The sequence below is a fragment of the Leiobunum rupestre genome, chromosome 4 (assembly GCF_980474605.1).
Source record: "Leiobunum rupestre chromosome 4, qqLeiRupe1.1.hap1, whole genome shotgun sequence".
In the NCBI taxonomy this organism is placed as follows: Eukaryota; Metazoa; Arthropoda; class Arachnida; order Opiliones; family Sclerosomatidae; genus Leiobunum; species Leiobunum rupestre.
The window spans coordinates 67780366-68068723 of record NC_143387.1 but is presented as its reverse complement, the minus strand read 5'-3'; the positions used below and the strand labels follow the sequence as shown (position 1 = coordinate 68068723).

General features: G+C 35.6%; 1 protein-coding gene across 4 annotated transcripts; it reads left to right on the top strand.

Annotated features, from left to right (window-relative positions):
* Positions 1-51674: 51674 nt before the first annotated feature.
* On the top strand, positions 51675-266581 carry sli (slit guidance ligand). 4 transcript variants are annotated; one of them, XM_090173981.1, is made up of 34 exons: positions 51675-52388; positions 81592-81663; positions 96209-96280; positions 119457-119528; positions 170416-170487; positions 177652-177723; positions 178034-178105; positions 184914-185077; positions 194719-194863; positions 206680-206751; positions 209137-209208; positions 209270-209341; positions 210433-210504; positions 210591-210662; positions 227152-227309; positions 229903-230053; positions 231058-231132; positions 231450-231521; positions 232164-232235; positions 233697-233768; positions 233900-233971; positions 234513-234676; positions 243609-243741; positions 243804-243872; positions 244872-244943; positions 246186-246257; positions 246347-246418; positions 246559-246722; positions 247808-248024; positions 251054-251193; positions 253100-253933; positions 255676-255885; positions 257293-257358; positions 265196-266581. In XM_090173981.1, exons 1-34 carry the CDS (start codon positions 52189-52191, stop codon positions 265417-265419), a joined length of 4410 nt encoding a protein of 1469 aa, XP_090030107.1. In that variant the 5' UTR covers positions 51675-52188; the 3' UTR covers positions 265420-266581. The 4 variants fall into 4 exon arrangements, with proteins under 4 accessions (XP_090030107.1, XP_090030106.1, XP_090030108.1 ...); XM_090173980.1 differs by having other exon boundaries at positions 227152-227315; XM_090173982.1 differs by lacking the exon at positions 257293-257358 and having other exon boundaries at positions 227152-227315; positions 265196-266580.
* Positions 266582-288358: the final 21777 nt, after the last annotated feature.

Genomic DNA, 288358 nt, shown 5'->3' with positions numbered 1-288358 from the left:
CCATCTGTTGGGGACTGGTATTAAAATATATTTTATCGGGGAAATAGTGACAAATATAACTATTTTGTTCTGTACGATTAATTAATTTAATACAATCGTTAAATACAGCTTTTATTAATGTTCAGAGTTTTTTTGGTTATTAATGCAATTAGTGGTAAAATACTTCCACGGCTTGTGGTGGCGCGCGCGACTTTTGTTCCATTGGTATCCTTGAACATAAGTATTTAATCCATTGGTAGCCTTTTTAAGAAATATTTATTTCATTAGTAGCCTTGAGAAGAAGTATTTGTTCCATCGGTATCCTTCAAAATAAGTATTTGTTCCATTGGTGTCCTTGTCCACAAGTATTTGTTCCATTGGTATCCTTGTCCACAAGAATTTCTACCATTGGTATCCTTGACTTGGTTTACGTATTTGATACACCGGTGCACCTGGGATGCAGTCCCATAATAATGCCCTGCACAAGTGTTCAAAGCCCGGACGGAGAACGATACCGCTATGGACAGCGAGAGAACCTTACTGCTGACAGTCGCACCTTAAACCCAACCCTCCGAACGGCACAGCAATGGGACGACCCTTTCCACTTCGTGCAGAGCCTTGGGAATAAGGATGGATACTATTGCGGGACAAGCGAAGGTACGATAAGGCGGGACAACGAGCACACTGCGTCCCAGCACCCACCGCACAGTTGGCACCGGGTATCCCGGTGTGAGCCCAAAAGACCTGAAAGCAAGGATCGCAGTGCCTCATACGGAGACCCACCACCACACAGTGGAATACCAACTCGACCAGGGCGACAGCGATGTTCGGATCCCCTCCGATAGCCTGGGCCGCAACCCAGTTTTTGGCCCCTATCTGAACGAAGTCGGAGTTGGAGGTAAGACCACTTGACCAGGGTAACATCTTCCAGTAGCCTTGACAAGAATGATTTGTCTCATTGGTAGTTTTGAGTATAAGTACTTATTTCATTAGCAGCCTTCGCAAAAAGTATTTATTCCATTTATAGCGTTGATAATAAATATTTGTTCCATTGTTAATCTTGATCACAATTATTTATTACATTGATTGTTCAATTTGTTAGCCATGACAAGAAGTATTTATTCTGTTGGTAGTTTTGACAAAAATAATATGTTCCATTGGTATTTTTGACCAAAAGAATATGTCCCATTGGAAGTTTTGACCAAAAGAATATGTTCCATTGGTAGTTTTGACCAAAAGGATATGTTACATTGGGTAGTTTTGACCAAAAGGATATGTTCCAGTGGTAACCTTGAGAAGAAGTATTTCTTCCATTGATAACCTTGAGAAGAACAAGACGAAAGTTTCTAGTGGATTGGCAGAGTGGTTATATACCTTTCACCTCGCAACAAGTGGATCCAGGTTCGATCCCAGCTCCTGTCATTCTGCCAACAAAAAGACGTAAAATACGTAACTGTCCCGTCCTCAGTAGTAGAAGTAAAACGTTTCGTCTACGTTGTAACGTTTAAAGCCCCTTTAACGAAGAGAGGTGTCAAAAATATTGGAGCGTCTGATGCCGTTTTCGACGTCGCATCTTGTTTATTATTCTTCCCTCCCCCCGTGAAAGGAGGGTCTTAGAGTAGGCGTGTATACGAGAATCGGTGAATTTTAGCGTAACTTTTGGATGCTCAAGAGGAGAGAGAGAAGATATATCCTTGTGAAATATTCACAAGTGGCGAAGAGAGGGCGGTAATAACGTGTCATTTTCGCGGAATATTGCCAGCGCGTCTGGGACGAGACCCCCAACCGTGCAGCGAAAGGAAGAAGCTTAGTGGCGGCCTCTTTCGACGAAGCGCGGCAGTAATAACTCTGGCATTTTACTCAAACCCGTTACCATTAATAATTCAAAAATCTTATTGCTCGCCGCCTTTTTATAGTGCAGGGCGAATGCCAACTTCTTTCGCATCTTTTTGGGGGCCACGAGAAAATAAATTGTTCTGTTTTCGCCGCTAGATGGAGTAAGTCACCAGGGACCCATGAAAATAACCTTTCCCCATTCGTGGCTCGTGACTGGGGTTCGTTCCTCCCTGTTTTCGGTGGGATTTTCGATAGCGTCTCTTTAAATATACATGATTTTATCCGCTGTGCCCGCTCTATCGGACTTAAAAAATTTCAGACTTTGATTGAAATTTATGTTCGAGTTTTCGGATTTCCTTTTTATTACGATTTTGTTGATGGGACGGGGGGGATAGGGGTTTAATTCCGTTACGCGTGTCATATTCAGATCGGTAGTAATATAAATAATAGTATAACAATAAGTATGACACTGGGTACGTTCATTAACGCAAATCTGGGAAAAATCGGATTTTACATGACTTTTGCTTGATTAGCGTTTGTCGTCATAGTGACGTAGGAAGTTAATGAACGGTGTTATTTCCAGTCAGCGCCGTTTAAAATTTGTCGTGATCATTTATTGATACTAGCGTTTCGTAAAACAAACTAGTAGAATAGAGTAGTAGCACTCCGAATAGGAAAAAGCATGGGTGACGTCGTGTGACGTAGCACTACCATTACTCTATTGTTGATTAAAACTACAGTTGCATAATTTTCTGGATTTTCAGCCATTTCTTCGGAATTCTCCTCCGCCAGCTAAACTGTAAACACCGACCCGTTTGACGTCAAGGCATCAAAAAAACCAAAAGTGACATAATTACCAAAAGTATGTCAATCGGACCTATTTCTGAATGAATGTTACGAGCGAAATACAAGTTGGGAGGGGAGAAGGGAAAGTATGCCTTGGGGAGGGAAGGAAGTTAAAACCAACAAATAACGCCTCGTAGTGAGGAACGGAGGAACTAAGTTGGACTGGTCAAAGTTAGTGTACTTTTCGATTTTTCGTCCTTCTGTGGAGATGCTATCGCCATCTACCTACGATATAATACCATAGACTAAATAAAGATCCAGAAAGACGTCAATAAATAGTCTTTTATGTGGTCGATCTCGAGTCGAGCATTCATTAAACCTTTAGCATACGAAAGTACAGGGATTTTCACACTTTTGGTAATTATGTCATTTTTGAAAAAACTTTATCTCCCAGATGGTTTTTGATGAGCATCGAATGCCCATCGTGACGTCAAATCAGAAACGTTAAAAATCGGACAGTAACCAAATGCTCGCATCGATTACTCTTCGATGTTTTTGATGAGAGTTACTGAACGTACCCACTACTTCTTTTATTCTTAGTGACGTCAAAAATATAGAAATAGCGCCACCCAGTAGAGGTTTCGAGAACTTCACATCCGAAAATGCCATCGCTTTTGTCACTTGTAAACGACGAGTGTGAATGGGAAATGACGTCTTCTTTGTAAAATTCAGATCGGTAGTAACATAAGTAAAACGTAATTAAGGAGTAGGTCCCTCGAGTAAATGTTTTGCTACATCTTTCATCGCAATGACGTTCAAAAATATCGACTGGATTGCGTCATTTTGAGCTTTACATTCGTAAATGTAATCGCCTCCGTAAGATTTGGGGACTAGGCCTAGAAAAAGTATTACTCTTTAAAAAAGAAAACTAACGCTTACTTTGGCAAAATAATAAATTATTTAATAGGAATATAAATTTTTTATCAAACACGTTTACTCTTAGCTAAAAATTTGAGACGCGTTTTGTGTGTTTATGAACATCAGAGTACTTACGAATTGACTGAATTTCAATTCGACTGACCAATTGACTGACAAAAACAGATAATTTCAGAATTATGGACTTGCTAAACATTCTTCTAATTTGTCAGTGGTTAAGAAAGGTCGTACTAAGAAGCAGTAACTAAGCTAATGCTACAAAAATCTCGTGTCCTGATGAAGCACTAATTGTTTTGTCTTTTGTACAACTTTCTTAAGGCTCACAAGTCACTTTGTTGACTTAGCCCAGCAACCTTTTGTAAAGAACCTATAAAAAAACTACCCTTAAAATAATTTGATTTGATTAAACAACAGCATTTTTTAACAATAGAATAGCCTTACATATAATTTCACATAAACAACACATGAAAATTGGTTTAACCTTTATTATTCCTACTACTAAAAGCATTTAGTAGACAAATTACATGAAAAATCCCCATACAAATAAAAATATACTTAAATATATATGTATGGAGATTTTTATATGTATATAATATATATATATTGTGGGTATTAGCCTAGCTGATTATTATTATTATTATTATTTTAATATATATATATGTTAGTTGACCGAGGAAAGTGGCAATAGTGCGAACTTAGTTATATCGGGGTGCCTGCCTTTAACGATTCGACTTCAAAAGCGGCGCCTGTCGTTGGTTAAGCAACGCCATCTCTATTTTGATATTCTATTTAAAATATCATTACTGAACTTATTGTAACGGTATAATGCTATTAAAGTCTTTGAATAAAATATTAATTTATTAATTAATAATAATTCGTGAAATGCAATTTGTTCGAACGTTTAATTTAAGAAAGAATAATACACATAAGGTTGTTTTATAATTTAGAAAATATATTTATACTTCTAAATATAAATAATTAAACCAATACGAAATAACAAAAACTTAAATATTTAAATATAAATTTTATTCGTCGACTCTAGATGCCACTGCTATCTTGAAATCGATTCACATTTTTTTCCAATCGATTAAATCATGGACCAAAAATCTAAGGGGACTCACTGTTGCCGATATTTTGAAACGGTGAGCGTGGTCTAAATCGAAAGGCTTACTGAGGTACATCAGCCGCTTTGAAGCGCCTCAAGAATTCTGTTCAACTATTACTGCGAGAGGCTTTTTAGTCGACAGTACGTGCGAGAAAGTTTGGTTAGGCTTAGTTCATTAATTTTTTTTAAGTTTAGAAATGAAATGGATTCCAGTGAATTTGATAAAAAAAAACTCAGCCATACGCGGCTTACTGGTTATTTTTACCTAAAACAATGGTTAATTACCATTACTTAAACTTTTAAAGAACCAATTTCAAAAATGAAATATCTAAAACTTACTTAAGCCTAATCATTTAACCTACAACAACGGCGCCATTTTGTCAAAATTGAACGTGAATGTTCCAGCTTCTCTACGAAACTACGTGAAACGAAATTACATGTACGTCCAAAGTCGACTTTGGCGACGCCAAGCTTAGCCACATTGAACTAAAATTATCCGTGATTTTCATATTCCAAGAATTAACTCTTGCTTTTTAAAGCCTGATTCTTAGATTCTTGGTTCATGATTAAATTTTATTATATTTCGCCGTGTCAAAATCTAAGGAAAATAAAACGATATGATCCTAATTTGAATCGTTTTATTTAAAATCTAATTAATGTGATTTAAGCTAGGCTGTCACAAAAGTCGGATATATTATTTTAAAACTTCAATGACATCATATTTCTGATTTACTTTGTATAATATTTAGTGATTTAATTAAAATTCTTAATAAATACCAAAGGGTTTACAATCTTCCAAATGAATAAATTCAATGATAAATTTAATAATATCTTATTTATTAAGGGCTATGAATTTTTCGAACGCGTAAATACTGGTTTCAAATAAATTATAAACATGTAAAAGTATAAACATAACGTCCCGATTATTAGATTAATTTTCATAGGAGATTGACTGACCAAGAACTTATATATAAGTACTGAGAACATAGCAGTACAGTATCTAGGCTAGACTGAAATTTATAATTCAAATTGAAAAAGTCGTTTTAAAATCTTGTTTATTGACAATTTATTTTAGAGTCACTATAAGTCACTCATGACTTGGCCCTTAATTACATATTGTAAATTTCGTATGAAATAACAGTAAACAAACTTGAAACTTGAAACTTGAGTCTATCAACAAATTTTCTATTTATGAGTTAAAAAATCACCTCGTTAACTTTAACCATAAGTATTCTTCACATGCAAAAGTTTTACGGAGAGCTACTCACAAGACAGTCTGTATAACGGGCTTCGTCACCGTTTGGCGTCCGCTCGCTCCCGCGTCACACGTAGCCTTTGATAGCACCTCGCTAGGGGGAGATTTTCTTCTTGTGATGACGTCACTCCGTTACTGTCTCTCAGTAAAAGATTACCCAAAGGGACAAACTTATGGAACAATATTATAGACTTACGCTTTAACTAATGCTTCCAACGGCCAACTGCTCAGGTTATTCATGTCGTAATTCCCAGATATCTGAAAATAATCAGTTAGTCAAATCAAGTTTGTCTGATCTCAAATGTTATCTTATTCACTATCCCAAGTAACAGATCTGAACTGATTTGATATATTTCATCTGACCAGATTCCGTTAGTTCAACCATGGGCCAAATAATGATAAATCCAGGACATGACTCTATGCGAAAAACCCGTCCAATAGCGCTAACAACCGACCACTATTGCCCCCTATTGGGAAAAACGCGCGATCGCGGACCTACGTCATTTTGGGGGCATATTTTTTAGGGGCAGTTTTCAAAAATAATACACGTGGTCGTCGTAGTAAATATCACGGAATATTTATTCACAGTTATCATATATAGTGTGGTTATAAATAAAAGTACCTATTTTTATACGTACTAAGTTCATAATTAGTATAATATATATAATTATATAATACTTTCCTAGAATAGTTAAAATTAATCTTAAACTGAGAGGCCAATATGGCAGGATTTTTGAATAACAACCGCCCCTTATTTCCGAATTCCGACTTAGTTAACACTAGATGGCTTGATTTTGCTCCCAGTTTTTTTTTATTTGATCCTTTTCCCCACATACTAAAATGGCCGCCTGTAACTTTTGGTGGACGACTGATTTAGTACGTGTGAAGGTACCAGAGTCATGTCCTGGATTTATCATTATTTGGCCCATGGTTCAACAGTTATCTAACTTCTTCGTTCAGTATGAAATCTTAAGGAGATAATTTAAAATAAACAGAAATTAAAGTTTCGAAAGGAAGAATCTGATTTGCATTTTTACTCATATCAACTGATATGATAATATCTGAAGGTAAATACAGATACTCCGATATCTGATATATCATAATTATTTACTCAGGTCAGATAACGCAAAAGTTTTGTGAAAGTCGTTTGGAAGTACTATAACTTAAACTTTGATTAAAGTTTCACGAACTAAAATAGAAGTTTGGATGAAACGTTTCCCTAATTAACGATACATGTTTTCGCGAAAGATGAAATATTTCGATCCAAGAATGGACAGGCCTCGAAGAATTCCAGAGCGGGTTCCTGTATTTCCAGAGCGGGTTACGTTTCACTCGTTGTTAACTGCGCCTTAGCGTTCCGTTATCAAATAGATTTTTAACAACTCCTTGATATATACCATATAGTCTGTAGATAAATGGCATTATAGAATTTGGAGACTATAGAGGAGTTTCGATAAAACGTTGTAATCGTTGAGAGAAAAATATCGCATTAAATTAGATTGAACCCTAAAAAAAGAACTATTTTGACCCTAATTATTTAACAAAAAAAAGGAATTTAGTTGCCTTTTTTGGCAATAATTTACCCTATAAGTAATAAAAAAACCCTTTATTTAAAAAAAAGATTTATTACATAAAAATCATTGAATTAGAAGTGCTTTGCGCGATAATTGGGGTCGCCCTCTTTTTCGCTTTTGTCCAAGTGAAATAGTTTTAGCAATATCGGGAACAGTCACAAATTTTTCGTAAACTGCGATGCCGTAAATATGTTTTCATTTGTACATCTTTAAGTACACTGGACAAGTACATTTACCATCCTGCCACTTGCTTCCTTCGATAGTTACGAGCCAAAGTCGGTTTTGATATTTTTGAAAGGTGGACAATAGTGTCCAACTTTGATCTGATGTACCGATAACTAAAACGGGGAAACCATTTCAATTTAACTTGTATGTTGCATCGGCATGGACTACTCTAGATTTTTTTAATTGAAGAATCAATCTCCTCGTGGTCACAAACAGTCCGAATCCTTGGTCCGTAATGTCGTAGTTTGACACGTAAGGTTCATCCTCGTTCGTTGGAAGCTTTGATCTCAACTGGCAAGCTTCTTTTAAATCAGCTATGGATAATATCTGTGGTCCTAAATATAGATAGATAAAGAAAATATACTAGAGAAAATATACCGCATTTCTTTCGTAAGTCTTGAAGGAAATTTTTAAGTTGAGTTTTTTTTTGGCTCGGAAAAACCTTCACGCTTCAAAGCTTTCAGAATAGCATTGGGTTTGTCAATACCGAGACCCAAGAGTCGTGAAATTTCTATTTTAACTGATTCGTCTAAACCTTTGAGCTTTTTTTCATGACAATGCTTTCCATCGGTCTTGAACATTTCCACAGTTTCGTTATCGTGTGGCAGGAAAAGATACATCCGTTTCGTACATTCTCTCGAGTATTTGCAGTCGTAATATATCTTCTTTCCATTTGCTGTCCTAGTCGTTCGTCTTTCTTTAAACTCTCGATTCTCTCTGACATAGATATGGGCCATTTCATAATTAGTAAATAACGTTTCTCTCTTCCATTCTAGTTCCACACCTCTTCCTTTAGTAAGCGTTAACTCGTCGCAAGAATTATCAGAATTTTCGTCAGATAAATAAGGAGTTAATAATTGTGACATTACTCTGGAAATACCGCCGCCTAACTAAATTCAATTTTTAAATTCTTAATTTTATCTGTTATATTTTTTAATAACGATATTTGTAATTTTACGTTTTTTAAGATTAAGATAAACGGTCAAAATTATTATTTTTATCAGTTATATTTTTAGGGTCAAAATGCAATTTATAGGGTTTATTAGAGAACATATTAGGCCGAAAACCATCTTAAATGCTTTGTATTATTATAGGGTTAAAAAAAAAACATTTTTTAAGGACTAATAAATTCCATGCCGAAAAATATTGATTGAAACGTTGACAATATTTAATGATAAAACGACTTGTGCAACGTATAATAAAACGTTATTGTTATTATTATGATAAACAGATTTATTTTGATTGCTACGTTCAGTGAACCATTCTGAACCATCCCATACAATATACTTGAATAAAGTGCTTCCAATGGCCAACTGATCAGGTTCCGAAGATAATAAGTGAGTCAGGTTTGAAGATAATAAGTAAGTCAGATAAGAAGGTAATAAGTGAGTCAGATCAGAAGGTAATAAGTGAGTCAGGTTTGAAGATAATAAGTAAGTCAGTTCCGAAGATAATAAGTGAGTAAGGTTTGAAGATAATAAGTAAGTCAGATCAGAAGATAATAAGTAAGTCAGATCAGAAGATAATTAGTCAGGTCTGAAAATTATATGTTAGTCAGATCTGAGGTCAACGGTAATAGCGAGTGTAGGGAACTTTTGGCTCGCGTGGCATGAAGGGCTTGCCACCACCACCCCCCTACGCATTGTAGCCCGGCCACCTGAATTAATGGCTTTAAGTTAAAAAGTAGCTTGATGACTTAGGCCTAAGATGATGCCTTGGGTATTAGCCTAGCTGAATATTATTATTATTATTGTTATTAATTATCTGAAGATAATAAGTGAATTAGATCTGAAGTTAAGAAGTGAATTAGATCTGAAGATAAGAAGTGAATTAGATCTGAAGTTAAGAAGTGAATTAGATCTGAAGTTAAGAAGTGAATTAGATCTGAAGATAAGAAGTGAATTAGATCTGAAGATAATAAGTGAATTAGATCTGAAGATGAGAAGTGAATTAGATCTGAAGATGAGAAGTGAATTAGATCTGAAGATGAGAAGTGAATTAGATCTGAAGATGAGAAGTGAATTAGATCTGAAGATGAGAAGTGAATTAGATCTGAAGATGAGAAGTGAATTAGATCTGAAGATGAGAAGTGAATTAGATCTGAAGATGAGAAGTGAATTAGATCTGAAGATGAGAAGTGAATTAGATCTGAAGATGAGAAGTGAATTAGATCTGAAGATGAGAAGTGAATTAGATCTGAAGATGAGAAGTGAATTAGATCTGAAGATGAGAAGTGAATTAGATCTGAAGATGAGAAGTGAATTAGATCTGAAGATAATAAGTGAATTAGATCTGAAGATAATAAGTGAATTAGATCTGAAGATGAGAAGTGAATTAGATCTGAAGATGAGAAGTGAATTAGATCTGAAGATGAGAAGTGAATTAGATCTGAAGATGAGAAGTGAATTAGATCTGAAGATGAGAAGTGAATTAGATCTGAAGATGAGAAGTGAATTAGATCTGAAGATGAGAAGTGAATTAGATCTGAAGATGAGAAGTGAATTAGATCTGAAGATGAGAAGTGAATTAGATCTGAAGATGAGAAGTGAATTAGATCTGAAGATGAGAAGTGAATTAGATCTGAAGATGAGAAGTGAATTAGATCTGAAGATGAGAAGTGAATTAGATCTGAAGATGAGAAGTGAATTAGATCTGAAGATAAGAAGTGAATTAGATCTGAAGATAAGAAGTGAACTAGATCTCAACATAATAAGTGAGTCAGATCTGAAGATAATAAGCGTCACAACAGGTTAATCTTTTATATTCCGCTCGCCCAATAATCTCATTTCAAATTGTAGCTCATTCATTATTTCAAATAACCGATCCAAACTTATCTGCTTTAATTAATCTGACCTGCAGATTCAGTCAGCTGAACAGTTATTTGACATAGAAATATATATAATCTTGTGGAAAGCAAATAAAAATAGACAAATAAAAATTTCGAAATTAATTTTATCGGGAGTGCTGTAGCCATTTTGTTCCACTTTTACTAAATCTCAACTCAGTGGCCGAACTACAATGGTTTTGGATCTGGGGATACTCTTATAACGTCACTATTTAAGTTAACGAATAGGGGTTGTCTAGGGGAGATGAAGCTTAAGTTTTATAAATAAGGGTTGCCGAGATATTCAATTCTAAAAAGGCTTACTTAGACAAAATAAACATAATTAATTAAGGGTGGGGTGGCGGAGTGATTAGCACTTTCGCCTCGCCGCAAGAGGAGCCGGGTTCGATCCCAGCTTGTGGCACTGGGTGAAAACTCGGAACAACTCCTTCCGCGTTGAGTTTGCCAGTTCTCTCCCCACTGGTTTAAGGGTTTTTCCCACGAGCTTTTCGGTTTCCCCTTCCATAAAAACTTGTTGAGGTTAACGGTAATAGTTAGTGTAGGGAGCTGTTGGCTCGAACGCGTGTCATGCAAGGCTTGCCACCACCCTCCTACGCATTGTAACCCGGCCGGCTTAATTAATGGCTTCAAAAGTCGCTTGATGACTTAGGCCCAAGGTGGTGCCTTGGGTAATGGGTATTAGCCTAGCCTAGCTGACTTATACACTCACCACTCTTCAGAGGTCCAATTAAAAAGAACACACATAATAAAATATAAATAATCTAAAATCAATTTACAAGTAGCCACATTACTACCAAACCTGGTCCTCAGTCCACGTCACCTAGCCTATAAAAGGGCTACTCCTCTTAATAATAATAATAATAATAATAATCAGCTAGGCTAATACCCCAGGCACCACCCTAGGCCTAAGTCATCGAGCGACTTTTAATGTAAGTCATACTCATCCCTTCTGGGGAGTTATCTCTACTACCAGCGTTCCACAACTTCACAAGGCACTTGGTCCTCGCTAGCGCCCGTTCACGCTATGAATCCTCGCATCGCTAGCAACGCTGTCTGGTCGAAGATACGGGGCTAGTCTTTCTGGCTCGTTGAGTTGGACCAGTTAATAATAGGCGGGAGTCCCAACCATTTGACGTCTTCGCATTTGCTTTCCGATTCTGTCTTTTTGAAGATCTCTGACTCGAATTCCTGTTTTTGGCTTTCTCGCCCAGGTGTTTTGAAATGGTATAGTGTTCCTCGCCCTTGGCCGGATCCAGCCAATCACTTGGCGTGGGAGCCCACGCGTTTTTAATTACGTTGATTCTTGTTTCGCTGGAAATCAAAGCACACCATGCAGCCACGCGAAGCTCCGAATTCCGCACGATAATGAGCATCTGTGTCCGTTACAACTCGCCGACAGAGAAAGACGTTCATTTCGTTGGCCATTCAACATTGCAGTGGCAGAGAGAGGCTATTGTTGTTAAAGTTCTCACACACGCGCGACATTTTCTCAAAAATGCATTTCCAAAGAATTCACGGAAATAACACAATAGTAAGGTACAAAATAAAACACAAAATTGCTAACACCGTGAACCCGCAAGGCGACAACGGGCCTTCGTTTCGCAGCCATTACAAAGGAAAATGGGCTCGGCTAAGAACAGCTGGTTCACACAAGCCTACCCAAACCTTTCGTCAAAGGCCTGCTACGGATACACGTGTTGATAATTTGAAAGAGAAAGAATTTTAATGATTTGTACCCAAAAACCCGCGAAAAATATATTTACGATCAAGCTAAAATTGCTTACGATTTAGCTGAAAGTTGCTTTAGTCCACCTTGTTCAAGTTGTTCCCCTAATATAACATGGTCGTCACATTGTGTAAAATCGATAACCTTTAAGCATTTGAAATCTGGTCACCTTCTGGACATCGGTTTACAATTAATTCGGATTAGTTTCGGGATAATCAATCCATTTCGAACCATATTAAAATGAAATCAACTTTGTTAAATTTGCCCATTTATTTTAATAAAAACAAAAATGATATTTTATAAAAATATATGTACAAATTTAACAAAGTTGTTTTAATTTTCATACTTATAACTCGCACATTGGATATTGAAAAACTCTATACTCTAAGCCTACCTGATTTATCATAAATATTTACCCCTAATTATTTACACGCTGTTGTTTGAAACGTATTTGGAAGTAATAGTTTAATTAACTTATTCCGTACTGATGTATGAATAAAAACCTAAAACAATTATTAAACTTTTTCTTAAATAAAAAAAAATTAAATTTAAATTAAAAAGTGTTATATTCGAATATTAAAATTTATGGTAATGTAAGCTAAATAATAAAAAAATATTTTATTTTTAGATATTGCGAACTTTTAAAGCTGTTTCAGATATCATATTGTCTGTATTTACGTTCAGATACTATCAGATCAATTAATAAGCGTCATCATGCCAACAAGGGTGTTTCAACAGATTTTACAAACACCCCGATTAAATACCGTTTAAGTAGGGTGATTTAACAGATTTTACAAATTTCCGATTAAATACCGTTTAAGTAGGGTGTTTAACCAGATTTTACAAATAACCGATTAAATACCGTTTAAGTAGGGTGTTTTAACAGATTTTACAAATACCCGATTAAATACCGTTTAAGTAGGGTTTTTCACAGATTTTACAAATACCCGATTAAATACCGTTTAAGTAGGGTTTTTTCACAGATTTTACAAATACCCGATTAAATACCGTTTAAATAGGGTTTTTCCACAGATTTTACAAATACCCGATTAAATACCGTTTAAGTAGGGTTTTTTCACAGATTTTACAAATACCCGATTAAATACCGTTTAAGTAGGGTGTTTTAACAGATTTTACAAATAACCGATTAAATACCGTTTAAGTAGGGTTTTTTCAAAAAATTTACAAATAACCGATTAAATACCGTTTAAGTAGGGTGTTTTAACAGATTTTACAAATACCCGATTAAATACCGTTTAAGTAGGGTTTTTTCACAGATTTTACAAATACCCGATTAAATACCGTTAAAGTAGGGTGTTTTAACAGATTTTACAAATAACCGATTAAATACCGTTTAAGTAGGGTTTTTTTTCAAAAAATTCACAAATAACCGATTAAATACCGTTTAAGTAGGGTGTTTTAACAGATTTTTCAAACACCCCGATTAAATACCGTTTAAGTAGGGTGTTTAATCAGATTATACAAATATCCGATTAAATACCGTTTAAGTAGGGTGTTTAACCAGATTTTACAAATAACCGATTAAATACCGTTTAAGTAGGGTGTTTTAACAGATTTTACAAATACCCGATTAAATACCGTTTAAATAGGGTTTTTTCACAGATTTTACAAATACCCGATTAAATACCGTTTAAGTAGGGTTTTTTCACAGATTTTTCAAACACCCCAATTAAATACCGTTTAAGTAGGGTTTTTTCACAGATTTTACAAATACCCGATTAAATACCGTTTAAGTAGGGTGTTTAATCAGATTATACAAATATCCGATTAAATACCGTTTAAGTAGGGTGTTTAACCAGATTTTACAAATAACCGATTAAATACCGTTTAAGTAGGGTGTTTTAACAGATTTTACAAATACCCGATTAAATACCGTTTAAATAGGGTTTTTTCACAGATTTTACAAATACCCGATTAAATACCGTTTAAGTAGGGTGTTTTAGCAGATTTTACAAATACCCGATTAATTACCGTTTAAGTAGGGTGTTTAAACAGATTTTATAAATACCCAGATTAAATACCATTTAAGTAGAGTAATTTTTGCAAATTTTGATCATAAAAAATTTACATTTTCAAAAAATGGCAAAATTTTTTTATATTACTTCGAAACGATTGGTGAAAGATGAGCCTAGGTCACCAGGGCCACTTCTTTTGATAATTAATTGGGAGATAAAAGGGTTGTGTTTCCGGAATCTGTTCTACGGAATTCCCTTCACGGCCAATAAGCCGGTCACGTTGCCCGAAATTTTCATTAAAAGCTGTTGGGATGAAATTGGCCAGAGAGAACAGCGTTTTCTATATAAGAGACTTTTCTCACACTTCCCCTTCAGTTTGCTTTCCGGCGAACACTTCTTTTTTAACCCTATATAGTCGTCGACGCTCGGGATCATTTGACATCATTACATCGTACCCCGTTCGTACGAATTTAGCGTTCCACGTTACTGCCAAGTCAATTTGTTCCTTCTTACTAAATTTCGTATAGTTCCCCGGAAGCACTTTTCCGGCGATATCTGATTTCACCACGTTTTTGATGTTTTTAGACGAAATCTTTGATTCGCTTTGTATCCCCTAGAGGGCGGCTGATGCCTACTTGCCGTAGTCTAAACTACAGAAGCTTTACGCCGAAACAAAATAAAGAAAATAATATATATATTGAAGACTAGTTTCGAAGAAAGGAGATCCTTACTAGATTTTATGAGAAAGTATTAAATTTTTTATTTATCTTATCCGAAAGACTTTTTCAAAGAAAGTGTGTAAAAAGAACTCCGAAGTTAATTAGTTTGGAACCAGAAACTGAGCTTTCTTCCTTGAGTGCCCAGATTCTGTTTCAGCTGGCGTATCTTTTAATTTTCTTTCGGTGTAAAATTTATTGGCAGCAAACAGTAACGAAACGGGAATTTTATTGTCTTCTAATATAAAATAGCTCATGGTGTTAAATTTGGCCGCGGATGGCGCCACCACCGCTGTTTCCCGTAAAATTGGTCGATTAGCTTAAATTTTCTTAGAAATTTATCTATTTCAGATTTTCAGTGTTCTGAACTTCTGAACCACGATTTTAATAATTAATTTGAATTTTTATGGTATCAAAAATTAAAAATATACTGATTTAAATGTTCGAAAAATAATACTATAACGGGAGAAGCATCTTACTGTTAGAGAAGTTAGTTGGATTGGAAAAAACGTTAAAAATTGTCCCAACGTAGTATAAATTAAAAACCTGAATCTGGTGAGATTAAATAAAGCTGATTAGATCCGGTCAGATACGATTTGAGATCAGATTGCTGGTCTATAAAGCTATTTTAACAAACGGTTTTATATTGACAGAACTCGGTTGTAACCGACTTAAGATGAGGCACGTCCTTGTAAAGGTGTTTTAGTCCATGGTCTGACGAAAAAAATATTTAAAAATAAAACTTTGGAATTACGTTACAAACGTACGTGAACATCTGCCAGCGACGGGGGCGTCTCAGGCAAGTGCCCTATGAAACCTATGATTGTACGACAAATTGTACGACCCATTGTACGACCAATCGTACGACACAGAAATTAATTAAGGGGGTACGTGGGATTGTGGAATTCTCAGAAAAGTAAATAAATTCAAAGTCCATTTTGAAATGGAGTCGGTTTAGAAATAATTTTTAATATTAAAGTGTTGGTTGCACGAAAAATCGATAGTAATAAAAACGAATGAATGCGGGCTTGTTTTGAAGCCCAGGACGTTCTCTTTCCAAAAATGTCATCGTCAAAACAAATTTCTAAGCCTAAGTGTATTAACTTTGAGTCCGAAACTGAACTTTTTCGCTCCCCAAAATCCTGAAATTTTCGGCGAATTTTTCTCCTCCGTAGCACGAGCAATTTGGGGCAAATCAAAGCTGTAATTTTATTCCTAAAATAGAAGTAACTGAAGTGGAGGGATTCTGTTTACTTGTAGAAGTTTTCAAACCAGAGGTTTTTAATCATAATATTAGGCTTATTATCGAAATAAAATATATGCAGCGCGCGCGACCCGACGTTTTAAGAAGAATTTACAAGGAGCCTTCGGTTTCATATCGTTTTTCTACAGCGTAGGCTTGTGTATGCCTATTTCAATTACTACTGAGTAGGATTTTTTCCTGGGTGTTAAATCAACCTGCTTTTAATCCCAGATGTAAAGAAATGTATTACAGACAATTAGCCAATGATACGCTTCGCATTTTCTGACGTCATGGGTGCCGAGAAGTCTGGAAATTCGCCGAAAAACTCGATTTCCACCATTTCGACTTCTTTTTATAATAATTCAAAGACCCCTTAACCGATTTTGATGAAATTTTCTGCGCTTGCTATAAAATGTTTGCTCTTTCCAATGAACCATTAATTAGCCATAGCTAAAATTTCGTGCAACCAACACTTTAAGTAAAAATTTCAAATAAAAAAGCATTTATTAATCAAATATAAATCTAACAATATTTGGAAATTACAGTTATCATTTCAAAAAACTACGTCAAAATGCAGTATTGTGCCATATTATTTTAAATGATAAATTAATAAATAAAAATAAAACCTGAAATATCTAAAATTTTCACTTTTGGCGTTTGCAAGGTTTTACCGTGGAACAAGCTACTATTTATTTTAAAATTAATTTATATATGGTTTAAATCTGCATTATTTGGAAAATAAATTTAGGTTAGCAAATGTAGAATAGGAGTTCCCAAAAAGAGTATTTTCCGTTTAATCTCGAAGATGCATGGCCGACAACGATACATTGAAAGGGCCTTTTTTATTATTTAAAATAGGCCGATTTAGAAATCTTCTCACAAAGATTTATATTCATTCGTGACTTAGAATATATTGATTCTGAGAAAAACGGTTTTGTTCGCAGCTTCCCATGTTCACGTTTTATTTTTTTTTCTCCCGTTGAAAACGTATCTCTTTTTTTCACGCGGGTATTTAAACTTTATTCCTTAGATATATATTTATATATATAAAAGACGTCTATGATGGCTCAATAAATCTTAAACAACCGTAGCGTATTTATTTACTAGCTTAAGAGTATCGATGTTTTCCCATGATAAAGAGAATTATTTCTATCGTTTTCTACTACCTTTTATTTGCTTTGACGTATATCTCTCTTATATAAGTCGTAACGTTTTCCATATATACGCTATTTGACCCAGTAAATTTCTAAGAGAGTCATATTTTGATATACTTATAGTAGCGTAAGTAACATGCTAGATATAAGTATGACCAAAAATGCTTTTTTGGGGTATTTACGGGATATATTTTACAAAATCCGGGATATTTCATATGATATAATGTCTATGAGAAAGATATTCTGGGATTTTGAATCTTCAACACCTCACAAGAATGTGTTTGTTTATTAATAATAATAATAATCAGCTAGGCTAATACCCAAGGCACCACCTTAGGCCAAAGTCATCATGTGACTTTTAAAGCCATTAATTCAGGTGGCCGGGTGGTGGAAAGCCCTTCACGCCACGCGAGCCAACAGCTCCCTACACTCATTATTTTTATGGAAAGGGAAAACCGAAGAACTGGTGGGAAAACTCCTTTAACCAGTGAGGAGATAATTTGCAAACTCAACGTTGATGGACCCGTTCCGAGTTTTCACCCACCTTTATATAGCAGCAGGCTTAAATTTAAAAGTAACGTAATACCATAAGTTTCATTAATAATTCAGTAGTCTTTGTAGTTATAGCTTTTCCTATTGTTCAGCCAAATTCCAATTCTGTGGATCCGATAATATTCCGGAAAAAGTAGATTGAAGTTGCTAAGCTCTCAAATTAAAAAATATATATATTATCTACCTCTAGAGACAAGCTAAGTGCTTTTAATAATAAATTATATATTACGATTTTATAATTCATCGTTATTTTACCAATATTAATCGTTAATTTTTCATTTTGAAAGTGTTTTAAATCTCGCCGAACCTTCGCATAAATTTGTAAAAATCCGAACTTATCAGATTGAATTTTTGGAATTCGAAATATAGTTAACGAAGTCGCTACTGGGTGACGCTTTATCGGTATTTTTTCGGGTTTTATCGTGAAATAAAATATAATAAGTAAAAGTGTCATACTTATAGGGTGCTTTTCTATTTTCTTACGATAGTAAGTAGAAAGGGGGAGGGGGGTTAAATATCCAGGGAGTACACGCGCGCACCCTAGCCGAGATGGAAGGCATTATCTAAGAAAATAAGTGGAGGAGGGGGGAGGGGGAACGGGATGTTTATAAATATCTATCATTTATGGGCTACCCTCGGAGATTTCCATAATATTCTCTGGCCCGTTTATCTTAACTTGTCAAAGCTAGGCAAAGCACCCACTTTCTGAAATGGACTTTTTTCCGCTGGACTTCCAAGGATTGTTTAATACCCATCAAGAATTGACAACGTGCCGCCACCGCCATCTAGCAGTCTTCGATCGAACTTCGAAGGGCGCACGTGTTCCTTTTCCCGTCGTCCGGGGTTTTTATGGCGGTAAATATCTTATCGAGCACGCCAAGAAAGCCGGGCTTCCTCGCTTTTTTCGGGGTGTACCGCGGGGGGGCGCTCTTTATCGACGAAATACGCCGCTATCTATCGTAAACGTAACTTTTATAAACACGCGTGGTACTACGCCCATAAAACCAAAATTCCCACTATCTCGACTTCTAATACACGCCAAGAATGAATAATAATAATACACTTTCGAGCGACCTCTTTTAGTGCTTTTTGGAATTAATTTTGCCCACTTTTCTTGTATTATTCGGAGCTAAATACTACTTGTAGGTGATATAAATTACCGTTGAATAGCATCAATTTTGTGGTAATTCAAGTCGGAAAAGTTATATTTTAGTAATTTTAAATAAATTCTATCACTGTACGTGATAGCGTAAATAAAATAATAAAAATAGGTATGTTGATTAGGAAAAATTATCACTGAAATGAATTTCAGAGCTATTGCGCAATCTAGCACAGAGCCCCCTTGTGCGAAATATATTACTACCAAGGACGATAACACGCTACTCAGTTCGAGTCTGAGCTTGGAGAGAATGTCAGTGTCGAAGAAATATCGGTCAGGATATTAGAATTAATACCATAGGAAGTGTCTAACTTATTCTTATTATGTTACTTTTGTTGATAGAAATTTCCTTAAACCCAAGATGGTACTTATTTCTACTTACGGAGACTGACTGAGCTCACAAGGAGACATCCCGAAGTGTATCATGAAAAATACTAAAGGGAATTTATTCAATGGGCAACCGTTTTGCCATGGCAACGAAAAATGTTTTTGACAACACAAAATATTAAATTTTCCCATTGAAAATAACATGGGATTTTGACCTCAAATTGATCAAAAGTTGATCAGTTTTGATGTTTTTTTGTCAATTTATATCTATTTTTTCTATTTTGGTCATTTTCGAAATTTTTAAATTTGTTAAAATATTTCACAGGGGGGGGGGGGGGTAAGGAATCGTTCAGAATCCCATGTTATTTTCAATGGGAAAATTTAAATTTGTTGTTGTCAAAAACATTTTTCGTTGCCATGGCAAAACGGTTGCCCATTGAATAAATTCCCTTTAGGATTTTTCAAGTTACATGAAGGTCTACCAATCCCCCGAGTTTGAACAAAATCGGTGGGTTACACTTCTGGATGTCTCCTTGTCAGTTCGAGTCGGAGCTTGGAGATAATGTCAGTGTCGAAGAAAGTATCAGTCAGGATATTAGAATTAATACCATAGGAAGTGTCTAACTTATTTTATTATGTTACTTATAGTGATAGCAATTTCGTTAAACCCAAGAAGGTACTTATTTCTACTTACGGAGACTGATTGTGCTCAGTGGATTTGGGTACATTTGTTCGAATTTCATTCGTCCGAACGGTGGTACAAATGCCCGAATGATCATTTGTCCGAATGCCGGAAAACTGGATCGTATGTCCGAAAACGTATTTCATTTGCCCGAAAAATTTATCACAACTTTTTTTGGTGATTTAGTCGTTCAATTTATGTTAACTTTACTGGCGAATTTCATTTGTTCGAATAATCGTTTGTCCGTTTTTTTCGAATATTAGGAATTGGTTGGTTTTTATTTAAATATTGTTAACATAAGAAAATAGTAACATTGACGTGAACCTAACCTAACCTAAAATATCCACAACATTCAACGCAATTCCCACTTACTAACAAACAACGATATTTACAATGTAGTTTTTTATTTTCAATTCTTGCACTAAAAAAAATCCGGACCAAAAGAAACAGCAATAAGAAATACTAATTTAGCGACAGAATTCGAACAAGTGATGCTACCGATTCGGACGAATGAAACAAACAAGTTGTCCAATTCGAACAATTGAAACATTTGTTAATTCGGTGGTTCGAACGAATGAAATTCGAACATTTGTTCCACCGTTCGGACGATTGAAATTCGAACTAATTCAGTGTGCTAAGACCATTTTAGAGTTTCGCCCAATCCAACTTACTTACGTCTTAAGAAGAATTTGAAGAACACGCCAGTAAACTGAGACCAGATGTCCACGGATCGTTTGAACATAGTGAATCTTCCAGTTAATTTAAACTAAATATTGTTTAAGTAGATTTATAAAATCGTATTTTGTAAAAAAAAAAGTTAATTATTTATACTGACATATTTTATATAAAAAATAAACTTTGGGTTCGATATTATAGATATACGGATAATCTATTACGTTGTTGACTTGGGAGCTGTTGGTTCGTGTGGCATAAACCACCTTCCTACGCAATTTAACCTGGTAATTATCTTCACAAGTCAGTAGTTGACTTAAGCCTGTGTAGTTCCTGATTATTATTAAATAGTTGATTTTTTAATATATCAGGTAATTTCCAAAATAATATTTCTAGTGTTGTTAATTTTCCGCCAAAATAAAATGCGGAAAATTTTCAGAATTGCAGAAAAATAAGAATTGAAACATAAATTACTTTTTAAAGGTTTTTAATATTTTTAACTTTTTATCGATATAAAATGTCCAATATCAGTAAAAATACTAAAAAACTTTAATAGTGTTACATCAAGGAGCAACAAACACAGCACCCCACACAAGGAGAACACAACCCGTCAAAAGTCGTGCATTTTCTTGTGAACAATTTTCATTGATTAGACGCTTTAGCGCCTGCTGCCGTCGGAAGGGGAAATTCGTAAATTGTCTTCCCCCCGCCCGTAAAACCTTCAGCGTAAAGGCTCGTCCAATGAAATGTGTACACAACACTGCCTTAGCGTGTTTCAAGGCTAGCTGCGTTCTCCTTGTGTTTGTTGCCCCTAGGTTACATTGTTAATCAGTTTAGTTTTACTTTTAGATTCGAAAAAATGACGCGAAAATTCCGCTTTATTTAAATTTGCAAACAATATATTAAATCATAAGCCTATCAACCCTAAGTTTGAATCGAAAGGCAGTGTTGGTTCAAGCAAACGACTGGCGAAACTACCGCGCAAAATCCACCCGGTGGCGGAAAAGAGAAACGTAACGCGTCCCGCAATGCATGACGCCAGCTGCTTTGGGAAGAGAAAGGTGCGTAGAGAGAGAAAGGGGGAAGGAAGAAGCTTCAATTTATCTCTACCAGGTGCCGATACTATCGCCTGATTTCTTCTTTTTCACCCGTCCAGTGGGGTACAAAGAGCGCTATGCGCGTTTCAATCTTAGAGGTTATAGGCTTATGATTAAACTAATCGTGGAATGAAAACTTTTTTATTTTTTTCGGAAAAATACGGAAAATTTTCCGACTTACAACATAAAATTTTTCCCTCCCTTTTTATTATTTATTTTTTTTAATATCTTTGGTTACATTGTTTAAGCAATGTTTTTATTATTTCTTTAAAATACTAATTTATAATTAGGTTTTTCCGGGAGAAATGAGCTTAAGGAAAATGAGCCGCTGTTGGAGTTGAGCCGGGAAGACTTCCATACAGGCGCCAGGCTCGCAGGACCCCGTATCTCATCTTAATCCTTCGTTATTTTTTCTTGTACACTTTTCATTTTCTTGGAAGTTGAGATTAGAGGGCTGGAGGCTGTGTTCATTTATTATCGGAAGCGCAAAAAAAATCAGGATGGTACCTGTATAGCGCTTGGGAAGGTACACGTATGAGCGCGTGGTTTTAATGAATTGCAAAATAAATTGTTATACCGGTGAAGGGAAATTTCTTGTCAAAATCAGACGTTTCGAAGATTAATCTTTTCAAGTTTGGGCTTTACATGAACAGGATAAACGTAAATTTAAAATACTTGATAGCACTGCTGATAGACTGATAATATTATTTTACAGGGGATAACGCCATTATAGACCTAATTTTAAATATTCGAAGTTTTAGCAGATGGCGCCGATAGTCTGAAACGTGGAAATTTTATTTTTTTTCCCAAAGATTCACTAAGTTAATTTTTTTAATACTTTTTAAATAAAACATGAGTTTAAATGGTGTTAAGTTTTGTAAAAAATATCCTCCGGGTTTAAATGAAAATTTGTATGGTGATCGGTAAATGAGGTTTTAAATTAGGCCTTTCACTATTAAATACAGTATAAAAATAAATTTCGAAATTGATATCCACGGATCATAATAATTATTTCCTATTATTACCAAGGTCTACCTTAGGCCTAAGTCACAAGTGACTTTTAAAGCCATTAATTCAGGTGGCCGGTTTACAATGCGTAGGAGGGTGGCGGCCAGCCCTTCATTCCACGCGAGCCAACAGCTCCCTACACTTATTATTACTTATAGCTTCAACAAGTTTTTATGGAAGGGGAGGCCGAAGAGCTCGAAGGAAAACACCTTAAACCTGGAAACAACTTGAAAACCCAACGCAGAAGAGGTTTTTCCGAGTTTTCACCCAGTGCCACAAGCTAGGATTGAACCCGGCCCCTCTTGCTGCGAGGTGAAAGTGCTAACCACTCCGCCACCCCACCATAGTTATTCTCACTAACAAGTAAGTATAAATAAGTACATTGTTTTGGTTACTATACAAAATATTTTTTATTTTAATGACCCATACTAAACCTTTGTTGGTCTACAAATAAAAATTAATATATTAATCTTTAATTTTTTCTCAAGAAGATTTTGTACGGGACCTTGGGCTCCGCCACACGCAGGAAGGGATTTCAATCTAGGAACTCCGATTTCAGGCACTGGTTTAAGATAGGATTGACAAATGTTAACAAATTAATGCGAGGTTTCTGCTAATACCCTTTGATTGATGACAGTGGCGAGGCGAAGTTAGTCGATCCAGTATATATATTCGATACACATATATAAACATCGTTGGATAGCTTACGGAGAATAACCTGTTATGGTTCTCGGATTAGGTTTTACGGGCTCCCCGATATTCGCTTTTGGATGCGTCCGAGCGTCATCGTATTGATTAATAGTTGATTTGTTCCGACATACGGGCCTCGATATTTCACGCGTATTACTGGAGCGAAATAATTGAAATTTCCTACCATACGTATCGAACTCGCAATCTGCTCTAAATCTATTTAGATAAAACTTCGCGCTCAAACCATCCTCATTTCCACGATGTCCGTACGTCCTATTCTCGGAGGAACAGTTGTATCGATTGTTAATGTCACCCACGCGTGGACACGCTCGATCCAGGCGGGACTCTGAAACATCTCGTTGCCTCTCTCTCCTCTAGATGGCATTATCGCCGCATCACGAGCTTCGCTAGGTATTAGCTCATCGACAGGTTACGCCGTCCAATGTATTATATATAGAGAGATGATCTCACGTGTTCCCCCTCCACGGCGTATATAAACCGAACAACGGCGCACTGACTGACTGGGCTGGCTTGTAATAAGCCACGTGACTCACCGATGGTACGGAGCGCCATCTACGTGTCGGAACCCAGAGATTATAGACACCCCCTGTCGGAGAACCCGCTTCCTATTCTAATGGAATGTATTATCTTCGTAATCAAATCGTCACGGTGAGTTTTTTGCTTCGGCAGTTTCCATCCGCGTGCATTGCGGAACGAGGAGAGACACGAGAGTCAGAGGACGCTCTGCCGTTTATGCTAATTAGGGAAGATGCCAAACTAAAGGAACGAAGCCTGCCTCTCTCTCTCTCTCTCCGGTCATTTTGATAACTCGAGAAATTGAATCTGTAATCGAGTACTCTGCCGGGATCCGAGGTGTTATAATTGCCAAAATGAGGAGTAGACCCTTTTCTCACCCTTAGCTTTTTGCTCCCATTTCCTGGAGCCTACCACGTGTAAATACGTAATGGCGGCCACCATGTCACTATCCCTTTGAAAATGGTCGCCGCCGATGCGGAATAGCCTCTTGTTTCGCGAGGATTCGTCATACTCGAGTTACGCGGGCGCACGTTGGATTTTAATGGCTTTTGGGCCGCTATTATTTGAGTATGGGCGCGAGGTTTTGGGCGCTACACTTTCGTGAATGTTGATGATTCGTGTTTTGCATAATTGCCAACCCGCACATTTTTTTTTCATCTCCGTAACTAATTCCCCCTTTAGCCAAATCGTGAATTACCCCCGCGTTGGGAATCGTTAAGATTTGATTTCTATATTTGACTGATGCTAATTTGCATTTAATGCACTCTGCTTTTGGAGATTTTTAGTTGGCGCAGTCATTTTAACATTTTATTCGTTACAGAAATATTGGCCGAACGAAGCTAAATCTACTTCTAGACTCGAAATTTAATTTCGTTCTTGTGTCTGTCCTAAATTTCCACTTCATTCAAATAGTGGAAAATAAGTTGAAAAGTGGCTTAGGCAATAGCAGATAATAAAGTATTATTGAACTAGTGTAAAAAAAGCTAACTACTAGATAATTGGAAATTTTCAAACTACAATGAAATAGTAATTTTAATCTACCATAATACAACAAAACCTAAAATAAAAAGAAAAGTTGGAATGCAATGCAATATCAATTTTTTTAAAATTGAATGTACCGTCTGTCCGTATATAAATGGGTTAGAGTGTGCAATAACTGGTGGCTTAACCGGGGAGTCGGGGTCCGGCTTTTGTAACCCATAAGGGTGGTGGCGCACTGGGAGATGTTAGCTCTGATCAAATGGTCCTATCTCCACCTCTGACTTCGGTCCGGTTTGGGCTGGATACTGAGCTTCGGCTCAGGCTAACGGAGAGGGTCCGTGCAAACTGGCCACCTCGGTGGATTGGGTAGCCTGCTGTGGGGCGGTGGGCCTCCGTATGAGGGCATGGCGGTCCTGTTTCCCGGCCTTTTGGAGCCACACCGGGATCTCCGGTGCCAGCTGTGCCGGATTACTTGGGCTGCTGTGTGCTCGTCGTTCCCCTTTAGGAGCTCTCTCCAAAGAGTTTGACTCTTTACCTCCGTAGGTGGGGTGTCGGCTGGGGTTGCTACAGCATCCATTCTTAATCCCACTGCTGTGTGCGAAGTGGGGATTGGTCCACCCAATGCTGCACCTTTTGCTGGGTTGAGTGGCTTGTGTCAAAGGTGCGACCATCAGTAGTAGGGTACTACTAATAATCAATGCTGAATTTGTCACCTGTCCGGGCTAGGTGGACGCTGGCGTAGGGCACTATGATGATAGGCCTCCGGTGGTATGGTCTCTGTTACTAGGTACACCGGGCTATATATTCTGACACACTGTCCGTATATTGCTTTTGTGGTTAAGACTCCTGAGTCCTAACGCCGGCCGACATCCGAACTCGCGAAGAGACATCAAAGTGACACTCCAAACCAAAACCAAATCTCAATTATATTAAAAAGAAACAATGAAATAATATTGTTCGAAGAAAAACCGCGCAGGCGCACTACTTTTTAAAACCGTGATCCATCCCCAAGGTCATTTGATGTTTGTACGGCTTGTAGGTACCGTTTATTATTTCCACCCCAAAAATTGCAAAAACCCCTCTTCGAACCTACAAGCTAGAGCAGATTATTCGAGTAATCTGGTATCCGACGATGCAATTTTTTGGTATTCGATAAACGACGAATTATTTCCCAAATTTAACTCGAGTTCGAGTACTGGGCCTCACAAAATTTCAGAGTAATCGTAAACGATGATGTTCGAGTACTCGCACGGCCCTAAATATCAGCCTCTCTGATAGATATTATATATATATATCTCTCTCTCTCTCTCTCTCTCTCTCTCTCTCTCTCTCTGTCCACTGTTTACCGGAAAAATCCATTATTTTCCATACTATTTGCCACCTGGTATTTTCCACTTCGGAACACTGATCAAATAACGAAAGTGAAAGCCTTGGAATTTAACCATAAAACAATTGATATATGGTGCTTTCCTGCATAGGTTTTAGCGTGTTATTCCAAAATAGAGTTTTTGAAATTTATTCGTAGCGGTTGTCTGAAATGATAAATTCGTGAATACTGGAAAATGTATGGAAACGATTTTTATCCCTTACTTTGGTCGTAAAACTTTGAATTATGAATTGGAATTTCGGTAATGGTTAAGAAATAGAAGTAATGAGAGACGCTATGTCGAATGGAATGGGAATGGTTGGAAGGCAGATTTTTAGACGAAATTGGATTAGAATGGATATTGGGTTTGGGATTAAACGGAGAGGATAATTTTGAGTTCAGGAGCTTATTTTTCCTCTGGTCGCAATAGTTTGAATAGGGAATGGGTAGAAATGTCGAATGCAATGGTAATGGAATGGGTAGAAATGTCGAATGCAATGGTAATGGAATGGGTAGAAATGTCGAATGCAATGGTAATGGAATGGTTATTCAAAGGTAATGGAATGGAAATTCAAAGGTAACAGAATGGTAATGTCGAATGGAATGGTAATGAAATGGCAATTCAAACGTATTTGAATTGGCAATGGAATGGTAATAGGATGGCAATTCAATTTTTATGAAATTGTAATGGAATGGTAATAGAATGGCAATTAAATTTTTTAGGAAATTGTAATAGAATGGTAATAGAATGGCAATTCAATTTTAATGAAATTGTAATAGAATGGCAATAGAATGGCAATTAAATTTTAATTAAATTGTAATGGAATGGTAATAGAATGGCAATTCAATTTTTATGAAATTGTAATGTAATGGTAATAGAATGGCAATTCAATTTTAATGAAATTGTAATAGAATGGTAATAGAATGGCAATTCAATTTTAATGAAATTGTAATGGTATGGTAATAAAATGGCAATTCAATTTTTATGAAATTGTAATGGAATGGTAATAGGATGGCAATTCAATTTTTACGAAATTGTAATGGAATGGTTATAGAATGGCAATGGAATGGTAATTCAATGACAATGGAATGGTAACGCAATGACAATGGAATAGTAATAGAATGACAATGGAATGGTAATGAAACGATAAAGGAATGGTAATTAAATGACAATGGAATGGTAATGGAATGGTAATGATATGCTAACGGAATGACAATGGAATGGTAATGGAATGGTAATGATATGCTAAAGGAATGACAATGGAATGGTAATGGCATGGCAATGGAATGGTAATCGCATGGAAATGGCATGGTAATGGAATGGTAATAGCATGGTAATGCAATGACAATGGTATGGTAATGGCATGGTAATGGCATAGTAATGGAATGACAATGGTATGGTAATGGCATAGTAATGGAATGACAATGGAATGGTAACGAAAAGGTAATGGAATGACAATGGAATGGTAATGGAATGACAATGGAATGGTAATGAAATGCCAATGGAATGGTAATGGAATGACAATGGAATGGTAATGAAATGACTATGGAATGGTAATTAAATGACAATGGAATGGTAATCAAATGACAATGGAATGGTAATTAAATGACAATCGAATGGTAATCAAATGACAATGGAATAGTAATGGTTTGGAAGGAAAATATTTGGACGGAAAAGGGACCTGAATTTATATAATTTTAACGGGAATGGGCGGGAATGGTAGCTATTCTGTTTTCGATGCAGCTCATTACTTCCGGAAATTTGCATCGCAGTTTATCTCTCCAATATATTTAAAAGCCAAACCACTTCAAAGAACGAAGAAACTTTTTGAAATTTATTTGGACGATCGACAGCCAACGTTACGCTTCTTGTTTCTGGAGGGTCCCGAATTTTGGTGAGAGCGTGGACGGTACAACCCGTAGGCTAAATTTCTATATTCTTTTGTTTTGGACGCAAAGAGCTAGCCGCGCCGTTGACTGTACGAAAATCCAAGCTCCCTTTTATTTTTGACGCATACCTGAAATTCTCGTCTGAATGGCCGCAAATTAAAAGTCGGAGAAGTTGAAGAATCCATCGTTGGGGGGACACCATACGGGTTCCGCCCGCACTGATTGTTAATTGAAAACTTTGGGCTTCTCTCTCTCACTCCATACTTCGCGTCCCGATATATCCTTTTGATAAATGAGATCCCGCCGCATCCGATACTCGAGGATGTTGCGGAGAGGATGGAGAGTTTCCTCTCCATTTTTTCTCTTTTGTTTCAGAGAGGGAGTGGATGGTTTGGGGGGTATCTTGAATCAACACGTTACACTTCGAAGCCCCTTATTATTCAACACTCGCGGATAGCTTCCTTTTTTTAGATTTTCTTTTAATTTATCCCCCGCTTTTCCCCCCACCGTCTCTTCGGACATCAACCGCGTGTAGGACGGTAGAGGCTCTTTGACGTGGCGGCTGAGATCGAGCTCCTATCCTCTAATAGGACGGGAAGGCCGGCTGATGGCGCCACTGATCGATCACCGACGAAAAGGGGAATAGGCTTTCTAAAACACGTGCCATCCAAGGAAGCCGTTCCCGGAGTGTTGTCCGAGGCTTAACGCTCCGTTTTCCTTCGAGACGCAAAAAAAGAGAGCTTCTATTGTCTCGAACCCGGGACGGGGGGACCCGAAGAAAAATTGCCGCTGTAAATGAGTTCTTGTTCCTCGCAAAATTCTTGGGAGGATACTACCGAGGGTGGGTTATTTTTCCCCCTTCCCGGAGGTGGCGCTAGTAGGGTGGAACCAGGATTAATAGGAGGCTTAGTAATAAGATGTCCGAGATACCTTTTTTTCGGTGCCGGGCTAACTACGAACGGGAGGCTGTCTGTACCCTTTCTAATTAGGGTGATTAAAACAGTGCGAGCCCCGACTCGTATCGTTCTCGTCTTGATGGCCCGTCCTCTTCCCGCGAGGACACGAATTTGTAAGATCCCTTTCTTTATTTGCTTTTTCTACTCCCTTTTTGTTCATTATGAGAATTTATAAAATAAGGCACTTTTATCCCACTTTTTACAAGCGCCCCCATTTTGTATTTTTAATTAAGTCTAGTCTGGAAACCAGCAGGCGTCTTTTGTCATTTTCTTACGTTTTTTATAGACGTTAAATGTTATTTTTAACATACATCTTAAGCCAGCCGAACCAAAGACTATATACTAGTGTTGTTAATTTTCCGGAAAAATAAAATGTGGAAAAATTTCCAGAAAAGTTTCCGAAAAATTTTCCTAATTGCGGAAAATTTTCGCTAAAAAAAGTAAAAATTAAGGGTTTTTTAATTTTTTCAACTTTTTATCGGTATAAAATGTCTAATAACGGTAAACATACCACAAAAATTAATAGTGTTACATTGTTAATCAGTTTAAACTAGTCTAGAGGTTTAGTTTTACTTTTAGATTCGAAAAAATGAGGGGCAAATGCCGCTTTATTTAAATTTGCAAACAATATATTAAACTTTTTTTATTTTTTTCCGAAAAATACGTAAAATTTTCCGATTTACAACACTACTATAAACCGCTACTTGCAAAGTAGGACTTGCCACTGCAACTATTTTTTAATTTATAAAAATTCGAAAAAAATGTTTTTTTAGGTTTCATTAGAGTGATTTTTTTTGTAGTTAGCTATATTAGTATATTGAGAAATATGGTTCAATTATTGAAGGAATTTTAACGAGAAGAAGCCACCAACGATCATTGAATTATAAATGAAGTAAAACAATTTTATGGAGAACGTTAATTTTAATAAAAAAAACACGTAGTACTTTGGCAGAATATGCCTTCGAGGATTAATTTTTCAAGCGCCTCGAAGTCATATTTTGCCGTAGTACCGCGTTCTCTCTTATTAAATTTAACGGTTTTATTAAAATGGTTTTGCTTTATTTATAATTCAATGACCGTTGGTGGTTTTTTCTCGTTAAAATTATTCAGTTTTACTAGACGAAATAAAATTACTTATTTCGACCGATAAACATGAGTATTATTTTGACACGACATTTCACATGGTCATGAGGTTCCAATATAACTCGCTCTGGCTATAATCAGTTGCGGGTTAAGAAAGGCAAAATATCGACGTACATTGGCGAAAATATACTATGTAGTAAAGTTTATTAAACAGGAAAATAAACTTATTGCGCCCTGCTTTAGTAGGGAATGGAGATAATGTAAAATACCATGAAAGTTACACAAAAATATGAATGAAATAACAGCAATGACAAAATAATGCCGATGGATATGGCAAAAGGTACAGTTAGGAAAAGTAAAATATAAATAATTTTTTTTTCGTTTTATACAATTATATACAAGAAAGATATTTACCACCCGTAAAACTTGTCAAGCCGACACTTAAAGGCAGAACTAGAGAATTTAAACTTAATTGGGGAAGGGAGGGCATTCCATGAGTTTACTACTCGCTGTGTGAAGAAGACACGGCGCGAGGTACAAGCATTACGCTCCTTACATATCGTAGAAGCTTTCCTACCCGTCCAGCGAATGGTAAAGAAGGAGGTGGCCGGGACGTCATACAACTCATAAATTAGTTTGAAGGCCTCAACCAAATCATTTCGCAGACGCCTCTTCGAAAGGGACAAAAGACCAAGGCGCGCGAGACGTTCAGGGTAAGACAGAGAACGAAGGCCAGAGACCATCTTGGTGGCCTTACGTTGCACTCTCTCAAGCCTCTCAAAATCCTTTACCAGGTGAGGGGACCAAATACTCGAGCAATAATCGAGATGTGGACGGACATAAGATTGATATAACACCTTAAGGACTTGATAGAGAAATAGGTAAACCAAAGTTTTAAAACATACAGGGCACGTAAGCCGCGGGCAGAAGCCACCCGACATGACGCCAAGGTCACGAACAATTTCGCTGGCCTTGATGACCCGACCACCCAACCGGTACTGGAAAAGGGGATTGTTAGGACCACAATGGAGAACCGTGGATTTATCAGGGTTAAAACTCATCCCATTTGTTGAGGCCCAGGAGTCCAACGGGAATTTCGAATTTCGCCTATTTCCGTTTGAATTCCTGAAGGTTCTTATGCGTCGTGTTACACAAATACATTTTAGAAATGTCTCTTGCGTAAATTTCAAAAAGAACTATCAATATTTAATTTAGTTTATTATTTTATGCTTAATTATAGTTTATTTTTAGTATTATACTTCTAATCAATCATCACGTTTATATATCCGTAAACGTGATTATCTCGGCATTACCCGTTCCCGTTCTATATTTACCCTGAACTCACCAAACGGAATTTTTTTAGGAATACCTCATTTGTAGTACCGAAATTAAATTATTACAGCAGTTTTGAAATCTTATCTATGTTAATTAATTAATTATCACTTTGAAATATAACGCAATAGACGGTATTGTTCAAAATTATATAACTTGCACAGGTATACAGTGTGTAAGAATTTATAGCCCGGTGTACCTAGTAACAAAGACCATACCACCGGAGGCCTATCATCATAGTGCCCTACGCCAGCGTCCCCCTAGCCCGGACAGGTGACAAATCCAGCATGGGTAGCAGAACCCTACTACCGATGGTCGCACCTTAGACGCAAGCCACTCAACCCAGCAAAAGGTGCAGCATTGGGTGGACCAATCCCCACTTCGCACACAGCAGTGGGATTAAGAATGGATGCTGTAGCAACCCCAGCCGACACCCCACCTATGGAGGCAAGGAGTCAAGCCCTTTGGAGAGAGCTATTAAAGGGGAACGACGAGCACACAGCAGTCCAAGTAACCCGGCACAACCGGCACTGGAGATTCCGGTGTAACTCCAGAAGGCCGGGAAACAGGACTGCCGTGCCCTCATACGGAGGCCCGCCACCCCACAGCAGGCTACCCAATCCACCGAGGCGGCCAGTTTGCACGGACCCTCTCCGTAGGCCTGAGCCGAAGCTGAGTATCCAGCCCAAACCTGACCGAAGTCGGAGGTGGAGATAGGACCATTTGATCAGAGCTAACATCTCCCAGTGCGCCACCGCCCTTATGGGTTACAAGAGCCGGACCCCGACTCCCGGTAAAGCCACAACGAAATTCAACCGTAAATAGGCCAAATTAGAAATTATCGTCACCGATTTACCGGTAATTGAGTAATTGACGCCGGTATCTTTCCGCCAAATGTATTAAATATTTTGCCCTTCTTAACCTGCAACTGAGGGTTATTAATAATTGTTTTTCAACCTGAAGTTATTCGTTTGAAACATGTGATTTCGCGAGCTCATGCTAATTTTTCCAAATTTATTTCCGAAGATAATATTTTGTTGCAATAATGATATTCTTAAATTATTACAGAGCTAAAATATGATTTATAAATAAGTGTTCTTAATTATGTTAATACTGTTTACGGAGTTTGGATGAAATTCACTCTAATTGAAAACCACTTTTATTCAGCGTAAAATATTTACTTCTGCTAAAATATATATTTTTTTTTCTTAAATAAATAAGCCAAAAAAGGCGACAAAAGTTATTTTTCTTTTGAGACTTTGTCAGTAGGAAATAAGTAAATAAGTAAAAACATTTTGGACTTTCAAATGAGGATAATTTCAATTAAAATTCCGAGCTTGCTTTTCGATTCATTCCATCCTTTGTGCGCGGGTATTCGCCATTATTTGGCGAATTTTACTTTTCGGCTCCTTGATATTTAAATTTTTAATGCGCCGTACCGAAAGATACAAGATTCGGTCCGAGGAAGCGGTGTCGAACGAAATTTGGACGCGCCGCCGTCCGAATGTTTAATTCTATCGAAATCCCTTTTGGGGCGTCGGGTTTACCGGAGAAACCCGTGTTTGAAACCCCTTTGTGCCGCCGTCCTTTTAACTAGTCCGTGAAAGAGTGGTCGCCGACGGCCAAACATTCGTTTTGCTAATTAATTCTTTTGTCGCTCTTTAACTATAATCTCGTCTCTGTCTCGATCTAGATGGGGCTTTGCGCTCTAAACATTCTCCCTTGGGCTCCCAAACCTTTCCGCTTCGAATTACCATACGTCTGATGCGGACTTCGAAATTGCGAATATTTGTTTATATAATATAATAACAATAAGTATGGCGATTATTAGGAAATTGGTATTTTTATTAGCAAATTGGTATTTTTATTAGCAAATTTTTATCCACCACTCTCCCCCATTTTGGCTTTCCGTTGCAACGCAACGCGTTTCGAAATTTTTAATGTTTAGGCTTAGTTTCTCTTAACGGTGTAATTGATTGATTTCAAAATTACGTTTTTGCGCGTGACACTATCTTTACATTGTAAGGTTTAGCTGGAATATTTACCTGCTTTTATACCCTAACATGGCAGCGTAATTTCACGCGCAAAATTAATTTTAAAATCCGCCGATAATGGCAAGCCAGATTTCCCGAGCGGTACAGATAAGTCCAAATACGACGAAACCGCTATTTCATTTTATTTCGTTTTCATTCGAAGATCTATTTGGTCCGAGATTCGCATCTTTATGTTTGCTCGAAGACCTATTGGTACGAGCTATTTGTAAGTTTTTTAATTTCTTCAAATTTAATTAGGGTTTAGCTTTTTGGTCCCTTTTCATTATGGACTGTTCTACTTATTCGCGTTTTTTATCACTCAATTATTAGCAAAAAAGCTATCCTCAAATGGATTTTCACAATTATTGCGATATCAAATATAGAACCCCTTCGTGTCTAATATCATAACTATAAGTATGAGAGCTAAGTACTGTACAATCAGGTCTAGTTCAGTACAGAGGTTCCTAGTGTCTAAATATATATATATAGTACTCAGTTCGATTGCCGGTCCAAGTGTCAGCTTGGACGAATATTTACTGGACCCGAAACTAAATGGATGGCTTGGTGCTTTTACTTGTAGCGCCGTAGTGTCAAGTATTGGAAAGATTTCTATCCAAATACTAAACAGGTGCCCAATAGTAGCGGACTACGTTAGGCCTAGCGTTGTTAGCTCGTCACTGTCGTCAAAACTTACACCTTTATTTCCATTTGGAGTAGGCATTTTTAAATTTAATATCTATTTAAACTTTCACACAAACTATAATCAATTTAAACTTTCACACAAACTATAATCAATTTAAACTTTCACACAAACTATAATCAATTTAAACTTTCACACAAACTATAATCAATTTAAACTTTCACACAAACTATAATCAATTTAAACTTTAACACAAACTATATATGCCAAAACATTAAAGCGAACTTCCTATTTAAATTATTTAAATCATTACCCTTTCATTTTTATTCCAATACCATTATTACTAAATAATCTAAAGCCTATTAAAATTCCAAAAGCCTCACTTCTATTAAAAACAGCAGAGCAGACGACGGAATGCGGGTCATCTGACATTTTTACGCACGTGATTTGTATTTGGATAGAAATATTTCGTGATTCTCTAGGTAGGAGCGCTGACGGGCGATGAAAATTGTGGAACTGGGGATTTTACTAAGGTTTCGAGTCCAGTAATTATTCGTGAAAGGTGTCAGTGTCGACGAAAGAACCGGTCAGATTTATCCCTTAAATTAAACAAAATTATTTAATAAATATAAAAATGTTTCTATCACGTGATTTCGAGTTTAATAATTACTTAAAAGCGTGATTGATATTCACAATTAATATACCGCTTATAAAATCTCCAGGCGTCAAAACCATTTTAAAACAAAATCATTCTACCTAATTAAAATATTCATGAAAATTAAAATTTTAATGAAAAAAGGCTGCTACTTCATGAATTATTTCATTATTTCATTATTTCATTATTTCATTATTTCATGATTTCATGATTTCATTATTTCATTATTTTCCAAAAATAGGGGGAGCTTTCGGGCCGTGGTTCTTCGTCAGCCAAATCCTATATCGTTCGGAATATTTAAAAAAAATTACATATTGAGAAATAAACAGAGTGTTTCAAAATGTTATGCAAACATTTGAAGGAGTTGTAGGGGGCGGGTTGAGAAGTATGCCTGTTTTTACCCCATTTTCCCACTATGAGTTAGAAGAGCGCCAGAGAGCTTCAAAGTGTGGCCTACTAGCCCCTGGAAGTAGGCTGCAACAAGCACGGGTATGCGCCGGTTGGGGTACCTTTCCTAGTAGAGACGTTGAGCAGCCGAAGCATTGTCATCCGCTAGTCCATACACGAAATGAATATGCAATTAGAATTCTTTTGTTACCTCTCCGAGGGGACAAAGTCCCCTAGGAGGGGTTATACAACCACCGTGTCTGTCTGTGGGTCTGTGGGTCTGTCAGACCTGCGAACGCGTTCGCATTTTCGGTGCAAAGTGTAATCACTGCGTACGCAGTTTCTCAAAGGGTTGGCAAAACCACCGTGTGACGGTGAGCGTTAACGGATGCATCTGCGGTTTGGTTTGGATGGTGTTTTTTCGCTCACCGTCGTGACGGTTTGGTGTATTACGTTTTTGTAATGTTTATGCGTAGGTTGTGAGTGTTGAATTTGTTGTGTTTGTGTTCTGATGGTTGTGCATGTTGAGTCTGTTGTGTTTATATGGGCGTTTTCTCTCCAACTTCTTCTTAATGACTTTGGGACGGACCGAGTGCTGAGTGTAATGCTACCTCTCAACGTCCAATGGCAGGGTTTCCGCCAGTTGTTCACGGTATTCGTCTTAGTATCAATTTGCGATCGCATCGGGCGGGATTTGAACCCGAGACCTCCTGATTGACAGGCGGACGTTCTACCACAGAACCACCGACACTTGTTACGCCTTATTGAAAATTAGACCTTCAGCTTTATCGGAAGCGTATTTAATAGAGTACGAAATTTTGGTTTAATTGAAATAGAATTGAAATTGAAATTATTGCATCGAAGAAATTCTAATTTAGCGTTTCTCTATTGATTAAAAACAAATGCGCCACCCAGGTTTCGAACCCAGACCATTCGGCTTAGCAGTCGAGCGCTCTACCACAGAACCACCGATAGCTGCTTAGATTCACTGAAATTAAGACAGGCATCGTAAGCATAATAGGTAATAAAGTCTTTTTTATTAATGAATTTATGAAGGCCTAATCTGGTTTTTTTTAAAGCGTAAATCTTGTTTTAGCGCAGTCAGCCGAGATTAGAGGGTTAAAGGGTAGACCCTGTGGGTGGTCCACTTTGTTAGTTTTTTTTTGTTATTTATTTACGGGTATTCTTAACGACCTATATATAGTTGTGTTAATTCAAAGGAGATAATTTAACGTTATTGCTTTAAGAGCTGGCGGTTAGTCAAGTGGCTCTCTGTGCTTTGTTGATGGTAAGGTTTTTGCTTCTTGTAAATATATTTGGTGTGGATATTTGGATATCTACGATTTCTAACGCAGTCAATGATTTCTTGGGTGTGCGAGTCATTATATGATATTGGAAATTGGACGGCATTGGTCTTTTTCATGCGATATGTGTCACAACGTCAACTGGAAGTTGAAATAAAATGAGCGTTAAAGATGCGGCAAGTATTTCGTAAGCGAGAAAAATACAAATACCATCTGTAGATGTTTCTTTCATTAAAATTTGCTTAGTATTATATTCAACTGATAAACATGTACTGTAAAAAGGGTTAAATTCAATTGTGCATTGTTTTAGTGAATCTAACTCGCTGTTGTAACTACTTAATTTATAATATTCTGAATAAATTAAACTCGATTGTTTCGTCTCAATTATTTAAATTAAAATTAAAATTTTATACCGGGCAGGGTTTGAACCGAGAATATGTTTTTCGTAAATAACTCTGAATTGCGGAGATATCTTTGGGGGTCGTGTCGAGAAATTAATACCACTAGGGACCATACTTCCGAGGAGAGGTATATTTTGGCTTGCCAACTTGTTTTTAATTATAAGATCAACTGCTGTTTTTTATTTGGGTTTTAAAAGAATTAATTGACTTATTTAAAAAATTATAATAAAAAATAACGTTATTTTAAATTCTCACAGCCAAAATATTCGCGAATCACGTCAGAGTACCTAAAAGATTACAAACACGAACATGTGTGACGTGTTACGTGATGATTTTTTATTTTCTCACCTAATCGACAGGCGTCGCTTAAACGTGGTACCAAAGGAATACGGAACAATTACCGGTGGTCTGCTAGTTATCGCTCCCGTATTAACCCCCCGTAGAATCTTGGGTCTATTTCTTTATTATGTCTATGCAAGCGACTTTTGAAGCCATTAATTTAAGGTGGCCGGGTTACAATGCGTAGGAGGGTGGTGGCCAGCCCTTCAAGCCACGCGAGCCAACAGCTCCTTACACTCACTATTACCGTTAACCTCAACAAGTTTATATGGAAGGGGAAACCGAAGAGCTCGGGGAAAACCCATTAAGCCAGTGGGGAGAGAACGTGCAATCTCGATTTGTTAAAAAAAAAGTCCTTTTTTACCTTTCACACGAACTTTTATGTTCGCATTTCCTTGCTGCTTGGTTTGGCGCATGTTGCAGCCTACTTCCAGGGGCTAGTAGGCCACACTTTGAAGCTCTCTGGCACTTTTGTAACTCATCGTAGGAAAAGGGGGAAAAAATAGGCATACTTCTCAACTCACCCCCTACAACTCCTTGAAATGGCATAACTATTGAAACACCCTGTATAGTATTAGTATTAGTATCGGTCTAACGTTGGAATTTCTGGCTGTTTAATTTAATTTAAGTTAGTTTTTCACTCGAAGATCTATTTGGTCCAAGTTTCGTGTCTTTTTGTTTGCTCGAAGACCTATCGGTACGAGCTATTAGGAAGTTTTAAAATGTCTTCAAATTTGTTTATTGTTTACTTTATTATCCCTTTTTCATAATGAACTAATCTACTTATTCGCTAATTTTATCATCCTTTACAATGCAGTCCATAGGTGGTTCCTTTTAACTTACAAGGAGAGTACCCGAGGTGTTTATTGCCAATTTTGTTCAAAGTCGGGCGTAATTCAGACCTATATGAGATATGAAATTTCCCAAAAGGAGACGTTGCACTACCCATTCGATTTGCCATGGCAACCGAAAACGTCTTTGATCACTTAAAACAAAAATAATATTTTTTCCTTATTTTACGCAAAAATTGTTACAAATTTACCTCAAAATTGTTCCAATTAACCCAAAAATGATGAAATTTACCTAAATGTGGTACAAAATACCCATTTCGTGATTTTAATTTTTTTTTTAAATTTTCGTAGGTGAAACCGAGGAAATCCCATGCTTTTTTAAATGGAGATTTTTTTGTCATAAGTGGTCAAAAACATTTTCGGTTGCCATGGCAAATCGAATGGGTAGTGCAACGTCTCCTTTTGGGAAATTTAATATCTCATATAGGTCTACATGACGCCCGACTTTGAAAAAATTCTGCAATAAACACCTCGGGTACTCTCCTTGTTAGTATTAGCCTGTCGATTTTTTTTGATTTTTTTATTTCTTTCTATATATAAATATATTTTTGTTAAAACAATAAAAATGGTCATACTTATGCTATTACGTTACTTATGGCATCTCCGAGTGACGTGCTCCAATTTTGGCAAGCGTGTTTTTCGACACTAATCGAAGTTGATTCGCGCCAAAGTAATATCAGCGATAGTAGATGAAAGCTGTTCATCCGACGCGGCCAATATAGATAGCTTTTAAGATTGTTCTTTGGAAATTGGTGTGTTGCTCTTAATTTCTGAGTTCGCTCTTGACTTTGACGATGATTTGTCGCGGCGTCGATGGGTGGCGCCCTTTCGCTAGAGTTGACGCGAAACATTTTCATTTAGCAATCGTCATGATATAGAAATATTTTGAAATATTCTTAGGCAATAAAGCGGTTAGTTTTTGTATTTCCAAATATCCCGGTAATATTTTATATTTCAAAATGACGCTGTAATATTTAATATATAAGTTTATTATTGAACAGTATTTATTAAAAGCTTTTGGATAAATCAAAAATTGAATTTATGTAGGTTCATAACCTACGTCGCATATGTGACCTAAACGCAGTTTCAATAACATTTTTATGATTATCTGTCGGTCACTTTTGAAATTTTACGATAGTGTTGGTCTAATTCAAAATCATGGCGGTCTGTAATGTGATTTTAATGAAATGCTTCGACATACGGTCGATGGTGCACCAAAAATAAACAGATATTTGTCGTCCGCTTAAGCATTTAGTTTATGATTTGACTAAAATACCGGATATAGCGTAACATACTGCCACTACTTAAAATTGAACTTTCACAATCGATAATGTGATATTTCGATATCCGTCCCTTCTCCACACGCGCATTGCCATTTTTGATGGATCGAGATTTTTTTGTCCTTTTTGATTTTTACAAAATAGCCTTCCTGGGAAATTTGAATTAGTTGATAATCTTAGTGTTCGGAATTTTTTATTCATTATCCACAAATTTTCGGATTTATTTAAAAAACGTTGGTAAAAAGAATATCATTTTAACTTATTTAATTATGTTTTTTTACGCAACCAAGCATTTATTTGAATAAAAGTGGTATTTATTTAAATAATTGTTTGTTTTATTTAAATAATAGGCTTAATCACTTTCGATTATTTAAACATTTTACAATTTTTATTCAACTATTGGTTATTTAAATAAATATTATTTAAATATAGCCGAGCTTATTTTATTCGTGGATAAAAATTAATCGACTGCCGAGCTCTAGATAATCTGGAGGTCACTTAAGCACGCTTTTCCCCCTGAATGATATGTTCGAAATTCGAATTATCCTTTGAAAAAAGTCTCAGAAATAACTCCTTTTAAAAAAATTCTTCTATTTTTGGAACCTTCTTCATCTATAAAAAATAAAAAACTACTTTATTTAGAATTTCCAGAATGAACAAAACTCTTATTCTGTTCCAGCGTTCGTCTCACGCTCTCGGGAGGGTCGCTATTCGAAACGCTAATAATGAAGTTGTTTTAGCATATTTCTCGCTCTTCGCAACGGCCGCTCGATTTGTTAATTCCCGAAGAAGAACAAAATACGGTTAAAACGTGGAAATTCACGCTTATTTTCCAAGTTGGCGGGTTTTTTTTTGTCGGTCGTGAAGAGAGCTGGCGCAACTCGTGGTCCTAAACGGGAGGATTTAGCAGATGTTTCTTCCAGCGCCGCAGCCATGGAGAATCTTTAGCCATTTATAATTCCGGGGCTTTATTTCTTCTTTTATTTAAGTACCTTTTTAATCATTGCCCCGCGAGAGGCCGCTCTTGTTCTTTTTCTAAAAATAAAGATTTTATAACAATAGTTCCCTCCAAAAACACGCGGCTTGTGTCCCGCCATTTGTGGTGCCGTTCGAGAGGCGCCTTCAAATTGCTAGATTACAAGCGCGCGATACTTCGTAATGTTTCCACCAAGAACGTATCAAGATTACCTAGAACGCACTAGTCTCTCTTCTCCCGCTGTACTACATCATAAACGGAAACTCTCAATTTTTCCCTATTATATAATGCCATCTAGTGTCAGCCGTACGAACGATTTGGTTTATCTTCAGATAAAGTACATATAGGGTCTCACTAGCTAAAGCTTTTAAAAAATGCAGTGACGTATTAAGCTGACGGTAAAGAGCGCCCCCATGAGGAGGGAAATGTTTTGCCGCTGCTTTACCAAGCCTAGAAATTCCCACGACCTGGAGGCGTGAGTGGCGTAATTTATAAGATTCTAACGTTTCAGCTTTGACCAATGGCGTTACCGTTTCAATTTGAAATACTTTTTTCAATCTCGCGTAGGCTGTACTAGTTGCTTGGCTAAAAGGGTTAGAGTGTGCAATAACTGGTGGCTTTACCGGGGAGTCGGGGTCCGGCTTTTGTAACCCATAAGGGTGGTGGCGCACTGGGAGATGTTAGCTCTGATCAAATGGTCCTATCTCCACCTCCGACTTCGGTCAGGTTTGGACTGGATACTGAGCTTCGGCTCAGGCTAACGGAGAGGGTCCGTGCAAACTGGCCGCCTCGGTGGATTGGGTAGCCTGCTGTGGGGCGGCGGGCCTCCGTATGAGGGCATGACGGTCCTGTTTCCCGGCCTTTTGGAGCCACACCGGAATCTCCGGTGCCGGCTGTGCCGGGTTACTTGGGCTGCTGTGTGCTCGTCGTTCCCCTTTAGGAGCTCTTTCCAAAGGGTTTGGCTCCTTACCTTCATAGGTAGGGTGTCGGCTGGAGTTGCTATAGCATCCATTCTAAATCCCACTGCTGTGTGCGAAGTGGGGATTGGTCCACCCAATGCTGCACCTTTTGCTGGGTTGAGTGGCTTGCGTCTAAGGTGCGACCATCAGTAGTAGGGTTCTGCTACCCATGCTGGATTTGTCACCTGTCCGGGCTAGGTGGACGCTGGCGTAGGGCACTATGATGATAGGCCTCCGGTGGTATGGTCTCTGTTACTAGGTACACCGGGCTATAAATTCTGACACACTGTACTAGTGGCTTCTGTTAACGGGTTGGTTTCGTACGTTTTCAGTAGCCTAAATACGTTCTTGGTTCCCCTTCTCCGAGAGACACTTCGGAAAGCTATTAATATTTTTTACACGTAACTAAATGGACTATTTTCATCTTCATTTCTATTTTCCCATCGTCAAAATGAATACTGAAGCTTAAACAGGGCCAATATTCGCAGCGCCATCTCTTGTCTTTAAAACTAACTAATAAATATTGTAAGATTAATTCGTGGTTATAAAAATTTTCATTAAGTATTTCATTGAAAAAAGTGGTTTAAAAATAAGTAAAAATCCCTAAGCAGTTTCAATTTTAAGCTTTACATCATCAGGTGATGTAAATTTTAACTACCTTCTTGATAGTCAATTTTACATTCCGATTGAGTAAAACCCCATTATATTGCAAAATAAATCGTTATTTTACTTGTGAAATGTTTGAATTTTCAATACGCCTAAGCTGTTCCATAAAAGCGGGAGCTCTTTGTTTTTAGCCTCGTTTTGATTTAGGTAGTATGAGTATTCTTCCCGACCCAACTTTGATCGGATTGGCCGTGAGTGATTCGAGTTGGACCAACCAAACATCCCTATAAAGACCAAGAAAACTGTGTAATATCGATACTCGCGGTTAATAACAAATAGATGATAAATTAATTATAAATTAATTATTTATAAATATATATTTAATTAATATTACTAATCTATTTTTCCCGCAAGTTTAATGGATTTTGGCAATATTAATGACAATTAATACCTTTTAAATAAAATACCTAGTTACTTTTTAATTTCTTTTGAGATAAATGATAATTATTAAAAATGAAAATGTTAAGAAAAAAGACCAATTTTAACGATATTCAGTCACGTTACGTTTAAAAGCTCAGGTAGCAAGAGCGAAATTCTCCATACTAAATTATGTTACTTATGTAACGTTACTTCCAGTATACCGCTCTATACAAACTATAATAATCAGCTAGGCTAATACTATACTTACTATACTATACTTTGGTTCACTCTGTCACTATTTAATTTATTATAATTCGAAAAGGGCTAATACTAAATTGAAGTTATTTATGTTACTTTAATTATGCGATTACTAAGTATCTTCAAACTATACTTTGGTTCCCCCATTTTATATTTAATTTATTATAATTTAATAAGTGATAAATACTAAATTACGTTACTCGTGCAACTTCTAGTTCTACTCTTTACAAACTTTTCTTTGCTTCACTCATTTTATATTTAATTTATTATAATTTAAATAAGCTTAATACTAAATTACGTTAATTATGTTACGTTACTTATGCAATTACGTTACTTACGCAACTTCTAATTATCTTCTAGTTTCGCTCTATGTAAACTATTCATTCATTTTCTATTTAATTTATTATAATTTAAAAAGTCAAGAATTGAAGGGGCGGAATTACAGATAATAGAGCTTTCCAAAATTTGCCGAAAAAGAATATTTCACCCTTTTCCAGAAATCCTACTTTTGTAAAAAAAAAACCCCAATAATTACTGGAATGTATTTTTCATCCGCTCGTTTGAAACTGTATACCTTTGGGCGATATGCCGATACCGGTATGGGAAGGCCGTCGCATCATTACCATAAGTAACGATGATTCATTATTTTAATTAGTGTGGCGAAACGTATAGCAAAATACTACGTCGTTAAGATTGCCAAGAAGCCAACAGAAAGAGATTCCGAGAGCGAGTCAGTTATTATCGCTGGAAAACCATAAGAGCGGGATATGGTATAACCAGCTTTTTCGGCCGTTGCGAATTGACTGGAGGGTCTCCTTTTGAAAATGTCATTAATATATTTCTTGTTATTACTCTCGTCGGGAGAGGAGAGACCCCGACGTTTTACGTGGAACCAAGAATGCACTCATTTTCACAAAGAATAGGTAGCCACTTCTATAGTCTCCGTGTTCATGATTCCCGGAAGATATTCTCCGCCCACTTTGGATTGAGAGAGAGAGAGAGAGAGAGAGAGAGAGAGAGAGAGAGAGAGAGAGAGAGAGAGAGAGAGAGAGAGAGTAGTGTCTTCCCCCTTTACCGAGAAAAGGGGGGAAAGATTACATCAAAAAAGGCGGAGGGGGTTGAAATCTTATAGGAGTGTCTTCCCCCTTTACCGAGACAAAGGGATTGGATTACGTCAACACAAACCCGAGGGGGGCAGCAATCGTACCGGGGTGTCTTCCCCCTTACCAAGAGAAGGAAAACGAAGATTAAACGAGAAAAGGCGAAGGGGTGTGGTTTATTTTGCTGGGATCACGAAGCGAATAGGATGGGTTCTATATATTCTCTGTTAACCCGAATAAATTCTTGGTGGAATACGGATTGGTACCTTTTTGTTTAAAGAGTGGTTTTGTATTTCAGGCACTTTGGTTGGTCTATTTTTTGTTTGATAGCCTGGCAAGGCTTAACGCTACCGGTGAAATCCTGTAATACTGTAACTGTAAGGCTGTTGCGGTGAACGCGGTGGCCGCTACTTGGAAAGAATAAGAGAAAAGGCAGATATAGAGCAACAAAGCGTGTATTAGTCCTATTGAGTACACGCTCTTTTGCCGTTTTGCCTTAAGTTCGATCGGCACGCGATGGTATCGTTGGCCACCGCCAAAAGGAAAAACAATAAAAAGACTCTTTACCTGGCATTTCTTTTTCTATGGTTTGTTTGGATTCCCCTACCCTCCCCTCACCGCAAAATACAAAGGTCATTTCTAAGTGTATTTTTATTTGAAAACCCTTACAAAAAGTGTTTATAGATTTCGTATAAAAACTATATCCTAGATAAAGTTCTTTAAAAATATTTCAGCCGAAAATACCCCAAAATTTATGAAATATTTTTAAATATATAGGATAAAAAAATTCTGTAAATTCTATAGAAAGTTTGTTTATTTTTCTGTAGGATTGCTATTTCCTTTCTATAGAATTTCTATAGATTATTTTAATATGGGTCTATGAAAAATACCCCAAAATTTATAGAATATTTAAAATATCTATCGGATAACGAATTAATAATAATAATAAATAAATAATAATAATCAGCTAGGCTAATACCCTTGGCACCACCTTAGGCCTAAGTCATCAAGCGACTTATAATGCCATTAATTAAGGTGGCCGGGTTACAATGCGTAGGAGGGTGGTGGCCAGCGCTTCACGCCACGCGAGCCAACAGCTCCTTACACTCACTATTACCGGTAACCTCAACAAGTTTTTATGGAAGGGGAAACCGAAGAGCTCTGGGGAAACCCCCTTTAATATTTCTATACATTATATAGAAAATTTTATTATTTTTCTATAGGATTTCTATTAAATATCTTAGTAAGGGTCTATGGAAAATACCTCAAAATGTATAAAAATTTTCAAATATCTAGCGGATTAGGAATTTTTAGTATTTATTTATTTTCTTTATAAAATTGGGTTATTATCTACAAATAAAAATTGCAATCTTATAGAAACAATACCCAACTTTCTATAGAATCTTTATAGACATTTTGATAATTTTCCTAGAGATATTAAAAAACCTAAAAATTTCGAGGTATTTTCTATAGAGCTTTATTTAAATAATCTATAGAAATTCTATAGAAAATGAGATGAGTAGTTCTATAGATATATAGTTTCTGTATAATATGTTAGTATGATAATGACAGATTTCTACCAGTAGTTCTCTGATTTTGTTTGTAGGTTTTAAACAGTGAGTTTTTCGTTTAGTTATTACCGGCCTCTTGTATAAGAGTTGCTTGAAATTTTATACCTCGAAAAGGTTTGGGAAGTTTACAAATTTATTAGAAAGCTATTCCAAAATGCCAAGGGCAAACTTAAGTAACACGATAGCGCTCCCGTAAACTTGAAGTTCTCAACTAACATGAACAATTTATTCGTCTGGTAACACGACTTTCAACAACATATGACGGCATTGAAAACCTAAATTCTTTTACGTTACTGTAAGGCAGCTTTCCAAAAACATATCTCGGAATTGAAAACCAAAATTCCTTCAGGTTATTGGTTAATTTTATGATAAAAGCACGAGGGGGTAGTACTTAGAAAAAAAATGTACACCAGATTTCTCATTTCCAAATATTTCCGGTATTTCTTAAATATTTTAGTTTGTTTCTCTAGATTTCCAATATTTCTCCTGGATTTTCGTTTATATCTCTTGATTTCCATTTATATCTCTTGATATCCGTTTATATTTCTTGATTTCCGTTTATTTATCCTGGATTTCCATTATTGCTCCTGCTTATCCGTTTATTTCTCTAGATTTCCGTTTATTTCTCTAGATTTCCAAAATTGATCCGGGATTTCTGTTTATTTATCTAGATTTCCAATATTTATCCTGGATTTCCGTTTATTTCTCTAGATTTCCGTTTATTTCTCTAGATTTCCAAAATTGATCCGGGATTTCTGTTTATTTATCTAGATTTCCAATATTTATCCTGGATTTCCGTTTATTTCTCTAGATTTCCAAAATTGATCCGGGATTTCCGTTTATTTCTCTAGATTTCCAATATTTATCCTGGATTTCCGTTTATTTCTCTAGATTTCCAAAATTGTTCCTGGATTTCTGTTTGTTTCTCTAGATTTCCAAAATTGATCCGGGATTTCTGTTTATTTATCTAGATTTCCAATATTTATCCTGTATTTCCGTTTATTTCTCTAGATTTCCAAAATTGATCCGGGATTTCCGTTTATTTCTCTAGATTTCCAAAATTGATCCTGGATTTCTGTTTGTTTCTCTAGATTTCCAATATTTATCCTGTATTTCCGTTTATTTCTCTAGATTTCCAAAATTGATCCGGGATTTCCGTTTATTTCTCTAGATTTCCAAAATTGATCCTGGATTTCTGTTTGTTTCTCTAGATTTCCAATATTTATCCTGTATTTCCGTTTATTTCTCTAGATTTCCAAAATTGATCCGGGATTTCCGTTTATTTCTCTAGATTTCCAATATTTATCCTGTATTTCCGTTTATTTCTCTAGATTTCCAAAATTGATCCGGGATTTCTGTTTATTTATCTAGATTTCCAAAATTGATCCGGGATTTCCGTTTATTTATCTAGATTTCCAATATTTATCCTGTATTTCCGTTTATTTCTCTAGATTTCCAAAATTGATCCGGGATTTCTGTTTATTTATCTAGATTTCCAATATTTATCCTGTATTTCCGTTTATTTCTCTAGATTTCCAAAATTGATCCGGGATTTCCGTTTATTTCTCTAGATTTCCAAAATTGATCCGGGATTTCCGTTTATTTCTCTAGATTTCCAATATTTATCCTGTATTTCCGTTTATTTCTCTAGATTTCCAAAATTGATCCGGGATTTCTGTTTATTTATCTAGATTTCCAATATTTATCCTGTATTTCCGTTTATTTCTCTAGATTTCCAAAATTGATCCGGGATTTCCGTTTATTTCTCTAGATTTCCAAAATTGATCCTGGATTTCTGTTTGTTTCTCTAGATTTCCAATATTTATCCTGTATTTCCGTTTATTTCTCTAGATTTCCAAAATTGATCCGGGATTTCCGTTTATTTCTCTAGATTTCCAAAATTGATCCTGGATTTCTGTTTGTTTCTCTAGATTTCCAATATTTATCCTGGATTTCCGTTTATTTCTCTAGATTTCCAAAATTGTTCCTGGATTTCTGTTTATTTCTCTAGATTTCCAATATTTATCCTGGATTTCCGTTTATTTCTCTAGATTTCCAAAATTGTTCCTGGATTTCTGTTTGTTTCTCTAGATTTCCAATATTTATCCTGTATTTCCGTTTATTTCTCTAGATTTCCAAAATTGATCCGGGATTTCCGTTTATTTCTCTAGATTTCCAATATTTATCCTGTATTTCCGTTTATTTCTCTAGATTTCCAAAATTGATCCGGGATTTCTGTTTATTTATCTAGATTTCCAAAATTGATCCGGGATTTCCGTTTATTTCTCTAGATTTCCAAAATTGATCCTGGATTTCTGTTTGTTTCTCTAGATTTCCAATATTTATCCTGTATTTCCGTTTATTTCTCTAGATTTCCAAAATTGATCCGGGATTTCCGTTTATTTCTCTAGATTTCCAATATTTATCCTGTATTTCCGTTTATTTCTCTAGATTTCCAAAATTGATCCGGGATTTCTGTTTATTTATCTAGATTTCCAAAATTGATCCGGGATTTCCGTTTATTTCTCTAGATTTCCAATATTTATCCTGTATTTCCGTTTATTTATCTAGATTTCCAAAATTGATCCGGGATTTCTGTTTATTTATCTAGATTTCCAATATTTATCCTGTATTTCCGTTTATTTCTCTAGATTTCCAAAATTGATCCTGTATTTCCGTTTATTTCTCTAGATTTCCAAAATTGATCCGGGATTTCTGTTTATTTATCTAGATTTCCAATATTTATCCTGTATTTCCGTTTATTTCTCTAGATTTCCAAAATTGATCCGGGATTTCCGTTTATTTCTCTAGATTTCCAAAATTGATCCTGGATTTCTGTTTGTTTCTCTAGATTTCCAATATTTATCCTGTATTTCCGTTTATTTCTCTAGATTTCCAAAATTGATCCGGGATTTCCGTTTATTTCTCTAGATTTCCAAAATTGATCCGGGATTTCTGTTTGTTTCTCTAGATTTCCAATATTTATCCTGTATTTCCGTTTATTTCTCTAGATTTCCAAAATTGATCCGGGATTTCCGTTTATTTCTCTAGATTTCCAATATTTATCCTGTATTTCCGTTTATTTCTCTAGATTTCCAAAATTGATCCGGGATTTCCGTTTATTTCTCTAGATTTCCAATATTTATCCTGGATTTCCGTTTATTTCTCTAGATTTCCAAAATTGATCCGGGATTTCTGTTTATTTATCTAGATTTCCAATATTTATCCTGTATTTCCGTTTATTTATCTAGATTTCCAAAATTGATCCTGGATTTCCGTTTATTTCTCTAGATTTCCAAAATTGATCCTGGATTTCTGTTTGTTTCTCTAGATTTCCAATATTTATCCTGGATTTCCGTTTATTTATCAGGATTTACAATATTTATCCTGGATTTCCGTTTAGTTCTCTAGATTTCCAAAATTGATCCTGGATTTCTGTTTATTTCTCTAGATTTCCAATATTTATCCTGGATTTCCATTTATTTATCTAGATTTCCAAAATTGATCCTGGATTTCTGTTTATTTCTATAGATTTCCAAAATGGATCCTGGATTTAAAATATTTCCTATATTTCTAGATTTGCGAAAATAATTATTTCGATTTCTCATTGTTTGAACACCAGATTTCTTAAGTGGTTACTCCCTTGTAAAAGCCAGCCAGAGGCGTACCGAAGGGGGTTGAATTGGGGGAGGAGAAACCAAATTTTTTCTGAGTTAAAGAAATTTTTCTGAAATAATTTAGTCCCAAAATGTTTTTTACAAAATAGTTTGTAAAAAATTTCATTTTACAAACCTTGTTTAAACTATTATAAGCACACATGCTTTTCCTTCATTACGGCACTTATATCACGATTGAGCCACCAAGCGGCCTTTACTGGAAACTGTCTCCCATTCGTCTGGCTAACTCGATTAATATTATATCACTTAGTCGGCGAGTGAGTTGATTTATCTCAGTCGCTAATTAAAGTGGCTTATTTGACTATTGTACTCGGCCCATTGTATTTAGTCGCGATTTCTGGAAAAATTGGGGAATAATTGAGGGACGTTCCTGCAAAATTTCCAGTTCTTGGATTTGTTTGATATTAATTATTCAGATTTATGTAAATGAATTGAAGATCAAAATCCGCAGCCGACGACCAAAGCGGATCCCGGAACACTCTTGATTAGAATACCCTATCATCTCATTATCTCAGTTAAATTGGACCCGTCCTAAAAATACGGGGTGACGCAGCGGCTCTATTATTTCTAACTCGATTGTTTAACTAACTTTAGCAGGGGTCAAACGACTGGGGAAATCGGTTACTACTGAAAATGATTTCAACGTTAATTTATGCAAAGAAATTAACGCGAGCCAGTGTTGTAGACAGAAATTCGTCAATTTGCGGGGTGGAAATTTAGTACAGTCAAAGGTAGGCCCAAGGGGGGGTCTGGACTCGGAAGCCCCCCTTGTCTACGCCACTGACGCGAGCCTTAAAAAACGATTAGTATTCTTTTTCACTTATTTAAAAAAAATTAAAATTATAATTAAATTTTGAAACAAGTGAGGTCAAAAGAGTGTATAATGTAGAAAAACGTTTGCTCTTTCTCGTGGTTACAAGTTTGTTTGGGTACGAGTTCTCTATCATTTGTGAAACTTTATTTACTAGGGCATTATCTTAAGACGATTATGGTGTCTAAGGCGTCTAGCCGACACCACAATGTCATCTTCAAAAAAAAACAATTAGTGGGAGGCATGCGATATTTAATCCCGTTACTTTTTAAGACTGTTATTTACGACTTTAAAGTATTTTGTGCCAAATTCATCGATATCTAAGCTATTAAATAGGATCTTTCTTGACCAATTTGATTTATTCAATATTTATATGTTGTTTTATTGAAAAGTGTTCGGAGTTAGAAATGTTCAGAGTATGTATTGTTTTCTTTGAGATTCCATTCTACTATTTTAAGCTTCAGCAGATAACAAAATGGTATACGTGTAGAGCTGTGCGATTAGTGGTTTTAGGCAATCTAGTCGATTCTCGAGTATCAATTTTTTTCATCGAGTATTCGAGTTGAGTAATATTGAAGTCGAGTCGAGTAATCGAGTACTTGATTAAGGGACACTTTCTCTTATTCGAGTCGAGTAACTAAAAAATCACCCCGAGTAACAATTTTAACGAGTCGGGTTATCGAATACTTGATTAGGAGCTGGTTTTATTCAAGTAATTATGATATTAAATTTTAAAGGAGTATAAAATAACTTTCAATGCTGAAAAATATTCCTTTAATTTAAATGAACCACAGTTTCCACAACTTTTTAGGTACCGTTTATTGACTCCCCAAAAGTTGTAAAAACCCCTCTTTGAACTTTGAAGCAACGAGGATAGAAAATACAAATACTCGACGAGTTTAGAGAGCAGCTTATTCGAGTAATCGGGTACCCGAATATGCAATTTTTGGTACTCGGTAATCGACGAGTATTCTCCAATTACTTTTCCTTTGTAACATGGCAACCTGTTTTGATCCCGTTATGACAGAAATCGGCTGAACACTATCGTGTGACGCGAGCTGACGACAGGAATCGCTTTCAAATTAGTTAATTAATTACTGGGGTTACCATGGTGGATGACAGAAATCGATTTAAAAGTAGTCAGTTAATGAGATGAGTTTTCATTGTCGTGTGACCCTGACTGATGACAAGAATCGTTATAAAATTAGTTAATTAGTTGGGTTAGGCTGACCACAGCGTACGGTATTAAAACTATAGATAATTAGTAGGGCTAGGTTGTTTTGTCACCGTAGTTAATGACGCAAATCCTTTTAAAATCTATTTAATTAGTAAGTGTGACCGTGACGTTTGTATCTAGATGTAATTGATTTAAAAATATTAAAATTTATTTAATTTTGATATCAAAATGATCCCGCCAAAGATATTTAATTTCAACGTTTTCTTTTTAATAAATATTCAAATCTCTATATCGTTTTGAAAATTTTTAATTAACGATTTTAAAACTTAATTGAATTTGTCAAATCGCCGGCGTCGTTGCCACCAGCGGAAAACCGCGTTCCTCTCGAAGTAAAATAAAACGGAGGAAGGTGAGAGAGGGAGAGTCTGATCGGGGCGCCCCCTTACGTAAAAGACAAAAATGGACTCACCCGGCCTTTCTTCGGGCCGTAATATCGGAGCTCCTCCGCCCGCCAGTCAGTGCCACTCGGCAGCCAGGCGCGTGTAGTTCAGTCTTCTCGGAAGCGATACCGTTCGCTCCACACGAGAGTTCCGAACTTCGTTAGTCGCCTTTTCTCGTACTCGATCGAACTGATTGACGTTAAATAACATGCTTTAGTTCCCAGATTTGAATCGCCTTTTTTTGGTTTAACGGTATCGGTTTTAGGCTCGAAGCGAAATACTTCTTCAAAGTCGGTTCGGCTTCAGTCGCGGCCGCCGTACCTCGACGCGTTCAAAGTGTTCGCCGTACGCCATCAAAGCAATCTGAATAAAAAGAAAAGTTTCAGTAGTCCGAGTTTAAACGTTTGCGCGCCACCCACCTACGAAGAATCTTGTCGCGGACACGACAACGTCGCAGTCGTCGCTAATTGTCGTCGTAACCGCGACAACAACAGTTTCGGGAGCTCGGACGTCAACCGCGAAGGGTCCCATTCGCATTCGGGGCCCCCGTCAAGGGCCCCTTTCGCGCGTGTCCCGCCTTTGGTGAGCTACACCCGGTGGGCCACTCTGGGCGTTATGGCCCGTAAGTACTTGTTGCCGTTGACAGTTCTGCATCTGGTGGCCGTAGTAGCGTTGCTTCTGTGTTTGGGGCCCGGCCCGGGGGCCCTGGCTATGCACTGCCCCCCGGAATGCGACTGCAAGTCCACCACCGTCGATTGCAGCAACAGAGGTCTGCAGTTTATTCCGAGAAATCTGCCCACCGAAGCCCGAAGATTGTAAGTCTCGTTCTAACGTTATAACCATTTATACGGCTTCTCCTTGACTCGTTCTTTTTCAATCCGGTGCACGTGGATTTCTAAGGTTATACCGTACTTCCTTGTGTGTATTCATAAGTACTTGCTGATTCCCCGTACCATTTACAATGATTAATATTGAATTATGCGGTGTTTTTTTGTTGTCGATCAAACTACATTTATTGCCCTTTCAAGGTCGTAATAAAAATCTGGTTTAACGCTTTCTTTAAATAACTCAGATTAATAAACTTATTATTGCAGTGTCAGTTAGTTACAACGCGTAAAGAAATATTTTTCAGGCAATTTGACCAAAAATGTTTGAAAGTATGAAATCGGTACTTGTTTTATTATATTTTTAAAACCCTCTTAAAATTACAACTTCGAATTACCGTACTTCTGAAATTCTTACAGTCAAAAAATAAATTGCCTCCTTGGGCGATGTATGTTAAAATTAATTTAAAACCTACGAGATGGCGCTCTGCCCTCGACTGTTCTATAGAATGGAGGAAATTTCCCTTCTTAATATCAGAGATTGTAGACCACTTTCTAATTTGTTGCCACTTCGCCCCATCTCTCAGCGCCCTTTATAATTGTTAAGCCGTCTTTTTATACTAAATCCCCAAAGGGTATTGTGAGTAATAATGAAATCGCGTACGGTGTAGCCACCGCCCCCGCCGTCCTTTGGGTAAAGGATGGATTTACTAGGGCAAAACTAGTCTTTGAAATGGTGAATGATAATCAATCGATAGGAAATTACACGCCCTCGATATCCCAATACTAATTTTGGTGGTTGGGGACCTAGAATTTAGTTATAAGCCTATTTTAATGATTTTACATTTATTAAATTAAGTTATATTTCATTGAAAATAATATTTTTGGATAGGCCCGACTCCTTTTACCTACCTTTACAGCTGCATCAGAAACTTTAAAACTATCGTGATATTTGAATTTAGTATAAATTGAATATTAAAACATAGGCGCCATTAACCTCCAAATATTTGATTTTCGACCTTGATAAAGTAGCATTTAACAAGCAGCAATTGACAAGAAATATTGAGCTTTGGCGGTCGCTGTATGAAATTGGACACTCGGGGTTCCAGAAAATTGTCACTCTTAGGGATTCAATTTCACTCAGGGCCCCAGACTTTGAGCATTTACAAAATTAATTATTTTTTTCGATATTCTTAAAGGGAATAAAAACTAAATTGAAAAATCGCCAGCTAACACGCTCTACGACTTGTATTTAACGTAACTTAGCTTCTGTGATCCCTGGTGACAGAAATCGTCATCCAAAAACTAAAACCACGTTAATCTTTGGACTTTATTTGGAAAAAACTGATTTAATTATTTGAAACAGTATGAGATATCTTGGCGAATATTTGTGACAGAATAATAATAATAATTATAATCAGCTAGGCTAATCTTGGATAAATTATGAACATAATTTATCCAAGGGCTAATACCCAAAGCACCACCTAGCCATAGACTTAAGTCATCATGCGACTTTTAAAGCCCTTAATTTAGGTGGCCGGGTTACAATGCGTATAGGAGGGTGGTGGCAAGCCCTTCATGCCACGCGAGTCATCAGCTCCCTACACTAACTATTACCGTTAACCTCAACAAGTTTTTATGGAAGGGGAAACCGAAGAGCTCTGGGGAAACCCCCTTTAATATTTCTATACATTATATAGAAAATTTTATTATTTTTCTATAGGATTTCTATTAAATATCTTAGTAAGGGTAAATAAATAATTATTTGGATTTCGAGGCGACGAAATTTTTAATTCATTGCTCCATTATAAATATGGAACGTCGAGCTTGATAGTGCGTTCTCAAATGTCCGGGACATCTTGTTCGTATCAACTCCGGCCCCTGGCGTGAGTACTTCCTCTTTCAGAAAAGGCTTGACAGAGTTCAAAGAGTGCGAAGGGGGGCCGTTAGTTATTTGGTTTACGGCGCGTCTATTAAATAGCCTTCGGTGGCGATGATAATGATAATATAAGAAAGCGACGGAGGCGCCCCACCTCGGCTAATTATGAAAGTATATCCATGTGCGCCATCCCTTTGTCTTAAAATGAACTCCCTCGACACCCGTCTCTGCTTCGACTCCTTCTCGTGGTACATACAATGTCTATCATTCTCTCTCTTCACGCTGGATTAAGCGGGTATTAAGCCTTCCGGTCCCTCAAATCCCCCTCTCACCGATTGTTATATTATGCCGTACGCCCGAATTTGTTGACAGAGTTTTATGAATAAACGCTTTTGACTTTCAAAAGATCCTCTCGATGTCAAATAAATTGATCGCGTGTGTAAACGTATACAATTTCCATTTTCGAGATTAATAAAATTGACGTTTTCTACTATCGCGTACTTGTATTTAATTTGACCTTTGACCTAGCTAAATTAATTCAAGACTATGCCATAACTTTTGGTTCGAGCCAGTTTCTTATAGATCGTTCCCATTTTAGATCGTACCCATTTTAACAGCTAATTCCTAAAGGTACTTCACTTATATCTTAGCTACGAGTTAAAGATAATTAATATTAAATTTCAATTAAAATATTTTATACGAAGTCATCGGTTTTAAGATACTACTCATTGATTTTAGCCAAAAGATGTAGATGATTATTAATAAATTTAAAAATAATGTCTTACACAAAGTCTTCTACTTTAAGATACTGCACTTCCATCTTAGCTAAACAATGAAGCTTACTATTAAATTTGAAAAATAAATGATTTATAATAAATTTTTGGTTAAAGATACTACACTTTGATCTTAGTCATACGACGAAGTAGTTTATTAATAAATTTAAAAAAATTTTATAATAAATCTTATATTTTATAATACTACATTTTGATCTTAGCACTTTTTTCTTAGCCAAATGATGAAAAATCTTACGAATAAATTTCGATCAAATTGCAGAAAACAAAATATTTTCTAGGTGCCAGTCTAAACATAACAGTTTAATTTTAATTTTAAGTTTGTAACAGAATTACCCAAAAAGAGGTACAGCAATAAAATTTTAATCAATTGAAGTATTTCTAAAATCTAAACTTTTTGGAGAAATTTAGCGTTTGTTTAAACACACAAAAATAGAATTCTGGTGTACTAGACGGGCAATTTGCAAATCTACGGGCGCACGAACTCGTTCAAATTTTTATAGTCTTAAATACAAAGTGATTACCCACCTCAATTTCTTTTTAAAAAAAAGGCAGTGGAAAACATTGTTTTCCGTAGAAAAGAGAGTTTTATCTGGGTTTCGGTAACGGTATCACCCGTATAATGTTTCCATTTTCTGAACGCTAGCCATTGTCCCTTCATTTATCACAAATATATCTAAATCCCCCACGATTGTGATAGCGTTTAAACGGGCAGTAATTAACCTATATTAAGAAACAATTAGTTTGATTACGAAATTTCAACTTTTACTTTTTCAAAACTAGTGAAAATGGGGATAGTTTTAAGAAAGGGGTCAAAATGGACGTTTTAGATCGAAGGGAAACCTTATTTCAATTTCATTTAAATTGTGATTTGAACGAAGCGCTAGCCACTATGCTTTTGGTTGTTCTAATGAACATGATTAAAAGATCAAACCATTTAATCATGATTTAATAAATTTAATCATTTTGAACACATTTTTATAATTTTAATTACGATTTAATAATTTTAATAGATATTTAATCATTCAAATATCGATATAATATTTTACTCGTGATTTAATCTCTTTAATCTAGATTTAATCCCTTTAATCTAGATTTAATCCCTTTAATCTATATTTAATCCCTTTAATCTGGTTTTAATCCCTTTAATCTGGTTTTAATCCCGTTAATCATGATTTAATCCATTAATTATGATTTTATGATTTAATCATTTTAATTATGATTTAATCATTTCAATTTTAATTTAATCATTTCAATTATGATTTAATCATTTCAAATATGATTTAGTCATTTTAATTATGTTTAATCATTTTAATTATTTTTAATCATTTTAATTATTATTTAATCATTTCAATTATTATTTAATCATTTTCATTATGATTTAATCATTTTTATTATGATTTAATTATTTTCATTGTCATTTAATCCTTTTAATTATGATTTAATTATTTTCATTGTCATTTAATCCTTTTAATTATGATTTAGTCATTTTCATTATAATTTAGTCATTTTAATTATGTTTAATCATTTTAATTATGATTTAATCATTTCAATTATGATTTAATCATTTCAATTATGATTTAATCATTTTAATTATGATTTAATCATTTTCATTGTGATTTAATCATTTTAATTATGATCTAATCATTTTCATTGTGATTTAATCATTTTCATTGTCATTTAATCATTTTCATTGTCATTTAATCATTTTAATTATTATTTAATCATTTCAATTATGATTTAATCATTTTCATTATGATTTAATTATTTTTATTGTCATTTAATCCTTTTAATTAAGATTTAATTATTTTCATTGTCATTTAATCCTTTTAATTATGATTTAGTCATTTTCATTATAATTTAGTCATTTTAATTATGTTTAATCATTTTAATTATGATTTAATCATTTCAATTATGATTTAATCATTTCAATTATGATTTAATCATTTTAATTATGATTTAATCATTTTCATTGTGATTTAATCATTTTAATTATGATCTAATCATTTTCATTATGATTTAATCATTTCAATTATGATTTAATCATTTCAATTATGATTTAATCATTTTAATTATGATTTAATTATTTTCATTGTCCTTTAATCCTTTTAATTATGATTTAATCATTTTCATTATAATTTAGTCATTTTAATTATGTGTAATCATTTTATTTATTATTTAATCATTTCAATTATGATTTAATCATTTTAATTATGATTTAATCATTTTAATTATGATTTAATAATTTTCATTGTCATTTAATCATTTCAATTATGATTTAATCTGATTTAATTATTTATCGATATCCTAATAATTATGATCATGACCCGCCTCTCAGATTTAAATCAAGACCATTTTTAATGTATTTCAATAGAATAATTAAAAAAAATTGAAATATAGGTTCCTTAACAATGTCAATTCAAAAAAATCTGAGGAAACTAAAATATTAAATGATAATTAAATTGAAGAGAGGTTTAAGAATGAGGTTTTAAATAAAAATAAATATAATACATTTGATTTACGTAATAATTTTTTTATTAAAATCTATAATTAAAACAGCAATATAACTAGTTTCGCGATCTGAAACTAGTCTTATTGTAGTTTTAATTATAGATTTTAATTAAAATTTTATTTCGTAATTAAAGTGGCTTTAATTTATTTTTATTTAATTAATATTTTGCTCAAATTTTAGATTACTTAACAGATAAAAGCAAATTATTCTTTAATTAGCTCTTTCAGTTTACATGCCGCGAGAATCAAATAAACTCCTGAATTTGCATCTGCTAAACAGGCTCTATGTAAACTGAAAGACTAATTATACTGGAAAAGAGCTATTTATGGTTCAAAATTAATAAATTAAAAAAATTAATTTAATTTATTGATTTCAAAAAAGTACCAGCCCTGTTACCTGGTAGATTCCTGATTCGTTATTTTACCATTTCACTGCCTAAATTCAACTATCAGGTAAAAACCGTAAACTATATTGTTATATAAATATATTAAAAATGATTTACTTTCACGACAATCCCTTTAAAATTCCCGTTGTGTTTTTTTCTTTACATCTTTGTGGAATTTCGCTGCCACAAAAAAAAAACTAAGAAAAAAATGCGGTATAAATTTAAAAAAAATAAAATAAATCAGAAAGTAGGTGGGGATACGGTTTCGGCAGAGGTGCATCTAGGGAGCAGGGTGCCGGGTCTTAGGGTGGGGTGGCATTGTTGTAAAACGGCGAAAAGGAGGGGAGGAGAACGACGCCCCGTCGCGGAAACGAAATTTTGGGGACCCGTCACCCCGGCTTTGAATGTTACAATAGCGCCTGCACCCCGAGAACCCTTGTCCGGCTAGTTGGTGAGAGGAAAGCGATTCAAGGGGTGTTCGGAGGGGTGAGTGTGACGATGAGGGTGGGATTACGCGCTAGGGGGGACCGAGGGGTTCGAAAACAAGGACGCTGAAATCTCGGAATGGCCCGGGGGTGACGCGTAACTCCTTGGGAGGGCTCCGTCTACCGGCCAAGAACGAAAAACAATGAAACTTAACGATTAAAAAATATTTGATTACCTGGCCCTCGGGTGACAGGCTACTTTTAATCGTTTCCAAAGAGTGTGTCTAATTTGCGGGATTGATTATCATAAACATATCAATGAAAATATTTCAGAAATGTTATAATTATCGATTGTTATCGTTAAATGTTGTTTATGAAATCTACCCTTATCAATCATTAGTTTTTCATAACGGATCTATCTCTTTAATAATTAGTCATTTTGATTGCAGCAACGTTATCGCAATCGTATTTCAACATTTATTTGCTACTTGATGGCGTTTAAGAAATGTTATAATTATGGATTATTATCATTTATGTGGTTTAAGAAATCTACACTTATCAATCATTTTTCATAATGGATTTATTTTAAATAATTTAGTCATTTTGATTATACGAACATTATAGCAACCTGTTTTATGGAACGCTGAACGTTTATATATTATAATTATTGATTGTTATAAAAATATTGCTTAACAAATCAACCCTTTTCCATACGCATACTTTTTTATAATAAATTTGTCATTTTGATTATGTGAACATTGCAACAACGTGTTTTATGTTGAAAACAAGGGATTTTAATGTTTTTAACAACGTTTATTTGCTTCTTAAGAAGTTTAGATTTTTTGGAGGAATTGGTATTAGATAATTTTACTAAACCGATTTATGGAAGAAAAAATACTATCGGCGGGTTACGTCATGAAAGGTTGAATTTTTAAATACGCGTTTCTAGAAGGAGCTACCAGCAATCCGAAAAGGTATGACAGTATGTTATTTATAAAACATTCTAAGAGATGTTTCTGTTTTGAATCTGCTAAAAAAATTAGTCGCTTTTCCTACTTTCTCAAAGCCCGTCATAGCAGATCTGACCAATTATGTTCGGGAATTTTTCCAGCCCAATGTCCGGAGGCTAGTGTGAAAACTAGTGAATTTCAAAACTGATGTGTTACTTTAAAGCCTAGTTTTTCAAGAGTTGACCTATAATATTGCTGAAAGCAGTAATTGATTTATATAATATATAATTTACATAATATAAAATTTATAATTTCTATAATATAAAATTTATAATTTCTATAATATATAATTTATAATTTCTATAATATATAATTTATAATATCTATAATATATAATTTATAATTGCTATAATATATAATTTATAATTTCTATAATATATAATTTATAATTTCTATAATATATAATTTATAATTTCTATAATATTTAATTTATAATTTATAATTTCTATAATATATAATTTATAATTTATAAGTTCTATAATATATAATTTATTAGTTCTATAATATATAATTTAGATTTATAATTTATAATTTCTATAATATATAATTTATAATTTCTATAATATATAATTTATAATTTCTATAATTTATAATTTATAATATATAATTTCTAAAATATATAATTTATAATTTCTATAATATATAATTTATAATTTCTATAATATAAAATTTATAATTTATAATTTCTATAATATATAATTTATTATTTATAATTTATAATTTCTATAATATATAATTTATTATTTATAATTTATAATTTCTATAATATATAATTTATTATTTATAATTTATAATTTCTATAATATATAATTTATTATTTATAATTTATAATTTCTATAATATATAATTTATTATTTATAATTTATTATTTATAATTTATTATTTCTATAATATATAATGTATAATTTCTATAATTTATAATTTCTATAATATATAATTTATTATTTATAATTTATAATTTATAATTTCTATAATATATAATTTATTATTTATTATTTATAATTTCTATAATATATAATTTATAATTTATATAATATATAATTTATAATTTATATAATATATAATTTATAATTTATAATTTCTATAATATATAATTTATAATTTCTATAATATATAATTTATAATTTCTATAATATATAATTTATAATTGCTATAATATATAATTTATAATTTCTATAATATATAATTTATAATTTCTATAATATATAATTTATAATTTCTATAATATATAATTTATAATTGCTATAATATATAATTTATAATTTATAATTTCTATAATATATAATTTATAATTTCTATAATATATAATTTATAATTTCTATAATATATAATTTATAATTGCTATAATATATAATTTATAATTTATAATTTCTATAATATATAATTTATAATTTCTATAATATATAATTTATAATTGCTATAATATATAATATATAATTTATAATTTATAATTTCTATAATATATAATTTATAGTTTATAGTTTATAAAATATATAATTTATAGTTACTAAAATATATAATTTATAATTTATAGTTTATAGTTTATAAAATATATAATTTATAAATTATAGTTACTAAAATTTATAATTTATAGTTTATAAAATATATAATTAATAATTTATAGTTTATAAAATATATAATTTATAATTTATAGTTTATAAAATATATAATTAATAATTTATAGTTTATAAAATATATAATTTATAATTTATAGTTTATAAAATATATAATTAATAATTTAGAGTTTATAAAATATATAATTTATAATTTATAGTTTATAAAATATATAATTAATAATTTATAGTTTATAAAATATATAATTTATAATTTATAGTTTATAAAATATATAATTTATAATTTATAGTTTATAAAATATATAATTAATAATTTATATATTATACAATAAATTTTGTATGCACTATTTAAATAAAATAAAGCATTTTTCATTTGCCAGTAGTTATATTGATACAGTTTGAACTTCCAAAATCTTTCGCTTCGCTATCCGAAAGGACTAAATACGGTAATAGATGTGGTATGATGGAAGATAACACTTGACCTTTACGCAATTTCGATTCTACCCAATTTGCAGTCGAAATGGGCCTCGTAATGGACCAAAATTACCTAATTGTAGGTATAATAAAGTAGCCAATTAACCCCGATATAATATATTTTCTGATAAATAGGCGCCAGTCGACTAAACTAATAAACTCAACTCTTTCGCCATAACTCAGTTAGAAGCTCGAACTACTTACATAAGTAACTTACTAGGAATAGTATGACACTTTGGCAATTTTTTCTACGTCCTTTTCCCCCAAAAATTGAAATAGCGCCATCCGGTGGCGACTTTATGAACTACACTTCGACGAAATTGGGACAATTCCGCTCCCTTTTTTACCATTTTAGACCAAGGCTTAGCGAATAGAATATTAAAATAAATGGAAACTAACCCTCATGGGTGCCCGTAAGGGGGGGGGATAAAATACCCCCTCCTTTTATGAGCTATAAATGACTAGGTATGAACACGTTCTATGGGCGCTCCTGCTAACCCTTATTCCAACAAAATAATGATAAATTATTGAAAAACAGGATAGAATTAATTATTAAAAACACTCTTCATTTTCGGAGATATTTCTTGTTTCTTTTTATTTTGCAAATCGAAATGATCCTACATTTTCCACGAACTATCGGATTGGATTTGAATTTGGCTTACCATTAAGGAACGCAAATTCCACAAAGCCTAATTAATTTCAGGACCATGTATTTGCTAAATCGTCTACTAATTGGTCGGTATCGAAGGCTCGGACTAAAAGAGGCGTACTTACCATCACCACTTTACTTAGGATAAACGGCAACTTATCCAATTTTTTTCGGCGCGAATGTTGGTTCGTGGTCCGCTGATATGGCGTTTATTGAATTTGGCATCGGAGGACAGATGATCACGAGGCGAAGAACTTGCTAGTTATTTGCCATCAAGTTATGTCTCTCGTCTCTTAGTGAGTTTCGGCTCGTTAGACGTATCTCTTTCCCAACTCCCCCTCGGTTCCTGGCTCGTTGCGACAAACCCTCTCCACCGAAATAGAGAATGAAGACTCTGTGTTAATAATGCGCGCGCTTTTTTTAGGGTCACGAGTTCGCGATCCCATTTTTTTTCTTTCGCTTTTACCCGCAACTTTTTGGCTCTCCGATTTCAACGCGCATTTTTTTTTTGGTGTGTATCTGGAGGGGGGTTCGTTCCTAAAGGCATCGTTGCGGTAAACGATCTTCAGTTTGGCGAATCGTTTTCCGATTTGTCATTTATCTCCCTTTCCCCGCCGACGTTCGCCTTCTTACACTAAAGAGTATTTGTTTCGCCGTGTTGTATACGCTATAAGCCATCATTATATACAAGGTTTTTTTACGTATAAACTTTATACCACGCGGAGGAGAAGAGATTGATTGAGGTGATAAAAATAGTGTGTGTATGTTCTGTTGGAGTCCCCGGGAAACTTTATTAGGGTCGGGTGGGCCACTATTCGGACCAGCCCCCTTATTAGTAAACTTCCTTTTAACTGAGATTTTATTTGTAAGACTAGGGGATATTTGAAATGTGTCCTTATTTCGTGGAAAACTCGATAGCTCGGTCAAATGATATAAGCAAATAAGCTATTTTTACGAAATAACAGCGAAAAGTTTATAACCTACTAGGATTTGGTTGAATTTACGATTCAATTATTGAGCCGATAGATAATGCATCGTATAGATCGATTCATTTTTAATAGGGTGGTATCGGGTCATCTTGTCTTGTCTAATACTGTCAAAGGCAGGAAGGTGGTATTACTCTATAAAGGAAGTGGTTAAATATGGTAATCAGTTGATGAGAAAAGATAGTACACTTTGATAATACGCAAACATTGTAGAACATTTTTATTTCATTAAATCATATATGTTGTACAAATCAAAATATTTTAAAGGTACTATCTACACATAAATGATTCATTTAAGTTTCTAAAATATTATGTTACAGAATGACACCAAAACCTATACAGCAAACAACTATATAACACCTTATGAACTGCTAAAATGTAAACTACCCGCTCGGAAAGTTTTCCGGAAAATTACCGTAACCTTTTTCCGGAAAATTTTCCGTATTCCTCCGAAAAAAAGATAAAAAGGTTTGCATTTCATGAATAGCCTAATATTGTTCGCAAATTTAAATTTCGCGGCATTTTTGGCTCATTTTGTCGAATTCAAAAGTAAAAATAAACCTTAATTTAGACTAGTCTAGAATACAAACCCTTAAAAAGTACTTTATGTTTCAATTTTTCCAGAAAAAATTAACTCTAATTTAACTTTTTTTGAATAAATTTAACGATAGTTATATCGTTGGAACAAAACTCAACGAAAATTCAAGTCTTCTAGTAGGTCTCGCTCGACTAATTAATAGTTCACGTTCATTTCCTTGTTTTTTGTTTCTGAGCTTTTTTATAACGACGCGTATGTTTGTTTGGACAAAATTTTGTTAGGCAAAAAAACCAGCATTTTTGAAGCAGAACTCCGTAAAATTTAATTAAATTTATTTGTACAAAAAATCTTATTCGAATACCCGCGTGTGGTATCACGAATTCTTACAAAATACCAAAATTCCGTTTGTTTAAAACTGGTATTTAAATATATCTAAAAGTATATTTTTTTCTACCTCCCTAACATTTGTAGCGCAAAGGTTATCTTAATGTCGTATAGGTTTCGGGGCTTAAAACGGGCTTTAAGTTTCTGTTAAAAAAACATCGTAGTCTGCCTGAGAAATAATAGGTGGTGTCGTTGTTATGTCACATCTATCATAAGATGTTTTTAAGAAACGATGAAATATTGTCCGCCATACTCTCTCTATTCTTGGCGCTAACTTTTTAGGCGCTGTTATTTTTTGTTGGCGAAGCCCAAAATCCTGAGAGGTCATTTTCGAGACGGCTTAACTCGGCGAGTTATAGCGGATGTAACCGTTCCAGCCGTAGAAGAGGAACCTCCGCGAGCTATCGGGGGAACGAAAAGAAGGTCCCTGCCAGAAAACTAAACTTTTTAAACCTTATACCCTACGCTTGAAAATGCCCTAATCCAAGGATATATAGGAAGGAAAAAATTCGCGACCTTTGACCCATCGCTTTAGGACTACGTACAAAGAGAGAAAAAAAGAAAAAGTTAAAAGCATTGTGTCTCGAGTTTGACCCCCTTTTTATAGGAAGTAAGTGACGAAGGAACACCGCGCGCCATCTATACTTAAGTCCCTTCGCTTTTAAAAAATTCGGAAGACTCTTAAAAAGGCCAAGCCACGAGGGGGGAGATAGGTAATGCCGGGGTTTGCCGTTGGATGGCGCCGATTTAGCCGAACTCTCTTTATCCGCTGCCTCTTTTAAAACTGCGGATGACAAGTTAAGCGTGTAAAATGTCGAAGCTTTTAAGGAATTATCAATTTTGAGATTTCGCCGAGCTGATGATCCCGCTTTCTCTAGAGGTCGCTTTTAAAGAACAACTGGCCACCACCAGGGGGCAGGTTGACATCCGCCAATGACGTGTCTAAAAGAGGTGGCGACCCATTAAGTGTCTCCTTTATTAAAGATTTTAAGCGCGAACCCCTCTAAACTTTATTCAAACTTTATTCAATTTCTTTGGCACGATATAAAAAATAAACCTGTACGAACAAAATTAACAGTTTTCCCTTCACGTTTGTCAGTTATTGCTTAAATTCCCCCACTTTATTATTAAAAAACCCTCTACCTATTTCGATAGGTACGATAGAAGGAAGTTATCGAAATTAATACTCGGTGTGTCAATCAAAGATTTCAAAGTTTTTAATTTTAATTTAGTTTGATAGACATTTTTTCTTTTCCTAGAAAGGGTTTGATGGAAATCGACGCTTAATTTGGAACACTCCTGATTCGAGTTTTTTTTTCTAAATTTCTCGATCGTAGTTTAAAATAACCCCGAGTGTTCCATCGATGGGGTTGGTTAAGCCTTGGCCTTTCAGTAGATAATTCGGGGAATTTCAAAAATGAGCGTCGACGGAGCTAGACTGTCGCCAGTTGTGTTAAAAAAGGAGCGTTAGATGTCAAAGCCAATAAAAAAAGACTAGAGCAACTAGCTGCCGCTAGATACGCGGTATATACTGTTCGTGGCGGCTTTGTTTATGTCTCCGGGACAATTCTGTCTCTCTGCTGGAAATTTCCTCCGTCCTTCAATTCTACTCGTTTCAAACGCGACTCCTCCTTTTCGTTCAGCCTGCATGTTTATTCCGTACAATCATTCGATATTTTTTTCCCCACTCGATTATTCGATACTTTTTAACGGCATTCTCTTTGAAAGCTATTGCATTTTTCGAGGTCGTTCTTGTGGAAATTCGAGTTGGTCCAACAAGTTGGTTCTGAGTGGCAGCCTTGTAGGCTACGGTCTACTTGAAATTTTAAACAAGGTCCGAAATCTTACGAAAGTGGGCCCTAAATCCTACAAAATGAGACCCTAAGTCCTACGAAAGGAGGCTCTAAATCCCTCGAAAGGGGCCCTAAATCCTAGAAAATGGGGCTTTAAACTCAATGAAAGGGGCCCTTTAATTCTAAGAAAGGGCCCCATAAATCCTACTAAATGGGCCCTAAATCCTAGAAAATTGGGTTTTAAATTCTACGAAAGGGGCCTCTAAATCCTACCAAATGGGGCCTTAAATCCTAGAAAATGGGGTTTTAAATCCTACGACCTAAAATATATAAAACATTAACCAAAATGACGCGAACCAATGGAATTAGGACATATCCTGTTTGAATATAATTCGGTATGGATCAAATACGTTTGATAAAATTTGAATTAATTTGAATTTTATACAAAGTCAAATATGGATCTGCACAATTTTTAATACAATTTCAGCCTTGATCCGCATTTTTCGTGAGGGCTTAGGGGTAACTAATTATTTGTTTTAAGTTCTATTGAAATTTATTTCAGAGAGCGTAGAAATTTAAATTTGGAAGATGGAAGTTTTAGAAAATTAAAAGGGATCCACAATCCTCCTAAGGGGCACAAAGCTGGCCAGCCTGACCAAAAAACAAGCGGCGCCAACTGTTGGTTCCCTGGCCGCCAACTGTTATAAAGTAGATGAAGTGGTTCGACAAATAATCATTTAATTTTTGTTCCAACGAACTCTAATTCACTAATCCTTAAATCAAGTTTAAATAATAAATAATCAGTTAGGCTAATACCCAAGGCACCCAACACATGCTAAATTTGATTAGTTGGTTCGTTAAACTATCATCCAATTTTTATTGGAACCAACTCAAGGGGACTTTCAGATTATACAAATTCCAAAAATCCAATTAATTTATTCACCTAGCATAGTACAACTAGTTTGCTTAAAAACCAAGTACCGTCTGAACGACACTACAGTTTTAAGCATTGTAAAACGTGCAAAGAATGTACAGTTTATGCATATAAGCTAAGATTAAGGGACAGATATTAAAATAGTTATGGAATTTTTCATCCTCAGACTTTACAAAACAACAATATTCTTAGAAAAGGTTCATACTGATTTAACTATCTGAATGGGAATTAGCATGGCTACCAGGTACCTAAAATACCTTAAAGTCCCTATTCTTTTCAAGGTCCATATTCTACCCTAAAATCGAGATTTGGCCCCTAAAGTACTCTATTTTCATGAAATCCAGGGATTCCAACATAATCTTAAAATTATGTTATTACTATGTTATGTTATTAATACATCTGGTCCTCAAGGACTGTTTACAAAATAGTCGAGGATTAACAATAAAATAGTTCGAAACCTAGTACACAAGGTGGTGCCACAAATTTTGAAACATTATTTAATCATAGGACAGACTTTTGGAATTAAGTTCAACTAAGGAACTTTTTGTTTTACATTGATCCTTATTTGGTTCCTATTTTGAAAAATTTGGTCCTTATTATACCCTATTTTATCGCGAAAAGTCAATTTTTTCCGTATTTTTATCCAGATTTTGGTTAGAAACCTATTATGTTAAAAGCGGATAAATTTTGTCCAAAAGGGTTGGAAATCCGGAAACTACCCGTGTAATATTTTACAACGTTTTTTTTTCTAGGCGTTACTGCTAAGCGCTGTAAAAATAATCTATAAAGAAACCAGTGTTTTCTATGTTTCCCTGTCCGTTTAATTTATCAAACCCGAAGATCGTAATGAATTGAGACATTAACCATTGAATTTTGACACGGCTTCGGGGGAACCCGTTCGATATTTGAAGGAAGATAAGCAAAACAGATAAGTATATAGAACCGCTACGGGGAGCGGCCTTCCCACCCCTGTCAGGACCCCCATTACTGTCACATTTCCCGCTTCGACCCCGCGTGACTCAAAAAATTCTGTGGGAGGGGCATCTAACGTAATTTCTCCCCTCAACATTGTTGTCTCGATTCCAAACTTAAAATTGACGATTTAAAATGCTTATTTGAAACACTTCCGTTAATTTGATAATGTACGTTACGTCTTTAGTTATGGAAACATATCGATTTTGTTTCAAATTGTGCCAAATTTATTTAAATCTATATCCTATTTTATGATCTTAAACGTATCAAAAAATTCCAACACGCAAAAATATAAATTATCAACTTAAAATCATAAATAAATTCAAACTAAAGGAAAAGGTTATAAATTATCAACTAAAAAGCATTAAAGTTCCAAATATGAAAAAGTTATAAATTATCAACTTAAATGCATAAAAAACTCCAAAAAAGGCCAAATATATAAATTATCAGTTAAAACGCGCAAAAAGAAAAAAGTCCAAAATATTAAATCTGTGGATTTCAACAAAACCAAAATTTCCCAAAGCGAAGAGGACTGTCCCCCCGAAGTGGACCCCCAGATTCGAGTTGCCTGACCCCCTCCAACGTTCCCTACGCCCCTGCTATTGGAGAGAACCAAAATGACTCTCTACTCCGAATTTTGTAAACGTCGTTATCAAAGCGAACTCGCCCATAAATGTTATTTTTCTCTTTATTCTCGTTATTTTTTTATTCGTTCGGACGTCAAGGCAGACTCGAGCGCGCTGGTACGAGTTGGGGGTTTTGCTTTTTGACGGGGGCCCATAGGGCGTACTCTCGAGGCTTCAATTAACCCGAAATTGACGTCCGCTCGTCTTCTTTAAACTCCGCCGCGCGCACGCTGACAAGCTCTTCGTTTCTCGCTCTCTTCACGCTGTTTATCTCCGTCTAGTTCGACGCTGCACTCGAGAGCGTTTGTAATTGTGACGCCGACACCATTGCTGGCCTGAAAATCCCGTCGCCTTTCCTTTGTTATTGCGGAAGATCTGGCCCGGGACCATTCGGGGTTACCCTATACACCGAGAACCTATTTACGCTACAGAGAGAGTACACGTACTATTCGGTTGCCACAAGGGAAAAATTACTAGGACGTCTCAAAACCCGGAGCCGGCATTCTCGACAAAGACTTGAGCGGAGCGTGGGCGCTACGATAATCGTGAATTACGGAGTTGTCGAAGAGTTGTATAACTTTAGTATTAATGTCGTATTTATGTTAATTGAACATTAATACCAAAAGAAAACTAAACGAATTTTATTAAGCTACAAACAGTTTATTAGTACAAATAGTCCACTCTTTATTTTTTGCTTAAATTATATCGTGAACGGCAGTGCCTTGTCCCCCCCCCCCCTCGCGGTGAAGGTCTCCCTCTCTTCCGGACATTACCGCGAATTTCCATCTCTCTTCTCCGTCTCGTTCAGAGTCCCTTTATCTTCTCCCCCAAGTGCGACACACACACATACCCACGCACACGCACACACACACACACACACACACGCACACGCACGCACACACACACACACACACACACACAGACAACTTTCCCATTGAAGTCACCACAGTGAGAACTCCACTCACTCGCTTCGCTCGTTCGCTCCGCTCAAATATAGTGATTCGAAAACCATAACGTGTTTTGAAGTATTTCTTCTTGGCGCAATTGACCGTTTTCAAAATCCAATATAGGCGGGAAATGTAATTTATGATTTACCAACTATTTTCCTATTTATCATCAAGAATGTATTAATTCCTCGGCCTATTCTTCCCCAGCATGAGAGGGGGGAGGAAAATCGTCACCAGCGTGTTCTTCAATGACGTCAGAAGAACAAATGAGATTATGATCTAATTTGGTTGACGTGAAAGGGGCGCGGAGCAACGTTAAAAAATTGTCTCAACAGATTCATCCTTCCTAACACCTAAGAGCAACAAACAAAAGGAGAACGCGGCTAGCCTTTAAACACGCTAACGCAGTGTTGTGTACAAATTTCATTGGACGAGCTTTTTCGCTGAACGTTTTACGAAGACAATTCCCGAATTTTTCCCTTCCGACCGCAGCAGGCGCTAAAGGGTCGTACCAATGAAAAATGTACATATAACTCAACTGATAATAAACTCCTATTTTAATTATGACTGGTAAAGAAAAATGTTCGTTGCCCTTATTGTTTTTATACCCACTTAAAACCCCCACTAGTCAATGACTACTAAAATAATTTAAGATAGGAGGCTCGCTAGTCAGGCTGACTACTAAATAAAATCCTTATGTCCAACCCTGGTGGGGTGCTGCGTTTGTTGCTCCTAGCTAACACAAAACACGGATTTATTAGTATATTCTTCGCACGCGTGATTTGCGCGCGCTCGTAGACTTGTAAAAGTTAGAGGCTGTGACGTAAGAGGCAAGATATTCAATTTTTTAGTTTTGATTCATTTTATTTTATTGTCATCTATTACATTAATCAAATCGTGAAATTTAGCTTTAATTAAAATTAAGTCGTACGATACTAGATGGCTCTTTACAATTGGAAAAATGAAGCTGGCTATAGAGGTCGAGGACGGTTAATCATTATCCATGTTTAAATTGATATTTTTCGGGAAAAAAATGTAAATAAAGATATTTACCGGTTAATATTTCGGAAAATGATTAAAAAACATGTATTATTCGTAAATTTTGAGTTTTTATTGAAAAAATCGTCGTTTTTCCGATTAATTTTACAAATTTATAAAAAAATTAATCGGATAATACAGAAATATAAATTACTTGATCAAAACGTTTTTTGAGAGCTTTATCTATTGAATAAAAGTTAACCATCCCCGACCTCTAACTGGCTAAATAAACTCGTACGTTCTCAGTATTCTAAATCCGTTCTTAGCAATACCTAATTCCTTTCTATCTTAGCTCCTCTTTTGTTATAAACAGCAAATGACTTTTCTCTCTGTGGCTCCGTTCGAAATGGTCCGACGCCGAGCGAAGAATTTCAACATTTCCTTCTCTCTCCTTGTTGTTCAAGTGCCATTTAAAAGCTATCCAACCCCTCCCCCGATCTCGCTTTGAGCCGAAGATTCTCGTCGAGAGTGTTAGAAATCTCTCTTTATGGGTCCTTATTTCTGCACTCACGCGGGGGGTTTGATCTCTCATCGCTTCTTCACAAAAGTTACGAGTTACGAGTATACTTATTAAATTTCATTGTGTTGCCGTTTCGGAGAAAGCGCCCGTTATATTTCGAAACCGGCGTCTAAATTGCTCTATTTCCACCAGGGGGCGGGGATGGCTAATACGTATGTCCTAATTTTATGACGTTGAGAACTTCAAATTGTGACCGGGTTTTGATCGAATAACTTCTTTTTCTCGAATTTATTTTCTTGTTGTCGCTTTGAATTGCTACGGTCAGTAGCGTAGCCAGGGCATAGGGGTCACAGGGGCAAAACGACGTGCTCGATGCTAAAAAGGCATCGTTATTAATGACGTCATGTTGAACTTGTGTGTTAAATCTGCTGACAAGGAGAGTAAACGAGGTGTTTATTGGCGATTTTGTTTAAAGTCGGGTGTAATGTAGACCTATATAAGTTATGAAATTTCTCAAATGGAGACAATGCACTACCCATTCGATTTTCCATGGAAACTGAAAATGTTTTTTGACCACTTAAATATAAATTATTTTTCCTTATTTTACCCAAAAAGTGTTACAATTTTTCCCCAAAAATGTTCCAATTTACCCAAACTTGAAGAAATTTACCCAAATGAGGTCCAAATAACCCATTTCGTGATTTTCAAATTTTTGAAAAATCCCATACTTTTTTAAATGGAGATTTTCTGTTTTAAGTGGTGAAAACATTTTCGGTTGCCAGGTCAAATCGAATGGGTAGTGCAACGTCTTCTTTTGAGAAATTTCATATCTGATATAGGTCTACATTACGCCCGATTTTGAACAAAATCCGCAATAAACACCTCCTTGTGAGTGAAAGGAGTTGTTAGCTCGCGTGGCATGAAGGGCTTGCTACACTCCTACGCAGTATAACCCGGTCATCTAAAGTCATTAAAAGTCTCTAGATGACTAGGGACTAAGGTGGTGCCTTGGGTATTAGCCTATTATTATAATTATTATTATAGTCTTTTACTTATAGTTCTTAAAGGGGGTAGAAAGTAAATCAGAAAAGTGTCTACGCGTTACGACTTGTTTCTAAAGTAGATAGAGCGAATCCCGTCTACTTCCGTTACACCTGATGGTGGAAATGATAAATTAGGTTATTCACAATTAATATGGATTTTTATATTCCCTTTAAAGACTTAAGCAAAGTTCACACTATACAATTAATTGGGCCACTTAATTGAAACCAACTAATTGTAAACAAGAAAATTGAATAGTGTGAACAGAAAAATTGTAACCATTGTTCCAACTTTTTCTGTTCACAATGTACAATTTTCTTGCTTACAATTAGTTGGTTTCAATTAAGTGGCCCAATTAATTGTATAGTGTGAACTGGGCTTTAGTTTGGTGACGATTGAGTTTAATTGCTTTCACTGTTACCAAGAACATGTTTATGATTACCGAGAACGTACGAGTCTATACTTTCAGGTGTGCTACCTCATTCTTTCGCGCCATCTATTATTGGTTGTAAGAATGTTTTCTTACGTTCCGAGATCATTATAATTAGTTACGGAAAGGTTCAATTTAACTATCAATTAAGTTCTTACAACTTTCATTAAAGCTGAATTTAACGATTTAATTAATTCAAAACAGTGTTGAATGACCAAACAGTTGGTAAATTATCAATTAATGTGTCAAGGACAAATATTTTAAAACAGGTCCTTGATGGATGTCGTTACGGTTACAATTTGTAATCCAATTTTCACTCTGTCCCCGTTAGAAGTATTTCTTGGGCAGTAAACGATTCGACTCGTACGTTCTCAGTAGCCTAAATCCGTTCTTGATATTACGCACGTTCGATAGCTATGAGTGCCATCTCTCGGGCAAAATTATACGCTCTTTCTCTCTGCCTATTTTTAAAAATAAATCTTGCTTTTACGATGTTTTTTTCGTATTGTGTACGTGTTTTGCGTATCCTTCGCGTGAAACACTATTTATTATTCGATTGGGAATAAAAAGGCTATTTCCATCCGAGGGTTTTATTGGATTTATATTTTTCTCTAGATAATAAGTATTTGCCAACGATATTTTTTGAAAAGTATTTCCAATGGAAAATATACCGCTGTAAACATTCGATTTTTTTGGCAAATAAATTGTGGTCATCAGATTTCCTTTTTCGAAGATACTAGTAGATTCAATATCTATTTTGTATGTGGTTTTTGTTCTGATGCTATAACTTACGCTAGATTTATCCAAAAAGGTTTAAATTTTGGCAATAAAACAGTTGATGTTCACCTTTCTTTCTTGTTAATGTTTTGGTGTTATCCGTAACGTTTTTGTTTTTGATAGGCACCTCTAAAATATTTTTTTTGTAGAAAATAAGGGTCAGAGAAACAGGGGAAAAGATAGGGCTATTGTAAAAGGTCAGGAAAAATCCGCTAAATTTAAAATTATCTTAAATATTTTATCAAGATAATTTTACTATAGTTCTGTTATACATTCTATGGGTATTAGTTAGTCTGATTATTTTCAAATCATATAGTTTCAACGTTAAAACATAACCTAAAGATTAACCTTTTTACTAAGACTAAAGTTAATTCAGTAACTTCTGATAAATCATATATCTAAAAATTGCCTAATTTTTTTACTGTAAAAGGTCATTAAAAATATTGTGGCATCCTTATATTAATATGCCTTCGTAAAAAATAATATTTTAAAAATGTATTAATTTCCTTAGTTGTTTATCTAAGATTAAAGTGTAGCAACGTTTTTCCTCAGCTGTGAAAAGTCCACCATTAAAATTGTATCGATTGTATCATAGGTTCTGCTAAGTCCTAGCGTTTCGATATTCATGCCCTGGCTTCTTCGCGGTTTCAAATATTTATTACAAAATAAGCCCGTTTTGAAATTTTTAAACCCATTTTCTTATCCACCTTCATCCCAAGTTCTCCTTACATTCTTCATTTTTTTCTACTAAAAATATCGGTTTCTTGTCCCTCATTACTAATTCCAACAACGTTTTCTTTTTGGAACTCTATGGGATATAAAATACGGTACTAACCTGCCTCCTCGCCAAAGGTAGCTAGAGTGAGTGGAAGAAATTTATAAAACGAAAAGAAAACGTGTGTGGGTCTGTGTGTAGTTTTTTCATTTTATTTCAGTGGTATGATATTTTTTTACTCGTTCAGGTAATAAAGTATCCGACAAGTTTGATTATTATGGTCAAAGAGAAGCCGCCCACTTTATGGAGAAAAAGTACAAGAGAGGGACGATATTAGAATTACGGAGATGGAAAATGGGCGGTTTTCAACATTTGAAAAGACGGACGGACGTGATGAAATCGTTGTATTTATGGTTACTCCGTCTCGTGGGCGGTTTTCGGGGGTGGTTCGGGGTCATCGGTTAAGGTATATTTCACACGTTTATCTTTGACAAGAGTGAGACTTTATTTAACACTTTTATCGCGGTAAATTTCCAGTTTGACAGTAACTGTGGGGTTAGCTCGCGTTTCCAACGACCAACTATAACTTGTTTTTAACGTAACTAGCACCAACCACCCCTAGCGCCTGTTAAATCTACTAGCAGAAATGTTAAATCCATCATAGACATGGAAGTTCATACTAACTACTGTCATTTTTTAAATCAAGAAGCAATTTTAATAGTCAAGAGTAGTGCTTCCAATGGCCAATTGGTCAGGAAATTGAGGTTATAATTTTCCCATATCTAAAGAAAATCGATTAGTCAGATCAGGTTTATTTTTAAAGCTGGTTTCACACTCGACGTAAAATATGCCGGAAAGACGATAATAAACGCCGAGCTGAAAATTGATTGCCACTCGATATACCGCTAACGTTCAACTTTACGCTGCTAATTTTCCGTCGAGTGTGAAACCAGCTTAATGTTACTCTCTCAAAGCAATTTGGTCTCAAATTCTATCTGATTCAGATTCAATATCCCAAATAATCGACCTGAACTGATCTGGTATAATTAATATCATCAGATTTAGTTTGCTGAACAGATATATAATCTTGAAGAAGGAAATCGAAATAAACTCATTAAAATTTGTGGAGTATGTAACATAGGTAACTGTGAAGTATCCATTGTGACCAATATCAACTGATCTGATAATATATCTAAACATAATTGAAGATAATCTGCTATCTGATCTGATAATATATCTAAACATAAATGAAGATAATCTTATATCTGATCTGATAATATATCTGAACATAAATGAAGATAATCTGATATCTGATCTGATAATATATCTAAACTTAATTGAAGATAATCTGATATCTGATCTGATAATATATCTGAACATAAATGAAGATAATCTTATATCTTATCTGATAATGTATCTGAACATAAATGAAGATAATATGATATCTGATCTGATAATATATTTGAACATAAATGAAGATAATATGATATCTGATCTGATACTATATCTGAACATAAATTAAGATAATCTTATATCTGATCTGATAATATATCTGAACATAATTGAAGATAATATCATATCTAATCTGATAATATATCTGAACATAAATGTGGATAATCTGATCTTTCGAAATATTTTTTTCAGATCAGGTAACGCAACCGTTACCGGAGAATCGGTTGGACGCACTAGGGATAGAGATATTTTATTAGCCTCACAAATACATTTCAAAATGAGATCCAATTTCGCAAGTTTCTTGAATAATTGAAAAACGCAAACTTAGTTTCGCAACCACAATGAGAGTTTACGTGTTTTTGCGTAAATTAAGGTTGTTCAAGATAATTTAAATCAAATAAATCGATGATTTCGGTTTTACGAAATAAAATCAAATAAATCGATGATTTCGGTTTTACGAAATAAAATCAAATAAATCGATGATTTCGGTTTTACGAAATAAAATCAAATAAATCGATGATTTTGATTTTACTAAATAAAATCAAATAAATCGATGATTTTGATTTAACTAATTAAAATCCAATAAATTGATGATTTCAGTTTTACTAAATAAAATCAAATAAATCGATGATTTCGGTTTTACTAATTAAAATCCAATAAATTGATGATTTCAGTTTTACTAAATAAAATCAAATAATCGATGATTTCGGTTTTACTAAATAAAATCAAATAAATCGATGATTTCGGTAATAAAATAAATCGATGATTTCGGTTTTACGAAATAAAATAAAATAAATCGATGTGTATATTTTTATTAAAATAATAGAAATGAAGCATCCCTGGTTTACCTTAAGAATATAATCCTTTTTCGAAAACATTCCTGGTGGTGCTCTTCTGCTTTTCAAGCCTATATTTGAAACGCTTCTTTCTCACGATCGGCGGCTGAATGTATATTCTATGGCGCAGCCGGAGCATTCCTTTTTTGTTTACTTTTCTTTACTCGATCCCATTATGGTGCGTCAAGGATGCCTTTGCACGTGTACAAACCCTCTCGTTATTGGCGGCAAAAAAAACACGTGGAAGAAAACGGTTCTTCTCCAAGATATGTTGCCAAAGGCAAAAACCACCTGCGTTTTTACGCTTTCGACATAAAAAAGAGTAGGCACTTTTTCTCTTTCTTATATGGACCGATGGGATGGCGCACCTGTCGGGACGCGCTATTTGATTTGTTTTCAGGAATTTTTAATTCGCAGGTCAAATTTTATACTTGGCTTTTAAATTTGTATCAATTTTGCTTTAATATTTTTTATTAGTACCGATGTTTGGCACAGTTTCATCCTTCACTTTTTAACAGGGTTGCCACGTGTCAGGGGAAACGGGAAAATAAAAAAACGGGGAATTTTATAAAAGGTGTAAAATGTCAGGAAATTTGAAAATTGATCTATAACGTAGGGGAATTAATAAAAAGATATAAAACGTATGGGAATTAGTAAAAAGATATAAAACGTATGGGAATTAGTAAAATGAACTATAACGTAGGGAAATTAGTAAAATGAGCTATAGCGTAGGGAAATTAGTAAAATGAGCTATAGCGTAGGGGAATTAGTAAAATGATCTATAACGCAGGGGGTTTAGTAAAAAAATCTAAAAAAATCAAAATTTAAAAATAGGTCTAAAATTTCGCGAATTTTGAAAATAGGTCTAAAACATCAGGAAATTTGAAAATAGGCCTATATAGTAGGGGAATAAGTAAATAGATTTAAAAAGTATATTATTTTAGTAACAGATCTTAAATTTCGGGGAATTGGGAAATGGGTTTTAAATTTGGAGGAATTAAAAAAAATTGACTAAAAAGTCTAGCAATTTGAAAATACGTTTTAAAGGTCTTGGAATTTTGAAATATGATTTAAAAGTCTAGAAATTTCAAAATACGTTTTAAAAGTCTAAGAATATGAAAATACGTTTTAAATGTCTAGGAATTTGAAAATTCGTTTTAAAAGTCTAGCAATTTCAAAATACATTTTAAAGTTCTATAAATTTGAAAATACGTTTCGAAAGTCTAGAAATTTAAAAAACGATCTGAACTTAAAAATCTCCAACATTGTCTGAGAATAAGTCAATTTCTAGAATTGTCCAGGTAAAACCTGGGAGAATCCAGGAATCTGAATCTGAAATAAACGTAAGCAAATAAATGAAATTCTTTTCTTTCGAGATTGACAGACATGGTCGGTGTCGCCATATAGCTCGTCTCACCTGTACTTCCCCCGCGATTCGGTTTATGAGCATACTTCTCATTAGATTAATTCTATCCATTTAATTTTACGGCTATTCGGGGGAAAACTTAGGTAGGTATTATTATTTTAGTTCGGGATTTAGCTTAAGTCTGCAAGTCGTGCCATCTAGTTTTATGGGCATTCATAAAACGGCTATTCACTAACCTTAATAACTTGGAACTTTTTTCTTTAGCTTTTGTTCCTTTTTCCTCGCGTTTTTTATATTGTGTGTCCCTGGAACGTTCGTACCTTCAGTTCACGTTCCATCGGGCGTTCAGCCGTTCAGAGTGGACGCGCACTTTGAACCTTTTCTCTAATACTAGCGTGGATTAATAGTTAATACTCTTCCCTGGAGGCTAGAGAAAAAGGCGAAAATACATTTTACGAGGCGTCGTAAAATATATATCTATATATATTTCGTGTTGTGTCCATTGAAACGACCGTGGCGCCACCTTTTTGAACGACCGCTCATAAAAGCGCCACCTTTTGTCCGGAGTCGCGAGTCAAGCCTTTGGCGCGTGTGTCTAGGCCTATCGCTATCACTTAAGGCTCGCGTGTTTAGAAGTCGTAGCTCACTTTACGCCAATTTATACACATTTTTTGTTTCTCGAGACCACCGACTGTATTTCCCGAAGGCTTTAGCCCTTTCAAATTTGTAATCCTTTTTGAATATTAGAAATATTTCATTGGAAAAGGTGCGGTTTTTGACCTTGAATGCGTTTGACGTGGTGCAATTAAGCAACTTCCGGCATTTAGAGATCACGAAATTCATGATATTGACTTTAAATTATGTAAAAATATTATCAAATTCAAATTATTAGACCTTCAAGTTTGACGACGTTTTAGACCTATTTTCAAATTCCCCGGAATTTTACATCTAATTTTCAAATTCCCCGGGATTTTAGATCTAATTTTCAAATGCCTCGACCTTTAGGAGTAATTTTCAATAGCCTCGACTTTTAAGACTAAATTTCAAATTCCTCGACTTTTAAGAATATTTTTCATATTCCTCGACTTTTAAGAATATTTTTCATATTCCTCGACTTTTAAGAATATTTTTCATATTCCTCGACTTTTAAGAATATTTTTCATATTCCTTGACTTTTAAGAATATTTTTCATATTCCTCGACTTTTAAGAATATTTTTCATATTCCTCGACTTTTAAGAATATTTTTCATATTCCTCGACTTTTAAGAATATTTTTCATATTCCTCGACTATTAAGACTAATTTTAAAATTCCACGAAGTTTTAGACCTTTTTTCAAATTCCCCCTATTTTATTATATAATTTTTTAATTCCTCGACCTTGTGATTTATTTTCAAATTTTCCGACTTTTAAAGTTGAATAAAGTAAAGTTTTAGTCAGGTGGGCCCCAAACCGTTATTCTCACCTCCAACCGGAAAATCAGATCAAATATTTGATATGGGCAAAAGCGGCACCATTCTATAGCCTATTTTTAATTTTACGGTCGGGGCCATAAATTGATTTTAAGAAGCCTCGAAAGTACCTCTTCAACTTGATTTGTCTGAAATATGGCCCACTTTTGAGAATCACTACACATCTGAAAAATCATGGCTCCTCCACTAATTCCATGCCTCAATTACGTCGTTATTGCTATGAGAAACTTGGATGATGGAACCTTGAATTTGAAAATAAGGGTCCCAGGATATACGATCTCCGGTACTGCTCAAATATTCGATTCTTCTTTTTAAATTATTACTAGGATAGCCCCTCACTTTTAAAAACACGTCCCCAGGTCCCTCAGTGCTTTCGGGCCCCGGTAATTATCATTCTAGCGTTGGGGCTATAAACGACTGCCCCGTGTAAAACAGCTACGGGCTCCATAATTACTGTGAATACTCTATTTTAGCTTGTTTTTATAGTAGTATTTTACACAGGCCCCCAAGAAACACGGGCCCTGGTAATTATCCCTTTATCGTCGAGCTTATAAATGACTATTCTAGTGGGGTCGAGCCCTAGTAAAACAGTTACGGACCCCATAATAATAATTACAATTCTATCAGGTTTCTCTTAGTTGTATCTTACTTTAAAAACACGGACCCCAGGTAACACGGCCCCTAAAAATTACCACCTTAATCATTGGGCCTATAAATGAATACTCTAGTGGGTCAGGGCCCCAGTAAAGCAGTTCCGGGCCTCTTAGATCCGTTACTACTAAGAGAAACCAGGTAAAATGTTGCCTCACTTTTAATACACGACCCACCCCCCTACCATATCTACACGGGTAATGCCTCCCTCTATCGCCGGGCCTATAAACCGCCCACGACCTCACCCTAACTGGATGGATGGAACAACAACGCCATCTATCGTTGTGTGGAAGCGGTAAATTCTCGGCTCGTTTCCGCGATGACAGATGTGCGTAAAAAAATACCATTATTTCAAACATTTCACTCTCTTCTGCCCTTAAGTATAGACCCTCATATCCCCCACCAACTCTCTCTCTCTCTCTCTCTCTCTCTCCCTTCTAGCGGTTAAATAAGCAACCACGAGAGCCACTTTATAACGGAGAGACGTACTTCCAGTACCAGAGCGGGCTGGGCCTCTTCTAACGAGCTTTGCCAAGAAATTTGGCAGCAAAGTATGACTTTCCAACAAAAATTACCTCCCATACCTTCTACCAGAGCTGCAATTTATTTTTTATTTGGCGCTTTGCGGGCTTATAAGCGTTCTCCGTACGCAAACGTCGTGGCTGCAACGCATACATAACCGCGTTTTTTATAACACTTGAAAAGTCGTAAATTTCTCCCCGCGACCATTTTTTTCATAACTACTATCATTATTGTTCCTAGCGAGAAATCTAAATAATTCATAATTCTAGCTTAATCCTTAGAAAACTTTCTACAGAGTAACGCAATCTTACAAAATTTGAAATTGCGGTACGTTTTTTACGACTTTGTTATTGTCCACCTTGAAGTTATTACTTTCAAAGTACTTTTTATGGGTTTGCTATAGGTGAAGTCGGCTAGGCTAATGAGGGCGCCATATTGATGTATGGATACCGAATATAAACTAACAACATTTATAGCCCAGAATTTTTTCATTTCTTTTTTGTGATGGTCCTTTGAAATTTCAATAACTCCTAAATTAAATAAACATAAACCCCTGTATAAGTACTCAGTTACGAGCTCGTGCGGTCGGTTAAAATGCGACCAAAAAGGCTATCTTCCATTGGCACGACTGCGACTTTCCAACTCATTTGATTTGTACAATCTTTAATAATATTCAGAAGCGGGTAAATGTGTATTTACCGACCGCAAACCATGGAGTTCGACGACTCTGACATTCCAACTCGCCACTTAACCGACCGTGAGCATCGTACCCGACCCAAAAAGGTTAGATTTCAATGCTTAAAATATGTACAACGGGTAAAACTCCGCCTAACGATGTAAATTGCGTGAAAATGAGTACTTATTTCTAAAAATAATATTTAACTTATGTTGATAGATTCAGTAAATCAATACATGACGTATTTTGTAACTATAACGGCCAGTTTCGAAGGTACATGTAACAGATAATAACAGTAGTTACTTATCACTGTGGATACTTCGGTCCAAAAAAAATATTATATACTTCTGATATAGGTATTTTTTCCCTACGCGTTTCAAAGTCCAATTCTGATGTACCTCCCGCTAACACCAGATTTAAGTTGATATAAATATTAATAGAATTGCCATTTTGGTTCTTTTCCCGCTCATCTAATATAACAGCGTCATATCTTCCGGTCCCTTTCGTTTATTGTAGTTGGAAGAACGAAATTTTAGAGATGACATCTCTGCGGTCTTCCGTTTTTTTGTTTTGCTGGAAATAATCAGATTTGAAAGTCTCAAAATGATATTATTTTCGGTGGGGCTTATTTTTTGGCGGTATACGTCAAGCTGGTCAGAATTCTTGCCTTTTCTTTGCCTTGAGACAGCCCTAAGGAGTTTTTACCAGAAATATAAATTTGTGCAATACAAGAATATTTGAAGAGCCAGGCTGCTCAAATACATATATTTATCATACATAGCCAAATTTCCTATTTATATTTGTTGGGTTGCTTTTTTCTTCTCTACAACGTTCGCAACGTTACGAAAGTTTCTCTGAAATTTGTTTTATTTCTTTGGCAGAGATTTGGAAGGCAATAACATCACCGTCGTACGCAGAGAGGATTTGGAGGGAATGAAGAACGTACGAATCTTGTAAGTGTTGATTTTTCCATCATCATATTAATAAGAAAATTAGAAACCGGATAATTTGAACGTTTCCTAATCTAAATATTTGGTTGGCGATAATATTTGGTCGAATAACTGTAATATTGACTCAGTATTCGAGGTCGCGTTATATGGAATATATTGGATTTCCTTAGATTAGCGTTTTTGAAAATACTTATCAATAAGGTATTTTTCGTTCCCAAGATCTAATTAAAACCCAAAGTCTATAATTACGGTGCACAAGTTGGCCAGTTACTAGAAATAATGACTAATAATAATAATCTTGATAAAGTAGAGACACTAAACAGTTTCCAATTTTCATTGTTCAAACATCCCTTCGCAAACCTCACATTAAACTAAGCATCACCTTAAACTAAACCTCACCTTAAACTAAGCCTCACCTTAAACTAAGCCTCACCTTAAACTAAACCTCACCTTAAACTAAATATCACCTTAACCTAAATATCACCTTAACCTAAATATCACCTTAACCTAAATATCACCTTAACCTAAATATCACCTTAACCTAAATATCACCTTAACCTAAATATCACCTTTACCTAAATATCCCCTTAACCTAAATATCACCTTTACCTAAATATCACCTTAACCTAAATATCACCTTAACCTAAATATCACCTTAACCTAAATATCACCTTAATCTAAACCTTACCTTAACCTAAATATCACCTTAATCTAAACCTTACCTTAACCTAAATATCACCTTAATCTAAACCTTACCTTAAATTAAACCTCACCTGAAACTATACCTCACCCTAATCTAAATCAAACCTCACCTTAAACTAAACCTCACATTAACCTAAATCAAACCTCACCTTAAACTATAATATAAAATCTAAACGTACTATACCTCGCCTTAATCTACACTTACTATACCTCACCTTAATCTAAATTTACTATACCTCACCTTAATCTAAACCTAAATCTAAACCTACTATACCTCACCTTAGTCTAAACCTAAATCTAAACCTACTATACCTCACCTTAATCTAAGCCTACTATACCTCACCTTAATCTAAATCTACTATACCTCACCTTAATCAAGGCCTACTATACCTCACCTTAATCTAAATCTACTATACATCACCTTAATCTAAGCCTACTATACCTCACCTTAATCTTAATCTACTATATCTCACCTTAATCTTAATCTACTATATCTCACCTTAATCTAAGCCTACTATACCTCACCTTAATCTAAACCTGAAACTATACCTCAACTTAATCTTAACCTGAAACTATACCTCAACTTAATCTAAACCTAAATTATTCTAACCTAATCCTAATTAATCAAAACACCACGTGAAACTAAGTCTAGACGTCAATTTACGTTTCTCATAGATCCCGGAAAGGTGTCGTAACCGGAAACTAATGAAATTGGAACCGTTGTTACTAAACGAAACAAAAAAGCTCGTATTAACCACAAATCTGTGGTTTAAATATTTAATTCTTTAAAAAAAAGGTAGTGACAAACTTACAAGTATTGCAATTTTAAACTTATGATAGAAGTGAGAACCCTTCCTTTTTTGTTTGCCAGAAGAGGGCGGGTGTGTGCAGGGGCCGCTGCGACTATTAATACGTGTCTATTTTGACCTCGATGTCGGTTGCTCTTTCTTCCGGAGTTTAAATTTAAAATTACTTTTATTGACGGCGATACATCAAAGGGGACAGTTGATTTTTCTTTCTTTTGTTCGGATCGTTCGATTTAAAATGTTTTATTTAGCTGCTCCCCCCCCCCCGACCCCAACCGCCAAAAGAGAGATAAGGGGGGAGTTTTCTCTATAAATGTATCTTATAGTGGCGGACCTTCGTGGCGCTCGAGCACTTTTGTAGTACGGCGTAACATAGATGGCGTTCGAGTTATACTCTGATTATTGGGACAAATATAAGAAATTTCGTTTCGATTGACACCATTAAAATTAAGAATTGAATAAAATTAAATTGAAAATAAGAATTGAATTCATATTAAATTGAAAATGAGAATTGAATTCATATTAAATTGAAAATAAGAATTGAATTCATATTAAATTGAAAATAAGAATTGAATTCATATTAAATTGAAAATAAGAATTGAATTCATATTAAATTGAAAATAAGAATTGAATTCATATTAAATTGAAAATAAGAATTGAATTCATATTAAATTGAAAACAAGAATTGAATTCATATTAAATTGAAAATAAGAATTTAATTAATATATATCAAATTGAAAATAAGATCTAAATTAAATTAAATTAATGTAAAATAAGATTCAAATGAAATTAAATTAATTGAAAATAAGATTCAAATGAAATTAAATTAATTGAAAATAAGATTCAAATGAAATTAAATTAATTGAAAATAAGATTCAAATGAAATGAAATTAATTGAAAATAAGATTCAAATGAAATGAAATTAATTGAAAATAAGATTCAAATGAAATTAAATTAATTGAAAATAAGATTCAAATGAAATTAAATTAATTGAAAATAAGATTTAAATGAAAGGAAATTAATGTGAAATAAGATTTAAATGAAATGGATTGAAAGTAAGAATGAAATGAAGTTAATTGAAAATAAGAATTAAATTAAATCAATTGAAATAAGAATTAAATTAAATCAATTGAAATAAGAATTAAATTAAATCAATTGAAAATAAGATTTAAATGAAATGAAATTAAATCAATTGAAAATAAGATTTAAATGAAATGAAATTAATTGAAAATAAGATTTAAATGAAATGAAATTAAATCAATTGAAAATAAGATTTAAATGAAATTAAATTAAATCAATTGAAAATAAGATTTAAATGAAATGCAATTAAATCAATTGAAAATAAGATTTAAATGAAATTAAATTAATAGAAAATAAGATTTAAATGAAAGGAAATTAATGTGAAATAAGATTTAAATGAAATGGATTGAAAGTAAGAATGAAATGAAATGGATTGAAAGTAAGAATGAAATGAAGTTAATTGAAAATAAGAATTAAATTAAATCAATTGAAATAAGAATTAAATTAAATCAATTGAAATAAGAGTTAAATTAAATTAATTAAAAATGAGAATTAAATTAAATTAATTAAAAATGAGAATTAAATTAAATTAATTAAAAATGAGAATTAAATTAAATTAAAAATGAGAATTAAATTAAATTAGAAATGATAATTAAATTTAATTAAAAATAGAATTAAATTAAATTAAAAATAGAATTAAATGAAATATTTTACTTTAAAATTAAATGAAATATTTTACTTTAAAATTAAATGAAATATTTTACTTTAAAATTAAATGAAATATTTTACTTTAAAATTAAATGAAATATTTTACTTTAAAATTAAATGAAATATTTTACTTTAAAATTAAATGAAATATTTTACTTTAAAATTAAATGAAATATTTTACTTTAAAATTAAATGAAATATTTTACTTTAAAATTAAATGAAATATTTTACTTTAAAATTAAATGAAATATTTTACTTTAAAATTAAATGAAATATTTTACTTTAAAAGTAAATGAAATATTTTACTTTAAAATTAAATGAAATATTTTACTTTAAAATTAAATGAAATATTTTACTTTAAAATTAAATGAAATATTTTACTTTAAAATTAAATGAAATATTTTACTTTAAAATTAAATGAAATATTTTACTTTAAAATTAAATGAAATATTTTACTTTAAAATTAAATGAAATATTTTACTTTAAAATTAAATGAAATATTTTACTTTAAAATTAAATGAAATATTTTACTTTAAAAGTAAATGACATATTTTACTTTAAAATTAAATGAAATATTTTACTTTAAAATTAAATGAAATATTTTACTTTAAAATTAAATGAAATATTTTACTTTAAAATTAAATGAAATATTTTACTTTAAAATTAAATGAAATATTTTACTTTAAAATTAAATGAAATATTTTACTTTAAAATTAAATGAAATATTTTACTTTAAAATTAAATGAAATATTTTACTTTAAAATTAAATGAAATATTTTACTTTAATATTAAATGAAATATTTTACTTTAAAATTAAATGAAATATTTTACTTTAATATTAAATGAAATATTTTACTTTAAAATTAAATGAAATATTTTACTTTAAAATTAAATGAAATATTTTACTTTAAAATTAAATGAAATATTTTACTTTAAAATTAAATGAAATATTTTACTTTAAAATTAAATGAAATATTTTACTTTAAAAGTAAATGACATATTTTACTTTAAAATTAAATGAAATATTTTACTTTAAAAGTAAATGACATATTTTACTTTAAAATTAAATGAAATATTTTACTTTAAAATTAAATGAAATATTTTACTTTAAAATTAAATGAAATATTTTACTTTAAAATTAAATGAAATATTTTACTTTAAAATTAAATGAAATATTTTACTTTAAAATTAAATGAAATATTTTACTTTAAAATTAAATGAAATATTTTACTTTAAAATTAAATGAAATATTTTATTTTAATATTAAATGAAATATTTTACTTTAAAATTAAATGAAATATTTTACTTTAAAATTAAATGAAATATTTTACTTTAAAATTAAATGAAATATTTTACTTTAAAATTAAATGAAATATTTTACTTTAAAATTAAATGAAATATTTTACTTTAAAATGAAATGAAATATTTTACTTTAAAATTAAATGAAATATTTTACTTTAAAATTAAATTAAATTAAATATGTTACTTTAAAATTAAATTCAATTAAATTCAATTAAATTCAATTCAATTCAATTAAATATTTCACTTTAAAATTAAATTAAATTCAATTCAATTAAATATTTCACTTTAAAATTAAATTAAATTAAATTAAATTAAATTCAATTAAATATTTCACTTTAAAATTAAATTAAATTCAATTCAATAAAATATTTCACTTTAAAATTAAATTAAATTCAATTCAATTAAATATTTCACTTTAAAATTCAATTCAATTCAATTCAATTCAATTCAATTCAATTCAATTCAATTCAATATTTCACTTTAAAATTAAATTAAATTCAATTCAATTCAATTCAATTAAATATTTCACTTTAAAATTAAATTAAATTAAATTCAATTCAATTCAATTAAATATTTCACTTTAAAATTAAATTCAATTCAATTCAATTCAATTAAATATTTCACTTTAAAATTAAATTATATTAAATGAAATTCAATTCAATTAAATATTTTACTTTAAAATTAAAATTAACACTTTTTTATTGATAAAATAAATAATTTTTTGCACTTTTTTATATCGTAGTCGTTTCTATTCAACAAAAATTTAATCTAGTATGTAAATCAATTAAAATTAAGAATGAAATACAAATTTAACTTATTTAGATGATTATTTAAGCGCCGGACTATGTTTCGCCCCATTTTCCAACTTGTTTTTTTAGTCTCCGCGATTGAACTTGTCACCAGCATCGCGACAGTATGTGTGACGGAACAAGGACCGCGCACTCCCAACAGAATATTTGTCACTGTTCGTCTTATATTTTTTATTCTCTCCTTTCATTTGAAGTCGGAACTTTTTCGCCGTGTCCGCTTCGCCGGTCACGACAAAATTTGTCCGGGCTCGCTTTTACCAGTCGCGATGACGGAAGAGTCACGTGGGCGTCTAGGCCGGGGGGTGGCAGAGGAGGGGTGCACGCTTGAGAGATGGATTCTCTCTCCGCTCGTGAATCTTCCCGCCAAAAATCGAGGCCAAGGATTCTTCCAATTTAATTCTATTCTTTCTTCGCTTAAAAAAAGAGAGAAAAACGTTTAGTATTATTTTCTCTATTCAGCATTTCGACGCTTGACGTTTTGCCGCTTTTCAACTCAGTTTTATAATCCCATCTTTTATCTCACTTCGAGAATATTTTTCCTCTTGAAATCGGAAATTTGATTCGATTTGCGCTTTTGGGTTTAAATGGAGTAGAAATTTGAAACTAAGATTTTTTAGAACGGCTATATTCATAAGTAACATAATACGTAATAAGTATGATTTTTCAGTCTCTTAGGTACATCAGCACTATTAATAAAAAAAATTGCATAATATAGAATTAGTTTGATTTTTACATAATGAAAATCAGGAATCCATACATCTACTTGGAATGCTTATCGCGGCCGATTTTCGTCTCGATGTGGCTGACTGTTTTTTTGACGTCACTATGTTAACTTGACAAACAACAACGTGAGAGTGGAGCGCACGCAGAGGGGATTTTTTCTATCGTAGGCGGGGACAAAGCCGTCAGAGTGATCTTACCATACGCGATACGCCACGATAAGCATTCCAAGTAAAGGTATGGATTCCTGTGAAATTAATTGGGCGTCTTGGGTACATAAGCACTATAATAAAACAATTATGCATAATATAGAATTAGTATGATTTTTGGGTATCTGCAGTACATAAGCAATATAATAAAATAATTTTGCATAATATAGAATTAGTATGATTTTTGGTTGCATAGGTAACATAATGAAAATTAAGTTTGTCCTTTGGGTACATAAGCAATATAATAAAATTATTTTGCATAATATAGAATGAATATTATTTTTGGGTGCATAGGTAAAATAATGAAAAATAAGTATGATTTTTGGGTCTCTTGTGTACATAAGCACTATTAATAAAATAATTATGCATAATATAGAATTATAATGATTTTTGGTTGCATAGGTAACATAATGAATATTAAGTATGTCTCTTGGGTTCATAAGTAATATAAGACTTAAATGATTTTTTTTGAAAGTTTAATAAGCTGAATGATGTATTTAAAAACAGAAATAAAATCGTTAAATTTGCATATTTAGGCCTAATTAAAATCCATAATATTATTGTAAATATCATTGATTTCAGTTAAATAAGGAAATTTAACGAATTTTTTTCAGTTTTAAAGTACATAAATAATATAATAAAATAATTATTAGTAAACAAGTAACATAATTAAATATAAGTATGGCTCTTAGTTACAAAATTTACGTAATAAAAATAAGTATGAATTTTAGGTACATAAGCAACATAACTATACGTAACAACAGAAGTTTATTATTTATCCCTTAAATTTAACCAAGAATTAATTAATTTGTGCTTTTGTTGAGGCGATATTTAGCTTGGTTCCCAATCCAGTAAACTCCTTCCCCCCAAAAAAATTCAAATCAACCCAGTATTGCTTTGGTTCTCTCGACCTTTTGAAGCGCTCACTGGTGACGTTTTTCCTTCCCCCTCACGTGCCAGTGGAAAATTCAACCATGATGCCCCCACTGGCCGTTTTAATTATAATCAAAAGTACGATAAGTTAAATTTAATAAAGACCACCTTTGGACTAAAATGCAGTTAAATTACGAGAAAAGGTAGAAAAGTCCATAATAAAAAGAGGGGTAAAAAGCTAAGCCATCACCAATTTAAAGTAATGATAAAACTTACGAAATACTCGGAACAATAAATAAAATATAATTATAATCAATCTCCCTATGCATAAATCAATATTTTCCCAAACGAATAATTTGGTCAATTAACAAAACGAAATTCATTTGACCAAATGTCAACGCTTGTTATTGGGAAGTCATTAAATTATTATTGAAGCCACAAAAATATTTTAAATTAATTTAATGGGTTTCTAAAAATAATAATTGATTTAACAAATGTAATCAAGTAAGATATCATGAAAATAGCGATAATAGCGCGATATTTAGTCTGAATACATTGTGCAGTCAAAATGTTTCGATCATACAAATTCGAGTTTAGTAATTTCTTAAAAGCGTGATGGAAATTCACAATGGATATACCGTTTTAAAAAAGAATCGACGGGCGTCAAAACCGGTTAAAAATGACATCCTTTCCCGCGCTGTTTGATTAAAGGATTATCCGAAATCGATGTAGGGGTACAAATAAGATGATTATACGTCTCTCACTGGTTTGCGGGATAAAAAATATAAAAAATTCTAGGGTTAAAATTTTTACTTTGACCCTTTTAAACGCGTGTGGAGAGAGGACGTCGGACCAAAATGGAATTTCACTTTTATCCGCCCCCTTGTGTGTGTTTGATTCACGATCGAGGAAAAAATATATATTCTTTTTTTAGTTTTGGGAATTCGTGAAGGAATTGCCAAGTCACGACCACGCGCCCTTCTATTTAGAAAAAACCCTTTGATACTATTGGCTGTCCATTTTGAAAAAAAACTTGTAAACGCCATTTTGAAAAAATTTGAGTAGGAGCTGAATTGAAAGTTTAGGGATATTTTTATATCGATCTAATCTCAAATCGTCACTTATTTATTATTCTAAGTAACCAATCGGATCTGATCTGATATAATTTGATTAACATTTATTAAAATTTCTGAACGTAAATACAGATTATCTGATATCTTATTTTTTCCTTTTTTCAAATTATTGTGGTAAAAACTGGTAAAATAATTAACTAACTTAATTGATTTTACCATGGGCATATTTAGTTTTTCTACGTGAAATGAAAAAAAACAATTTGTTTTGGCCAAACAAATATATAATTCTACGTAATAAGCTTTATCATAATAATATATGAAATTATTTTCTGAAGTGCGTTTATTTCCCAATTAAAGTACAATAGTTTATTTTTATCAAATATTACGATTTGAATTACTTTAAGTAACGAATAAATTAATAAAAACAATATTTAAAATATTTGAAAGTCCCCTTTTGGCATTTATAAGGTTTTGCCATGGAACGGACGACTTGTTGTATACAGTCCCCTGTTGCGCAGTTTCGAACGTTTTGCTACAGTGGCTAATAGCGTATTTCCCCTTTAAGCTAGCCGTTAACTGAATTTTCTTAACCTTTCCGTCCGGGCTTCAACAAGGCATTGTCCCAGTTAATTGTACCTCAACGTAAGCCGTAAACTATAATATTACCCCCTTGATATCCCTATATTTAACGTAAGTTTTATTTTCATCCTGATTTTCGACCAGCCACAAAAATCCGCCTTTGCGCCGTGTCAAGGTCGAGTACGCTTTTGTTGATGGGTTTTTTCCGAAAATTATAACTATCGGTTTTGGCATTTCTATTATGGCAAAGCTCGTTTGTTTCTTTTTCATTTTCCTAATTAAGCTATTGTTAATGGAATTCATTCCCTTGGAATGAAAGATATGTTATTATACCGCAGAACCGTTCATTTTATTTTAGGGAATTAAGTAATGGACTTGCTTTTTGCTTGTACTATTGACGCAAGTTTTAAATTGACGGGGTTTACGCACTTTTATGGTCGAACCCGGATATTCGAATTCCTCGCCTATCATTACTATCATAAGTAACCTTATAACCAAAAAGTATGACAATTCCTATTGGTTTAATGCTTCCAAATGGTGGCACCTAGATTTTTGTGTTAGGTAGGTCCCCCTATTTTAATTTTTTGGGCCCTTAGAAAGATTTTGGTGGCACCTTTTTATACGCTTAAAATAAGAAATACTTAAAATTTTTATTTCATTGCTCTCTTTAATAATTTTCTGTAAAATGTTCAGGAATTAAAAGTTCACATCCAAAATTTTGCGCTTATTCTGAATTTTTTGGGAACCCTAAACTGACGAGGAGACTACCCGAGGTGATAATCACCGATTTTGTTGAAACTAGGTGGGTATGTAGACCTTATGGTAACATGAAATTTCACCAAGGTAAAAGTTGCAATGGACATTAGTTTCGCCATGGCAACCGAAAATGTTTTTGACAACACAGTACGTATATTTTCTCATTGAAAATAACATGGGAATCTGAGCGCTTCTAAGTGTCCCCCCCCCCTGTGAAAAAAAATTGAAAAAAATTTAAAATTTCAAAATCAAAAAAATATATCAAAATTGATAAATGAAAATAATTTTATGATATTTTGATGAATTTGGGTCAATTTGATCAAATTTGATCAGAATGGAGAAAAGCGAAATATAAAAATAAAAAGTTGTATTTACCAACTAATCGCCAAATCGACGGTAATCAATGAATTTGATCAAAATTAATAAAATATAATTTAGTTTTTTAAATTTGATCAAAATTAATAATTTTAATTAGAATTAATTATTATTATTATTTTTTAGAAGTGCTCAGATTCCCATGTCATTTTTAATGGGAAAATATACATACTGTGTTGTCAAAAGCATTTTCGGTTGCCATGGCAAAACTAATGCCCATTGCAACTTTTCCCTTGGTGAAATTTTTTTTTACCATTAGGTCTACGTACCCACCTAGTTTCAACAAAATCGGTGATTATCACCTCGGGTAGTCTCCTAGTGAGTAATATATTGCTTTCTTGTTAGTAGTGCATTTCGCCATGGTTATATTAAGACACTAATCTAAAATAACCTTTGATTGCGCAGTAACTTTGAAAGTCAGTCCGGAGATAATTTTGGATAATTATCATACTTATCGCTATAATGTTACTTATGTAGTTTGTTAACAGGTTTTCGTTTTAATATCCAATGTTAATAATGTTTCCATTACACCAGATTTTCATTTCAATATATTATTATTTCTGCTACTAGAATTAATTATAATATTATTGAGGTAATGGACAGATGATTTCAAATTAGCAAGTGACATCTATTATTGGTTTTTAAACCAGTTGTTACTATGCTCAAACTTATTTTGTTACAGTCTGAATTTTTCGATATACAAAAAGCGTTAACAAGAACGTATTTACATTACTGAGAACGCACAAAGGTATTTTTCAGGCATGATCTACTACCTAAGTCTTTCCATGAAACAAGAATCTAAGGGGACTCACGGTTCAGGCTTTAAAAAGCACGCGTGAATACTGGGAATAAGGAAATCACGGATATTTTAGTTCAATGTGGAAAAACTTGGCGTCGCTGAAGTCGGTTTCCGACTTAGTTTCATAAGCTGAAGACTGCACGTTCAAATTTGACAAAATGGCGCCGTTGTTGTCTATTAAATGATTAGGGTTAGTAAGTTTTAAACCTTTAATTTTATAAATTGGTTCTTTAAAAGTTTAAGTAAGTTACAAATAACCAGAAAGCCGCATATGGCTGAAGTTTTTTAATCAAATTAACTGGAATTTTTTTCATTTCTAACCTAACATTCTCGTACGTATTGTAGTGACAATTGAACAAAATTCTTGAGGCGCTTCAACTGGCCTTCCGATTTAGGCCACGCCTACCGTGTAAAAATATCGGGAACAGTGAGTTCCCTTAGATTCTTGGTCCATGGCCTTTCTCAAACGGAAAACTTCCATTTTCTGTATGGTATTTCTATCGCGTCATCTAGCATAACCTAAAGTATTCTTTTACGTTTCGAAAAAATATGTATAGTTACAGAATACTTTAATGAGATATGAATTTAACGATAATAATCGTGAATTATTGGTAGATTTTTTATTATTGTGCGACGAACAAAGTTACTTTGATAATTACCCGACAGATGGCGTTACCATTTCACTTTGAATTAGGTAAATCTTCTGGCTTCGGTAAAGTGGTTGACTTGTACGTTCTTAGTTACCTTAATACATTCTTGGTGTTAATATATGACTGCGGTTAAAAATATTGGTTTATTTAATTTATTATACATATAAAATTTAATATAAATTAGCATAATATTTTTATTGTTAACAATAGTTGTCTTTATGATTTATTGGTTGCTTTTAAGACAGGGGTACCTAAATGGGCTATCTTCAGTTAATGGCTATCTTGACCTTCAAAAAGTTTTATGTTGAAAATATATTAATTGCTTGTAATAAATAAATAACTAATATCAACTAGGCGATCTCAACTTTGAAAGTGGTGACTTCGACCTTGAATAAAACTGGTTAATATCAAAAATTCTTCAAAATTTTATAATAAAAAATAATTAATATAAACAAGGCGGTATCGACTTTGAAAATGGCGATCTTGACCTTCAAAATACCGATCTTTTAAATTTGTTATTTTGGGCACCCCTTATTTAAGACACATCGTTTTAGGTAGCAAGAATAATAAAAGTTCCTAGGCCTTAAATATAGGTAAAATTTGTACAATAAATGTCATCTTTATAAAATCATTGGCATTTTCGAAAGGTGCTAAAATTGAGAAGTTTGAGGATGGTTTCGTATAACATCGAGGCTATAATTTGCACATCAAAACGGACCTGTTATACACTTGAGTATATTTAACGAAAACGAAATGATTTCAAAACGGCGAACTAGAGAGGGAGGAATAGGTGAAACCCGCGTGGCTCCACTTTTTATTTTGCAAATCCCGGCTCGTGTAACTGGTAATTAGCTCTTTTTTTAGTTTCGGGAACATGTCAGGTATAATCATAATTTCGAGGCACAAACCTCCAGATATTTCCTCTCTCCGTAAAGCGGCTCCGGGTAATTCCGCACGCGGTTTTTTATACTCGCTTCCTTCGCGAGCCCGCTATTAAAACAAACATAGATGCTTATCTCGGTGGAGGTAATGATTAATAGGAACCGATTAAAAATCATCCCACCATTCGGAGGCTGGAAACCTTGGAATCACGCGTGAATGCGGTGGAGCCCCGCTAAGATCCTCCTGGTTCCCTTAAGTACGGAAATTCTCGGCACTAAAAGAAATCTGATGGTACTTTTCTCTCGCGCATACCATTCCCCATCGCGAGGGGCCTCCGCTCATCTTCCACGAGGATACGGAGAGCTGATGGCTGACATCTCGAAGAGGGAGGGAGCTTGATGAGGGCAACTGCGAATAAAAAGGGGCATCTGCCCTCGCTAATTTCCAACTGAATACTCTTCCCCTCCCCTCTTCGTCGAACTCTCGATCGAACCACTTCATCACGCGCCAAGATATATTCTTTCTATTTATCTCTCATTTAGAACCAGGCTCGGGTTGAAAAATATCCCGATTTCCATTAGAATGGGTAATTCCGTTCCAATTTAAATTTTATATTACTTGTGAAATTATTTATACGTTAGTTAGAATGTACGTTATAATGGTACGTGACTAAAGTCGAAAAAGATTTTTTCAACGTAAATCATCCCAATTTAATTTAAGGTACAAAAAAATTATCCACTTCTAAAGACTACATTTATTAGTATCAAAAGTCAAAATTTAGGCCAGAGATTCCAACAGTAGACCAGTTTCGCCCTTTTGGGACTCATCAGTACTGTGTAGGAACTCTGGCCATGCAATAATTGGTGAAGAATTTCACTATAAGTTGCAATGGACTGCTCACATATAGGGCACTCTGAATGTTTACTACATTTATTAGATTTAATAATAATAATAAGCTAGGCTAACAGCCAAGGCACTACCTTAGGCCTAAGTCATCAAGTGACTTTTAAAGCCATTAATTCAGGTGACCTGGTTACAATGCGTAGGAGGGTGGTGGCAAGCCATTCATGCCACGCGAGCCAACAGATCCTTGTACTCACTATTACCGTTAACCTCAACAAGTTTTAATGGAAGGGGAAACCGAAGATCTCGAGGGAAAACCTCCCAAACGAGTGGGGAGAGAACTCGGAAACTCAACGCGGAAGAAATTGTTGCGAGTTTTCACCCAGTGCCACAAACTGGGATCGAACCCGGCTCCTCTTGCTGCGAGGCGAAAGTGCTAACCACTCCTCCATAAAAATTTTTTGTTAATCTTAATTGACCGAATTTTGACACATGTTACAAACCATTACGGTAACGGGAACATATTATGGATGTTCCGGGATGGTGCGTATGCCATACGTATGGTAACACGGCATTACATTTTTTGGATACCCCAATTCGGTATTTGTTGTGGCACAGATACTATTTAAATTTGAAAAATTCCATTGCCATCCCATTTCTGTTCAAATATATCATTTCCAACCAAACCCATTCGATTTCACATAATTTTATCATTCCTGATTATTCCTGATCATTCCCTTGTTAAAATTTCCATGCCAATTCCATTTCCGTTGAAACGAAAATAAATAATACTACATGTAATTATAGTCGCAGACTATGTAATCTTATTTTTTTTGGGCTCAAATATTGGTTTTCCAACAATTATCAATCTTTTTTAGATATTTTCACAATCCTAATCATTCCATTCCCATTACATTTCCATTTTAATATTTGTTTTCCAACGACTCCCATTCCATTGACATTATCATATCATTCCCTACCATTCCCGAAATTACTTTTAGCAATTTAACCAGATTGAAATTTAATTCCCCGATTCAAAATTACCTTGTCCATCCTTTCCCTAACCGAAAAAAAGACCGCCAATTCCGAGGATATTTTCACGGTTACCGTGGTAAATGATAAAACCGTTTCCATACAAGTCTCTAATTGGTTTTTATCCCGCACCTGTTTTTTTACTAAAACGACCTTGACTATACTTTTTTTAGTAATATCCACGATTTTGCAAATTCTCGTGAATCCAGTCCTATTCATCGTGTTTAAGTGTTACAATAGCGATTTTATTTAAACAAATTACCGTGAAAGTGGGCCAAAAACGAACCCATAATTTTACACTATTTGCCTCGCTATAATTTCGTATAAACAACCCGCGAAAAGTTGGTGGAAATTGCCCGGTTTTGTGTGTTCGTCTGAATATAATTATTTTCTCTTTTTTGTGGTTGCAGACAACTAATGGATAACCAGATTCACACGATCGAGAACGGAGCTTTCCAGGACCTGATCACCATGGAAAGACTGTAAGCGCCTCTTTGTGTTTTTTAGTCCGGCGACATCTATGATGATTCCGGTATTATACTCTGATAAAGGGACGAATTTCATAAATTTATTTTTGATTGACGCCAATGGCTCCCAGTTTATAGACAATAATAGAATATAGCATGTAGAGCGGTTCATCTTTTCTTTGCTGTCTGTTCTAGCAATACGGAGCCCTAAGATCGAGTTGGACGGGAGGTTAAACTTCAATGTATAATTTTAGAATATATTAAATTAAAATAAAAACTTACATTAATATTAAATTAAAATAAGAAACTTACATTAATATTAAATTAAAATAAGAACTTACATTAATATTAAATTAAAATAAGAACTTACATTAATATTAAATTAAAATAAGAACTTACATTAATATTAAATTAAAATAAGAACTTACATTAATATTAAATTAAATTAAAAACTTACATTAATATTAAATTAAAATAAGAACTTACATTAATATTAAATTAAAATTAAGAATTAAATCAATATTAAAATCAAATTAAGAATAAAATTAATATTAAATTCAAATTAAAAATTAAATCAATATTAAAATCAAATTAAGGATAAAATTAATATTAAATTCAAATTAAGAATTTAATTAATGTTTGATTCAAATTAAGAATTAAATTAATATTAGATTCAAATTCAAATTAAGAATTAAATTAATATTAGATTCAAATTCAAATTAAGAATTAAATTAATATTAGATTCAAATTCAAATTAAGAATTAAATTAATATTAGATTCAAATTCAAATTAAGAATTAAATTAATATTAGATTCAAATTCAAATTAAGAATTAAATTAATATTAGATTCAAATTCAAATTAAGAATTAAATTAATATTAGATTCAAATTCAAATTAAGAATTAAATTAATATTAAAAGAGAGTTGATAATTAAATTAATATTAAAAGGAAGATGATAATTAAATTAATATCAAAAGAGAGTTGATAATTAAATTAATATTAAAGAAAGTTTAGAATTAAATAAATATTAAAAAGTTGATAATTAAATAAATATTAAAAAGTTGATAATTAAATAAATATTAAAAAGTTGATAATTAAATAAATATTAAAAAGTTGAGAATTAAATTAATATTAAAAAAGTTGATAAATAAATTAATATTAAAAAAGTTGAGACATAAATTAATATTAAATTCAAATTAAGAATTGAGAATTAAATTAATATTAAAAAAGTTGATAATTAAATTAATAATAAAAGAAAGTTGAGAATGAACTTAATATTAAAAGAAAGTTGAGAATTCAATTAATATTAAAAGAAAGTTTGAGAATTAAATTAATATTAAAAGAAAGTTTGATAATTAAATTAATATTGAAAGAAAGTTTGAGAATTAAATTAATATTAAAAGAAAGTTGAGAATTAAATTAATAGGAAAATATAGTAAAAAATTACGTTAAAACTAGTTATAAATAATTTTACCACTGCTGTACAATTAAAAGTAATTTATTTACAACACTACAGTGGTTTCGAAAAGACTCTCGGACGACGAGACTCGTAAGTAGATGGAAACTTAAGCCCCGGACTCTACTTGGTCCCTTTGGCCAACTTGTTTTCTTACCCTGGCGTATTATATGAGTCCTCCCCATCAAACGTACAAATCATTCGGAAAAAAGGGGAGAGTGAAATCATTTGCGGTCGAAGGGGAGTTGAAAAAGCGCCACCTGTTGAATCGGGGGCGCGAATCGTGACTACTCTCTTGTGTACTTACCTTTCGCGCCTCACACTCGCCAAACCATTCTGATGGCTTTTATGTATTTTTTAAGTGAACTTTCGTTGGGTTCAACTGGGATATATTCCAATGAAAATTGCCACTATTTTATCGGCCGAAATCTTTTAAAGTATCCGATAGTTAAAAGAGGCGAATAGCGGTTTTCTCTTATCTATTTTCAAACAGGGGGTCTTTTTTCACATTTGGGATACTTTTTTACGGGGTAGAATCTGGAGAAAAAATCAGGTGTAACGGTGAATTTCTTCCCCCTGCTTCGACAATTTCGCAAAGAATCATTTCGGTAATTTTCTCACCCACACACTCGCGCTGCTTAAACGTTATTTTCGCTTCTTCAACTCACCGGTTCACACGTGTATCCGTATTTGTCTGTCTGTTCACAAAGTGACATGAACTGGTCAAAATTACAATTAAAAATATTAAACTCGATGGACATGGTAAATTAAATGGTTTACAAAATTTTAAATTTGACAACGATCCGAAAGCTCCGTTTTTAATTGAATATTTTATTTAAAATATTTTTAGCCATGAAGTATCAGACTTTTAATTACATTTTAAACCATGTTCAATATATTTTTGGAACTAATTCCTTCTGTGGTTTGTTGTAGCAAAAGTGCATAATATCCCTAATGAGTAAAGTATCCGTCTAAACCGCAAAAATTGAAATATATATCTTAACAAAGTCAAAATTTAGAGATTCCAACTGTAGATTGGATTTGGTCTTTTAGGGTTCATCAGTAATTCTGAGGATATTAGTAAAACCAGAAGTTTATAAAATATATCTTGCCTTTAAAATGAAACGTGTACCTTAGAGGGCAGATTTCACGTTATATGATGAATTTCACTAATTTTTCTTCCAAAAAGCATTTTGAAAAATCATCGTGAGCCTACGAAAGTACATGTTTCAAGCGATTAAAATCAGCAGTAGAGGTTTCAACTAGCACTATTTTATCTCAGTAAAATGTATTACTCAGCTTGATGATGTAAAAGTCAAAAATTACACTGCATAAGGATGTTTACTTATAAACTCTTTTGTTGTATGTAATTGCTATAATGCCAGTCGTGGGAACCTACGAATGTGAATAAAATTACTAGTATAAGTGTCTTTAAAAGATATATTCTAAACAGTGATAAGTTTTGTGATAGAACCCCCGCTAGGGTAGGTTGACGTACGTCGCGACCTCTTGTTGAGATACCTAATGATAGAGTGGCTGCTCCACAGTTTGATATCACGCCATATGACCATTTTCTCCTCCGCAGATGTGTGCCGAAATAAATCCTATAGCGTGAATTCCGATAATTTCTTTAATTGACTTATTAAATGGTTGGGTCGAAGCGTTTGGGGTTCACTGTTTTTACGGAGACTACAGTAGTTCTTGTTGATTCTCATTTTTAACTCGTCATTTATACTTTTTTTTGGCTACGCTGTTTTTAAATGTACGAAACTAATTTAGTATTAAATGTTTGGTATAGAAGATTTGTTTTATCAAGATGAGAATGGGCCCCTTAACGATTTTATTTCCAAATTATTGTTATCATAAGTAATGTAACCAAGATAAGTATGACACTTTCTAATCTTTTGTCGATAATTGTTTCGTAGTTAGTTTTGCCAATAATAAACATTGCGTTACGAAGTTCAGGGGGCTCTCCGTGAGTCCTTAGAAATATCAGGGATCAGCTTAAAGAAAATTAGAACGCCAAAATAAGCATTGATTATTGAATTTCAACATAAAATTGAATACTATAAACATCCTATACCTTTCTGATGGTAGCTATTTTCGAATTTCTGAACTAAACATGTTTTTACTCGAAGATACAAATAGGTTGTGACGAGTTTCCTCTTCCGGAAATATCAATTACGAAATCACTTCGTTTAATAATATCATGAACCTAAATCGTTAAGTGCCACACTTATGTTGTTATGTTACGTATGTTATTATTAACCACTAGATTTAAGAAAGTTTTGAAAGCGGGACACGTGCAAGACTGAATTTTATCAATTTTATTCTTTAGCGTGGATAATTTTATATTTCCTTAGATTGTCGATATTTTAGTCGTTTTCGGCTAAGCCTTGTCACAATGTATTTTGGTTAAGTACAGGAACAGGATAAAAAATTGAGGGGGAGACCCCGATAATGTTTGATGAATGTTACCCTCGGTAACCCGGGTGTCGTTCTAATAAGGCGGCCAGGAAAAATAGGGATTTACACAACTTTATTCTCGAACAGCATCGTTCGGGCCTCGGTCAGGCCTTGGCCGGCGCAATCTATTTTCGCTTCAGCTTTGCCGTCCGAGGTTTGGCGGTCTTATAAGCCCGTGTCGTAGGGCCTAACGTATCAAATCCCAGAGGTCGGGTCACGCGTAGAAAGGCAAGAAAGATATATAGTTTCGGTATTAGTCGCGACGGGGCGCTGCCAGCGCTTTAAGTGTATACCTCCTAGTTCCGAGCCCCATCTGGCGGTCGTGGTGGCGAAGGTGGTCCGTGAAAAATTGGTTTTCCTCGTTTTAAAACTCCGAACGAAGCCGGTTTCTAGCGCGACGTTCACGCACGTCCCTAACTCGTAATAAAGTATTTAATCTCTGTGTATGACCTTTGACCTTCGTTTTAAAATGACTCCATTCGCATTCGCCCCACTAATTTTAAGTTAACGAATAAGTTTTCTTGTAATAAAAGATCGGAAACGGCCGACTCACGACCATTATACGACCATCAATTTTTAGTCAATTTTATGAAGCCCCACCCTGAAGTTTTGATATCCCATTTAATATCATAATCCGAACTAGGCCTTTGGATATGAAATAGGAGGCAGTAGAGGGAAATAGAATTTTCGGGGCGTCGTCTCCGCTTTGGGGTCCCAGGAACGCGAGGCCGATAAAGAAGAAAAATAACAAATTGATAGATCGAAGATAGGTTTTCTTCCACGCGTCATATCTCTACCCCCGTTTAGACCCCCCCTTTTTCTAGAGAGTGAGGGTGATAATTTTTGGCCCCTTCCAAAAACATTTCTCGGTTTCTCAAAATTTCGCGCTACTCGCGGAAGAGGTGGCCATCAAGAAAATGGACGCGTCAGAAAATATAGAGCTTTCGCGCGACAGGAGAATCTGCCTCAATGTAAACTGTTATGATTGAATATCTTCTTTTTTGGGGGCGAGAGTGGGCGATGGCGAGAGGGTAATTCTATCTCTTGACGTTTCCCTTCATCGTCACCCCCAAACTGTCTTGGTCCTCGGGATCAAGAATAGCTCAGGGGTTGCCGCAACTCGTGGTTCCACCCGAGAAAGACCGCTACTCCGATTACCCAGTCTCTGGCTCTTGGAAACGAGTGTACATACTACCGTTTTATGAAACAGAATACTTCTCGGGTTTTCTCCAATTTTATACGTCGTGGTTCGGCGTTATTTTACTAAAAATATTAGCGTTGACCGATTTTGTAATAGGCACTTCAATAAAAGTTATATCGTCCTGGTCGCCTATAGGCTAGAAATAAGGCAAAAACGCCACGACGCAAATGTAATGTGTTAGGCCTAACGAGATTTTTTTGCGTCTACGCTTGCCTTTATTTCCCCAATGGCGGAAAAACTCCGGAATTAAGTTTAAAAAAAATTTCTGTTTTGCCTTCAGGATGAATTATAGTTTGCTTATTTGACTAGCTAGTCTAATCTGCTAACCTACTTAACGGAAACATTTTGATAAGGATCCTTCATTGGATTCGTATGAGGAACACTAAGAGGTAGATGCTTTTATTGAAAGGAGTCTTGAGGAATTTTGAAGGTCGATACCAAAATCTTCAAGGTCGAGATCTTCCTGTTTATATCAATTATTTTTTATTATACATTTTAAGTTTATTTTCGAGGTAAGCAATTCGTAAGTCGAAATCTAAAGATCGACCATTTGGACATCACTGCAGTAAACCATGCAGCAGTTATGTGAAAGGTCAAGGTTATTATAAATCGAACACTGAAGTGCCACCTTTATGAAAAGCGTCTTTCATTAATCGTTAATAAATTTGATGTCGATAGTTTGATCCGATTAATCGATAGTTTTGACGCGATTAATCGGTTGGGGCCCGGGTTTGGACAAGCGAGTTAGCCTCCTTCCTCGTGGGGCCCGGAATTGTAGTTAGATCGGACCCTGGGCCTGATCTCGGTGGCCCTAAAAGCCTTTATATTTGACCTTCATATTTTCCAATAATCTGGATTATAAAATAATTGTATTAAAATAAATTTTCTTAACTCGAACAACATTTGATTAACTTATTTGTAAATAATTATTTCCAAATGTAATAGTTTTAGAAAATCATTTTATTCTAAATTTCGCACCGCACTGTTTTTTCTTCTGAAACGAATATTGAATACCTCAGTACGGCTCTAAAGGCCATGCTGGTTAAAAGTGGAAAATGTTGCACTACTTAAAGGCCTAGGATTTCTTCTGCCTGTTTTCCTTTAAGTTTTCTTCCCGCCGCGCAAATATCCTGGTGGTAGGCTAACGTGTACTGCGGTTAGCCTACCACCAGGATATTTGCGCGGCGGGAAGTAAACTTAAAGGAAAACAGGCAGAAGAAATCCTAGGCCTTTAAGGATATCTACTTGTCTTTAAACAATAAGGATGACATTGTCAATTGTTGGAATGTTTCTTATATTGTTATTTGTTTAAGTCTATTGCTAAGAGGTTGAAGGTAAAAATAGTACCTTTAAGCTCAAATTTATTTTAATATATGAACATTACCGCTACTGTAATTAATAATAATATTGAGGTAAAACGTGTATTTGTCTCACGAATAGATTATTTTAAATTAGCAAACGATCTCTATTATCGGTTTTTGAAACACGGCCTGATGATTAAAATTGGGAAATCTAAGCTACTTCTGGATACTAGTAACTTAAGTAACATAATAGCTATAAGTATGACGCTTTCAATTTCTTCAAACTATAAATAAATAAAATAATAATCAGCTAGGCTAATACCCAAGGCACCACCTTAGACCTAAGTCATCAAGCGACTTTTAAAGTCATTAATTCAGGTGGACGGGTTAGTATTATATTTTATTGTGCAGAACTAAATTTTGATTGAATAATAACTCTGAAAATCAGTGATAATTCTTGCTGATAATACTTCAAACAAGTTATTTTTTTTAATAAAACTTTTTATTATTATTATTATTATTATTAATGCTCATACTTATTTATGTTATGAAATTAAAGCTAGTGGTCCACCAGAGGTTACGTAACCGTATCACAAGCGTTACGTCACTTCCACGTCGCGTGACGTTTTATCCGCGTTTTATTTACGTTTCAAAAAGCGCGCGTCCATTATATCTGATGCTAATAAGTAGACGCTGATTTTCAACAACAGTAATGGACGCCCTCTTTCGGTTTATTACGTTCTACATGCGGTTAAGTAAACTCAGGGGGACCACTAGTTTTATGCTATAAAGCAAAGTTTTATAAAATCATTCTGTGAAGATTTATTTATTTTATGTATAAAATATCAGCGGGAGGCTACTAAGCTAAAAGTTTCAAGTTACGTTATCAATACAGCTAATACCCACTTCTGTCGGAAGAAATGAATAATGCACTTTTGGTATACGGAACGTTTTAACAGTTTTACGCGTTTCTTTTTTCCCTTTTGTTCATCGTGAACGTGTTCTTTGGCACCAATTACATCCCCCGCGCTGAAAACAAGAGCGCAAAGGTGACTGCGGCGGTGGCGTTGGAGGTTCGCGTTGCGTCAGTATTCGGCAGTGGTTCGCGAAATCACGTAATATCGTGTAGGAATGAGAGACTCTGTAGGATTAACCACGATTAATCATCTCTCGGTTTCGTAAAAATCACCAGGGCGTGGCTTCTAACAAACTCCAGCGGGAAGGAGAGCGCCCTACCGCCACCTACCGTTAATAGTATCATTAAAACATTTCCTCCCTGGTCTAGAAAAAATGAACAGCTTACAATCCCGCGAAAGTGGATTACCGAAGGCTGATAGGCCGACTTTGCCCAATTTTTCTCTCACAAACACACACACACACTACCAACTTAGTCGCGCGTCCCGGGTGCTCTCGTAAAAGAGCAATTGGCCTCAGTTGAAATGGAGAACTAATTGTCTCTCTTCCGCGAGCGTGTAGCGACTCTAGGCGAGGGTCCCTTCTAATTGCTGTCCTAACTACCAGTTAATCTTTCATTCATTCGTAATCGGAGACGGTAGCGAGAGGAAACCCACCCCGTTCGCGTCCAACTGAGGGATTAACTTGACAAAAAACCTCCCGCCTTTGTCGGGAAACGATTCGGACTAGCGTTGGTAATATCCGGTTAAGGTGACGGCCGTATGCTAATGTCAAAAACGCGATTATCGGGACATAAAACGCTCCGCGGGGAAGCTGCCCTTTGCCAGGAAAGGCCTACCTCACGTCACTTCTGATTCGTCTCCCGCAGCACGCCGCTACTTTGAAACGTCTAGGATTAACCAAGTATTAATACGGGTTAGCGAAGAACGTGGAACCTCCTCTATTGTCTACGTTTTTATGATTCCCGGAAGATATACTCCACCTACACGGAGAGAGAGCGTACAATCGTACCAGAATCTCTTCTCCCGCCCTTTACCGACAGAAAAAGGGTTAATATTACACGAAGAAAGGCGGAGGGGGCGTGGTTTTTCTTCCGGAAATCACCGCCCGCATATTCTCCTTTTTACCCGAATTAATTCGTGGTTTATTCACCGCTACCAGAGATTTTTCGGAGTATGACGTTATGGAATTTCCGCGGTCCGGAGCCGGTGTGGGGGGGGGGGGGGGGGAAGTCCCAGAATGGAGTTTTAAAAGTCCAGCGGGCGGTCGACGGCTCGCAGTCCAGCAACAGACGGATTTTAATTAAAAAGCGGAGTCGGCCTGTTCCCCTTTTCGACGATCTTTCCATCTATAAGAGCGTCGACGGTGAATTAATTAATTTGGCGAAAAATTAGTCATAAAAGAATAATCAGTTGAAAAGGAGTTACTTGGTGGCCCGGGAATGTAATTAATTGATTTTAGTCGCCGGGGGAATTCAATAGAGAAGTTTTCCGAGCGTAGATTTTCGTGACAGTTTATCGAGCTGGCGTGGCAACCCTGCCTCCCGTCTTTAAATATATTATTATCATTATATACATATACAGGGTGTTTCAAAAGGGTGTGCAAAAATTTGAAGGAGTTGAGAAGTATGCCTGGTTTCCCCCCATTTTCCTACGATGAGTTAAAAGAGCGCCAGAGAGCTAGCCCCTGGAACTAGCCCCTGGAAGTAGGCTGCAACAAGCGCCAAACCAAGCAGCAGGGAAACGCGAACATTAAGGTTTGGGTTCGTGTGATAGGTAAAAAAGGACTTTGTAAACAAATCGAGGTAACCAGCGTACAAAAGTAAACTTAAACAGTATTTAAAGTAATAATAATAATGTTTTTAATTCAGGATAAAAAAGCTGTACACTTATTGGGCACTGATACGTGATACAAAAGATACTATAACGCTCGAAACAAAAGAAACTATTTACATTAATATTAATTGATACAATGATAGTCCCCGAAAAACAAAAATAAAAAAACGGAATTTCACAAAAAAAAAGATACACATGAAGCGACAGTAATAAAATTAAAAAAAAAGGCTTCTTCTTGATCAGTTAATAATAATAGTAATCAGCTAGACTAATACCCAAGGCACCACCTTAGGCCTAAGTCATCAAGCGACTTTTGAAGCCTTCAATTCAGTTGCTTGTTGCAGCTGCTTCCAGAGGCTAGTAGGCCACACTTTGAAGCTCTCTGGCGCTCTTTTAACTCATCGTAGGAAAATAGGAATCCTTAAAATTTTTGCATAACCTTTTGAAACACCCTGTATATTTTTATAATTATATACATATATATGAGAGAGAGTGGAGTATTTCGATTTAAAGGATTTCGCTTTCAAATGAAGTGACGGCGTATACGGTTAATTAATATTAGAATAGGAAACATGCGACTTAAGGCAATCGATGATGGAAATACCCCCAGACTTGGAGCGCCTATTCTGCCATTGTGGGCCGGACACTTTGATGTTTTGATATTCGAAGCTCGTTTAATTGCCTTTTGATTAAGGCTCCGTTTATTAAACGCTGTAGTTTGCTAATAAACGTTTCGGAGCTACATCAGCGCCATCCTACGATCGAATTTGTCAATTATCGATTTATCTCGATGGGATGTTTAAAAATTAATTTAGAACGTTTAAAAAACCCTGTATGTTGATATTCGAATAAATAAGCTCGCTACATATAAACATGCCTCGCGCTAAAAGTAAATTTCGAGGTACGGTCACATGAGGTGTCACTAAACGTAGCAACGGTTCCTAGGTTTCATTGGTGGAAAATCATCTCGATAATTTTTAAAACAAAAGACTTATGTAGTTACCTAATTTAATTTAATTTTAACCTAAATCTAACCTAATCTTAGTGTAAGTTAATCAATAATTAGGACCAGCATTCAAACAACATGACGTAATATACAGCTAATGACATTGGGAACCGTTGTTATGTTTAGTAGCGGGCGAAACCATATAAGGCTTTACAGTTTAAGACAATTACTGTCCAAGTGAAAAGAATAATTTCAACCCCTGAGCAAATCGTGCTTGCAAAAAAATATTAACTTTATAATTAATTTATTTATAAATTTTGAAATAATCAAGCATTTCAATATGTAATACCCTTTTTGAACAAAGCTTAAAAAACCGGGTTTAATAAACTAACCAAAGTTCATTTTTTCAAACATATAAACTATAAAAATATAATAATAAAGAACAATTTCTAATAATTACCACTCGATTTTGTTCAGCTAGAAGATTGTAAACCCTTTCTTAAAAATTAAATATTTAAATTTATGCATGACTTAACAATATAAATGAGCTTGAAAGAAATACGAGCTTGCCTTTGAAGTTATAATTTAATCGAGTCAAATTATCTCTAAGTTTTCAACATCAAACGACTTTACTTAATCCTTCTGTTTTATAATTTAATACTTTAGTTCATTTATTTTTTAAATAAATAAGAAATTGGGATCTCATCGTCTTATGTTCTAAAGATTTTGATACGGTAAAATACAATGAAATTTAATCGACAGACAATCGGCAAAAATATGGTGTCTTTAAGAACACTTCATATAAGTTTTAGGGAACCAATGAGATAACGGGACCAATTTGATTGACGTTTAAAGGGGATGATCATATTGACAGACCGGTCAGGTGGACTAGGAGGACCGCTTAAAATATTCTCAACATAGTCATTATCCCTAAGTATAAATAATAAATAAATAATAATCAGCTAGGCTAATACCCAAGGCACCACCCTAGGCCCAAGTCATCTAACGACTTTTAATGCCTTTAAATCAGGTGGCCGGGTTAAATTCAGTAGGAGGGTGGTGGCAAGCCTTCATGTTACGCTAGCCAACAGCTCCCTACACTCCCTATTACCGTTCTTGATTCAAGTTTGTGTCTGAAATATCCATCGCGACTTTTGTGACGTTCAAACTTAAGCAGAAAAATTCAAAATGGAGCCTGAATTCGTGGAATTTTCGGCCCAAAAATAATGACTGTCGAGGCTAGATTTCTATCGTTTTTTTTCTTCCATATAGGTCTAATTTTTTATTTTGGTATTTTTTTTGTAAACTTGCCAGTGTAGAGTAAAAGGCCGCGCATACCGATACGTGAAAAAACTATCAGGGGGTCCCCGGTTGACCGCTTTGATGGATACGCTTGGCCTGGCTGTGACCGGGGCTCGCGGGGAACTCCGAGATCCGTTCCCATTGAACAGCGCGCCGTGTTGGTTCTTGTTTATGGTGGTCTCCTGGATGTAATGTTGTAGTAACTAGCGAAAAAAATATAAAAATCGCGTATCATGCGGAACATAATACTTAGGCGTCGAAAGTGAGGCATCGAACCGTAGAAGATAAACGAGCTCGCACACCCTGGTGGGGATTTGGCCAACTAAGAACGCCGAGGGAAGGGCTTTCGGGGATTGAGGGGGAGGGGACCAAAATCCCCCCTCCGCCATTGAAAAGCGCACCCCTCCTATTCCTTATCACTCTCGGTCCGTGTCCTTTTGTAAGTGTCCCCCGAGACGGGGACTGTGTCCTTCCCTCTTCGTCAATGAAATGGTACAAGACTGCGAAATGGCAAGCGCGGTTCGTGGGCCTTCTAGCCTGTCAACCAATACAGAGTATTAACTCGAAGGCCATGGTCCGTAACATGGGCCCGGTATTTTAATATCCTCTCACCGGTATCGCGGGGTGCCGAAGCTCTCGAATGGGCCCAACTCTTTCGTCGTGTCACGCCGGAGGAACCCGTCGCCATATCGATAACTTTTAATTGCGAAATACCAGCCTTCTACCTAGGTAGTCATTCTGTCTGTCGCTGGCGGTGCCCAGGGAACTCCCCCTTCGTAATATCCTGGTCCATTTCACCTGAGCGTTGTTGGATCTATATATCTTCCTGGAAAATCGTTTTGTCGTCGCCGGAGTTCTAAACGCCACGGATTTTATGTCGCACGGTGTTGTACGAAATTTGTCACGTCGTTAGCTCGGAACTTGATTCGATTGACATGGCTTTTTTTCTGACAGTATTTAATCGATTTTTCCTTCAGTTCTTTTCAGTATTAGTACGTTCTAATAGATCTTAGATCTTTTTAATCGTATAAAACGATTCACAAATTGCTCACAGGTAAACCAGCATGTAGAACGAAGCCATTAGAGGTTTTGATATTCATGCCGTTATTTATTCTAGATGGCGCCAATATAATCTTTACTCGCTGATTTATTATCAAACATTATTTAAAGCGTTTGATTTATGTAAACACTCAAAAAAAAAATTTTTTAATTTTTTTTCCGAGGTATTGGGATGATATGAAGTTTTTCATTAAAAATGTGTGGCCAATGTGTAGTAATTTTAGAAATTTGTCAGTAAAACTTTAACACGCGAAAGATAAGTAACATAAACTAATGTGAAATTTCATTTTAAACGTATATTATTGAATGGGTATTTTTAATCATAGTGTTTTTCATACTGTAAAATGAAATGATTTCTACTTAGTAAGAATCACAATGTCGAAGATTTCCCTTATACGAGTGCGGGGGGGGGGGATGAAAAACGTTACCGGAGTGTCCTTCAATCGCGTCAACACAGTAATTCATTATTGATAATACAAAACTGGTATTTCTCGCTACTTTAACTCTATAAAACCCCTATAAATTGTTAGTTTTTTGAAGTATAAATCTCCTATAAGTTTGACATTTTAATCTAATAATTTCTCTAAATAATTTTGGGTGAAATATTGGCTTTGAGCCCAGTAAGTGGGTAGAATATAATTCTTCCCACTTTATAAGTGAGCTGAAAAAAGAAGAAAATTGCTGGCGTTGGAACTGTCGCGTCCGCCCTATAATTTTCGCGTAATCCCTCCGTAGGAAGTGCCCCGAAGTGAAGTCGTGCAATCGGGGAAGAAGAACGTAAAGGTGTTGGAGATTTAGAACTTACGGACGTCGCGCGAGGGGCTTTTAGACCATTGATTTTATTTGGTACTTTTTAAGCCCCGGTTATAAATGGAAGGCAGTTTTACGACGGAATTGGAAATTTCTCCGTATGTCGGGTGCGCGACGACGCCGCCACCTCGCGGCAAACGAATGTTCCGATGGCACGTCACGGCAGCAGGTGCCAAAACGCCCCGAACGTCCTCCAATCCAGTGGAATACGCGGCTCGCCTACTTGATGTAAGCCGATAATTTGTTCCAAAGATCTTCCAAATCGCGAGGTGCTGGTAAGCGTGGTAGTTATAGTCAAATAGAACCGATTCCTATTTAAAGGAAGTGACTGGTGTGAGAATGGTCTTCTAAAACCGGAAGTTCGACACTTCTTTCGTTGACGTTGAACATTACCAACCAATTTATTAATGGGCAATTGGAAATGCTCTTTTAGCACGATACCCCGTAGTTTGAATTATCGATACTTCTGTACAGGCAGGGCCGTGCTTAAGGTCGGGGCGAACTGGGCGGCCGTCCAGGGACTCTTAAATTTTACCATAAGATGGTATATGTGAGGGTGGGGTGGCGGAGTGATTAGCACTTTCGCCTCGCAGCAAGAGGAGCCGGGTTTGATCCCAGCTTGTGTCACTGGGTGAAAACTTGGAACAACTCCTTCTGCGTTGAGTTTGCAAGTTATCTCCCCACTGGTTTAAGGGGTTTTCCCCCGAGATCTTCGGTTTCCCCTTCCATAAAAACTTGTTGAGGTTAACGGTAATAGTTAGTGTAAGGAGCTGTTGGCTCGAACGCGTGGCATGCAGGGCAATGAAACTTTTTTTATCTCTACAAACGTTGCGTGAATAATTAACTAAACATGGTAGTATTCCTTATCTTTAAGGAAAAATAATGTAAAGGTTCTAGCAGATAACAATTTCAGTTTCATAAAAAATGGCGGTTTTATCAACCATAAAATAATGGAAAAGGTATATTGGAGAAGGTGAAAACTTTGCTGTATTCAGGGAACGTTCTTTTAAAGGTGAGGGGGATGTTTCACCAATAATTTTGATGAGTAGACAAAATAAGGTCTAGTCGGCGAAATGGAGTCTACTTGGTTAAATGTTAAATAGTCGTTAAATTGTGATATAGTCGGCAGAATGGGCTCCAGTCGTTAAATTGTGATGTAGTTGGCAGAATGGGCTCCATTCGTTTAATTGTGATGTAGTCGGAAACAGGGGTTCCAGTCGTTAAAATGTGAATTAGTCATTAATTTTGATATAGTCGTTTAATTGTGATGTAGTCGGCAAAATGGGATCCAGTCGTTAAAATGTGAAATAATCGTTAATTGTGATATAGTCGGCAAAATGGGCTCCAGTCGTTAAAATGTGAAATAGTCGTTTAATTGTGATATAGTCGTTAAAATGTGAAATAGTCGTTTAATTGTGATATAGTCGTTTAATTGTAATATAGTCGGTAAAATGGGCTACAGTCGTTAAAATGGATAATAGTCGTTAAATTTTTATGTGGTCGGAAAAATGGGCTCCAGTCGTTAAAATGTGAAATAGTCGTTTAATTTTGATATAGTCGGCAAAATGAGCTCCAGTCGTTAAAATGTGAAATAGTCGTTTAATTGTGATATAGTCGGCAAAATTAGCTCCAGTCGTTAAAATGGGCGTTAGTCGGCGGTCTAATTTTGTTTCGGACAAATTCGAGGATAAAAAAATTAGTATATAGTTGGCGAAATCAAGCCCCCTTTCCTCGAACCGACGCTCTTTGGTACGCCCCTGGCTGTATATTTTCCGTTGTTGAAGATTTGTCGCCGCTGATAAAATAAATGAGTCGGCGCTCCGTCGTGAGTGCTTGATGATTACGAAATTAAAAATAGATGGATTTATTCCGCAGTCGAGGCAGTGGCGGCACAGTGACTGTTGTTGTTAAACCGACTTCGCTCGCGTTTTTCCCCCTTCCGCGTCAAGTTTTAAGAAAACGTGAAATCTCAATCTCTCTCTCTCTCTAGACCCATAAAGAAGGGTTTTGTTCCGCCCCCCTGTTTTACCAACTCACTCCTTCTAAATTAACTGAGAAAGGGGGAGGGGGAGGGGGAACGCGTAACGTTCAAATGAAATAAAACTAATTTCTAGACTTTCTTAATTTAATGTTCCATTTTCTTTTTCTCTTCAAGGCTAGTAACGGAAAGTCCTTTTCTTAAATCCGTTTTGCGCAGTGATTTATCTCGGCTTGGTGGTTTTAAGCGCGTGCGGATGTTAGAGAAGATTGTAATTAATAGATGGATCGAGACCTCAAGACTTTTCTCTCTTTTCCAGACTCCAGCTCGAATTTGGAACCACGCCATAACGATTTTTATCACTTTTGGGGGCTGTCATTAATTACATCTTTGACACGTTTTGAAAGAGTTCTTCTTCGTAGGTGTATAAATTTAGATCGACCGTTGTTTCGAGTTGCTCTGTGGGTGAATGTGGTTTGATGTTTAGTTGAAAGGTGGTTTGGATTTCGTATATTACACTTAATATTTACCAAATCTAATCTTATAAATTAAAAAATGCGTTTTTTTAAATCGTTGGAAGATTTGAAATTTATAATTGTATATTAACTGAAAATTTACAGTTAATATATTTTTAACATGTTACACATTTTGATCTGACATACGCTAATTTTTTTTTAAATAATAATCACCACCTTAGGCCTAAGTCATCAAGCGACTCTTAAAGCCTTTTAATTCAGGTGGCCGGGTTACAATACGTAGGAGGATGGTGGCAAGCCCTGTAAGCCACACGAGCCCACAGCTCCATACACTAACTATTACCGTTAACCTCAACGCGTTTTTATGGAAGGGGAAACCGACGAGCCCGGGTGAAAACCCCTTATACCAGCGCGGAAAGAGCTTGCAAACTCAACGCAGAAGGAGTTTTTCCGAGTTTTCACCCAGTGCCACAAGCTGGGATCGAACCGGCTCCTCTTGCTGCGAGGCGAAAGTGCTAACCACTACGCCACCCACCAATTTAAATATAGCACTTGGTTTTATTATTTAAAGATTCATTAAAAAATATAATAAATTATGTAAGTATTAGTTTATAGAAACTATTACAAAATATAAAATTTATAATTTTTATTAACTGAAAATTGACGGTGAAACCAGAAAATAAATAATTTTTTAAATATATTTTAGTTTTATTTCCAAAGTAAATTTTACCACAAATCATTCCGAACCTGCAATGTTTTAATATCCCAATTTTATTTCAAACCAGCGACCAATATATTTTTGTAAATGTTGGCTTCCCGCCGAACACAAATGTGTTGCTACTAGAACACTTCTAAAGGCGTTTGTAGGTCACAAATAGACTAAAATTTAATTTTTTCAATTACCTCATATTTAACTATCAGTTTCTTGCTAAAGAATATTGTTAGATGACAAATAAAACACCTCCGGTAATCGTCGATCAACTAATTACAATTAATACCCCCAATCTTTGGAAAATTCCACCAAAATTACGATCCTTAATCCCGATCTCCAAAAACTTTTAAAAACTCACCGTTGGACGAATTTCCCCCGAGAGCAACTACTTTAAATTAAATCTGGGTGCAAAATGGACGGACGGTCAAATCTTTGAAAAATAGTCCATACAGTGGTTGGTATGGATTGGAAAACATTAAGCAGCCCAGTCACTCTATATCCGAACAAAGGCGGAAGAGAGCGAACGCTTCAAATTCAATTAAAAGATTGGCTTGGAATTTCCATCTCTTCACCCTATCTGCATCCCTAGTCTGCTGATGAACCGATGCCACTAGAGAGACACGGAGAGACCGGGATGAGAGGTAGTTGGGAGTATATAGGAAGGTAGATGGTGGAGGATGGAGAGACGGTACAACTTGTCTGACTCTCGTCATCATCATTAGCCACGTTCGGAATTTTAATCACGCTCGTTTTGTTTGCTTCCGCGTAAGTTTAGTAGCTGCCGCCACCGTTCAACTCGAGAGGGTTTTATCTTTACCGGCCACCCATCTCCCCCACTTTGCCTTAATTAGGCCCCTCCCCCTTTCGATTCCAACGTATATCAGAGAGTTTTAAAAGATTTTGTAAGGAAGAGAAAAGTTTGAAACTTTCTTAGTGTATATAATATATCTGTATAACTTTCGAAAATCTCTGTTTTCTGCCGGCGATATTATTCCCTACTATATCTCATTAAAGCGAGCGGGGGCGCACTCTGGTGTTCGCTTTTTGAAGTGTTTGTGGGGGGTGGGGCAGGGAACGGGGAGGGATATATCGCCTTTGGTGTTCCTCTTCTTCTCAAACATGGAAAAAAGAAGATGGAAAGTTTTTAAGAAGTAATTTTGAACATTCTTCGTCGTTGGGATGGTTCTCGGGCGGGGAGCCCTTCGGAATCCGGAGCGCCCTCTATGAATAGAGAAAACGTTCGTCTTCCTTTCACCCTTGACTAAATTCGCTATGAGGCTTAAAATGGCGCGCATTAATGGGAGGCATCGGAGGAAGCCCCGCTCTAGTACGCCCTCTAGTGTCGGCACGCGCGAATAATTCGATTTCGTTCGCCAGGACGAAGAATATATATTCTTAGATTTTTTCTCAAGATTCCTTTCTTCCAACGTGGTGGTACTTCGGCGGAAGCTACCCGATCGCGTAAAGTTTGTTCGCGTTTCAATCTCTTCTCGGTGTCGGGTGTACGGCGTCATTGACGATTGCGTAGTTGGGCTAGGGTTGTTGGCGCTTTTTGTAGGTGGTACTTCTCCTTCCCCTAAGAATTATTGATGATGTAAACTAATGGTTTATGTAATAGCTGTTTTATGAGCTTTTTCGGACGATTTCGGTTGGCCATCATTATTCAAGTGATATAGAGCCACCACCGAGCCGCCCTCTGCCGACGAATTTCCTTACTAATGGACTAAGGTACGTTTTTTTTCTCTTAGCTCGTGGTCAACCGTATTGCGTTATTTCATTTCTGTTCTCTCCAGTGCTCTGGTATGACGTGGCGAACGACATATTTACCAAACGAAAAAGCTCTTCCCTTTGGAGGTCGTAACCGATTTAAGTTTTAAAATTGAATTCCTTTCGCGGTTTTCCATTTCCGTCATGGCGAATCAAGGTTGAATTTCGTCCTGAACGGATGTACTCGCTTATCTCGCGCCCAGAGATTCGTTGAGAAATCTTAACCGCAAACCGTCATATCTGTCTTTCGTAATTCCATCATTCGAAGAGGTTGTTGTTGAGTGTTTTTTCTATCGATCTGATATTATTATTCGCGGGAAAATCATTAGTCCGAAACCTTTCGGATAGAATGGGTTTTCTAGATGATGATAATGACGATGGAGATAATCGCGGATGATGGGTTTTTGAGAATTTTTCTTTCTAAGGAATTGCTTTTCTCGGAGAAATGAAAAAAAAAATGATATCGAAGGAAGTGGGGAGAATATATTAGAGAGATGACGAAGTCATCTTTGAATTCATTTCCTTTCACTTTCCCTTCTCTGTCGCTTTATCCGGTATCTCCAATCTGGACAGTTTCTCTCCAATATGATATCGGGATGAGTCCATCCTCGAAGAAGAGTGATGAGAGAATAAAGTTGGAAGTTTGAGGAACTGATAGAAGAGAGAGAGCTAGATTTCGGCAAAATCAATACCGATGGGAATGTTTTTCCCGCGGAATAAAGCGAGCTAAACCGTTTGCGCGTGCGGAGATGAAGACCCCCGCGTGGCTTTCACCAGGACTCTCTCAGTCTCGCCCTCCCTTCAACATTACTTCCCGCTTGAATGAACTTCCTCCATCTCCGCTTGGAATGTCCCTTTCTCGCGGCCCACCTTCGCCCACCTTCGCCCACCCCAGTCGATTCTTCGTCCACCTACTCCGCTGATATGGTTAAGCGGAAAGACTGTATATCGGCGAGATGACATCTCTCGATCGAGAGTGTGCGCGAGAGTCTCCCAAATTGTCATTGAGAGCTCCCCGTTATTGCTCTTAGATTTGGTACGCGACGGTGACTCCCCACCATCGTCCAAGACGTGTCGCCACTTACGGACACCATTTCTTTTGAATCATTTGAAACTAAAGCCACCGTCTGCTTCCGGGTAATTGACGACCATGCGGGTAAATACCCAACGTAACAAAAGATTCTTCAGGTAGATGGGCCGAATGAATAAGCTTAAATATTTTCTCAAAACGTTGTGTAGTAATTGCGGTGGGCCTTATCTCAATTAGTGTTCGGAATTGTTTATTCATTATCTACAAATTTTCCGATTTATTTAAAAAAACGTTGGTAAAAAGAATATAATTTTAACTTATTTAATTATGATTTTTACGCAACCAAGCATTTATTTGAATAAAAGTGGTATTTATTTAAATAGTTGCTTATTCACTTTCGATTATTTAAACATTTTACAATTTTTATTCAGCTATTGGTTATTTAAATAAATATTATTTAAATATAGCCGAGCTTATTTTATTCATGGATAAAAATTAATCGAATGCCGAACACTAATCTCAATTGAAATGGTCTATTTCGATTTGATTTTATTATTATTTCACGACTAACCAGGTAGTTAAAGATCCTAGGAATTGTTTGAAAAAATCGTGTCGTATTTCAGGTAGCTACTACACTTACGTAACGTAACTCAGGTTTACCTTCCCACTTACCAAAATACATGATTACGTAAGCCCACCTTAAATATTCTGTGGCCCTTTAAGTAGCTCTGACACTAGCGGCTAATTTTTTTTATACCGTACGTTTGAAACTATCTATTCAAAACAATGATGATGATTTATTCACAAGAGTCAGACGAAATTATAGTTGTTAATTTTCCGGAAAAATGAAATGTGGAAAAATTTCCATACAATTTTCCGCAAATCGAAAAAATAAAAAATTGAAACATAAATTATTTTTTAAATGTTTTTAATGTTTTATCTTTTTATCAATATAAAATGTCTAATAACAGTACACATACTACAAAATATTAAGTGTTACATTTTTAACCAGTTTAAACTAGTCTAGATGTTTAGTTTTACTTTTAGATTCGAAATTATGAGGCGAAAATACCGATTTATTTAAATTTGCAAACAATATATTAGTCTAATCATGGAATGAAAACTTTTTATTTTTTTTCTGAAAAATACGGTAAATTTTCCTTATATTCTTTTAGATGGCCTACTAGAATTTCTGCTAAAACAGGGTGGCCTTCTTACCATTGAGTTAGTATCATCCAATAACGTTTCTTCTTCTTCGTGTATCCTAGTTTATCTCAAAAGCTAACTGGTTCGCGAGATAATCGTCTTGCAAAATGAAACTCGCCAACCTGTTCTGGTCGCACGATGAAAGAAACTGGTTAAAAACTATTTGGTGCGTTTTATCCGCCTAAAATAAATAACATTTAACAGATATCCGAAACGCAGTCGTTCGTTTTTAAGTGGACCATTGTTTCTTTTCTTTTTATAGACACGAATAAAACATTTCCGAAACGGTCTCCTATGTTACTAAACCGCGATCGTAACGACCGTTTTTTGTCCTCTCCAGAATTTCATTATTTTTGGTAGTAGACGATCTTTCGTCTCATTTCCTATTTAAGTACAAGCTGCGGAAAAAACAGACGGGAGAATGAAACAAAAGGGGCCCAATATAGGATAAGGGGCTACGCTGGGCGGGGTGCCTAGACCCTAGTTAAAATGGCCCTGAAAATGTTTTCTCCGCAGACGGAAGAGAGTGCGCCGGGAACGAAAAAAAATCTCGTACAGCTGTTAGATATCGCTCACGAAGACGAAAACGTAATTTAGAGGAAACTTCTCTTCTTCATTGGGAGCTAGCACCACCACCGAAGCTCTTCAACATCAATACTCCGCCTTCGTAGACATTTGTCTACGCTCGGTACACGCTCGAGTTGATATATTGTATGGTCCCGATGCTTTCCCGCCAAGTATTTTCGTTGGCGACTTTTGAAATACGGCCACTCGTTACTCTAAATATGGTCCGTTACAAATACGTTTGTTGGCTCTATCGATCACATTTCTATACGTGTCTCTCTCGCGATTAGAAATCGATGGCTTCGTATACCTTCCTGAATAAAAATCCACGCTCGACTTATTATAGGGCGATATTAATGCCCTCTTTATTTTATGACAGTCATCTCATAAACAATGGTTTTTAATTTTTAATTCATATTTATCGTCAATATGAGGTAGCTATGAACGTCATAGGATATATACTGCGCTGCTAGTACCATTTGTATATTTTTAGCACGACCTTACGATTTAGTTATTTATCCTTGAGTAGAATGACTTTGTTGAGGCAATCCCTCAGCACAGGGGGGAAGGAAAAACGGCACCGGCGAGTGCTTCATTCATGTCGGAAATTTGATTTTTTGAGGGGGATTGACTAAACATAGTAATTATCCCTTAGTAGAAATTAATTCACGAATAATTATACATTTTATGCATTTTCACCCCTCGGGTGGTGTAATGAATTTGCTTAAGGGTGTTTTAGTAGGGAACAAAATGTGTATAGTTTCCCTTTAAGTTATAAAAACGGTGTATAAAGGGTGTCCTGATGTAGTGAAAGAGGTTTAAAGAGGTTCAATACACTTTGTGGGAGTTGCACTACATAATTATTTTTTCAGTAACAAATAAATAATTTTTTTATTTAATCAATAATATAAATAAAATAAAGTTAAAATTTCAAACTTATTTAACTGACAATTTAAATTAAAGATTTAAAAAATTAATTTAACTTTTTTTAGTTAAACATTTTATCAACTAAAGGGTGTTTTGATGGTTTTAGAAAACATAATTTTACACTCTAAAAGGTATGTGTTATCTCATGCTGGTAAAGACTTATTTTCTATCCCAAAATGGAGTAATTTACCAAAGTGAAAAAGGGTATTTTAAAAACCCAAAAGTATCCAGAAGGTGTCGTATTTGTTGAAACAATTTATTAATAAAGTTAAATAACTAATAACTTGCACAAAATTACTCAGAATAAAAAAGGGAATACAACGAGAGTTAAAAAGAGATTTTATTTACAAACATAAAAAGCCCGACTAGTTTCGGATGCATTATTTCTCCGTCATCAATAACACATACGAAACTAGTCAGGGTTTTTATATAAATAAAATATCTTATGCACTTTAAACTCTCATTGTATTCCCTTTTTTATTCTAAGGAAACACCTTATTGTTTATGTTTAAGAAGGTAGGCTTATAAAAAGAACATTATTTCGGTTTGAGTCTATTTGATCGATTCCCATTGAATGATTGAACGGGTCCCATTTGATCGAATTTCCATTTGATCGAATTGCATTTGATCGAATGGCATTTGATCGAAAGAAATTTGATCGAAAGCTACTGTAGGGTAAAACTACTAGTTTTTGGGAGTAAATCGAAAAGGCAACGGTGCATACGCGCCTACGGCGCGCGTACATCAACCTAACCTAACCTAACCTAACCTAACCTGACCCTATTTATATATATCAAAAACAACGGGCCGTTATCGTCGATGTCATAAAAAATTCCATCATATAGTGTATAAAGTAAAAATCTCTTCATCTTTGTGGCTTAATACAGTTAAAGCAATGAATTATTCCATCATTTTTCCTTCTGCACTTAAGCAATGAATTATTCTATCATTATTCCTTCTGCACTTCATATTGACATTCGGTAAAATAAAAACTTACCAACTGGTACTATAAATACTTTTGAATTCGATCAAATAGTATTCGATCATTTGAAGGTTCGATCTTATGAAACAAATGACAAATGGAATTTGATCAAATGGAAATTTTGATCAATTGCAACGTATAATGATCGACTGTCTATCACATATTTTTCGATCAAATGGACCAACACCATTATTTCTTAACCTTATATTTGATTTTCCACTCGGTATTTTTAATAAACTACTTGTTTATTTTCAACAGGAGATTAAACAACAATGGTCTGAGGAATTTACCAGACTCGCTATTCTCTTCCATGCCGTACCTCCATCGCCTGTAAGTACCTTTTTTATCTTTGGCGGGGATTTTTGATGTTGATTATAATCGCTTTGGTGGCGTAAATGCCAAATCTAGCAGAGAAAAGAGCGAATGCCACTGCGGTGGGCGTGAGTATAGGTTTGATTCCTAGAATGGGAAAAACACGTGGGCTGCGACGGAGTTTTGTTTTGGATCGTTGCCACGGTAACGCTCCTTTCTCTTTTCCCCTCTCCTCCCTGGGGAGTTAGTCGCCGAGTCTAAAAGGACTTTTAGCGGAATAAGCGACGATGCCACTTTCTTTTTCTGTCTCTTTCTCCGTTTATAAGATAGAACACGAATATTACGGGCGTCCGGTACGAGTAGAAAATGGTAATTACCCCTAAATAGTAGCAACGCTAGCTGGCACCTCCTCTTTCGTAATATTAAGCGACGCTTGTATGAATCATTTATGTAGGCTACACGGTGGAGTTTCCTCTTCATTTCTATGGAAATAGCCGACCATTGTTCTGGTTTTTTTCCGAGCGTCCCTTTAGTTTAAAGCGTATATACACTGTATAACTGCCCCCTTGGGTGTTATTATATTCTAATTAGGCGTAATTCCATTCGGGGAATTATGCTAATTTCTCGTTCCTCTCTTACTCTTCATTATTATCCAACTGAGAGAGAGAAGGAGGACTTTGAAATGGCGAATAATTAGTTTCGCTTGTTAGTTTTGATAAATCATTTTGGTTCGCCACTTTTTGCGATAATTAAGAACAGCCTTATTTACTAAGCGTTTGTGTTTATTTATGGTGTTTTTTTGTTCACTCTTATCTGATTTAATTATGACAGGTCAGTCGCGATTTCCAGGTGTCGCTCAGTTTGGCCATAAGTTTATTATTATGTGAAACGTAATTAAGTGTGCCGGTTCCCTTTTTACCGCGTGTCATTTTTTTAATGAGAGTCATTTTTAGAACGACCACACACTTTTGGTGGACTTCAGACTTCAGACTAACAAGGAGAGTACCCGAGGTGTTTATTGCCAATTTTGTTCAAAGTCGGGCGTAATGTAGACCTATATGAGATATGAAATTTCCCAAAGGGAGACGTTGCACTACCCATTCGATTTGCCATGGCAACCGAAAATGTTTTTGACCACTTACAACCAAAATAAGATTTTTTGCTTATTTTACCCAAAATTTGTTACAAATTTACCCTAAAAATGTTTCAATTTACCCAAACTTGATGAAATTTACCTAAATGTGGTCCAAATTACACATTTCGTGATTTTCAAATTTTTTCAAAATTTTCGTGAAACCGAGAAAATCCCATGCTTTTCTAAATGGAGATTTTATGGTTTTAAGTGATCAAAAACATTTTCGGTTGCCATAGCAAATCGAATGGGTAGTGCAACGTCTCCTTTTGAGAAATTTCATATTTCATATAGGTCTACATTACGAACGACTTTGAACAAAATCGGCAATAAACACCTCGGGTTTACAGTGAGCGTATGCAGGCCGTGGCGTAGCGAAGAATGTTTTAAGAGGGGTTGCTAGATGATCTTTTAGGGAACTGGAGTCGAAAAGGGGCGGTTTCTGGTGGGAGCTTTCTGAGTTCAAGCCTCAAGGTGGGAAGTGCTGCAGCCAAGAAATTTGCCGACTTTGGAAAAATTTGGTCTGGGGAAGTTACCACCTCCCCCCTGGCTACGTGTGAGATTAAGGCTAAGACCATCGTGTGATAATTTTATTAACAAGTTGCGTATTTATATCACTAGAGGCATGACCTCAATTCTACATCACCCCACAATATTTATATCACCTATCTGAAAACCTTATGGAAAGTAAATATAGACTGATAGGTGAATCTTAACTCGGGGACATACTTTTATGCAAAAATTTCTTGGTCTCATTGGCCAAAAGCAAAATTTTGGATCGTATCAAGCTCACATTTAAATCTGTTAAATTAAAATTAAACCTTGCTCTTTCACACATCCTTTAAGGACTCAAACTCTGCCTTTAGGCTCAAATTTGTGACAAGCCTATGCCGCTACAACTGTTAAATAAATTCGTATAATTGTTGGTACAATTTCGAGTGACACTTGCAAAGAAAATCTGAACTTCCCAACACCCGTTGTTGACGGGCCCTTCTTGGAAAATGTGTTATTTGTTTCATCGTTTGACTATAGCCCCTTGCAGCGTCAATTTGAGAAACCCTAAAGGCTCTCGTACTCATCCCGATCTCCGCACTTAATTCGCTCCACTAGATGGAGATTAATTACTGTCAATATAGAGAAACCACCCTTTCTTTTTACGTTGCTCTCCCGATATTCCCGAAGGGGAAGCTTGACCATAGGGGCTCAACCGGTACACGTCCCCTCTAAATAAGTCTACCCTTTTATTGGCTTTATGTCGTCGATACGTCAACACTCGGCCGTGTGGCCCGACCGAAGGATTTAGGAAAGTATAGGCCGGTTGTATCGTTGAGAGAAGATGGGCTGCACGTGTGAATGGCGACATTTGCTCCTCCGGGAATCTTGTTGAAACAGGACGACACGCTGTCTCCTCTCGTCGCCCATATGCACTCTCTATAGCTCCGCTGGACCAAGGACATCAACACCAAAGAAATCAATAGATTAGCTAGACTCGCGGGATCCGCTCCAATCGCTTTCAGTCGCCGATTCATTTGCGATGTTGAGAATCAACCGTTTACTCGCTCGTGTCCGAAATGTGGCTTTCGATTTAATTTGTTTCCTTTAATTAAAATAAAAAATTTGGCTTTTATTATAATAGTGGGGTGGCGGAGTGGTTAGCACTTTCACCGGGTTTGATCCCAGCTTGTGGCATTGGGTGAAAACTCGGAACCACTCCTTCTACGTTGAGTTTCCGAGTTCTCTACACACTGGTTTGAGGGTTTTCCCCGAACTCTTCGGTTTCTCCTTCTATAAAAACTTGCGGAGGTTAACGGTAATAGTGAGTGTAAGGAGCTGTTGGTTCGCGTGGCATTAAGGGCTTGCTACCACCTTCCTACGCATTGTAACCCGACCACCTGAATTAATGGCTTTATGAAAACGAGCCAAAATTATCACAGGGATGATTTTCAGAGTTATTGGCCAATCAAGGTTTAGTTCGGCACAGATACTCCTGGTATCTAAATATGCCCACGACGAAACATAATACTAAAAAAGATGATAATATACAATTCAATTCGACTGCAAGTCTAACAATAGTTTCAGTATTGATAAAAGGCTCGGTCAAAAAACAATAGCAAGTGCCATACTTATTGTAATTATTTTACTTATGCTACTAGCGGCAGCTACTCCTTTAGTTTAACTGCGTAAGGCATATTGCATTAGTCTAATTTAAAAATTCGATGTTAAATTTTTCCATTTGATTCATAATTAGATTTTCAAAATTGGATAAATAAATATTTAGTCCAATCGATCGACAGTGTTCCCAAATGGAAAGATACAGAAAAAACAGGGAAATAATAATTTATCTGGTCAATAGGAAAACATATTTTTTACTAAAAATAATTATATATCCACTGTTTAATTATAAAATTAATGGCATAGAAAATTAATTGAAAGAAGTTATTTTAGCTCGGTAAATGTAATATGAATTAATTAACCATTATTATCCACAATTTGCCACTTTTTGTCAAATTTGTTACCTTTCTCTAGATTTTGTCACTAGTAAGGCATTTGTACCCCCTTCAATAAAAGGTGGCCTTTAAGTACCTCTGTCATACCTAATTTGGAAATCTTTTAGTATGAAGGATGTATTAGCGACTTGCTAATATTTCGACTGGTACTTTGAATGGCTTCCCCCAAACTTGATTATGAGATGTCGGTTCGCATTTCATCTTCTAAGCGCGGAAGGTGGAACATCGTATTTAAAATATTCAACGTATAATTCCTTAGATTTATAGCATCACGCCGAGTTTAAAAGGATGGGTCTTAAATAAAAATACGACGGTAAATATCAAAGAGAAGGGACGAAATCCTTTCGAGGAGAGACGACGGTGGTATCAATTCGGGGTTAATATCAAAGGCAATAGGGTGCGAGTCCAACCAGACTGGTAAATGGTACCCCGCCGATCCTTCCACGTTATTAGAAGGCTCGGAAAGACATTAATAAATTAGAGATTTCTCGTCGTTTATTCTGTCTCTCGTGATCCCCGTGATCTCCCGCTTCCCGGGATCAATCGCTTCGGACGGGCTGCGCCGTGACTAAAAGTGAAGAGATCGAAAGAGGATGGAGAGATGAGAGGCTTTTAGCAGTCCTCCCTTCCTTTTCCGGAAAAAGAACACCTTCGTACTGGCGCCATCTATACCGTGGTCCCTGTAGGGAATATCAATATTTATACGGATGTTTTTTCATTATTCCGTTATCGCGGCCCGGCCTCCATTTTCGACGCTCTTTCGCAGCTTTCGACACTCGAGACGTCTTAGAATCGTTCACTTTTGAATAAATAAATATATTTCGACAGACGCCTGTGGGAATTCGTGCTCGGAGACACGGGTTCCTTCCTGAACGCGGACTTCACCCGTTTAGGTACTTTTTACCGTATTGATTCACCTTAGCGAATCTCGCGCTGAACTTAGTTTATATACTTTTGCATTAGTGGCGGTATATCTTCACCCCTCTATATTGCACCTTTTCTGGTATGCCCTTTAGCCGTGGGCGATGCTACAATGCGTGTGATTCCGGCCCCTCCCTTACTTTGTTTTCGGGTTTCGCGTATATGGACCAGGAAGGTGATTTCTTTCTTGCAAGTTTTAAAATATTAAAAGAGTATTATCTTCTTAAAAAGTCAGGGATCCCTTCTAAAGTTTTGGGAAGAGTTTTAATTAGTTCCCTTTCTTAGCCAAATTATTTCCATCCGTGACGCGATTCAGTTCGACTTCGATCGGGTATCAAATTAATTATACATAACCTGGATCCCGATTGCTATTCCGTAACTTCTATCCCAATGAAGGTTTTATTCTTAGATTCAGTGTCTATTCTTATTTGCGAGAGTAGAAAAGGGATTCGGTGCATGCATGCTAGAACAATATATGTTTTATTATGGTTTATACAGGGTGCTCCAAAAATCCATTTAGTCAATTGGGATTAGATAGTTTTTGAAGTTTTAACTCGAAAAAAGGTTGACATGGCAAAATGGAGAATACTACCTTGCGGTATAATTTTGAAATCCGGGTTACTTTTTTTGTGCCATTAAAGTTTGATTATTTTAAATAATTAATAAATCAAAATATCTTTTTATTTCATCGAATTTATGGATTTTAAACAATTTTATCTTTATAAATACCAATTGTCTACAAAAGTCGCAAGTTTTTAAACGATATTTAACTCGACATAACTTTCCTTTGTAAAGTTTGAAAGATAGATGTCACTGCGACAAAATTACTCGGGTCCATTTTTAATTTTTTAAGCTAAAATTCAGGAAACCTTTGTTACATCTCAATCGGAAAAGTAGATTTGGCAAAAAAAAACCACGCGGCGGAAAGGGATTCTTTTGGGGACACCCTGTAAAATATTTGTCCCTCGATTTTATTTCTTTGATGGAAATGGATAAAGGAGAGAATGAGAGTGCTTTTGGGACGGTCGACGTCACTTCCTACGACCGGAAATAAAAGAGGGACAACGCATTGATTGGATAGGAATGGAAAGTGTTTTCATCTCGGATTTTGCCTATCCGGGATCGCCTCTCCATCCACTCTCTCTTCTCGGGATGATGATTCCGCCAGTTCTCCTCCGGGAGAGTTTCCTCTTTTGCTGTAAAGCATTTTCTATTTCCAGTTTTCCTTTCTCCACGGAGAGATAAGCCCTTTTTCTTACTCCTGCTTTCTACAGTTTTCCTCGTCTCGCTGACGGTTCTCCTTAAGCAGATCGCGTTTCTTCTCAAGTATAAGAAAATCCTCGCAAAAACTGAAACTGTATAACCCGCCTTCTCTCGCTTTTTCTACATCATTTCAACTTTTACCAACTTTTCCCGACTCTTTACAACGACCTTCGATTTTTCTTACGGACCTTCGGTCGGCTGCTGTTTTACGTCAGCGAAGAAATTTATATATCGCGCAAAATTTCCCAAAATCGAACATATTTATACCGATCATAAGTTAAAAGGAACCACCTATGGACTGCATTGTAAAGGATTATATAATTAGCGAATAAGTAGATAAGTCCATTATGAAAAGGGATAATAAAGCTAAACCCTACAAATTTGAAGAAATTTAAAAACTTACAAATAGCTCGTACCGATAGGTCTTCGAGCGAACAAAAAGACGCGAAACTCAGATCAAATAGATCTGCGAGTGAAAAACTAAATTAAATTAAATTAAATAGCCAGAAATTATAGTCACAAGCCAGATTTCCCGCACGGTACTGACGAGTTCCAAATAGGACGAAACCGGTCTACCGTTGGAATTTCTGGCTATTTAATTTAATTTAATTTAGTTTTTCACTCGAAGATCTATTTGGTCCGAGTTTCGCGTCTTTTTGTTCACTCGAAGACCTATCGGTACGAGCTATTAGTAAGGTTTAGCTTTATTATCGCTTTTCATAATATTTATACCGAGACCGATCTAATTCAGTTGCTGGGTTTCTACTTTAAATGTCGCTTAAATAGGGGGCGTGGTTGAGCTTAAATATGGTTGATTATTTGAGATTTTGGCTGAGATTCCCTTTTAATATTAAAACTAATTATACTTAACGTAATAAGCATAATTTTATTTATTGCTACCTAGGGAGAATGACTAGCTAGGAGACACACGGAAGTGTTTCTCCCCAATTTTGTTCAAACTCGGGGGTTAAGTAGACCTTCAAGTATGTACCTTGAAAGCTCCTATAAAGGGAAAAGTTACAATGACCATTCGTTTTGCCATGCCAACCACAAATGATTTTCACAACTCAAGTTTAAACTTTCTCTACGTAATATAGCATGGGAAAATCCCGGTTTGTATTGACATTTTCAAAAATTTAAAAAATTAAAATTTTGGCCAAACAATTGGGTAAAATTCATTAAATTGGGTAAAATCGATAAAAATGGGTAAAATCAATAAAATTTATAAAAATGGGTAAAATCAATAAAATTTCGGTAAAATCGTCGGGTTTACAATCCGTTATTTTGCCACGCTATTTTACGTACAGAAAATTTAAACTAGTTGTGAGAAACATTTTGCGTTACCATGGCAAAACGAATATCAATTGAAACTTTTCCCTTTAGGAGCTTTCAAGGTACATGACGGGCTACTTAACCTTCGAGTTTTAAAAACATGGGGAAGAAACACCTCGGGGTGTCTCCTTGTAAGTTGAGATGATTTTTAGCTCGGAGAGTTACCTCCTTCACTACAAAATAAAATGAGGTCAGCGCGGTACCCCATTTGTTGCCTAAAACTGCTATTTAGAATGAATAAACACATTTTTATATTTGTAATGAAACTATCGTTGTCGTAGTAATTTTCAATACATTCTATAATTATCGATCAAGAAAACCTATCAATGCAGTTTCATTTCCAAAACAAAAAGATCTATCAGTTAAGATTAGTTAGTAACGATTTGACGCCACTTTTTACTGATCCTCCATCGGCGAGGGTTACCTCCTTCTGGTAAGTAAATAAAATTTTTACGAAAATTGTTGATCAAACTTGATTCCAAAATTATATCCAAAATTGGGTAGTTCCAAATTCGGGTTTGATCGAAACGTCGATCCAAAATGTGCCATATTTGGTCCAATAGAGCGTTCTATAAAATCGGCGTGGTGTGCTTTCCCCATTTTGAGTTCGAAGGACGTGAATGTTTGGCCGGTTTTTCGTGTGAGAGAAAAATATTTATCTGGCAAACCCGTAAGCAATTGAGAGCAGTCAATTTTTAGGAGTAGCGTAGTTGCTAGCCTAGGCTTAACTAATTTCCGGCTTTCCGCGCCGTTTTTCTTATTTTAAATGATTTTTGTAATAAATGTATGATGGCAAATAAGCAAAATACTAGTCCCAAATCCACAGGTTTAAAAGAAACTTAGATCATGAAAATATTCTTAACCCCAAACATACTTCAACAATTAGGGTCCAACCTACAACTCCTAAAAGGTACGTCTCTAAAGTATTCGTATAAAGACAGGACATAAGCCGAATTCTCTTAAACCAAAGAATAACAAACGTTGTTAGTCCTGCTGAACTAGCTCTATAGTTTGTATGAAAAGTTTGGCCGGTTTATTAAAATATATAAAATTCCACTTAATACTGGTTTCATTTATTTTATTCAAACTGGATGCATATTTGTGTGGGCTCGTTCGTATTTCGTATAAAGTGACCATACGGTCGCAATTGTCCAGAAAATGTGATAAAAAACCATCAATCGATAAGGTGTTCATTTTTTTATCCTGATTATTGACGATCTTGCGCAAATAGCCAAACACAGGCGACGAGAAACTTATATTAAGGCTTGGCTAACTTGTTGCTTACTAACAAATTCATTAGCCACTTAATTAAATGAATAGAAGGATTAGCAAATACATAAACCAGAAATGAAGAGGTGGGTTTATTTTTCCTACTCGCCAACCAAATTCCGCTAATCCGATAATGTTCAGGAAAGTTTAGTTCGATGTTACTTATTAAATAAACTAATTCAACATTTCCTTTGTAAAAGGAAAGTTATTCGTGAATTAATTATTAACTTTCTATTTCGGGTATGTTGAAATTGCAAAAGTTTTCATCCTTTTAAACGATAATTAAATATTAAAATTATAAGACTTACGAAGTGTCTCGCTTATTTAGTTTACTGAGAATATGATAAAATACGCGAAAAAGTAGATTAGTCCATAATTAAAAGGGATAATATAGCTAAACCGTAAACAAAATTGAAGAAATTAAAAAACTTACTATTAACTCGTACCAATAGGTCTTCGAGCAAACAAAAATACGCGAATCTCGGATCAAATAGATCTTTGAGTAATAAACTACATAAAAACGAAATAAAATAGCCAGAAATTCCAACCAATTTCAAATTTAAATTTAATACATCGAGGAGATGGTGTAAATTTGAAATGTCCGTGAAATCTTGTTCATTATACTGCCAAAGCTCTTTTCCAAGTTCTAGCAGCAACGTTAGGTAAAACGGTTGGGGATGATTTTATGGAAATCATTGCAACAAAACTATTTTAAAACAAGCTCCCGACAGTCTACATTATTGTTTCAATTTTAATTGAATTCAAACTTGCTTCGATAATACTTTTTGCTTGTGTAAACCTGTCGACTCATACATTCTCAACAACCTCAATACGTTCTTGTTTTAAAATTAAGTATTTTCGTTCTGTTTATAACGTTTGGTTGGTTTATAAGTAAGATAATTTTAATTTCCACCCATTACTGTTTCCGTAAATTTTAATATTTAATTAATTTCCCGTTTTAATACATGAAATTGATGTGGGCTTATGGAAAGGTAGTGTTTTGATAATTTTTAAGCCTTGTGCGCTCATTTTTACCTCTCCGAGGGGTTATACAACCACCGTGTCTGTCTGTCAGGCCTGCGAACGCGTTCGCATTTTCGGGGCAACGGGTAATCACTGCGTACCCAGTTTCTTAGAATCAGGGAAAAGGTTTTTCCAAAAGCGCCCTCATTTTGTCATTGGGTGTAGTATAATTTTTCAATCGGCCGGGATTCGAACCCGAGCTCTCTTGCACGACAGGTGAGCGTTCTACCGCAGAACCACGGATACAGTTACGCTTCACTGAAAATTAAAAACTCTTCCGAGGAGAGGTATATTTTGGGCTTGCCAACTTGTAATATATTGAGAAGAAAATGTAAGTCAGATAACTTTTTATTAAAAAGTATTTTTCCCGCGTATTTTTATTTTCTGATTAGTTTTCTTGGATAATTATTTTTCTTCCCGGGATACTGGGCTGGGTAAATATGCTTCGAGGAAATCCTAATCTGGGGATAGAAATACACCTATTTAAAATATATTTTTTAATAACGGAGATTTCAAAAAATTGAGGCACGCCGTACTAGTAAAAAAATTTCTCAATTGAGTGTGCTTTGGCGGACATAAACTGCTATTGGGAACCAAATTTCGACGAAGTTCAACTATTTTTTTGGATTCCTCTAAAATGTTATCTATATTTTATACATTAAAGGATGATGGGTATTATAAAGAAAGCTTTAGAGTGTCAATAAAAAAATTTTGATTAAACATTTACTATACATCCCAAACATTATTTTTCTATTAAGAAATCAAACACGTATATCTAAAGTCTGAAATAGTCATGATATTTATGTGACTAGTTAATTAGTTAATGATAAGGCTAGTATTGTCTTTAATACTTGTAAATATTAATTATTGAATTTTAAATTACCTCTAGACGTTTAAATTACTTTGGCGACTCTAAATACAAAAGTAAAAGCGTTTTTACTGGAATCAAAACTCAAGAGGACAAAGTTAATAATATCCTTTTTCCTTTAAAATTATTTCGTATTGAAATCTACTAATACCATCTGAGCAAGCGCGGTGACCGACTATTAGAAAAGAGAAATGCTTAGTATGTAATTTCTTTTTCTATCGATTCTACAAAATTTAAAAATATATCTGGTTTCAAAAACCTACCGTAGATGGCGCTTCAATAAATACTGAAGTGGTGTAATGAGGTTTAAAATTAAAGTGTGATAGTTACCTTAAAGGGTGTATGAACTGCCATATTTATGGTGGATCATCGAATTTAATTTTTCTGCCACGAGGTTTACTAAAAGTTAGGAGTTAGTTATGTGATAATCAAGTCGTAAATTAATCAGGTCACCAATACAATTCCATACAGTTGTGCCCCACGTAGGTTGTAGCTCACTATTAATTTTATTTGGGGACCAGAAATCAATTTTAAAAGACCCCTGAAGCACCTCCTCAAGTGGGACCTAGGTCACTTACCTTCTGTAAAGTCATAAGGTCCCCATAAGCAAAGGTCTAGGCCAAATTTTTGACGATCACATACCCGTTATTAAGAGGTAGGTATTCAAAATCTGCACCTCCTAGTGGCTACGTCCTCAGCTAATCTTTTCTGCAAAAATTTTCGCGAAATGCATGATGAATGCGCACAAGCCGCGCGCGAACGTTTTTAAACTCACATTGTTAGAACCAGGCTGGAGAAATCTCCGCCTCCAGCCCTCAGCACCGTATCCAAGGCTAATTCACCATTTTATCCGTTTAAAATTTAAAATTCACACTTGTCTTTGCTAAATGATTCATCAGAACCTAAAACTGGCTATTAAAAAATAAGATTTACGTTTACGAAGATATTTCTTTTTCAAATTTGAGATTTAGACGCGTTTTGCGTGGCATTTAGCAACGCTTTAAGCTGGTTTCACACTCGACGGAAAATATCCCGGAAAGACGATAATAAACGCCGAGATGAAAATTGATTCCCATTCGATATACCGCTAACGTTCAACTTTACGCTGCTGATTTTCCGTCGAGTGTGAAACCAGCTTTAGTCCCATTCGACCGAAGGCGGTTTTTGAGGTGTCCCATTCGACCGAATTCCGCCGAAACGTGCGGTTTTTATGTGTCCCATTCGACCGAACGCTTTTATGTGTCCCATTCGACCGAACGCTGCTATATAAATTGGCTTTTGCTATGTTTTCAATTTAGTTACTGAAGTCGTTTGCAATGGAGCGGATAGCTAATAAAGGAGGGTATTTATACATCAATAATAATTATTTATTCCGTCTTAATCTCAAAATGAAGTAGCACTCTCCCCACTAGATGCAGTAGCTATGAATTTAGCGATGCCATTTTAATATCTTTGTACTATGCATTTATTTGAAAATAAAATGGAATGAGCATGAATTATATTTTTATCTTCACCTAGTCAAGAAAAGTAACTGAACCAACTCTAACCTAACCTAACCTAACCTAACCTAACCTAAACATGGATCTTCGATAGTACATACCTTATAAATAAAATACCAAATCACCCCGCCAATTGGGCTACATTTTAAAATTCTTTCGGTCGAATGGGATTTCGGTCGAATGGGAATAAACGTTATCAACCCGAGCGTGGCTGCTCTACCAAGTAATGTAATATTGTAGATGTAGAAATTTGCAAAGAGAAGATGTCGCTACTGCCCTATCGTCGTACGTTAATTTTCCTCTCTCCAGGACAACACCTTTACCATGGGCCCCTATGCTAGACCTTTACTAATGTGGACCTTATGATAGGCTTATGGTAAAATTTATAAAGGTCTATAAAAGTTGGCCCAGTTTTTGAGAAACTATTTTAGCCTACACCTCTAAGCATCCAGACGTCACCACTGCATATCTGATTCAAGTGCTGTAGATAGACCAAAATTAGATCTAAGGTTTAAAAACTCCGCGACTCCTCCCTCGTAGTAAGCGCCATCCTCCGATTTAAATTGGAACTAAAGCGGAAATAATAAATCCGAGTTGAATTTGTTCGAAGAGGGAGAGATGAAAAATAAATTACAAACCCATTTCACGATTCGGAATAAAGGCTGGCCAAAGAGAAGCACCCTCGCGAAAACCTTAAATAAACATTCTCTCTATCTGCCCCACAGATGTCGCTTTTTGGCACGTTTCTTTTTCATTTTCACTTTCTCTTTTTCCCATTACAGTCTCCGTTGGTCCACTTAGCTTGTATCCCCCGATTGCACTCTCAGTCCACGTCGGATAAGCCGCCACGGACCAGAAGAACTCTTCCCGTATAACACGTTGTTATATAGCGGGGTGGTTATCCCCGGATATAAAAAAGAAAGTAGGCCGGCTAGCCGCTAGATGCCGCCTTGAAAAATCTCCCCCAGAACTTGGTATTACCGGGGGGAGGTGACACCCTGCGGAGGACTGGTTTCCCCCACCTACGCAAATCCGGGCGTTTACGAGGGAAATAACACGCGCGATATTTGGCCCGTCAATTTGCATAGCACTTCTCTCTTCGCGTTTCTTTTTGTCGCCATCTTTCGGTGGTCCTTTCTTTCGCTCTTTCCAAAAAGGGGGATCGGGAGGGGGTCACAAAATATCCCAAAGGAGAAATTTGCATCCCGAAAATGACGGAGGCAAGAAGGACATTTTGGACTCGAGATATTTGCTCGCCTTTTTCCTTCCAAAAATCGTACGGAAGAAACTGGAAAATAAAAATTAGCGATCATTCTCGAGACCCAACTTTGGCTTTTATTCCTTCTTTTCGTTTTCGACGAAGCTTATGGAATGGTGTTTACTTATGAAAAGACGTTCGTTTTCAAGTTGTAGTAAAATCTTAAATCTTTGTTATTTTACACTAGTGGTAGATTTACTGTTATCTTTTAAACTATTATATCATAATTCATTCATGTTGGTTTATCACCACATTTGGAAAGATATTCGGGGATTTCCTTTCATTGTAGTTGAATTTTTCACTACAACTGGGATATTTTTGGGGAAATTTGCTTTTAGTGTTTATTATGGTTTTTGACTACAACTGGGAGGATTTTTTGGGAATTTGCTTCTAGTGAATATAGGCGTTTTTTTCTACCAATCTCAATTGCAATTATATTAATTAAAAATCTCAGTTCCTTCTGACTTAGTTGGTTTTTTAACTGAAATGGGATGAATTTCCGGAATTTCTTTGTATTGTGGTTGGATTTCCACTAAAAATTTAAGATTCTTCCATTGTAGTTGTATTTCCACTACCAATTGAAGTTCCTTCCATTGCAGTTGTATTTCCACTACCAATTGAAGTTCCTTCCATTGCAGTTGGATTTCCACTACCAATTGAAGTTCCTTCCATTGCAGTTGGATTTCCACTACCAATTGAAGTTTCTTCCATTGCAGTTGGATTTCCACTACCAATTGAAGTTCCTTCCATTGCAATTGGATTTCCACTACCAATTGAAGTTCCTTCCATTGCAGTCGGATTTCCACTACCAATTGAAGTTCCTTCCATTGCAGTTGGATTTCCACTACCAATTGAAGATTCTTCCATTTTAGTTGGATTTCCACTACAAATTGAAGTTCTTTCCATTGTAGTTGGATTTCCACGACAAATTGAAGTTCCTTCCATTGTAGTTGGATTTCCACGACAAATTGAAGTTCCTTCCATTGTAGTTGGTTTTACTCTACAAATCTCAGCTCCTGCCAATTTTATCTGTACAAATGGTATTTCAGTAGTTTTCATACCAAACCGAAAACCGTAATAGAATTTCTGAAACTGAAAGCTTTACACTTGGAAATAGCACACCACCTTTTAAATATTAACGTTTCAGCAGCTCGACTTTCCCATATTTTTTTAAATCCCGTCACTACGCGGCGACACTTCCGGACAAAACTACTTACGAAGCCTATTTCGAATATTGACTTTTCGAACCAATATAGAGAAACTCATTTACCCGTGGCACTCTTGTTTGTCGCCCCGTATCTCGTAGAAAAAAAAGGTAATATTTGAACGGAAAAGGGCTCCTTATAACACTGTAAATATATTTTTTTGTGGAAAGAACTTAGTAACGAGAAAAGAAAGCTATAATGGGCTGCGAAATGTATTTCGCGAAACTTGTTCCACCTTTCTTGATTCTCAACTTCACTTTCCTTTTTATGAGAATTGATATCCGCGTTACAAGGGCGATAAAAATGGTAATTTGATCTACCCCATCACCGAAAAAGGGGGTGTGGTATAATGCGATTGAACATCGTCTAAGCATTTTGCACCAGTACCTATAATAGTTTTTTAGGGAAAGTAGAAATTTAATAAACCCATCGCGCTCTATCGAACTTAAAAATCGGCAGTTCAATTTTTTTCGACGGGCCGAAAGTGTACTTAAGATGGAATCAATAAGAAGCTCACCACATTCTCCCAAAAACCTTCGTCGATCGAGCCAAGAAAAACGTCATTTCCTTAATCGCGCATCAACCAGAGTCACCCTTAAAGGGGGAAAATGTTTCGGTCGCGGTCCCCCCTCCAAAAATCCATTTCGCGTGATTTGCCAAGTATTATACGTTTTCTCTCTAAAGAAATTTTCTCCGCTCGCTTAGCTTTTAAAATCATAAAGATGAGATATGTCATCCAGACCCTTAGAATGCGAAATGAAAATAACTATCCCGCAACTTTTACCAAAGTTTTCATCCCTAAGTGCTTTCTAACACTTTTTACTAGGACGGCGTCAGTTTCAAGCCGTAACCATGGAAACGGAAAATGACGGGGAAAGATTGCGTTTAGAGCAGATTTAGCGCCGAGTTGTTCGCACTCTCTCCATCCTCCGTAACTTAACCCCCCCCCCCCCTGTCCGTCCAATTTTTATTTGGGGGCTTGAAACTGTCCCTTCTTATATTACTACCGTTACGAATGAATTCATGTGAACATAAAATTTGTGGGCAGCAGCCTTCCAGCCAGATCCGTCTTAAGGCATGGGCTAAATGGGCTACAGCCCAGGGCCCCCAGCCAGTTTTGGGTCCCCGGAAAGGCTGACCATACAGCCTCTACTCTAGGGATAAGGTTTTAGTTGGTTAAATATTATTTATTATCATTTAATATTATGTATCTTTTAGTTACGTCTAAAGTAATTTGACTTATCGCCACATCGCGCATCATACGGTACCTACAATTTCTAAAAACTAACAGCGAGTCACTGTCAGTAAAAATCTTATTTTCAGTAGGCCTATGTTATACCTTTGAAATAAAAAGTTTTGGTTTGATTATTGTGAAGTTGAATTTAGACGGACGTACAAAGGCTGACCGTTGGGGATCGAAAAGGTCTTAAAAAAATTTAGCCGAGGGCCCCAAAAGGTCTTAAGACGGGCCTGCTCCCAGCAAACACAATGGATATGATATCTTTAGGATATCCATATAATTATGTAAATTAGATATTCACTAGATATCCCGATGTCATATGTTTGGAGACCAGTAGATATCAAAACCCAATGTATATGATATCTTTAGGATATCCATATAATAATGTAAATTATATATTCACTAGATATCCAGATGTCATAATTTTGGGGACACATTGTTAAAATTAAACGTTTTATGAAAAGGCTATTTTTAATAACTCTAGTGTGTCCCTATAACATCCACCGGATATTGAATAGCCAGGGTTTTGATATCTACTGGACCTCCATACCTATGACATTCAGATATATATTAAATATCTAATTTACATCAAACCTGGATATATGAATATCCTAAAGATATCGTATCCATTGTGTTTTCCTTCCGGGAATCATGGAATCACACTCCTTAAACCTGAATTCACTTTTTTTGCTTTCGTTTACCCAAGAATGTATTTATTTTATCGTCGGGAGAATGATTAGAATTGAAACGATTTTTAGCGTTGCTTCCAATTCCCCTTCATGCTCCAACCGTGAGCTCCTTTCCGATAATAACAATCAAATCAGACTGCTATCTTATTGATTTCTTAAAACGGTATATTCGTGTACATAAATACATTTTTATGTACTTGGCCAATGCCGCCGATGCCACATAACTCTCCTAGAATTATGTTTAGAAAGGCCTGGGATATCTTAATCGATAGGAAATATCATGCCCTCGATAGCCCGTTATGAATTTTCGAGATCGGGGGCCCACAAGTTGGTTGATCGGGGCCCTTAAGTTGGTAATTTCCCATTTTAGTGCTTCTTGGTGATATCAGAGTTAAAATTTACATCTTTTTTTAAATTGAGAGCAACTTGGTTGAAAATAACATTTTTAGTTATAGTACTGATCATTTCTGAACTACGTTTTTCTGTCGCATTAAAAAAAAATTAATTTTATGTGAGATTTCTGGCCAATTCGCGGGACCCTAAAACCCGCGTACGCATTATTGTCATATTTGAATTTCGTACCAATTGAAATATTTGCGTTTTGCTACCTTATTTCCAAAACCAGGTAACTCGAAAAATTCGGTTTGTCTAAAAATTATTTTTAATTAAGGTAATTAGAAGTTTCATTTAAATCAAGGAATACCTCTGCGTATTGTTCCATACCAGAGTGACTGAGAAAAATCATATCACCTCGGGCAGGAATCGAACCTACTACCTTTGGGTTACCGTCCCAACGCCACTACCATTGGACTACCGAGGCTACGAGTAATCTGGTATCGGACATCCAGTTTAAGAATGACTCGATCTGGTTCACATTATTGACGGGATACATTTAACCCGTTGTTGACGGTGCCGTAGCATTTTACGTCAACTAATTTATAACAGGACCTTGATAGCCTGTAGTCATAACGGTAACCCAAAGGTCGTAGGTTCGATTCCTGCCCGAGGTGATATGATTTTTCTCAGTCACTCTGGTATGGAACAATACGCAGAGGTATTCCTTGATTTAAATGAAACTTCTAATTATATAAATTCCTGCGTAATAATAAAAAATGTTAAATTAAGGTGTTTGCTTTTCACACTCAAGCCTTACCTAATTTCCAAAACCAAGTAACTCGAAATATTCGTATTGTCTAAAAATTAATTTAAATTAAGGTGTTCGCGTTTTGCTACCTTAACCAAGGCACCACCACAGGACCAAGTCAGCTAGCGACCTTTAATATCTTCAAATCAGGTGGATGGGTTACAAAGCTTATGAGTATGGTGGCAAGCCCTTCGTGACAAGCTCCCTACACTCACTATTACCGTTCACCTCAACAAGTTTTTATGGAAAGGAAAACCGAAGAGCTCGGGGGAAAACTCATTTAACCAGTGGGGGGATAACTCGCGAGCTCAACTGCCCGGTTTTCCTCCTTATTTATATTTAACGCGTTTTGAGCCCCGTGTGCCCTCGAATCACCATTTTGAGCAGTCCCCCCCGTCCTGGCACGCGACGATTTCGTCAGTCCCAGTGCAATTTTTGCGGAGAATTGCCGTCCACGTTTCCCATTTAATGGCTCAGTGATCACTCGAATCTGAGCTCTCCGGGGAAATTACCGGCTGATTAGACTCTGATAAATTAATCTTTATACGGTGTCTTGTTGATGGCGTACGCTTCGTTTGCTGCGGCTCGTTTTAACGTAAATACCGTATAAGGTGGCTTTCACGTGACGTCATGGCGTCTGTTACGTTCTTTCTCCCGCGCACTGCCTTTGAGTAATGGCCGACATCTACATTGAAGCAGTCGGGGAACTTTAAGAGTAAAATTATATTTGATTGAAGCGCATCTTCAAATGGCGAGATGTATCTACGCTTAAATTTAACCGATTTCAATGAAAATTTTAACATTTCGGGGAAATTTGACGTCACGAAGCCCAAATTATAAATTTATTTGTGTGGTCTGAGCTATTCTAGGTTAAGATTTATAAGACGTCGCACCACTTGATAAATATTTCTGTTAAAGGATTGATTTTCGGTCTGGGATCGTTTGGAAAATAACCGTGACGTCATCATAGTTGGCTCGCGTGGCATGAAGGGGTTGCCATCACCCTCCTACGCATTGTAGCCCGGCCACCTGAATTAATGGCTTTAAAAGTCGCTTGATGACTTAGGCCTAAGGTGGTGCCTTGGGTATTAGCCTAGCTGATTATTATTATTATTATTATTAGTCTCACCCTCGAAATGAGTACTCCCCGTAAATTGGAACACACGAATATTAAAGAGTTTAATTTCGCGACCGCTCAACTACCACGCAGTACTCAAAGTGCCAATACCATATCTTAAGACAGTGGCTATCCCGTATTTCCAGAGCAACATCCGAAATCCGTCTGCCAAATCTGAGCCGATCTTAGATAAATTACACCCTAGAATCTCAAACCGAATCTGAGATGAATGCTACACTCAAATCTCGAACCGAATCTGAGATGAATGCTACACTCAAATCTCGAACCGACTCTGAGATGAATGCTACACTCAAATCTCGAACTGACTCTGAGATGAATGCTACACTCAAATCTCGAACCGACTCTGAGATGAATGTTACACTCAAATCTCGAACCGACTCTGAGATGAATGCTACACTCAAATCTCGAACCGACTCTGAGATGAATGCTACACTCCAATCTCGAACCGACTCTGAGATGAATGCTACACTCAAATCTCGAACCGACTCTGAGATATCTAGTACTAGTCGTATCTGAGCAATCTGAGAACCTCAATAGAGCTCCTTGAAACTTTTAAATTGTTAGACACTTTTACTTGTAATATTTCAAAACTGCTAAATTTTTCCCGTGATGTTTATCCTGAAAGTCAACTAAACTGTGAACCTCGAAATACAAAGGTCGTTTAGGCTTTGATAGTGGCAACCAGGATAAATAATTTTATTTTTCAATTATATTCCCCTTTTTGAAATAGCTCTTGAAAATCCTCGTGCGAATGTTTGTCTGTAGTCTGAGTCACGAGAGCTTCAGCCGGGCTGCCACCGACCCTCTAATAACAGATCTCTCTCCACACTTTTGATCCTCCGCATTAACATTCTGTCACGGAAAAGCTATTTCGTTCTTGGCACAACGAACTCCAAATATTCACGCGGAGATAGAAGGGCTGCGTTACCGGAAAGAGGTCCCCACCATTTATATACTTATTATGTCGTTTTTCGACCAATTCGCTAATCCCTTACGAAAATAGTGGATCGAATTTGATTCAAAAATTATATCAAAAATTGGCCAGATAAAAATTTGATATAAAAATGTGTTACAATGCATTAAATATAATTTTATTTATTTGGTCAAAATTATTTGATACAAACAGATTTGGAAGTATTTTCATTCCTTTTGTATCAAAATTTAGACAATGGATCAAGTAATTTTCATAAAGGATTGACTATGTTCGTTTGACTTTTTAGCTTTTGCAACAACGATAATTGTTCTAATAATTCGTTACACCATGGACCATTTAAATCATAATATCCCTAAGTACTGACAATATTAGTCTTTAGAACTCCGAGGTAACGAGTTCTGGGAAATCTTCGACACCCAGCTTTATTTTACGAAGTAGCCAAGGCTTAGTGGAATTAAAAAAGGGGTTTCAAAAGTAAAAATTGCACTTAATGTAGCATATTGTTGAGTATTATAAACACTCGCATCGTATCTGAAGAAAGTAACTTTTCAATTTCAGACGAGTTTTAGTTCGTAATTTATGTAATTATTCCATATCGTCATATTTATTACTATTAAGTTACATATATAAAAATGGCTTTTACTAATTCCAACAAAACATGCAATATCTCCTAATTTCCAAATTTCTATGAATGATTTTAGACTTTCGGAAGATAACTTTATTTTTTCTCTTTTATGGAATCTCTCTCATTTTAGCCTCGCTAAATTTTCCGTGCTCAAGGAAGTTAATATACTTCGCAACATATTGTATTTTAGATAATTACATTGTATGTTCCTATATAAGCGTACACTTATTATTATTTTTCTCATGGTAAAAGCTTTTGAAAGTAAACACGTTTGTTTAGAGGCTATTTCGTGGAGGTTTACCTTTTTGGAAATAATTATAACCCTTGTTGTTTGTTCGAAAGAGCTTTCCGAGAAGTTGGAACTTTTTCCTCCAGGAGCCCGTGGGCCATTCAATTTGTACGCCAATTCCAGATAACTGAGGCAAGGCTCGCGTACTTTATTAATCGCGCCATTATTTCAATGAGATAAGTCGTCTTGGTCAAATATGCCTTTTCAAAAATTCAGAATAAACAGCTAAAAGATATTCGCTAATTATAATGGATGCAGCATTTTAATTTTTAATGAAAGTTTTCGGTAAACCTGTATTTCATTTTCACCTTCGGAATATAGACGTTATAGGTGGCGTACTTGGTCCGAAGGTGAGGTGGAATAGTTTTAGAAGGTAAGGTAGCGTAGTCTTAGAAGGTGAAGTAGCATAAGTGTCGAGAAAGTGGAGACATAATTTTTAGAAAGTGGGGTAGCATCGTCTTAGATGGTGAGGGTCATAGTGTTTCGAAAGTGAGGTAATATAGGGTTAAAAAGTGAGGTAATATAGGGTTAAAAAGTGAGGTAATATAGGGTTAAAAAGTAAGGTAATATAGTGAAAAAAGTGAGGTAAAATAGTGTAAAAAAATGAGGTAATATAGTGTTAAAAAGTGAGAGGACATAATGTTTAGATAAGGAAGTGACATGGTGCTTAGAAAGTAAGGTGTAATAGTGTTTAGAAAGTGATGTGACAGTGTTTATTAAGTGAAGGGAATAGTGTTTCGAAAGTGAGGTAACAAAGTATTTAGAAAATGAGTCGCCATTATGTTTAGAAAATGAGGTGCTTTAGTGGTTAGAAAATGATGTGATATAGTGTTTAGAAAATGAGGTGTTAAGTGTTTAGAAAATGAGGTGTTAAGTGTTGGGAATCTAGTGGTACGCTGTGGCAGTTTTGCTTCAACTATCCCAAGTGGTTTAAGCCACCTGTATCGCTTAGAAACGGCCTCACTTCGGTTGCAAAGTATTAAATACCTTACTTATTTATCTACATTTTATTAGTGAAGAATGCATTCAGGTGGACAGATAATACGTGGGCATCATCCTGTTCACATCGTGATTTCCGGAAGAAAACCACGCCCCCCTGGGCTTTTCCGCGTCTAAACTTACCCCCTTTTACCTGCACCCTCTCTCTCCGTGGAGGCGAAGAATCGTTAAAACACAGGCTATAATAGCCTCTCTGTTAAGCCAAATGCATTCTTTGTGACCTTCAGTACAAAATTGTTTCTGCGCCTTCTAAAATAAGTTTATAAAATTTACTAAAATCTTGCGAAAGAATCCTGTTAAATAAATTGAAATACGATGTTAGTGTCATTCTGGATGCCAGCTTTTTTTACTACAAAAAGCTCGCTGAAAAGAACTCAAAAGTAATCTGTATTTTTCATCTGGTCTTAGAAGCGGAATCCGTTTTCTGAAACACGTAGCAATTCCAAGCCAGCCGCGATTTTGGTAATAAAAAACGTTTTTTTTTTTAGATTTACAAATCGCGCTGCTTATTCCTTACCAGGCTTACGCGTATTGCATTCACTGTCTGTCCGCTCGATTAAAGTCAACTGGGAGGGCTCGTTGTAAATCCTATTTGTGTAGGGCTTAGACGAGAGACTGTTAAAAAGTAGCGCGAAGAATACAAACCGCACCCAATCGCACCCTTCCCTTACACGGTCAACTAAAGAAAACCCTTAAGGTTACTAGATTCGAGCTTCATCCTGAGCTTATCTAATAAAGTGCGTGTGAAAAGTTTAGTTTGTAAAAAGTAAAAAAGCGACGTGCTAAAGGTGTCTTGTTGGAAAGGCTAACTCGGTCGCCTTGAGGGCGGGCGATAAATGGAAGAAAATAATGTCTTGTGGTCATTTTTTACACTCACTCCCCCAAATCGCCCCTCGCTTTTCATCTATCCGATTCTTTTCATCCACTTTTTGGGGCGAAAATAGAAAAATGTGTTCGGGATTTTTCGGGGGCCCTTTTCGGGTCGGAATCTCTTTTAAAAACTGTCTTCTCTGGAACGGGGTATTGGCAGCTTTGATATCCGAAAACTAGTTATATACCTTTGGCATTTTTTTATCTCAGTCCCCGATAAGATACACGGACAACTACTGGAGGCTACTGGAATTTTTGGTAGAGAAAGTCGACGAAAAAATGTCTTATTTATGTTTTCGTTGAAAAATATTTTCCCGCAATCTTGTATCTTTTCCGTGACGAAATCCGCGAAACTGAAAAGACGGTTAAAAAAGATGAAGATGAAATAATGTATCCATTTTGTTTTTTTTCTTTATATACTTGGTTTTTTATCTCATCCCGATTGAGTCTATCAGGCAGCGCGTTGGCGTCGGCAAACTGGCAAAGGCCAGTTTCTTTTCCCCCCGAGATGGCGCTGAACGGCAGACCGAGCGTGAAAGTATAATTGAAAAGATGGCTGCACTCCGCCGTCCAAGCCGCTTTTTTATATCTTCTTCTATTTGGCCACATTACGAAAATGAAAGACATCGTTGTATCCGCTCTCTCCGGAGACTTTTTTCATTTTCAATATCTTTATGGCGTCTCAAGCCGAAGATATTCTATACAAGTGTCTCGGACTTTTCCCCGATCGTCAGCCTTCCTTTTTTGGCTCCGGATCTTTCGCTTTGAGAAAAACCGGCGATAATTGTTTTCTTTATGAGGTTAACGGCGCCCTTTGCGAACGTATATAGAGATTAACAAGGACACGCTTTTGAGCCAGCTTACAAGGAGAGTACCCGAGGTGTTTATTGCCGATTTTGTTCAAAGTCGGCCGTAATGTAGACCTATATGAGATATGAAATTTCCCAAAAGGAGCCGTTGCACTACCCATTCGTTTTGCTATAGCAACCGAAAATGTTTTTGATCACTTAAAACAATAAAATCTCCATTTAAAAAAGCATGGGATTTTCTCGGTTTCACAGGGTCCTTGCTACGAAAATTTTTAAAAATTTTGAAAATCACGAAATGTGTAATTTGGACCACATTTAGGTAAATTTCATCAAGTTTGGTTAAATTGAAACATTTTTAGGGTAAATTTTGTAACAAATTTTGGGTAAAATAAGGAAAAAATCTTATTTTGGTTGTAAGTGGTGAAAAACATTTTCGGTTGCCATGGCAAATCGAATGGGAAGTGCAACGTCTCCTTTTGGGAAATTTCATATCTCATATAGGTCTACATTACGGCCGACTTTGAACTAAATCGGCAATAAACACCTCGGGTACTCTCCTTGTTAGTGTCAAGTTGTGTCGCCCGTATAATAACGGCAGATTATTATATATATATATATATATATATTTTTTTTTACAGTAAAAGTTTAGTATTAATCTTCAATAAATAAATATTAATATATTATGAAACATTAAAAAAATAATAAATAAAATAAAAAAATAATACTCACGGCACCATATAGGCCCAAGTTATCTAGCGGCTTTTAGTACCTTTAAATCAAATGGCCGGGTTACAACACTAATTTTTTTAATTAATCCTTTAGTTATTTAAAAGAAAATATCTTCATCATTTTGACGATTTTAAAACCCATTTTATTAGAATGGAGTAAAGAGAAATGAAATAGATTTGTTTTATTTTTTAGTTCAATAAGTAATAATTTAAAAAATCGGTTTAGAGCGCATTTCCAATTTAAACCCTTTATTATTTTTATAATAATTTATTTAAAATTGATGTTTTAAGTCACACTTTAGCCATCGTTCTCGTCATTAATAGCGCCTTATAGATTGTGTTTATATTATTTATTGCAGTTTCAACACATCTAAACAAGTAACAAGTATTATTTTTAAATTTACTTATTTGGCGTCCGAAATATGACTTAATTAAAAGACGATGTTTCGAAGCGTTCAGACGTGATTAGAGACAATTTATTTGTGCTTTACTCCAGCAATACAGAGCTATGTTGAGGAAGTCCCAACCCCATCTGGTAGCAGAAAAAGGTACTAAACATTGACAGGTTTACCGTTATATGTGCACAGAATTGTTTGAAAAGTTCTGACCTTCTGTCACTTGATTCGATCATACCTTATCGCTTTCCAAAACACGTGATTATTTAGCACAGTAACCACGCTCTAAAATTAAAACGAATCTGATGCCTTTTAAGCTCAAATTGACCTGACTCTTTGGTTTAACAATTATAATGTTTAATTTAAACGATTACAGATGGTACGGATTGGTGAGTTTCCAAAAGAAATATGCTAAAACGCAGACTGTACATTTGTTTTCTTATAGCTCTATTTTATCAATTCCAGAAATATTCTTGTTCGAAGCCATTCTTCGGGGCGATATATTTTCCACGGCTTTCGTTTTTATTTCCCCAGTAAAAGAAGACGTAAGAAATGTTAAAATTTCTTGCCTTAGACTTCTTCGAATTTTTTTATTTATCCTGAAAAATAGGAAATGTTTCGGGGGTAGGGATCAGACCCGAAAAAAGGGAGGCCGAGAGAAAGTGGCAAACTTATACTCGTATCGGAATCGTACTACATACACTGTATAGATAAAAAGAACCAGTTGCTTCCGATCGCCATGACAACGGCCGATGTTATTCGGGGGTGGTAGGCATCAGGGAATCCCCGTTGACTGAAGCCCGGCTCGTATAAAACGCGCGTCTGTATACGAAGACATCTTAGCGAGAACGTCCATTCCGGGGGTCATCAATCTTGGCGACGCGGTGTCAACACGCAGACTCATTAACCATCAATCAAGTCTGGCCGAGGGAAGAAACTAATACGAGTACGGCCGAGAAGCGGCGCCGGACCCCTTTCATCTCCACCAACGCCCCCTACATTATTCGCCGCTCTAAAAAGATACACGCCACCTATGATAGCCCAACGGCGTATGTCGCTGGACATAAAAATACCCGCTTTTCGACTGAAAGCTTTTTATATCATTTGCCGCGGTTTTTGTAAAAGATTTCAAGTTGCGCTTGACGGATTTTTATTTATGGAGAGTTTTTTTTTCATACACTCGTATTTTTGTGTATCTTTTTTAACCGGAGAGTGGGTAGCCCTTTCCATTAACTTATTGCCACTCAATTCAAGTACTTCTGCGGGTACGCATACCGCGACCCCCCCCCCCGCCTACTTCCCGCCCCTCTGTACGTTTCCTTATCTTTTATTTTCTCTCTAAAGGGTTTTCTAGCGAGATTTATGACTGCGGTGGTTTTCTTATCGCGATGTTTGTGCTATTTTGTATCCAAATGGTTTGGTTCAATTTGTTTTCTTTCACGGCCGTTGGTTTTCAACGAGGTTTTGGTATTTGTTTTAACCACGTGTTGGGATTGGATTTTTCAAATTGTTTTAATCCGGGCAGCAAGATCGTATTTAGGGTACTGAAAGCTTGAGAGTCTATCGAACATCGGTCATTTGCTTTTTGGGGTTAGCTTTGCATTGTGAGAGGTTTTTTAAAATTGTTTTAATCCACGGTTTTCTTTAAATGATGCAGTTTTGTAATTGATGTGACATCAAGATCGTATTTAGGGTACTGAAAGCTTACGAACCTATCCACTACCGGTCATTTGCTTTTTGGGGTTAGCTACGTATTGTAATTGGTTTTTTAAAATAGTTTTAATCCGCGGTTTTCTTTAAATGATGCAGTTTTGTAATTGATGTGACATCAAGATCGTATTTAGATTACTGAGAACATAAGAGTCTAGCTTACACGATCACGTATTCCAACCACAGACCAGGTTTTCCGTGCAGCCCGAAACCGTATAGTAATCTACAGCTGCGGTTCCCAAAAGGGGTTCCGTGGTAGGGTCACAGGGGTTCCGAGAATTCGCAGCGCAGCCATCTTTGTTTGTGTCCAGAGTCTTTTAAGATAAGTAGTTGTGGTTCCGCCAGAATTAGGTGGATAATTTAGGGTTCCATAGCAAAACAAAAATTGGGAACTGCTGCTCTACAGATATGACGATTTTCTTTGGGGTCCAGAACTAGGGTTGTACCAGGGTCCGGGCCGTTTTGACAGCCCCGAAGTCCACTAGCATGATCGACTACAGAAGCTCCTACCTCAAACGGAAAGCTTTACCAGCAATCTTACATAATTCCTAAACTATCCTATAAATCTGAATGATAGAGAGTTAAAACATTCGTGGAAAAAACTAAACTTTATTTAGGGAAATTCCATCGGAGTTTGACCAATAACACTTCCAGACGAAAGCACTAATTGAATCACAATCCATAAATAGTTTTTAGTAATGAATGCGCCATTGAAATGTATCCTATAACCCTAATCGAAAATATATTCAAAATAAATCTCCCACAACTATGAGATTTTGATCGTTAAATTACTATATATTTTGGCGACTATTGATTGGGTGCCCTGAAATCAGCTCTTGATGATAACTGGCCTATTTCCCTTTCAACGTCATATCAGACTTACCAACTTTCGGAATTCGTGTTACGAATGTTCTAAGCCCCCTAGTGGCGGGTATCTAGGTAATAACACGCCTCAGACACTAGGGGGAGCTGGTGGGGGCACGGTTGGAGAGGTACATTAACTACAGGCATTCCTCCCTTTTAATCACCGACCTCTCCGCCGCCGCCGCCGCCACCCGCGTTCCATTTTAATAAACAAGCGCTATGTCGGCTCTGGTCATTAACGGAGGAGGGTCACGTCAATCGAAGACTCCCTTCGTATTATGGACGGGAAATTAACGTCACCTTGCTCTACGGACCTCCACATTCATTTAGATATTTCCACTCGCGCGTATAGTGTCTGGTGAGATTTGCGTTTGATAGAGACTGTAAATTGCAAAATGTAACTTGTTGCGATTAATTTGAATGATCGGGGTGTAGAATAATTAGCAAAAACCAGTAAACACTTTACGATAATTATCTTATTTCCAAATTGCGTTTGCTCATTTATCCATTTTCAATTAATATTCTATAGAAATTGCGATTGCCTTTGAAGATACTCTTCAATACATTTATAGCGTTGCGTTGGCGGCCAAAGACTATCTAGCACTACTTCGGTGGGATTTGCAATAGTGACTATTCGTTTTAAATTCAACTAGGAGCAACAAACGCAGAACCCCACACAAGGAGAACGCAGCCCTTTCTCGTGTACAGTTTTCATTGGTTAGTCGCTTTAGCGCCTGCTGCCGTCGGAACGGGAAAATTCGGAAATTGTCTCCCCCCCCCACCCGTAAAACATTCAGCGTAAAGGTTCGTCCAATGAAATTTGTACACAACACTGCGTTAGCGTGTTTAAAGGCTAGCTGCTTTCTCCTTGTGCTTGTTGCTCCTAGATGTTCAGATTGATTTGGTGTGTATAATCATAGAAACTACAAGAGGAATAGAAAGAGACGATGAAAAGTGTTACGGGCTTGGTACCGTCAAAAGGTTCTCCGTTTATTTCCGCTTGAATCTAATTGGCCGTCATTTCCAAAGCTTTTGTTTTGATTGGACCAGAGATAACCGGAAATGAAGGGATAACCTTTTGCCGGTGTCATCTTAGTAAAGAACGTACAAAGGCAGGGCCTTCTATTCCTGTGGTAGTTTCTATGGTATAATTTAGTAAAATGCCAGCCAATTTTAGAATGGAAGTTACTATTTCTCCTAATATTTGATATTTAAAACTCGGCTTACGTTCAGTCCGTTTTGGGTGGGACAAAAACGACAGCCGTAACGTCACTTTTTCGTATTTAGCTAAGGTATCTAACGCGAAGAGAGTATATTTCAAAATATAGTAATAATATTAAAGATAAATTACCCAAATTACTGGGATATGGTAATTGTACTATATACAAGAGTTTGTTTAAAAAATTACTAGACAAATGCATCAGGTTTTGCACATATTTAAAAAAAACAGCCGTGTTTGCATGTTTGCCATATTATCTCTCCATCCGAGCCTCCCTGGTTCAAAACAAATTTGTCCAAATACTCGTACCTTCATATTGAAAAGAGGGAAAGCACTGTAAGACGAATTTATAGAAGGTTCTATTGAATAGGCTGCTCTCGAAAGTTATAAACAATATGGAAGTATAGAAATATCGGAATATCATCATCACCCTTGAAACCGCGGAGGGACTCCGGAGAAAGAGAGTGGAAATGGATGAGTGGGAGCGTATGCTGGGAGGGAAGCTCGCAGTCTCCATCTAGCGGCGCTAATTGGACCACCAACGCGGTTTTACAGTCTTCTCTCAATGCGTATGTTGCCTCCGCGGTTCTCCGTTCTTATATAAGGATGTTATTACTTCGTAGCTCAGAGATTTCTTCTTGTTTTCCAAAGTCTAGGCCGCGTCTTTCGGATTGAGCGGTAACGGGGCGGACCGTGAAAGTTACATTGTGTCCGATTCGATACGATCTTAGAACGCCCCGACATTACTAACCGTTCCCAGTCACTTCCGAACGTACTCTTTACTACCTCGTTAAAACGTAATTCGCAACGGGAATCGAGACGTTAGGGAATCGCGACGTACTGATAGAGAATATACCTTTAATGAAAGTCTGGGGTTTGGGTTTTTTTTCGCGTGTGTGTCCGGGGGCCCGCCGTCGAAGTTCTCGCCTCGTGACCCCGACCAACTACACCGCGCATTTCGAGATTTTCGCCTAGTCAGTTACTTAAAAGTAATTATTAGTTTGCGCGCTTGTTCCCATCCCTCCCACCGTGGGAGGTTGCCAGATTCACGGTGATGTTATAATTTTTTTCCCGATGGAGAATGTAGGTTTGTAGTGAGACCATTTCGCCTCCGGAAAGGTATTTTACTTTGTAGATTGGAGAAGAACGTGAAACGGTATTATTTCAACGTCCCCTTACCGTGTTAATCGTCTTTTTTAATATAGGGAAATCGTCCTCTAGATTTATATATCAAACCGAAGGCAAGAAGTGGCGAGGTAATTAAGAGAAGCCCTCAATGAAGTTGTAATTAGCTTCCTCGCTCAACCCCCCCCCCCCCCCCTTGCCACCTCCGCCGCCCCACCCCTAGGGCGCGCCCGGACTAATGAAGACGTCTTCAGATTTTTATATATATGTTTACTTACTTAGACGTAATGTCTACGGAGAACACTAGAGATTTCTCTAATGACCCTAACGTTGACGACTTTGTTAAATATTCAAAACACCCACGATCTCCAAATTACCGATACTCGATCTCTGATTGGTTTGGAATGACGCGTTGCGGCACGTGATATACGTTGTTTGCCAATAAGAGTACGGTTATCGGATCGCGGCAATTGCCGAGCGACATCTATTACGCAAATAGTTTCGCTTTATTCCAGTAGAGTGGTTTCTTTCTCCGAAGTTGCCTATTTACTTTTTATAACTTTAATGGATACACGGTCGATTTTAAATTTTAAATTAACTTCTAATTGCAAATTTCGGGGAGTGGTACAGTCGCGTATACGTTCAATGGAAATTAATATTCATTATTTCTACCGCAAAAGTTTGAATCTTTAAAATTTTCAATTACCAAGGGTTGCGGCCAAATTTTCGTTGAACTAGTTTTGTTTTTGGATTTTTGGAAAATTAAATTTCCGATCAAAAATTAAGATGAACAGGTTTTTTGTATTTTCCTTTCTAAACTGTGGCCCTCTTTACTCTGGTAATATTTTTCTTTCTCGCGAATTGGTTCCGGTGCCACTAATAAATTATTTTTCAATAACAGACTTTACAAATCGCAACTCCCTAAACGTCTTCCTAGCGGGTTTTAAACAGGTAGAAGTTAATAAGTTACCTTTCCATCGCGAAAGAACGAGGGGAACATTCGGAATTAAGGCGCAACGTTCCGATGCTGGAACTTTCCCGAATTGAGCCCGAGATAACGACGGCGCTTCTTGATAAATGGACCTTTCCCTTTTCCCATTAGCCGACGTATTTTCAAAGATGGTTCGCCTCTTAGTGTCCTATCCCCGCTAGAGCGTGCGCTGGAGGACGTTATTCCAGGGAACGTTTAGCACGAACAGGATCGAGTACTTCGTCAACGCTGTCGAGAGACGTCGTTGATATCACGTAATGGTCTCGCGGTAGTTTTAAAGAGTTATATCGAAATTGCTCGACACACGTTTGGATCTCGCGCGTGAATATATTTGGACGGAATGCCTACTTAAGCACTTCGTACGAACGTTGTTGTTAGCCGTAATGCGCCTTTGTTTGGTTCGGAGTTGACCTTTATGGTCTATTTTGAACTTTTAAAACTGTGTGATAAAACTCGCAAAGGGAATTTTGATTAGTCGCGATGGTTAGTCTACGGAAATATTATTGACCTAATACTGAAATGACCATATATGTACTGAGCTATTTAGTATATATCATCGCGATATTCTGTTAGTGTCAAATACAAATAAATTGTCTCTAACCAGGGAGGATATTCTGTAAAATCAAAAATTACAAAACAATCATGATTCGTCAAAAATGACAATGCGCGTTTGCAAAAGAAGCTGGCATCGAAATATCAAACTATCGATAGTATAGGTCAAATTAAAAATCGTGGTGGTCTGTAATGCTGACGTAAGTGATTTTAATGAAATGCTTCAACATACGGTCGATGGTGCACCAAAAATAAAAAGATATTTGTCGTCATTTAGTTTATGATTTGACTCAAATATCCTGTATATAGCGTAACATACTGCCACTACTTAAAATTTAACTTACACAATCGATAGTTTGATTTTTCGATATAAGCCCCTTTTCCACACGCGCGTGGCCATTTTCTATTTGTAATTTTTGATTTTTACAGAATAGCTTTCCACAGTTAATGACGACTTTTAATTAATTAATAAATCGCCCGCCAAATAAGAAAACTGAAAAATTGAAGTGTTGAAACTGTAATAAAAATATAATATTAAGCTCTATAAATATCGAGAACCATGGCTAAATTGTGACTTAAAACGCCAATTAAAAAAATTATATCGTATCAAACGGTTTAAATTTCAAAATGAGATCCGAGATTTTCAATCATTGCGCCATTCTCATAAAAATGGATTTAAAAATTGTCCAAAATGTATTGTTTCGAGTTGGTTCGTCACGTTTAAGAAGTTTTAAAAAAATAATTAAAAAAATTCTCCACTTTCAAATTAAATTTTTTAGTATAATTCAAATTCCATTTTTTAAGATCTTCAAGAAAGTTATAAAGTACCGAATAATGAACTTAAAACATTTCACGAGAAAACAGATTATAAAATGGTCAAAACCGAATAACAATAAAGTTAGTTACAAACGCTCTTTGATATGGTCCAAAGCAATACTTCGTAGAGTCGTTTTTCAATGGGCGTCTGCTCCTCTATTTTCGCTGCGGAGAAAGCCAATAATCCGGCGTCTGTACCCAAAAAAAGGGCAAGAAATATATTTCTCTCTTTCTATTTTTATATTTGTTCGTGCCATAAATTGAATTTCTATCGCGATTGAAATTGGCCTTCTAAGCCTTTGCTTAGATTCGAGAAGAGAGTCGAAAAAACATTTCACAATAACCTTTCTCCGGAATACTTCAGTAGGTATAGAAGGGTTTCCCTTTCCGCTTCTGGCCGGGGAAAAGTGGCAATATTGACTGTTTATGAAAACGAATTTATGTGGAACTGGTTCCTCGCCAGTCCTTATTGGTTTTGAGCTTAGCGCCGGAGAAATTTTCCGCCTCAGTTATAAATTTTCTCCAAAGTATAAATGCGTATGGCAATCTCCAGCCTCCGCTTGTTTTATCAAAATTCCCTCGGTAAGACGGTACCCGTTGAAGGCGGGGGTACGGGTACGGTCTACGCCGCTAGCGAGGGAGTTAGGCCTTGGCCCGGATGGAGGGAGGGAGTAGGCGCGCTAGCCGAATGACCGAAAATTCTCGATCGCTATTTGGGTGCGCGCGTGTAGACACATAAGCAGAAGGATTTAAAGAATTCTCATCGTACATCATTTTCTTATCTTTTTGAAATCCCCGAACAGCCCCCGTCGCTTTCTCGCGGCCCGACCATCAGCGCCCGAGAACCGTATTTCATCCACTTTTTCTTCAACTTCAAAGAAATAAGAGAAGCGGGGGGAGGTGGCTTGGCCCTGCCGGGGCACGAAAGTTTTAATATCACCTATCTTCTAGAATTCCGGATGGTTTGCTTTTTTTTTCACGTATTATTATTTCTGCCATTTTCTATTGAAACTGGTCTCGATCCCGTCCGAAGAATTTTTCAGCCTCTTATTTTTTTCATTTTATTTTTAATGAAATCTTTTTTTCTTTCCTTACAATATTGATGTCCCAGAAGATTAAGCCGCTTAGAAAATGGATAGTCGTGTATCCATTTTTCGCTACTTTGATTTTCTTAGCCCTAAGATATTTGCAGGTGGAGGCTAAATATATTACTTTACGGTAACGAGTCGATTTCATTTGATTTTATTTTACGAATGGTTCCTTATGCTTAAGCCTTCCACCATTGATTGATAGCTCAAGGTCACGCGTCTAAACCAATTATAACGGTGATTGTTTGAGGGATCATTCGTAAAAGAGTCGTAGCAATTGAATAATGTTTGTGTGAGATATATTAAATAAAAAAAATTCGGAATTCAGTTTAAAATTATACCTAATTAACATTTAGACATAATAATGAGAACGGTAATTCGTATAATTTATAGAATTATTGTTTCACAATGTGCGGCAATTAACTGATTAGTAATTAGTCTTAGAAGAAACCGCATAATTTTATTAGTACATTACAATTTGCAAGTAACTCAATGAAATTTCTCGATTCGAAAATTTCTAATAATTTTTTTTATCGACAACGTATTTCTCTCCAATATGTAATAAAATAATTATAAAGAAAGAAAAATCAAGAAGTCGGCCCGAATTTAATTACAGCCTTATAAATACCGGTCACACCGGTTGGGAGGTTACTCTTAATTCCCCTCGTTACCCACCCTGGCCCCAAATTTCTTTTTAGTTTTTATTGGGAAATAATTTTAATTAAGATTTAATTTGCAATTAACCTTAAAATTGTCATTTTCCTACTCCTCCCAAATCATTTTTCTACAAGCTTCGTTACCACACACCATGATTCACGCGGGAAACCGATTCCAACGTGGTTCTGACATTAGCTTTTTTTTCGATTTTCTTCTCATTTTGGTCCTTGCTGAAGTACTTATTATTAGTATTATCAGAAGTAAAATAATATCAATAAGTAAGACTTTTTTAGATTTGTTCACCCTGTTCCCGGAAGAGAGACCAAGCTCCTCCGCCCCATGATTATAAATTATTATCCACGTCAGTCCAAATTTAAATTCAGCCAATGAAATAAAGCTTGAAAATCTAAGGTTAATTTCAAAATTCATGAATAAATGAATCTCAAATTAAAACCATTACCGCTAGAAACTAAATAATAAATTTTACATTCCGACTCAATAATTACTCATTAATTTTTAAGTTTAGGCTAGGCCTTTTCTGAAAAAAAATTATGAATACATTACCAGAAATATAAATATATATAGGAAACTTTTACCATGTTGCGCTATTTCTATATATTTGGCTCTTCTGTAAACAAATGATTTTAGTAGACACTTTACCCTAGTGTCATACTTATCTATTATTTTGTTACTTACAGTATTAGCGAGAATATCGGGAATAATAAAGTATGCGGGCCGCGAAGTTTGCTGTCGCTAGATCATCAAACCCCCTTTTAGCAGCCACTTAGTCGAGTTGAAAAGTTTAGCCAATTAGAAGCTCATAGGCGTTAGAGCCCTCGTTTAACTCATTCTCATTTAACTATTCATATATTCCAGTCTCGTGCGTAGGATCCCCTCCTACGTGTCGCGCGCTAAATAAAAATTACGCAAGTATTAATGGATTAATCTAGTTTTATAGGATGAGCAACTCGCCAGTTTTGCGGTTTCGCTCCATCCGCTTTCCTGATATTACTCGCGAAACGGGGTTCGCGATAATTCGGTCTAATAACCTTCGGAATTTGCATTTATAATGCGTTTTTTTTTAATTATTATTACCAGAAATATATAAGATATCTCTTAGGGGAGAAGTCGGTATCTCCCAATCCTGCTAATGTTTTACCATGAAATCTGTACAAGAAAATATAATAATAATCAGCCTAAGTCATCAAGCAACTTTTAAAGCCATTAATTCAGGTGGCCGGCTTACAAGGCGTAGGCGGGTGGTGGCAAGCCCTACACGCCACGCGAGCCAACAGCACCCTACACTTACTATTACCTTTAGCCTCAAGTTTTTATGGAAGGGGAAACCGAAGAGCTCGGGGGAAAACCTCTTAAACCAGTGCGAAATTTACCGTTTAGGGTACTATCAGTGAAACTTATTAATTTTCAAATTTTGAATCATCACTAGAAGTAATTCACGTAATAAATTTCGCATCCCATTGAAAAGTGCTTCTTGTCTAATAAGGTACATTTCTCATTTTCATAACCTCTCGTAAATATAATTTTAGATACTTCTCTCGTAAATATAATTTTAGATACTTCTCTCGTAAATATAATTTTACATAATTCTCTCGTAAATATAATTTTAGATACTTCTCTCGTAAGTATAATTTTAAATACTTCTCTCGTAAATATAATTTTAGATACTTCTCTCGTAAGTATAATTTAGATACTTCTCTCGTAAATATAATTTTAGATACTTCTCTCGTAAATATAATTTTAGATACTTCTCTCGTAAGTATAATTTTAGATACTTCTCTCGTAAATGTAATTTTAGATACTTCTCTCGTAAGTATAATTTTAGATACTTCTCTCGTAAGTATAATTTTAGATACTTCTCTCGTAAATATAATTTTAGATACTTCTCTCGTAAGTATAATTTTAGATACTTCTCTCGTAAATATAATTTTAGATACTTCTCTCGTAAATATAATTTTAGATACTTCTCTCGTAAATAAAATTTTAGATACTTCTCTCGTAAATACAATTTTAGATACTTCTCTCGTAAGTATAATTTTAGATACTTCTCTCGTAAATATAATTTTAGATACTTCTCTCGTAAATATAATTTTAGATACTTCTCTCGTAAATATAATTTTAGATACTTCTCTCGTAAGTAAAATTTTAGTTACTTCTCTCGTGAATAAAATATTAGATACTTCTCTAGTAATTATAATTTTAGAAACTTATCTCGTAAATATAATTTTAGATACTTCTCTCGTAAGTAAAATTTTAGTTACTTCTCTCGTGAATAAAATATTAGATACTTCTCTAGTAATTATAATTTTAGAAACTTATCTCGTAAATATAATTTTAGATACTTCTCTAGTAAATATCATTTTAGATATTTCTCTCGTAAATATAATTTTAGATACTTCTCTCGTAAAAACATTTTATATGCTTCTGATAATATTTAAAACGAAACGAGTATATAAAAAGGGGGGGGGGTAATCTTAATAAGCCTCTTTTTCTGTTCAAATAGCCGCGGGCTGTCTTCTGTCGCCAATCTAGTTAAGGAAATTTTATATTCTTTTTGTGAACGCGAGACAAAGATTTCCGTCGCTGCTCTTAATACATTTTTGAAAATAGTAATTTTAATAAAGTTTTCGGTGTAATTTTACATTATCCGCCGATGGGGAAAGACCGTTTTGCGAAATTGATTTGTTTTATTAAGAAAGCAGGAAATCATTATTTTTCATGAAGTGGAAGTCACGATTTTTTTATCGTAGTTGAATAGTGATTATTGAACAATAACTTAAGTCATATAATGGACGAAAGCTGATTTTTTCTTAAAGGGACTATGACCTTCCATGTTTGTGATGGATGAATGAATTTTACAATTCTACCACTAGGTTTAACTGAAGTTAGTGATTAGACGATTTTTAAAAATAAATTATAACGTGGGTAAGAGAGGAACTGTGCCAGCTTGTGGCATTGGCTTCGGTATTAGCCGAGCTAATTATTATTATTATGGTCCAAATGTTTTAGCTTTTTTAAGGAGCAGCCATTCCTTATTTTAATAGTAAAAATAACGCTTTTAATTTGACAAAGTAATGAGGCATTATTGAATCGAAACGTTTTAACTATTATCATAAGTAACATAAATTTAAATATGACACTTAACGACATCGTTTAATATAAGTCTGTCACAGAGTGATTGAATCATAGGAAGTTCGTCTCTCTCTTGTCTCTGTTTACTCATTTAGGTTCAAAATCTTTAAAATTAACTACATTCAGTAACGTAACTATTGTTTGTAATAGTCAATTTTATTTTTTTATTCCATAATTCTATATTTTACCAAACCAAATGATATTTTTAATTTTATATGGTTTGAATATTTAATAAGCAAGTCTAGCGATCGATACCTAACATTTCCATAGACTAGTAACAACAAGGAAGTTGTTAATTCTTAGCCACGTTATGATTTATACGGGCGTTGGAGAAAATGACCGCCTTAAGTTTTGATGTTACTTATGCAATTGAAAAACTTAGCTACGATTTTTTGAAGGTAGCTATTTTCCAATTTGAGACCTAATCACGTTTTCATTAGAATTTCTCTGCATTATCAAGTACCTGGAAGTTATTCTGCCGAAACGGAAATAGGTTGAAAGTTACGAAATCGCCCTGCGACTGATATTATTTTGGGTTATACCAGAATTTCATAATATATCTCTATAAAAGAAGCATCACGTCTCAAAATATCGGGGTTTTTCAAAATGCTTTTTTTTTTCAAAATACCAAATACTTTCTCCATAACTCAAAATGCAAAAGGCAAAATACTTTCTCCATAACTCAAAATGCAAAATGCAAAATACTTTCTCCATAACTCAAAATGCAAAATGCCAAATACTTTCTCCATAACTCAAAATGCAAAATGCAAAATACTTTCTCCATAACTCAAAATGCAAAATGCAAAATACTTTCTCTATAACTCAAAATGCAAAATGCAAAATACTTTCTCCATAACTCAAAATGCAAAATGCAAAATACTTTCTCCATAACTCAAAATACAAAATGCAAAATGCCAAATACTTTCTCCATAACTCAAAATGCAAAATGCAAAATACTTTCTCCATAACTCAAAATGCAAAATGCAAAATACTTTCTCTATAACTCAAAATGCAAAATGCAAAATACTTTCTCCATAACTCAAAATGCAAAATGCAAAATACTTTCTCCATAACTCAAAATGCAAAATGCAAAATACTTTCTCCATAACTCAAAATGCAAAATGCAAAATACTTTCTCCATAACTCAAAATGCAAAATGCAAAATACTTTCTCCATAACTCAAAATGCAAAATGCAAAATACTTTCTCCATAACTCAAAATGCAAAATGCAAAATACTTTCTCTATAACTCAAAATGCAAAATGCAAAATACTTTCTCCATAACTCAAAATGCAAAATGCAAAATACTTTCTCCATAACTCAAAATGCAAAATACGAAATGTTTTTAAAAATGCACAGTTAGTTTTTAATAATTAATTACTAATTAATTATTATTATTAATTGGTAATTAATAATAATTTGAAAAGCATCCTCGCAGCCAGCGTGGGAAATAAAGCGGTGGCACTGTACGAATGTTCGTCTGCTTCTGAGTAAATGAGTAACTGAGTATCGCTATCTGTGATTACTTGCGAGTAAATAGCAGACGAACTTTAACTACCAGAGCTGCAATGATGATACCAGAAATAAAAACATTATGAAAAAGCATTTTGAAATTGTTTTTCCCCTTATCAAACCCACAAAATGCAAAATACTTTGGCAAAGGAATATTTTCTAATTAATAAGTCATTTTCCGTCTGTAATAGTTTTGGAAACTCGCTAATTGATGAATTTCATCCAGCAATATATGTTTTCTTTTAAAAAAGCATTTTGATAAATCATTGAGAGCCTGCTAAGATACATGTTTCAAGCGAATAACATTACTTCTCACGTAAGAGACAAATTATACACTGCTGGTCATAATAGATAAACATTAATTACGTATCTATTATATATTTTTAATTTAATTTTCATCATATTAATAACTGACTAATTGATTGGTTTTTTCCGCTTTGTAATTTGATTTATGACGTAAACTCGCCAACAATCTGATAAAGGCGTTGATATCGAATAAACATCCTCCGCCCAAATCGGGAATTCATATTTTATGTAGAATGGTTTTACATTACAAAGGAATGTCTTATTATATATTATATTTATACAGGTATTGGAATACGCTTCCAAAACACCCTATTATTATCTGCCGGCGTTCGTTTAGCGAAATTAACATCTCAAAAGGATCGGCGCCGATGCCATCAATGTCAACAAGACCGCGCTCCGGAATCCAGCCGTTCATTGTTTTGGCTAAATAACCCAAATAAAATTCCTCACATCTACCTTTACGAGCGTATATGTACGTAGATGAGGCCTTCTATTCGCCTTATCTTTGGCGGGAGACGTATAACGGGTATACAATCCCCTCCCTTTGATTGACGCCCAACGCCATCTTTTGGCATTTTAATCGCCGAGGCTTAAAGTCAAAATATCAAGAGGCCGAGGCTTAGGAAGAGCGAGCGAATGAATGGCGAATTCCCGTTTTCCACCTTTTATAAATAGTCTTATCGCGTGTTTAAATTCCGTGAAAATACGACTGGGGCTGCGGACGCCGAGATGCGATGATTAGATATTTTCTCCAAATTTCCAAATTAAAACTAACCCTTGGTCGCTATAAATATTATGCCAGTTCTCCATAATTTTTCATTATTAATCGCCATCTAGTGGCAAATGTTACCCTCCGGCGACTATTCGAGGAATCTCTAGCCTGGTTATGTCTGGGGGAAAATTTAAATTAAATTTTTGTACCCCCTTCATTTCTTTGACCTTCAAATTTTATGCTAACTTATTTTTAACAAGTACGAGTGTATAGGCCTGGAAGACAGTATCAGGCTTGACGAGTTAGGCCTAGGTCCGTTACGAAATACAGGGATTACAGGGGCCCGAAAATTCTACGGGCCCGAGTTAGAAGCTTTCTTTCTAAAAACATCATTTAGTTATTTTCGGTAATAACGGCTATGTTGGAGCCCGGAATTATTTTTACCGGGGTCCGCTATCAGGGGCCTTCGACAGTTTCTTCTTATTTTGGCCATTTAACTAAAGCGTTGACTTGACTAGTTTTAAAGGATTCGTTTAAATAACGGTACAAAAATTAAAAAGCCGCCGACCAGTTTTTAGGATAATGTTTTCGTCGGCCATTTTAGGTGTAAATAAACAGCGCTGCCAGACAAAGCGTTTTCAGTTTGACCACGGCCAACTTTGATTTCTCGCGCTACAGCGGCCATCTCATTCGTTGACGTTTCTGTGTTAACCTATGAGCAAAAGATGTGTATGACGTTGTAACGGGGAGCTTGTATGGGAAACCCCGATTGGGCCTAAACGGGTCAACAGGTTGATGCGGAGACGGGAAGATGGCGCCACTGGTCCGAGGTATTCCTTATCACCGATCAAGGGTCAGGAGAGCACGGGCTGTTTCATGAATATAAAAGGCGGCTGCATTGCTAATTGGAGGACGAGACGGGACTACCCTTGATGGTGATCACTTAATTATCCGTTGGCTGTCGTGGTGTTTTTTAAGAAATAATAAAGATTAACTTTAAACTTAAATCAAGTTGTATTTACTTCCGAATTCATCGAACTCCCGTGGGAAACTCCTACAACAACCTTCCCCTACAACGTCAGCGCCCCTAGCGGATTATTATTTTTAGTATAGTTTTTACATTGAAGACAATATAACCACCGAGCGTGGCGCTGACCTCCTACACATTATAGTACAGTTTATAGGGGGAATATCCTTGCTCGCGGAATTTCGACGAATGTGTTGGCCGTAGTAGCGTGAACAGCGCGTGATCAAAGTTGGCCGTGGTTTGACAGATATAATGACAGTGTTGCCATATTTAGATTATATAATAAAAAGTCGCTGTTTAAATTAGGTCTAGGGAAACAGAGCTGCTAGATAAAAGGAATTAGGTCTGAAACAAATATAGCAGTGTTGCCAAAATAAATTGTTTTGTCGAAACACTTAATAAATTTCCCGCCAAATGTAGAAATTAGGAATATTTGGCGGTCTAATATCGTCTAAGACTTTTTCTTTGGTAATAATTACATTCGAACTTTAAATGGATAATTAGAGATAAATCATTTTGTAATTAGCCGAATTACTATCAATCGAATTGGCCCCTGCGGAACGAACGCTAACTCATCAGTCGTGTCCACGTAATAAGGCCACACTTTAGGGACTCATTCAGAGATAGTTAATTACGCGACAATTTTTCGAAGGGTTTCTTCGGTAACAGCTAGTCATTTCATTTTCTTCATTTTTTTCATAGCCCGGAGCAATTTTCTAACTTCATTCATTTATTCACTGCGTGGCCGGAATACCCAAAAACAAATTGCAATTTTGGCATCTCTAAAATCGCCCCTTCGTCGGGTCGTGATTTTAAAAAAATATTTCATTCTCCCCCCCCCCCCTGGCCATCTCATACCCCTTCTTACGGCCCACCCCTCCTTAATTCGTTAAATATCTCTCTCAGTAGTCGTAGTTGTAGTTAGTAGTAAAGGTCTTCTTATTATCTTGAAACATGAATCGCGGTAGTGAATATACCTTTACGCAATCTCTCCTTCTGTTTTTTTTTGGTGAGATAATTTTGCGCATCCCATTCCTAGATGGCGATGAGAAATGTAATTCTGCGTCACGATTATTAACATTAGATAGGGATTCTCTACTCTTTTTTTCTAGCGCTGTTTATAAGAATCGCCCGTTCAGTCCTTGGGTTTTTTCTCGTTCTTCATTTTCATGTTTTGCTCGGCGCATTCAAGTTGAACGACCCGCTGGGGCTCAGCGCTTTTTTCATTTCATTGTATTTTATTCAAAAAAAGTAAATCTAGTTTTGTCGCGGGTTTTGCTTCTGCTTTGGGATAAATAGGCGCCGCGTTTCAGAATGGTCCGTTTGTAAGAAAAATAAAAGATTCGGAGGTTTTACAGAATATTTTTCAGAGAGCTATAGTTTACTTGGAATTTCCAAAATAGCCACGGATTTCTTTCCAATCGGGGTTACATTTACGTTAGACTCGTTAGCACTACAGAAATAATTATTTAAAATAACAAACAGAATGGAAATATCATAATAATTAACGTTAATTAATATTAATTAATTGATTTTGATTATATTAATGATATTAGTTAATTGATTTGATTATATTAAGGATATTAATTAATTGGTATTGATTATATTAAGAATATTAATTAATTGGTGTTGATTATGTTAAAGATATTAATTAATTAATTTTGATTATATTAATGAAATGTATTATGAAACATTTATTATATGAATGATACTAATTCAGATATATTTATTATATTAATGATATTAATTAAGAAAAACATATTAGATTAATGATATTAATAAAGAAATATTTATTATATTAATTATATTAATTAAGAAATATGTATTATATTAATGATGAAGATTTCTTTAAAATGGAAGTTACATTTATTTGATATTTACGTTAGAACTCAAGAAATAATTTTTAAAATAGCATATCGTACAAAAACGATATTAATAAATATAAATTATATTAATCAATTAATATTAATTATATAAATCTTGTAAGTTGATTAATAATTATTATATTAATTTTATTGCTATATTTATAATATTAGTTGATCAATATTTATTGTATTTATCATATTACTTTGTTAATAATTGTATTATATTTTTGGTTAATATTATTATATTTTTTGGTTAATATTATTATATTTTTATATTAGTTGATTAATATTTATTGTATTTATCATATTAGTAGATTTATATTGATTATATGAATTATATGAGTTAATATTTATTAATATTGATTATATGAATTATATGAGTTAATATTTATTAATATTGATTGTATGAATGATGAGTTAATATTTATTAATATTTATTATATGAATGATGAGTTAATATTTATTAATATTGATTATATGAATGATGAGTTAATATTTATTAATATTTATTATATGAATGATGAGTTAATATTTATTAATATTTATTATATGAATGATGAGTTAATATTTATTAATATTGATTATATGAATGATGAGTTAATATTTATTAATATTGATTATATGAATGATGAGTTAATATTTATTAATATTTATTATATTAGTTAATTTTTTTTTAATTAATTATGTTTATTTATAATAATTATTTACTAACTAAGGTGTTATTTTTATTTAATTATTTTAATTAATTATATTTATTTATAATAATTATTTATTAATTAAGGTGTTATTTTTATTTAATTATTTTAATTAATTATGTTTATTTATAATAATTATTTACTAATTAAGGTGTTATTTTTATTTAATTATTTTAATAAATTATGTTTATTTATAATAATTATTTACTAATTAAGGTGTTATTTTTATTTAAATGGGTAAAAAAATTATTGTTAATTAAACGGGTAAAAAATTATTTTTAATTAAAATCAACTAAGATTATAAACTTCCACAAAGGAGCCACAAAAAATTGCAATGGATCCAACCCGCAAATGGCCAAGGCGTGGAGCTCAAGGTGACTTAATAATGCAGTATTTGACTCCTAATGTAAACCCATCTGGAAGTAAATGAAAATAGAACGTGTGGCCAACTCGAATAAAATGAAACGAAAGAAGGCGATATCATTTTAGGAAATGGTTTTGGCGGGAGAGGGCGCTCGTTGATAGAAAAACTGTCCGCCAGAGAGAGTTTCGTTTTGAATAAATTAGCAATAAACTGGAGAGGAAACGCCATTAGCATCGGAGTAGGTTTCTCCCGCTTCTCGCGATGCTTGAGAACTGAGACGAAAGGGGGCGCTGTATGTAAATTTCACGCGAGGGAGATGGCCGACGAAAAGCAAAGACGAAATGAATTATGGGTAATTATAATTAAGGAAACGTAAAAGGCCAGATATAATTTATTCATTCGTAGAGAAGGCCCGCCCGCGTGTTTGGGGGGTTACCGAATTTTGGGGAAATCGCGGGGGGGGGGCGACACCCTTTTAGCTCTTAATTTAGAGACGCTGCTAACTGAGAAAACAAACAAGTCGTCACGTGGAATATAATTATGTCGTAGGACCCATTATTTATTTATTCTTGATACTTCATTATTTCGCTACTTTTAACTTCACTTTAGCCTTAATTCCCTCTAATTATTACCAGAAGTTGATAATATATTTCTTACGACATAAGTTGTAAAAACCTGTTGAGGTTTACGGTAATAGTTAGTATTGGGAGCTGTTGGCTCGCGTGGCATGAAGGGCTTGCCACCACCCTCCTACGCATTGCAACCCGGCCACCTGAATTAATGGCTTTAAAAATTGATTGCAGTGGCGTAGCAACCAGGGGGACAAGGGGACATTGGCCCCTCCTAAATTTTTTACTAAGGGATAGCACCTGTGTTTTTCCCCTCCCTGAAATACTGTAAATTGGGTTTTACAACCATTATGACAAAAGATAAATTTGTCATTCAAAACGTTTAACTACAATAAAAAGTAAAATTTCCAAATATTTGTCCACTTTTTTAATAACATCATATATATGTGAGGCTTGCTTCGCTCACAATGTAACCCCAAACTCAAAAACTTTCCTGCGCCCCTGGTCGCTTGATGACTTAGGCCTAAGGTGGTGCCTTGGGTATTAGCCTAGCTGATTATTATATTATTATATGCACCAAAAAAGCGGAAGCACACACTTAATCTTTATCGCGTGTATCACTCCAATTGGCGATGTATAATATAAAAATAAAACTGAGTAAGGATATTTAATTGTGTTTATCTGTTGTAAGTCTTGAAGTCCACCTGCACTGTCTCCTTTTTTCTCGGTGCATCTCCTTATAGCACCTTCTATATAAATTAATTTCTTTTTTTAAAAGTGTACGTGACTTAATTTATAGCGTCACTGACGTCACAGATGCTAGTTAGCTTGGCGAGCTCTAATGTAAATCAGATTTAATTCGAGTCGCTAATGTACTCATTTAGACTACAGCAGCGCCAACCGTGAAATAATTATTCCCTGGTAGAAATATTTCTTTCATACAGATGGGGTAAAGATAGTTTCATCCACTGGTATTCAAAACCATGATACGGTAATCAGAGCCCTCTATTTTTAATGTTGAGTATGTTTTCATCGTACAACGCGACGTAACTTGTCCTGGAAATTTGGCTTTTTAATTTCTAGGGTGTATAGTAGCCAAACGTTGCCATACGTTATCACGATCTAGCCAATTTGGCGGTTTGAGAAAAATATATTTTGTTTGGCTTCTTCTACGTCATACATTCAAGATTTCGTGTTTTCGGGTCAATTGAAAGCGGAAGTTTGTCTGCTATTCAATTTGGAATAACTTATAAAATAATTAATATTTTAATATGAAATTTTGGCAGTGTTGACAACTATTCTTATAAAATATGGGTGCAGATAGACTTTAAGAATAATAATAATCAGCTAGGCTAATAGCCAAAGTACCACCTTCGGTTCCAATCGGCTAGCGACTTTTAATGCATTTAATTCGGGTGACCCGGTTACAATGCAAACCCTTCACGCACTCAAACCAACGTGTACTTACTATTACCGTTAAACTCAACAACGTTTTATGGAAAATTGGAAACCGAATAACTTAGGGGAAAACACCTTCAGCCCGTGAGGAGAGAGCTTGCAAACTCAACGCGGAAGGAGTTTTATAGGATGTACTGCGCCCCGCACTATTTTTATCCCAAATTGTATATTGAAAAAGCAGCGGAATATGTCGCGTGTATTCATCCGCCTACTTTTGTGAAATGTTGAAATTACACTAAGGGATATTTAATACATTATTAAATAAAGGATTTTTTAATTTTATACATCGAGAGACGATATCTAGCGTTCTAAAAATCCGCCTTATGCTCTAACAGTAAGTTCCGCCCCTAAAATAAATTCGAATTAACCTGTATCTAATTGGTTCTCTAAATCTGAGTCTTCCGGCGTGATTTAAGAAGTCACCGCTTATTTGGAGCACTTACAAATAAGAAGCTTTTGATATTCCGTAGCTTTAGTGAGTTGTTCTTTTAACAAACGAGATTCTTAGAATCTGAAAAAAAAATGAAAATAAACTTTTGTACGATAAAATTTTCTTGGAAAGAAGTTATGAAGAAAAAGTGAGAACAAGTTTTTTTTCGTATCTGTTGGGCCGTAAGTGAGCTAGTTACCTACCACTAGCGCCACCGCCGCGGCCAATTTCGTAGTTATTTTAAGTGGTACGAGAGACCCTAATAATAGGGTTAAAGTTTGCTAGTGGCAGTTTGGAGCCGGAAATTGGCGACCGCCACGAGATTGTGTCGGATAAGGACGCGCTGTGGTTAACGCAATCTCAACTTCAACTCGGGAAAATACGGCTGGCCGGATCGTAGACGTTTTATATTTAGAGAGCCTTTCGATTTGTTGTTTGTATATATTACGGATAGCTTTTTAAATCTTTCGCTACCCATGACTTCTTCAATTCACTCGAGACACCGCGATGTGTCCTGGTTTCAATTATTCCGCAGCAGGCGTCAATACTGGCGTAGGTACAATTGTTCGAAAACCAAACGTCCGAAAAGTGGTGTAAATGTCCGAATGACCATTGTCCGAAATAATAAAGAATTTGTTGCATTTGTCTGAAATATTTTTTACTAAAAATTTAACCAAGGTTCGGTTAGGTTAGGTGTGATTAGATTAAGTGAGGGTAGGAGAGGTTAGGTGTGATTAGGTTAAGTGATGGTAGGTTAGGTTAGGTTAAGAGTGATAAGGTTAAGTAAGGGTAAGAGAGGTTAAGTGTGATAAGTTTAAGTAAGGGTAAGAGAGGTTAGGTATGATTAGGTTAAGGGGGGTAGGAGGGGTAAGAATAGGTGTGATTAGGTTAGGTTATTTAAGGTAAATGCGTTTACTTCAGCAGGATTTTAGCATAATAAATTTATCTGATTATTTTTGTGTTCATTTGCAATTTTAGTAGCTTGAGAAACTTTATAAAAATGGTAAAACACAAAATTTATTTTCGGAAAAATGAACCTACAATTGCATTTTTAATTTTATGCAATCGGAAATTTTTTTTCGGACGTTTAGTTTTAATAATAATAATAATAATCAGCTAGGCTATTACCCAAGGCACCACCTTAGGCCCAAGTCATCTAGCGATTTATAATGCCTTTAAACAGGTGGCCGGGTTACAATGCGTAGGAGGGTGGTGGCAAGCCCTTCCTGCCACAAGAGCCAACAGCTCCCTACACTAACTATTACCGTTAACCTCGACAAGTTTTTCGGACCAATGACCCAAACCCGTGAATAGTACAGTTGATACGAAAAGATACTACACTTAAGCACATAAGCCATTCATATGCTATAGCATATCAGCCGTTCATTTGCTATAGAATATCCTCCATACATACGCTATAGAATATCCTCCATACATTTGCTATATCATATTCGCCGTGCATACGCTATAGCATATCAGCCGTACAGACGCTATAGTATATCCTCCATAAATATGCTATATCATATCCACCGTGCATACGCTATAGCATATCAGCCGTACAGACGCTATAGCATATCTGCCGTACATTTGCTATATCATATCCTCCATACATACGCTATAGAATATCCTCTATACATTTGCTATATCATATCCGCCGTACATACGCTATAGCATATCAGCCGTACAGACGCTATAGCATATCCTCCATACATTTGCTGTAGCATATCCTCCATACATTTGCTATATCATATCCACCGTGCATACGCTATAGCATATCAGCCGTACAGACGCTATAGCATATCCTCCATACATTTGCTATATCATATCCACCGTGCATACGTTATAGCATATCAGCCGTACAGACGCTATAGCATATCCTCCATACATTTGCTATATCATATCAACCGTGCAAACGCTATAGCATATCAGCCGTACAGACGCTATAGCATATCCTCCATACATTTGCTATATCATATCCACCGTGCATACGCTATAGCATATCCTCCATACATTTGCTATATCATATCCACCGTGCATACGCTATAGCATATCAGCCGTACAGACGCTATAGCATATCCTCCATACATTTGCTATATCATATCCACCGTGCATACGCTATAGCATATCAGCCGTACAGACGCTATAGCATATCCTCCATACATTTGCTATATCATATCCACCGTGCATACGCTATAGCATATCAGCCGTACAGACGCTATAGCATATCCGCCGTACATTTGCTATATCATATCCACCGTGCATACGCTATAGCATATCAGCCGTACAGACGCTATAGCATATCCGCCGTACATTTGCTATATCATATCCACCGTGAATACGCTATAGCATATCAGCCGTACAGACGCTATAGCATATCAGCCGTTCATTTGCTATATCATATCCTCCATACATACGCTATAGAATATCCTCCATACATTTGCTATATCATATCCGCCGTACATACGCTATAGCATATCAGCCGTACAGACGCTATAGCATATCCTCCATACATTTGCTATATCATATCCACCGTGCATACGCTATAGCATATCAGCCGTACAGACGCTATAGCATATCCTCCATACATTTGCTATATCATATCCACCGTGCATACGCTATAGCATATCAGCCGTACAGACGCTATAGCATATCCGCCGTGCATTTGCTATATCATATCCACCGTGCATACGCTATAGCATATCAGCCGTACAGACGCTATAGCATATCCACCGTACATTTGCTATATCATATCCACCGTGCATACGCTATAGCATATCAGCCGTACAGACGCTATAGCATATCCTCCATACATACGCTATAGCATATCAGCCGTACATACGCTATAGCATATCCGCCGTACATACGCTATATCATATCCTCCATACATACGCTATAGCATATCAGTCGTACATACGCTATAGCATATCCGCCGTACATACGCTATATCATATCTGCCTTACGAAATGCTACACTGGCGCAATTTTAAGGATTTTTTAGAACTACCAAAAAATTTACCCAATTAGAACAACCCAATTACCGTATAACGACTGAACTGCCCACTGAAATTAGCCCTGCAAGTAAAGACTCGATAAAAGGGGTACCATAGCCAATGTATACCAGAATGTTGGCGTCATAGGAGTGTCAGTTAGGGGAATTAATTACAGATTGCTATGAGTAATGTAAGAAAAGCGCTCTCTAGTGATAAAAATACGTAAACTATGGTGCTGCAGTCCAACGCCTCGACAGGGCTAACTATGACGACGTGGCAAAAAGTGCGTAATAGGCTCTCATTAATAATTGAACTCGTTGAAGATAGATAACGGACATACTTTCTGTAAAAACGACATTTTATAACCTTATGATAAAAGGTATATCGAAATGAAGAAATCGGAATATAAAATTCATAGAAAGCGTGCGGCTATAAACGCTCACGATGGTGGGAAGTGACCGTGAAAAATCGTGCATTCCATCGGACTAATCAACACCTCTCTGCACTCACTTAAAAAAATGTTGAAAAAAAAGAGTTGGCTCGATTTTTCCTTTAAAAAAAATGCAGATGTAATCCTGGCGTTTTTGTAGAACACATTGTGGTAAAGGCCCGGAGCGGGATTTTCAACCCGAAAAGCTCGGTTTTGTGGCCAAAAAAAGCCCAAGAGACTAGAGGCACATTTTATTATCAGATAATGCCGCTCGAGTCTTTTCTTCTTCGTAACGAATTTCCTTTACATTTTTACTCCGCGATGGAAATTTCGTCGTTATTTTTTTGGCTGATCTTTAAAACCCCGGAGCGACGGATCAATCCATTTTTTTACAGACGATAAAAATGGGAGCACGATATTTGGTTTTTATCTCTCGTTCGTGATGCGATAGGATAAACGCGGAGAGAATCGGGCCTATTGGCCCGGCTTTATTTGGGAGGGGGTAGATAAGAACCTTCTTAATTGTATAATGGGGAATTGTCATCCCTGAACGCGGGTTTTTAGCCTGCCAGCCTCGAAAAATGAAGGGTTCAAATTGGTCGAGTGTATTTTTCTTCTCCGTGTACTTTGTAATTAAATGATTTATCGCCATTTTAATTAAATTATTTTATTGCTGTTTCGTATATGGCACGCAACCCAGGGGGCATTTTTAATATAATGCTAGATGCGTGAGATAAATGACCGACAAACATTTATTTCGCGTTTTTGAACGTTTCAAAGAATTTCTCTAATTTTTTAATTTGTTATCGCGAAGTAGTTTTAGCATTTTTATCAAAAACGTTTTTTTATATTGAACTATTTTGTCAAAGTGAACACGCTTGTGTCGTAAAATGAAATACAAAATAATTTGTTGTATTTAATCGAAAATAATAATTCAATTAAATCATAAGTATGTCATAAGTGTATTATAAGATTCATAAGTATGACACTACAAAACATTTACGACAGCGATTTCATAGCACGGTTCGTCACCATTTTTCAGCCGTTTCCTTTCCTATCTAACTACTCACTAGATGGCGTTATTATTTATCTGTCACAAAAAAGACATGCTTATTGAATAAAATAACCGACATTTGAAAGATTTATGACAAGGGAGAAGATTCATTAATTTGGCGGTAACGCTCCCAATAAACCTAATTTTAAATACCTAACCCAACCTGACCTAACGTAACACTACCTGAACCAACATAACACCACCTGACCCAACGTAACACAACCTAACCCAACCCAACACAACCTAACCCAACCCAACCCAACCCAACCTAACCCTACCCAATCCAACCCAACCTAATCCTACCCAATCCAACCCAAACTAACCTAACCCCAATAAACCTAATTTTAAATACCTAACCCAACCTGACCTAACGTAACACCACCTGACCCAACGTAACACCACCTGACCCAACGTAACACCACCTGACCTAACGTAACGCAACCTAACCCAACCCAACCCAACCCAACCTAACCCAACCCAACCTAACCCAACCCAACCTAACCCTACCCAATCCAACCCAACCTAATCCTACCCAATCCAACCCAACCTAACCTAACCCCAATAAACCTAATTTTAAATACCTAACCCAACCTGACCTAACGTAACACCACCTGACCCAACGTAACACCACCTAACCTAACGTAACACCACCTAACCCTACCCAATCCAACCCAACCTAGCCCTACCCAATCCAACCCAACCTAGCCCTACCCAATCCAACCCAACCTAACCCTACCCAATCCAACCCAACCTAGCCCTACCCAATCCAACCCAACCTAGCCCTACCCAACCCAACCCTCCCTAACCCTACCCAATCCAACCCAACCCAACCCAACCTAACCCTACCCAATCCAACCCAACCCAACCTAGCCCTACCCAATCCAACCCAACCTAGCCCTACCCAACCCAACCTAACCTAACCAAACCTAGATAGCGCCATCACTTTGAAGCGTAAATTTAAAACTTTACTTGTTTCATTTTACACCGTAATTATCTTCTTTTATATTTTTTATAAAACATCGCTTAAAATAATTTTAGACTTATGTTCTTTTCTGTAATAAATATTTATTCACTTCCTCTACACACGGTATAAATTGGCGCCATCTATTATAAATAAAAGCATTAAAATCGAACCTCTAATGATTTCCCATACTAAATATATATATTTTGTTTTTATCTTTTACAGAGACTTGAGTCACAACAAACTAACCGTCATCGGAAAGAAAACTTTGAAAGGGACTCCCCTCTTGAAGAACTTGTAAGTTAACTTGTCCAAATTCATCACTAATGCTTCTCGTAGGCCTCTATCCACGTGGCATATATGACTCGCGGAGTGGTGAAGCTACTCTTAGAATATCTCTTCTGGCTTATTATTCATTAGGCGAAGTAAACCGCGGGTCTAAAATTTGAAAGATTATATTTAGGGTCCTCTCCATCTTAAACATTTTATCTTTTAAAAAAAAATGTTCCCAACAAGAACTTCTTTGTTTGGGATCGTATAAATGTTTCTTAGTTTTTTATGGGAGGTGGAGAGGTGCCTGTTTTTTCTTCACCTGTCTACCTTTATTACAAACCACACCCATGTTTAGTACTTATGACACCAGATGCCGCTACTAGTATACTTTGCCAGCGGATAAAGTGTATAATAAATCTCTCGGAAAAGCTCAGAATTCGCTATAGGTTTCGAGCTATTACCAAACACACCTAACGCAATTTGAAAATTTTCCCGTAACAATATCTATCAAATTAGTATATTATAGGTATATCATAAGTAAAATATAGCTATAAGTATGACCATTTCATCGCGATGACAGCAAAAATATTTAAACAGTAAGTTGCAAAAAGATTTTCGGAATAGAAATTAAACTAATTTATATTTTTCTTGAAATACCGTCGTTAAGTTCATTTAATATTAAAAATAAAATTACGTGTAGCGCCCCACATCCGATTTTATTTTGAACGATAATTTTATCACGCCTAGATTGTAACGTCATAGACTGCGGTTTTCTCTGAATTTTTCCCACTGCATCTGGTAGATTATATAGTTCAAACTATCATACCAAAATCATACCTGTAATATCCTAGGTAGATATGGTGATGTCAATTTAGCACGCGCGTGTTTTTAAAAACATGTAAGTACCCGCGTACTAAATTCAGTAGTAGAATCCCATGGTTCTACAGGAGATATTTTGGTTTCAGCCACTGAATCAGTAGCATCTGATTTGGGTACATTTGTTCGAATTTCATTTGTCCGAACGGTGGTACAAATGTCCGAATGATCATTTGTCCGAATGCCGGAAAACAACATCGTATGTCCAAAAACGTATTTCATTTGCCCGAAAAATTTATCACAACTTTTGTTGGTGATTTAGTCGTTCAATTTATGTTAACTTTACTGGCGAATTTCATTTGTTCGAATAATCGTTTGTCCGTTTTTTAGAACAATAGGAATTGGTTGTTTTTTTTTTAAATATTGTTAATATAAATGGTAACATTAACGTGAACCTAACCTAACCTAACCTAAAATATCCACAACATTCCACGCAATTCCCACTTACTAATAAACAATGATATTTACAATGTAGTTTTTTATTTTTTATTCTTGCACTAAAAAAAATCCGGACCAAAAAAAAACAGCAATAAGAAATACTAATTTAGCGACAGAATTGGGACAAGTGATGCTACCGATTCGGACGAATGAAACAAACAAGTTGTCCAATTCGAACAATTGAAACATTTGTTATTTCGGCGGTTCGGACGAATGTAATTCGAACATTTGTTCCACCGTTCGGACGATTGAAATTCGAACAAATGTACCTACCCCATAGCATCTACATTAACTCTATGTTGGGGATAGCGGCCAATAAGAAATAACGTCAATCACCCCGCTAAAATTCCAATTGTTTTGGTGTTCCACTAATTATTTTTAATTAACTACGAAACGGAAAGCAAAGTAACTTTATATTTTGGGTATTTTAAACGCAAGCGCTTCGATGAATAACAAAATTAAGGCGGTAACGAATAATTTGCAACTTACTCTTTAAAAAGCGTCAGGCGGTAGCAACTATACTTTAACTTTTCATCCATGTCGTAGATCACGTGACACAAATAATTGGACGTAGGTGGCGCTGGTGTCGCCATTCTAAATTTGTCACTATATTCAAATATTACAATAGGTGTTTCTATAAAATACGGGAGGTCACGTGTAAATGTTTTTTCACGTCACTAGCAATAGTTATTGAAGATAGAGAGCGCGCGCTCGAGTCGATCAAGATTTTGGTATTTGAAGTCCACGTGCGAAACGCGCGTGCCAATGAAGCAGTTAAAACATTTTTGCTTTAAATTTGTTTAGTGCTTTATTCTATGGTCACCCCCCAATTCGGTTTCCCCTTGCATAAAAACTTGTTGAGGTTAACGGTAATAGTAAGTGTAGGGAGCTGTTGGCTCGCGTGGCATGCAGGGCTTGCCACCACCCTCCTATGCATTGTAACCCGGCCACCTGAGATAATGGCTTTAAAAGTCGCTTGATGACTTAGGCCTAAGGTGGTGTCTGGGTATTAGCCTAGCTGATTATTATTATTATTATTATTATTATTATTAATATTACTTTCGAACGTATTTCGAAAAATTAGCGAACATACATTAGCACTATGGAAAGATGAATACTGCCTAGATATATCCTCTAGCCAAATATTACCACAGAAATCGGTTTCCTACCTTTTGGATTTCATCCGAAATATGCCCATATCAGAAAATCCAAGAATTTAGACAGCACCCTGTTCGCCTCGTGATTCCCGGAAGAAAAACCACGCCCCTCCACCTTTCCTCGCTTTCTAAGCGGGAAGACGGTACAATCGCGGGCTTTCTCTAGTGTGTAGGCGGATAATATCTTCCGGGAATCATGAAAACAGAGGCTATATTGGCGATAACCAGTCAACCTCAATACATTCTTGGTAAAGCTAATATACAACCAAGAACGCGTATAAGTAACTAAGAACTATGTAAGATAACATGGTCCCCTGTTGCCATGATGTTATACTTCGCAGAATGGAAACGCCCTAAACATATGTCTGCAGTGCCATCTGGAAAATGCAATGGTGGGATATTTTTCACCCGCTCTGATTTAAAATTATAAAATGGGGAAATCATTTTTTCATTATTATAATTTACAATTTATAATTTATAATTTATAATTATAAAAATAATCTTAATAATAAATTACAATATATAGACTCAATTTTCCAAGAGCATATGAAAATGTAAACACTAAAGGGCGCCAGTCAATTCCCCGAGTTTGAGAAGTAGAACTTCATGTTGCCAGCTAGGAGCAACAAACACAGCACCGCACACAAGGAGAACGCAACCCGTCAAAAGTCGTGCATTTTCTCGCGTACAGTTTTCATTGGTTAGACGCTTTAGCACTCGCTGCCGTTGGAAGGGGAAAATTCGAAAATTTTCGTCCCCCAGCCAGTAAAACGCTCAGCGTAAAGGTTCGTCCAATGAAATTCGTACACAACACCACGTTAGCATGTTTAAAGATTAGCTGCGTTCTCCTTGTGTTTGTTGCTCCAAGGTGCCAGCATTTCGTATTTTCACAGTTCTTAGTTACTTCTATGGGTTCTTGAACCAAACAAGAATGCTATTTTTTCCACTTAGGTAGAATAACAATGTTGAGGTAACTTTTAGAGTCGCTCGTAATCCCCCTCATGCTCGAACAGTAAACCCCTTCTCAAATAAATCAAACATTGCCCGGTATCTCATTGGTTCCCTAAAACTGACATCTTCCGAAGTGTGGCGCGACTAAAGAGGCAATAGAAAATCGCACCAACACAAATTAGCCCCTAGACCAAAGAGAACGGTTCCAATACTAGCCATCTGGTTGGCTTGGTCTAGGAATATAATACTGCGTACCTGGAACAGAAATTGGTATTCCCCCATCACGGACTCGCTGTTTTAGCTTCGGCAACGCGAGAGCTATTCAATTTCGGACATACGAGCGTAGCGCCATCGTAAAAATAGGCGGAATTTTTTGTCGCTGTAAATTTGGCCTACTTTTCATTCTATTCACAACGATTTTTTGTACAAGCTGAAACACGAATATTCTACCTGGATTCTACGAAACTCATTTCGGAGATGTTTATTTAATTTGAAGACAAAATAAATAAATCTTTAACACGATTTTAAGACCCGCACGCATTTCTAACCAAGTCCCAACGAACACGCGGACGCAATTTTGACTATGGTGTCCGCTAGGTGTCTCTAGTATCTTGTGTCCGAATTCCCCACATTGCCAGGCCTAGGAACTCCATATTTTCCCTCCAGTATTTCCCTTCTCCTAGGCTTTGTAGTCGATAGTTAGATTAGCTCTGGGTAAGGTGGGATGGCGGAGTGGAGAGCAGCAAGAACAGCCGAGTTCTATCGCAACTTGTGGCACTGGGTGAAAACTTGAAACACTCCTTCCGCGTAGAGTTTGCAATTCTCTCCCTACTTCTTTAAGGGGTTTTCCCACAAGTTCTTCGGATTCCCCTTTCCATAAAACCTTGTAGAGATTAGCGGGAATAGTTAGTGTAGGGAGCTGTTTGCTCGCGTGTCATGAAGGGCTTGCCACCACCCTCCTACGCAACCTAACCCTACCACCTGAATTAACGGCTTTAAAAGTCGCTTGATGACTTAGGCCTAAGGTGGTACCAAGGGTATTAGCCTAGCTGATAATTATTATTAAATAATTCAAAAGGATGAAAGATACGGATGACACACTTTTGGGTTTTATGTCGCTTTTGATATTATGTATATGATAATATATTTAAATGTGGTATAGTGACTCGTATAACAGGTCGATTTGTGGCATTTCTAATAAGGCACGCTCTGCAGTGCGCGAAAATGATTTATGATGAAGGTTGTTCTGTCTCGGTGGAATTTTCTTTCCGCGCCATGTTCCGAAACATCTTAAGCATCATCATTAGCGTCCGCCTTCCTGACTTTCATTTAGATTAATTAAACGACAAATTGAGATTAAATGGACGGTGCGCGACTCGCTTTCAATAAAACCTCGCGCGATTTTAATGGCCCAGCCAAACTATATACGGGGACCGTTATAGGGCTTACCAACGAAAGACCTTCAAAGGTGCCTTATTGGCTGAATTAGCCTCCTAATTCCTTTAGTCTTCTACTCGTATATATTACATTAACGACCTAGATATTCAACTCGAAAACAATGTCCATTTTACATTAAAGCTACGTTTTGCTCGAACAACAGTAAAAATCAGCATCCATTCCCCCAAGAGACTAATCAGCGGTCAGTAGCGTCAAATATCCTACAGGCTACAGTCTCTATCCAATCAGCGGTTTATAGCGTCAAATATCCTACAATCTCTATCCAATCAGCCGTTTATAGCGTCAAATATCCTACAATCTCTATCCAATCAGCCGTTTATAGCGTCAAATATCCTACAATCTCTATCCAATCAGCCGTTTATAGCGTCAAATATCCTACAATCTCTATCCAATCAGCCGTTTATAGCGTCAAATATCCTACAATCTCTATCCAATCAGCCGTTTATAGCGTCAAATATCCTACAATCTCTATCCAATCAGCCGTTTATAGCGTCAAATATCCTACAATCTCTATCCAATCAGCCGTGTATAGCGTCAAATATCCTACAATCTCTATCCAATCAGCCGTTTATAGCGTCAAATATCCTACAATCTCTGTCCAATCAGCAAAGTCTCATTAAATAGAATAACCAATCGGGTTGAGTTGGGACCTAGTTGCGGTCTCCTAACGACATTAACGGCTCAAAGTGGTACTAAAACAAATCGTGTTTAGCTTTAAAGGGATTATATTCTACAACGAAAAATCTTCTACTAACTGCACCTAGGAGGATTCAAGTGTACCTGGAGAAGAAATTTGTATTCCCCCGACCAATGCCTCGCGGCTCGGCTACAGCTGTCGCCTGGTGTGTCAAATACTTGGACATAACGTTTTTAGCGCCACCTACAAAGCTTCAAAGTAACCTAAGAGTTACCAAAACATTCGTCTGCTAGACAGTATTTCGAACTTTAACGGTTTTTAGCTTAGGCCACGTCGAAGAAATTTGTCCGAAAACTATATAATTTCAAAGAAAGTTGCAATGAATGTTAAGTTTTAAATTTAATTATGGGGAAATATTGTTGCTTTGACAAACACGTGGTCCTAGTTCACATTTTCCCCACTAGATGGCCCCGTTGTAGTTTTATGTCCAAGGGTTTGAGGCTTTGAGCAGCCTCTCCCGTGGCCCGCCGAATTCTTCTCCAGGTACACTTGAATCTTCCTAGCTAACACCATTTATTGGGGGCTCTATTTATTGGGGACCCAATTCATTGCGCCGCCCACGGACCCCGAATACGGTTCCGCATAAAGTATTTCTGGTATTTTAACTACAATTTAAATAATGTTGCCATTTTAATACTTTATTGACCTATAATGAGAAAATTAAAAATACTGTGTATTGGGCCCGATTGGGAGGTGTATGGGACCCAAATGGAAGACTTTGCCTAGGGTCCGTAAATATAGAGTTCAAGGGAGTATGACCTTCCATGTTTCTGGGGATCACGAATTTAACATTTACACCCCCAGATTTAACAAAAGCTAGGGATGATTGGCGCTAGTTACGTTAAAAACCACTCGTAGCACGTATTAGACATTTTTTCGATTTATTATATAAATATATAGTCCCTTTAAATCGGATCTACGATCGTAACAACGTTTTATTATTAATCGAAATGTTATGTTAGAAAATATTAATCCAACTCTTAATATAGTTCGCGGAATTTTAGTAAATGTTGAACTTAGCGATGTAGATCATAAATGAGAAAATATGGGTTTTGATCAGTGGCGGCCTAAGGGGGGGCGGGGGGGCGGTTCGCCCCGGGTACCAGGGCAGCAGGGGGTGCCATCGGAGAAGCTCGAGGGGGGGGGGGGTGCAAATCAGAACGATTAAACTTGAAGAAGACGGACCCGCGAAAACTTCTGCACGGTCCTGGGGGGTGTCACAAAACACTGCCGCCGCCCCGTGAACCCAGCCTTCTTAAGCCGCCACTGGTTTTGATTGTTAATTATTGTACCATAGAACAATATTTTAAAAACAGTTCCCCCTAGATGGCGTTAATATTTCAAGTTAAATTGCTTTTTTCAATGACTCTCGACTGAACTTTGTAAAAAAGATATTTCGAAAATAAACTTGATTGATTGATTGATTGATTGACTATACCGACGCGATGGGCTAATTACCTCCGGTACACCATTTACAGAAATATTAAACTAAGTACACCCTTTCTAATCAGTTAACGTAATCAATTTAGTACAGTCAAAGCTTCATTCACCGACTCCTACGTTCTTAGTTACTTAAATAAATTCTTGGTAATGGGAACTCTTTCTTTCCAGGCAGATGGACAACAATGAAATCACCTGTTTAGACGATGAAGCTGTTAAGGGTCTCAAAGATATGGAAATACTGTAAGTACCCTATTTTTTTACTTTCTAATTCATTCTTTGGTAAGCCTTAGCTATCTTTTTCATATAATAAAATAAGTCTAGGTTGGAATGATCTTTCGTTAAAATAAGATTTTGATCGCTTGAATAGTTTTTTCCGAATTGAATCGAGTTTCTTTTTTACATACGCGTATGCCAGGCACACTTATTACCTTTTTGATGTTTTTTCCCCGCCGAATTATGCCTCTGGGGCTCAGTCTTTTTCTTGTTCTATAGTTAGTCACCGTAAAACGTTGTTATACACTCATTTTTTTCTCTCGTTTAATTTGCGTAGAACGTTGAACAAAAATAATCTGACGACGTTGGGCAAGGATCTATTCAATGGCATGAAGAAACTGCGAGTTCTGTAAGTTATTCTCGGTTCATTTTTACCTTTTGTAAATTCGTGTTTTATTTCGCCGGATCCGAACATTCAAACAAGAATCTATTAACGTTAACAGAGAATATGTAACTGCAACTGTTGCCTCTGTTTTCATGATTTCCGGAAGATATTCTCCGCCTACACATACGGTAGTGTCCCCCCCCCCCCCCCCTGGTGGGCAGAAATGGGGAATCATTACACTAGCGAAGGCGTAGGGGCGTGGTTTATATTCCGGGAATCATGAGGCGAACTGGGTTCAGCCCAAAATTATTCGTTCACGTGAATTAAATATATTCTTAATACGAGAGATTTTAGGAACGCTTTTAAGTTGGAATTTCTTCTTGAAAGCGACTGAATTTGTTCGTTTGTTTATTTTATTTTTGATTATAATTTTTTTTCTGCTTCTACTCCGGATTAGATTTCTTGTATGCTTTGAAATTTCACGCGCTGTTTGATTTAGTCGGGGATTTAGTTCAACGATCCCACGGTATTATGGGGAAAAGCCGTAGGTATACACGCTGCATGGGAATTTCGTGTCTTTATTTGCATAAGCAGGCACTTTACTTTAGACCCTGGTCTGGGAAAATAATACTTCGCAAATTCGGTTTAAAAGCTGACTTTTGTACATTGTAATCGATGGTAGAGCTATCTCTTGGTCAAAATTGGAAGCTCTGTTTTCCTGGTTGGCTTACGTCTACTGGGACACGTAGTAGGCATCGTACCAAATATTTTTTATTCGTTATTTTTCCTAAGTTAGAGTAGCCCAAATGGATTATATTTATGGCAATCTCAATCTTCAAAATTCCAATATCGATAATATACTAAAATATTATAATAAAAAATAACCACTATAAACCGGGCGATTTTGACCTTGATAATGGTGACCTCGACCTTCAAATTGGAAAGTCGGGTACCTCTGGCCTTAGAACTATTATAAAATTATAAATTGATGTAGAAAAAATTCCAACAAAACACATAATAATTATATTGCACCGATGTATTAACCACTTTTTAAAAATCTGTACAACGATTACCGGGATAAAAAAAACTGATTACAGCATTTTGTTATGCTAAATCTGTAATAACATCTGTGATAACATTAGTACAGTCAAAGCTATAGTCTTGCATACCAATTACGGTGAGTAATCAGCACCTCGGATTGCACTCACCGCGATGGGGCTATTTCAAGGGTACCCAAGTTTTCAATTGTAAATATCATCATTTGAATGATCGAAACTATTGAAGTTATTTATTTTTTACAAGATCTTAATTAGTATATTTTCGAGGTAAGCTTTTTGAAGGTCGAAACCACCATTTTCTAGGTAAAAATTTACTCGGGCACCAGTGATTCCACTTTGCGGCGAAAAAGGGCGTTTTCGGCGAAAACTGTCTTGGTGAGCACCAGAAATTTTAAAACCGGCGAAAAGGCAAAAAAGCGGCGAAAACCATTGAAAACAGCGAAATTTGCGGCGAAAATATTTTTCGATATTCTCAGTCAGAAAAATAATAAAATCATCTTCTCTGTAGTCCCCCTACTGTGCCCCTAATTGCAACCCATTCAATTTTTTGGCAGATATAAACTTTATCGAAAATGTTTTTATATTGCCTAAATTTAAGATTGAAATAAAGTGAAGAAACATGCAGTGACATTAAAGGAAATTAAGGTAAATCTATGGGGGGAAATTGCGTCGAAAACGGCGGCGAAAATCGACTATAGGACCGGCGAAAACTGGTTAAATTGCCCGTAAAATAGGCGAAAATCTCGACCGCAGAGTGGAAACACTGCCGGGCACCCATGGTCAAATTATTCTACTTTTAAAAGTTCAAAGAAAGATAAAAATTTCCACCCCTTACGATCCCTAATAGGCTAATATCAGCGGGGGAAAAACGTAAATTTCAGTTTATTGCCGGTAGATGGTACTGATTTCATTTACAATCTTCCATTGACGTCATCAGATCCTGATCAGCGGAACACGATCACGCCCTGCATTACGAAATCATTTTTTGAGGGGGAAATTGTTTACTCGTGATTAAGGGTATTCTATTCCGTGGTTTTATCTTCCCCTAAAATCAATTTCCATTCTTAAAATATCCCCTAATAATATTTTAATGATAGATTGGCTCTCCGAACCTTCCATTGATGTATAATTATTTTCTCTTATCCGTGTGTGCTGATAAAAATAAAACCATTGAGATAAAAAAAATTGGGTTTAAGAAAAAAAAATATCCTGACGTAGAAATATCATCTTCAAGTATGTTTTCTTGTAGAATGGCACCCATAAAAATGAAAGATGCAAGAATGATGTTCTTCAATCGGAGAGATCCTGATTTTATCTCTAGCGCGCTACGCCCAAAAATACCTCCGCGATGTAGCTTACACCCATCTAATTAGCTTCCAATTAAAGGCGCGCGGGGGCGCTACGCGTGTCTTTCTTCTCCCTCCCCCTTCGTGACCATGTTCGATAATTGTCTGAGCTCTGATATGGACGCGATATTCTGGCCCTTACCGCGATGCGATTGCACGGCCGCTGACAAACGAGAATGCTACAGGCTCTAAGGCGAAGTGATCCAGCCGGTGTTCCGCGTTAAGTGGGGTTGTCTTGCCCCGAATAATGTTTTAGGGACCCCAGGGAGGATTCGGCTGCTCCGTATATAAAATATCGGCTTTGGTTCTGCCTTTTTATTAGGCTTTTTTATTTCCAGCGTTTGTTTGACTTATAAGATTCGCCGATAGACCAATTAGGGTACCCAGAATGCCGTTGGGGGAATTTTATACCTGTCCTTTTACGTTAGATTTTGCCCTCGCCTACTTTTATGAGAAGAAGGGAGTTGTTGGAATCTGTATCTCCGCTGTTGTGGCTGTTAAGCCCCATTTTCATGCTCGCTGGTAGCGGGTAAAAATCGACAAAATCCGCTTCCGCTACACACTTTTTCACTTTCCGCGTCGATCTGTTTCAAACAGATATTTTAGCTTTATTTTCACGCTTGCGAGTGGCGGATGCGAATTTTGACAATTTTTATCCGCTACCAGCGAGCATGAAAATGGGCCTTGACCCTATTTTACACTTAAGCCAACCCTATATTACTTAACTTGGAATGCTTATCGCGGCAGATTTTCGTCTCGATGTGGCTGACGGTTTTTTTTGACGTCACTATGTTAACTTAACAAACAACAACGTGAGAGGGGAGCGCGCAGATGATATTTTTTTTCTCTCGTAGGCGGGGCCAAAGCCGTCAGAGTGATCTTACCATATGCGATACGGCAGGATAAGCATTCCAAGTAAAAGTATAGATTCCTGTTTAAACCAAGGAGCAACAAACCCAATGAGAACGCGACTAACCTTTAAATATGCTAACGCAGTGTTGTGTATAAATTTCGTTGGACGAACCTTTAACGCTGAGCGTTTTACGGAAAGGGGGAAGACAATTTTAAAATTTTCCCCTTCCGATGGCAGCAGGCGCTAAAGCGTCTAACCAATGAAAAATGTACACAAGAAAATCCACGACTTTTGACGGGTTGCGTTCTCCTTGTGTGTTTGTTGCTCCTTGCTTAAACCAACACTATTTTAAAGCAATTCTTACTAAAAGAGCGATTAGCCCTTTCGGTTTCCATAGAGCCAAGTAACGGTCAAATCGAGCTAAGCTAACAATAACAAATCGTCTAATTATACAGACGAAAATTCTTAGAATTATGAACTTCTATCGTGGTTTTATGTTAATCGAAAGGGCTAATTTGGAACTGCAAACGTTAACCCAAGACAACAATTAGTCGTAATTATAAAGAAACATCTTCTTCTACAGAATATTTCAATTAATTAATAAAGGTATTTTATATTCATATTATCAAGAATGCATTCAAGTTGCTAAGAATATGGAACTGCAGAGATTCTAAGCGTTAGCATCGTATACTTTGTAGAGAAAGTTTTTTGTTTTCGATTTTTCGAAGAACTTTCGCTAAAGATCTTAAAAGAAATATAGTCCTTTTTATAAAGTAAAGTGGCCTTCTTGTTGAAATGTGGCATTTACAAGTCTACGAGGAGCTCGCGAGGAATATAGGTTTTACTAGCGCGCGTGCAACTCGCTCGTGCAAAAGAATAAAAAATGCGTGATATCATAGAGAGGCACTAATTAGGTAGCCATTTTGTTGGTAATCTCATCGAAGCGACAAAACGTACGAAAATTAGATTTACGCTTTAAAATGTTTAAATTATTATCGTTATGGGGCCTAAACAAAACCAGATCAGATTTTAAACCAGGGTTATTAAAATAAAATAGCAAATGATGACAGGAATATCTTCGAAAAGAAGTTGGCAAAGTTGATCAAATTAGGCTTTTGTGGTGATACCTTTTACAATTACCTTCGGTATCGAATAAAATGACAATTTTCGGTCTCTCTTTCTAATTTAACTACTCGAACAATTTTTGATCAGGCAGTTAGCCAAATTTACCGTTAAACGAAGTTCTTAATCATTTTAAAATAATTAATTTCCGCGAACTGACGATTGAAACTGTTAACCCTAGCGTTTTACTAAAACTACACCAGCAAAATGGCGTCATTGTACGGTTCATTCTCGCTCAAAATACATATTTATTCTTGGTACATATATCTATACTTAGAACTAAGCTTATTATATACAGGATGTTTCAAAAGATTATGCAAAAATTGTAAGAAGCTGTATAGTTGAGAAGTATGCTTGTTTTTTCCCCATTTTCCTACGCTGAGTTAAAAGAGCGCCAGAGAGCTTCAAAGTGTGGCCTACTAGCCCCTGGAAGTAGGCTGCAACTAGCAACTCCAAGCAGCAGGGACTTTAAATACTGTTTAAGTTTAACTTTTTACGCTGGTTACCTCGATTTGTTTACAAATTCTTTTTTTACCTATCACACGAACCCAAACCTTAATTTTCGCATTTCCCCGCTGCTTGGTTTTGCGCTTGTTGCAGCCTACTCTGGTGCTCTTTTAACTCATCGTAGGAAAATGGAGAAAAAACAGGCATACTTCTCAACTCACCCCTACAACTCCTTAAAATTTCTGCATAATCTTTTGAAACACCCTGTATCTCTTAAGAAAGAATTGTCTATTCTTTGCTACAAAATGTAACTTCTCAGGTTAGATTCTGTTTTCAACTGTTGGTATTTATATATGGTTAATCTATATATGGTAAATTTATATATGGTTAATTTACATATGGTTAATTTATTATGTTTAATTTATATATGGTTAATTTATATATGGTTAATTTATATATGGTTAATTTATATATGGTTAATTTATATGGTTAATTTATATATGGTTAATTTATATATGGTTAATTTATATATGGTTAATTTATATATGGTTAATTTATATATGGTTAATTTATATATGGTTAATTTATATATGGGATAATTCGACCGTGATACTCTCGGGTAGCCTTAAATATAAATAAATAAATAAATAAATAAATACAGCCTTGGTTTTATGCAATCAAAAGGATGCGCATTAAGTGAGTCGTTGATATAGCGACGCGCGCAACTTGTTATTTTCTCGATCTTATTACGTGGCTCTTACTTTTGACTGTTCCACCCCTGCCTTTAATTTAAGTGACTTTTTATGTTATATAGCGGTGTGTATTCACTCCCCTCGCGCCTTTTCCTTAAGCCTCGTCTTCCTAGTTATTTTTTATTATCTCAGGACCATTAATGCCAAACTTAATTATGAATTATATTGGTCTTTTTACCGGCGCTCGCTGTTTATCTTCGAAATCCCCATCTTGTCTATAGAGTCTTATAAACGGCTAAATTCGAATACGTTTGTTGACTTAAATTAGACGTGGCAATCTCTTTGAGAGCGAGCGAGGCTTAAAGGGAAAATAGGCCTTGGTTGAATTTTAATCCTTATCGTCAGCGTTTCCGTATCGGCTTGAATGTACTCATTTCAATCTTGAATATAGAACTGATTTAGCCTTTAGGTAGTTGGCTTTCAGTCGCAAGGATGAGGAGGGTTTTCGTTATTGCTTTGATGGTCAACGTTTTGAAACTTGACTAGATTAATTGCCAAGGCTTAGCGATATATTTATTTCGTAAATTTTAATTTATTTTTGTTTGAACGAAAATAGGTAAAAATATTAACTGCAAATGCCTTTATTTATGATTATTTACTGATTTTGTAAGAGTTAACTCTTGCCCTGATAACCGTCGTCTTCTCACTATGTAATATTCATATTATCGAAATAGCAAACATAAATATTTTTGACAGGCTAAACCTAATTACTAAATTTCATACAAGATTCTGTATGGCATTAACAGATGACAATTGAAAACAAGTAATTTCATTGGAGGACCTCAAAACGTTAGCCCTCTTGTGGATAATTGCTGTACTATTGTGACCCACAGAAATTAAACATCAATTAATTTTTTGGTGAAGAGGTGTGAACAGCGTAGGTACCGTTACAAAATATTGGTACATGACCAACTAATTTGGCACCAATAAAGTTTCATAGTCTGAACGGTACTCCAATTAAAATCTAATAATTTCGTAAACTTTCTTTTGATTGAATGCAACTAAATGATAATATTAATATTAAATATTTGTATTTATGTAATTTGACATATTTTGTAGTACCAGATATATTAAGAATTACTAATATTTTTTTTTTTCAAAAAATGTCGCACAATTGTCTTTTTGGTGCGAAAATGTTCACTGGTACAAACAGTCCGTTAATAATTATTATTGTCAAATTCTTAAAAAAAAATGAAACAAACTAATAAGTTATTAAATTTTGATTTTTGTTTCTAATGAATTTTTTCGTTACAGACGGATTTCTGATAACCCGTTTAGCTGTGATTGCCAACTGTCGTGGCTAGCTGGCTGGCTGCGACTCAACAACCGTTTGGGTCTCTTCTCTAAATGTCACTTACCCTTCTACCTCCGGAACAAGGAAATTGCCGAACTCAGCGAGAACGAATTCAAATGCACCGGTGAGTTCATTTCGTTATTATTGAAAGTAGAATTATAGAAATTCACTCTAGGATGTTCGTTTTCTTCGCCAATGACGTCACCGAACTATTTGAAAAGAAATAAAACCGCGTGATTGTAAAGGCAAAAAACACTTTAAAAAAGTTATAAAACGAAAACCTTTATTTCTCGTCGCGGTGTCGCAAAATGGCGACTTAGTAAATTCGTGAACTGCACTGAAAAATGTCAGCTCAATCTGCTAAAAAATAGTTTTGTCTTTAACTTAAAGGGGAACGGCCAAGCTTTTCCAAATATCACCTTATTCGCGTATCAAAAGATCAGCAAGACGGTCAATATACTTACACGTACCTTATTTTGAATAGGCGCTAGTATAAAGTCGGATATGCTTGCTGAACTTGTTAAAATGGGACGACGAAATAGTACAGTTAAAGCCTATGGATGAATTCATAGGCTGTTTGGTGGGGAAGCTAATGGAAGCATAGTGGAAGGTAGTCTTTCCCATCAAAACAAGAAGGCCATTTTACTTTATAAAATCGCCTATTGAAAAAATAGTTTTTGGCCTAAAAATTTTAAACGCAAAACAACGCCAAGTATTTGGGTTTGAATTTTCGCCGCCATCTTAAGGTGTATCGCAGGCGCCAGCAGCACCTTAGTGAGCAATTTGCGAACTACCCTAACTTTTAAAATCGCGCTTAGGTCTCATATAACTGGAACGCGCAGCGCGTGCAAAACAAATCTTTCGCGTCTTCAGCAGCGCGCGTTTTTATGTTGTTTTTCTATCTCACCGATTTCTCACCAGGTGTCGCGGCGGACGCGCGCTTTTCAATTTCCGAAATTTCTTTATTTTATTAAATATTAACCACTTAATATTTTTTGTTGCGGTTTTCCCCATAAATTGTTTTTAACGGGTTATAGGGCTATCTAACTGGTTAAAGTTTGACCGTTCCCCTTAAATGTTGACGTTATTGGCCGTTTCATCTTTGTCTATAAAATTACATCGGTACGTTGTCAAACTGCGCGTGTTAATTTGATGCCAGTTCTGTTGATAAGGTAACAACGTCTTAATAAAGTTAGCAATATCAATGTACATGTTGTAAGGTTACCTTTCTTGGAGCCCCGTAAGACTAGTCTCCTCGTAAATTGAATCGCGGTGGAGCCGATTCCGCCTCCAATTGCTGTCTCCGAATTGCGCGGGTGACAGCAAATCCTGCCAGCTATCAAATTGCGATTTTAATCCCAGCTTGACCAGCAGCCCGCGCAGTGTCGCGGCCATCTGTTATAAAGCCGTTCCCAAGAAGACGGGATTAAAGCCGGGTCATTCTCGGACATTCCCAATTGATCCCTCGCGGGTCAATACTCAATTTGATCCCTCGGAACTTATATATTACCGGCGAAGTCGGCTTTGACACCCTAGGCCTGCTTCCGCTTTATTTTCTCTGTCCCGGTAAGCTTCGTACTAATCCTTTTTTCGTCCGCTAACCTCGCTTTTCGGACAACTCGTTATAATCTTGCCCTCGTCGCAAATACCGGATTAAAACGTGACCTCTCACTATATCTTACTTCAGCGCCGTACCCACGCGGGAAATTAGAGGGCTGGGTTGGGGATATACGGCGCGGGAGCCTAGTTTGAGAAGTTCGACCCTGAGGTCCGGGATGAACCCGCTTTGAAACCTGTTTTTAAAGCCAAACGTACTATACTACTAAGGCCAAATGTTACAATGTAATGATTTACACACCCCTCAAGTGGAAAAATTGCCCACCAAACTTTGGGGACTATAGGCATATAGATTTAATATATTTTGTCTAATATATTGCGTATTTCAGGTGATATTTTTCATTAAAATAGGATAGATTTGAATAAATTTCCCGAATAATTTGATGCAAAATTAATTATAATTCTAAACTAATGTCGTAACGTGGATAATAAAATTTCTTATGGATTTTACTTAATGTGTTGGTTGCACGAAAAGTCGATAGTAATATAATCGAACGAATGAGGGCTTGTTTTGAAGCCCTGGACGTTGTCTTTCCAAAAATGGCATTGTCGAAACAAATTTCCAAGCCTAAGCGTACTAATTTTGGGTCCGAAACTGACCTTTTTCGCTCTAAAAATCTAGAAATTTTGCGCGAATTTTTCTCCTCCGTAGCACGAGCAAATCGAAGCGGTAGGTATATTTCTCAAGTAGAAGGAACTGAATTGTAGGGAATCTGTTTACTCGTAGAATTTTTCAAACCCGAGATTTTTAATCATATTAGCCTTATTATCGAAATTGAAAATATTTATTTACGGACGCGCTTTTTTATGGAAAATAAAATAATAAAAGTTTTACAAGGCTTGCTTCGGTTTCATATTTTTCTACTACGTAGCCTTTTGTTTAGGATTTAGCTATATTATCCCTTTTAATTATGGACTAATCTACTTTTTCGCGTATTTTATCATTCTTGTGTATTCAATTACTACAGCGTAGAATTTTTCCTGGGTGTTAAATCAACCCGCTTTTAATCCCAGATGTAAAGAAATTCGCCGAAAACCTCGATTTCCACCATTTTGACTTCTTTTTATAATAATTCAAAGACCGCTTAACCGATTTTTATGAAATTTTCTGTACTTACTATAAAATATTTACTCTTTCTAATGAATCATCAATTATCCATAGCTAAAATTTCGCGCAGCCAACACTTTAAGCTTCATTATGGATTTTATATCTTCGACGCCTCAATCTGAAGCTTTGAAAGTTATCATTCTTAAATAAAAATATTAATTTGACGTGCTTCTTCTTTTAAAGTACTTAGTTATGAATTTAACTATTTAATTATTCTAAATTAGCGAAATAGTTTTTAGAAGTATTCTGACAAAGGAAAGAAATTAAAACCAAGTCCTCGATAGATGGCGTTACGGTTTCAATTCGAATTGTTATTTTCAGTCTGGCCTAAATAGACTACTTCTTGATTCTGTAAACGAATTGATTCGTAGTCCTCAGTTACCTAAAAATGTTCTTGATAAATTTTGCCCTCGAGGCATTCAGAATTATTTAATTTTATCCTCTTTAAAGATAATTTCAACGTCAGAAATAATTCTCGTGGGATTAATTTATGGGATGAGTTCGACCTAATTTTTAGCTTTTAAGACGTATTTTCGAATTTCTGTTTGAAAATTGGTGATCGTAAATTCGCGAACGAAAGAGCCTAATGGCTGATCCAGTTTATGCAAAGGCTTGTTTAGTTTTCAAGTAGCCGCTAAGTGCGTCGTAATTGATTTTTTCAAGTGAAATTTTCAGTGTTTTTCTAATTGATAAAATGCTTGAAAGTTAAACTAATTTATGTACAATTTTTCTTTCTTAAATTATACTACTTAGTTCTTAAATACTAAGTAATCTTTCGTAAATTATACTTCAAATAAAATACAAAATACTTGGTGAGAAAAGTGTTTTTCATATAGAATAATAAATATTCTTTGAAGAAAAGAGATAATATTTCAATTATAAATCCAAATACTCTTTGAGGAAAGTATCTTTCAAAAATACAAAATACTCTTTGAGTAAAATATGTTTAAAATAAAGTACAAAATACCCTTTCAGTAAATAATGTTTCAAATAAAATATAAATTTTTCAAAGAGTAATTAGTATTTCGATATAAACGTTTATTTAAAATAAAATAATGAACATTTTTCGATAAACGTTTATTTCAAATAAAATAATGAACATTTTTCGATAAACGTTTATTTCAAATAAAATAATGAAAATTTTTCGATAAACGTTTATTTCAAATAAAATAATGAAATTTTTTCGATAAACGTTTATTTAAAATAAAATAATGAACATTTTTCGATAAACGTTTATTTCAAATAAAATAATGAAATTTTTTCGATAAACGTTTATTTAAAATAAAATAATGAACATTTTTCGATAAACGTTTATTTAAAATAAAATAATGAACATTTTTCGATAAACGTTTATTTAAAATAAAAAATAAGTACTATTTGAGGAAAGTATATTTCAAATAAAATAATAGATAACCTTTGGGGAAAGTATAATGCAAATAAAATAATAGATAACCTTTGGGGAAAGTCTATTTCAAATAAAATAATAGATAATCTTTGAGTGAAGTATATTTCCAAATAAATAATAAATTCTTTTGAGGAAAGGATATTTCAAATAAAAAAATAGATACTCTTTGAGGAAAATACATTTCAAATAAAATAATAGATACTCTTTGAGGAAAGTACATTTCAAATAAAATAATAGATAATCTTTGAGTTAAGTATATTTCAAATAAAATAATAGATACTCTTTGAGGGAAGTATATTTCAAATAAAATAATAGCTACTCTTTGAGGTAAGTATATTTCAAATAAAATAATAGATACTCTTTGAGGAAAGTATATTTCAAATAAAATAATAGATACTCTTTGAGGTAAGTATATTTCAAATAAAATAATAGATACTCCGAGGAAAGTATATTTCAAATAAAATAATAGATACTCTTTGAGGTAAGTATATTTCAAATAAAATAATAGATACTCCGAGGAAAGTATATTTCAAATAAAATAATAGATACTCTTGAGGAAAGGATATTTCAAGCAAAATACTTAGAACATTCTTTCAAATTTATAATATTTCCTAGAAAGCGTAGGCCTCGGTTTCAAAACAGGAGTAATGGAATTCTATTTAATTTCCCAGTGGACCCGCAGTTTCATTCCATTGATTTGGGGAGGTTTCTATCATTGACTTAAACTCAGATCCCCCATTGCGTATAGAAGCTGCTATCGAAAGGATTTGTTCTTCTTCCTTAATACCGCGGCATCAACTCCGAGAAAGCCTTTTCTTTTAATGACGTACGATGACAACGCCATCTGTTTTCTTCTCTTCTCTCTATTTATATATATACGCATCTTTGCTATACACCCCCCTCCCCCTCTATTTCTTTAAATCCTTTGCCGTTAAGTTTCCTTTTAGGGGCCAAAGAGAAACAGTTGAGTTAACTCTTTCGCTATAATTCTCTCTCTCTCTGAGAAGAGAGATTTAACTCCGGTATCTGCGAGTGACATCGTCTTAGGAAACCAAGAACACGCAAATATATATTCTCTCTCTGGAAGTTCTTCTTAAACGATCTTCGTGGGAGCTTTAACTCCTTTTCAAGAACGGCTGTTTCTCTCTCCGCGCAAATGTACGACGGTTAATATGCTTTTTTCTAGCTATTAAATTCCTCAAATATGGTGTATCTTTATTTAGGATCATTACGAGTTTGAAAATAGTTTTATAATAGAGTTGACGAAATTTTATTTTAGTTTGTAATTAGAAGTATTTAATATGTCTGTTACTAGAGAAGTATTAATTTGCCTATCCCGTTAATGCTCTTCGATAACTGTGATGCGGTGTATTCTTTCAACGGTTTTGTCACGAATATCGCACCCATGGAAAACTGCTTCAAACTCGCGAAGGTAATAATAATAATAATAATAATAATCAGCTCGGCTAATACCCAAGGCACCACCTTGGGCCCAAGTCATCTACCGACTTTTAATGCCTTTAAACAGGTGGCCGGGTTACAATACGTAGGAAGGTGGTGGCAAGCCCTTCATGCCACGCGAGCCAACAGCTCCCTACACTTACTATTACCGTTAACCTCAGCAAGTTTTTATGGGAAGGGGAAACCGAAGATCTCGCGGGAAAACCTCTTTAAAGATAAACATTTATTTCGTAACTTTAAAGCAGTTTTCAATGGGTACGCTAAGCCGCGGAAGCTTACACCGAATCACGGCTCAAAATGAACGGCATGTATTACTCCGCCTGACGATGCATAATTTCAACGTTACTATTATCATAAGTAACAAAACCAATAAGTATGACACTTCGTATTGTTTTAATGCTAATTTCCTGACCGAACCTTTTTACTACACTGACATTCTCGTCGAACTCCGACTTGGACTCGCACTCGAACTGAGTAGCGTGTTATCGTCCTTGGTAGTAGTATATTTTGCCTCAGGCATATTTAGAAACTAGGGGGCTCTGTGCTAAGAATTAAACCTAGATTGCGCAATACCTCTGAAAATCAGTTCGTTAATAATTTTTCCTAATTGACATACTTATTGTTATTATGTTACTTATGGTCTTATTCATAAGCCATATGTTTTCAATGTCATAGTTTTAAAAGGTCACTATGATAACGCGAGCATAGTGAGCTGGATACTTTTATCCCAAAGAGACGTGTATTTAATTGAATGATGACGAAGGCTACCCAAATAGAGCATCGCTAGCGTGGCTCCATCTGGTAGCAATCAGGCGCCTATTGACCATTTGTTAAGTGACCTACGGGTCCGATGAGATCATTCCTACATTAAACCCCCTTCCGGGTACGCTTCGGATACAATGAACGTAACCCGCACCCTCAGTCACGCTATAGCCTGGCTTATCCCCGTTCCTTGCTTAATATCAGGTGACGCCGGTAGCTACGGACTCGGGATGATATTGGCGGGCCCCCTAATATTTACAAAGTGCAGTTGGTTGCGCCGAACCCCCGCATTGTATTCCACTTACGTCCTTCCTTCCCCCTGGCGGCAAACTGGATTAAAAGCCTCCTTATATCCCGAAGGTGGTTCGAATTTGAGCGTCGCTGCGGTGGTGCTGGTGGTGGTGGTGACGCTGGTTAACGTACAATCGTACGGGCACCTTGGGTGAAGCGGCGATAGAAAGAGAACAGCCCCCAGTAGCGCCCCCCGGTGGCTGGTTCCAGACATACCAGTCCGAATGGCCGAGACATACCAGTCCGTTTCATAATGCAATAATAGAGATAGGCGCTGCGAGATTTCATTGTGCGTCCCGCGATTGAAGTGATGATTTTGTTGAATTGGCGGAGTTTGCGGAGACCGCCGTTAGGGGGCTTCTCTACCCCCGAAAAATCAAGCTCCTTGTGTATTTTTCGCTTTTTTATAACTCCCTCTCTCGTGACGGTTTTACTTGTATGTTCCCGCATCGTTTCGCCCCTCGCGACACGGTCCTATCCCCAAAATGTTCGACAATAAAATTTGAGCATACCCTGATTGTTCGATTTGCCCTGAAAATAGGGTCCTTTGAGCTCTCTTTTTAACCCTTTGTTTACTCGCTGCTATTTCATAAATATTCAATTTTGAGTATTCCGTTATAAAATGGTTGTACTTTTATTTTCTGAAATGATTTTTTTATAATATATTTAAAGCGATTTTGCATCTGTCCAACATCTGTTGAAAACAGGGTATTATTTTTTCATTCCCAAACAAAACGTTACGCCTTAATGCTTAATTGATGGTCGGCTCTTATTGGAACTACTCAAATAGTGTTATGTGTAATGCTTTTTCTGAAAGACTATTAGACCAAAGGGGCTATTCACAAATTACGTAACGCAGAAAAACCACATTTTGGCCTCCCCCCTCCCCCTCGTAACAAAAAGTAACAAATGTAAAAACCCCTCTTCTTAAATTACGTAACAAATATCGACCCCCCTTATATTATTATAGTACGAAACAACTAATATTCTGGTAATAAAGTACAATAAGACCAGGTACTAATCGTTCTCGCACCTTTGTCCATCCCGAGCGTGGGAAAATAGGCGAAACTGTAGATCAAGGTCGTATGAAATTCTTTTAAACTTGGGTAAACCAATGAAAATGCTTATGTTTTTAATAATTGCGACTGTTTCTGAAAGTGATGAAAATTTTATTCTACGATATTAAAAATAAGATGTGTTACGTAACATTTTAGTGAACCCCCCCCCACGTAACAATTCGTAACGCTTGCACAAACCCCTCCCCCCCCCTACCGCGTTACGTAATTTGTGAACAGCCCCAAAGTGATTAAACCATAAATAACTAAACAAACGTAAGTATGACACTAAATGATCTTAATTAATGTTAATTTGTCCATATAATAGTTGCTTGACTATTTGCGAAACAGACTATTAAAAATCCATTTCCGTCAGGAAAATTTGAAGTGTCTTACTTACGCTTACTATATTACTTATGATGAAATTTAGCCTACATACAGAACTAACAAAGCCTCCTTGTTGTAATTAGTGGCGTACCTGTAAGTTTAACGGAAAACACCTTTCGCTTGAAAATTAACGACGGGATTCCGTCCGTAATGGGACATTTGATGGTTGGTCTTCCTCTCAATACAATTTAGAACGCAACTACAGGCCCACCGATTGGTTTCTAATAGCCTACTCTTTTATAGTCACGTTTGGTCACGTCGCCTCGACTGTACCCTCGTTCGAACGATCCACTTTAAACCGGAAGTAACGGTTAAATTGTTCAATTTCGTGTACCTGAAAACCTTTTTAAGAAAATAGCGGTGTTAAAGCAGCATTTCACGGCGTTAATTTGGAATGTCCCTTCGCCTTTGATCTGTTAAACACTTCCCATTCCACCTTGCAAAGCGAAGTTTTCGGCGCGCATAGCTCAGAGACTTTGTTTTATAACTTTGTTTACCTGCCCGCCATTTTACCCCCGGAACACTAGCTCCCTCTATGGTCGTTTCAGTCGTCGCTTTCTCGCGAATGGGATATTTCCGACCCTTTTCGGAAAGGTATAAGGCCCCTTCGCGTTACTCTTTGTCGGCTGACTGGTTCCCAATAAAGCGATTGTGGCTCCACCAAGCGTAAGAAGAAACGACGTTTCTCTCTCTCTCTCCTTGATTCTAGATGGCGCTTCGAAAGTTAACTCGCTTTTAATCTGCTCTAGCGGAAGAAGAGCGTAGAGTTTTATTTTCAAAATTTCCTTTTTTTAAACTTTCTATTTTAGCTCCAAAATTGTTATCTAAATGGAATTGAAATCGCTAATGAGCTAGGGACATTTTATTCCATTAATTCTGAACTACCGCCCCCCTTCAAGTCCTGCCCCCCCCCCTCCGTTTTTGGTAATTACCGCCTATTAATTAGATCGTGGCGCGAACCTACGATTTTATCGAGAATGAGGATTCTTTATCTCGTTCTCTCTTTATTTATGTTCACTTTTAATTAAATAATTGTGTTAACCGCTCGCTATTTAAACGTTTCGAAGCAAGCGCTTATTTAGGCTAGTGAGAACGTACGAGTCTACCTCGTGGCAAGTCCGCTAGTATGATCTACTACTTAAGCTCCACCTCTCAAACGGAAATGCTCTATTTTCTCAATTGCATTGCCCCATCTATTGTCGGTCTTACGAACTATTTCGTTTATCTTTCGAGAAAACGAGTATAATTCAACTTTAATAAAAGCTCAATTTAACGATTACATTTTTGATAAAAAGAAAAAATGTAGGGATAATTGTGCCCACAAAAACATTTTAAAAATTAAGTCGTCTACAGATGGCGTTACTGTTTCCATTTGAATTTAAATTTCCAGTTGGTATTAACTATTTACTTACTTTAACGTTTAATGAAATTATTGAACATTTTCAGTAAGAACGTATTTAGAGTATTAAGAACTTACGACTCTACCTTGCTAGAGCCGATAGTATGATCCACCTCTCAAACGGAAATGCTCTATTTTCTCAATTGCATTACGCCATCTATAGTATTGGTCTTACGAACTATTTCTTTTATCTTTCGAGAAAACGAGTATAATTAGTTACGGAAAGATAAATTCCATTTTAATAAAAGCTCAATTTAACGATAACATTTTTTTATTTCAGGTGTTGAAGATTTAAACCAACAAGATGGCTGCCAAATGGAACCGGTCTGTCCGTACCCTTGTTCTTGTTACGAAGGCGTGGTGGATTGTAGAGACAAAGGAATTACCAAAATACCGGATCATATTCCCGAAACGATTACCGAGCTGTAAGTACCCACTACTTTTTATTGTTAACATTGCGACGGCTTTGGTGCCATGGACGAAAAATTAACTCTTTGAGATTCTATAAGAAAATCGGGGTGAACGTAAGATTCACTATTTGAGATTCTACGGCGGTTTTGGCGTGGATGTAAAACCAAATATATGAAACTTTTGACGGTTTGAGAATAAGTGTAAAAGCAACTATTTAAGAGTATGCAAAGGATTTGGGGTGAGCGTATAAAAGCAACTAGTTGGAGATTCTTTGAAGACTTGAAGGTGAGAGTAAGACCAACTATTTGAGATTCTGCGTAAAACCAACTGTTTGATATTTACGAAATCTTGAATATAAGCGGACAGCCAACAATTTTAGATTCAACAAATGATTCGGGGTTAGTGTAATTCCAACTATTTGGCATTCTACGAAGACTTAGAATTGAAAGTAAGACCAACTATTTCTGCGAAGGCTTCTTGGTGAGCGCAATATCAATTATTTAAAATTCTAAAACCAACTCTTTGAAATTCACGACGGATTTAGGGTAAACTGAAAACCAACTAGAATTCGGGGTGATGGTAAAACCAACTATTTGAGGTTCCCGCGGTATCTCAATTCCTTTTGAAAACCTTCCAATTTGTTCCCAAAGGAAAAAAAGCTCAATCTTGCGTGTTCTAGACCCTTAAAATGGTTCACTTTTCCATCAGATAAAATATCGATATTATTTATTTTCTTACAAGCCGCCTGACCTTCTTTTTAAAACCTAAAATCCATATTGTTTACTTCCGTCGTTCATTTCTTTTTCTGATCGACGCTCCAAATCTTTCAACAGTCTGCCGCCAGGGGTTTTTTTGTATTCCGGAAATCCCTCCTCTTCCACTTTTCGTTCACGGTTTCTTTTTGTTTGTCGGCCATTTCCGGTTCTAACTCCACCCCCTACCGGAAGCGGAAGTTAGTCGAAATTGAGGTCCCTGTTTTGACAATGTGACGGTTTTCATTGTCGACATTCGTGCGTGTCCTTCAGCGAGGACAAAAAACCCCCGAGAGACCGAAAAAGGAAATGGCCAGACTGAATGTAAACATTTCAAAGAAGGCTTCGCTACATTCCCAACTTTTCTGTAACGCATTAACGTCTTACTGGAAAGTATACTTCGCAGGGTGTATGGTTGTGTGTTTTTTTATTTTATTTCGCTGTTAGCCTTGTACTTCTTTTTTCGCCTTCGGCTCTGATATTTTGTCGCGTTGTAAAGGACATTTTTTTCTCGACTGACTTCGGCACAGAGGGTGTAATTTTAGATCCGAATAGCTGGGTAAAAATTTTGTGTTGATTTTGCGATTTCGGGAAAATGCAAATTTTTCTTTTGAAAATCGTTTTTTTCCTCCATCCCAGAAAAAGTCAAAGGAGGAGGGCGGGTGTACGCGAGGAGAAAGAGGCAATATTTTTTTATTTTATTACTTTTGGAATTTTCATCCGCAGCGGCGCGTTTTCAAATGTCTTCAGATTATTTTCCCATTTATAAGTATTTGATTTATGTTTCCTTCGCGCAATCTTTTTCACTCTGGATGAGGGCTGCTAACCCTTCGTTCCTTATCTATTCAAATACCTTTTTTCTGCCTCTCTTACCTTCGCTGAGGCGTATATTATTCATTACGATTCTTCCAGAGAGAGAGAGAGAGAGTTCATGTTGTCTTTTAAAGGCTTTAATTCCAGTAGAGCATCCTTGAACATTTACGCCCATAAATATTTGAAATTTATAGAGATCAAGCTGAATATAATTTTTGTGAGTTCTATAGTTGATTAGTTAATGAGATTTGAGTTTTTCTAGAATCCAGCGTCTATAGTTTTAATTAACTACTAAATTTAAAATTCAAAGTGGCAACTATAGTTAGCAAAACAGGGAATTTAGAGAAAAGTCAGGGAATTTGAAAATAAATAAAAAATATCACAAAAAAGGCCGAGAATGAGAAAATTGGCATGAAAAATCGGGGAAAGGTGAGGGAAGAGAATATAATCCTCAAATGTCCGGGAAAAGTTCAGCGAATTTGAAAATAGGCCTAACAAATCAGGAAAAGGTCAGGGAATAAGAAAGTAGTCATACAAAGTCAGGAAATTTTAAAATGGGTCTAAGAGGTCACAGTATTTGAGAGGGAATGAGAAAATAGTCATAAAAAGTCATGAAATTTGAAAATAGGTCTAAAAGGTCCGGGTATTTGAAAATAGAAATTTTTAAAAATTTGCAAATTCTCTGGAAATATCAATTTATCATGAATCTTTTTAGTTAGTTATCTATAGTTCCGAAACATTTAGTTCCGGTTATTTTTAAACTTTCTAATTCCAACTTTGCCAAAAAATAACATAACCTCTATTGACTTAAAAATAATTTTAGTAAATTAACTTATTTATTAATAAAAGTAAAATATCAAATTAAAAGTGGTCTAAACGGGAAAATCTCTAAAGATGGTCAGGGAAAACAGGGGAACGTTTGGGAATTTGATTTAATAAAATATTGTGTCAGCCCTGAAATTGTCCAAACTCTTAAAAGCACCTGAGGCAGTCATAGAAAGACTTGTAATGCCTTTAAACAGGTGACCGGGTTACAATGCGTAGGAGGGTGGTGGCAAGCCCTTCATGCCACGCGAGCCAACACTAAATATTACCGTTAACCCCAACAAGTTTTTATGGAAGGGGAAACCGAAGATCTCGAGGGAAAACCCCTTAAACCAGTGGGGAGAGAACTGGCAAACTCAACGCGGAGGGAGTGGTTCTGATTTTTCACCCAGTGCCACAAGCTGGGATCGAGCCCGGCTTCTCTTGCTGCGAGGCGAAAGTGCTAACCACACCGCCACCCCACCCATATTCTCTGTTAACCAGAATATATTCTTGTCGAGTAAGAATGGTGGGGACCAGAGGACCCAACAACGGAAGAGTAATGAAGGATAACCCTAGTCGGACGCGGAAGGATTGGGAAGCTATAGACCTTATTATACATGGAATGGAAAACCGATAATCGATGTAGCCCGACGTGGTCAATACGTTGTCATCGAGAGCCCTTTTGTCACTCCTGAACTCCTTCCATATCCTCCAGCAGCTGCTGGCATCGAATATCTGTTCAAAAGCGGCTTCTTTCTATTCATGGAAAATGGACTTGTGTCGTTACTTGTGAAAGATAGTTTAACCTCAGACCACTAACATACAACGGGACTCGTTACGTTATTTTATGCTCGCTTAAAGAAATTATCCTAGTAGAAACGCGAGTAGATTTTTTAAAAGGTGCGTGATGCGACATCTGCTGTCAATTTCTTTAAGCTTTGAAGGTACTTTGGTAAAATAGTTAATATTAAAATATTAATTATTTTACGAACTATTAAGAATAAGAACTTTGAAGGTAATAAATTATTATTTATTTAAATAATTAACTATTTATTACGAGTACTTATATTTAAATAACCAATCAATGAGGGCGCCAAAAAAATATTTCGTGAGGTAACGAATAATTTTAGTGCGGCTTTTCGAGTCCCATTGAATATAAGTGGTCTGAAGATCAGACAGCAAATTACTGCGGAAACACTGTGATAAATGTTCAGGCACCTTAAAATTTTACTTTAAAGGACAAATGATGGCGCCATAAAAATTAATACTTTCAGCGGTATGTTCCCATTTGACCCAAACCCATTCTTCCCAATTCCCACTTTACCCAAAATTCACAAAGTTATTTATTTATGGCATTAAATTAAATTTGAATACATTTGTGGAATTGGAGAAACGCTAAAAATAATCTCGACATTTTCATTCTCCCGGAGTATAAATAATACATTCTTGGTTTAATCTTTAAAAAAGAACAAGTCAAAATAGATTAAAAATTAAATTAAATTTGAATACATTTCTATTGTATGTTTAATCTTTAAAAAAAAGCCAAAATAGATTTAAAAATTAAATTAAATTTGAATACATTTCTATTGTATGTTTAATCTCTAAAAAAACAAGTTAAAATAGATTAAAAATTAAATTAGATTTGAATACATTTGTATAGCATGTTTAATCTTTTTAAAAAAAAACAAGTTTTTTTAAGTTTCATATATTTAGATGTTAAAGTAGTAGGTTTATCGCAGTTGGTGTTCTGGTTAACATAAAATGGGTTAGAATCGTATGATGTGTTTTTATATCTTTTTGGGATAAATAGATTTGGGTGAAATAGACTTGGGAGAAATGTGTTTGGGTCAAATGGGATTGGGTAAAAAGTAGTTTGGGAGAAATGATTTTGGGTGATATTGAACTAAATCCTTTCAGCGTGGGATTACTACGAGGGGTAAGACACTCTGTGAACTCGGTGTACACTGCCGTACCTTTGACAGTACTAAATGGAACTCGCGAACTCTTGAAAATATGTACCTTTAACAGTGCTAAATGCACGAACTCGGTGTACAGATTATCTGAGACTGTCTTACCCCTCGGATTACTAGTTCCGTTGGATGTAAGTGATATAATGGGCAGACTGCCAATAGCGGCGAAATTACTGTGGTAAATGTTAAGGCACCTTCAAAGTTTACATTAACGGAAAAATGATGGCGCCACCAAACTTTATCGTAAGGCGAATACTTTTAGCGTGGCGTTTCCAGTCCCGTTCAATGTAAGTAGTCTGACGTTTAAAGATCTTTACCACGGTCTTCAACTTTTAAGTATATTTCTAGCTTGGTGAGTTTCGCGAATCAAGTGTCGTCGGAGCAGTGGCTAGGTCCACGAACGCCTCTTAATGAACCCCGCTTCTTGATTACCTCCGTAAAGCGAGGGCGATACGAGTAGGAGGCGAGCTTTTTTTTGGGGGGGGGATCCGTTGTTTGCGCCTATATCTTTAATCGCTTTCCTCTAGTTCTCTCCCCAGTAGATGGAAGCCATTGTTTCGCCTCATTTCGTATCTTTAATTAGGTTATTCGTTAAGGACGACACGGCCTCCCCCTGACGGCGGCTTCCGCGAGCGAACTGCAACCCCCTCTCGTTGAATAATTCACCCTTTTAAGTTTCTTTTTACGACACTCGGCGTGGTTGTATAAAGTTGGAAGCTCGACCCCAAATCGAATTTTTCAAAACCAATAAACTGCGGAATGACGACGTAATAAGTTAGCTCTTTCCCATCCGCATACGGATCAGTGTAAGAGTTAAGGAGGGCTAAATTTTAATTAATTACGTCATTTGGCGCCCAACCTTTTTATTAGTGGGCTATCCCCCCATTTTCTTCCTCTCTCAATTCCGGCAATTACGCTAATGTAACTTCTTTGCTCTTGGATTAAAAGTAGAGTGTGTGCTGCTTAATTACACGTGTATTTTTCAGACTTTCTTTTGACCCTTTTCTTGAAGTCCGAAAAAGGGACGTTTACTTGATTGACTTTCGTGTATCTCGAGAGTCCTCTGGTGAAGGGATTGGTTAATGTAAAAGTTTCTTCTTATCCTTGTATATTTGGACTTGTTCAGGAGCACTTTCAAAATTGTTTCGTGCAATAGTATGGCGAATAAATTTAATATTATAATGTATGATAATATCCTAAGTAAAAATTTAATTTGTAAATTGAACCATGGAATATTTAGCATTCTGATAAGTCCTACATTATGGCGTATAATTATATTATAATCAACCTAACAAGCGTAAGAATTATATTTGTAAATTGAGCCATGTAATAAAATGCTAATAAGTTCGATATTATGGCATCTAATAATAAAAGTGACATCGCAGGTTATTTATTATGTTACTTATAAATTATAATATTTACAGTCCTATTTTATAGTATGTTGAACTGTAAGAAATTGACCCAAAAATGTCTCCGAAGTATTCGTATTAGAATTTTTATTTTTCCATAAAGAATCCGAAAATATTTTCTTCATAATGGTGATATACGCCGCTTCAAAAAGATTATTTCTCTATGATTTATACCTCCTTTATTAATATCCTGAATGCTCCAGTTTCATCCGCTCCCAGACTACGATCTGTTTTAATAAGTTACTTCTGCGTTCCCATCCGCATCGTTGAGAAACATATTATCAGAAGTTTATAATATACCTCTTACGATAGAAGTATACACCTAACTAATTAAAATTAATCCTGTATCATAGCAGACTCGAGGCCACTGGGGCACCCAGGGGGAGGTTCAAATAAAGTTTCAAGTTACAATTTACAATTAAGATTGGTATTTTCAGCGTTTTTAGAGATATTTTTGAACGACTTCGATTTTGCAACTCTCTAACGTCGCGGACATTCATACGTTCTCCAAAGCGACGCCACTGACATATTAACACATTTCGGTAAATTTCATCAAGTTTGGGTAAATTGTAACAATTTTTGGTAAAATAAGGAAAAAAATTCATTTTTGTTTTAAGTGGTGAAAAACATTTTCGGTTTCCATGGTAAATCGAACGGGTAGTGCAACGTCTCCTTTTGGGAAATTTCATATTTCATATAGGTCGACATTACGGCCGACTTTGAACAAAATCGACCATAAACACCTCGGGTACTCTCCTTGTTAGTCATTGAAGAGTTTTAGTATTTCATCTCGAACTATTTTTACTTCCGACACGCCTTTTGAAAAATCACTAACAGTCTGAATACTTCTCTCTGAGAATATATCATATACTTCTGAAATTAGGTATTTTACGCCACAGATCTTTGAAAATAATAATTCTTCTACTTTATTTTTTCCCTTCGCATTTATCTTCGGGAGTCTCTTCTTAGAACAGCTTCAATTTCTAAATATAGATGGCGCGCTTTATAAATGTTTCTGTCTTCTGCCATATATCGACGCTGCTACGTTTTTCCCTAATAAGTTTTTTTTGTAACTTCCTTTTTCCCCTAGCACCCTTAAGCGAGTGACCGAATGTATCGCAATCGCGCCTCCCGTTAGAAAATATGATTGAAACTGCCGGGTGTTCGTTGAGGCGAAAGTTTACCAGGGGCCATCTTATTTGTGGCTAAGAAAGAAATAGTAAAAAAAGTAAACTGGCAGGGATGTGTTTACGACATCTCGTAATTCACATTTACGTCTCAGTAACGATGTCGCGGACAATTTTAAAGCTATAGAGTATCCCTCCCCGAGAGTCTATTTTCGATTCCGACACAACACCGAAAGGTCATTTTGCCTAACTTCAGTTTGGACTCTCGATAACATATTTTAGACATTACGGAAAAAAAACTTCTACTTTATCGAAGAAAATAACTTTTAAGTTCGATCCCCAAATCAGGATTATTTTATAGAAAGGTGACCGCACTTGCCAATGTCTGCAAAGCGCAACTCGTTCGTCACAAGGTAGTCAGCACCATAAGATTATCAAGGCTTCCTTAATTTGAATTGTTCATAAGGGCCCATGTATTCAGCACTAGACAGGCGTGGGAGCAATCAAAATTAGGATCTACGCTACCTGGAGGAGAAAAAGAGCAAGTCATCCCAAATCCCTCTCACCCTTACCATCTATACTACCTCTTACCCCTACCATCTATACTACCTCTTGTCATCTACGAAACAGTTTCAAGTAGCATGTATTGCGGGATTTGTGCTTAAGTTTCGGTTTTGCACCACTAGGTGGATTAATTTAGCAAGTTTGGCCAGTCATTAGCCTAAAGTTAAAATCCCATTCGTTTCAAAATCATGGGGGGGGGGGCTTGATAGTCTTATGTCGGCACCTATAAGATGAACGAAGTATTTAGAAGATAAGATACCCAATGATGATCGAATAAATGATGCGCCATCTACTGAATTTTATAAATTTAATATATTTTGTAACTTATGTTTAAATATTAGGATAATATTACTAATAATAGCGATGATAAAAATAATGGTACCATAATTTTTTATAATTTATTATCTGTAGTTTGGGGTATCAGTGTATATGGCGGAAAACAATTCGGTAATATATTTTACCAGGTATGAAACTGACGAATGAGTTACCAAAAAAACCGGGAGTGCGCTGACCTTTCTACATAGAGATCCTGCCCAAATGAAGAAGGACTTTTGGAACTTTCGAAATCGGTACAGCGGAACGAAACCGCGAAACGTATAAAACTTCACGTTTCTGCCTCGTCTAAAAAACTCTCTTTTTTTGGGGTGCAAAGAGGTGTTCCGGTTATGGGTACGATTTGGTTTATACGGTTTTCGATTTGACCCTTTTCGTCAGCGCAGTAATTTCGTCTTTCCCTCGACCCGCGTCCGTTTGAAACGGGGGAAAACACGCCATCTAGCGAGACGTCGAATCGGTGTTTCTCCAACCACCAAAATTTACTATGTATTGGTTGAGAAAATAAGCGTGGTTGTTCTTTTCTAAAGTCTGAATTACGACTCAACTCGTAATGTCTTCCTGTTTTTCCCACCCCCGAATATAAGGCAGACATCACCCTTGTTTATTTAGGGTGAACCTCGGATTTGTAAATCTTCCGATATCCATCCGCGGTCTATAGCGGATCCCGCCAATAACCGGAAGTGTCGCCAGAAAGGACAAGCCATTTTAGCCGAAATTCGGCGAAGCCGTTCCCCAATACACTCCGGGTTATTCCTTTATCCGCTCCTCTTTGATGTATACTTGCCGTTAGTTTCGCCTCTCCGCCGCTAGGGGGAGTAGTTTACGACAAACATTATTTACGTCGTCTTCGTTCTCCCGCGCGCCGCCTCTTCATGGGGAAAGTCTCTCCGCTACGATTGACTCTCCCGCCCCCCCCCTCGCCCCCCTCCGCATGTCGCGGCATTGAATACGCTTCATTAAGGGTCCACATTCACTTGTAAAAGCGCCATCTAGCGGACTGGCTTTTAACCAGAGACGCTCGACTTCCTCTCTCTATCCTTAATGCTTGCGCATTCTCATTTTCGCTTTCTCCGCACGCTCTATTCCCCGGAATTTCGTTGTTTGGCAGCAGTCATCCACGTATAATGTACCATCATTTTAAAACTGCGCCGGGAAACAACCTGTTAGGCGTAAAATGGCCGCCACTTTACTCAGTTACAACCTTAGTTAAGGCACAGGACACTTATATCGAACGGGACTCGTAATGTTCTTATAGCCTGTCGTAGAGAAATTTACCTCATGCAAACGCGTATTTGGTTTTTAAAAAGTCGTGTGATGCGACATCTGTTGTCAATTTCTATAAGCTTTGAAGGTGCATCATCAATTAATAATAAGTTATATTATAAATATTTTTTGAATTGTTACGAATAAGAGCTTTGAAGGCTCTTATTAAAATAATATTTATTTAAAATAGGAAATATTTTACGAATTATTACGAATAGTTATATTTAAAATGCAACTTAAAAGTTTACATTAACGGACAAATGATGGCGTTAATGAAATTTTTTAGTGTGGTGCTATCTTTTTTTTATAGTGGCGGTACGAGTCCCGTTAGACGTAAGTGGTTCCACAAAAGAGCAAAATTTTATTGGAGAAATCGTTTTTAAATAATACGCAGTTTACTTTAAAATTTACCCGAATTAAGGTAATACCAAAAACCTTAGTACCCTTCTATAAGTTTCGTCTACATTATACAACATTTGTGGATCAACTTGTTCAACCATTTTTTATTCGCTCAAATAATTGCACAATGTGAAGTAGGAAAATTAGCCAACTTTTGTTGCAACGACACAAATATTACTACACGGTTATCCTTAGTTGAAAAGACAAGTGTTTAAAAGTTGAAGAGCAAGCGCTCTTAAATATGAAAGCTTTCCTAAAAGTAATAATTTCATAATATTTGAGATCATTACAACACTATACTCAGTTGCAATCTTAACCTTCCAAAGGTTGCAACAGAGTATTTTTTTACCTACTTCTTGTTTAATTGTAGGTAAAATAAAAAGAACATTAATTATTTTATTTTTTATTTCTTAAAAATTGAATTTACACGAATCAAATCTTTTCCTACATAAAAATGCGCGCTCTATATCCCTCGAGAACTCCCGTTTTACTTCAAATTATTTTACACTTATAAAGTTAAGACACTCAAAAAGTCATTTCTAAGAAATGAAAACGGAATAAAAGCTTTTATATTTCTTTTTTTTAAGTAAAATTGAATTAGTAAAAACATTAGGCACCCCTGAAAAAAGGAATCAACCTTAAATAACGTCGAAACGACATCGGTAATGCCCAGAAATTTGTACTTAATCCAATAAGAAATTTCTCCAAGGCACCAAAGGACATCTCCTAGAAGATTCTTTTTTTTTCTTACGGCGCGTGCGTAATTTCTCGTAATGAAATTAGGCGCCGCCGTATCTTAGCGAAAGATCCAAACGGCCCCGATAAAAAATAAAGGAAGGCTGAAAGTAGTAGCTATCTCTGGTAAGGCTGTCTCGGCCCATTTACGTCCCTCCCACCACCATCGTCCATGGTAAATGAAGTCGAAAGTCAATTAGGGTCACTCGAATGGTCAGTTGTCCAGTCAGCGACTTTGGGGCGCCGTCGTAATCAGACTGTTCATTTGACCTCTACCAAGGTCATTCGTGCATGGCAAAGAAGGCTACTGTCGGGATATATATCTGTTTTTCTTGGACGCGCCGGTCAACTGAAAAAAAGGAGCGTTATCGGATCTCCGGACGTCGAGGTCATCCTCGGGGTCGTATGAAAAAAGGGTTAAGCTGGAGGCGCCCGTTTCCCACTCCGCGGACGCCATTACTAGGGAATTGTATCTCGTACGGGGGAATTCGTCATGGCGTCGTCCGTGTTATAGAGCCCGTTGAAACGCCCCCTACCGGATATGAGAGGAAACGCGCGGGAAATGTAAGAAGCCATTTTGTACAAATAGATTCGTCCAGATATATATCAGATATTTTTTTTGCTTCTACGTGCTTTCCGAGCCCGTCGCGTTTCCGTTCTTTGCAATTTCATAGCGCCTATTCCCCTATACGAAGAAAGTAGCGTTCACACTGTACAAATTTTAAATCCAATTAATTTAGCCACCAATTTTGTCCGACCAATTTGGAGTTAAATAAGCAGAATGAACAGCGAACGTTGGTTCACATTTTGTGGGACCAAAAAGCAACTGTTTTCGGGTAGGTGCCCGATTTAACTAATGAAATTGAGTCACTAAGGCACGAACTTTGAATCTTTTGAGCCGTTGTCTGCTTCGTATAAAATACTGTTATTCTTGAAATAGCAGGTAACGCCTTTGGTTTTTGTCTAAATGACTAATTATTTTAAAAGGCTTAAACTGATTTCTAAATTTCATACAGGAAGTTGTATAACAGAGGGAATAGAAAAACCAAAATAATCCCATTGAAGAACCCAGAACATAAGTCCTCCTGTGGCCAATTTGTGTATTATTGAGAACCACCATAATTGTACATGAACAAATAATTGGCGTTAAAAAAATCACTTCGTGTGAACTACGAGCAACAAACACAGCACCCCACGCAAGGAGAACGCGACCCGTCAAAAGTCGTGCATTGTCTTGCGTACAGTTTTCATTGGTTAGACGCTTTAACGCCTGCTGCCGTCGGAAGGGGAAAATTCGAAAAGGGTCTTTTCCCCCAGCCAGTAAAACGGTCAGCGTAAAGGCTCGTCCAATGGAATGTGTACACAACACCGCGTTAGCGTGTTTAAAGACTGGCTGCGTTCTCCTTGCGTTTGTTGCTCCTAGGTGTGAACGTTACTTAAGGCTTCCATTTTAGAAGTATGAAGTTGCTGCGTGAGGGGTAACTTAACACGAGTAAGAAGATATGACGCCGCGTACGCTTTTCACGACTTGTTTATTCGACGTAACGCAATATAAAAAATAAGGTTTTGTTTTTGCTATACGTTTTCCCGAAGATTTTATTTCAATCCTGGAAATATTTTTCTTACATCGTTTCGTTGTTGTTTTTATTTTACAGACGACTGGAGCAAAACCAGATTACGCAGGTTCCACCGCAAGCCTTCGTGGCCTTTAAAAGACTCCGCAGGATGTAAGTATAAGGACTACTATACCTTTATTCCCGAGGATTTTACTTTTGAAGAACCGTTCCACTCTTGTTCGGGCCGAAGATAACCTATCAATGATTAGTAAAACCAGAAGTATATAAAATCTATTATACGAGAAAAGTATCCAAGGGTGCCCAAATAGGTATTTTTGAGATCTCGACCTTGACAATGAGGATTTCAACCTTTAAAATGGTGGGGTAGCGGAGTGGCTAGCACTTTCACCTCGCAGCAAGAGGAGCCAGGTTCGATTCCAGCTTGTGGTACTGGATGAAAACTCGGAACAACTCCTTCCGCGTTGAGTTTGCCAGTTATCTCTCCAATGGTTAAAGGGTTTTTTCCCCGAGCTCTTCGGTTTTCCCTTCCACAAAAACCTGTTGGGGTTAACGGTAATAGTGAGTGTAGGGAGCTGTTGGATCGCCTGGCATTAAGGGCTTACCACCACCCTCCTACGCGTTATAACCCGGGCCTGAATTAATGGCTTGAAAGTCGCTCGATGACTTAGGCCTAAGGTGGTTCCTTGGGTATTAGCGTAGCTGATTATTATATTGATTATTATGATCTGGACGTTCAAAACGTTATCTTTACCCCTAAATTGGTTTATTTGGAAAATGTTCTAAAATCTTTAAATGAAAAATAAATACTATAAAGAAGGTGAATTCGACCTTGAAAATACTGATCTTGACCTTCAAAATTTCAATATTTTAAATTGGAAAATAGGCCACCCCTGATCTAGGCCTTTAAAGTAGGTTCCAATTAATAAACGAGAATTACCCTCCAAACCGCGGAAAAATACAACGAACTTCGGTGAAAAATCTACCACGTGTATTACTTTGCCCGACGTTGTTAAATGTACAAATTACATACCATAGGAATATTTTCTTATTTATTAACCATATTTTCCCGATACAATAGTTTTAAAAAGTCTTTATATGATATCTTTGGCCCTGAACTATTTTTATGGAAATCTGTAAAGGTACGTTCCAAGCGAATAACAGTACGAAACGGATACTTCTCTCTTGTATATACTTTTGATATTAAGTATAAGTGATTGGTTTCTATTTTCTAAATATAAAAAACGTCTGTTAAAGATATATAGTACATTTTTATCTTAGGGAATTCGAGATAGCTCATACGATTGATTACCCTGTCCGTCTTAAATAATTTCCTCTACCCAACATACCGTTTTTAATTATTTTGACCTCCTAGACAACCAGGGCCCCCTGTGTGTAAATGTTCGAACTATATTTTTTATTAGCGTATTTTTTTTCTCCAGAGCTAACCTAAAAAAACCTACCGTTTCTCGTTCCCCTATCCGCACCCTCAAATATGGCCTCTAAAAATCTCTCCGTCGACGTCGGTTGAAGGTTATAACCGCGAACGAGTGTGGCAATTGGCCACTCGCTCTCTGACTTCTAGAATGAGAGATTAATCCAACGTATATAAAATTGATAGTTATTTATTCGCTCCATTTGCCGGTGGTGCAGGGTCCCTTTAAGAGCGGCCTCTAGCGGAAATAGAGGACTCTGGTCGCCCGAGAAATCCTCGGCGATTGGTCACGGTCGTTCTCCGATGGGACTTCCACCACCTCCAGGGTGCTTGGCCGCGTACGAACCGTAAATCTTCATTTTCTAGAACCCCGACACCGGATTGACTTTATTGGGGGGATATACGTGGGTATTGCCTCCCCGCAAATTGATTGCCTTCGTCACGGCAACTATTAAATTTTATTGGAGCTCGGGGGGCAGAATGGAATATGTTAAGTTTATCTTCAATTGTTATTTATGCGCTTCATTTTTCTGTCAGTGTACATCAGTTTCCTTTTTGGACCACGCCCACTTTCCGCGCGCCATCTATGGGAGATTCCAACCGTTCTCGTTTAATGACTGCACTATTTATTCCCTCAATTATTTATGGTTCAACGGTATAAATGATTGATTTATCAATGGGATTCGTTTTTATTTAATTGTACATCTAATTTCGTTTTGACTTTTGAGTCACGCCCTCCAACCACGCGCCATCTATGATAAATTCCAATAGTTGGGATTTTTAGATTGATGGCTGTACTAACTGTTAATGGCTGAACTATAGAAAGGATTGATTTGTCAATGATACTCTTTTTTTCTTTAATTGTACATCTAATTTCTTTTTAAACCACGCCCACTTTCTGTGCGCCATCTATGGGAAAATCCAAATTAAATATTATTTATTTTCAACTGTTTATGATTGAACGGTAGAAAGGGTTGGAATATTAATGAGGCAAGCTTTTCTTTAATTGTACAACTATTTTCTTTTCGGAAAACGCCTTTCTACCGCGTGCCATCCATGAGAAATCGCGATTGATAGCTGCAATTAATTTCGTCTCCTTTCAGAGATCTCAGTAACAACGAAATCACTTACATCGCTGGCGATGCATTCAGTGGTCTCAAGTCCCTGACCTCTCTGTAAGAATTTACACCAACAATATTTCTCGTTCAAGCATTGACTGTTTATTTGGTCTCTTAGAGTCCTGTACGGAAATAAAATCACGGATCTTCCCGAAGGAATTTTCAAAGGATTAGCCTCTTTGCAACTACTGTAAGTATTCGGGTTTTTCACTCTATTTAGAGGTATATTACATACGTCTGGTATTGCCGTAAGTGTATAATATTGTTACACTTCCTATTCTTAACATGCAAAAGTTTTACTGAGAGCTATTCACGAGAAAGACTGCATTACGGGCTTCGTCGCTGTTTTGCGTCCGCTTCTCAACGCGTCCCACGTAGCCTATGACAGCGCCTCGCTACGGAGAGATTTTCTTCTTGCGATGACGTCACTCCGTTATTAGTTCTCAGTAAAATATTCCACAAAGTGACAAACTTATAGAATAATATTATAGATAGTTAGACTTATGGTATTACGTTTTACCTTCCATGTCTGGTATTATTTTCAAACACTTTTACCACCAAGGCCCTAGGTTTCGGCTTTGGTAAGCCCTCACTGACCTTGCTCTGACTTCGTCTCGGGTCCCGTACCTTTTGGAAAGTTGCGGGCCCTTGTACGTAAGCCTCCTAAGTCTATTGGCTAATTCGCCACTAGCTCGTCTATTATTATTATTATTTTATTATTATTAATTATTTATTTGTCCAAAAAAATAAATTTACAGTTATCGACTTAAACCTCAGTGGGTTCTTTTAACGGACAAAAATTCCCCCTAGTTAAGCACTGCTTGTATTTAGGGGGATAATTTACATAGATAATTATTTAACATTTTTCCTTTTTTTTAATACATTTATTTATTATATTTATATTTGGGACGTCACTCTCCGAATTTCAAGTTAGATTTTATGAAAGACTTCAATTTAGCTTTAAAAGAATTTATCGACAACGCTGATTTTACCTCAATATCTAACTCATTAAATAATTTTGGCCCTTGGAATATAATACTTCTACGTACTAGAGATAAATTCGCAGTAGGAATATATACATTTTGATTTGCCGCAAAGCGGGTTTTGCAATTAAAACAATTAAATCTTGTTCGTTTTTTCGGAACTCTATTTTTCCCATAATTACCTTTTTTTCCCACTTCCGAATAGTGACGCTGTTAAGCGAACCCTTTAAACCCTAAAATCGGGTCACGCTTGAAATCAATAATTAATTCCGTTGTCACTTTCTTTTTTTGTTGTCAGGTTGTTAAACGCGAACAAAATCTCTTGCATCCGAAAGAACGCTTTCGCCGATTTGAATAATCTAAATCTCTTGTAAGTATCTTCGGTCGAGTGCCTGTCCTATAAATCAAAGCGAATCGCGTTAACTTTTAAATTTATTCTCGCTTTCGCCGTTGCAGGTCGCTGTACGACAACAACATTCAGTCTCTCGCCAATGGAACCTTCGCTTCATTGCGCAACATTCAGACCTTGTAAGTAAGACCATTTTCCCAAAAGTCAATTTGTACTCTCTTCGTCGGAATATTTTAAACCGAAAACTGGCGAAGGCCACTTTGGAAATTCCAAACTGCCAGCGCCCTTTGGGTCCAGTCTTTATCTCCGAGACTGACGGCCGTCTCTCTTTATTAACAAGAGTCATTTCTAATTGTAAATGAGGCCGCATTAACGCATATTTTATAGGAAATTATAAAGATAGAGGGCGAAATTTGCCTATCTCGCTCCGAACACTCCGCGCGCGCGCTATTATTGATGACGCGGCGGCCTCTGGTGTTAGCTCGATTTAGCGCCGCGCCGGATATTAAAATGTTTTAAAAGTTTAATGTTCCGAAAGCGTTCATAGTTCTCCAGCTTTCTAATGTTTATAATTTATAGGCCAGGTCCGCTTGGGTCTGTTGCTTCACTCGTTAACCCTTTCCATCCCTGCCGTCTTTCTAACTTCTGTTCCTCAGCTCTTGTATATGTATTATACATATAAACGATCTTAGATGGCGTCAAACAAGGATAATCCCAAATTCAGTGTTCGATATGCTGGAATTTAATGGGGAACTTTGCTACCGGGACTGTATTAAACAGTAAAGCGATGTCGTACACCAATTTCGCGCTAGATTACCACCTGTTTCAAGATTCTTTCCGAACCAGTTGCGTGCTAGATTCGTATTAGTTTCACAATAGTACCTGAACCAGTTTCGATATAACTGTGCTAATTTCGCACAAATCTCGTACTTGTTCCCTGCCCAGTTTCGTGCTAGATTCGTATTAGTTTCACAATAGTACCTGAACCAGTTTAGAGATAATTGTGCTAATTTCGCACAAATCTCGTGCTTGTTCCCTGCCCATTTTCGTGCTTATTTCGCACAAATTCCGCACTTGTTCCCTGCCCAGTTTCGTGCTAATTTCGCACAAATCCCACGCTTGTTCCCAACCCAGTTTCGTGCTAAGCTCGCACAAATCCCGCGCTTGTTCACTGCCTAGTTTCGTGCTAAGTTCGCACAAATCTCGCGCTTGTTCCCTGCCCAGTTTCGTGCTAATTTAGCACAAATCCCGCGCTTGTTCCCTGCCCAGTTTCGTGCTAGTTTCGCACAAATCCCGCGCTTGTTCCCTGCCCAGTTTCGTGCTAGTTTCGCACAAATCCCACGCTTGTTCCCAACCCAGTTTCGTGCTATTTTCGCACAAATCCCACGCTTGTTCCCAACCCAGTTTCGTGCTAAGCTCGCACAAATCCCGCGCTTGTTCACTGCCTAGTTTCGTGCTAAGTTCGCACAAATCTCGCGCTTGTTCCCTGCCCAGTTTCGTGCTAATTTAGCACAAATCCCGCGCTTGTTCCCTGCCCAGTTTCGTGCTAGTTTCGCACAAATCCCACGCTTGTTCCCTGCCCAGTTTCGTGCTAAGCTCGCACAAATCCCGCGCTTGTTCACTGCCTAGTTTCGTGCTAAGTTCGCACAAATCTCGCGCTTGTTCCCTGCCTAGTTTCGTGCTAAGTTCGCACAAATCTCGCGCTTGTTCCCTGCCCAGTTTCGTGCTAAGTTCGCACAAATCTCGCGCTTGTTCCCTGCCCAGTTTAATGCTAGATTCTTACAAGTTTCACACTAGTCCCCGAATCAGTTTCGCCCTTGTCGTTGTACCAGTTTGGTACTAGATTATCAAATATTGCATGAAGTAAAAATATTTTAAAGTCCCTGTTTCAGTTTGAATTGCGATTTTCAGTTCTTCTGTCTTAAATAAACGAGTCACCTCTTACGTTCTCGGTAACCTATAAAGGTTCTTGATATTACAAAGTAGAGTGGGAGAGGAAGTCTTCGTATAAGCGTAAAAAATACATTTTATTTAAGGAAAAACTGTCCAAGTTGGTCTCTGAGCGCGGCTGATATTTTTGTGATGGAAGTTACGGAGGGGAGGAGAGATAACAACCTATACATATTTAAATGATTGACGCGGGGAGAAATAACAAACCCAGCTAGGAGATTTCCGACGCTCGAGAGTCAAGATTAAATATTTGTGAAAGTTTTTTTTGGGGAGAAAACCTATATATTTTTCTTTCCATAGGAGAGTCAAATCGCATATTTTATAACATCTTAAAAGTACGCGTTAAGTTGGGTTTACCAACTAAGTTTTTCCCGGTCAAGTTTCCCTCGAGTTTATCTAGACAGAATTCTGATCTATAGACCGAAAATCTTAAATCGTTTTAGTTTCTTAAAAAGTAGACAATATATAGACCGTTTTATAAATTCCTCCGCGAGCACTTTTCCTTTTGACCAGATTTTTCGGTAACGATTTGGCAAACCTGCAAACTTAATTGCTTCGTGAAATATGTAAATATTAGCGCGAAACCTTACTCATTATTAGTTAATTTTTTAACAAACCATTGTATTCACTAAAACAATGATATCGTATATTGATGGTAATAAAATTCCAATATTGATATTGCTATAATTTGAAATATACGCTCATCATGTAGATCACATTAGCTATAAGCTTAAACATACATGTTCAGAGTGGTGTAAAATTAAATTAATCAAAATAGATTGAGCGTATTTAGAGTTTTTAGTCTTAAAAATTAGTCGTAGTTGCAAGTCCTCCTGTTACATAGTCTTTGTGTATGGTTTGGTATGGCGATATTTTAAATTGGTGGAAAATTATATTTTTAGTTAGTACTGATCATTTCTGAACTACATTTTCGGTTGCATTAATAAATTTTAATTTTAAATAAGTTATCTGGCCAATTCGCTGGACATAATAGCCCGCTTACGCACTATTACGTGATATTTGAGTTCCGTACCAATTAATAAAGGCGCGTAGAAAATAGTTGAACTCGAAATTCTCGCCGCCGACTTACCTGAAATTCGTACTAGTACCTTCCGCCAAGTGTACTAGATATTTTGCCTTTCTTAACCTGCAACTGACGACGTGAGTATAGTATATTGTAAAATAGAATTGGAGCAAAATTGGAAAAAGGAATTACTTTTATTTTTTCCCCCGAAGTAAATAGTTTATTAGTTTCCGCAATTGCAATTAGAAGTTCTCTGTTATTTATTCGTTTGGTGTTTTTGCGTGGATGGTATTTTCATTATTTTCGGTTTTTAGGGGACTCCCACTCGTTGCGTGGCGCTCGTGCCGTGCTCCCTTGATGAGAATCGTGGACCACCTGAGGAATGGCACGACTACTCTTACTCCCTGCCCCCCCCCCCCCTCGCACATGGCCACGTTTTCGACCCTACCTACCACCTCTTTCCAGAATCGATATCAAAACAAGTGTCCCGGGTTTGGAAATAAAATAAAACAGATCCGTTGTTCAATCTTTTACGCGCGAATCTCAAAATTCCAAATTAGCATATTTTTGCATAGCCAATTTGGAGATGAAAAAATGTTTAACACTCTTGAAAAAGCTGGAAATAACCCAAACGGGTTACAATCCCGAACACGAATCGAATTTAGATTACGTTTTATTGGTAAGTTTTTGAATTACCATTGACGTTATTTGTGGCTTACGTTTGGTTATTCTAGAATCTTAAAAAACCCTTTAAAAACTTTGATAGTTGCCGCAAAGTTTATGGGATTGGACTGAAAATTTAGTTGTTGCTTTACAAGGCACAGTTAATTAGCCCTATTGGTTTCGGTATAAATCGGGTGCCATCTTGAAAAATGGCGGATACATTTATATTCCTGAAAAGTTTTTGCGATTTCAAGAAAATGTGTTATAGACCTTAGTAGATCTAACTAAATTCTAGTGATATAAGTTGTTTCTGGGATAGTAAAATATTTAAAATCCCTTTCAACTTCAACATTTTTTTTAAATCTCAGGTAACGATATTATTTATAACGTATTTTATCGGTAAAAATATGAAATATTCAAAGCGTTAGGATTTGCTTTTTTTTATATAATCTCAGATAAAGATATTATTTATAACGTATTTTATCGGTTTAACTATGAAATAATCAAATCATTAGGTCTTTTTTTTAATCTCAGGTAACTATATTAATTCTAACGTATTAGATCGGTATAACTATGAAATAATCAAATCATTAGGCCTTTTTTTTAAATCTTAGGTAACGATATTATTTATAACGTATTTTATCGGTAAAATATGAAATATTCAAAGCGTTAGGATTTGCTTTTTTTTAAATCTCAGGTAACGATATTAATTCTAACGTATTTTATCGGTATAACTGTGAAATAATCAAATCGTTAAACTGCCAAACTGGCACATCGTAAAATATAATTTTTTCTCGTGATTTTTTTTCGGGTGAAATCTGTCAAAGCGTATTATGCCAAATATAAATCACTTTCTTTTTAAACTTTGCGGAAAATATTTCGTCTCTAGAAGTTACGGATAAAATATTTTTGTAGGTAGGCGTGTGAGAGAGGCAGTCACTATGAAGAATGAAAAGTTCTCCTTAGGCTGAAATTGATCGCTCCGGCCCATTTTATATGAATAGACATTATGATAAAATCCATTTTTCGGAAGGATGGTGAAGGTGGAACCGTCCAAATAAGAAAGAAAGGCCAGCTGGGGGTGGGGGCAGGAAGTGGAGGGGGGAGACGGGGGGGGGGGCTAGAAATTGACCACGAGAAGTCCATTTTTCTCGCTCAACTCCCTTTCGCCGTGCGTACTTTCTCCATCTTAGGGAGGGAATTATTAGGCGTGGGATTGCCTCGAAACATCTTCGCGGTTTATTCCGACAGGCCCGTTCCCACTACTTCGTCCACCCGTTCCCAACAATACCACTTTTTTTAATATCGCGCATTATGCTGGTAAATGATGGTAAATATCTATTTTTGTATGTATTTGTAACTGATGGGAAATAATGGTAGATAGTGGTAAATATTTGGAAATATAATTAAATATAGGTAAATTATGGTAAACATTTGTAAATAATGGCCAATATATAACGGTATGTTGGTAAAGAATAGCAAATAATGGCAAATATTGGCAAATAATATTAAATATCATATAATGGCAAATAATGGTAAATAATATCATTTAAAGGCAAATAATGGTAAATAATATCATATAATGGCAAATATTAGTAAATAATAAAAATAATTTTAAATAACGGTGAATATTTTATATAATGACAAATGGTAAATAATAGTAAAGAAAGGCAAATATTGGTCAAGAATGATAAACATTGGGAAATAAAGGTAAATATTTTGAATAATGGTAAATCATTTTAAATATTGGGAAATAATGGTAAACCAGTTAAAATATTGGTAAATAATGGTTAATAATTGTAAATATTGGTAATTAATTGTAAATATTGGTAATTAATTATAAAATTGATAAATTTTAGTGAAGAATGGTAAATAACGGCAAATATTAGTAAATATTGGTAAATAATGGCCAATTGTTAATGCAATTTTGTTAAATCAACAAAATTATTCGTTAACAGTGGAAAAACGTTAAGAACCCTAAAATTTCGAAATTTAAAGTTTTTAAACGTTTTGTATACGTATTTGTGTATTCCATTATTTCTCATTATTTACCAACATGCCTTTATTTACTATATTACTTACCATTATTTACCAAAATGCCTTTATTTGCCCTATTACATAAAATTATCTACCAACATACCTTTCTTTGTCCTGTTAATTAAAATTATTTACCAACATACCTTTCTTTGCCCTATTACTTAAAATTATTTACCAACATACCTTTCTTTGCCCTATTACTTACCATTATTTACCAACATACCTTTATTTACTATATTACTTACCATTATTTACCAACATACCTTTCTTTGTCCTATTACATAAAATTATATACCAACATACCTTTCTTTGCCCTATTACTTAAAATTATTTACCAACATACCGTTATTTGCCCTATCACTTACCATTATTTACCAACATACCTTTCTTTGTCCTATTACATAAAATTATTTACCAACATACCTTTCTTTGCCCTATTACTTAAAATTATATACTAACATACCTTTATTTTCCCTATTACTTACCATTATTTACCAACATACCTTTCTTTGTCCTATTACATAAAATTATATACCAACATACCTTTCTTTGCCCTATTACTTAAAATTATTTACCAACATACCGTTATTTGCCCTATCACTTACCATTATTTACCAACATACCTTTCTTTGTCCTATTACATAAAATTATTTACCAACATACCTTTCTTTGCCCTATTACTTAAAATTATATACTAACATACCTTTATTTTCCCTATTACTTACCATTATTTACCAACATACCTTTCTTTGTCCTATTACATAAAATTATATACCAACATACCTTTCTTTGCCCTATTACTTAAAATTATATACTAACATACCTTTATTTTCCCTATTACTTACCATTATTTACCAACATACCGTTATTTGCCCTATCACTTACCATTATTTACCAACATACCTTTCTTTGTCCTATTACGTAAAATTATTTACCAACATACCTTTCTTTGCCCTATTACTTAAAATTATATACTAACATACCTTCATTTTCCCTATTACTTACGATTATTTACAAACATACCGTTATTTGCCCTATCACTTACCATTATTTACCAACATACCTTTCTTTGTCCTATTACGTAAAATTATTTACCAACATACCTTTCTTTGCCCTATTACTTAAAATTATATACTAACATACCTTCATTTTCCCTATTACTTACCATTATTTACCAACATACCGTTATTTGCCCTATCACTTACCATTATTTACCAACATACCTTTCTTTGCCCTATTACTTAAAATTATATACTAACATACTTTTATTTTCCCTATTACTTACCATTATTTACCAACATACCGTTATTGGCCCTATTACTTACCATTATTTACCAACATACCTTTCTTTGTCCTATTACGTAAAATTATTTACCAACATACCTTTCTTTGCCCTATTACTTAAAATTATATACTAACATACTTTTATTTTCCCTATTACTTACCATTATTTACCAACATACCGTTATTGGCCCTATTACTTACCATTATTTACCAACATACCTTTATTTACCATATTACTTACCAACATACCCAACATACCATTACTCACCACATTTGTAATTAATACCATGACGTATTTTCCAAAACCTTATTTACCGCAAAAGCCTGTGCGAACGGTCGTGTTTTCGCTCTATTACACCCTTAGGAGAAGAGCTTTTCTCGTCAGCGGTCTGTGTGGAAGCTTTATTGGGGGTCGGACCTTAAGGCGCGCGTTTCGCAAACGCTTTTTCCGTAGAATGTTTATCGTCTCTTACGAACGCCGGTTCAGATCCGTTACCTACCGTACCGGGATGTTTGCGTCATTTAGCTCCGGGACAGCTGAGAGCGGCGCTTCTACCCCCGTTCCATACCCCCCCTACTAGCCTTCCTTTGTTTTAATTTATTTTTCCCCCTCTTACGTCGACTCCCGGTAGAATTGTTTTCAGCTTTTAGTTTAGATGGAAATTTTGTTTGTACGGTCCGTCTAGTGTGTGTGTGTGACTAGACTGAACAGTGGCGCTATCTGGTGGCAGACATTCTTAGCAACAAATCCCTTCGGACTGGATGACGGTTGAAAATTCCAGTCCGTTTAGTCTACGAGATATGCCCGGCTTTGCGTAACTAACGGGAACATCCTTTGGGATAAAATCGCCTCTGAAAAATATAATAATCGTTGAAGAGAATCGGCTCTCACGCGTCAATACATTCTGCTTTTCTGGCTTTTTGTCGAGGGGAGAACCTTCTTCTAGCGCTTCTAGCAGCGGTTCTTACGCCTCTGTAGAGGAACTGAGATCATAAACCCCCCACAAAACTTAATAGGATTAATAAAGTTCTAGTTGAACCAACTAAGCGATGTTCTTTTCCAATTTTGTAACTATAGAAAAACATTGTGGGCACTTCAGTGCACGTCAAACAATTTTATTCACAATTTCTTGCCTATTTATGGTATAGTACATTCCATTAAGGAAAATAGTGTCTTTTACGAAAATTAAGTGAAATTTATAGCCAAGGCTTAACTTTTATTTTTGGCTTAAAGCTCTATCATTGCCACCTGTATTATGAAAAAGCCCCTGTTATTAGAGATGGCCATGAATCTATCGGAATCTTCGAAAAAAATGACTTTCGTGGAGAGCGTGGAGCCATCTATTAATGGGAACGGAAGCTAAAATTCAAAATAGCCAAATGATAACGTCGTCAGAGAGCTATTATGGAGTATTATATTTTGACCACTTTTACTCTGCTTAGTGAACTTTAACCTAAATTATATAACCCATATAAAATATATTGTAAACAATTACTATAATTGAAGTTATTGACAAATTTACAAACGAGCCAATCAACGCGAAGCGTACTTTTATGTCCCGCCTTTTGGGTCAAATTGTAGCTTCAGCATCTTGTTTTGATTTCGACGCTAGCGATATCTGTTGAAAAAAGAGCTACTTCACCTAGAGCCGACACTTGCTTTTCTGTTAAAAATACATTAAGTAGCGAAAACTGGTAGTTTCGTAAATAGCAAAAAATAATATTTTCAAATGATTAAAAATGTCAGGCAGTTATATTGAAGCTGTGAAATGGTAGTTTTGAACGCTGCAATTTTGCAGTTAAAAACCCGTCATTTTAGATTTTCTCCAACGGTCAGAAAGTATTATACCTTTCGAAAATAGTGACTAATAGTTTTATATTTAGTTATACCCTTCCGTGGCATTTCGTAAAAAATTTAAATTACTTAAAAGGTAATAGCTAATTTTTGTTAAACTTATTTCTATAGTTTTTACATACGCCCATGTTTCTACGAGAAATAAAGTTTATTCCTTACCATCCAAAAAGTTTAAATTGGCGCCATCTGGAATAAATATAATTATTAAAATTGAACCTCTAATGGCTTCACTCTTTATGTTTGTTTCCTTGTAAAACATTTCTGATTCGGTCTACAGTTTTCTTTAATTTTTCGGTATACACGGGTAATAGCGGAAGTTTATGATATATATCTTCGGGTGAAGTAAGGCATCTAGGAAATGATAATGAAACGTGTCCGTTCCCAGGTTCGACGCGGATTATAAATTAACAAATCATTTTCCCTCTGTAATAGTTTTAGAAACTCGCCCGAAAAAGCATTTAGAAAAATCAGTGGGAACCTGAAAAGGTACTTGTTTCTCGTAAGCGATATATAATACACTTATGATAATAGATTTAAAAAATAAAACCACCGTATAAAAGTTTATAATAGTATTTGCCTTTGAAACTATTTGTAATGGTAAAATCTTTTAAACAAACAATTTCGTTGACTTTTATTTAGATTATAATCTAAATATACCGTGTCTAAGAACGCTGCAGTTCCTTTTCGCTGTGTTTGCGTAGTCTCGCGCAAATTTGGCGAATCGGCCCGGGTGATAAATGAACTTTTCGGGTCTTTTAACACGCCAAGGCCCCGAGTGGCGGAGAAATTCGAGTTGGCCCCCTCTTGGAGCCCTCTGCTATTATAGACTATAGACGTCCACCTTATATCCAGATTTTTCTTTATTATTATCTTCTTTTGTTTGGTTTTTTTTTACGAACGTAACGTTGTTTATCCTCGACCTTCTCATTCGGCAGCCGCTCATATTTTTCCTTTTCTCTCGCTTGGTGGCTCCACCGTCTGTAATTTGCAAACAGCGGGTGCTCTTTGCTCTCGGCTCATTTGTTAAACCGACTACGGCCGGGCCAGTCCTGCCTCCTACTCTTATTAGGGTCAGCGTCAACTTTTTGGCTTCCACGAGGAAGAGGCCCGTGGCTTTACCATCAATTCCTTTTCCCCCATTTCTAAATATTTGACCCTCGAGTCTTGTTCTTACTTATCATCTCTGTTCGATCAGTCGGTAGGAGAAACCCTGTGAATGTTTAGTCACATATTCGGCCACCAGATGGGGTAAGGTACTCATCTTAGCGTCGCGCTGTATTGCGAGAGTAACGCTCAAATAAATGGTCTCCAAGCAAAGGGTCTCCAAGCAAAGGCGAGTAAGACCCGGCTCGCTTTGAAATATCGTGTTTTAATTAATTCATATCTGGGCCGCAAAATAAGCAAATTAAAAAATAACCATAAAAGCTAAAACTTTGAGCCATGGATAATTATCAATTATTATTATTTAAAAAAACTGCTACTTCATGGCTTTCAAAAAACTTTTTGTAATAGTCGCAGGGCGCAATAAGTGTAAACTTTCTTTTCCTGTTCAATAAACTTTATTATTATATAAGTTTTTTTAAAGCCATGAAGTAGCACCTTTTTTTAAAAAAAAATTATAATAATAAAAAATAACCGTTATTACTGGTTTAGAAGTGTTGAAACTGTAACTAAATCATATAAAAATAGAATCTACTAAGCGTTATTAGCAGTGCTGTTTTAAGACCTTCGTAGACCCGGGGCACTATAAGACCTTTGTAGGCCCTATTTCTAAGAAGAAATTTATTAAATTTAATTTTTCATACTTAAACTTTTGTAGGCCATTCGAACCTTCGTTGGCCCTGGACACAGTGCCCAGTAGGTCCTGGGCACAGTACCCATTGTACCCATAGGATAAAACGGCCCTGTTTATAAGTATCGAATACGATGGCTAAAGAGGTGACTTAAAATGCCAATATTAAATAATTTTAATTAAACAATTAAGGGTCCAAATTGGAAATGTGCTGTGAATTAGTGCCTTTTAGACTCATACATTGATCAAGTTCACAAAAAATAACTAAAAGTTTAATAAAAAAATTGCTCTGAACAACTTCTAGAATACATTTTACGGTTTCATCTCCCAAAAAAAAAGAATGATTCTATGAAAAACCAAAAATCTAAAGATGACATAAATCGTGACATTCGCCGGGTTTGTCTCCCGGAAGATTAAAAACGCGATTGACAAGTGAGAAGATCCAATCGCAGGTGTAACCCCATTAAGAGGACGATTTTTATTTCCGAGAAGTCTTACCAGATGGCGCCAACTGTCAGAAATGAAGATTTCTTAAAATATTCGAAATCTATGAAAATATTTAAATTTACTCGTATCTCTTTGGCTTAGTTTAATATTTATTTAGAGTTTAACTTCAAAATGCATTGAAATAGTGCTAGAAGTTTTTTTTGTTAATAAATCGGTATTTATTACCTTCCCACCAAAAAAGTTTAATTGGCGCCATCTATCATAAATAAAACCCATCAACATTTTGAGAAAAGCAATATTCAAGATATGTATTAGCGAGCATGATTTTGGTGGTCCAATAATAGACCACACCCAAAGTTTTTTCTTACGGAATGACCTAGTGAACCAGTAGATGGTTTGTAAACTACTTATTTTCGGTACTGGGCTCATCCGAACGTTTTTTAAATTTCAATTTGGGCGCGGTCTAAGTTCCAAGCATACACTAAAGATTTGTATACCCCCGTACCGTATATTAATACATACCGGGGGTACTATGTTCCAAGCAAGCCGAAAAAGTTTAACCATCTCCAATATTAAAACTCAGTGGCGTAGCTAGGGGGGTGGACCACCCCGGGTGCCACCCATTTGGGGCCGATTCGGGGGTGACACCCGATCGTGAAAAAAAATAAAAACTTACACAAACTAGAGAAATTCGAGAAATCATTTTTACACGTTTTGACTAGTAAGTAGCACACCATGATATCCGCACCGGGTGCCACCCATGCTAGCTACGCCACTGTTAACGCTTCTATTTAGAACCCGTAATTTATATTTTACCGGGGCATGGGCCCATAATCGGTGGCCCTTGTTCCAAGTTTCGAATGAAGTTACAAAATATTTTAATAATACTCAGAGTGAAGTACGAACTGGGCCTGTTAGTTTGTTATAAGAAGCGCGCACTTCAATTAAGGCGAAAATACTTACGTAAAAGTAGGGAGGGGGGGAGAGAAGGGATGGTAGTGAGGTCAAAGGTGACAATTCTAATGACGGTTAATTCCATTTCTCCGTCGTCGGCTGCCTGCCCTCCTCCTATTTCACCTATCAACCTTTGAACCTTCTTTTGGCCCTGAAGAAACCCCCGTTCCCCGTTGAGATAGTGCCCCCCCCCCCCGTTTTTGTTTACTTTGACAGACAGCAGGGGTCGGGAATAATTACTCGCCCCATTATCTCGGTCTTTACCTTGAATCCCCTGACGGTTCCTCTTTCCCTAAAACTCATCGAAGTGCCTCCGGGGACGCGGAAGCCAAAGAAATCGTAAAGTAGTTTTTTTTTATTTCTTTTCCGTTCTTTTTATGACGTGAGCTATATGGGTTGCCTCGCGTCACTTTAAATGACGTGGATATGACGGGAATAAATCATTTTTATTTTCTTCCATTCTCTGTATCTCTCGTACCGCGCATTCTTCATTGTTATCAACTGCGATGGTACGTTGACCCGCCATTGTTCAAATTCTATGTTCGGAAGTTATTTATGTCTGGAACGAAGATGGTTCGGTCTAATTGTTATTTTGCTATTCAATTATCGAGTAGTACTAGAAGTTCATAATTACTTGTAACATAAGCGCGTTCAATTCCCTATCTTCCGCGTGTTCATTTATTTTTATTTATTGATATATATAATTTCATAGGACATTTTGAAAAACGATACAATAGCAAAACCCGAGGGGCTGATCACTCCGCGTAATCGGTGTACAGAGCCGTACCTTTGACTGTACTAATGGGACTACGCGTATTCTTTGAAGTCCCTGCCTTTGGCAGTGCTAATCTAAGCGTAATCCGGTGTACAGACTTTCTAAGAGTGGTTAGCCCCTCGGCAAAACCCTAAACAAATTTGAAGATATTTAAATTTAAAAACTTACTAATGGCTCGTACCGATCGGTCTTCGAGCAAACCAAAAGACGCGAAACTCGGACCAAATAGATCTTCGAGTTCAAAATTAAATTAAATTAAATATAATAGCCAGAAATTTCAACGGTAGACCGCGTACCGTGCGGGAAATCTGGCTTGCGACTATAAAACCGAAAAGAGAAACTAAGCCTAAACATTAAAAATTTCATAGATTCCTAAATTAATTAACCATGTCGTCATTAGTTTCGCAAACGATGTTACCGTTTCACATTTTTAAATATTTTTATCAATTTTGTTAGAGAGTTTTAGCCCCAAATATAAGGCATGTTTCTGTCCAACGCTTTTTTCATTTTTTTCACTGATACATTACAATAGGCTTCGAGCTTAGGAAATATAGCGCCATCTGCCTTAATATCCGTGAACTAAATACGTGAAGAAATAGCAGACGACTACTGAATTTCAAGGTTTTTCGGTTGAAACTTTCAGCTGTTGTGCAGAGAGAATTTTGAACGAGCAGACAGCTTTCACATATTTAATTTAAAACTCGGTTGGTAGGTGGCGATACCTGTGACCACAATTTAAACTACACACGAAGCTTCTTATCAATAATTCTAGTGTTGTATCTTACGTTTACAGACAGCAATGATAATATAGACCACGTACTCTAGATACGAAATCCCTGCCTTGCTCTTAGTCAACACCGTTTACCCACTTATAGTCGGAACTCCGAAATAATTAGCTCTATAGTTACCATGGTAACCAATTATAGTTATAGATTTTTCGGAGGTCACGTGCCGGAAGTAGGTAATCGCTTCGTAACGAAAAAGTATTACGTGATACTTTGATTTTAATTTGTGATTCTTTGTCGCTTGTCTATTGTATGTCACTCCACACATAGCTCTTATTTCGACTAACTGGTACACTTATGGAATTATTTATAGACTTATAGAAGTATAATTTCCCAGGTTTGGCCGTGACCGCTAATTTTTCGCAAATTTTCTCACTGTAGTAAAAACAATCATTGGTGACGTAGTATCACGTGGCTGAGATATTTCTTTAGTGTAGTTTTTAATTTGCCAGTTTCAATAATATTACCGCCATCTATCTGCTCAAAAATGTAGCACTGAATAAGGCAGTGCGTTCTTAAAATTAAGTCTCGCGCAAAAGTACCATCTTGGCCAATTGCGGCAAACTAAAAGCCCCTATCAAAACTATTGAAGTTGGCTGTACTTGTGGTATTTGAAAATACATTTACATTATTGAAACTGGCGAATTAACTACTTGGCTGCAATTTCCTTAAAAATAATTTGAAAATGTTGAGTAAAATGGTGGGCGGAAAAGCCTGAAATTAGATAATTTTCTTAAACCATTTATTTTACAACTAAACCATTTTATTTTACAACTAAACCATTTTATTTTACAACTAAACCATTTTATTTTACAACTAAACCATTTTATTTTACAACTAAACCATTTTATTTTACAACTAAACCATTTTATTTTACAACTAAACCATTTTATTTCACAACTAAACCATTTTATTTCACAACTAAACCATTTTATTTCACAACTAAACCATTTTATTTCACAACTAAACCATTTTATTTCACAACTAAACCATTTTATTTCACAACTAAACCATTTTATTTCACAACTAAACCATTTTATTTCACAACTAAACCATTATATTTTACAACTAAACCATTTTATGTCACAACTAAACCATTTTATTTCACAACTAAACCATTTAATTTTACAACTAAACCATTTTATTTACAACTAAACCATTTTATTTTACAACTAAACCATTTTATTTTACAACTAAACCATTTTATTTTACAACTAAACCATTTTATTTCACAACTAAACCATTTTATTTTACAACTAAACCATTTTATTTTACAACTAAACCATTTTATTTTACAACTAAACCATTTTATTTTACAACTAAACCATTTTATTTTACAACTAAACCATTTTATTTTACAACTAAACCATTTTATTTTACAACTAAACCATTTTATTTTACAACTAAACCATTTATTTTAGCTCCTATTTTCAAAAATATGGTTCATATTTTACCCAATTTATATATATTATTATAATATTTTGGTTTGAACTTTGACACACTTATATTAATATTTCCTTATTAATAATGAAATATACGTAAAATAGTTAAATACGAACAGGAAAAATATATGAGAATTCTGCAAGGATAAATGAAACTGTAGCAAATTCCAATTACCCTTATATTAATATTTCCTTATTAATAAGGAAAAATATGTAAAATAGTTTAATAAATGAAACTGTAGCAAACCTGCTTATATCAAATAATCAAACTATTCGTTATTTCAATATGAATTTTCCCTTTAATTTTATTACTACACTAGCTTTTTATATAGCGTCTCTCTTTAAGTCATCGCATATTCGCTATACTGTAAAAATCGAAGTTTTCTTTTAAAGTTCATCCACGAAGAACTGATGAATTATTTATACCTTGTTGGTGTAGTTGTAAGGGCGTGGAGGTTGATCTTGTATCTTCGAGTCTATAATGTATTACGGTAGGATCCTTTTATCCCTCCTTGGATATACGGCGCCCTGTTGGCCCCCAGGAGGAGAAACCCCCCAAGTTTCTCTTTATATTGATCTACTAATGGCAATTGGCTTTCTAGCTGTTTATGGCTGTGGAGAGTGGCCTCACGCCACCGCTATTGAGTGCATCTCTTTTAGCCACCGTGAAGAATGGAACCATCGAGAGATCGGGCTGAAGAAAAGTGGGCGATTGCCCCCCTCCTTCTTACCCGCCCATGTATATACAACGAACACACACGAGTGAATCGATAGGCGCCTAGCCATAACCCTGAAAGTTTGCGGGTAGCACCCGGAGGGGCGAAACTCTTTATATCACCATGGGTGGGGGTCATGACCTCCAACTCCCAACTAAGGTTGACCCTTCGAAGTCGAAAGTAAAAGGTGCGACCGAGGGGGGCGCGTTCTTAATATAAGCTTGGCTCCGTTATTTGTTCCGTTATTTTCATCTTTACGAGGGCTCCTTCCAGACAGCGCGGGACCTTGATATTGAATTGTACAGGATAGTGGCCGCTTGAAGGTGTCAATATGGAATTGCTCCTTCGGGGGAACCGGATTGTTCATTGTCTTATTGATTTATGCCAACGGTGCATACAATTGATATTGTTTCTACTCGGTGCGGACAAGTGACTAATACAGACACATTTCATTTTCTTCACCCTGCAGGGTTTCCTGATACAATGTAGTTGAAATTTGTAATCAGCTAAATTATATTTAACTATTCCAATACGGCATTAATATAATTGGTGAAAACTCCGAACAACTCATTCCGCTAATATTGCACACGTGTTTAGTATTTGGGTGGAAATCTTTCCAATATCGGACATCGTGGCGCTACCAGTGACGTTTCTCTGGAAGGCGCAAATGCGCAAGCTAGATACGGGTCCAGTAGTTTGTTTGTCCAATATTACCTATTTCCGATATTATGGTTTCCCCTTCCATAAAAACTTGTTGAGTTTAATGGTAATAGTTAGTGTTGGCTACCTGAATTAATGGCTTAAAAATATCACTTGGAGACTTAGGCCTAAGGTGGTGCCTTTGGTATTAGCCTAGCTGATTATTATTATTATTATTATTCCCAACTTTCGTTAACTTATATTAAAAATTAGAAAAGTGATTTTTCATAATATTATTTTTGTAGGCATTTAGCTCGCAACCCTTTCATCTGCGATTGCAACTTGAGGTGGCTGGCGGACTACCTGCATTCGAACCCGATCGAGACGAGCGGAGCCCGTTGCGACAGCCCAAGGAGGATGCACCGGCGACGAATCAGTCAAATGGCGGAAAGCAAATTTAAATGTAAAGGTAGATTGTATGTTTTAACAAGCCCCCCTTTTAAAAACGCAAAAACCACATTCGTCTGGTAAATGGTTAATTATATCAATATATCTCTTTGTTGACCCCACGCCCCAAGCTTGAATGTACACCCCGGCTGTCCCAGCCCCAGCCCCAGTCCGTTACAGCTTCGCTAATGTCGATTTGTGGTCTAGTTTGTTATTCCATAGCTTTGGAAATTTCAATGTACCAGATATTGAATACCCAATCTCAGACCACTCACATTCAAAGGGACTCGTAACCGAGGGGCTGATCACTCCGCGTAATCGGTGTACAGAGCCGTACCTTTGACTGTACTAATGGGATTACGCGTAGTCTTTGAAGTCCCTGCCTTTGGCAGTGGTAATCTAAGTGTAATCCGGTGTACAGACTTTCTAAGAGTGGTTAGCCCCTCACTCGTAACGCCACACTAAAATAAATCGTCACTTTGTGACGACGAATAAAATTTGGTGGCGCCATCATTTATTCCGAAAATGTAAACTTTTTTGAAATTTTTTATTTAAATTTTTATAATTTTAACTTGAATATGAATTTATTAAGAACCTTTAAGACTCTTATTTGTAATAAATAGTTAAATATCTAATATTATGAGTAAATATGAATTTACGAAGCATCTTTAAAGGTTATAGAAACCGCCAACAGATGTCGCATCACTCGACTGTTACAATTTCTCAACAGTAACATAGTATCGTCGGTTATATGTGGTCTTAGGCTTAACAAAAGTTTACGTTGAAATTTTCACCATGTTTTCCCTATACAATAATCCTGTGTTAGTTTAGTCAATTCCTATTACCAAAATCCCGTAGAGAAAAAGGCTAAATCCAATGTTTAGAAAACTAGATCTTTACGACAAAAAGATAATGTGGTGCAATCAGAAGTTAATGAACCGAAGTGAGTGGATAGCAAAAGATGTAATGTTAGCGACAAATTTCCTTACCTATCCCCATCTTTCTAATAGAGATACCTAAAAAAAAACTAATTAGTTGCAACCATAGAAAGATAAAAACTCTAATAGAGAAACTGTTTTTAAATAATACCTTAAGTAACATTATAACAAAAAGTGTGGCACTTCCTATTGTTTTAATGGTAATTTTCTTAGCAAAACTGTATTTGACATACACTATCGCCAAATTTGAACTGATCATCCTTTCGCCTTTCACATATTTAGACACTAGGGGTCTCTGTTCTGAAATAAACCTTGATTGCGAAAGTTCTCTGAAACTATAGTTCCGTGATAATTTTTGTTAATTTTAGTACTTTTCTTGTTATGTTACTTATGATATCTGGTATTTCTGCAAAATTTCCCCTTCTAAAGTCGCATCTGAGTATAAACTTGCTACGTAGGGTTGAGAGAGTAAGAAATTAAAACTTCGTAAAACAATAATTCAGTTCTTTTGAGGAGCGTTTAAATACTTTTTTTTACAATTTTTTTAACTTCATAAACCGTAAGAAGTTAGACCTTTTAAGCGCTATGTTCAGTCCTTCGAATGCCCTAATTTAATTACAATCGGTTATTATATTAACTATTAACCAGATTAACCATCCCTGAAATCGCGTAACAAAGGGGGTTTACGAAATGGAATTTATCATTTCAACATTTTGGTATGTCACAGAGATTTACCAAGACTCATAATTTGACGCCTTAATCAATATCCTCTATATTTAAAATCTGTAATCAAACTTTTAAAGACTTAACTGTCATTAAATATTCTAGGTTATTGGAATTTCTTCGCATTGTGTTATTTTGAAGAACATATTCAAAAAGGAAATAGTGTAGTATTCAAATTCTAGTCTCGAAATTGGTCCACTTAATTTTTTACTTCCTTTAAGGGAATCAAATGTGTATCCAAAAGGCCTAAATCTAAGAACATAACTTTTTATACCTTTACCACAATGACTGGAAATGGTTTCAGTACCCCAAAAGGTATTGTATTATATATGAAAGAGTAAAATAGGTCAAAAATAAATTATTAGACCTTATAAGACCTTTTTTAATACTCAAATAGTTAGAAATAAATTAAAAGTCCAATTTTAGTCGTTTTATAAACCTTTATTTTTAACAGCGTGCAGCCGTTATTACTGGTCATAACCATACATTATTGGGATAAGTCCAAAAGGGATTAAGGTAACGCGTTAGTCCAAAACACCTCGCCCAGTCATTACGGGCCCGATAATTTGTACTGGTTCCCCCTTTTACGTCGAGTGAATTAACAAATTAATTGAGTAATAGAAGGGCCCGGAACTTATTAAAAGTTAAGGGGGCTCGAGAAGAGACTAGTGCCCCTCTTAAGGGCCCTAATAAAACTCAAGCCTATGGCCCGGTCGGTGGTTTATCAGCCATTGGTCTCGGGAAGGAGAGTATACGTCGCTGATTCAAATATGGGCCCGCCAATTTGTACCGGCTGCCTGCTTCGGTTCATTAACGACTGGTACAATATATTTACAACTCTGTTAAAATGTGGATGTTAATTGGTTTCTTAAGGTTAACTTGGATTTACCCTGATAAGTAGGAACTATTTTTTGGTCGTTGCTAAGTCGATGTTATCCCGGTATATAGGTTCCGAAGAGTACCGCACCAAGTACGCCGGCGACTGTCTGGTGGATCGGGACTGTCCGGAGAACTGCGTCTGCGAAGGCACCATTGTCGACTGTTCCAAACGGCGTCTACGTGAAATTCCCGAAGACGTCCCTCGCTTCGCCTCTGAACTGTAAGTTTCACATTAGACCCGAGCGACACGTCTCGCCGTAATGTCCTGCCGTGTCTCTTAAGCCTTTTATTCGCCTACCAGTCCCCCGTAAAGTCGCTTTCCCCCGTGCCCAGAGAGCTATCGACGAAAGCCTACCAACGTTTTTATTTAATCCACTACTCTTATCTCCGCGCGCTTGCTGGGATGGGCATTTTTGGAAAATACAATCTCAACACGCGAGCGGCTCGTGTTCTTTTCACATATTTGGCTCACGCTCTTCTCAGGAGCGGTTGAGATAATGTATCTCTCATAGGCACTCAGCTCTCGCGCTCAACTTAATATAATAATAGATTCCGCTGGTCTCATCAAACGGCCCACTTAATAAAAGAAATTAATCAGTTCTTTAAAAATCAATGAAAACCTCAAATTATTATATCCTATTATCAAAATAAATTCTAGAACTACAAAAATAACATTAACATCAACGTTAAAGTGCAGATTTTATAGCACGATTTTTAGACAATTAAAACTCGCCTCACTCAGTTTGTCGAGAGTTTAAGAGTAAAAATTATCGCTCCTCTCTTCTCTCGCGCAATCTATGACTAAGTCAAGCGCTCATTTCTAAAGTCCGCTCACGTTTAGGCTGAAAGAAAAACTCTTCTCTCACGATCATTTAATGAGGTAAAATTTTTGTTCTCGATCGTCACGCTCATTCATTTCTAAATAAAGAGGCCGCTCCACACTCACTCTCTCTGCTCTCAATATTTTGAAAGTAACCGCTCATTCTGACTCCGAGCCGCTCTAAAATGAGAGAGATCGTGCCCATCAGCGCGCGCTTGTAGTGCAGGCTCGAAAACAAAGAGCTGGAATAACTTTTCCCCGTTTTGGTGTTTTCGATCTTTCTACGTTTTATTCCGATTAAAAAGGTCCCGTGGGGCGGAAAGAGGGCTAGAAAAACTCGTCCGATGTATACGGAATATTAATTTTCGATTTCCTATTTTTTTGGGGGCTTCTTTGTTGGGCAGACGGCTAAATGATAATCAAATCACCAGAGTTCGAAGTTCCGGGCTTTTCAAAAAACTTCCCAACTTAAATCGATTGTAAGTGTTTATTTCTTCGTAGTTTCAAGGACCGATTTACGCTAGGGATAACTTAATTTCCATATAATTCTACCATTTGCTTTTTTTCTTTTTGTAAGACTCAGATGACGCCATCTATTGAGTGAAATCGAAAGTATCGATTTATAACTTTCACAAATATAAAATTTTCTAAATTTTTAACTACTTATATTGAAAAATTATATAAACAGCTATAAGCCTTATCTATTAGCTGCAGTCCCTGCGTAAATCTATTCTTGGTCATGTTTTATTTATCTCACTATATTTTATAAAAATTTCGAATTTCTTTTGAAAACAAGAGATTTGAGAAATAATGAAATTACCGAAATTGAGGACGGTGCCTTCAACGGAGCTTCAGGTTTGAACGATTTGTAAGATATCATTTTCATATTCTTCCGAAACTACGACCACATGTTAATTATATTATTGGAAACTATTACCTCTACTACAATTTAAGCAAATATTCAACGTAAAACTATAGGTGCCAAAAAAGTGTTTTGCATTTTTGTTAAATTTAATGAACCATAAACTTTACTATTTTAGTTATCCTTCTACTAATGCAAAACACTGTCTGTTAGTTAGAAATTAAAAGTTGTTTAGTTGCTTACACCCAGCTGGATAATAATTATATCTCTAAAGCGATACTAATCGTTTATTTTGGCTTATTAGGTTGAAATGTTTTGTGTTTGTTGGTTAAACTCATTAGAAATCCAACGCCATTTTGGAAAAAGGTAGATCTTATATGCAATAACTTTGGTAATTTTAAGCCGATTTGGTTTAACTTCTGAAGCATTCATTTAATAAAATTAACTATAGTTGTATAAAACCATTTAACAGAAATTAGGCCAAAACGAATTAAATATTAATTTTAAAAGAGTGTACCAGACCAGAAATTCACCAAAAAATGTGTACTACACTTTTTGATGCACCAGAATAGCCCGAGTGCAGCTAATGGTTTCCACTGCAATCTCTAAAATGTTTTATATTTTACTGGTATTTGTCCATTCATACAGATTACTAACGGACAATAAAATCGCCAAACTTCGGCCAAAGATGTTCGCCGGACTAACGAACGTCAAGACTTTGTAAGTTACCTTTTAAATCTTTGTAAAGTAACGCTGTGGGTATACCCGGAAGCGAATTAAAACGGGCTTAGAGACCAGTCGCGAAAGTTAGTTTTAGATGGGGTGAGCTGTGGGATATTGGGGAAGTTAACTCCTCGTAAAGGGTGGGCACTCGCCCTGTTTGAAATTCGCAACGCGGCGGCAACTGAAACCGACATAGCGGCACCCTCTTTGAAGTAGGAAATTGGTGTCGAAAACCAATTAAAATGCAAATTAACGCCAAAGGCGCTGTTGAACTGCGACTAGCGCCAGCTTGATTGAATTTTCTTTCGCGGGGGAACTCTATTTATTGACTAAACGATCTGTTTACATTTTGTACCCGCCGCATACCTACTTATTTTTTAATAGGCCTTTCTATAAACTGCTCGCTAACAGGAAAGAACCCTTTAAAGGACTAATATAACCATTGAGTTGGGAATATAGTACTTCTAGAGCCACAATTTTTATCTGCTGCGGCTGGGGTTTCGAGAAACACTTTCTTGAAATCTTGTACGAACCGAAACAGTTATCATTAGTCGGTGGCGTCACCTATCTTTCAAAGAAAATATATTGTTTATAAATATCATCTGCTTATTCTCTGTTCACGCTACAAATTTATTTTTCCTAAAATATTTCGTATAATCCTAAATTGTTTTTCTACCATCAAACGAATTTAATATTTATAATTAGGGAGAATGGCTTGGTTGGGACTCAATTTTACCAAGAATGTATACCGGTTGTTTCAAAAGGTTATGCAAAAATTTGAAGGAGTTGTAGGGGGTGAGTTGAGAAGTATGCCTGTTTTCCTCCCATTTTCCTACGATGAGTTAAAAGAGCGCCAGAGAGCTTCAAAGTGTGGCCTACTAGCCCCTGGAAGTAGGCCGCAACAAGCGCAAAACCAAGCACCAGGGAAATGTGAACATTAAGGTTTGGGTTCATGGGATAGGTAAAAAAGAACTTTTAAACAAATCAAGGTAACAAGGGTAAATAAGTAAACTTAAACAGTATTTAAAGTCCCTGCTGCTTGGTTTGGCGCTTGTTGCGGCCTACTTCCAGGGGCTGGTAGGCCACACTTTGAAGCTCTCTGGCGCTCTTTTAACTCATCGTAGGGAAATGGGGAAAAACAGGCATACCCTACAACTCCTTAAAAATTTTGCATAACCTTTTGAAACACCCTGTATAGCTAAGGGAGTATATTTGAAAATTTTAGTATTATTATAGAATTTAAACACAATTAATGAGGTAGCGTTAGTTTATTGGTTTAAAAAAATAACCGATAATATCTCTATATTTAATCAAGCAACTACGTTTTGCAGGTTTGCTAGATAAGTGTTTTTTATTTTGCCAAACTTTCGTTCCTCCAAACTCAAACGAGAGGAAAACACTTGAAAAGGAATTTATAAAAGGCTCTCTTTACATTTTGTTAACATTTCTAATTTCTAGGATGCTTCGAACCAACCAACTGACTTGTGTCAATAACGATACGTTTGCCGATTTGGACTCGGTTAGATTGTTGTAAGTCAGCGTCATCTTTTTTCAACTCTTTTTAACTTAATTTCAACTAAATGCTCGGTATCTTTAATGTTTACCGAAATAATATGACGACGTTAAATATTTAAATATTTTGATAAATTCTAATTGGACAGGTCCCTCTACGACAATAAAATCAGGTGTATCATGCCTGATGCGTTCGATAGGATGAGATCACTGTCTACATTGTAAGTTTCTTTCACAGACCACGATCTTTTTATGGAGAGGTCAGCGCACTCTTGGTTTTGCGCAATTTGTTTTGTCAGTTTTAACAAAAAATAACCCTATGCTGTTTGGCGCCATCTGCGCTGATACGCCAAATTACATAAAATAAATTATATAAATTAAATTATTTTATGATAGTGATAGAATTATTTTGTCTTTTTAGTTATTTGTAATAATATCCTAATATAATAAAAATAAATTATAATATTTTAAAATATATTTAATACATGGCACATCATACGGTAGAACTTATATTCAGTCTACGTGCTAAAAATCAAATTAGTTCCATTAACGATCGTTAGGTGGCACGACGAGACACTGTGATATTTGCCTCTCCATGTACTCCTTTCCCACACCATGAGCAGATAACGCTTGTGACTAACGTGTTTCAATTGGTTATACGAAAGAGATAGGCGCTGACCTCTCCCGCGTTAGCTATAGGAAAATATGTGGACCATTCCACTAAACTATTGGCGTGTTTTTCTCGATTTTTTGCGTACCCAGGAATCTCTTGGCAAACCCTTTGAATTGTAATTGTCACTTGCGATGGCTGTCCGATTGGTTGAAGAAGAAGAACATCGTGTCGGGGAACCCTCGATGTCAAGCTCCCGAATCCCTCAAAGACATTCCCATCCAGGACATTGAAGCCAAAGATTTTACTTGCGATAGTAAGTTCGACTTTGTATTTTATTTTTCAACGCCCAGTTATTATTGCTGATGTAACTCTTGGGTTACCTTAAATGGAGAACTTTGTAGCAAATAACTCTCGTTATCCGATACGATGTGGGTGTTTGGATAATTTAAAAGGGAAAGTGGATGGATGAAATTCGATATATATATTCGCGAAACGTTCCATTTTGTTTTCATTTCGGAAATCTGGGGCCTCCCTCGGATAGTTCACGCTAGAAGAATTTTAAGTTGCTGGCGTGCTATTTCGTTTTATTAAAGTAGTTCGCGATTTGGTCTAACAGTTTTTGTGAAAAATCATTTAATTCGGGATGTAACAATTTTTTATAGCTGGTGGCGGTTCTAGCGTAATTGGAAGCGAGTTCGTCCTAATGTATTCCATTAGTTAAGATTTTCAATGCCCAGTGGCGTAGCTAAACCTACTACTACGTCACTTTCAATGCCTACGGTCTAACAAGGAGACGGCCCGAGGTGTAACCCACCGATTTTGCCTAAACTCGGTGAATTAGTAGACCTTAACGTCGCTTCAAAATTCCCAAAGGGAAAATTACACTGGGCTTTCTTTTTGCCATGGCAACCGAAAATATTTTTGACAACACCAAATCCAAATTTCTCTATGTGATTTAACATGGGAAAATCACATATTTCAAGGGTCCCCAACGACGTACCAATTCACCCATAAATAGTCTCTCTTACCCAAAAATACCAAAATTTTCCCAATTTACACATTTATTTTAAAATTTCTTTGTTTTTCATAGGGGGGACCATTGTAATATGTGATTTTCCCATGTTAAATCACATAGAGAATTTTGGATTTGGTGTTGTCAAAAACCTTTTCGGTTGCCATGGCAAAACGAAAGTCCAGCGTAACTTTCCCCTTTGGGAATTTTGAAGTTACGTTAAGGTCTACTAATTCACCGAGTTTAAGCGTCTGACTCGTCTCCTTGTAAGTCATACCATAGCCAAATAAAAGATTGTTCAGGACAGCATGCTATTCACTTCAAAAAGCATCTTCCCTCGACTACTAGCGCCACCTGTAGAGGAAATGGTGCAAAAGTAAAATTGCGTCATTTTTGGTACAACTTACGTCACAGATGTTTTAAGGAATTTTTAAACCGACGGATACCATTTGGAAAACAATCCAGATAGTGTACCCAATTCCGGTTCATCCCCTTTTCCACCCCCAGGGGGCGGGTTAAGATGAGGACACATCAACGTTATTACGGAGTATGGTACGGGATAGCTGTCCTGAATAATATTTTATTTGTACTTAGTTATACTGTTGGGTATTTAATTATAACGTTGGGCTTCCTAAAGCCGAGGCTTAGCGGAAATTTTTATTCCGTAACTTATAATAAATATCTTTCTAATTGAACAAAAATATAAAGTTGAAAATAATAAAATTTGCATAGCATTAATATGTTCATTAACATAGATTGTAGTTGATTAAGCTTTTTTTTAAAGAATTGAAATTTAATTTAAACTGATAAATTATCAGGTGATGAAATTAAAATATTTCGCGTTTCTGCTGCAACAGGGGGCGATACTTTACGAGGTCTTTTTGATATTGTACGAGAAAGCGTAAAAGGGGTTTTTACCATCATTTGGTTTAAATTTTATTAAGTATTTTTATACAACATTAAGAAAAATATATCTCGATAAAGCCATTTTGATTACTCATTAATTTGGCATTTGGTAAAATTTTGTAGAAATTTTTCTATTTCAAAACGAATTAGCATTTTTTCCGGGCGTTTTTGCTACTCATAGTGAAATCAATCACGAATATTAGAACTACTTCATTTATTAATATTATAAATCCGAAGGCATAGTGATTATTTTGTTTCTAGGCACAACGGGCTAAATCTAGTTTGTATTATGCATTGATTAATGGTAACACAGAATCCTTTGAAAAATTCGGGTTGAATTTCAGTTAGCTCCAACATTCCATCACGTGACTCAGGCCTACCATTCCAAACACGTAATTCTGTAGCCCCACCCTCAAAATTTTAAACGATTTTTGACCCTTTAAGTGAAATAATTACCAAGAGCGTTAAATGTTAAAAAAGTAAGATTGCCACCTGGTGAGAATCGCTGTACGTTAGCCGCTTCAAGTCTAACAAACGTTATGCCACTTTTTATCCTGGTATTGCCATACGTTTATAATCAAGTTTCCCTATATGCAGGGTGTTAAATATTTACTGGTCGACGTTGGACAAAGTTGATAGGGCTAAAACGTTTTTTTTTTTCTTCGTCCTCATTGTGAGCGCTAAGGCGTGTTTGTGTCACTATATTCACCTGGTATATTTTTGGGTATTACGTACCACGTATAGCTATCAATAATTATTTCTAGTTATTTATGATAATAATCAGCTAGGCTAATACCCTTGGCACCACCTTAGGCCCAAGTCATCTAGCGACTTATAATTCCTTTAAACAGGTGACCGAGTTAGGTTGCGTAGGAAGGTTTTGGCAAGCCCTTCATGCCACACTCACTATTACCGTTATCCTCTACAAGTTTTTATAGAAGGGAAAACCGAAGAGCTCGGGGGCTCCTCTTGCCACCCCACTAAATATAGAGTTATGGTAGGGTCTCACATAAAACGAGTAAAACCGGCATAGCTAATCAGGGCCTTGCAGAGGCAGAGGAAAACCTCAAGGACCGGTGTAAAAGCGCCCACAAGCATGATTTTTAGGGGCCCGATGTGAAAGGGGCCCATCACCTTGCCCTTAACCAGCCCACGATGACATATATTGACCCGGGCTCTAAATATCACCTCATGGCGCTAATAACACCCTGTATTCAACAGTTCTCTTACCATCAGACAAAGATATTTAGCGTGTTTTAGTTTTTCTCGCCAGAGTAGCAATCGAGGGATATATCCTGAGTAATTAACGCTCCTCGGTCGTGATTTGTTAATTGGGTTAAGCCTAATTAGGTTATGAAGAAACGGAGACGCCAGAGAGACCGCTCGTCCTTCTTCTGTCTTTAATTAAAAACGGACCTTGGCGCCGCGAGAGAGACGTCGCTGGTCCCGGCTCATTCGCAGCCTCTGATTTTCGTTCCTGGATAATATCCATCCTCCAAGTTCTTACGAGGCCATTACGATGATGGGCATTTTTGGAAAATCTAGTCTCAGCTCACAAACCGCTCGTGTTAACCTGACTAATTGGTCTCTCACGTTCAAATAATGTCGTTCTCTCGTAGGAACTCATATCAAACGCGTTTATTGTAACTCGTTTATTTTTTTCTATTTTCAAGGTAAATACCTCTTCTCATTCGCTAAATTCGAGACCGAAATCTATCGCTACGCCCCCTTTGGTTCACCATTGAAACCTAGATAGGTAGAGGCTAAAGCAGATCGTCAATATGACTTTATAAATAATGATAAATGCATTTGAATATAATTTATGCATCGTTTGCTTATATTTTCATAAGTTTATTTAAGAAAAAACGTTCCTATGACTTTTCAATTTGTCCGTAGCAGACGCTATATCTAAGGCGCTACCTCGGAGAACCTATAGGCCGTTACGCCACCTAGTGACCTAGATTCGTTTCGGACGCGAATATCGAACTCATGCTCGACTCAATTAAAAAAAAATAGATTTATCTCGTCTCATCAAACAGCTCAACCAACATAAAAAGCAATTTACATTTCCTAGCTTAGCTTAACTAGTTTCATCATATTATATATTAAACCAGCGAAATATAGTGTAAAACTACCAAAATAACTTTAAATTCCGAAAATTTTATACTAACAAGGAGACTACCCGAGGTGGTTATCACCGATTTTCTTGAAACTCGGGAGTTCGGTAGACCTAATGGTTGTATGAAAATTGCCGAAGCGAAAGGTTGGAATGAGCTTTAGTTTTCCCATGGCAACCGAAAATGTTTTTGATCTCTCCATTTAAAAAAGCATGAGATTTTCTCAGTTACCCAAATTTTATTAAAATTTAACCAAAATTGATAAATTTTACCCAAAATCCTTGATCGAATTTACCTAAAGTAGGTCAAAATCATCTTTTTTGGGTAAGTTTTGAAAATTTAATTTTTTTAAATTTTTTTTAAGTTAGTAAGTACCCTGTGAAACCGAGAAAATCCCATGCTTTTTTAAATGGAGAGTTTGTTTTGAGAGATCAAAAACATTTTCGGTTGCCATGGCAAAACTAAAGCCCATTGCAACTTTTCCCTTTGGCAATTTTCATACTACCATAAGGTCTAGCTAACCCCCAAGTTTCAACAAAATCAGTGATAACCACCTCGGGTAGTAGTCTCCTTGTAAGTATCATTAGTTCTTCTCAGTTATCAAGACTATAAGAGTACTATTACTCATTGAGTCGCTCATCCCTAAGGTGCGCTCACCTACGAGTTCGAAAAAGGCACTCCTGTCACTTGCCCATTTAACCAAGCTCAAATTTGTTTTTTCGATAATAGTTAAATATTTAGTTAGTTATTTGAAAGTTAGCGCTCATTCTGTCTCAAAACGCTCCGATATGCTCTACAATGAGCGGAGTAGGCCCATCACTGAGCCATTAATGCATTTAATAACGTACACAGAAAAAAATGGGGAAACTTGTTACCACCAAGTTTGTAGCCTGCGTGAAAGCGTGGAGGCAGCGAAAAACTTCAAACGTCAGCTTTCCCCACGATCCCCACCACCCCAAAGCGACGTAATTGATAACGCTTCTAATTGGCGGTCATTTCTAATTAGGTTTAGGCTGTAGTTAATCCAATTTGACTGATTTAATCGGCTTTAAAATGATTTTGGGTGGACGTCACTTTCTCCGTATACCTGTATGATTCGATTGCCTCGCGGCTAAGCCATTTAAGCGCCAAAAGTGGAAATTTTAGTTGTTTGAGGTTTTATCTTTATTGGTTAACTGATTGCTTACTGAAATGTCAGTCGTACATGATAAAAAAGGGGGCTATTAATCATATGGTATCTTAATTATATTTAATTAAGATAATTATTAATTGAAGGTAATTATTATATTCATTAATTACAGGCAATTATTAACTATACGTACCTAATTATGGAATTTATTAATTTTAGGTAAATAAAGTATTTATTAATTATAGGTAATTGTGGTATTTATTAATTCTAGGTAGTTATTAACTATAGGTATTACGTATTTATTAATTATAGGTAATTATTAACTATAGGTATTACGTATTTATTAATTATAGGTAATTATTAATTATAGGTATTACGTATTTATTAATTATAGGTAATTATTAACTATAGGTATTACGTATTTATTAATTATAGGTAATTATTAACTATAGGTATTACGCATTTATTAATTATAGGTAATTATTAACTATAGGTATTACGCATTTATCATTTATAGGTAATTATTAACTATAGGTATTACGCATTTATTAATTATAGGTAATTATTAACTATAGGTATTACGCATTTATTAATTATAGGTAATTATTAACTATAGGTATTTCGCATTTATTAATTATAGGTAATTATTAACTATAGGTATTACGCATTTATTAATTATAGGTAATTATTAACTATAGGTATTACGCATTTATTAATTATAGGTAATTATTAACTATAGGTATTACGCATTTATTAATTATAGGTATTACGCATTTATTAATTATAGGTATTACGCATTTATTAATTATAGGTATTACGCATTTATTAATTATAGGTATTACGCATTTATTAATTATAGGTATTTATGGTATTTAATAATTGTATGTAATACAAAGTAGTTATTAATTATATAAAATAAAGGTAGTTATTAATTATATAAAATAAAGAAGTTATTAATTATATAAAATAAAGTAGTTATTAATTATATAAAATAAAGAAGTTATTAATTATATAAAATAAAGAAGTTATTAATTATATAAAATAAAGAAGTTATTAATTATATAAAATAAAGTAGTTATTAATTATATAAAATAAAGGTAGTTATTACTTATAGTAAATTAAGGCAAAACCTATTAAGTAGAAAATAAATTGTTTTGTCAATCCACGGATAGTAGATTTTAGAGGATCGGTAAAAAGCCTGGTTTTTAGCCCCCGTAAACCAATCACACTCAGTGGCGGCGCTAGGGGGTAGGCCAGGTAGGCCACTGCCTACCTTAAAATTTTGAGGGGCCCCAAAATCACCCTATAAGGGGCCCCAAATTGATCTAGAAAGGGTCTCAAAATTGTCCCACGAGATAAAATTATTTATAAATAACAATGAAACAATTGTCGATAATGTATTTAGAAATTTTTGAGGTATCTCCTAGTAAATAAAACCAGTTCTGTTATATTTGGACTCGTTTTACTGTTGTTAGAACTTTTTGTTCGTCATATACATCACTACTTTATTTTATTGAAGCATTTCGTTGAGAAAAGTGGGGTCCCGGGTCGGGGGCCCATTTATTTGGTTTGCCTACCCTCGCGAAAATTCCTGGCGCCGCCACTGATCACACTAAGGGAGTCGGCCAAGGTTATTTGAAAAAAACAAGTATCGCTAAGAGTGAACGATACCAAATTAGTCACTTAATAGATATATCAATGATTAATTTAGCATGAAAAGAGTTTTTTCGACTTTTTTCTGGTTTTGTCAATTTTTTCCGTATTTTACCAGTTTTTCCCACATGTTTTTGCCAACCCTTTTGATATCCATATCCTAAAACGGCTCTTTAGTATGGTTTATACGATAATAAATGCAAATTTCAAATCTTATTTTACTTATGTTGAACTAGAAATTTTCAAAACTGGCGTTTACTTGTATTTTCAAATTAACAGCCGTATTTTAAATATATAATATTCAGACGTTTATCAGCTTTATGCGCTAATTCGAAGTGCATTATTTAACAATATCTAAATCTCCTAATACCCTTTCAGACGAAGCCTATAAAACCGGGTTTTAGACTCCGTTTAAACAGTTAACTTTCTGTACTTAAATACGTATAAATGAAAAATAAACCTTGGTTCATTAAAAACTTCGTTATATAAGCCTTGTCTGAAACGCGTATAAGTCGTGCGCTTTCTATGCTATCCAAAAGACTGGCTAGGCCTTGTTCGATGTAGCGAGTAGGCAGCTTGACGCGATTGCAGGATATTAATGGTTTTTACGGGGATGTCGGAGATGGCAATTGTCCAGTCGAGATACCGTGAAGAGTATCTCATTAGAGATGTAAGTGGGGCCCACCCAAATCGCTATGCCCACGGACCCCACCCTCTTAATCTTTAGTCTCGCGCGTGTCCCCCGATTTATTTTCTTATCTCCTCAAGAAACGAGGTTTCGGTTGGCCTAACTTCCCTCTTCCGTTAAGTTATCGGACGCTTATTTCGGTTTATCACCTTACTTTGTTTGGAATAACAATAGACTCTTCTACAAAGGTAAAGACCTTCACAAAGATTATATAGCGATACTTCAGTAGGACTGGCATCTGTGACTATTTTTTTTTGGTTTTTATAAATTCGAAAAATACTAGTTATGTTCAGTCTATTTCAATTTACACGCAAACCCTAAGGGATTTGTATGTACTATTTTCAACTGGTACGTAGTCGCCGCCGCCGTTGTTCGAAGCAAAACTCCTCAACCGTTTGTGGTCCACATCAATCGACAGAAAATATCAAACTCTCTCTTCCAATATAAATAATTTTGAAATCGAAGCCTAAGTAGTTGGTCATTTGCCCATTTTTGTGATCTTTGATGATTTTCAACTATTAATTTACATATTTTTTTAAATAAAGACCGACTTGGTTGAAAATTATATTTTTAGTTAGTGCTGATCATTTCCGAACGTTTTCTTTTAAGAAATTTGAATTTTAAGTGAGATTTCGGGCCAGTTCGCGGGACCCCACAACCCTCGTACGCACTATTGGGATATTTCAATTTCGTAAAAATTCCAGATTCAGAATACAAGCGCCATCTGTCTCCAAATATTTGATCTTTGACCTTGGAAACCTCTACGAACTGTGCCCATGGTCTTCTACAGGGTGTTGATTATTTTTGTTGTGGTTGGGGGTGCTGGCTATATTCAGTTATGATATCTTGACTATTGTTAGATAAGGTGTTGGCTATGCTATGTTATGATAATTTGGACTGCGCTTTACTGGGTACTTTTGGAGTTTATTTTTAATGGAGCCAATGTTCTTATACAAGGTGTTTTTGGTTATACCAATGATAAAATTGGTTTTTCACTAGGTTGTCGAGAAAGTGCTTCATTTGAAAAAAAAATCCATTTAGGTTGTTATAGAGTACTTACTACTTATCAAGTTAATGTACAGGGTTATTGAAATATTGTTCCTAATTATCAGGGTTATTAATAAAGCGTGGTATATATTTTTTGTGGTAAATTTACTCTTCGATATGTTTATGTTAAAGGACAGGGTTATTTAGTTGGTGTACAGGGTGGTTGATATTTTGGTGAAATAGACACTTAAGCTGTTATAGTGCGCTGATTAATTTATTGTATAGGGTGATTAAAATATTGTTCTTAATTAATGGACAGAGTTATTAATTAATCGTGGTCATGGGTTTTCTTTGAATTAAAATTACACTGGTTGATAATGATTAATGGGTTAGTTATGTTAAAAGACAGGGTGATTGTGAAATTGTTTAAAATAATATTGTTTAATGGAGAAAACGCTCATTGTCGACAAAACTCAACTTGGGTTATTTTAGTACGTGTATTAAGATATTGTAAAAGATGATTAAAAATTGGTTCAAATTTTAATATTAATCTTTTATATTAAAAATATCTTTAATATATCAGGGATTGTGTTTACTTAAATGTCCGTGACATCTTGTTTTTTTAGCTAAGGTAACATACGCCAAGAGAGTATTTTTCAAAATATAAGAATTAAATAAATGAAATGTTTAGACAATCAATAACATACTGTTATTTCACTTTTTACAATGGTTTGTTTGAAAATGTACTTGCAGTGATGGAAATGAGTGATTGCGGTTCCGATTCCAGTTGCCCGTTGGGTTGCACTTGCACGGGTACTGTGGTGCATTGCAGTCGGCAGAGGTTGAGCGCTGTGCCCAAGGGCATCGACGTCGCCACCACTGAATTGTAAAATTATCATTCATCATTTATAGTTTATAATTAATATAATTGCTGGATCTCTTGCTTAGGTATCTGGACGTCAACGATATATCGGGGATTCCCATCGAACTCAACCAGTTATCGGAGCTACAGAGACTGTAAGGCTTACGCAATTTTAATCATACCAAAAGTGTATAACATATAGCTTAACAGTGAAGTATCCTGCTATTCGCTTCAAATATTTGTCTTCACAGGCTCCCGCTAATTTTAAAAAAATGCGTTTTTCCAAACATCAGAAAAATATGTTCTAAATGAAATACAGACCCATACAGTTAGCATCCTATTCTGATTGGATCAAATAATGTTTATCAAATCAGAATAAAGTTGACTCTCATACATTTTAATTGAATCAAATATACCACATTTTGGATCAAGGCGAATTTTAATTTAATTCACCATTTTCGTAAAATCTTTACATTGACTTTACTAGATGAAGCAAAAATTAGCCTATACTCGAAGTCACTGTTACCTTGAGCACTATCAAAGGTTGGGATTTTTTAGCTAAATATAGTCCGATAAATAAAGTGATCTGCGATAAATATTATTAGATTTGAGTTAGGTAAAATTTAATGTCTGTTACTAATATGAGGTAAGAACTTGAAAGGGCTTGTTAAAAAAATAGTATTTTCATAAAAATATTTTCCCACTTAACAATTGAATTTAAAGTAACACCGTGAAAATCACCGCAATTCCTAATAACATCCGATTCTACATTAAAAAGATATTACAACTAAACTAACAATTGGACAGAAAACGGCTAATTTATCATCGTAAATTAAAATTATTAAGTGCAAAGTCCGTAAGTTGCGAGATAATATTTTATCTGTGTGTGGACTTATTTGAAAATTGCGCCTTCAAAGAACGGAAGAAGGAAAAAATGAAGTTACTCGTGTGTTTATTAATATTAAATGCCGACCACTCTACTGGTCTCAGGTAACATTGATTTCGAGTAAAGCAGATTAGCCTAGGTACGTGTTTCATCTTAATGCATAGATGGACACTCCTCTTGTTATACTTATAGACAAATCTGAGGTATTGTAAGTGTTTTTTTAACAATTTGTTTCTTTGTCGATGGCGTTTGTTTTCCGGGAATGCAGGGACATCAGCAATAATCAGATAGCCATTATTCCCAACGACATCTTCTCCAATCTCACCAAACTCTCAACGCTGTAAGTTACAAATCGTTCACTAAATTCCTCCGTAGATCGGTAACCCCATAAGTAACATAGCAACCACGAGTATGACCCCGTAGACTCGTCTTTACATTTGTTTCTTACCTCCATCTTTCATCACTATCGACGAATTAGTAGAAAGATTAGCAAATCTGTCTTACGAAACTATAGTGCTTTAAGTCAATCAATTTTATTTGCCAATTGTATAATTCATCATTTTTTTCCCAAATAAGCGTTAGTTTTTATTTTTAATACCTTTTAAATTCGTTAAGCACTGTTTTAAGTTAAAAAATATTAAAAATTTCATACTTTTTTCTAGTAACGCGAAATTTATTTCTAAAAACAAACGTTGCTTATATAACGTGGGTACGATTTCATAAGTCACCTCACTCTTCTCAGTTAAATTTAGAATAAAAATTATAAACTTTACCCATCTACAAGAACAAATACAAGATTGCCCCAATAAACAAGGTGTTTCAGAAGGTGATGCAAAATTTTGAAGGGGTTTTAGGGGGTGAGTTGAGAAGTATGCCTTCCCCCCCCCATTTCCCTACGATGAGTTAAAAGAGCGCCAGAGAGCTTCAAAGTGTGGCCTACTAGCCCCTGGAAGTAGGCTGCCACAAGCGCAAAACCAACAGCAGGGAAATGCGAACATTAAGGTTTGGGTTCTGTGATAGGTGAAAAAGGACTTTGTAAACAAATCGAGCGTACAAAAGTAAACTTAAACAGTATTTAAAGTCCTTGCTGCTTGATTTTGCGTTTGTGCAGCCTACTTCCAGGGGCCAGTAGGCCACACTTTGAAGCTCTCTTGCGCTCTTTTAACTCATCGTAGGAAAATGGGAAAAAAAGGCATACTTCTCAACTCACCCCCTACAACTCCTTACAATTTTTGCATAACCTTTTGAAACACCCTGTATTTCCAGACTTTTCCCCCTTTTCGTTGACTACTTTAGAGATTTTTATTTATATTCTTTGAAAGTCCAAATTAGACAATTTTTCAGGTAACTTTTTAACTAAAAACGTTTAATTGCAAAGTTTACAAACCTTATTTTTATAACATTAATAAAATTAATTAATAAAAGAAAAAATTATAATCCCTGTCCTTTTCTTGACGTTTTACAAATCCTTAATATTCCCTGACATTTTATCCCTACTTTCAAATTCCCTGTTTTCCACGACCTTTGTCAAACCTAAATTATGAAAAAAAAAATACTAAAATAATCCTTTTAATTTTACTAGGATATTAAGTTACAACAAACTACAGTGCATTCAAGTAGACAGTTTCACGGGTCTGAAGGCTCTTCGAATTCTGTAGGTGCCATTTTCGGTCACTAATTAGCAGTTAAGGTCCTCTTAATGAATGTCCGAGTAATTAAACGGAATTATGTCTCTCTCCGAAGTTCTCTCCACGGAAACGACGTCTCTCTGATTCCCGAAGGAGCCTTCCGGGATTTAACCAAAATCACACACATGTAAGTTTTCCCTCCTTTCTCCGAAACAAGCGCCTCCGCCCAACCAAGCCCCTCCGCCCAACCAAGCCTATTCCGTGTGTCTTCCTAATTAATTGGTTTCCTCTTTTTACTTTTCGGGGGTGTCTTCTTCGGGGGTGCAGAGCTCTGGGCGCCAATCCTCTCTACTGCGACTGCAGCATGCGATGGTTATCCGACTGGATTAAGAAGGATTACATCGAACCCGGGATCGCCCGATGCGCCGAGCCCAGATCCATGAAAGACAAATTGATTTTGACGGCTCCCACCAACCATTTCGTCTGCACCGGTGAGTACACTCTTTTTTTCCAATCGCGTCGACGCCGTGGCGCCGTACCTAATATCAGTTTTTATCCGCCGGAGATAGTCCTTCTTAATTGGCCTATTCCGTTATAATCCCGTCACTCTTCCCTTCCTCGCTCGTAATGAGCTCAAACTTGTTTCTCCCAAAGAGCCTAATTGGAATAACTAAAAGGCTATTCACGCGAAACGACATCACAGCGTTGTTTTTCTCCCAACGCCAGTCGCGAATCGAGTCGCGAATCGAGTCGCGAATGGAGAACACCAATACACCGAATCATAAATTGGTTCGGGGAAAAAAGAGCTTAGATGCTCGATGATATTTATACCAGTTTAAAGAAGAGAATCCGTATTTAATCACTGACTTAAAAATTTCAACTTCTAACACTATTTTAAGCGTTGTTTAAAACCAACATTTAGAGCTTCGAGGTTCAGTTTCAGTTCTTTTATTTTTACTAGATGGCACCAGTTTGAAGAAGAGAATCCGTATTTAATCACTGACTTAAAAATTACTACTTCTAACTCTATTTTAAGCGTTGTTTAAAACAAACATTTAGAGCTTATAGGTTCAGTTTTAGTTCGTTTATTTATAGTAGATGGCGCCAGTTCAAGGCTTATAGCTTTAATTTTTGTTCCCTTATTTATACTAGATGGCGCCAGTTTAAAGAAGGGAATAAATATTTATTCGTTGACTTAAAAATAACTTCTAACACTATTTTAAGCGTTTTTTTATACATTTATATTTGTCAGTCCTTAGCAATATTATGATTTATATAGTATTTGGATTTTGGTGAAAAAGACTATTAGTGGAAATTGTAGCGTTGAAAGAGTACACTACTTCAGTAGTATTGTCTGCCCTAGCGGATAGATTGACTAACGGAAACGCGAAATGCTATATCAGTTCCTCTTACCGGCTTTTGCACATCTTAAATACCATCATCCACCACGAATACTGACGTGGCGTATAGGACGAGTCATATTTATGTCTATAATATTGCTACTTTCGATTCCACTTTAATCTCTTAACCTTCTGGATTTATGTTTTGTCTGATTTATTTGACCAACTTTTCTCAGGTAAGCCTGGTCCGGATGTCTTGTCCAAATGCGACGCCTGTTTCACGTTTCCGTGTCAAAATGGCGCCACCTGCAAAACTAGACCTCTGCGCGAGTACGAATGCACTTGTACGCCCGGATATCACGGACGGAAGTGTGAAAACGTCATCGACGCCTGCTTCGGAAATCCTTGTCAAAATGGAGGCACTTGCAAAGTCATGGAAGCCGGCCGCTTCAGGTAAACATAGTTTTATTATTTACCTCTGGGGGTGCTTTCCACATTTTGAGTTTGAACCAGCGATTGGGAATGCCCTCTTGCGGATGATGGGTGAAATATATCTACTGATATGTCGCGTGATACCTACAGGTATAATAGAGATCCTGCTAGTGAAATTATAAAAACTTTCTGTAAATTGAACCAGAGAGATACACTTTACATTTTTGTAACATGAGGTTATTTATTCGTTGGATTATTAAATTAATTATAAATGGTAAAAGATCCACCAAAATTATGTAAATATTTATCACGAAGTTTCGTTTGTGGAAGCTAGGAGCAACAAACACAAGAAGCACGCAGCTAGCCTTTAAACACGCTAACGCAGTGTTGTGTACAGATTTCATTGGACGAATCTTTACGCTGGACGTTTTACGGGCAGGGGGGAAGACAATACTCGAATTTTCCCATTCCGATGGCAGCAGGCGCTAAATCGTGTAACCAATGAAAAATGTACGCAAGAAAACGCGTGACTTTTGACGGGTTGTGCTCTCCTTGTGTGGGGTGCTGTGTTTGTTGCTCCTGAGTGAAAGCAAGTAGTCGAAAACCGCCACCATAGCGCTTAACTTCACTCACTGTTGAGTTCACCTAAAGATTCGAAATCCCTGCCTTGCACGTAGTCCATAGCTTTTACCCACTTCCTGCCGGATTTCCAAAAAAATTAGTTCCATAGTTACCATGGTAACCAACTATAGATAGTGCCCTACAGCAATTTTTGGAGGTCCCTTGTCAGAAGTGGGGAAGCGTTTTGTTACAAAAATTCCAATCGAGAAGCTCGCTGAATTCGAATTAACTTTAATTTAAGATCTCATAAAAACTTGTAGAGGTTAACGGTAATAGTTAGTGTAGGGAGCTGTTGGCTCATGTGGCATGAAGGGCTTGCCACCACCCTCCTACGCATTGTAACCCGGCCACCTGAATTAATGGCTTGGGTGATTAGCCTAGCTGATTATTATTATTATTAATATTATTATTTGTTGGTTTAAGCTAAATATGTAGATATTATTGTAACACCTTACTCATTTACCTGTTAAAAATTTAAACAAACCCTTATATACAGTGAAATAACAATATCTTATTAATTGTTGGTACTTATCTTTCATAATATTTTGAAATATATTATCTTAGGTTACCTTAGCTTTATCCAAAAAACCGACTTAATGCCTTTACAGTAAAAAAGGTAAAGTTTTTAGAAAGAATAAGAGTAGCCTTTGCGGAGGGTTTGGCCAGTTTAGCCAGGAATTTCTAGCAAGGTCTATTGCATTCTCCGAAATTGGTCATTACTAAAAACGTTATCGTGCTCGTCGGTTCATTTTCAACCTTAGTTCCCGAAGGTTCTATTTTTCCTTTCTTTATATCTATGAAAGGGCTCTATTTTTTATTATTTTCGATAAGGTGTGTTAGCGTTTACCTGTCGATAAAGCCTCTTTATCACCAACTCCAACTGATCGTTTTTCCTTCTTTGTTTTTAACTCTGGCGTAAAGAAGACATTAATATATCTGCCAGCAAGAGTCATTAGTTTCTCATTCTAGTCCTCCCACGTACTAAATCTTCAAGCCTATAGTTCTTCTTTTTATATTGTATCAAACTCGTTGTTACTTTTGTCGTATTCCTGATGTAAGCACCCGTTTACACGGTGTATAACCTTTATTAGCCCTTGGGCAATGATGCTGCTGCAATAAGTCTAAAAAAGGCTGTAGCCAATGTGGAAGTTTTCCGGACCTCAAAATACCCAAAAATGATCTCAAAATATTTTATATATGACCTCAAAATTTCCTAAGAATGGCTTTACAAATATAATAAAAATTGACTTGTAATATTCTAAAATAGCTCTCAAAATATGATAAAACTGAATTCTTAAAATCGAAAGCTTAAGCCACCCCTCGAAAACCTGTGCGAGAAACGTGAAGGAGTGCAGACGTAGCCTTATTCGGTACAATTTACACTTTTACAATTTTGCCGAAGAGGTTATCGAGGGAGAGCAGCTCTCCCTCGATAACCTCTTCGGCTTAATCGGTCTAATTGCCTTAAAATGACCTCATAATATCCGAAAAATGACCTCATAATATCTTAAAAATTGTCCAAAATATCTTAAAATTGTCCGAAATATCTTAAATTTGGCCCAAATATCTTAAATAGGGTTCAAGTAATCTTAAATATGGTTCAAATCATCTTAAGTATGGCTCAAATCATCTTAAGTATGGCTCAAATCATCTTAAATGTGTCCCAAAATATCTTGCATATGGTTCAAATCATCTTAAAAATTGTATAAAATATTTAATAAATTGTATCAAAACATCTTAAAATTTGCTCAAAATATCTTAAATATGGTTCAAATAATCTTAAAAATAGCATCAAAATATTTTGAAAATTGTATCAAATATTTAAAAAATTCTCTTAAACATGGCTCAAAATATTTAAAAAATGCCCTTCATATGCAAAATGACCAACACTTGAAATATAATGATAAAAGTATTAACATTCAAAAAATGTAGTTGTAACTGTCGGTTTCTTAAGGGGGAAGACTACAGTAGCCATTGTCTACTTTCGCGCTATTTCAAGCGCCCAAACTACCCTTTAGTTAGGACCTTATATCTCGTTAACTATTGATATTAGAATTATCAACATTATTTCAAGCACTAGAGGAAGGTTCAGAATAATAAGAAAAATATAATTCAATTCTGTAATTGTTAAAACAGAAACGTTCAGCTTGAACGAAAAAGAGGCTTTTACTGTATTCTTCCCCCTTAAATAGTAGTAGGATAACCATCTCGAACTCAGAAATAGGGTAGCCCCTGATTTCCTATCCTGGGTGCAATTCCACTGAATAGCCGGTTGGGCGTCAGGGGTCGGAGCAGTGGATTATATCGGCGGCCCACTTGTTTTTCCGTCAATTCTTTTTCCTTTTTCTACTTTGTTCTTTTTTTGGTTCCATTATTTCCGTGTCTCCCAAACTAAAGGTCTTTTTTCTATCGTGTTTGTCGCTCGACAGTTGTCATTGTCCAGCTGGCTACGAGGGTGACCGCTGTGAGACGGACATCGACGATTGTATCGTCAACAAATGCGAAAACAACGCTACTTGCATCGACCTGATTGTCGGATATCGCTGCAAATGCCAATCTGGTTTCGCCGGTAAGTACCTTCACAAAAAACAAGTCCGTCACCCACCTTAATATAGAGATTCACACGAACTAATGCTGTTAAAGGGGAACGGCCAAGCTTTTCCAAATATCGCCTTATTTGCACATCAAAAGATCAACAAGACGTTCAATATACTTACACCTAGGAGCAACAAACACAAGGAGAACGCAGCTAGCCTTTAAACCCGCTAACGCAGTGTTGTGTACAAATTTCATTGGACGAGCCTTTTCTCTGAACGTTTTACTGAAAAGGGGAAGACAATTTCCGAATTTTCCCCTTCCGTCGGCAGCAGGGGCTAAAGCGTCTATCCAATGAAAACTGTACGCGAGAAAATGCACGACTTTTGACGGGTTGCGTTCTCCTTGTGTGGGGTGCTGTGTTTGTTGATCCTAGCTTACACATACCTTATTTCGTCTTGAAAAAATTGTTTTTGGCCCAAAAAGTTGAAACACAAAATAACTCCAAGTATTTGGGTTTGAATTTTCGCCGCCATCTTAAGGTGTATCGCCAGCGCCAGCACGACCTTAGTGAGCGATTTGCGAACTATTCTAACTTTTGAAATCGAGCAATTTAGGCTTAGGTCTCGTATAACTGGAACGCGCCGCGCGTGCAAAATAAAAAAAATCTTTCGCATGTTTAGCAGCGCGCTCTTTTATACTGTTTTTCAATTTTAATCAAGCAAGGAGTGTCTCACCTTGAATTAATAATAGTAGTTTCTACCTGGATATATCACTTGGAAAAAAACCTGGCAAGCAAATGACTTTTGCGTCAGCACCGCCACTTCGGTGAAGTTAACGGAGAATTTCCGAAACTCCCGTAACACGTAGCCTTCTACAAGGCAGAACCCGTAACAAACACTTAGCAAATGCACGCGGAACGCTAGAGTGATATGTCCAGGTAGGAGCTACTATTATTTATCCAAGGTCTCACCGATTTCTCACCAGGTGTCGCAGCGGACGCGCGCTTTTCAATAGCCCGAAATTTCTTTATTTTATTAAAAATGAACCGCTAAATATTTATTGGTGCGGTTTTAGCCATAAATTCTAGTTTTTAACGAGCTATAGGGATATCTAACTGGTTGAGGCTTGACCGTTCCCCTTGAAGTTTATTTCATGTGTAATAATTATAAAATAATAGGGTAGAATGAATTTAGATTTTTATTTATAACTTATGTATTATTTGTGTGATCGTATAGTCAATTTTGCTTCGTTTTGTTAAAATAAATTACATGCTGATGTACGTAGAAGCTATCGCCATCTACCCAATCATTTTCACACTTTAATTTTGAAATATCAGTCAGCGAAAAATGAAATAGAAAATAAATTAAATGAGCGTTTTTGGAAACGTAATTTTAATTCAATTTAGAGCCATAATTGTTAAAAGAAACGTCTAATTAATTTATTAAAAGTTTTAGATTGTCTTATCCGGATCTGAAGCTCAGTAACTCTATGGTCCAAAATCTATGCAAGAAAAAAAAATAGGAAAACATTTTGAGCTTGGAGCTACTGCGCTTTAGATCTGAAGTTGACCTTGATCCGAGGTCATCACGAGTGTAGTTTTCCTGCTCTCCTGGTCGCGCCATTTAACGACCGCTAGTGAGACTTATATGAATTTAGGCGCATACACTATGGTAAACTGAATACAATCAGTCCACTACTACTGAACCTTAACATTTTAATTTAGTATATTAGTTATGTTTTCATATTAGAATATTAGTATAAATAATTAAGAAGAAAATATAATTTATTTTATGTAATTTCTTATGTGTTGTTTGGGTACCAGTATAGATGGCGCTAACAAGCAAAAATAGATTTAAAAAACAAGAATAAGCTGACCTCTTCATAAAAAGATCCTGATAAAATAAGGAACTTTACCTAACTTTAGTATCAATTATTAGGAACCTACTGCGAGAAGAAAATCAACTTCTGCTCGAAGGAATTTAACCCTTGCAAGAATGGGGCCAACTGCGTGGACCACTACAGCCATTACGTTTGCGAGTGCCCTCTGGGCTTTTCCGGGGACAACTGCACTGTCAACATCGACGACTGCGTCGAGAACATGTGTCAAAATGGCGGAACGTGTCTGGACGGAGCCAACAGTTACCGTTGTCAATGTCCCAACGGGTTCGCTGGAACCTTCTGCGAGTTGGCGCCCATGGTGGCCATGCTGTACCCTCAATCCAGCCCTTGCCAGCAACACGACTGCAAACACGGCGTCTGTTTCCAGCCCTCCGGATCCACGGACTACATTTGCAAGTGTTCTCCGGGCTTCACCGGAAAACGCTGCGAGAGTCTGTCCAGCGTCAGTTTCCGGGACAAGGCCTTCCTCGAGTTTGAGCCGCTGCGAACGAAACCCGTAGCCAATATCACTTTCACCCTGGCGACAAACGAAATGTCCGGGGTTCTGGCCTACGTCGGTGATAACCGCCATCTGGCGGTCGAGCTCTTCCTGGGTCGCATTCGCATCAGTTTCGACGTGGGAAATTACCCGCCTTCCAATATGTTCAGTTACGAGTACCTATCCAACGGCAAGTACCACACGGTGGAATTGTTGCTGGTCAAGAATAATTTCACCCTGAGGGTGGACTTCGGGCCGGCCAGGTCCATCGTTAACGAGGGTCCGATCGATTACATGGAAGTGGATACGCCACTCTTCATTGGTGGTGTTCCTCCTCACGTTGGATCCGTGGCCGTCAAACGATGGCATCTCAAGAATATGACCAGCTTCTCTGGTAAGTGGGCTGCGTCTTAAACTTACATACAAAAATCTTTACAATAGTTTAAAATTATTTTAACAAAGATAGAAATTAAGGGGTTTCCAGTAGTATATAATAGGTGGTTTCTTTATGCTTGTTCCGGGATTTCGGAGTAGGGTAAGAAGAGTAACGCTTAATTTACTCCGATTCTGTGGTGGCGAATAGTTTGAGTCGGAGTAAAAACGTTTTTCCAAAATGGCTGCATGTGGCTATCTTAGCGGATAAATTCTGGCTAGCAGACAACAAAATCCGATTTAGTCCCTTACACCTCCTTCAAAAGGAGTAAAAAGAGTAGCCCTAATACTCCAGAACAAGCTAATAGATTATGGGTAAGAGAAGTTCTCGTCGCCGGAACCGGCGAATAAAACGTTTTGGGGTAAAAATTTAGTCCGAGAACGCAGGCGAAAAGAAACCACCTAATATTAATAATGTATTAGTTCTATTTCGGGAGAATGATGATTTTTTCAACAGCCAGCAACAAAACAAAACAAAATAAATTTTATTTCATTAATATAAATTTTACAATGATGTTAGAGGTCTAAGTTATCTGGCAACTTGTAAGCCCTCTTTTGCATATATTAAAATAAAATTAAATTAACAAATACACATATATAAACAAGAAAAATAATTGATTCCCTAAAACTGACGTCTTCCGATGCAATTTCAAGCCCACTTCGGTGGCTTTTTTCCTCAAAAATACATAAATTCTTGATAAGATATCTCATAATAAATAAAAACCTTATAAATAAAAAATGAAGCATGTACATTCGCTGGCTCAGAAACTTGTACACTTCTCTTGTAATATATATATTTATAAAACTATGGTTTTACTGAGTACTTACGAGTGGGAGCCGGTAGATTCGGTGTAGGGAATTCTCTTTAACGTAAATTCGGTGTATAGGAAAATCTCACATGGCTTAAACACATGTATATCATATAATATCTCAGAAAAGTTAGTGCAATAACTGATTAAAGCTCAGTTCGCTAAGAAACGAATCATCCTCGACTTCGAAATTGCTGTGGCTAAAGCGATCTGAGACGTGTACACAGATATTTATGTTAAAATATTATTTTTTCACCTATCCCAGTCAGTATCGCCAAATAAGTGAAAAATACTTCTGAGACATTTGATCTAAGTAATATTTTAAAATATTTCAGAAGGGTTTTAAGCCATGTTTTAAAAAATAATGCATTTTATTGATGATAATTTTTTTCTTCACACCGTATTTTCCTATACACCGAATTTCCCTTACAGATAATTCCATACACCAAACTTTCTTACACCGAATTTACCAAGCCGCCTTACGAGTCTACCACCCAACTTTCCCTATTTTTACCTAAGCTCCTCTATCAATTATATAACGCCATCTAGAAGAGTTTATTCGAATACTATGGATTTCTTTCGAGAAAATGTTTATATTTAGATAAAGCAGTATATAAGATATTTCTTATATCTCAGTAAGAGTGGTAATTTTTACGTAACATTAGAAACTGTCCGGAGCCTGCGATTGTGCAAATATATCCGATTTATGGTCTAGTTGGATGCTTATCTCGTAGATATTTTTATATGCTTATGATAAAACTTAAATACGTTCTTTAATAATTAACTAGCAAAATGCCAGTAATTAGACACGTTGAGCTAGTCATGTTCCCCCTACGCGTTGTCTAACTCGGACTTAATCCGTCTATTATTTATTAACTGGAAATGTTTTTTTTAGGTTGCATGAAGGCCATGAACGTCAACGACAAGCCGATGGACATCATGACGGCCAAGAGACAGACCGGCGTCTCTCCGGGCTGCACTCTCTTTGACGACCCCAAGCCTTGCAAGACGAACCATTGCAAGAAAGGTCGTTGCATTAGCACCGACAAGTACAGCTACGAATGCGAGTGCAAAGGAGGATGGACGGGACCGTTCTGCGACCAAGGTACGAGATAAACACTCGCCTCAGATTCATTTCTACCTTGAATATCCAACTGCATTAGTTCGTCCGCCCTCCGTCGTGGGGTGGGAGGAGCCTCGCGCGATATTCATTTCTTCATTACTAATTATTCATTTTTTTATTAATTATTTCATCATTATTTATTAATTCTATGGGGCACGGTGGCCGGTCAGATACCGACAAAATAATACACCATGTTAATTATATGGGGCGCGTTCTCTCATTTATATACTACTATTGTTTATTAATTATTCTATATTTACTATTCATGTTTTTACTTGTTTATTTATTATTTAATATTTAATATTCATTTTTTTACTTGTTTATTCATTATTTAATATTCATTTTTTTACTTGTTTATTTATTATTTAATATTTAATATTCACTTTTTACTTGTTTATTCATTATTTATTATTTACTATTAACTTTTTACTTGTTTATTAATTAGTTATTAGTAAATATTCATTTTTTACTTGTTTACTAATTATTTATTATTTAATATTCATTTTTTACTTGTTTACTAATTATTTATTATTCACTTTTTACTTGTTTATTAATAATTTATTATTTAGTATTCATTTTATTACTTGTTTATTAATTAATTAATTATTATTCATTTTTACTTGTTTATTAATTATTTACTATTCATTTTACTTGTTTATTAGTTATTATTTAATATTTAATATTTTGTTTATTAATTACCAATTTTTTATTATTAACTATTCATTTCTTTACTTGTTTATTAATTATTTATTATTCATTTGTTTACTTGTTTATTAATTATTTATTGCCTTTTATTACTTGTTAATTAATTATTTATTATTCATTTTATTGCTTTTTTATTAATTAATTATTTATTATTCATTTTATTGCTTGTTTACTAATTAATTATTCATTATTTATTTGTTTATTTAAATTTTAATATAAAAATATTAAAAGAAAATACCTGTATTTATGATTATCAGCTGATAATGTAGAATTCAAGGTATTTAGTAATTTTCTATCGCTGGTTAAAATGTCTGTCTCCTGATTGGTTTAATTAATTACGTAAAACGCAGAAGGGCACCGCCTATCTTAGATGGTAGAAATGATAATGATACAGTTAAATATTCACGGTAAAAATGAATAAATTCGTGCATAAAACCCACGTATTCTCTCTTATCCTTCTTTGGTTACCAACTGGTGTGGTGTTTGCGTAGATTTTTCCACTTCTTTAAAAAGTATTGCAATACCAAGGCTTAAATATTTCGCGAACACGCTCTCTACCTACGATACTGATAAAAAACCGGGGGAATTTCATTTGGCTTTTTGTGGGCATTTCACTGGATTTGTAAGGGAGCACTGTCTTCGACTAAAAAATCTAACACGAAATATTTAACATTACTTCGCTAGAAGTGATTTCACAGACTGATCTCAAACGGAAACTGAAAAACGTCGGGTCCAAACAAGAAAGAGACGGTAAATGTTTCAAATTTTTAAAAGCGTACAATTTTTTTATTTTAATTTATTGGCACAAGTAAACGATTTGGGTTTGGTTTCATTGAGCTTCTTTTCTCTCTACGTGCCTATGTATTGCAATCTTTTCAGTAGATATTGTTTACCAGAAGCGTATGATAAAAAGTAGACAAGTTTGGCATTTTCAACTTCATTTTTTAACATTTTAATATGGTTCAATGACCAATAATCTAAATGAACTAATTCAGTGCCGGATTAAGGGCTAGCCCTACAAGACATTGGCCTATGGCCCTGGGCTCCCACCAAACAGAAGGCCCCCGCCACTGATGAAACCAATGGATTTTTCTTCGGGTCACGCGAGTTTTACGTTTTTACGCTTTCGTTACATAGGTCCCCACCAAAATCTGCCTACGGACCCCTTAAGTAAATCTGGTACTGAGGTTACTAATTGCTATCTCTCAAGAAGTTCTTATTTATGCAGATAAACCAAACTTTAGTTCATTAAGGACAAACTTCGAGGCGCTGCAATCGAGTACCACAGCATACGGTTCAGAAGCTCAAAAATATATTTGACAAATATAACTTACGCTGCTATAGAGCCCCTGGTTGCGTTAGTTTCTAAGCTTAGTAATACGTACGCTAAATATTTCATACAAAATGGTGATTGAATTTTTAAAGAACTATATAATAGTCAAACTTTACTTCAAAAGTGTGTCAGTTAGTCAAAATAATTTCTGATAGCTAAGTGTGAAGATACTTAAAATTGGCGTCATTCCAAAAAAGGGCATCTTCAAAACAAATCATCACTACCCCGAGGGGTCGGACATTCAAAGAAATCCGGTACACTTTCCAAGAAATCCGAAATTCAGCCTGGATTTCTTCAAAATCCAGTGTTTTTTTTTTAAAATCAGGAAACCCGGCAAGAAATCCAGAAATCCGATGATACCTCTCGGAATCCAGCAAGAAATCCAGAAATCCGACGAAACATCTCGGAATCCGGCAAGAAATCCAGAAATCCGACGAAACATCTCGGAATCCAGCAAGAAATCCAGAATTCCGACGATACATCTCGGAATCCAGCAAGAAATCCGACGATAAATCTCGAAATCCGGCAAGAAATCTAGAAATCCGACGATAAATTGCGAAATCCAGCAAGAAATCCAGAAATCGGACGATAAATCTCGGAATCCAGCGAGAAATCCAGAAATCCGACGATAAATCTCGGAATCCAGCGAGAAATCCAGAAATCCGACGATAAATCTCGGAATCCAGCGAGAAATCCGACGATAAATCTCGGAATCCAGCGAGAAATCCAGAAATCTGACGATAAATCTCGGAATCCAGCAAGAAATCCAGAAATCCGATGATACCTCTCGAAATCCAGCAAGAAATCCAGAAATCCGACGAAACATCTCGGAATCCGGCAAGAAATCCAGAAATCCGACGAAACATCTCGGAATTCAGCAAGAAATCCAGAAATCCGACGATACATCTCGGAATCCAGCGAGAAATCCGACGATAAATCTCGGAATCCAGCGAGAAATCCAGAAATCTGACGATAAATCTCGGAATCCAGCAAGAAATCCAGAAATCCGATGATACCTCTCGGAATCCAGCAAGAAATCCAGAAATCCGACGAAACATCTCGGAATCCGGCAGGAAATCCAGAAATCCGACGAAACATCTCGGAATTCAGCAAGAAATCCAGAAATCCGACGATACATCTCGGAATCCAGCAAGAAATCCGACGATACATCTCGAAATCCAGCAAGAAATCTAGAAATCCGGCAAGAAATCTAGAAATCCGACGATAAATCTCAGAATCCAGCAAGAAATCCAGAAATCCGACGATACCTCTCGAAATCCAGCAAGAAATCCCGAAATCCGACGATAAATCTCGGAATCCAGCGAGAAATCTGATGATAAATCTCGGAATCCAGCAAGAAAGCCAGATATAAGACAATAAATCTCGGAATCCAGCACGAAATCCGACGATAAATCTCGAAATCCAGCAAGAAATCCAGAAATCTGATGATACATCTCGGAATCCAGCAAGAAATCCAGAAATAATACAATAAATCTCGGAATCCAGCAAGAAATCCAGAAATAAGACAATAAATCTCGGAATCCAGCAAGAAATCCAGAAATCCGACGATAAATCTCGTAATCCAGCAAGAAATTCAGATATCCGATGATACATCTCGGAATCCAGCAAAAAATCCATAAATCCGACGATAAATCTCGGAATCCAACAAGAAGTCCAGAAATCCGACGAAACATCTCGAAATCCAGCAAGAAATCCAGAAATCCGACGATACATCTCGGAATCCAGCATGAAATCCGACGGTAAATCTCGAAACCCGACGATAAATCTCGAAATCCGGCAAGAAATCTAGAAATCCGAAGATAAATCTCGGAATCGAGCAAGAAATCCAGAAATAAGACAATAAATCTCGGAATCCAGCAATAAATCCCGAAATCCGACGATAAATCTCGGAATCCAGCAAGAAATCCCGAAACCTGACGATAAATCTTGGAATCCAGCAAGAAATCCATAAATCCGACGATAAATCTCGGAATCCAGCAAGAAATCCAGAAATCCGACGATACATCTCGGAATCCAGCAAGAAATCCACGATACATCTCGGAATCCAGCGATAAATCCAGAAATAAGACAATATATCTCGAAATCCGGCAAGAAATCCAGAAATCCGACGATACATCTCGGAATCCAGCAAGAAATCCACGATACATCTCGGAATCCAGCGAGAAATCCAGAAATAAGACAATAAATCTCGAAATCCGGCACGAAATCCGACGATAAATCTCGAAATCCGGCAAGAAATCCAGAAATCCGACGATAAATCTCGGAATCCAGCAAGAAATCCCGAAATCCGACGATAAATCTCGGAATCCAGCAAGAAATCCAGAAATCCGACGATATATCTCGGAATCCAGCAAGAAATCCCGAAATCCAGCAAGAAATCCCGAAATCCGACGATAAATCTCGGAATCCAGCAAGAAATCCAGAAATCCGACGATATATCTCGGAATCCAGCAAGAAATCCAGAAATCCGACGATATATCTCGGAATCCAGCAAGAAATCCAGAAATCCGACGATACATCTCGGAATCCAGCAAGAAATCCACGATACATCTCGGAATCCAGCGATAAATCCAGAAATAAGACAATATATCTCGAAATCCGGCAAGAAATCCAGAAATCCGACGATACATCTCGGAATCCAGCAAGAAATCCACGATACATCTCGGAATCCAGCGAGAAATCCAGAAATAAGACAATAAATCTCGAAATCCGGCACGAAATCCGACGATAAATCTCGAAATCCGGCAAGAAATCCAGAAATCCGACGATAAATCTCGGAATCCAGCAAGAAATCCCGAAATCCGACGATAAATCTCGGAATCCAGCAAGAAATCCAGAAATCCGACGATATATCTCGGAATCCAGCAAGAAATCCCGAAATCCGACGATAAATCTCGGAATCCAGCAAGAAATCCAGAAATCCGACGATATATCTCGGAATCCAGCAAGAAATCCAGAAATCCGACGATATATCTCGGAATCCAGCAAGAAATCCAGAAATCCGACGATACATCTCGGAATCCAGCAAGAAATCCACGATACATCTCGGAATCCAGCGATAAATCCAGAAATAAGACAATATATCTCGAAATCCGGCAAGAAATCCAGAAATCCGATGAAAATCTCTGAATCCAGCAAGAAACCCGAAATCCGACGATAAATCTCGGAATCCAGCAAGAAATCCAGAAATCCGACGATACATATCGGAATCCAGCAAGAAATCCAGAAACCTGACGATAAATCTTGGAATCCAGCAAGAAATCCATAAATCCGACGATAAATCTCGGAATCCAGCAAGAAATCCAGAAATCCGACGATACATCTCGAAATCCGGCACGAAATCCGACGATAAATCTCGAAATCCGGCAAGAAATCCAGAAATCCGACGATAAATCTCGGAATCGAGCAAGAAATCCAGAAATAAGACAATAAATCTCGGAATCCAGCAAGAAATCCCGAAATCCGACGATAAATCTCGGAATCCAGCAAGAAATCCAGAAATCCGACGATATATCTCGGAATCCAGCAAGAAATCCAGAAATCCGACGATACATCTCGGAATCCAGCAAGAAATCCACGATACATCTCGGAATCCAGCGATAAATCCAGAAATAAGACAATATATCTCGAAATCCGGCAAGAAATCCAGAAATCCGATGAAAATCTCTGAATCCAGCAAGAAACCCGAAATCCGACGATAAATCTCGGAATCCAGCAAGAAATCCAGAAATCCGACGATACATATCGGAATCCAGCAAGAAATCCAGAAACCTGACGATAAATCTTGGAATCCAGCAAGAAATCCATAAATCCGACGATAAATCTCGGAATCCAGCAAGAAATCCAGAAATCCGACGATACATCTCGAAATCCGGCACGAAATCCGACGATAAATCTCGAAATCCAGCAAGAAATCCAGAAATCCGACGATAAATCTCGGAATCGAGCAAGAAATCCAGAAATAAGACAATAAATCTCGGAATCCAGCAAGAAATCCCGAAATCCGACGATAAATCTCGGAATCCAGCAAGAAATCCAGAAATCCGACGATATATCTCGGAATCCAGCAAGAAATCCAGAAATCCGACGATACATCTCGGAATCCAGCAAGAAATCCACGATACATCTCGGAATCCAGCGATAAATCCAGAAATAAGACAATATATCTCGAAATCCGGCAAGAAATCCAGAAATCCGATGAAAATCTCTGAATCCAGCAAGAAACCCGAAATCCGACGATAAATCTCGGAATCCAGCAAGAAATCCAGAAATCCGACGATACATATCGGAATCCAGCAAGAAATCCAGAAACCTGACGATAAATCTTGGAATCCAGCAAGAAATCCATAAATCCGACGATAAATCTCGGAATCCAGCAAGAAATCCAGAAATCCGACGATACATCTCGAAATCCGGCACGAAATCCGACGATAAATCTCGAAATCCGGCAAGAAATCCAGAAATCCGACGATAAATCTCGGAATCGAGCAAGAAATCCAGAAATAAGACAATAAATCTCGGAATCCAGCAAGAAATCCCGAAATCCGACGATATATCTCGGAATCCAGCAAGAAATCCAGAAATCCGACGATACATCTCGGAATCCAGCAAGAAATCCACGATACATCTCGGAATCCAGCGAGAAATCCAGAAATAAGACAATAAATCTCGAAATCCGGCAAGAAATCCTCGTTCGTAAGCTTTGGAAATCTTAACAAATCGGAGCTAAAACACTATACTCAGTTGCAGAATAAAACAGGCAAAATATCTAGTACATTTGGCCGAAAGATACTAGCACGTATTTCCTGTAAATTTCGAATTTCGCCTACTTTCTGTTGAAATCCTAAAGGCTCCTACGCGTGTTATATTAATCCATTTTAGAAATGTCTATTGCGTAAATTTCAAAGTGATCAATAAATATTTAAAGTATATTATTATTTTTAAGCTTCATTATAGCGTACTTTTAGTATTATGCTCCTAAACAATCATCAAATCGCCCGTTTATGGACGTCAACGTGCTAATCTCGGCATTCCCCATTCTATATTTACCCTGAACTTACCAAACGATTCTTTTTGGTATGCTTCACTTGAAGTACTAAAAATACATTTTTACAACAGTTTTTAAATCTTAGCTTTGTTAACTAATAAATTATATCTTCAAAATATAACGCAATAGTCGGTATTTTCCAAAACTATAACGCGCGCCGGTATATTTATAAATTCAACCGTAAACAGGCCAAATTCGAAATTCCCGCCTGCAACTAAGTTAAGACTGGAGGAGCTGCCGAGAACGACATCTATCTTAACATCGACGTACTACACTAGTGCCGCCACTTGCTTTAAATCCTAAATATTTGTTTCTTTTCTCCTCATTAAAATATGGACAATAAATACTGTAGAGCGACTTTGAAAATACCTGTATTAGTAGTGATATACTAAAATATTGTGCGGGTGAAAAGTCAGGTTTAACTTTGTAAAATTACTAATGCGATGCATGACGTCACCCATGTTTCTGCATATAGAGAAAAATTTGCCCCCATCATTGGGATTTAAGTAACGGTGTGGGTGCATTGAAAATAATTTGTATAATCAGTCACTGTAAAGTATGAAAATAATCAAAACTTGTCTACTTCCAATCATAAATTTATAATATTAAATACCGGGTGCATTGTCCCGTGCAACCCTGTATTTCATACTTGCTACTAGCAGGCAAATTCCTATAACTTTCCGTAAGCCTTGTAACTTACGTTTTTAAGCTAGGTTTCCGTTGGCACTTTTCCGACCTCTTTGAGTTTTCAAGCGCCAACGGAAACCACGATTCAAGCCTGGAACACACGTAATCAGCAGCCGCAAACTAAAACTTCTATTGTTTAATTTTAATGTTTTGACACACTTTAAAATATCTATGATTTATGTCGTTTGAAATTGTACCGCAGTCTAATAGTAATCAGCTAGATTAATACCCGCGGTACCACCTTAAGTCAAAGGAAGGTGGTGGAAAGCCCTTCATGCCACGCGAGCCAACAGTATCATACACTCACTACTAAAGCTAATTTCAGAAAATTATATTGAAATGAAAACCCCTGTAATAAGTGTGGAGATAACTTGCAAACTCAACGCGAAAAGAATGCCACAAGCTGGGATCGAACCCGGCTCCTCTTGCAGAAAAAGTGCTAACCACACTGCCACCCTAACTATAAAGTCAGACTTCAAACGAGATAATATTATTAGATAAATATAAAAATTGTTGATGATTACTACTATTATTATTAATCTGACTATGAACGTTGGATATTTTACGACGGAAAATGTTGTACACTTTTCAGTTCACTTTTCCGCCGTGTATACTCTGTGCTTTAACGTAAATATTTTTACCTATAAGATTCAATTCACTTTTCCATGACATTTCTATACTTACGTGTGTTCCATTGTAAATTTGTAATGGCGAGGGTTCCGACATTTGCACATTTTGCCTCCGGGATTTTGAATCTCAAAGTTATTTCAGAAATCAGAAACTGATTTTGAGATTTCAGAGCACGATTTACGGATTTGGGTACAAATGTCCGAATGATCATTTGTCCGAATGCCGGAAAACAGGATCGTATGTCCGAAAACGCATTTCATTTGCCCGAAACATTTATCACAACTTTTGTTGGTGATTTAGTCGTTCAATTTATGTTAACTTTACTGGCGAATAACCTAACCTACCCTAAAATATTCACAACATTCAACGCAATTATCACTTACTATATCGGCCAAAGGAAAAATGGACATAATAGGATAAAATCAAGGCCAAAAAAACAGCAATAAGAAATACTAATTTAGCGACAGAATTCGGACAAGTGATGCTACCGATTCGGACGAATGAAACAAACAAGTTGTCCAATTCGAACAATTGAAACATTTGTTATTTCGGCGGTTCGGACGAATGAAATTCGAACATTTGTTCCACCGTTTGGACGACTGAAATTCGAACAAATGTACCTACCCCGATTTTCGTGTTCATTTCTGGTTTTTTAGACATATTTTAGAATTGATTTTAGTCCAGATTTCAGAATTTTCAAGTTGATTTCCAGATTTCTAAAATCATTTTTATCGAAAGTGTACGGGATTTGTACGAATGTCGGCCCCCTTGGGTTGTAGCTGTTGCTTTATTTTGGGTGACTTTGGCTTCGCATGTCCTCCAAAATGAGAGCTGACAGGACTGTTTTAACGTGTTTTCGTTCCCCGTAGCGCCTACCTGCCAGAAGGAACAATACCGAGAATATTACGAAGAGGACGGCTGTAAATCAACCAAGAAGATGAAGTTGGCCCAATGCATCGGGTCATGCGGCGACCAGTGCTGCCGTCCTCAACGGACGAAGAAGCGCAAAGTCCGCATGTTGTGCGAAAACGGAACTTCTTACACCACGCAATTAGAGGTCATTAGAAAGTGTAAATGTACGAGGAAATGTTAAAAAATACCGCAACCAACCAAAAAAAACACGGCGAAATAAAAAAAATCTTATAATTAATCGCAAAGAAATTATTTAAATATTATGAACGTGGGAATTTTTTTCCCAAAAATAAACTAAAAGGATTTTTTAACCAATTGAAGTAAAAGAAGAAAATAAAAGTGTGCGCGAAATTTTACAAAAAAATTGCGGAAAAAAAAACACAAACGGCACCCAAAAAAATGAGTGTTAATTATTTTTTACATCTACCTCGCTACTTTTGAATATCACCGATGAAACGCGCCAATTATGACATTTTTAATTTATGCTGGTCGCTTACGTCGGGGTTTCTGTTTTCGTCTATAAAAAGCTAATTTTTAAAATATTTTTTATTTATTTTCTCCCTACCCACCAAATGTCTCGGACCATTGTCCCTCGTAGAAAAACGCATTCAAACCTACTTAATATTTAGCAAAAACAAAATCTTTATTTTTTAAATTGTTAAAATTTCGGTTCACTATTTTTACATTCGCACTTGAATACTTGATTTTTCGGGTTTACACGTGCGCCCCCTATGGGCTATTATTACTAATAAAAGCTAGTATTTGATACTCTAACGAAATTTATATAAAATCGTGATTTAAAATTGAACTACAAAGATTTTTTACCATTCAAAAACGGAAATTATTGTAAACATTTTCAGCGAAAGAAAAAAATCAACCGACAGATGGTGCTCGTGATTGTATGTGGTCCTGTGGTGCGCGCTTCGACTAATGCTGGGAACCTAAACCGGAACACTGCCATCTAGTGTTAAGGTTTTTCATTACAAAATAAGATTTGTATAAAAAAGAAACGTACGTCGATTATAGAGAATAAAAGTAGACATTTATTCGGCGTATATTTGGACACGCTCCCGTGACGTTACACGCTTTTTGACCAACCCGTAAATGAGGTTCTTGTAAATAATCCAAAAAAAAAATTAAAAGGTTGTGTACCGTTGGTAGTTTTCGTTCTATGACGTCATTCCGGTGTAATAAAAAAAAGTAATTTTTAGATTTCAATTCCGCGACTCTACACTTTTCAAATCTGTAATCGTAATTAAATTTAATGATATTTAAAATCTTTTTCTAAAGAAATTAAGGAAATAAAAAAGATTTCTTTGCCACAATTAATTTTAAAATTATAAATTAAAATTTTCGACAAAAAAACAAATTATATATAAGAATATATATAGAAAAATTAAGTGTCTTATTGTAGAAGAGATACACGTATTATGTAAACAATAAATGTCATTGTTTCGTATATTGTATGTTACAATTAATTTTCCTTTTAACACAAAGGTTTATTATTTGCCTTACATTAGCCACCAAAAACTGTTTTAATTATTATTCTTTACTTTAAACTATATTTGGTTAAACCCGGTTCAATAAGCCTCGTCTGAAAAGTATATAGGGAAGTTAAGCAGCATGAAAACAAATTAAAAGTTAATTAAAATTAAATAAATATTTAAAATAAGGTGAGACCAGAAATTCAAGAATCGGCCGCTGTAGTCATCTAGATAGGTCAATGGAATTCTTCTTCAACTATCAAGTAAGTGGGAAAGTTCTTATCGGTTACAATCTACATTTTTGAGGAGGCTTTTCCAAAACGTTCACCGATTTGTATTTTTCTGTAGATATGCGAGTTTTTTTCGAAGATCTGTTAAACTTTCCACTAGATTTTGTGCATTTACCTTTGATTTGGTGGGGTTTTTTTATAACCTTCACTATTGGATTTCTGTATTTTTGAATAATCCGACTGAATTAAAAATATGGATTTGAATTTTTGTCTTGGATTTTGTAGATTTGTGGATTTTTTTGTTATGAAATTTGTGGATTTGTGGGTTTTTTTGCCCAGAGGTTGGGGGCTTTTTCTATTGGATTTGTGGAATTGGATTTTTCAAAATTCTGACTTCATTAAAAAACAATTGTTGGATTTTAATATCTGATTTATTTGTGGGTTTTTTTAATCGATTATTTTGGTTGCATAGTAGCTCAGAAAACACAAAATCAACCCATGGATATTTCAAAGAGAGTCAAATCTCTTTGGTAGACACCACCAAATTATTATGTAACTAGAATATTTTATGGATATCCAAAAGCACATCTTATCGTGCATATTTTAAGATATCTAAAGCATCTCCAAAAATTTAAAATCACTCTTCCTGGACCAAGAGATGTTCAAGTGATATCCGAAATATCCCTGCTAGGTAATGTCCAAATATCTGTTTTTTATCTGTTTTTCTATGTGGATTAATCCACAAAAAAAACCAGATAATTGGGATGGATAATGATGGATATTAAGATAATATCAGTAAAGGATATTTTGACTTTTATTCGATATCCAAGGGACATTTTGGATATCACATGGATATCTCCCGGTCCCGGAAGATTTATTTTCAATTTTTGGATGTCCAAAATACGCAAGTTAAAATGTGTTTTTGGATATTCATAGAATATTTCAGTTACATCCAAATTTGGTGGGACCTCCCAAAGAGATTGGGATCTCTTAAGAAGATTTGAGGGAGATTTGTGTTTGCTCGGTATTCTTAAAAGATCCATGGATTTGTGGATTTCTCAAAAATTTTACTACAGTATATTTTTTCAAAATAATCCATGTCTTTTTATTTTGGTCGATTTGTTAAAACAATTCCAAAATATTGAAGAAATACAAAATCAATATTATAAATAGGATTCTGGGTAAAGGTCCTTCACAAAAACATGTTTACGCAACTTTACAGTTTAAAATTTACGAAACATTTCGAAATTTGCAAAACATTTCAATATTTACGTATCTTTCGTAAATTTACGAAACATTTCAAAATATACGTAACATTTCAAAATTTGCGAAACATTTCAAAATTTACGTAACATTTCAAAATTTGTGAAACATTTCCAAATTTCCGAAACATTTCCATGTCTACGTAACATTTAAAAATTTACGAAACATTTAAAAATTTACGAAACATTTAAAAACTTGCGAAACATTTAAAAACTTGCGAAACATTTCAATATTTACGTATCTTTCGTAAATTTACGAAACATTTCAAAATTTACGTAACATTTCAAAATTTACGAAAGATTTCAAAATTTACGAAACATTTCAAAATTTACGTAACATTTCAAAATTTACGAAAGATTTCAAAATTTACGAAACATTTCAAAATTTACGAAAGATTTCAAAATTTACGAAACATTTCAAAATTTACGAAACATTTAAAAACTTGCGAAACATTTAAAAACTTGCGAAACATTTCAATATTTACGTATCGTTCGTAAATTTACGACACATTTCAAAATTTACGTAACATTTCAAAATTTACGAAACATTTCAAAATTTACGAAAGGTTTCAAAATTTACGAAACATTTCAAAATTTACGTAACATTTCAAAATTTACGAAAGATTTCAAAATTTACGAAACATTTCAAATCGTGAAGTGTAGGAATAAGTGTCATATTATTGAAACGGAATTATAGTCTTATATTGAAGCCTAATTACAAATTTTACAGCCTAAAAGACTTTCTAAGGCCAACTTTGATTAGAGCGTAGCCACTTGTGATCGAGGCTGGCCCTGGTTCAGTAAATCAATAATATAATATGATATGTAAAAAATATGCAAATAGATGTATTATATATATTCGAAATAAATTGTACCTGAGACTACTACAAATGTTCCGCATTGAACATTAATAAGCATCCGCGGACCTTCCTTAACTCATCAGCAGATGTCGCTTAGTCGTTTGCTATGGCTTAAGCGGCGCTATCTTTAAATACGAACACCTTTACAGGCTACAGCTCCAGTCATCGGTTTCCAAATTCTTCGTAACGTAGAATTGGATATTTTTAGAATGATTATGGCCGATATAATTACGTCAATGTGTTCCTTTAAAATCTGAATTTTTAATTCTAAAATATATCCGTACAAAATATTTTCGTGCTAGCTACGCCACTGCATAGAGCAATTAATACAACACCTAGAACCCCTAGTTTTATTCGTTTTTCTCGACCAGACGCTGGATCATAGACTACCTCGTTTCGGTCGAAAATGCCCATAGTAACCTTGGAAAGTATCCTCCCTTTGGTAGTGATCGGAGGAATCTGATTTCGTCATATCGATAATCCAGTAATATACAATAGGTGGTTTAAAAAGTGACATGATTACAAATAGTGGCGGAGATCCCGTGGGGCTCTGGGGCTCGAGCCCCGCAGAGAAAAACATACTGGGGCAGTGCCCACACAGAAATAAAATTGAAGACAATTAGAGAAAAATTTCTAACTTCGCTGCATATATTTGGTTTCGAATTTAGATACAGAAGTTATTTTGATATTGAAGTTGCAAGTACGCGTTAACAGGAAATAAGCATTATTTCGATGGATCATCCAAACAGAAAATCGTCTTGTCGTGTACACTGCTTTACCCAATTAGCTTAAAGGGAATATAACCTGCAACGCAATCTTTATGGAAGACCACTTCAATTTTCCAATTACACGGTACAGTGGCGACAAACATTTCTAAAGCCAAAGGCAACAGCGGCCGGAGCTGCAAACGTTGGTGTTCCACACCAAATACCGGAGGGTATATTCCCTTTAAGTTACGCTAGATAGCCTAAAATACCTTCGTAATATAAGTTGCAAAAAAGTCTTAATGATCTAACCATGTACACAGATATTATTTTACAGATATTGACTTAAATTTTGTTATCAATTAATTCATTTGACGGAGAGGATATAAGGAAGAACACTTTAGAAAATACATAAAGTACTGGAGATTTAGAGCTGTACATTTTCTGGCTTAAGTTTTAAGCATATGAATTTTTGTATAAAAAATAAAGCCCCCCCCCCCTTCACCCTAGGATCTTTTTCCGCTGAAATATATACTAAATGATGTTATCGAGATAGCTTAAACTAGGATGGACGATGCACTAACTTTCTGGTTTGTTCTTTCGTGTTTCGTATTAAATCATAGATAGATGGCGGTAGCGTTTTCTCGATTCACTAAAAATCAATAAACCGACTACCCCTCTCCAGTGCATCCTTATTTCACGAAACTCCAGTCAAAGACTATCGAAAATCCGGTAATATAAACAAGTCAGCCAAGGCCGTAATATTAGTTCCACATGGATGAATGAATTAATTAATTTTTCTCTAAACCTTGGCGCGTGTCAAAAGGTTTAAGCATAACGTCAGACGTAAGCTTCTTTATCTGTATTCTAAGGGCCCGGTGCAGAGACGTTTTATAAATTATGGATTTACGATGTCGTAAAGTTTCGATTTCGTAAATTGAAATCACGGTGCATAGACAATTTTATGGGCTCTTGTAAATGAAGAGTCTGGTATTTTGGAATTGGTTTTTGTTTAGGCTCCGCCCACTTATTAACCAATGAGAAAGCAATATTTTGACGCAAAAATTAAAAAATTTGTTTGAAGGCTCAACTCTATTTTGAAAGTTACTTATTTTTTTGTGATTTAATGATTTTACAGATTTTTAAGAAAACAAGTTGGCTGAAAGTATTTTTTTTAAGAAAGAATATGGGGAAAATGAAACCAGCTGAAGAGAGACATGTGTCAGATTTATATCCCGGTGTACCCGGTAAGATTGAAACTACACCACCGGAGGTCTGTCATCATTATGCCCTACGCCAGCGTCCACAGACCCGGACAGGCGGCAAAACCAGCATGGGTAGCAGAACCCCAATACTGATGGTCGCGCCCTTGACGCAAGCCACTCAAGTAGAAGGAAAGTGAGGGCGAGGCTCCGATCCCGGGGACGGGGTCAGGTTCGGGATCGGGGTCCGGGATTTAAGGGGTGAAATGGGGGTAAAATCGTCGAAAAGTCAATGTATTTAGGGTATTTCTCGCGACGATTTGTTTTCCCGTATATCAACATATTGTGTCCAGGCCAACTTGTTCATTTATCTACGCTTATCTCGAAAGATACTTGAACGTATATCTTATCAAGTTTTATCGTACGGAATAAGTTGAAATGATGTAAAAATTGATAACCTAGGCGACGCGTGCGCAGATTACCCCGGGGGACGCGGTTAATTTGAATTGAAGTGTTTTGACGTCATGGAATATTCGTTGTTAAAGTAGAATGGAAATATTTTTAAACTTCATTTTAATATCATTGTAGTATGCTTGACACTTGAACCAATCTCACGAGTATTTCTTAAAACGTATATCTCGATCGCGTTTTATCGTACGAAATAAGTAGAAATTATGTAAGTTGTATGATACTTGATAACCTAGGCAGGAAGATAGCGCGCGCGTGCGTGGATTACCTGGGAGGCGTGGATTACCTGGGAGGCGCGGATTGCCCGGGCGCGCGGTTAATTTGAATTTAAAACATGGATTCCCTCTCCGAAATAATTCATGTACCCAAAATTGGACCGCAAGTTTTTTTCTTTTAGGGGAATCTCTATGGGAGTTTAACATTACAATAAAGCTAATAGGTCCAGTTTGGGGTACTTTTGGTCCGAAATGGGGTACATAGGGCCGAAAATGGTGACTTTGGTCGTTTTAAGGGTACTTTTGTTCTATTTTGGTCCATTTTTGGGTACATCAGAAAAGCAGTTGGAAAAACGAAGAGCCTTATTTTTTTTTTTCCCACCCATCTCCAAACTCCAAAAATTTATTGCTTTAATTTATTTATCGCTTCCGTAGGTATAAAATAAGATAAAAACCACTTACCTATATTTTAATTACGGTAAATTAAAAATACTTAATTAGTGTACTAAGTTACGTTTAAAAGAACCTTTTGTAACAATTCCAATATGTAAATATAGGTATAAGGATTGAAAAAATACTTAAAGTGGTTTTACTGTTAAACTCTAAAGGAATTTAACTTTAAAGGGTATCTTAGATTATTGTTTTTAATTTTATTCAAGTTGAAAACGTATTAAGAGTCCTTCAAAGTACTATAAAAGGATTTTATTTACGAACTTAATTCATATTTTCTTCAAACTTTCAATTCGCTTTTATTACTATTTAAATACGGTAAAATATAATTCTTATACACAAATATAGTCAGAAAGATACTATAAAACACTAAAATTAAAATTAAATTAAATTTGTGTGGATAAGATTTGTAAATATCATTTTGAAACTAATAACTTTCACGCTTTATTTAAGTCAAGCCAATAAAAACAATTACCTATATTTTAAATACGGTAAAATATAAATACATTTCCGATATGTAAATAGGTAGAATAACACTATTAAAAGTTCCTTTTTCTTCTTTTAATACGACAACACACAACTCTGATACGCAAATATATAAAGAAAAAAAAATTACTCTACGTTCGATACGTTAAAATACATTTCCGATACACAAATATAGATAAAGAAATACTATAAAATGTAAAAAGGTAGAAAAATACTACACATTAACCATTATGAATTTAAGCTTACAACATCCTTCACGTATAGAGCATAATATATATGTTCAGAGTTAACTTGTTTCCTCGTTATCTTTATCGCATGTGTTTTAAATAGCGTATGGAATAAGTTAAGAATGTACTGAAATGGTGTATGTTTAAACCTCGTAGAATAAAGAGTAAAACATATGTTCAGAGTCGGCTTGATTACTAAAGCGAATAACACAGAGACGTTTCCGGTGTAGTCACGTAGGAAGAAAAATACTACAACACTCTCTATACTCTACATTCAACACGTTAAAATATACTTCCGAAATGCCAATATAGGTAGTAAAATACTACAAAATCTCTATACTTTACCTTCAATACGTTAAATTACATTCCAATATGTAAATATAGGAGGAAAAATACTACAAAAGCCTCTTTTCTTGGCGTTCAATATGTTAAAATAGATTTCTGAAATGCAAATGTAGGTAGTAAATACTACAAAATCTCTATACTCTACCTTCAATACGTTAAATTACATACCAATATGTAAATATAGGTAGTAAATACTACAAAAGCCTCTTTTCTTGGCGTTCAATATGTTAAAATAGATTTCTGAAATGCAAATATAGGTAGTAAATACTACAAAAGCCTCTTTTCTTGGCGTTCAATATGTTAAAATAGATTTCTGAAATGCAAATATAGGTAGTAATTACTACAATTTAAAAAACGTTGGTAAAAAGAATATCATTTTAACTTATTTAATTGTGTTTTTTACCCAACCAAGCATTTATTTGAATAAAAGTGGTATTTATTTAAATAACCAATAGTTAAATAAAAATTGTTAAATGTTTAAATAATCGAAAGTGAAAATGGTGACTTTGGTCGTTTTAAGGGTACTTTTGTTCTATTTTGGTCCATTTTTGGGTACATCAGAAAAGCAGTTGGAAAAACGAAGAGCCTTATTTTTTTTTTTCCCACCCATCTCCAAACTCCAAAAATTTATTGCTTTAATTTATTTATCGCTTCCGTAGGTATAAAATAAGATAAAAACCACTTACCTATATTTTAATTACGGTAAATTAAAAATACTTAATTAGTGTACTAAGTTACGTTTAAAAGAACCTTTTGTAACAATTCCAATATGTAAATATAGGTATAAGGATTGAAAAAATACTTAAAGTGGTTTTACTGATAAACTAAAGGAATTTAACTTTAAAGGGTATCTTAGATTATTGTTTTTAATATTATTCAAATTCAAAACGTATAAAGAGTCCTTCAAAGTAATTTAAAAGAATTTTATTTACGAACTAAATCCATATTTTGAAGTTAGTTTGTATGAAATACTTACTAATACCTGAAAAATGGACTTTAGAGTTGATAAGATTTGTAAATATCATTTGAAACTAATAATTTTCACGCTTTATTTAAGTCAAGCAATTACATTTTTAAAAATGAAAGAAGTTAAACAATATAAAAATTTGTAAATATTGTAAATATTTTTAGGTAATAAAGAAATTAAGAAATGTTTTAATTTAAATATCTTTCATTTTCTACTACATTTTTAAAAATGAAAGAAGTTTAACAATATAATTATTCTAATATAATTTCAAAATCAGGTATTATTTAAAGTACAAATGCATAATTTAGTGAAGCAATTCTTATTTAAATACTTTTATTTAATTAATTTGTGTATCTGAAATGTATTAATTGAAAAATAAGTGGGTTTTACTATTTATCACGGTTTTTTATATATATACATATATATTGGAATTGTTACAAAAGGTTCTTTTAAACGTAACTTAGTACATTAATTTATTTTGGAAGTTCAAAACGTATTAAGAGCCCTTCAGAGTACTATAAAAGGATTTCATTTACAAACTAAATTAATATTTTCTTCAAACTTTCAATTCGTTATAATTTGAATTTAAATGAAAACATCATGGATTATAGGTGCGTAATCTACTATTAGACCGAACTAATTAAAAAAATACTTAAAGTAAGTGGTTTTACTGATAAACTCTAAAGGAATTTTGGAATTTTCTAGAATAGCAAAGTAAAACTAAAACGTAAACCAAGTTTAAAACGAAACTAATAACTGGGAGAAAGGTTGAAGTAAGTAATTTTTTTTGATTTTTCGTTTTTTAATTTTTGAGTTCCCTATATTATTATAAACTAAATTAAATATAATTTATGAAAATTTGTGATAAAAGATCTGCTCCTTCGTGTTTTACATATAATTAAAAACTCGAGATTTTAATGAATTGTTTTCAAAGCATGAAAAAAATAGCAGATCCTTTGATTTTAATTGTAGTTAGTAGTTACTTAAAAAAAAGTCGCTAGCTGACTTGGAGCTGGTGTAGTTAAATTTTAAAAATGTGTATTTTAAATTTTGTTTGTAAAAGGTTTTTTTGAAAAAGTTTAGTATTATAGTTTAAATTTATTAAATAAAATAAAATATAAATTATACATTTGGTTTAGTATTTTACTATTGCAAGTAAAATTAATAGTAATTTCAATTACTTTTTTAGTTTTTTTGACAAATATGCAAACTATTTAGTTATTTCAAAAACAAATACGTCGAATTATTTGGTATTCGAAATACTATTGGTTAGTTTTTATATCTTTAATTTTATTTTTCAGAACAATTTCTCTTTGTCTAGCTTCTTCTAACTTTAATTTAGATGGCCTTAAAGCCAAGTATTTAACAAATTTTGTAACCAAGTAGATGGAGCTTTAAACAATTTTTCTGTCATGTAGTCAAGGAAATGTTCAAATATACGTGTATTTGGTCATTTTGATGGTCAAATAGCCCAGTATGGAACTGCGAGATGATAGTCAGACATTGAGACGCGGGTGGCGCCCGTGCCCCAGCGTCCGCGCCAGCCCCGTCGGTGCCCCATTTCACATTTCAGACGTCGACGGAGGCTCGGGGCACCATCAGGGCGAGGGCGCGGACGCTGGGGCACGGGCGCCACCCGCGTCTCAATGTCTGACTATCATCTCGCAGTTCCATACTGGGCTATTTGACCATCAAAATGACCAAATACACGTATATTTGAACATTTCCTTGACTACATGACAGAAAAATTGTTTAAAGCTCCATCTACTTGGTTACAAAATTTGTTAAATACTTGGCTTTAAGGCCATCTAAATTAAAGTTAGAAGAAGCTAGACAAAGAGAAATTGTTCTGAAAAATAAAATTAAAGATATAAAAACTAACCAATAGTATTTCGAATACCAAATAATTCGACGTATTTGTTTTTGAAATAACTAAATAGTTTGCATATTTGTCAAAAAAACTAAAAAAGTAATTGAAATTACTATTAATTTTACTTGCAATAGTAAAATACTAAACCAAATGTATAATTTATATTTTATTTTATTTAATAAATTTAAACTATAATACTAAACTTTTTCAAAAAAACCTTTTACAAACAAAATTTAAAATACACATTTTTAAAATTTAACTACACCAGCTCCAAGTCAGCTAGCGACTTTTTTTTAAGTAACTACTAACTACAATTAAAATCAAAGGATCTGCTATTTTTTTCATGCTTTGAAAACAATTCATTAAAATCTCGAGTTTTTAAATATATGTAAAACACGAAGGAGCAGATCTTTTATCACAAATTTTCATAAATTATATTTAATTTAGTTTATAATAATATAGGGAACTCAAAAATTAAAAAACGAAAAATCAAAAAAAATTACTTACTTCAACCTTTCTCCCAGTTATTAGTTTCGTTTTAAACTTGGTTTACGTTTTAGTTTTACTTTGCTATTCTAGAAAATTCCAAAATTCCTTTAGAGTTTATCAGTAAAACCACTTACTTTAAGTATTTTTTTAATTAGTTCGGTCTAATAGTAGATTACGCACCTATAATCCATGATGTTTTCATTTAAATTCAAATTATAACGAATTGAAAGTTTGAAGAAAATATTAATTTAGTTTGTAAATGAAATCCTTTTATAGTACTCTGAAGGGCTCTTAATACGTTTTGAACTTCCAAAATAAATTAATGTACTAAGTTACGTTTAAAAGAACCTTTTGTAACAATTCCAATATATATGTATATATATAAAAAACCGTGATAAATAGTAAAACCCACTTATTTTTCAATTAATACATTTCAGATACACAAATTAATTAAATAAAAGTATTTAAATAAGAATTGCTTCACTAAATTATGCATTTGTACTTTAAATAATACCTGATTTTGAAATTATATTAGAATAATTATATTGTTAAACTTCTTTCATTTTTAAAAATGTAGTAGAAAATGAAAGATATTTAAATTAAAACATTTCTTAATTTCTTTATTACCTAAAAATATTTACAATATTTACAAATTTTTATATTGTTTAACTTCTTTCATTTTTAAAAATGTAATTGCTTGACTTAAATAAAGCGTGAAAATTATTAGTTTCAAATGATATTTACAAATCTTATCAACTCTAAAGTCCATTTTTCAGGTATTAGTAAGTATTTCATACAAACTAACTTCAAAATATGGATTTAGTTCGTAAATAAAATTCTTTTAAATTACTTTGAAGGACTCTTTATACGTTTTGAATTTGAATAATATTAAAAACAATAATCTAAGATACCCTTTAAAGTTAAATTCCTTTAGTTTATCAGTAAAACCACTTACTTTAAGTATTTTTTAATCCGTTCGGTCTAATAGTAGATTACGCACCTATAATCCATGATGTTTTCATTTAAATTCAAATTATAACGAATTGAAAGTTTGAAGAAAATATTAATTTAGTTTGTAAATGAAATCCTTTTATAGTACTCTGAAGGGCTCTTAATACGTTTTGAACTTCCAAAATAAATTAATGTACTAAGTTACGTTTAAAAGAACCTTTTGTAACAATTCCAATATATATGTATATATATAAAAAACCGTGATAAATAGTAAAACCCACTTATTTTTCAATTAATACATTTCAGATACACAAATTAATTAAATAAAAGTATTTAAATAAGAATTGCTTCACTAAATTATGCATTTGTACTTTAAATAATACCTGATTTTGAAATTATATTAGAATAATTATATTGTTAAACTTCTTTCATTTTTAAAAATGTAGTAGAAAATGAAAGATATTTAAATTAAAACATTTCTTAATTTCTTTATTACCTAAAAATATTTACAATATTTACAAATTTTTATATTGTTTAACTTCTTTCATTTTTAAAAATGTAATTGCTTGACTTAAATAAAGCGTGAAAATTATTAGTTTCAAATGATATTTACAAATCTTATCAACTCTAAAGTCCATTTTTCAGGTATTAGTAAGTATTTCATACAAACTAACTTCAAAATATTGATTTAGTTCGTAAATAAAATTCTTTTAAATTACTTTGAAGGACTCTTTATACGTTTTGAATTTGAATAATATTAAAAACAATAATCTAAGATACCCTTTAAAGTTAAATTCCTTTAGTTTATCAGTAAAACCACTTACTTTAAGTATTTTTTAATCCGTTCGGTCTAATAGTAGATTACGCACCTATAATCCATGATGTTTTCATTTAAATTCGAATTATAACGAATTGAAAGTTTGAAGAAAATATTAATTTAGTTTGTAAATGAAATCCTTTTATAGTACTCTGAAGGGCTCTTAATACGTTTTGAACTTCCAAAATAAATTAATGTACTAAGTTACGTTTAAAAGAACCTTTTGTAACAATTCCAATATATATATATATATATATATATATATATATATATATATATATATATATATATATATAAAACCGTGATAAATAGTAAAACCCACTTATTTTTCAATAAATACATTTCAGATACACAAATTAATTAAATAAAAGTATTTAAATAAGAATTGCTTCACTAAATTATGCATTTGTACTTTAAATAATACCTGATTTTGAAATTATATTAGAATAATTATATTGTTAAACTTCTTTCATTTTTAAAAATGTAGTAGAAAATGAAAGATATTTTAATTAAAACATTTCTTAATTTCTTTATTACCTAAAAATATTTACAATATTTACAAATGTAATTGCTTGACTTAAATAAAGCGTGAAAATTATTAGTTTCAAATGATATTTACAAATCTTATCAACTCTAAAGTCTGTTTGTTTTATTTAAAAAATAGGCTTGTTCACTTTCGATTATTTAAACATTTAACAATTTTTATTTAACTATTGGTTATTTAAATAAATACCACTTTTATTCAAATAAATGCTTGGTTGGGTAAAAAACACAATTAAATAAGTTAAAATGATATTCTTTTTACCAACGTTTTTTAAATTGTAGTAATTACTACCTATATTTGCATTTCAGAAATCTATTTTAACATATTGAACGCCAAGAAAAGAGGCTTTTGTAGTATTTACTACCTATATTTGCATTTCAGAAATCTATTTTAACATATTGAACGCCAAGAAAAGAGGCTTTTGTAGTATTTACTACCTATATTTACATATTGGTATGTAATTTAACGTATTGAAGGTAGAGTATAGAGATTTTGTAGTATTTACTACCTACATTTGCATTTCAGAAATCTATTTTAACATATTGAACGCCAAGAAAAGAGGCTTTTGTAGTATTTTTCCTCCTATATTTACATATTGGAATGTAATTTAACGTATTGAAGGTAAAGTATAGAGATTTTGTAGTATTTTACTACCTATATTGGCATTTCGGAAGTATATTTTAACGTGTTGAATGTAGAGTATAGAGAGTGTTGTAGTATTTTTCTTCCTACGTGACTACACCGGAAACGTCTCTGTGTTATTCGCTTTAGTAATCAAGCCGACTCTGAACATATGTTTTACTCTTTATTCTACGAGGTTTAAACATACACCATTTCAGTACATTCTTAACTTATTCCATACGCTATTTAAAACACATGCGATAAAGATAACGAGGAAACAAGTTAACTCTGAACATATATGTTATGCTCTATACGTGAAGGATGTTGTAAGCTTAAATTCATAATGGTTAATGTGTAGTATTTTTCTACCTTTTTACATTTTATAGTATTTCTTTATCTATATTTGTGTATCGGAAATGTATTTTAACGTATCGAACGTAGAGTAATTTTTTTTTCTTTATATATTTGCGTATCAGAGTTGTGTGTTGTCGTATTAAAAGAAGAAAAAGGAACTTTTAATAGTGTTATTCTACCTATTTACATATCGGAAATGTATTTATATTTTACCGTATTTAAAATATAGGTAATTGTTTTTATTGGCTTGACTTAAATAAAGCGTGAAAGTTATTAGTTTCAAAATGATATTTACAAATCTTATCCACACAAATTTAATTTAATTTTAATTTTAGTGTTTTATAGTATCTTTCTGACTATATTTGTGTATAAGAATTATATTTTACCGTATTTAAATAGTAATAAAAGCGAATTGAAAGTTTGAAGAAAATATGAATTAAGTTCGTAAATAAAATCCTTTTATAGTACTTTGAAGGACTCTTAATACGTTTTCAACTTGAATAAAATTAAAAACAATAATCTAAGATACCCTTTAAAGTTAAATTCCTTTAGAGTTTAACAGTAAAACCACTTTAAGTATTTTTTCAATCCTTATACCTATATTTACATATTGGAATTGTTACAAAAGGTTCTTTTAAACGTAACTTAGTACACTAATTAAGTATTTTTAATTTACCGTAATTAAAATATAGGTAAGTGGTTTTTATCTTATTTTATACCTACGGAAGCGATAAATAAATTAAAGCAATAAATTTTTGGAGTTTGGAGATGGGTGGGAAAAAAAAATAAGGCTCTTCGTTTTTCCAACTGCTTTTCTGATGTACCCAAAAATGGACCAAAATAGAACAAAAGTACCCTTAAAACGACCAAAGTCACCATTTTCGGCCCTATGTACCCCATTTCGGACCAAAAGTACCCCAAACTGGACCTATTAGCTTTATTGTAATGTTAAACTCCCATAGAGATTCCCCTAAAAGAAAAAAACTTGCGGTCCAATTTTGGGTACATGAATTATTTCGGAGAGGGAATCCATGTTTTAAATTCAAATTAACCGCGCGCCCGGGCAATCCGCGCCTCCCAGGTAATCCACGCCTCCCAGGTAATCCACGCACGCGCGCGCTATCTTCCTGCCTAGGTTATCAAGTATCATACAACTTACATAATTTCTACTTATTTCGTACGATAAAACGCGATCGAGATATACGTTTTAAGAAATACTCGTGAGATTGGTTCAAGTGTCAAGCATACTACAATGATATTAAAATGAAGTTTAAAAATATTTCCATTCTACTTTAACAACGAATATTCCATGACGTCAAAACACTTCAATTCAAATTAACCGCGTCCCCCGGGGTAATCTGCGCACGCGTCGCCTAGGTTATCAATTTTTACATCATTTCAACTTATTCCGTACGATAAAACTTGATAAGATATACGTTCAAGTATCTTTCGAGATAAGCGTAGATAAATGAACAAGTTGGCCTGGACATAATATGTTGATATACGGGAAAACAAATCGTCGCGAGAAATACCCTAAATACATTGACTTTTCGACGATTTTACCCCCATTTCACCCCTTAAATCCCGGACCCCGATCCCGAACCTGACCCCGTCCCCGGGATCGGAGCCTCGCCCTCACTTTCCTTCTACTCACTCAACCCAGTAGAAGGTGCAGCAATGGGTCGACCAGCCCTCACTTCGCATACAGCAGTGGGATTAAGAGCGGATGCTCTGGCAACGCCAGCCGACACCCTACCTACAAAGGTAGAGAGCCAAGCCCTTTGGAAGGAGCTCCTAAAGGGCAACGGCGGGCACACGGCAGCCCACATAACCCGGCACAGCTGACACCGGATATCCCAGTGGAACCACAAAAGGCCGGGAGATGGGTCCGCCGTGCCCTCATACGGAGGCCCGCAGTCCCGCAGCAGGCCACTCAATCCGCCGAGACGGCCAGTTTGCCCGGCCCCTCTCCGTTAGCCTGGGCCGAAGCCCAGTTACCAGCCCACAGCGGACCGAAGCCGGAGGTGGAGATAGGTCCATTTGACCAGAGCTAACATCTCCCAGTGCGCCACCACCCTTATGGGTTACAAGAGCCGGACCCCGATTCCCCGGTAAGGCCACCAGTTATTGCACACTATGACCCATTAAGGGCCTCTGAAGAGAGACAACCAAACTTTAGTGTAAGAGAACTTCAAGCACTTGTTAATGGTTTGGAAGCTAGGCCTGATTTATTGAAGGCCTGGGCAGAAATTGCCCAAGAGATTGCCTGTGTGGGTAAGGGCCTCATAAGAACGACAGTAAAAATAAGAGACAAGTTAAAATATTTCAGTGTAGCAAGACTCATTTGCACTCCTAACTCTGGGCTATTTCGGGTTACCCCCCTCAAAACGCCAGCAAGTGTGGGTGGTGACGGTGGTGACGCTATAGAGTTTTCACTGAAGAGACATGGTAAAATGGGCTTAGAAGTAGAATCACAGTTTCATTAGTTAAACATAATCTTGTTTAGCTTCCCAAATTGATGAGCTTGCAGGAGAAAAGAAGTTTAGAAATATGGAAGAGTTGGTCGCAGATATTGGTACATTTCAATAAGGTCACGTAAAAACTATCAAGTGCTTTACTTTATTTGTACTTTCATAAACAGATGCAAGAGCAATGGGTAGTGAAAACCCATTTCCTCCACTAGCGCGCTAGGCCTACAATGAAACCTAGGGATCAGTTTCATGTTTCAAAGGCAAATCTGGTACTGGTATCGTTGTTCACATTTTGCCAGAACAATCTGAGTACAGGATTTCTACAGGTTTAAAGTTTGGTTCACATACGTTAGCAACTTTTCAATATTATCTGTGTTCTTGCGTACCACAGCACTACAGAAGGCAGAGTGGGAAAAGAGAAAACACAGAAAATTTATCCCAGTGAACCAAGTTTAAAAATTTTAGTGGGAAAGATTGTTAAGTTAAAATGTCAGTACATTATAAAGTAAAAATTGCATAATTTAGGGTCAAATATTCAGGGGGAAATCTAGAAAACTCAAGTGCATTTGAATTATAATAATTGTGGCTACCCTGGAATGCGGTTGATAAATTTGTTTGAAAATATTGGTAAACTTACGTGACGGTTCAAAAAGAAGTCACAAAAAGCAAACTACCAGACACCCAGAACCTAAGCCTTCTTTAACAGCTGTTAACACCTTAGACCAAACAGCTCAGTCAATTGTGAATAATCAAGAAAGGTTAAATGCAATTTTGGACTCAATACGTTCCGAAATGGTAGCCAAACGGTCACAAGATGCCCAACTTGCCATTACATATTGCAATCATTCTACTATAAAACGCTAGAACATTTTTGAAAATATCAACATTTTTACGAGTCTCGGTGCGAAAGACGAATCTGTGCAGGACGGGGTCCTGGTATCGCGGAAGTTATGGGATAACTTCCTATAAAGCTAAGAAAATAAAAGGTAAAGTGTGTTTAATTTTGTAAAATTTTAACTTTTATAATATAAAACTGTGTTTGATTAGTAAGGATTATCCCAGTCATGATTCGTGAAACAAATCAAACCATGTTTGATTTTGAATCAAAATTTTATCAAACATTGTGTGATTCTTCATTTTAGTATAAGCCTTGTAAACCAAGAACATAAACATTTGTTTAATTATAGTTTAAAATGGATTGGGCGGTTTCGGAATGAAAGAATGGGCTTCCAGCCACTGTTCTTCTTAAAGTAAATGAGGAGGACACTGTGAAGCTTAATAAGATAAATGCACAAAAACAAATTCAGATTTCTAACATGGAGCGAGTAGTTGAGAAATACAAACTGAAGGTAATATTATAGTATACAGGTATAACCAAGAGGTTCTTCACCTATTTGGTAAAAGCATGTGTTATTCTTATGTACTTTGAACTGTTAATAATCTGAGTCATTTAACAACAGTGCTCTGAACCGTTTTCTAAATGTCTAGATTGAGATAGCTTATTAAGGATTGTACTAGGACCCTCCGACTCTGTACTCGGATCCAAATTTTAATTTTGACTAAAAACCTATAAAAACTATGGGGGAAAAAGTATTACAGCCTATCTGTGAAATATTACTAGTAACTCTTCTGCTGGGTCTAACTTTATATTTGAATTTGGAATATCTTAAAAGTAGTTTTATCAGCAAAAATTAGTATTTGATCCAAAGAGTTGTGATATTTACTGTGTTATTGTTTGTACGAGGTATCCAAGAAAAGATGTCCAATTACTGGTTTATATTTGATAAATGGTGCTTTCCTCTTTATACCTTTAAAAAGGTGGGGTGGCAGAGTGGTTAGCACTTTTGCCTGGCAGCTGGGTTTGATCCCACCTTGTGGTACCAAGAAGCAACAAACACAACACCCCACACAAGGAGAATGAAACCCGTCAAAAGTCATTTATTTTCTTGTGTACAGTTTTCATTGGTTAAAGGCCTTAGGGCCTGCTGAGTCGATGCTGGCCTCCATCCAACCAGCAGGACCACCACTTCCGACGCTACACAGAAAAAAGTGTGTTTAGGTTTTGAACACATTTAAATGTTCTATACGTAAACACGATTAGAATTTGAACGCTTTAAAATGTTACGAAGACTAAAATGTGTTCTATTGTGAACACATCGCCATTCTCCTAGTGTTATTCCCTTCGAAATAGGTAAATGATCTATGGTTTCGTGTTCTATAGCGATAAAATCTACATTCGGCTTTACCGCGATTTCCGGCCTCTTATCTAGAAAGTTTCAGAATTCGCGGGGTCCTGGTATCGCGGAAGTTATGGGATAACTTCCTATAAAGCTAAGAAAATAAAAGGTAAAGTGTGTTTAATTTTGTAAAATTTTAACTTTTATAATATAAAACTGTGTTTGATTAGTAAGGATTATCCCAGTCATGATTCGTGAAACAAATCAAACCATGTTTGATTTTGAATCAAAATTTTATCAAACATTGTGTGATTCTTCATTTTAGTATAAGCCTTGTAAACCAAGAACATAAACATTTGTTTAATTATAGTTTAAAATGGATTGGGCGGTTTCGGAATGAAAGAATGGGCTTCCAGCCACTGTTCTTCTTAAAGTAAATGAGGAGGACACTGTGAAGCTTAATAAGATAAATGCACAAAAACAAATTCAGATTTCTAACATGGAGCGAGTAGTTGAGAAATACAAACTGAAGGTAATATTATAGTATACAGGTATAACCAAGAGGTTCTTCACCTATTTGGTAAAAGCATGTGTTATTCTTATGTACTTTGAACTGTTAATAATCTGAGTCATTTAACAACAGTGCTTTGAACCGTTTTCTAAATGTCTAGATTGAGATAGCTTATTAAGGATTGTACTAGGACCCTCCGACTCTGTACTCGGATCCAAATTTTAATTTTGACTAAAAACCTATAAAAACTATGGGGGAAAAAGTATTACAGCCTATCTGTGAAATATTACTAGTAACTCTTCTGCTGGGTCTAACTTTATATTTGAATTTGGAATATCTTAAAAGTAGTTTTATCAGCAAAAATTAGTATTTGATCCAAAGAGTTGTGATATTTACTGTGTTATTGTTTGTACGAGGTATCCAAGAAAAGATGTCCAATTACTGGTTTATATTTGATAAATGGTGCTTTCCTCTTTATACCTTTAAAAAGGTGGGGTGGCAGAGTGGTTAGCACTTTTGCCTGGCAGCTGGGTTTGATCCCACCTTGTGGTACCAAGAAGCAACAAACACAACACCCCACACAAGGAGAATGAAACCCGTCAAAAGTCATTTATTTTCTTGTGTACAGTTTTCATTGGTTAAAGGCCTTAGGGCCTGCTGAGTCGATGCTGGCCTCCATCCAACCAGCAGGACCACCACTTCCGACGCTACACAGAAAAAAGTGTGTTTAGGTTTTGAACACATTTAAATGTTCTATACGTAAACACGATTAGAATTTGAACGCTTTAAAATGTTACGAAGACTAAAATGTGTTCTATTGTGAACACATCGCCATTCTCCTAGTGTTATTCCCTTCGAAATAGATAAATGATCTATGGTTTCGTGTTCTATAGCGATAAAATCTACATTCGGCTTTACCGCGATTTCCGGCCTCTTATCTAGAAAGTTTCAGAATTCGCGGCAAAAAATCGCATAGGACAGATACGAACGAACACAGTTGACCACTACGAACTTTCTTTCGCGCCTTTGTCGTAAAGTTTGGTAGGTTTTAGTTTATTTACTGACTTGTTTAAACTTAAAAATAGTTTTAGAAACTATTGTACTAGTAATTTAAAAATGCAGAATAAATGTTAAAATTATTACTTTTTCCCGTCCAGGCCTAAAGTTTCACTTACAAGTGTTAGTGACTACTTTATCAAAGTGTAGAAAACCCTGATCTAATAATTTAAGCTATGTTAACTGAAAAATAAAATAGTTTTTAACAGTTTTTTAGACCATCCAAGAGCTTCGTTTTGTAACTAGTCTTTTAATATTAATAAATATTAAATTTAAAGCTTTTTACAACAGTATAAGGGTCCGGAGATTTTCAATATGTTCAGAAGCGGAACATTTCCAGTAACTCATGTACAAAACCTGAACACAATACATTTAGAACACTTTTTAACCCTGAACATATGACATAATAAACACGTTCAAAACTCGAACATATTTCCACTTGAACACGTTCAAAACATGACCATATTTCTAATTGAACACGTTCAAAACCTAACCATATTTCTAATTGAACACGTTCTCGATTTTGAACACGAGCAGAAAAGTGATGCATGATGGTGTTCATGTATTGTGTTCAATATCTGAACACATTTTTTTTCTGTGTACCTACGGTTCCTAAAAGAAATCGTCACAACGTATTTCCGATCCCGGACAATCCCTTACTCCTGACACCAAGTTTTTTCTCACGCCCTGGACCTGAAAACAACTCAAACGACCACACTGACATCATTATCCTTAGCACAGATGACAACGTTGACGATGACCTCGAGCTAACTTCTCTGGTTATATCCGAAGACGCCCATAGTAGCGACCCGACAATTGTTGACCCGGACGATGTCATCGACCCCATACTACCAGCTGAAAGTCGACATAAGAGGCGACGAAAACCTAAGCCGATAGACAAATCGTCCTTAGATTTCACCAACAAAATCAAACAATGTTCAACCCAGACCCCTAGGTATTGGGAATGCCACAGACCTTCTGTACAAAACTTCAAGAACACGGGCATCTCAGAGCCGAGTGTCGACCCTCCAAGTCGACGGCAGACGTCAATGGTAAACCTGCCAAAAACACCCAAACCAGCAATGCCAAGGATCCCAGAAAAAAATCCATTCCTTCGCCACCTTTATTTACCAGACCTACCCGCCAATACGAAGGGTAAGAAGAAACCTTCTAAAAATTAGAAATCAGTAAACGACAATCCGTAAAAGCAGGGAGTACTACTCCCTGGTAAAAGGACACTAACGAGGAGACTACCCGAGGTGATAATCACCGATTTTGTTGAAACTAGGTGGGTATGTAGACCTTATGGTAACATGAAATTTCACCAAGGGAAAAGTTGCAATGAGCATTAGTTTTGCCATGGCAACCGAAAATGTTTTTGACAACACAGTCTGTATATTGTAAATTTTTTTAAAAATTTTCACAAGGGGTACCCTTAGAAGTGCTCAGATTCTCATGTTATTTTCAATGAGAAAATATACATACTGTGTTGTCAAAAACATTTTCGGTTGCCATGGCGAAACTAATGCCCATTGCAACTTTTCCCTTGGTGAAATTTCATGTTACCATAAGGTCTACATACCCACCTAGTTTCAACAAAATTGGTGATTATCACCTCGGGTATTCTCCTCGTAAGTAGTAAGTGAAAAAAAAATATATATATGTATATTTTTATTTTTGTAGTAGCCCAAAAATCGTTGTTTTTCTTTTTGTTTAAAGTTCGGGACGGACTTTTAAAAAGCCGGGGGTTATATAACGATTATTACAGTTTTGGAAAAGAATTTCATAAACTTTTTGTATGTCTCTCAAAATTGTTAACTTTTTTTTCAATACCATAAGTACTAATTTAAATTGCCGCTCAAAATATTACAAGATGGAACAGTGTCGCCCTCTAGTATTAAAAAACTGCATATGTTAACCGCGGCGGGATAAAGTTCAATCCCTGTCATGCCAAGTTTTATTTTTTAGTACTTTTTCGTTAGTCAGACTATGGTTAAAAAACAATTTATTCTATTATAAAACGCTAGAGCATTTTTGAAGATATTTTAATATCTTCTTCTCTGCAGGACGGGGTCCTGGTGTCGCGGAAATTATGGGATAACTTCGTATAAAGTTTTAATTTTTTGGTTTAAATAATTCGGTCGTCGGTCGGACGAAGTTTCAAGGGTTAAATTTGTTTCGATTGTATGTGCGTGGAAGCGCGAGTGACTGAATATTCTTGAACTACTTGAACTTGTGTGTGAGTGTTTGTGTGAACTTTTTGAAACACTGTTTGTCAGAATAAGTCGCCTAGAGACTGAAAACTTCAAAAACTGTAAGAATGAAAATTATTTTTATTATTTACGCTGGATGGTTCCGA

What these genes read in the sequence shown, in the direction of transcription:
- sli (XM_090173980.1), top strand. Translation starts at nt 52,189, where the DNA reads ATGGCCCGTAAGTACTTGTTGCCGTTGACAGTTCTGCATCTGGTGGCC. An exon ending in ATGAAGAACGTACGAATCTT is followed by an intron (nt 81,664 to 96,208) that starts GTAAGTGTTGAT and finishes TTGTGGTTGCAG; the next exon opens with ACAACTAATGGATAACCAGA. An exon ending in CCCGAAACGATTACCGAGCT is followed by an intron (nt 194,864 to 206,679) that starts GTAAGTACCCAC and finishes TTTATTTTACAG; the next exon opens with ACGACTGGAGCAAAACCAGA.